The following is a 217363-nucleotide window of genomic DNA, read 5'->3' on the forward strand; positions in this document are numbered from 1 at the left end:
CATTCAGGAGACTGTGCTGATGGAAGAGGGGGTGGGGAATGGAGCTGGAGAGGGTTCACATCTTGGGTGAGCATCTTGTAGGTCCAGTCAGCAGATCCTGGTTGGTAAATTTCACATGGTGGGGGGAGGAATGGAGGAGAATCAGAAGGAGCTCTTGTCTTTGTGGATGAGATCAGGACAACCAGCCATGGAGCAAGTTGGGAACCAAGTTCTGAGGCAGAGGTATCATGGGGGCAGCTAGTGAGGAACCTGGAGTGTGGACAGAGGTGAGAATTGGAGAGATCTACCTGAGGCTGACTGTCTAAGTGGGTTCTGATAAGGTGACCTGGAGAGAACACAGAGCTGCCTACCTGTTGGAGTTGCCAGACCTGGGACCAGTCTCTCTCTCCATCTTTATCCTCAACTCTTGGCTCAGAAACATCACACACAGGGAACCATGTAGAGAACCTGGAATCCACAGGCTCTCTGCCTTGGGATGTGCTGTCCCCACACCGGGGAAGGCCCTCCCAGCGTCCAAGGCCCCAGCTCCCAGGCTAGCCTTCTTTCAACTTCTCCATCTCCCAAAGCTGAGTTGCTGTGGGGACTGATCCACTGATGCTGTTGCTATGACACCCACATCACCACACACACAGGCATTTGTTGCTTAATATTCCTTTCACAACAGGTGGGCAACATGCTAAAAATGCCTCTAGAGGAAGAAAATTAGTCCAAAACCTTCAGTCTCCATACTTGACCAAGAAAACAGAGAGAGGGAACACAGCTAGGGTTGCCTGGGTCACAGTCAGAAACACACTCCTAACTTTCACAATAAATGACTTATTGCTCAATTACGGAATTGCTATGGATGTAGATTAAATCAGACAGAAATCTCTCTTCAAGAACCTTCTCAAATTTAGATGAACGTATTTCCCTGACCTCTCCTGGGCGGGACAGGGACCCTCTGATTTTTATAAACAGACCAGTGTACTTGAGGTTTTTCAGCATTTTTGTACCGGAATCCCTGGGGCTTTGAGTTGAAAACACCTTCTAAACCTGCCAAACTGAGAGGGAGTCAAAAGTGAGCCCCACCATCCCGCCTGGGGCCAGAAGTGCCAATAGTCAAATCAGGCTGGTCTTCTCCCCTAAATGATCCATCTGGAGCAGCATAAACACCAACGTCTTGGAAGCCCCTCAGCTCACTCACCAGCAAGCAGGCTGGGTTGCTGGAGCTGAAATCTGTCCCTACATTGGAACGCAACTGGATCCTGGCCTTAGATCTAAGAAGGAATGCATGCTAAGATGCTTCAGTCCTGTCTGACTGCTTGTGACCCCATGGGGTGTAGCCTGCCAGGCTCCTTTGTCCATGGGATTTTCCAGGCAAGAATACTGGAGTGTGTTGCCATGCTCTCCTCCAGGGGATCTTCCCGACCCAGGGATTGAACTCTTGTTTCCTACAGTCTCCTGCATTGGCAGGCAGATTCTTTACCACTAGCGCCACCTGGGTAGGGCTTCCCTGGTGGTTCACCTGGTAAAGAATCCGCCTGCAATGCAGGAGACCTGGGTTCCATCCCTGGGTCAGGAAGATCTCTTAGAGAAGGGAATGGCAACCCACTCCAGTATTCTTGCCTGGAGAAGCATGTTTAAACTTTGTCTTTCAGTTTCTTCATAAGAAGGAGTAGCAGTAAATAAAGATTTATTTCCCTGGTTCCTGAGCTGTCTTAGAAATGAAAGATAAAGAAAGCCGTTATAGTTCAAAAAGCCTAATAAAATATTACATATCAGCATTGTCCAGGTTGAAGTCTATAGCTTATGTAAATAAATGTAAGTGCTTTGACTCATCTTCTTTAAAAGTCTCTGACTTCAAAATGTGCCAAATGTACTCAGGTAGCATCTCATGTCATGTGAAGACACTCCAAGACTCCAAGTGCTATTGAGTCAACTGGGTGCAAGGTCATGGTTCCCTGAGTCTGGACCCAAGCCTCCATGCCTCATCCCATCACCACGTCCAGCCCTGCAGTCAAGCATTAGGAGTTGTTCCCACTCAGTTCTAGACCAGGAAGACATCCCCAATCACTTCTAGTAGAACCCAGGCATTCATTTTTCATTATACCCAAGCACTAAATGAGCCTACCTGTCTTGTACTAAATCCAGGGCTCACCTGGGGCTCTTTAAGAGGCTAGATTACCAGGCTCCACCTCACATTTCCTGCATCAGGAATTCTGGGAGCAAGTCCCAGGAACTTGTCTGATTAAAGGGCTACATGAGATGACCTGAAAGCAGTCAGCTTAGAATCCACACTCTTCCTGATACCTGCAACCATGGACCAACTCATCCTACCTGGAAGCCTTGTGTTTGAGTTGGATGCCAGGCAGACTCTCTTGACTGGAAAACATATTGAGGTAATTTATCTAATGGAATCTCCTTCCAATTTCAGACAAACTTTAGATGTAAGCCCAGAGCTCCTCAGACCATGGACTCCATCCTCCTCTTCCTTGTGACTTAAACCAAGCTCAAAAAGAGGCTATAATGGGAGAGCATCAGAGGAACAGATAATGAGCCAGCAGGTCCAGAGGCTAAGGGAGCACTTTCCTAAAATGTCGCAAGTTATTTACTCACTGTTTATTATTCAAAGTTAACAATTTATCTTCATGGAGTGGAGTCATCTCAACAGAAGAGTCCATGGAAGGAAGAGGTAAGTGCTGTGACTCATCACTGAAGACAAATGTCCACCATCCTCCACAGTGTCCCCATGGATGCAGCACCCACAGAGCTCTGGAGCCATGCTGGCAGGGGTCACATGGGTCACATAAGCCTATTGTGACAGCATCATGCAGACAAAGCCAAGATTTTATTCTGTTACCAAGCTTGTTTTGGGAAGATTACTTTTCTAAATGTATCAGTTCAGTTCAGTTACTCAGTTGTGTCCAACTCTTTGTGATCCCATGAACTGCAGCATGGCAGGCCTCCCTGTCCATCACCAACTCCCGAAGTTTACACAAACTCATGTCAATTGAGTCAGTGATGCCATCCAACAACCTCATACTCTGTCGTTCCCTTCTCCTCCTGCCCTCAATCTTTCCCATAATCAGGGTCTTTTCAAATGAGTCAGCTCTTCACATCAGGAGAGTTTCAGCTTCAACATCAGTCCTTCCAATTAACACCCAGGACTGACCTCCTTCAGAATGGACTGGTTGGATCTCCTTGCAGTCCAAGGGACTCTCAAGAGTCTTCTCCAACACCACAATTCAAAAGCATCAATTCTTCTGCACTCAGCTTTCTTTACAGTCCAACTTTCACATCCATATATGACTATTACAAAAACCATAGCCTTGACTAGACAGACCTTTGTTGACAAAGTAATGTCTCTGCTTTTTAATATGCTGTCTAGGTTGATCATAACTTTCCTTCCAAGGAGTAAGCGTCTTTTAATTTCATGGCTGCAGTCACCATGTGCAGTGATTTTGGAGCCCCCAAAAATAAAGTCTGCCACTGTTTCCACTGTTTATCCATCTATTTGCCATGAAGTGATGGGACTAGATGCCATGATGTATAAGCACAGTTAAATTGTTCCCTGTTCCATTTGGAAGAATGAGTATAGAGATATATGCTTTTGACCACCTCCTACAGAGCAATAAAAGTTTAATAAAGGACAAGCTAAGACAGACCAAGTTAGTGGGCAGCGACCTGCCTAGGCTAGCCAGGACAGTAGGCCTCAGGAGCTTTAATAAAACAATCCTTGTACCACCACACATTCACCTGCCTCCCAGAGATTTTGACTGAACACATCTGGGGTGCAGTCTGAACCTGGACCTTTATAGACTCCCAGGTCAAGGTCAGTTTAAGGTGGTGATGAAGGAAGAGCCTGAATCCACCTCCTCCCATGGGCATGACAAATATGCCCAGGACTGTATGTGTCTCCACACTTTAGAAGTTGCTGCTGCCTGAAGGTCTGGCTTCAACCTGAGTGCTGAAGGAGAATCTCCACCCTCGAGCACTGACAGGTCCCAACATGCCCTCAGCAACAGAGCCACTTCAGGGATAAATCAGGTGTTTAGACAACTACAAAGAATTGAAAAATAGCCCATCAAAGGTGGTGCAAATAGTAAAAAAACCCACCTGCCAATGCAGGAGACATGAAATGCAGGTTCTACACCTGGGTTAGGAAGATCCCCTAAGATCCTTCCATTAGGAAGGAAATGGCAACTCACTCCAGTATTCTTGCCTAGAGAATCCCGTGGACAGAGGAGCCTGGTGGGCTACAGTCCATGGGGTCACAAAGAGTCAGACATGACTGAAGTGACTTAATACAGACAGATGTGCTAAGTAAGGGTTGAAGAAGAAGGATCATCACACAAGGCCACGCCTTCAAGACTGAGAGGCAGCAGTTTTGCCTACTTCATAGAAACAGACAGTTAGCAAAATGAGGAAATATGTTAAAAAAAAAGGACAAAAACCTCAGAAAAAGACCTTAATGATATGGAGATAAGTAATCTCTCTGATAAAAAATTCAAGTGAAGTGAAATTTGCAGAGTAATGTCTGACTCTGTGACTACATGGACTGTAGCCTACCAGGCTCCTCTGTCCATAGAATTCTCCAGGCAAGAATACTGGAATGGATAGCTGTTCCCTTCTCCAGAGGATATTCCCAATTCAGGGATCGAACCCAGGTCTCCCACATTGCAGGCAAATTCTTTACCACCTGAGCCACCAAGAAAGTCCAAAGAATTCAAAGTATTGGTCAAAAGGTGCTCCCTGACCTTGGGAGAAGGATGAATACAGTGAGAGAACTTCAACAAAGAGTTTGAATACATAAAAAGAGAACCAGTTAGAGCTGAAGAAACTAAGAAAGCAATCCTGTTTATAATTGCATCAAAAAGAATCAAATACCTAGGAATAAATTTAACTAAGGAGGTTCAAGACCTATATTCTGAAAACTATAAGACACTGATGAAAGAAAATTAAGATGACACAAATAAATGGAAAGATATACCATGCTCAAGGATTGGTAGAATTAGCATTGTTAGAATGGCCAGATCACTCAAAGCAATATGCAGTTTCAATGCAATATCAAATGGTAAAGAATCTGCCTGCAATGCAAGAGACCCAGGTTTGATTCTGTGTTGGGAAGATCCACTGTAGAAGGTAATGACTACTCCAGTATTCTTGCCTAGTCTTGCCTGGAGAACCCCATGGATACAGGAGCCTGGGGGGTTACACTTCATGGAGTCACAAAGAGTCAGATATGACTGAGCAACTAAGCGCACATGCACACACACACACACACACACACAAGTAGCAATGGGATTTTTCACAGAACTAAAACAAAAAATCCTAAGAGTTTTTATGGAACCACAAAAACCTCCAAAGAGCCAAAACAATCTTGAGATAGAACAAAAATGAGAGGTATCATACTCTTTAATTTTGAACTATATTACAAACCTACAGAAAGCAGAATGGTACGACAAAATACATGCACAGAGATCAATGGAACAGCCCTAAAAAAAATAGAAAGCCCTAAAAAGAAAAATCAAAAATCACCTATTTATGGTCAATTAATCTATGACAAAGGAAGCAAGAATACACAATTGTGAAAAGACAGTCTCTTCAGTGCTGTTGGGAAAACTGGACAGCTACCTGCAAAAGAATGAAACTAGACCACTCTCATACCATACACAGAAATAAATTCAAAATTAATTAGACATGCATTCCACCCTAGAACTGGCACAATGCTCAGAGCAGAGCTCAGGCTCTGTAAAAAAGTTCTGACTGGAGGGCGAAATGATGGATGGATGGACAGTGAGGTGGATGGAGGGATGGGAAAGGAAAGCAGTGGAATCCAGGGCAGCCACTGCACTGCTCAACTTTTTGACATTTTAATAACAAGGACATGCATTTTCTTTGCATCTTAGTTCATCACAAGTAATTATTTGGGTCCTTAACCTTTACAGACACCTTTAAGCAACATGTGCCTTCAAAACTGTGGCTTTTTGTCATCACTCCCTGAATTCTTTACTTCTAGAGGGAGCACAGCAGTCAGAAGAGTTAAATTTAGCTGGTTCTGATCAGAGAAAATAGGCGGTTCAGGGTCAGTAATGATGTCTGTAACCAAAGACCAACAGAGAGGGATCACAGAGTCTGATCTGGAAAACCAGAATCTAGAGGATGTTAAGCAGGTGACTCTGGACTCGATCTCAGGTGGGGACTGAGCAGATGCCTAATGATTAATATAATTAATATATGGTATAATATATTAATTATGCTATATTCTTTATTAGCCATTAATAAAGAGATTGATTTCTTTCATTCTTTGTTTCTTGCTCTCAAAAAAATAGCAACTAGAGCTTCAAATCTGAAGCTTGACATGTAGGCCAGATAGCCACTTTCTGTGCCAGACATCACAGTAACCTAAATGACTTTAGGTATAATGAAGGGGTTGCAGCTTTGAGATTCAGAAGGAATGTCTAAATAACATTAGTGAGATTTAAATGCTGCATCCCTGATTCTTAATGGATGGGTGATGTCTTACACCGAAATATTTATATCATTCATATTAGATTTGTTAGACTATATAGAGAGGCCACTTGCAACAGACTAAGTCAAGACTAAAATTCCTATTTGAATAAACATTTATCATAAATTTGGTTTCATACTAAACTATGCCTCATTTTTTAAAAAATAAAGCCTGAAATCTCATTAAATAGCTAGAAAAAGCTGCTGCTGCTGCTGCTAAGTTGCTTCAGTCATGTCCGGCTCTGTGTGACCCCATAGACGGCAGCCCACCAGGCTCCCCTGTCCCTGGGATCTCAAGGCAAGAACACTGGAGTGGGTTGCCATTTCCTTCTCCAATGCATACAAGTGAAAAGGGAAAGTGAAGTCACTCAGTCATGTCTGACTCTTAGCAACCCCATGGACTGCAGCCTACCAGGCTCATCCATCCATGGGATTTTCCAGGTAAGAGTACTGGAGTGGGTTGCCATTGCCTTCTCCAAGAAACAGCGAGAAGTACATAAATATGCAGATACTATCAACTTGGTGAAATTACTGATGTCATTGGTGTTTAATTGCACAGATAACCTTTCTACACGATTTAACTCTCATAATGCAACTCATTTTTTTAAGACTTAAGAATATGAATGTTTCGGTTATGATTTGTCAATCTGCTTCTGAATTAAAAGGAACAAATAAACAAGACCACAGGTATGTCAGCTGGCAAAGAATCTTTTATGGCACTTGGGGAGTTTGTTCTTGACTGAGGTCTGCTCTCTGTAAATTCAAGAACAGGCCAGGACAAAGCCTCCTCCTCCACTCCATGCCTGTTGGTTTTTTGTTTTTGTTTTTGTTTTTTTTGTTTTTTTTGGGGAGAATCCTTGGATTTGTGATGCCCTTTAAAACAGTGAACTTGAGCCTCATTATCAAGTCCATGGAGATTCAGGAAGAGGCCTGAGCCTTCTCCAGGGATTACTTGCTGCTCTGAATCAAAGCTGGATTTGAAAAGCAATTTTCCCAGGCACCTGAGGGTTGATTAATCTGCCATTTCTCCACTGAGGTAAATGAGAGAAGAAGCAATGCCAGCAAACACAGTCCTTTCAAAGATCTTCAAACACCAAGCAATCTTGAACACAAACAGCAAGATTTATGAGTCGCAGGAAGTGTGTCAGGGACTTCAAAATAAAATAAATTCTCCTGGTTATTTTGGCCATGTATTTCTATTCTTTTCAGACTTCAGCCAGATGGTTCCCCAGTAAGAAAAATTTCCTCCTGGATTCATCTCTGGACAGTCACTCTAGCCTGCTCCCCTGGGCCACCTGGGGCTGGAATGTACAGAGACTATGGAAATTAATATCTAAATTAGGCCCAAACAGTAATCTAGAGGGAACTCAACCTTATAGTAATGATATTTAGTATTTTTAATATTAAGGGCTTTTCTGGTGGGTCAGATGGTGAAGAATCTACCTGCAATGAAGGAGACCCAGGTTCAATATCTGGGTTGGGAAGATCCCCTGGAGGAAGGCATGGCAACCCACTCTAGTATTCCTGCCTGGAGAATTCCATGGACAGAGGAGCCTGGAGGGCTACAGTACATGGAGTTGCAAAGAGCCAGACATGACTGAGTGACTAACACTTTAATATTCTCATTTTAAAAGCTCCCCAAAAATAATGTTTAGAGAATCTACCCCTTTTTATCATTAAATAATGTAATCAATAACATATAGGGTGCAGATATTTAAACAAATTTCAAATGAGAGAGAGGTATCATGATCCCATCTTGGAAAACCAAGGGGAATCAGGAAGGAAACATGATTTTAGTATCAGTCAGTGACATCGTGTCTATTCTTCACCAGATGGGTGACCCTGACCTAACATTCCTTATCTGCCATAGTCAGTACAGGTTTTCCTAGTTTTATGGCAAAACAGTGTTTGAACTGGAGACAGAAGTTCTTTCTGTAGGAAGGTTTTGTAATGCAGTCATGGTTGTCCATTACCGATGGCAAGGAAGGAAGTCATTTACTGAGTGAGTTGGCCTCAAATGCACCCTCCAAATTATCTTTCTCTCATTCTGAGACTCTGAATTTGACATTTTTGCGAGTGTTCTACTTCCTTTCAAACTGGAGAAGAGCAGAGGGAGGCAAGCGTGTGGCCCTTTATTAAGTCCTCAGGACAATCTCCACTTTGCAGAAAAAGAAAAAGGATAAACTATTTTCCCAACATCACACAGCTTCCAAGTCTGACTTCAGAGTCCACTCAATTCCCAGTAATTATCCCTTACCCTCCATCTACAATATTAGGAGAACTGAAAACAAGCCTTGCCTTATAAATAATAATAATGAAAAGCCCTAAGTCCAGAGAGCTTGAGTTAATGGGTTTATTTTAACTGAATCTGGAATAAACAGGGTGATTGTTTAAGCCAGATGATTTTTCAAAACTGTAAATACTATAAAATAAATTTCAAATGTAAAAGCAGAGGTTAAAATTTTAAATTCTGTCTTAACCAGAAGAAGAAGCATCTTCATACAAGTGTTGTATAGTTTGTGAACTTGAATGCAAAAGATGGGTAGTTATGACCTTGCTGTAATGATTTTTTACACCATGTACCCTTTTTAACATTTACCTTAAAAACAGTAGAATATGCATATGCCACAGTATTGTATATTTTTTACTCGCAAGGATTTTATGTGTAAACATCATCTCTAGTCTGCAGAGGTTTATGGAATCATATTCACTTTTTCTCCATCATTATATTCTAATAAATATCAAAGGAAAATGCTGTTCATTTGTGAAGCACACACATTATTTGCCATAACTGAGAACTTTCTTTCTTTGATGCCATCATGGTTACCATTCTAGTTGAAATAAGTAATTTCAACTAACTTCAGTTTAATAGGTTTAATTTCTTGCCAAAGCTTATAAATGAAAACCTCAGTCTTATGTCAAATGTCCAAATACGGTCTTTTAAGGAATTTTTCCCTGTAAATTTTATCTTTCAATTACTAGATCAATTACTTTTTAAATTACTGTCACCTAGACTCATATGACAAAATATAATTATTAGAACAAACAGGTCAGGGACAGAGCGACAGCTGTCTCCCATGCTTCCATTCACCATGGAGTGAAATCTGACGTGTCCCCTGATCCAGCTAAAAATTCACAAACATTTTACTCATTCTTACACTTTTCCAAATGCATGTATTTTTTCTCCAGAGTGCTTTAAAAACTACCTCGATGGAAGCATGCAGATTTAACCACTGACTCAGGATGGAACATGGCACTCCTCTCCAGTACTCTTGCCTGGAAAATCCCATGGATGGAGGAGCCTGGTAGGCTGCAGTCCATGGGGTCGCAAAGAGTCGGACACGACTGAGAGACTTCACTTTCACTTTTCACTTTCATGCATTGGAGAAGGAAATGGCAACCCACTCCAGTGTTCTTGCCTGGAGAATCCCAGGGACGGGGGAGCCTGGTGGGCTGCCGTCTATGGGGTCGCCCAGAGTCAGACATAACTGAGGCGCCTTAGCAGCAGCAGCAGGATGGCAAGGTGCACGGACTGGAAACTTCCTTCAAGGTAGAATTATTTTTTTTTTCTCTGACAACTGCTGGGTGTTACTTCTCTAAGAATATTGTAGTAACTAATTATCTAGAGCATGGGCCATGACACGAACTTGAAAGGCTCCCAGTGTGAATTAAGGGTGGATGGTAATGAAGAGACACCAGGTCAAGCCCAGGCCCTTAGGGTTAATGCCTCTCACAGGGCAGTCCTCACATCTCCGGACTTGTTTCCTCGTAGCCAAATGTGGGTGAGAATGCACGTGTGTGAGGACCCACGAGGTGTGCAAAGTAACCAAACAACATAAGAGAACATGAAGCTCTGTGCACGCACTGTTTACTGTCACAACGTACAAGGCCCCAGAAATCAAAGCAGGAAGATGCCCAGAGACTTACCGACTCATCATTCTCAAACTCTGGGTTACACTGTGCGGCCTCTTCAGCCACTGGCTTCTGAACAATGTTCCTACGGACCAGTCACATGGTCAGGCTGGCGATGAACATGTCCACGTCAGGCACAAACACTTGGATCCCATTGCCAGCACTGGCTCCCTTTAACCTATGGAGGGAAAAAAAGGGAGGAGGAAATTCAGTTGTTTTGATGTTGCTATGGTTAAACTGTCATAGAGTATGTTTGAATCTTCTTAAGACTTAAAGAATGCTCAGTTTCTGCCTGGAAGTTATCAGAAAGCTCTTCTCTGACTCCAGTATTACATAATTTACTAAGATTCAGGAAGCTTTCAGGGAGTTTCAGAAATAGCATGCAGAACCCGAAACCAACTCTTAAACCAACTCTTAAAATGTGCTGATGAACTAAACTGTTTTTAAATAAGCCATGTGTCCAGGACAGAGGCAGGTGTTTGCAATCCAGTGGGAGCAGTTAAAGACTGGATGTACACAAGCAGTCCTGGAAGTAAATCCAAGTTTAGAGGGAAAACAGAGAAGACATTCAAGCCGTCCTTGAACAAGAGCCCTTCATTACTTTGAATGCTGAATCGATTTTGTTTTCCATCCTGTTCCAAGAAAAGGCAGGTCATTAACAGAGAGATTTGGTCCTGGTGTCAGCAGGACCTGGTGGCTGTGTTTCACTGGGACCTTCCCCTCATCCTGTGCTCCCCCCTGCCCCGAAGAGATAATGCTGTTCATCTTCTTTATTGCACGGGACTTAAATGAAAGTGACCCAATGTGTATCAGAGCTAAAACTTGTTTAGGGAAAAGCAGCAGAAAATAGGAAGCTATGTCATGTGAAGACATGTATTTTTCAAATACACTTCATGCGATGAAATACATATTGTCATCATTTACATTGGATATATGATGTATTTGGGTAAAAGCATAATAAATGGCAAGACCCCTATCACCTAGAAATAACCATGTTGATATTTTAGTGAATTTAAAAAATCATGTGATACTGCTTCTATGTGGAATTAAAAAAATGATACGAACTATTTACAAAACAGAAATAGACTCATAGACAAAGAAAACAAACTTCTGGTTACCAAAGGGGAAAGGTGAGGGGAGAGGTATAAGCTTGGAATTTGGGATGAACATAAACATAGTACTGTATATAAAATAGATAAACAACAAGACCTACTGTATAGCACAGGGAACTCTACTCAATAGTTTGGAAACTATAAGAAACTATATACTACATGTGCAAACTTCAAATTAACAAAACTAGGCTCATACTTTTTGTTTTTGAAAATAATTTGTTCATTTAATACATCACTCACATCTTGACAACTCACTGAAGATTTTTAAACCTTTTTTTTAATGTAAATTTATTTTAATTGGAGGCTAATTACTTTACAATATTGTATTGGTTTTGCCATACATTGACATGAATCCGCCATGGGTGTACATGTGTTCCCCATCCTGAACCCCTCTCCCACCTCTCTCCTCCCCATCCCACCCCTCTGGGTCATCTCAGTGCACCAGCCCCAAGCAGCCTGTATCATGCATCGAACCTGGACTGGCGATTCGTTTCACATATGATAATATACATAAACCTTTACCATGCTCACGTCCAGATAGTAGTTACTTAACTAGTCCACTACTGTTGCACCTTTAGAATATTGCCATTTATTTGTTACCATAATATGAATGTAAGTCAAGTCTTCATTAAGTAAAGAATCTCCTAATCCAGGATCTTCTAGGAAAAATTCCCCAGACCAGTCTGACTGGCTTTTTGTAAAAACAGTCTGGACAAGGATCTGTCCATTAGAAGCCTGGATTTTATACACAACTCTAAGCTTCTCTGAACAGAGAAACATGGAAGTGATGAGACATCCCTTTACCTCCATAAATAAAATACACATGATCATGTGAGAGGTTTTAAAAAATGGCAAATTCCTTGCATTTGGGTTAAGAGTAAGAGAAATCAAATAGGACACCTTCATCAAAACGTATAATACTGTGAAAACTTCATCCAGACTTTACAATTACTTATAAAATTCATAATCCAAATCCATAATAAGGAAATTTGATGACTGATTTCATCATAGGAAAACTGTAGAGGTTTTGCCTACTTTGCAAGTACACCTAATGTGATCAGACAGAGCAAATGAGGATTCACATCATCAGAATGAGAATTTGGAGATCAAGAAGAGAGGCCAGGAGATTAAGGCCAGGCTGGGCAGGGAGGTGTTTCCTGGGTGGGGCTGAGGTCAGAGGAGCAGGCAGTCCCTCCTGAGTGGATTTGGGGACAAATTATTGCAGCTGTTTTGCAGAAAACAAATTGACCATGGCATTTTATGAGAAGCACAAACCAAGCCAACTGGAGGGAAAGAGTTCTCTGAGGACTGTACCCAGAGTCCCACCCGGCACAGTGGACCCAGGAGCCAGCTGTGCCTGCCCCCAACCCCAACCTGCACTCTGTACGTGGCTCTCAATTTGTAAACAGTGGCTTCGAGTCAACAGCCTCAGCTTTGTGCTCCTAGGTCCCCAAGGAGACACTCAATCACCCACATACATGAAGAGAGTAAATGAAACCCAAGTGCAAAGCAATTACACCCCAGCCATAACAGAACGTGGCTCCCAGAACCAGGACTGGGCTGCAGTCCAGCTCAGAGTGGAATCTGTCAGCCACAGAGGTGCCAACCTGTTACCTGCTGCTCTCACCCGAGCTCACAAAGCAGCACATTCAGAGCACTGCCAGCCCATGGGCTCCATGGGCCTCCAGAAGATGACGGTGTGGGCCGTGGACAAGGACCAGGTCAGAATCCATATGATACGTCCTATGGGGATCATATTATCACTACAGTCTCCATCTTCGCTGTCTAGACCAGAGTCTACTGAAGTACATTCATCAGAGTGCTGCTCCTACTGCTGCTAAGTCACTTCAGTCATGCCCGACTCTGTGACTCCATAGACAGCAGCCCACTAGGCTCTTCTGTCCATGGGATTCTCCAGGAAAGAATACTGGAGTGGGTTGCCATTTCCTTCTCCAATGCATGCATGCATGCTAAGCCGCTTCAGTCATGTCCAACTGTGTGGGACCCTATGGACAGAAGCCCACCAGACCCCTCTGTCCACAGGATTCTCTAGGCAAGAATACTGGAGTGGGTTTCCATTTCCTTCTCCACATCAGAGTGCTGGTCCTCAGAAATATTGCGAATTAAAACAAGACCAAAAACAAACAAACAAACAAAAACACTGCCTCTGGTCAAATAAGTGTTAGAAAAATCACAATGGTTATTATTACAGTAAAGAACTTGAGAATTTCTGTAGAAAAACAATAAATTGCAGTTTATGCAAAGCTCTGGATTTCCCAGGTGGCTCAGTAGCTAAAGAAGCTACTCGCAATGCAGGAGACGCAGGAATCATGGGTTCGATCCCGGGGTCAGGGAGATCTCCTGGAGAAGGGTACAGCAACCCACTCTAGTATTCTTGCCTGGAGAATCCCATGGACAGAGGAGCCTGGTGGGCTGCTGTCCATAGGGCTGCACAGAGTCGGACATGACTGAAGCGACTTAGCATGCATGCATGCATTGGAGAAGGAAATGGCAACCCACTCCAGTCACAAAAGAGTCAGACACACAAAAAAGAGTAGGGTCACAAAAGAGTCGGACACAACTGAAGCAACGGAGCTCACATGCAAATTTCTGCTTCCCAAATTTATCTGAGCACAAACCACTTCTTAAAGTTTTATCTAAAATCTATTACATTCTGCCAAGCTACTGTTCATGGCACAGGTTTTAGAAAATGCTGTTAGAGTCTCCTCATTGATCTAAATTTTTTATCACAATGAATGGATACTTTGGAAACTGTACTTAGATGTAGCTAATCCTCATATATTTGGTTTTGAATAAGCCCCTAATAACTACAGTGCCAGCAACACCTTATTTCTTTCCCTCATTCCCTCTCCCAGCTGTCCACCCCATCTCCCAAGTGTCCACCTGCTCCTGGGACATACTGGAAGAGACTAGAAAGTGCATGACAACTCACAAAGCTGCTCATCCAGTCCCAGCATGTCCCCAAGACCATTCGCAGACACCCATCTTCCTACGAGATGTCTCTACCCAGTGCCTGACTATATCTCCATGTCTCCCTTCATTACCTCCTCTTCTGAATGACTGTCACTTTGCCTCAGGGCGTCCCTCTGCCAACCAGGCCAAGCTGAACTTTTAGAGGCACACTTTGGACTTGCTCACCGCACCACCAATGAGAAAGGTCCATGTTCCCAAGCTCACCTAGGAGGCCTCTATATTGCAGACACATGTGCCTCGTCTCTTGCTATGACTTTCTCAGACCTCAAATTTCAGCCATTCTGGCTGCACATCCAAGCACAGGCAAGTGTTTGTCCCTCTGAGTCAGGGCACAGTCTTCTCCCTTGGACCACAAAGCCCTCCTCACACACACACTTACACGTCATCCTCATCAGTCAAGACTCACCTCCTTCATCTTCACCGCAAAGCCCATCCACCATCTGTTTCCTTTAGACCCCAATACTTTATGTTGCTCACTTATTTGTGAATCTCTGCATCCAGGAGGACTATATACACAGGTATATATTTGTATGTGTATATGTGTGTGTGTGTGTGTGTGTGTGTGTGTGTACATGTGGTATAGTGTGTGCTCTGAATACAGGCTGGCAGAATTAATACTATCTCCAAATATTTACTCTTTCTTTCCTATGACAATAGTTTGTGCAAAGTTCTGCTGAAGAATTAGATCAGGTGTTTGCCATAAGATCAGATCAGATCAGATCAGATAGTCACTCAGTCGTGTCCAACTCTTTGCGACCCCATGAATCGCAGCACGCCAGGCCTCCCTGTCCATCACCAACTCCCAGAGTTCACTGAGACTCACGTCCATCGAGTCAGTGATGCCATCCAGCCATCTCATCCTCTGTAGTCCCCTTCTCCTCCTGCCCCCAATCCCTCCCAGCATCAGAGTCTTTTCCAATGAGTCAACTCTTAACATGAGGTGGCCAAAGTACTGGAGTTTCAATTCAGTTCAGGGAAGAAAAAGTACAAAGGACAGGACAGTCACTAGTGTCTGTAGAGCACCTGAGGATTGGAGGTTGATGAGTAACATCTTAGTTCTTTGGATGTGAGTTAATGGTCACAATTGGAAACTATAAACCATTAAAAATATATATGCATTTTTTGTATACACCAGAGAAAACATTTCAAGAACAAGAACTACTAATCATATACAATGAACATGAAATGGCTTGATTTGGTCAGATTTTTTATTTATTCCAAAAATATTTATTATGCCTCTGTTGAGTGTCAGGCTCTCTCCCTTGGGCACTGAATGTTGGTTATAAAAGTGTGTCTTAAACACAGAGATAAAACAGGAAGAGGTGTTGAGGCCAGGTCCTCCTTGCTGGAATCAGACTCTGGCAAAGCATCTGCACAACCAGAAGGGCTGAAGGCTTTGGAGCAAAGAACTCCCCACCATTACCACAGAACTGAGACCACAGAGGAAGTCATGATCTTGTGGCAGGAAGTGGGGCTGGGAGGTAGCCTTTCCATGGTGAGAGTGAGGTGTGGTACAGACATGACAGGTCACCCTGGAAGGCATGTGGGGTTTGTGCCTGAGAGAGGTCTTGACTGGAGGGGAAGAGCGAGAGATTTCTTCTCATGTATGTTGGCCAAAGTCCATGGAGTAATTCAGATGTTTCAGGGAATGCACAGAGTATAAATATTTATGGGAGGCTCCATAAATGAATTGTCACTGTTCATTTCAGAGCATTTAATAACAAATTAAAATATTTATTTTTGGTGGCACCGAGTCTTTGTTGCTGCATGGGTTTTCTCTAGTTGCAGAGATCGGGGGCTAGTCTCTAGTTGCGGCAATGCCCGGGCTTCTTATTGCCGTGGCTTCTCTTGTTGCAGAGCACAGCCTCTAGGGTGAACGGGCTTCAGAAGTTTTGGCTCCTGGGCTCTAAAGCACAGGTTCAGTAGTTGTGGTGCACAGGCTTAGTTGCTTTGCAGCATGTGGGATCTTCCCAGATCGGGGATTGAAACCATGTCTTCATTGGCAGAATCAGCAGGTGGATTCTTATCCACTGAACCACCGGGGAAGCTCAACAAATTAAATTTTATTTCCAGTAAATTCTGCGTTTGAAATCAGGATGACCAGGTTATGTGTAGAAGCCCTGTTCTAATAAATTAAGGACATCAATGTATACATTTCCCCATAAGACGTTATCCTAGATCGCATGACTTTCTGGGCTCAGCTCAATTACATTTTCTGTATAGAAAAGCACAAGCTAAACAACTTATAACCCTCATGTTCTTGTCAACAGGCAGACACTTCCTCTCCAATCCAGTTACAGTCACATGATTCTATTTGTGCAGGGTGATTATTCCTCTTGAAAGGGAGTCTAGGAAGCTGAAAACTAGGGAAAACCCTACTTATTCATCAAGAGGAGAGAGAATGTAGCCATAAAACACTGTGCATCAGTAAGTTAGTGCAAATGTATGTGCGACCTGGATCTATACCAATAAACATGGATGGATCTCACAAACAATATTGAGAGAAAAAAAAAGAAGTAGCAAGCATACAGAATATCGATCACTTATGGACTCACCTGTAAAGAACTCCATGAAAGCGACAAACATGTTTCTGGACAGAGAGAGGGACACAGTCACTTGTGTTGCAGCACCTAGGTTCTTATCTTTGAAAGCTGGTTTGCATGCACAAAAGTGTATTTTTAATATTTCATATTGTGGATTCATTTCGATATTTGGCAAAACTAATACAATATTATAAAGTTTAAAAATAAAATAAAATAAAATCAGAAGTGTCATACTTTTCAGAATTCCTCGTGTAGAACATATCATGAAAACACAAAGTCGATTACCTGCCTGGGAAAGAAAATGACCAACCGCTGCAGTCTCAGCCATGGTTATATTTGGTCAAACTCAATTACCATCCTCCCATCCAAGTCCAGGGAAGCAGTGAGGCTGGGGTGGATGTTCACAGGCTAACCACTTTGCTTTTGCAAGTCTCAGTTTCTCACTAACAAAATGACTTCTCAGGGTCTTCCCAACTGTGAGGTTTCATTTTGACTCAGAAAATTCAAAATAAAGACACAGGGAAATTGATAAGGGGCCAGGAAAGAGGAAGAGTGTTGGAATTCCAGGTATGGCCAAAAGAAGAGCGCTGGAATTTCAGGTAGGGCTGAAAAGCAGACTTATGGACAAACACAAATGCTGTTAACCTTCAGAAGCTGGAAAAGAACAACCCCATTCATGCCACTCCTTTGGGAGCCAGCCCTTTGGTTCAGAGTTGGTAGGAAGGTCAACTTCAATTGAATTCCAGTAAAACAATTAAAATGCAAACGAGCATTATTTAGATGAATATGAACTACTGAGATGGCTGTAACTGGTCTTCTGGTGGCCTCTGGAGCCCAGGGACTGATGCTTGGTCACCATCCCACAGGAGGGGAGCTGCACTGGGACAGGGCTGACCCAGGGACCCTCCCTGAGTCCCATCAGGACTCCACTTCAGCACCAGTGCATACTGGTTCACCTCCTCTTTCCTCTGGGACCCCTCACTTCCCCAGCAGTGCCCATGATTGTCTTCAGTCTAGCTCCTGAAATACATGCTTTGTCTCACACTCACTCCCTCCACCAGCCCACCCCATGGGGATCCTCTAATTGGCTTGTATGGCCCTGTGAACAATAGCAACACAGGATGTGAGTAGAATCTAGTCTAATCTCTCTGGAGCTGGGTGATTCACTCCAGATGATTGGAGGACACAGTCTCTGGGTTTCCTCTGCTTGACGTGAACTGCAAAGATTTTGAGTTGAACCTGCATGTGTGTTTCTGCAGTAAAGCAGGGATCATGTGTCACTATGACAGCCCACAAATGCCATGACACATAAATGTCTGTCATCCCTGTGGGCCCGGGCACAGCGAGGCAGGCATGGACCTCCAGTCTCCCTCCTGGCTGAGCATCACCCATAGCTCATGGCTCTCTCAGCTGCAGCCACGACTAACCAGTTTGGAATCAAACAAAAGTAGCGGCACCAGCCAGCATTTTCTTTTCCATGAACACAGCAGAGGAAAAGAGGAGTACACTGCATGCAGAGGAGCTGTTGCTTTGGAAACTGGATGTATTTGCATTGTATTGGGTCATTGCATAAAGTATACAGGTGTAGTCACAGTGAAAAAAAAAAGCTTCAGATTCACTCTCTAGCACAGCTCAGTTCTATCAAACAGCTAGGGGGCAGTTGTGCCAAAGACAGATGGAGTAAAAACAGATCCTTCCTCCAAATCTCTTGGAGCTGAGCGTATTGCAAAGTTCATACTTTTCCAGATGTTAGGAAGGTGCCTCACCAGATGATGTAACCGTGGCAGCAGGTTCATGGGCAGTGTCCCCTCCCCCAGCACACACATCTCGTTCCTTCACACTCAATGCAATGCTCTCCCCTCAGATCCCAGGTCAGTTCAGGTCAGGTTTTTGCCACTGAGAAATTAGGCTAAAATACCGAGTGTTCAGAGCATACTGGAGTTTGAGATTGCAGGTGAAGGTTGAATATCCTTACTCAAGCACATCATAACAAACTAGAAACACTAAGCTTGGAAACAAATCAAAATTGCTCAGCAATAAAATGTTAATCATTTGCATATATATATATATATGGAATTTAGAAAGATGGTAACGATAATCCTGTAAGCGAGACAGCAAAAGAGACACAGATGTATAGAACAGTCTTTTGGACTCTGTGGGCGAGGGGGGGGTTGATTTGGGAGAATGGCATTGAAACATGTATAATATCATATAAGAAACGAATCGCCAGTCCAGGTTCAATGCAGGATACAGGAAGCTTGGGGCTGGTGCACTGGGATGACCCAGAGGGACGGTATGGGGAGGGAGGTGGGAAGGGGGTTCAGGATTGGGAACACGTGTACACCCATGGAGGATTCATCTTGATGTATGGCAAAACCAATACAATATTGTAAAGTAATTAGCCTCTAATTAAAATAAATAAATTTAAATTAAAAATAAATAAAATGTTAATTGGATAAATTTTAAAAACTCTGAATTTTTAACTGTCCAAAAATATACCCTATGCTCAGTAAATCTAAGCAATGAAAAAAAAAATAGTGAAGCACAACTTATAGTGCCTTGGTCCAAACTATGAGTAGGATCGCCAAAGCATTTTTCTACACACACTTCTCCATGCAGCTAAAATGCGATTCAGTTTTCAAGGTTTGTTCAGAAAGCATTTCAAGTAATTTAGGGTCCACTAACTAAAAACAGGCTGAAGGCAGAGGACATAATCAAGGGACATATCACATACATTTGTCCACACAAAGATCTGTAGGCAAAGGTTTAGAGCAGCTTCATTCACAATCACCAACAGATAGAAGTGAAAGTGAAGTCACTCAGTCGTGTCCGACTCTGCGACCCCATGGACTGCAGCCTACCAGGCTCCTCCATCCATCCATGGGATTTTCCAGGCAAGAGTACTGGAGTGGGTTGCCATTTCTTTCTCCAGGGGGATCTTCTGACCCAGGTTAACTCAGCCTAACCCAGGTTTCCTGCATTGTAGGCAGACACTTCTACCATCTGAGAAACCAGGGAAGTCCTGGTTTTAGAAAAGGCAGAGGAACCGGAGATCAAATTGCCAACATCTGCCGGATCATTGAAAAAGCCAGAGAATTCCAGAAAATCATCTATTTCTGCTTTAGTGACTATGCCAAAGCCTTTGATTGTGTGGATCACAATAAACTGTGGAAAATTCTGAAAGAGATGGGAATACCAGACCACCTGACCTGCCTCTTGAGAAATGTGTATGCAGGTCAGGAAGCAACAGTTAGAACTGGACATGGAACAACAGACTGGTTCCAGATAGGAAAAGCAGTACATCAAGACTGTATATTGTCACCCTGCTTATTTAACTTTTATGCAGAGTACATCATGAGAAATGCTGGGCTGGATGAAGCACAAGCTGGAATCAAGATTGCCAGGAGAAATATCAATAACCTCAGATATGCAGATGACACCACCCTTGTGGAAGAAAGTGAAGAAGAACTAAAGAGCCTCTTGATAAAAGTGAAAGAGGAGAGTGAAAAAGTTGGCTTAAAGCTCAACATTCAGAAAACTAAGATCATGGCATCTGGTCCCATCACTTCATGGCAAATAGATGGGGAAACAGTAGAAACAGTGGCTGACTTTATTTTTCTGGGCTCCAAAATCAATGCAGATGGTGACTGCAGCCATGAAATTAAAAAACTCTTACTCCTTGGAAGGAAGGTTATGACCAACCTAGACAGCATATTAAAAAGCAGAGACATTACTTTGCCAACAAAGGTCCATCTTGTCAAGGCTATGGTTTTGCCAGTGGTCATGTATGGATGTGAGAGTTGGACTGTGAAGAAAGCTGAGCACCGAAGAATTGATGCTTTTAAACTGTGGTGTTGGAGAAGACTCTCGAGAGTCCCTTGGACTGCAAGGAGATACAACCAGTCCATTTAAAGGAGATCAGTTCTGGGTGTTCATTGGAGGGACTGAAGTTGAAGCTGAAACTCCAATACTTTGCCCACCTGATGTGAAGAGCTGACTCGTTGGAAAAGACCCTGATGCTGGGAAAGATTGAGGGCAGGAGGACAAGGGGACGACAGAGGTTGAGATGGTTGGATGGTATCACCGACTCAATGGACATGGGTTTGGGTGGACATGAGTTGGTGATGGACGGGGAGGCCTGGCGTGCTGCGGTTCATGGGGTTGCAAAGAGTCAGACACAACTGAGCGACTGAACTGACTGACAGAAAAATGTCCTGTATAAACCAGCTGTATCTATAAATATGTAAACTGTTGAAAATGTACTGAATAGCAGAGAGAGTCCCAGGACATCTCAACATCCAGGAAGGAAGGTGGTCCACAAGGTCCCTGAATGTCTCTCGGTATTTACATGGAGCTGCTCCTCGGCCAGTTCTCCCAGGGGATTTCCCCACACAAATAATTTATAGCAGGGATAAAATTAACAATGTAGGTGCGGAGAAGATGGTTTCTTCTGAAAATCCCTGTGCTTAAAATTCTGGGAAATTATGTTTTAACAGTTCAAGACCTATTACAATATCACTGATTTATGAGATTGGAGCTAGGTTATTAGGAGACTTTCTTCTAAACACAGATTAGTTATTTTTATAAATAATCAAATAAAATAAACACTTCTAGAGTGAGCCATGGCCACTGAGGTTTGCATGCCTGCAAATCTGAGCAGTGTATGTTTCTGTCCTATTCTCGGGAGGTGGGAGAGAGTAACAGCCCCAAGGATGCTCAGGAAGTTACTGCTCACGGTCCTCATGTCCCGTCTCAGGACCCTCCCCGTGCAAACACTGACCCCAGGGTCCACCACCAAGAATGCCACCGCACACACTGGGTCCCTATGCTCTGGTCCCTGATACTGATGAACACAAGGCTGTCCCTGTTGACCTTGAGTGTTGGGGTGTCCACTGAGAGTGGGTTAGCAGTTCAGGATGGGGCATTTCTTACCCTCTTTTCCACTCTCTCCATGCCCCACCACCAGGTCTGCATGTATAAATGCTCCTTTCCTGACTTACTCAAGAAATCATCATTTTTTATAGTAAATTTTGTGGCATTGAATGTTTCCATAAGGGCTCATGTTTAGGCTGGAATGAACTTATCCTCCTGAGGCAGCTGAACGAGCCCTTCAGTGAAATGCCTGCTATGCGCTGGGCCATGACGGCCCTGGAGCTTCCTCTGGCACACAGCATGTTACTGTCCCACGTGTGTGGATTCCATAATCTGGGCCCCTCCTTATGGATAGGAAATTGCCTAAGGGAGAGCTGAATCTGGCCTGAGCACCCACCTGGTTCCTCCTCCCCTACCCGGGCCTCAGCCAGCTATTGTTTGTCCAGAGAGAATGTGTGTCCAGAAACCTGGGGCTGCCCCGGCTTGTCTGGCATAGAGCACCTGGACCTGGTGGGGAAGCTCCATCCTACTACGGAGCCCCCATGGAACCAGGCTGGGTGGTGCTGTGGTCACACAGTGGGCAGCCTCTGGCCTGAGTGGGACTGGGGATGTGGGGCCTGACTCAGGTGGTCAGAGTAGGAAACACTCCTGGGACCCCACGGTGGGGGCAGCACTCCCTCAGACCCCATGCCTGGCAACAGAGGGAGTGGGCTTTGTTTCTGTTTGTCTGCTTTAGTTTTATTTTCCCCCTAAAAGTCACTTAGTCAATGTGTGGATAAGGACACACAGCCTTCTGGGGGTGCACAGGGGCAGTGAGGGGACAGACACTGACCAGTAAGCCCCTCAGCCCAGGGACCCTATTGCCAGTCAAGAGTCGACCAGAACAGCATCTCTGCCATCTTCCTTCAGATCTTACGCTCCTCTTTCTGGAATGTGCTGGAGTCAACCACTCTCAGGGCAAAACCAGTGCTGTACTCAGATGCCTGAGGACCGGGCTCTACTGCCCACACACCACAGCGCATTTCCATCAGCGTCCCAACAGAAGACGCCAGCGTGTCCACAGAAACACACACTCAGGATGGAAGCAGTGACATGCCTGGATTCCTCAGTCACTGTATTTTGCCAGTCAGAGCAGAGAGTGGACATTTCAAACCTACCCACTTCCCCCAAGGACCAGGTGAGACAGCCTTCCCTCTATGTGGGGCAGGCGGGTCAGGACGGCCATATGAGGGCCCCCAGGCTGCTCCGTCTGTTCCCACCTGGTCATTATGATCCCTGCGCTGCTGGCTTGCTCACTGATCAGTGTTTTCACTTGCTCTGTGGATGACAGGCCCCCAGGCCACTTCTCCATATCCAGGGAGAGTGAGATGGGCATCAACCTCAATAGTGACCACAGGGAGGGTGTGAAAGGGGGACTTGGACATCAGAGCCTCCAAGAGGCAGGAGGGAGTCTGTCCTGGGTGAGGCAGTGGGTACAGGATGGTCCAGGGAGGGCGGGATAAGGGATTACTTATGCTCCTCTGGGACAAGGAGGAGCCTGGGACAAGTGGGGTCCTGCCTGACCACAGCTTCCCAAGCCCCCTTGGCACTGAGGGACATGATCAACTGAGGCAACATGATTGCTCCTGTTGTGTTATAAGATCTTCAGAGTTCCACAGAGCTTAGAGAAGAGGAGGGCACAGACATCTGCAGAGCTTAGATAAGAGGAGGCACAGGCTTCACAAGCAGGAAGACTCGATACCACCTGGTCCTGCATGAAGAAGTCACTTAGTCCTCTGAATCCGCATTTACACATCACTGTGTGAATGAAACCACTAGACTCTAGAAGGTGTGTGACACTGTCATGTTTGCTATTTCCAAGATTTCATGTACATTTAGAAGTCTGTGTGGCTGTGAGCATGTAGAGAGAGGTTGGGAAAAAGAAGAGCCAGGAAGAACTGTTTCCATTTTGTTCATCGTGGGTGATAGGTTTCTGAGGATTCTGATGAAAAACCCACACAGCTCCTCTGAAATCTGCCTCATACAAACTGTTGCTTCATCCAAGCAATGATGCTAGTCGTGAGCTGAGGTGTTTAACTGGCTGGGCTGCGGGAAAGACATTTCACTGCAGTTACAGCTATAAAAAAACTAATTTCAGGCTCTCATGATGCAGAGAAAATGAGAAATCTGAACCGAGGTTTGGGAGTGTCTGCTAGCACGATTCCCTAAAACATTCCATTCCACAGACTCAACATCTAGATTTCACCTCCATATCAAACAGCGTGAACTTCCCATTATTCATGGTGCTGTCTGAACCAAGGTTCAAAAAAGTTTTCAGAGATCTATTACACAGTTCACTTGCTCACGTCATTAATGAAATATAAAATGTTCTGGCTTGGTACCTCACATTTTGTACAGAACAAGGTGCCAAGCTTACCACCTGGGAATTTGGGATTTTAGTTCATGAACGCACCATTCTCCATAGGACGTGATCTTTATCACTCATTCATTCAGAGCCTGTTTATATTAGTCCTAGGGACCTGACTTAGTGAAGTTGGAGATTACAAATTAGAAAATCTTTCCTACCAGACATATTTTGAGGGAAAAAGGATGAAGGATTACATTTTTTTCCTAGAAGAAAAATAGATCTGTTCACCAAATACTTATTAAATGATGTCATTGTGCTAGAATAAAAAAAAAAAAAAAAAGTTCCTTTCCATGTTGGAAGTCCAAGTCTTACATAAAGCTCTCAACAGCCTAAGAAATGGAAATCACCTACTTTTATTATACACACACAGATGTGTATGCATATTAATCATAGCTTTTACATTGAATTTTGAGTATAACCAAGGTATTTTGGCTCATCAAAGAAAACAGCAAAATTGATCAGCTACATGAGTAAAGTCTAATGAAACAGATTATATGATATCACAGTATATAAAAGTCTCAGACATAAGATTTAACTTTTCTTTCGATTGTATGGGAGTTACTGACACGTGTTATGGACTGGATGTTTTCATTCCCTCAAAATTCACCTACTGAAATTCTAACCCCTCAATGAGACAGTATTAAAATATGAGGGTCTTTGAGAAGTGATCAGCTCACCAGTGTGGAGACCCAGTGAATGGGATTAGTGCCCTCATAAAATGCTTGCTTATGAAACATTTATTAAATGCCTATCACTGGACAACCCTTGGGCTGGCACTAGCAGGTGTAAAACGACAAGATGTACATACTACTCTCAGCAGCAAGGGTCTAGAATGACCACAGTAAGTCCACACAAGATCATGAACACACTTGGTGGCTTCATGATAGGAGGTGCTGGAAGACAGAGGAAGCCTGAGGGTGGTGGCTGTGGGGCTGGTGAGGTTTGGGAGGAGACGGGGTTGTTGGGTACCAGCAGCTGCCATGTCCTGAAGGGACCACAGGCAGGAAAGGGGGAAACCAATGAAACACAGTTTACAGACATCTGTTAAGCTCCCAGACACTGCTGCCACAGAATCAGGTCCTCATGTGTCTCCCTCTATCTGATCTTTCAGTTTGCTCACCAGGACACATCTCATGGCAAGATTACTGTAAGGACAGGCTTACTTCCTAGGTCCCCTCCTTGCTCCCCATCACAGAATGTATAGCAGAGGACAACTCTGCTTTCTTTTTCTTGGAGAAAGCTTTGAGGTTTGGCTAACTCAGTCACTTTTTTTTTTCTTTTTTAGATGTGACCACTTTAAAATACTCTATTAGCAAACAGACTGATAGGAAATCTTCAAAGGACATAGTGCTAAAAGGATCAATATCAATTACAATAGCTCTAAAGGACCAGAAAGCTTCATTTAGGATATAACTGGAGTTCCCTTGAAGAGAAAGACGGAGTTGAACTTGAGAAGAAATCAAACAAGGCCATGTTTAATAGCACTGCATGACACGGTCTTTGCAACTGTCAATGCACAATAACTCCATCTATCAATATCTATTCTATAGATTTCAAGACACTTGATGCAAGGCAGAGACAACTCCTTCCCTTACATGAGAAAACATGTGACAACACGTGAAAACATAGGGTGATGCTTTAAGATAATGTCTAAAACTGGGGATGTTCACCAGACTACAGTTCAAATATACAGCCTTTCACTTGATATATTATTTAATAATATTTTAATGTACAGATCTATTCAGAAGCATACCCACAGAGGTATTATGACATGCAAATTTTACTCCCTGACTTTCTTCAAAATAGTCAGAAAATGAGAACAGCTGACAAGAGTTGAGACTAAAGACAATGTTCCCAGAGCTACAGGGATAGGAAAATAAACAACACAAAACCAAAAAAAACCACTATAATTCAAGTATTCAGTGTGGCTGGATGTAGAAAGCCAGGCAGACCTTCTCTTGAACGTGGGTCAATGTGTGTGGCTACAGGTCTCCGGGTAGCTGCTTGGTTTTCTTCAGCTTTCTTTACCTGTGAGATGGAGTCACAAAGGATGGCCAGCAGCCAGTCCTACTAGCTTCCTTTTTTTTAAAATAAAGTTTTATTGGAACATAGCATGTTCATCACCTTCTGCTACCACAGAAACTGTATGGCCTATGGAACCTGAAATATGGCCTCTCCCTCTTTAGAAAAAAGTTTGCCAATCCCTGATCTGTGGGGCTACTGCACAGACTGGAAATGATGTGACACAGTACTTGGTCCACGGCAGTTGTTTTCATTATATCAATATTCAAATAGGCAAAAGGTTAAGGTCATACAAACTAGAAAAAAAAAATGTTTCAATTGCCAAATCCTGCATCAATGAATCTTTAACCATCTTAGAAGAACCTCTTACTCTTAGAGTTCCACTCAGGAGATGGCAAAGAACCTCGGCCTGAGCTCCGCTCTACAAAAAAATGACTCAGAATTAATGAGGATTAGAAGGACAATGAGTTACCATTTCTCACTCGTCAGGCTGGCAAAAAAAATCCTCGAGTGTGACAACACGTTCTGTTGGTGAGGCTCTGGGGAAATAACTGCTGAAACTGCTGCCAAAATTTTAGGGAGAGAAACTTGGCAATGTTCATCAAAATTCCACAAGAATTTACTCTTTGATTGTACTCAGTAATCTAATCTACCCCTAGAATACCTGGCAAAAAATGCAGGCGTACACAAGTTTTTCATTACAAGAGCCAAAGGCTGGAAAATGCCTAAATGTCCACCCTCAGGACAGATGGTGGATGCCAGGTCCAGAATTCTAAATGGGCTTGGTACCTCCCACTGTGCTAGAAGGACAGAAAAGAGAAAAGACGAGGCAGCCATCAACAATGGACAAGAAGTCACCATGAAACTGTCCCCAGCTGCCAAAGAGGAGCAATTTGAGTTTATGTGAATCAGAGGGTAGACTGACAAGGTAAACCAAGCCACAAACAGACACTCCAGACAATTAACTGGTGCTGCAAGACAGAGGAACTGGTTTCCTCAGAAGCTAGTGACAGGAAGAGAAACCCAGCGAAGCTGGGAAAGAATCGGGGGACACAATCTCAATACAGAGGTCGAGATGTGGCAAAGGAAAAGAATCGGTGGTGACAGTGGTAACTGGTCCTACAGTGGTGACCATTTCGTGACGTATAAAAATATCAAATCAATATGCTGTATACCTGAAAGTAATATAATATTGTATGTAATTATAACTCAGTAAAAATTTAAAAAAATTTAAAGCTGAAAAAAATTTTTATAGTAAGTGTGGACTTTAGAAGCATGCTGAGATCAGGAAGTGTAAGCACTGACTGGTATTAGATGGTGCTAGGGACTGGCTGGTACTTGTATTCAGTACCAGTGTAGCATCATGATTCTGCAAGAGAACATCCAATTATTCACAGATGTACACTGACTTAGGGAGGATGACACAATATCTGAGGTTCTCTTTACAATATTTCAGTCCCATCCCACCCCCACCCCCCGCCAAAAAAAAATGCACAAAGCAAGTATGGTAATGTTTTCCTAAAGCCAGGAGACAAATACCTGATGTTCAACTTGCTGTCCTCTCTCCTTTGACAAGAACTTTGGGTCTTGAAACACTTCTGTAAGTCTACAATAAACCCTGGTTTAGGGACAGAGTGAATAAACAAGCGGGCTTTCCTGGTGGCCCAGTGGTACCCTCCTGCCAATGCAAGAGACATGGTTTTGATCCCTGGGTAAGGAAGATCCCCTGGAGAAGGGAATGGCTACCCACTCCAGCATTCTTGCCTGGGAAATCCCATGGACAGAGGAGTCTGTCAGGCTATGGTCCATGGGGTCGCAAAGAGTCAGACACAGCTTAGCGACTAAAACAACAACAACAACAGCTTCTTTGTTTATCTTTGACATTTGTTGATACACAAAAGAAGAATCAAGAGAAAGATGCTTTGGGGAAGGTCTCACACACATGAAGCTGCTTGTGATATTTCAGCCTGAAATCTGGTCCACCAGAACTGCCTGCCCCAAACCATCTTCATACAATAACCTCAAGGACCAAGCACGAGAACTCACTGAGAGATCAACAGTGATAGTGTTGATGGCATGGACGAGTATGTAGAAAAATAAACAGACTTTTGAGTCAATCACAAATGGTACCAGAAATGCCATCACAGTCAGCCTGGTGATGAGGTATCTGTTCTTACTCACTACTGGAGAAATAATGCATTTTAAGGTATTTTATTATTCCATTCATATGCTCTAAACACTCCATCAGCTTGACTGATACACATAAAGACACATTTTGAAAAATGAGTAATACTCCCCTGTTAAATATAATGAAAGAGTAGCACATTGTAAGCTGTACTCTCCAGAATTCAACTCTTAACTTCATGTGGAAAAGCTGGAGGGCCAGTGACATTCCAATCACTGGACACCATGGCCTTACCTCCTCAATGCGCAGGATTTACATTTACTTTTTAAGCTAAACATTTTAGTCAGAAGTCTTTTGAATGCAAAAATGCTATTATGATGAAAGTTTAGTTCAGTTCAGTCACTCACTTGTGTCTGACTCCTTGAGACCCCATGAATCACAACACGCCAGGCCTCCCTGTCCATCACCAACTCCCGGAGTTCACCCAGACTCACGTCCATCGAGTCAGTGATGCCATCCAGCCATCTCATCCTCTGTCATCCCCTTCTCCTCCTGCCCCCAATCCCTCCCAGCGTCAGAGTCTTTTCCAATCAGTCAACTCTTCACATGAGGTGGCCAAAGTACTGGAGTTTCAGCTTTAGCATCATCTCTTCCAAAGAAATCCCAGGACTGATGTCCTTCAGAATGGACTGGTTGGATCTCCTTGCAGTCCAAGAGACTCTCAAGAGTCTTCTCCAACACCACAGTTCAAAAGCATCAATTCTTCGGCGCTCAGCTTTCTTCACAGTCCAACTCCCACATCCATACGTGACCACTGGAAAAACCATAGCCTTGACTAGACAGACCTTTGTTGGCAAAGTAGTGTCTCTGCTTTTTAATATGCTATCTAGGTTGGCCATAACTTTCCTTCCAAGGAGTAAGCATCTTTTAATTTCATGGCTGCAGTCACCATCTGCAGTGATTTTGGAGCCCCCAAAAATAAAGTCTGACAGTATTTCCACTGTTTCCCCATCTATTTCCCATGAAGTGATGGGACCAGATGCCACGATCTTCGTTTTCTGAATGTTGAGCTTTAAGCCAACTTTTTCACTCTCCTCTTTCACTTTCGTCAAGAGACTTTTGAGTTCCTCTTCACTTTCTGCCATAAGGGTGGTGTCATCTGCATATCTGAGGTTATTGATATTTCTCCCGGCAATCTTGATTCCAGCTTGTGCTTCTTCCAGCACAGCGTTTCTCATGATGTACTCTGCATATAAGTTAAATAAGCAGGGTGACAATATACAGCCTTGACATACTCCTTTTCCTATCTGGAACCAGTCTGTTGTTCCATGTCCAGTTCTAACTGTTGCTTCCTGACCTGCATACAGATTTCTCAAGAGGCAGGTCAGGTGGTCTGGTATTCCCATCTCTTTCAGAATTTTCACAGTTTATTGTGATCCACAGAATCAATAAAGCAGAAAATGAAAGTGAAGTCTCTCAGTTGTATCCGACTCTTAGCGACCCCATGGACTGCAGTCTACCAGGCTCCTCCATCCATGGGATTTTCCAGGCCAGAGTACTGGAGTTGGGTGCCATTGCCTTCTCCGACATTTCTAGGTTACCACTGTCTTTATTTCAACATTGTCAAGTAATAATCATGACTTGTGCTGATATTATAAAGATACATAAATATTGCAGTGAACTGTCATTGTGTTCTTCTTACAAATCAAGGATATTTCTACTGAAACCTTACAACCAACTTCTGTCTTACTTTAATACATGGAAAGATTAAATGATCACTTACATCATGGCAACCTCCAGGATATTTCACAGCAATGCCAAACATCTCCACTTAGATGTTCATTGTACATTTTACACTACAGTATCCTTCATCTTCTAATGGAGAATAGATAGAAATGGTTGCAACACAATATAAAAAGGCTAATCTTTAATAAACCATAAAAAACCCATGTTTGCAAACACACTAGAAAGAAAGCACAGTATGGATTATTTGAGTGCCGAATTACATTTACTTCAAATAATCTCAAATCATGTCATTATTAACAAGCATACATACATTGCTAAGAATTGTAACTTTCTAACCATCAACCCTCATCTCATGATTCATGCTAATATATCCATTTTCTATGTGTTTTAACTATGGAGTACTCCCTACAGTCATTCTCCTTTAGAGAAACTTCTCAAAACAAGTTTGATGAAATGCCTTCTAGTATGCAATCTCTGATATTTACATCGATTTAACTTTTGATTAAATACCTTTCTACATATTTGTTACATCATTTCTATATGTTTCTTGTATAAACTCTTGTGTTTTCTGATGCATGTTTAGGGCAAACCTCTTCTATCACTTGTTCCATTACTAGGGTTTCTCTCCAGTGTGTATTCTCAGATGTTTAGTGAGCCAACCACTATGACTAAAGGCTTTGCCGCATTCTGTACATTTATAAGGCTTCTCTCCAGGATGAACTCACAAATGTGTAGTAAGAATTGAGTTCCGATTAAAGGTTTTGCCAAATTCTGTACATTTATACAGTCTCTCCCCAGTATGGATTCACTGTTGTTTAGTAAGACTGGAACCCTCAACGAAGGCCTTGCCACATTCTGTACATTTATAACATCTCTGCCCCATATGAATTCAGTGATGTTGAGTAAGATCTGAGCACTGAATAAAGGCTTTGTTAAAATCTTTACATTTATAAGGCTTCTCTCCAGTATGAATTTGCTGATGTCCAGTAAAATGTGAGAGACGATGAAATGCTTTGTTACATTCTTTACATTAATAAGGTTTCTCTCTAGTATGAATTCGCTAGTGATAGGTTAGTTGTGAGTAACAGATAAAGGCTTTGCTACATTTTGTACATTTATAAGTGTACATTTATAAATGTAATGGAGAAGGCAATTGCACCCCACTCCAGCACTCTTGCCTGGAAAATCCCATGGACGGAGGAGCCTGGTTGGCTGCAGTCCATGGCGTCTCAAAGAGTTGGACATGACTGAGCGACTTCCCTTTCACTTTTCACTTTCATGCATTGCAGAAGGAAATGGCAACCCACTCCAGTGTTCTTGCCTGGAGAATCCCAGGGACGGTGGAGCCTGGTGGGCTGCTGTCTATGGGGTCGCACAGAGTCGGACACGACTGAAGCAACTTAGCAGTAGCAGCAGCAGTACATTTATAAGGTCTCTCTCCAGTATGAAGAATAAAGCAGAAATAGATGTTTTTCTGGAACTCTCTTGCTTTTTTGATGATCCAGCAGGTGTTGGCAATTTGACCTCTGGTACACCAAGGGACTTGCAAATGGTAATGAGTGAGGAAACCACCAGGTGATGGAGTCCATTCCCCTGGAGGCCGGCTGATCTCAGGGGGCATTCTTTTGGTTGTTAGCCTCTGGGACCTCCTGCACCAAGTTCTCCCACAATCACTCGTTCTTCCACCTGTTAGCTTCCTGCACAGAGCCCTCCCACAGTCCCTCTAGGAAAACAATACATGTGACTTGGAAATAAGGCCTACCTTCTAGCCCACGGGACTCTGCCCTGTCCTTTCCTTTCACCTCTCTTTCAAGGAAGCCCAATTTAGCTCCAAACTGATTGAGCATCAGCCATGAACAGTCACTGCCTCCAGCTTCACACTAGTGTAGACTCAGAGCCTCAGTCTGGGGTGTCTACACACTCCGGGGAGTGGTCCATGTACAGACTAAAGACCATCCGCATATTTCATCGAGCTGTGTTCACATCTGCTCTTGGCGGGCATGAGATGTCCAGCTTTGCTGGCTTGGAGTCTTCCTGTCCCGCTGGCCCAGCAGGAGAGACAATTTGTATTGTTACCATCTTCTTCCCTTGGGGAACATGCACAGGTGACCATGACTAACTGCCTCGTGACCTGGTGTGTTTATCTCCCCAGCCCCATGCTTACCTCTCTGGCTGCAGGGCTGTGGGCAGCCATCGGCCAGCCCTGATTCTCTTTGTTCTCTGTACTCTTGAGTCCTGGACACGAAGTCATCCACACAGGGGGCTAACAGGCAGAGACACAGACTGTCCTCAACTTCTCTCCCCAGAAAGAGCCCAGCACACTGTGGAAAACCAGCCTTTTTGTTAATTTTTCATCCAATGACTCCCATGGTATTTTTTCACCTACCTAGGAAACTAGCAAGAAGACAATAAAATTTCTCTCTGTAGATGGTACATGCCTGTCTGTCCCTTTGGCTCAGGCCCGAGATGTGATGTTTAGACCTTCATTGGTCATTTAAGTTGTAACAGACACAGTCACCTCAGGTGTTCCTTATCACAAGACCCTGCTGTGTGCACCCTGGTACTTGCAATCACCTTATTTATTTCTCTTATTACCTGATTCTCTCTCTCACAAACACAAGCACACGAGTATAAGGATCCTGTTTGCCCTGCTTGTGATCGCTATATTTCTGATGCATAAAAGAATGCTTAGCAGGTAGTTAGCACAGAACAAGTATTGGCTGAATGAATGCAAAGATGAAGGAATGTCACAGGTGAACTCAAGAAGTCCTATGTTAATTTACAGTGGTTGACACAGGGTGAAGGACTGAGGGGAGGAGAACATTAGCACATGACAATGAAGTGTCTCTGCAGAGTTCAACTCCTTGAGCTCAAAAAATTACCTAGTGTTAGCCTACTGGCCTGCATCCACACCCCAACATCTGCCGTGAAATAGAGAAGCCAAATTAACAAATCCTCCATCCCATCACTTTCAAAGTCATTCATCTTTTCCTTCCTTCCTTCCTCCTTAACTTCCTTTCTCTCTATTTCACATACACACAGATCTCAAGATGTGTCCCTTTCAGTTTCATAGATTACTTTTCTATTGAGCACATCTTCTTAGTATGAAGATCCTCCCCTAATGGTTTAGAAAGTGATTTTAAAGTATCTTTCTTTTTTACTACATTACCTTTTTTTTTTTTCATTTTAACCAGGACTTATATCATTTAGAAGATAAAATATGCCCACAGATTTTAAAAATGTCCTCAGAAATGAAATGGCAAATTGAATCCCCAGACTTAGTTCTAATAGACCCATTTATTAAGGAAAATCAACACATCTAGCTTCCCTAGGTTACACGTTTTTTGCATTAAAGCTTTAAGTCACTTGTCTAGGCTGCATACAGTGAGATGCATAGATGTTAAAAGTAAAGTGCAATGAGTTTTGGCAAATGTTTGCATGGGTGAAACCATTGCAACAAGACCCAAAATGTTCTTCATGTCCTTTTCAGCCAGTTCTCACCTTTAGAGAAATCTAAGAATCTCAAAGAACCCCAAGGGCAATAAAACAAAGGAAAGTCACCCTGGGATACATCACAGCCAGACTACTGAAAGTCTAAGAGAAGAGAAAAAGCTTAAAAGAGCCAGAAATAAATAACATATTATGTAAAAGTGGATAATGACAAGATACATGACTGACATCATCTAAAAACTATGGAACCAGAAGAAGCTGGAATGACATATTCATGGTGCTGAAACAGAAAAGTTCTTCAACCAAAAATTCTGTACCTAGTGAAGCTGTCCTTCAAAAATGAAGGCAAGCATAAAAGCCATTTTAAGGCAAAAAGTGAGAGGATTTGCAATCAACAGATTTTCTGTGTAAGGAGTGCAGAAAGAAGTTATTTAGGGAAGGAAAATCACACAAAAGGCAACTCAGATCTATAGGACCCCAAATTATGCAGAAATAGCAAATACAGGAGTGAATATAACCTACCCCAGCCCTCCTCCCCAGCAGAGTTCCCCAGTCCCTGACTGCATTCAGAGGCACAGCTTCCTCCTCACCTGGCAGGTGTGGAACATATTTGACAAGTGGCCAATACCTGCATATACAGAAGAACATGTAAACCCAGGTCTCCTGTTACCCACAGCTTTCCCAGCCACCACCGAGTAGGCATCATACTCCCTGAATCTAGAAATGCTCCCTTCAGAAAAGGACTCCTTTTTCAAACCAGCTACAAAATGACCAAACTCGCTTTGCCTTCTGAGGCTGCAATGTGTTTAGCCATGGGGATGACCTGTGCTGGTCACTGAGTTGCTGTCCCTGCACTGGGATGGGCAGCCACACTAGGGCACTGGCATCTAGCCAACTGAGAGATGTCACAGCAATTCTCAAACATAGGCCTGGGACTTCCTTGGTGGTTCAGTGGTTAAGACTCCAAGCTTGCATTGCAGAGTCACAGGTTCAATCCCTGATCAGGGAACTAAGATCCCAGATGCCTCAAAGTGTGGCCAAAAAGTAATAAAAAGAAAACAAACACAGGCCTACCTCTTCAGGAGGTCATTCCACCAGTGACTACTTAACTCTTGCGATGGCCCCCTTCCTGGCTGCCTGCATGTTTCATGCCTGATGATGACCACTCCAGTCCTGGAACTGCCTGCCCATGCACATCTGTCTTTGCATACCTCCATCTCTCTCTGATACACTGGCTTTTGACCTTTGGTAACTGAAACCTCTGGACAACTAGCTAGCTCTGACTGTTGAGTTTCCACATTGCTTTTGTGGCTCAGAGTTCCATCATTCACACAGCCCTTAATCATTCCCCATGCATTCTAACTCTTGATGGCTGCACACTTTATGTCAGCAATATATTGGCTGACGTGGTGACAAAGGTAAACAACACAAGGTCCCTTCACTGGAAGCTTTCCTGTTTCCCAGGGGGTAAGGGGATAGCTGATTGACTTAAGTATCAGAGAGGGTGACGAGGTGTTCTAGAGGCTTAAAGTGAGAGTCGCTCAGTCGTGTCCAACTCTTTGTGACCCCATGGACTATATAGTCCTTGGAATTCTCCTAGCAAGAATACTGGAGGGGGTAGCCTTTACCTTCTCCAGGGGATCTTCCCAACCCAGGGATCAAACCCAGGTCTCCCACATTGCAGGCGGATTCTTTACCAGCTGAGCCATAAGGGAAGCCCTTAGTAACTAAAGTATGTGTTAAAACTAGTATACAACTAAATCAAATAAAACTATTTTAAAGAAATAATTTGGAGGGTTAAGCAAACTATTACCTATTTTAGACCTATATAACTAAAATAACCTTAGGTGTGCAATCACCTCTTTTAGTGCAACATTGTACAAACCACATGCAAACACTATCTTAATCTACACACCTTCTCTGTATGAGTTTTCTTCCTTGACAAAATTGAGAACACAAAGCATTCCTTACAGTTGCTGCCAAATATGCTGAAGGTGTACATATCTCGCCTTAACTGATGGACTTAAAACTCGATCCACTGGTTTGCACCCTAGACTTCAAAAGGTCGATCATTGCAGTAGATGTGATAGCTGAGTTCTTCCAAAGGTGGTTCAGCATCAGCGGTAGGAAACTGGGCAGCATGCTCAATTTCTTTTCTCACTTCCACATCAATGTCCTTTAATTTTTCAACAATGGCATGATTGCTATTCACCATCCTGTCCTTGAGGAGCATGATAGGGTCACTCTTACTTCTAACCTCCTGAATCTCTTCTCGGGTATGGTAACTCACTCCAGGATCACTCATGCTGTGTTCGTGGTAGCAGTAAGTCTGCAGCTCCATCAGTATAGGCCCTTTTTCAGATCTACAATAGCAGCTGCACATTTTGTGGCCTTCTAAACACACAGGATATCCATTCCATCTACCCTCAGCTCAGGAATAAAGTCACCTCTCTTGTAGTAATCAGTGCTGGCTGCTGCTCTCTCTACAGATGTTCCCATCCCATACTGGTTATTCTCAAAGATGAAAATATAAGGCAATTTCCACAAAGCTTCCATATTTTAAGCTTCAAAGATCTGACCCTGATTAGCAGTACCATCGCCATACAAAGTCAAACAGACCTCATCTTTTCCATTATACTTACAGGCCAGAGCAATCCCAGCTCCCAGGGGTACCTGAGTTCCCATGATATCATTGCCTCCATAGAAATTCTTGGCATACATATGATATGCATCAATCCTCCTTTTCCTTTAGCACAACCACCTCTTCATCCTGTAAGCTCTGTGAGAATCTCCTGGACAGAGAGTCCACGAGTAAAGGTAAAGCCATGAGCCTGGTACTCTGTGATCAGATGGTCTGTGGTGTTGATGCCGGCCTCCAGGCCTATATAACAAGCTTCCTGACTATCACACAAGTGACAGAAACCACAAATAATGTTCTGTTTATACAGCTGATCTGCTTTTAACTCCATTTGGCGAACAGCCTGCAACATCCTGTAGTATTTGAGTCCATCCTCCCTGGTAAGCACTATAGTGACAGGAGGGCCCTCTTCCAGCCAGTGAAGATCACATTTCTTAATTTCAAAAGTAGCATCATTTGCAAAATGACGGGATGCCACCAGCACTCTACTTGCCGGCTTCTGGACGACACCCAACAACATGTGAAGAGCAGTGAGCATCTTCCTCATGGAGCACAGGCAGTGGCTGTAGCTGCAAACCCCCAACGAGCCGAACACTATGGCCCAGGTGAGTCCAAGTCTCCTTTTCTAGAGGCTTAAGGCTTGAACAAATGTGCAGCTTTTCACGAGTAATTAAAGATTATCAGATAAACCAGAGAAAGACAAATACTGTATAGTATCACTTATATGTGGGATCTGAGAAAATACAACAAACTACTGAATATGACAAATAAAGTAGCAGAGTCACAGATAGAGATCAAACTAGTGGTTAACACTGGGCAGAGGGAGGGGTAAAATAGGGATCAGGGGGAATAAAGCTATTAAGGGATTAAATGAAACTGTTATCAGACACAAGTCCGTGTGCCCAACACACAGTGAGACCAAACCAAAACGCTGAAGTTTGGAGCAGAAAAGATGTATTGCAGGGCTCTGCAAGGAGGCATAAATGCATGCTAATTCTATTCATTTTGCAGTGTATTTATATTTATATACATTTAAATATCTCTTTTCCATTGCTACTGAATTCCTTATTACCACATATATTTGGATAATGTTTATTTTAAAAATGCTAGTAATTGTGCTTTATGCTCATATATTAGAATTAGGATTCTACTTTAAGTAAAACTGAACACTTTGCAATGGGTGTTCCTATTTCTTTTCTATCATTTATTTTCTGTCATTCAGATGCTATAACTGCATAAGGAAGGGGACCCCATCCCAAGGCCTTCGAGGGAGCAGCCCCCTCCCCAAATTGCAGTTAGGTGCTCTTTGACTTGTATCTCCAAGAAAAGTTAAATCCACAATCCTCGAGAGAGAGAGAGAGATATATATATATATATATATGTTCATAAAATATATATATATATATATAAACATGAATATAACAAGTTCATTACCAATGGTTTCATTATTCTTGTTCTTTCGCAAAAGGAAAAAAAAAAAAAGAAGTTCCAGGGGAGACATTAGAGGGCTTCGCTCCATTCTTGAAGGTAAAATATTTTCAAGAGTGTATAAATCTGAATGATTGTTCCTTAGAATTTCAGAACATCCTTTCAGCATCTTCTTCAAATTCATTAAGGGCTTCATGGTGACATCTAACTATCAGCTCAAAATGTCCACTCACAGCGTCTACTGATCAGGTTTTCTCAGGTACAACAGGTTCATGAACAAGTGTCCAGGGGTGGTCTGCTTCCTCAGCACAGAGCTCAGTCCTGGCAAGATCCCATCTCTCATCTCCAGACACCGTGAAAAGCCTATTACACATCTCTAGAGTCTAACAACTTTCAATTAAGCTTGATTTCTATTTAATAATTAGACAGATGTGAATACTTCTGTGAGCAGTTTAAATATACATTTTTGATTTTCATGAGACACTCCAGGATGACAGTCCAGTTGGTGTTTTAGGTTGATGTTTTTATATTCTTCATTATGGCACCCCACTCCAGTACTCTAGCCTGGAAAATCCCACAGATAGAGGAGCCTGGTAGGCTGTAGTCCATGGGGTCGCTAAGAGCCGGGCACGACTGAGTGACTTCACTTTCACTTTCATGCATTGGAGAAGGAAATGGCAACCCACTCTAGTGTTCTTGCATGGAGAATCCCAGGGATGGCAGAGCCTGGTGGGCTTCCGTCTGTGGGGTCACACAAAGTCGGACACGACTGAAGCAACTTAGCAGTAGCAGTAGCATATGACGCTATGGACAGAGGAGCCTGGTGGGCTACAGTTGATAGGGTTGCAAAGACTGGGGTACAACTGAGCGACTAACACACACACACACACACACGCACATGAAAACATCTTTAAACCAGAAAGTAGACAGCCATTGTTTTCTACTTGTTAGTTTATAAACAAATATAATATTTGTCCTTCCATTATATTGGTTATCAATATTCTTTTAAAACATTAGGTTATTCATACATTCTAAATTTTCTGATCAAATCTTTTATTTGTTAATTATCCATTTGAAAAGTATGTGACATAATAATGGCCCCCAAAGATGTCCACACTCTATAATCTCTATCTAATCCCCAGAAGCTAAGAGCATATTTCCTAATATGGCCAGGCCTCGTGCTGGGCAAAATGTCCTCACTTTCCTGCCTGAGACACAGATGTGGGCAAGAAATGCTGATTCCTGATTGTCACTGAGATATGATTGTTTGTTATGCAGCAAAAGCTGCCTGATACACTTTCCATCTCAGCATCTTGTTGACTTTCTCCACAGCACTAATCACAGTCTGTAATGGAATTACTTCTTTGTTTACTACAATCACTGGAGAGAGAATCCGTGAAGGCAAGAGGCATCTTAATGTGCATAATGCGAGCCCAAAAAGTGCTGGTGCCACCAATGCAGGAACTCTCTTGAGGCCAAGTCGATCTATTCTCCATCTGACCCAATATTGCTCTCTCTCTTAAAAAATGCTTCTCTATGAAACAAGTTAGAAACTTCAGTTTCCTGGTTTTCAAAGTTTAGGATTTGGGGACTGATTTAAAACCAAACAAAAGACAAAACAATTCTTCCCTCGGCAAGAAAAGATGACACAGGAAGAGGCCACTTGCTAAAAGATTAGATGTGACTTTTAGTTATATTCTGTAAAACATATACAAAATTTTAGTTATATTCTGTGACTTTCAGTTATATTCAGTTATATTCTATTTATTTATATTCCCATAGTTTGTCATCCTTGACTCTTCTCTGCCTGACAGGTCCCATCAGTGTCTCAGCATCACTAACAGACACTAAGGCTCCAGGGAATGTGATGATTTAAATGTATGCCCCCTAAAAAATAAATAAATAAATACATGTATGCCCCCTGAGGTTTCCTGCAGGAACATTCCTGCTTGGCTGAAACTGAGCTGGCACTGGGAATACAATAATGTCCCATCATTCGTTCAAGTAAAAATGCAAAATTAGGTATTTTTGATTCACACATTTGCAGGCTCGCTTTTTTCCTGTCTGTGCCTGGCCCTAATGAATTGCTGGATTTTTCTTGAAAAATAAACTCTCACAGCTCTTAGGGTTGTGGGCAAGATTATGGCAGACAAACAGTATCTGAACTGCTCAATAACTGCAGAGTGGTGTTTTGAAAACATTAAAATCACAGGTCTCTAGCTGTCTGCCGAGCCCTAAACAAAAGTTAGCAAAAGGGACACACAAAATGACAGTAGATGTTTCACAAAATGAGACCTTTCTTTCTAGATAATTAATTGGTCTCACTAATCGAATCCTTTCTTGAAGCCTGAGGGCTTGCAGGCAACTTCAAGAACACTTGGAATTCATCATTTCAGAAGCAAGTTCTTCTATCCTGCAACTGGGTTCTTCCATCTTACACTTCAGATTAGTTCTTGTTATCTTTAAAACTGAAAAACAAGCAAACAAACCCAAACAAACCTAACCCAAAAGAAAATCAGGGAAAGGAAGTGTAGGACCAGAAGAGTAGTTAGTAAGACTCCTAGCAGCACCATGTGGCTGCTGCTGAGAAAAAAAAGAAAAGAAAAGAAAAGAAAAGAAAATCAAAGTAGTCCAGCAGGTAAACAAGTAAGAAAGCAGATGGTATTATAAGCTTTCACCACCAGAAGTGGACATCCTCACTTAGCCGAGATGCTCCGACAGCAATTTTGCCTCCAGGTGGATGTGCAACACACCCACTGCAGACACAGACTCTATTTTCCTGGAAGTAGGTCTAAGAGGGGTTTCTCGGGGTGGGGGGCCACTCCACACCAGTTGCCAGGTTCTCAGCTCCTTTATACAAGGGCGGTGAGAACTCAGGCTCTCTATGACCAGAGTATCCATCAGCACAATGGAGATGACAACCAAATTATCTGTGTCATTTTCAGTTGCTATTAAAAGACATAACACTCTGGAAGGAGTGTCATTTAAGTAGTAAGCTATCTGTTAAATATTTGTGGGGTTTTTATTATTTTTGAGCCTCACAAATCTTACAGGAGATTAATAAGGCAGGATCATCATTTGTTGTTTCAGAGGAAATATTTCGGGTTTGAGTGGACTGGCCAGGGATGCAGACAGATCACGCTGGGCCTTGCAGGCTGCCCCCTACCCCATGTGGAACACACTTATCCTGAATTCCTGGAGGCTCAGATGCCAATTTCTGTTTGTTTCCCCAACACCCTCTTCCAAGCCCTGCCACTATATTGTGTATTACGTATTATCTGTTGATGTATCCATCTCCCCCACTAACCGTAAGAGGCTTGGAACACAGACCACACATTCAGCTCTGGATCATCAGCTCCCAGACAGGATAGGGGGAGAAGCATCAATTAAATGAGTGTGGAGCCAAACCAGCCTCAAGAAAGAGAAACAGGAAAGACCTCTGCCCTGGAAAGAAATGTCAGAAGTGTCTCTGGAAGCCCTCAAGCTGATGGGAGCCCTTTCCAAGATCTGCCCAGGATTTATGGTCACTAGACTTGACTCTGCCTGTCAGTACTCCAAGGCTATTCAGTGACATACAACCAACATGCAGGAAAGATCGCAGTGCCATCCACTGCTGAGCTGTGTGCAGAGCAGCGGGAGCCTCACATTGATGACTCCGAACAACTAAAGCCAGTGCAGAATTCTCAGGGTCAGGGGGATCTGAACAGACCCAGGAGTTTGGGTGAGACTTGGAGAGATGAAGGGAACAGCATTTGGGAGGAGGGAACAGAAGGAGCAACCGTGACCCTGAGCTCCGGGCTCCCATTTGAGTGTGAGAGGGAACCCACCAGCCATGCAGACCCTGGGGGCTTCCAGGCAGTCATGGTCCTGCTGGGAGCTCCAGTAACGAGGTTCAAGAGGTTTAAAAAAAGGAATCAAATTGAAAAAGAGAAGGGAATTTTGTTGTGCAGTCGCTCAGTCATGTCCAATTTTTTTGCAACTCCATGGGCTCTACCACGCCAGGCTTCCCTGTCCTTTACCATTTCCCAGAGTTTGCCCATGGAGAAGGAAATGGCAACCCACTCCAGTGTTCTTGCCTTGAGAATCCCAGGGATGGCGGAGCCTGGTGGGCTGCTGTCTATGGGGTCACACAGAGTCGGACACGACTGAAGCGACTTAGCAGCAGCAGCAGCAGCAGAGTTTGCTCAGATTCATGTCCATTGAGTCAGTGATGCCATCCAAGCATCTCATGTCACCCCCTTCTCCTCCTGCCCTCAATCTTTCCCAGCATCAAGGCCTTTTCAGTCCTTCAGTGAATATTCAGTCCTTTCAGTGAATATTAAGAGTTGATTTCCTTTAGGATTGACTGGTTTGATCTCCTTGCTGTTCAAGGGACTCTCAAGAGTCTTCTCCAGCACCACAATTTGAAAGCATATATTTAATTTTCAAGGTGATATAGGCTTTGCATGAGAACTACACCTAAAAGTCATCTGCAGTCACCAGCAAGTTCATATTTATTTGTATGGTTTTCTTCAGACAGCAGTGTTGGTATCTTTTTTAAAAAATTGGAGCAAATTTAAACATCAGTCTTAGGTAATTGGTTGATGGATGAATGGGAGTTCAGTGGGGTTTGAGTTCCATGTGGGGTATCCTTTCACAATTACACTGTAGAAATAAATGCAAAAATCATTAAAAAAGTAAATTATTATTTATGAAAGTTCTCTTTATCACTGAAAGTATTTAATCACAAGATATATTACAACTTATCAGATTTTTAAAACTTGAGCTTACAAATATATAGCTTGCCTGTGTCTGCAAATACTGTTTGGTGCTGAGTGATGCTGTACAAAGAACTATGCTGGGGGGTGTCTAGATTAGGATCTGAACACATAATTTCTTCTGAAAATAGTATTTTCAGCAATTCTACAAAGGTCTAAACAAAAATTAAATGTGAAGTGCTAAAACTGTATTCCATTTTTCACATTTACAAATGAATTTACTGTATATGGAGGAGTCTCTCCTATAAGTTATAGACATAGACAATCAGAAAGACATACAGACTTAAAGCACACATACACATCATACATCACACACACACACACACACACACACACCACACATACACAGATCTCACACACATATCACACATCGTACGCACACACATACGACAGATACATATACACATACATATACGACAGACAGCATCACACTTGGTTTTTATCAGCTCAAATATGGTAAGAGGTCCTTGGCATCTTAGCTTCTGTATAACTTTCTTCTCCAGATTTACTATAAAGCAGCATAGCCATAAAAACCATACCACCTATTCACATAGGATTCTTCATGTTATATTTGGATAATGTAAAATACTTGCAGAGAAGAACCACAAGCCTTCAAACTGCTGAGCTGGCAGTATTATATCTAAGGTGTATTTTCTTTCCCTGATTTTTAACTCAAACTTAGTTAATGATAGGAAATTAAAAGGTAAGTATGCCCCTGGCAAGTGTAAGCCAGGGCCCTGATTTCAGACTCTCCATCCATTCCAAAAGTTTAGGCCCAATCCCATTTCGCCTTTTCCTCCACCATTTTCAATACCCATGAGCTCTGGGATGTGGTTCCCTGAATGAAAATCTCCTGCATGAGGACTGGACTGTACCTATCGGGTAGGGGGCATCACTCTGTGGTTACCTAGCAACATGATAGCTAAGGAAGAGCCCGGAATCAGAACCCAAAATGTGGGTGCCTCTGTTAGCTCTGCCACTTCTTATTGGTGGTGTTTTAAATGAATTATACAGCTTCAATTTCTTCATGGACTTGGGTGATTATTTCCTTCCCCAGTTTAGGGAAGTTTTCAACTATTATCTCCTCAAGTATTTTCTCATGGTCTTTCTTTTTGTCTTCTTCTTCTGGAACCCCTATGATTCGAATGTTGTAGCGTTTAATATTGTCCTGGAGGTCTCTGAGATTGTCCTCATTTCTTTTAATTCGTTTTTCTTTTATTCTCTCTGATTCATTTATTTCTACCATTCTATCTTCTAATTCACTAATCCTATCTTCTGCCTCTGTTATTCTACTATTTGTTGCCTCCAGAGTGTTTTTAATTTCATTTATTGCATTATTCATTATATATTGACTCTTTTTTATTTCTTCTAGGTCCTTGTTAAACCTTTCTTGCATCTTCTCAATCCTTGTCTCCAAGCTATTTATCTGTGATTCCATTTTAATTTCAAGATTTTGGATCAATTTCACTATCATTATTCGGAATTCTTTATCAGGTAGATTCCCTATCTCTTCCTTTTTTGTTTGGTTTGGTGGGCATTTATCCTGTTCCTTTATCTGCTGGGTATTCCTCTGTCTCTTCATCTTGTTTAAATTGCTGAGTTTGGGGTGTCCTTTCTGTATTCTGGCAGTTTGTGGAGTTCTCTTTATTGTGGCTTTTCCTCGCTGTGTGGGTTTGTACAGGTGGCTTGTCAAGGTTTCCTGGTTGGGAAGCTTGTGTCAGTGTTCTGATGGGTGGAGCTGTATTTCTTCTCTTTGTTCAGTCGCGCTGTGGGGAGGGAGGGAGGGATGCTGCAAACAAATAACACTGGCGTGCACTCGCAGTGCCTCAGCCACACTGGGTCTGCCCCCGCTCACGGCGCGTGTAGCCTCCCTGCCCACACTGCTCGGGCTCTAGGTTGTTCCGCCGGGAACAATCCGAGGCTGGCCCTGGGTTGCATGTACCTCCCAGGTCCAAGCCGCTCAGGTTCAGGCACTTGGGTAGTCCTCAGAGGTGCAGACTCAGTTGGGCCTGAGTTTTGTGCTCTTCCCAGGTCCGAGCAGCTCAAGTGATGAGGTGTTTGGCGAGCGCCAATGCTGCGACTTATCGCCTCCCCGCCACTCGGTTATCTGGGTGTAAAACCGGCGCACCTTCTCAGGCAGATGTTAACCGTCCAGACCCCCAAAAAGTTTACAATTTCTTCATTTGTAAAATGCAATAGAAAAGAATTAAAGTGAAATGAGCTCCATGCAACCCTTAGGTACAGTTGAGACAGACTAATTAGAGCACATACGATGCTTTTAAAAATTATAAACTTCAAAAACTTATGGTTACCAAAAGGGAAAGGCCAGGGATGGGATAAATTGGGAGACTGGGGTTAACAAATGCAGGCTACTATATATAAATAGATAGTGAACAAGGACCTCCTGTACAGCACAGGTGACTCTGCTCAATATTCTGTAATAACCTATTCAGGGAACAGAATCTGACAAAAGAATGGATAAGTGTATATGTATAACTGAATCAATCTGCTGTACATCTGAAACTAACACTGACACTGTCAATCAACTATGCTCCAATATAAAATAAAAAGTAAATTAAAAAAGAAATTATAAAGGGCAATGATTAATTTTTCATTTTTTTTCCATTTCTTTTTTTTTCCCCCCATTTCTTGAAGACAATAGACAAGACAGTAAGGATCATGACCATCACCACTGCAGCCTTGACCAGAAGTGGGTGGATAAGTGAGTCCTTAGACAAAATACCAAACCCAGGGGGGCACTGCCTATAGCACAACTAATTAACAAAATTAGTCCTCACAAGACTCACACCGTCTGCAGGATTCCACAGTGAAGATGAAAAGAATGGAGGAGGGAAGTTAAGAGAAGAAAGAAGGGAGATGGGAAGGAAATACCCTTGGACACTGAGAGTCATAAAGCACCAGGCACAGTCTGCACACAGGCACAGGGTCCGGGCTGCTGGGCACGGATTAGGTGGTGGGAACACACGCTCTGCAGAATGTAACAGCCAGGCACTGACTGGACTTCTTCCCACGAATGAAGCTTTCTATAGGCAGAAGGGGGAAAAAGCAGTGCCAAGTTCCAGGATAGGGTAGAGACATCATTTTAACAGACTTCTCGAAAACCCAGGCTGCTTTGGGGAAGTTTCTGTGATGCCCCACAATCTGGCTTTATGTTACAGTATTTCTCTCCTTGCAAACATTCAGGTGAATGTTCTGAGTTCTCCTAACTCATTCTGTCCTTTCTTCTCCTCTCCTGGACATAAATAACTCCCTTCTGACGTTGGATCTATTGAAAATGCACACGAACACACTCCCATACATGCACACATACACACTTTCTTCTCCACTCCATCACTACCCTCAGGATCAAAAATTAGCAAAAAGCAGCTAAAGTACTTGATATGTTAAGATCCCTCAAGGGTATCTCTTCCTGAAGTTTTATTACAAACAATTGGGGGGAAATACAATTGCATTAACCCCCCAACCACCCCCTCAAGACACACAGACTTGGACTCTTTAAAAGAGAGCCTCACAAATCCAACAGCCTCAGATAAACTGCTGCCTGGAGAGTCACATGTTCATTCCACCCAGATGGCATGGCCTTGCTTGCACATTTCAGAAGACATCGCAAAAACACACAGGATTGTTGGCCAAACACTGTCTGAAAAACAGACTACAAATCAATGACACTCAAGTAAAATCAGAGCTTTCAGGAACTGCCCTCCCATCCTCTTTAGTTACAGAATATATAATACACATGTATATATCATTTATATCATGGTGGCTCAGACAGTAAGGAATCTGCCTACAATGCAGGATACCTGGGTTCAATCACTGGGTCAGGAAGATCCCCTGGAAAAGGGAATGGCTACCCACTGCAGTATTCTTATCTGTAGAATTCCATGGACAGAATCTGGTGGGCTATAGTCCTTGGGGTTCCAAAAAGCAGGACATGACTGAGCGACTAACAAACTTAAGTTACTTGTGCTGTTATTCATCATATTCATCATATTATTGACATGATCTCGCACTTATCCATCATAATATTCATCATATTATTGACATGATGTTACACTTAAGCACTGACTCTTAATTTCCAAGTATAATCTCAGGATTACATGGGAAACTCCTTGAATTTAGAGATGTTGACTTATTTACATTTCTTTGTGTCCTGAGTCCTAACTTGGAAAATCTCCAGTGAAGACTTCAAAGATGTTGGGTATCCTGAGTGATGATAACAGTGAGAGGGTAACCATCATCACCACTGTTGATGAGATAATTGTGTTTCGTGTCTGTGGTGTCATTAAGTTAGTTACTTTCCTAGAAGTTTTGCTGCCATTCCTGGGTGAGAGCTTGAGAGGACTTGACTTCGAACATTGAGATGCTCAGGACTGCATCATTCATATAGAAAATGTATCATCTACTGTTACCTATGTAACCTATAGGTTACTTCCTAACTTTATACTTAGGATAGGGTACTTCCCTTTCTGAAATGTTTTTTCCTACCCTCAGAGCTCTACCCCTCAAATGAACTTCACTGTGGGGGTGAACAGTGTGTTTTGGTTTCATCATTAAGTTCTTGCACTTAGTGCTACTTTCCTTTCTAGGATATTTGACTGGATTGCATCAGTCTCCTTTCCCCAAAATGCTTGTTTTTCATAAATTAAATTCAAGTAGTACTCACAATAAAGAGTTACTTAAAATTATTTTTTTATAGGAAAAAAGATATCAATGTGGTCAAGTAAGTGGGGTTAGTGGGAACTGCCTAAAAGGCCCTGAAATGCCACAGTTGTTGCTGTTTTGGACAAAGTGGCTCCCTCTGGTGGAAACAGAACCTTCTCTGGATGGACTGGACCATATCACACAGCCCAGAACCTGGGGTGTCTTCTGAAGATGTAAGAAGAGGGGGAGGAGGAGTCTGATGTTGGTATTTGGATGGTCCATGGCAGGTGGGAAAACTGAATCACTGAATGGCTTATCTTCAGTTAAATTTCTATGATCACTACCCCCAATCCTCTGGGATGACTGGCCAGGGGGACCCTGAATGGTGAGGTGCAGGCACATGTGGGCACTTGGAGATTAGATACAACTCATATGCCTCCCAGATTCAATCCCAAGGCTCCAAGAAGGAGGAGAAAGAACAAGCCAACCAACTGCAGGAAATGAGAGGCCCACAGAGATTAGAAGAGGGATGACTGGGCTGCATGCCCTCCACCCACAGAGGAACAAAGATGCCATTTCAGAATGAACAGCACACAGAACCCCTCCTGAGATCCAGACACTCACTCTTGTTGTTGCTAAAGGTCAGTGGATTTTTAAACTAAACAGTTGGAACTGGAGGAATTCTGATGTTCGTCATTGTTTATTTTACCACATTATCTGTCCGCATCTGTGTTTTTTTGTGTCTGTGTGTTTGGACTAAATTTGTTCATTTTCCTGCTCTGTGAATTGTATGGATCTTCTTATTGTGAGAAACAGTACATACTACTTAATTGCTTGAATACCACTTAAAAATATATAACTGTTCTAAAATCTAGAGAACTGAGTGAAACAGCCTATAAGGAATTCATCTACTTGTTACATCTTCATGTAATTCTTGACACAGTAACATCTCTGCACTCAACATCTATATTGACACTTTGTGCAAAATTCAGCTGCATCAAAAATTATAACTTGCTTGTAGCAAGGGGAACTATACTCAATGCTCTTAGGTCCCTGAAATGGGAAGGGAATCCAAAAAAGAAGGGAAATATGCATACATACAGCTGACTCACTTTGCTGTACAATAGAAACTAACACAACACTGTAAAGCAACTATATGCCAATAAAAATTAATTTTAAAGAAGTTATAACCTGAAGCTGAACAGAAAGAGTGTCTCCTCCTCATTCCAACCAGGTCCCACTGTCCTGGTGGCGGGGCCATATTCTGAGCTCCTGGCAGATGGTGACCCCTGTTCACATATCTATGATCTCTCCAGGAGAGACTCAGTCCTTAAGGAGGAAGGCATTGCCGGTAATCCTGTAACCAACCATAGCCCCCGAGAGTCCTTATCTGTGTTCATTCAGGTCAACCCTGAGCCTCACATTCCAGTGCAAAACATACACATTTAACTCTCATCAGGGCTTCCCAAGTGGCACTAGTGGTAAAGAATCCACCTGCCAATGGAGGAGATGCAAGAGACGTGGGTTCAATCCCTGGGTTGAAAGATTCCCTAGTGTAGGAAATGGCAATACACTCCAGTATTCTTGCCTGGGAAATCCCATGGACAGAGGAGACTGGTGGGCTACAGTCTATGGGGTCGCAAAGAGTTGTACACGATTGTGTGACTGAATGTGCGCACACACACACACACACACACACACAAACTCTTGTTGCTTGTGGCAGTGATGCTCAGTGATGATGCCCTGAACACTGAGTAGATAATACTGAATAATGGCCCTTGGGGAAACACAGTAGGATCCCAGAAGCCACTGGTTACAACATTTTCATCAACCAATCAATATGTAACCTGTTTAGAGACACATTACTCAATACCTATTGCAGATTCATCAACACTGAACTCACAGCCAACAGCGCTGTGACTTCTGCTTGAATGTACTCTCTCTGATAAATGCATTTTCCCCACAAGGCACATCCCAGCCTCCTTTTTGTTTCATTAAAAGAAACTGAATTCAGATATCAGTTCAGTTCAGTTCACTTCAGTCGCTCAGTCATGTCTGACACTTTGCAACCCCATGGGCTGCAGCAGGCCAGGCCTCCCTGTCCATCACCAATTCCCGGAGTTTACCCAAACTCATGTCCATTGAATTGGTGATGCCATGCAACCATCTCAAGCTCTGTCATCACCTTCTCCTCCCACCTTCAATCTTTCCCAGCATCAGGGTCTTTTCAAATGAGTCAGTTCTTCACATCAGGTGGCCAAAGTATTAGAATTTGAGCTTCAACATCAGTCCTTCCAATGAACACTCAGGACTGATTTCCTTTAGGATGAACTGGTTGGATCTCCTTGCAGTCCAAGGGACTTTCAAAAGTCTGCTCCAACACCACAGTTCAAAAGCATCAATACTTCGGTGCTCAGCTTTCTTTATAGTCAAACTCTCACATCCATACATGACTACTGGAAAAACCATCACCTTCATTAGATGGCCCTTTGTTGGCAAAGTAATGTCTCTGCTTTGTAATATGCTGTCTAGGTTGGTCATAACTTTCCTTCCAAGGAGTAAGTGTCTTTTAATTTCTTGGAGCCCCCCAAAATAAAGTCTGCCACTGTTTCCACTGTTTCCCCATCTATTTGCCATGAAGTGATGGGACTGATGCCATGATCTTAGTTTTCTGAATGTTGAGCTTTAAGTCAACTTTTTCACTCTCCTCTTTCACTTTCATCAAGAGGCTCTAGTTCTTCTTCATATTCTGCCATATGTATCAATATAAATATTGATATATCATATTTTTCTATTATTTCTATTATATTCTATTATACTCTTATTATTTTCTATTATAGGTTATCCCAAGATATTAAATAAATTTCCTGTGCTATACAGTAGGTCTTTGTTGTTCATCTGTTTTATATATAGCAGTTTTTATCTACTAATCCCAAACTCCTAATTTATCCCTCCTTGATCCTTTTCCCATGGTAACCGTAGTTTTTTTCCCCCATGTCTGTGAGTCTTTTCTTTTATAAATAAGTTAATTTGTATCATTTCTTTCAATTCTACATGTAAGTGATATCAGATGATATTTATCTTTGTCTGACTTACTTCACTTAGTATGGTAATCTCTAGGTCCATCCATGGTGCTGAAAATGGCATTATTTCATTGTTTTTTATGGCTGAGTAATATTACACTAAGTATACATACCACATCTTCTTTATCCATTCATCTGTCAATGGACATTATGGTTGCTTCCACGTCCTGGCTACTGTAAACAGTGCTGCTATGAACATCGGGGTGCATGTATCTTTCCGAATTAGAGTTTTCTCCAAATATATGTCCAGGAGTGGGATTGCAGAATCATATGTCCAACCTTCCTCTGCTCAGGAAGTGCAGTGCACTTCAGGACATTTTAGGCAGCAATATCACCAACACAAAGAACAAAAATGTGGTATGTGTGGCACTAACTACTGCCCTGTTCACAGTCTGAACTGAACCCTGAAGGAGAGCCTGGTCTTGACATTCCTCTGCCACACACGCACAGCTGGTAACTCCAATTTCCTGCCCCTCCTCAAGGGTCCAACGATGACCATGAAAGCACTGAGAGTATCACTTGAGGGTCACAAATGAATTTTAGCAGGTAGGCGAATTCACAGACACAGATCCTGCCAATGGTAAGGATCAACCTATTCTAAAAAATTAAACATCCTTTTGTATTACCAACTGGAGAGTAAATTTCTGAATTTTGGAGCTATGTTTACCTTTGTTCTCTGTGCTATTGCCAGTTGTCAACATGTCATTTATAAAGAGTAAATGCCTCACCAATATTTGTCAGACTACTAAGTGAATGAATGAATGAATCGACACTTCATCTGGCCCCCCACTCAGTGTAGGTCTATCTTCCTGCGACAGGTGTCCCCAGAATTAATACAGCCTGACTCGTTAATTGAGACTCTTGTTGGAGCATTACACACATGGTCCAAACAATAGCAAAATTCTGGACCACAAATATGTTTAATTCCCCAGGTAACTACCCCCACCCCTTTCCTTCAATGCAATAAGCCAGTGCCTCATTTCCAAACAAAAATCCAAGCGCAGCCCCACATCCAGAAGCCTGGCCTCTGGCTCCCTTTTGCTTGTGCGCGGCCCACGACAGGCCTTTGTAAACGCCCTGGCTGCTGAATATTTGATGAGCACCATCTGGCTGAATGACAGAGCCATCCCAGCTATCTACAGACAGATGCAGCCCTCCAGCCCCCATCACGTTGTCAGCTCGTCTGATGGACAAGTGTTTGCTCCACTTTCACCTTCATGAACAAGCAGCCAGCACAGCTGGCATACACGATCACACCTTTCCAATAAGCCGGCCATGGAATGAGCCTGGCGGCAAAGAGATGATTAATCCTCACCTATTGCACAGTCCTCAAGGAAGTAATTGAGAAACAGAGGAAAAGCAGAGAGGTACGGCATCTGGGGCCAGAAGACCTGGTCCTGCGGCTACAGTGCCCATCGCTGTGCTCTCCAGACCCAGCCTGGCCATTAGCCCTTCCTCCACTCGCCTCTACATCTCCATTGAAATGAAGCAGTGATGGATCTCTGTGGCCTCGGGGTGGCTGGGTCTCTCTGGGGAGGTGAAGCAGGAACTTACAGGTTAACCACTGCCTGGTGGTCACTCAGGGTCCATCTCAAGGATGCTGGGGGGTCAGGAGTGGATTTGATGGGATTGTGTTGAGTAAACAAACAGGACTCATCTCCAGGAGCCTGTGTGTTGCTGTAAAACATGTATTTTCTGTGCTCTCTCCTTTTCCCTGCAGGGCCACTGCTGCTCACTGCCCCATGGGACCCCTTCCCCTGGAAGCACATGATCCTGTACTGGAGTATTTTTTCTCTTGGTCAGCAAAACAGGGGTCAGAATTCAGGTTTGACACACTCTTTTGTCCAGGACCCTTTGTCAGAGGCTCTTAGTGACCCGCCCTTAGATGTCTATAAACAACATAATCTATAGAAAGAGATAAAGAAACGCGAATGGTCTTTTAGTTAACTCAGAATAAATGAATAACTTTTAAACAATCAGGAAAAAAAAAATCCTTGGGATCCTCTTCTCTGCTTAATGCTGAGAGAATATCCTAAATGATGTTTGCAGTGCAATAACCATCCACTTACATTGTCACAAGGCGGCTAGATTATATGCAAAAATCTCTCCACTTATTTTCACTCTATATTAATTTTATAATGAAACCAGTAGAATGTGGGAAATGCCTTGGTCAGTAACTGAATTATTTATATTAGAAGCTTTCACTTATTGGACCAATTTTTTAAAATGTTCATTTCAGGAATTATTCATGAACCTCTGTGTGTTTCTCAGCTTCCTTTTCTGTAAAACATAAATAGTATGGATTCCTATCTCATGGGGTGTTGAGAGGACTCAATGAGGTATAGAAAGCTTGGAAGAGCTGCCTGGCAGACACAAGCCTTGCATGTGTTACCTAGTGGTTCTTTCAATTAGTAATTAGCACTGCTTGAAAGTTAAATATAAGTCTTCATCTGAAAGGGTTCTTTTGTATGAATCTGTAAGAGTCGGACGCGACTAAGTGACTTCACTTTCACTTTTCACTTTCATGCACTGGAGAAGGAAATGGCAACCCACTCCAGTGTTCTTGCCTGGTGAATCCGAGGGACGGAGGAGCCTGGTGAGCTGCTGTCTATGGGGCTGCACAGAGTCGGACACGACTGAAGCAGCGGCAGCATGCAAATATACATGGGTCTGTTTAAGAGAAATAGTTATATGCAAAGCAAAGCTTAGACTTTAACAAGACAATCCATCAAAAATTAGTCTCATCCAGACTGTGAAGTAAATCAGCTTCAAAACTGAAATAAATGTACTCCAGATATACACAGAAGCAAATCGAATCAGCTGAATCCTTTTGAAGGGAAGATACATTTTTCAAGTAAAAGGGATGACCTCCTCCTCTGAGCTCTTTAACCATTTATTCAGCACAAGCACGGGACATGGTATCCATGAACTTGACTCCATGGCAGATGACTTAGTGTTCTGTCTAGGACTAGCATGTGGACTCAGCATGGGGGGATAAACCAGGACCCTGAGAACTGAAGGAACCTGCTGCCCAGGACCCATGTGGTTAATGTATGTCCTGTGCTATTTCTAAGTGTTCAAATGCCCAGGACAGTGCTGGTACAGGGCACCAGTGTGTATCCATCAAGTGAATAAACAAAAGAAGAGTCATTTCCAGCTTGAATCAGCAAACTGACATCCAATTCAGCACCCCCCACCCCCGACCTTGTCATGATGAACAGCACCTAAATCACAGGTAAGATCACACTGCAGATTTGGTTGATCACAGCCAAATAAAGTGCAAAGTTCAGGACTTCTGAAAATGACTCATAATAATATGACCCCGTGTTTCCTGAGATGAGAATTATATGTGTTGTCTGAAAGTTCTGTGTCACTGAATGCTCTTTGCCAAATTCAAAATAACCACTCCCAAAAAAGAACAGATAAAATAACCTAGAAGTCTTACCATTAATTTACTCAAAAATTCAAGAAGAAAGCATCTCATCATTTTGGTAGCATTCTGTTTTGTTGAGCTGATATTGATAATAAAGCACTTACCCCCAAATAATTTGCTCAATGAAATATTTCCTTGTCTTTTGCTTTATGATGACATAATAAACCACAGTAATAATAAGCTTAATGGTATAAAGAGTAACAGTGTTTTTAACAAAAACCAGATGCCAGCAGTTTAAAATATCTGCTACTATTTCCTCTCTGACATCTAAACACAGCTTTACAAGTTACAGACCGCTCTGCTGCTTCACGTCAGCAAATGCAGCATCATTTTTCTTTTCTCAGGAGCCTTCAGTGATTCTGGTAAAGTGTTTCCTGGGTCAGAACATGAGGGTGAGGCCTTCTGGTGATTATTTTGCGCGCGCACACACACACACACACACACACACACTATCCTATGATGATTACAATTTCCTCTTAAACTCAGACCCTGTTCAGAGCTGAAGAGAATAAAATATTTTCCCTATTATCTTCGAAAAACTTCGTCAACAGTTTACAAAAATGAACCTGACCTGCTAAATTGCTCACCCTTGTCCTCAAAGCACAATGAAGCCTCTCCTTGATCACCTCCTTCTAACTCTATCCTCCTCCCAAATGTTGAAAGAGATCTAAATTACGAGAAAAAGACCTTCTTAATGACTTTTGAGTCATTGTAAACTTAGGCAAACACAGCGGGGAAATTGCTACCTTGCTCAAAATAACTCAGAAAAATTATGTAGAAAAAAGAAGATACTTTAGAAACCCACCCCTTTAACAAAAGGAGAAAATCTCTACAAAAACCACATGTTGAAAAATATTTGGAAGCCATATCCTGAAAGTTTGGTCCTTTTGGTTTCCTTTGGCAACCTGACCACCTCAGCCAGGTCTGGATCCTCATGTGAGCTTCACCTGCTTCAGAAGGACCTTCAGAAGCCTTCAGAAGGCTTCTGTGACTGAATAGGGAGACCTAGGAAGACCCACCCAGGAATCCAATGCCCTTCTGTCCCCCTCCACCCCCCAGGGCTCTGTTCCCACCTATGAGTCGTTCAGTCTCAGAGAAGGCTTCCAATGAGTGAGGGTCCCTGAACCAAACAACATCTTTGCTGTTAGAAATAATTACCCACCATAGATGACCCATATCTCTGGTCCTTCAGCTTGTGTGTGTGTGTGCATGTGTGAGACAGAGAGACACAACATTTTACCTGTGAACTGATTAGATGATGATGCTTCTAAGATATCTTCGCTGCAGGTCAATGGCTAGTATTGCCCAAAAAGCACTGTAACCTTGACATTTAGAGAACTCCTTCTCAAACAGCCCCCAATAAATAAATGATTCTCTCCGCCAAAAAAGAAAAGAATGGAGAAGGCCCTCTTACCCACCCCAGCCCACAGGAGGGCATGAGAACTAAGACAAGATGCTGGCAGGACTGAGCAAGGAGAGAGAAGTGATTTACAGCAAAGTCCACATCCCACACCAGATTGTGGCTCTCACCCCAGACCCCGGACACTTTACTGATAAAGTGAGGGCTGTCCTTGCATACAAGAATGTAAAACTCTCTGTTGAAACCAACTGAAAAGGACTCGGGACTCTGAACATCTACAGAACCAAAATCTAAGAAAGTATGATCGGGTGTGTGGAACCTGACGGTGAATCCCAGCCTTATGGGGGAAGTGCTCCCTGACTGGTGGAAAGGCTGGTGAGGTGGGACAGGAAATGGTCAGGAGTCTAGACTGTCCAAAAAGTGACTGAGTTTCACCAATCTCCATGGCAGGAGGAGAGTGCAGTCACACCATCCCCTCACCATGCAGTTTCCTAGTTGGTTAAGTGGATTTATAACCCAGTGGGTTTTTTTCATTCCAGAATGGAGGGAGGTTCATGCCATTTCAATCAATCATTTTTCCATCCACTAATTAAACAAGGTCGTGTATAGGGAGCACTCACCGCAGCTCCTGACACATAGGAAACTTACCCCTCTTAGCACCCTGTCCCTAGGCCTCTGAAGACACTCCACCTGACTCTCTGGTCTGGACCAAGTGGGTGCAGCCAGATGGCTGTGGTCAAGATTTCAGGGAGATCGAGCTAATCAGTACCCCCTTCAGGATGCTGCTTCCTGGTTCCCCCATCTCACTTTGCCTGATGTTTTAGTTTTGTACATCCACACATCCACATGAACCCATCTCAGAAAGATGTTCCATCTTTTGTCACTCATGTATATCATCCACGGTGCTCTCATTCCAATAAATCTTAAACCTCCTCAATCATCATGAGGCATGACCTTCAGACACTGTTTTATGCCGGAGCCAGCCAGCAAAGTTGATCAGGTCCCGAGAACGTGCACGACGTGGCTGAGAAAGAATACTAGCAAAGATGGGGTCGAGAGGATCAGACACATCTCCACAAAGGGAAGCGGTCTGACCACGACTTTATTCAGCACCTTATATTTATACAGGAGAGCAAGAGAAAAACAAGACAGTTAACATTTTTCTTGGTTGACCTATACATCTTACGAAAAGTCACAAGAAATCTTGAGAGCATGGGAATGGCACCCTGTTATTATTTCTTACGCCAGATAACATTTCCCTGTGCGTGAGAAGTTTGTCCAGAACTCCAGGTGTCTGCAGTAAATAATTGCCTAATCTCTGGGGTGGCGGGACAGAGAGCTATGTTTGCAAGCAAACCCTCGAGGACTGAGGCAGCTCCCAGGGCTGTGTCCTTTAGATAAAGGACCCCGTTCTCATGGGCAGCTCCCCGCAGTTTTATACTCTGGGTTTTATCTGTTTTTTCTTTTCTAAAATTGACATAACTAATTCATCACCAGTTTTTTCCCCATCAAAGTTGACTCCAAATACTATCACATCAGACCCACGTTAAAAGGACAGTGACCTGCCACCATGGAGCCTGCATGTGTGCATGGTAAGTCACTTCAGTTGTGTGCAACTCTTTGTATCCCTATGGGCTATAGCCCGCCAGGCTCCTCAGTCTGTGGGATTTCTCAGGCAAGCATACTGGAGTGGGTTGCCATGCCCTCCTCCAGGGGATCTTCCCCACCCAGGGATTGAACCCATGTCTCCTGCATTGGCAGGCAGATTCTTTACTACTGAGCCACCTGGGAAGCCCACCATTGAACCTACTTAAGGCAAAGTCCAAAGGAGACTGCAGAGGATTAATCTGAGATACGTATAAAGAAATAACAACCTCACTGGAATAAGTCCGTGGCTTCCAAAGACAGCTTCTTTGACAAAACTACCCTTCAATAAAACACACAAGAGCCAGCATGCTTGGGAGACCATGCCAGTGAAGAACCATGCTTTCTTCTCATTCTTATCCTCCACAAACCCACACATAGTGTTTTGTGAAGGGAAGTCTTTCAACTAACATTTGTTGAAAGAAATAAATAATCATACTCAATAAGATGTATTTTCTATATAATATCCACATATGTCATCAATCTGCACTGAAGCAAATTAAAATATCTCCCTTCAACAAACCCATATCATCTCTTCAGTCCCTTGTGCCCAGGGCCTGGTAATGTATCAGCTAACAAGTATTTATTCAGTGATTAGGCTTCCCTCTGTGCTTGCAATACTGAGAACAGTGTTCTGTCCTGGGCACAGTCAGACAACACAGGGGTTAAGAGCATGACCACCTACATGGTACCTGTGTGTCTTGGGCTTGTTAACAAGAAAGCCTGTATATAACACAATTCTTAGCTGATATTTACAGAGCACTAGGAAAAATCTTGAGGTTAGGACTAGCTATGAGATTGAGATTTTTAAATCTAGCTCACTCTGACATTCAAAGTAATAATATTATCCTTCAAAATAATAGTCATGTTATCATTAGTCAGTGTGTGCTGAGTATACACAGTATATGAACTTTTACATTCACACATTTCACCACTTATGTTCCATCCATCCAAACAAAATACCAATTGTTCCACCAAAATGGGGATATGCATTATGTATAGGCATAGGGAACTTAATACATACATGTCTAGTTACAGAACTTAATATCTCATCAACTTGGAATATTTGGGCCACCTGAAGTTAACTACATATTAGTTCCTATTTAATGGAGTGAAGTCTCAATTTAAATGCAAAGCCCACTAATAAGCAAACAGCAAGTGAAGATTTCCTGACCTTCCTTCAGTATCTTAGGCTTCAATAAAATCCCTAAAGTTGTAAGGAAAGCATACAACATTCTGATTTCTTCAATTACTCATAATCCCCTGCTGCTGCTGCTGCTGCTGCTAAGTTGCTTCAGTCGTGTCCGACTCTGTGAGACCCCATAGACGGCAGCCCACCAGGCTCCTCTGTCCCTGGGATTCTCCAGGCAAGAGCACTGGAGTGGGTTAATACCCAGTAAATCTAAAGTAGCAAACTCCCAGGACCTATGACCCTGCCCCTGAGCTTCTGTCCCCAGAGGAGAGACAGGTGTGAGTGATCAACTGTCCTGTGACGTTGGCTCTCGTGGAGGCCCAGGGAAGCAGAGGATTAGGGCTGGGTTCCTAGATGCCAAGAACTCTAGTCTCTGGAAACAAATGCACTGATTCATTCATTCTGTAAATATTGATGGACAGATGGCTAGATACCAGGAGCTGTCCCTGGTCCTGGAAACACAGTCATGAACAAAAGAGCAAAACCCTTGCCATCTTCGAGGTGGTGCATAAGGAGGGACTCCATAAATAACTGCACTAAAGTGGGCTCTGGCTCAGCCTCTGGGGTGACCTGAGTGGACAGGGGAAAAGGAGAATGTCAGAGGAGCCAAGAGTTGGGAGGGTGGATATTCCCAGCCCAGGGAGACAGGCTTTGCTGAGACCACCCTGAGCCTGAACTACACTGACATCTGACTCCTGTTGAGAAATCCAAGGAGAAAGGAGAAGCAATTTACACACTGACTTACTAAGGGTTCCCATCCTCTGAGCCCTGACTGTGCACACCCACCTGTCTCTATGTGCGGGTATGTGTGCATGTGGGGGCATGTGCATGTGTGTGCAAGTGTTTGTGTGTGTGTGTGCATGCACATGTGTGTGTATATATGTGGGGGATGTGTGTGCGCATGTGGGTGTATATACATATATATGTATATGTATATGCAGGTGTGTGCATGCACCTGTGTGTGCATCCATGTGGCAGAGGCCCTGTATGGCAGGCAGAGCAGATGCCCTAGACTTCTCTCCCAGATGACACTGGACCTTCCTACCCATTTGTGAGAAATGTGTGTGAACAGGAACTTGAAAGGCCAAAGGTACGTGACCCAGAGACCCTGCAAAGCTGCAGGGCACCACCCCTCCAGGTCCACCAGGTCCACCACCATCTGTGTGGATGCCACACAGGCATCTTCCTGGACTATGTGGTTTGAACCCTGGACTGTGGCCCCACCAGAAACACCTGGCCTAGGTGCCTCTAATCACAGGCGGAGAACCGCCAGACTGTGAGTCCTATGACCAGACTGTGAGTCATAATAGACCACGTGGGGCCTCCCTCCCTCCAGTCCCTGTGCGATTCCAGACACAGCAAATAGATAAGGTTATGAATCTTGGCCATGCCCCTCAGCGCTGAAACACAGGAAGGACAGAAGAACAGGACACACAACCCCAAGCCCTGTCCCCAGGTACCAGGTGGAAAGATGCCTGCAGGCTCCCTCTAAGCTGTTAGTCCCTTGGCCCCGGGTGGATAGGGTGTGTGTCTGGGGGGTGGGGTGGCGGGGAGGCAGACATCTGTGCACATGATGCTGTCTGTGTTCTGACATGCAACACTCTGGGTATTCAGACATTTCTTTCCACACACAGAAGCTGCTCTGCATATCTGATCTCATGCTTCACCTATGTGTTTCCTGACCGAATCACCCCCTCTATGCTCAGGCAGAGATGAGGGCCATGTCACACACGCCCACCCCGACAAGAGACAAGGCCCTGGGCAGAGTGGGGCTGGGTCACTTGGGAAGAAGCAAAGCCAGGTGTCATCACTAAGTGTGACAAGGAAACCCTGTGACCTGGTTCCAGATAAAACTGGGGACACCTTGACAGAAAAGCAGCAGATCATTTAATCGAGGACAAACAGGTACTCATTTCTAAAGCACTTAATTCTAGAGGTGAAAGCTTTCTTTAATACATGAGCTCCCAGTCATGAGGTAGGAGTTGCCTGTGTGTTATCATCCTGGTTCCAAGGCCAGAAGCTATGATATTTAAATGTCTTTGTTTATTTTGGACTCTAGGAAGGAGACTGGGGTGGGTGGGGTCCTATAAACAACATATTTTTGGTCTGATAAGGATTTGTATAGACTCACATTTCTCTAGCCCTTCTTCACTGTGTGTATTAAGATTTAAGTGAATTAGAAGAGCTATTATTTAAGTTCTTCCTAAGGCAAGAAAACCAACAGAGCATCTGCAGTCCTAACCATCAGGATGAACAATCAATTTAACAGTTGGGGGGAGAATGGGAAAGACAGAGTCATGATTTACTGCTCTGTTTACAACAGGACTTTACTGCTTTTCCTGAGAAGTCAGCACTGTGAGCTGGTACCATGGAGCCACAGCCATTCCCACGTCAAACCTGACTTCCTGTCTTTTGCTGTAAACACACTGCCATCATTCTCATCTAAGATGTGGGGCACAGTCGTGATTTCTTGTAATGGCATCATTTCAAAAACCAATTAATTTGATTAACTCAGTGCAGTTTAATTTCTCTCTTTGTGTAAGAACTTCAAACCAGACCAGCTTCCTCATTGGAGCCTCAGGAAACAGTCACTATTTCTCTATACACCTTCAGGTTCCTGGAAAGCAATGGGGAAGGAGCTACAGGTTTGCAATCACCCGCTTGAAAGACTAGAACTAGAATCCGTGTCTTTCTGTACCTGACTGAGGCACACGTGTCAGATCCCAGCTGACGTGTGAAGCAGCCACGACTGCCAGCTTCCTCCCCAAGCCTCCAGCTCCTGTCCTAGCTGCACTTCCCACTGCCTACTCCCAGCACAGAGAACTTGCAGATCTGCTTCATTTTCATGACTACACGTTGAGTTCCAGAACCTTCCAGACCCTCTGCACACCTACAAATGCAGGCCTGCTGGGGAACATGTACGGGAAAACAACCGCGAGTGACAGAAACACGTCATCACCATATGCCCCAGCTCCACACTGGACTGGCATCTCTCCCATCTGATAACGACACCCTGGGGACCCCCAGATGCACCCCGCCCTGGAGCAGAGAACAAGGGGCTCTTACCTTGCATGGTGGCTTTAGTCGGTTCCAAGAACAGGGTGATGAACAGGAGTTAGAGGAGGAAGACAAAGGAGAGTCCGTTGTACCGGAAGGCGCAGGCTGTGGGGAGAGAAGAGGGCATTAGTGATGGTGATGGTGGCCTCTGGCCAAGGAGTCTGGTGGCCATGTGGCCCCAGCGCGTCTTCTGTTAGGAAGAAAACACAGCCGCATCCATCTATGCCCATCATCACGTGGAGCATGGTTAGAGTTGGCGAATGACAGTGCACGGTCCCTGCTCCCATCACCTAACCAGGAGGCAGCACCAGCACCCCTGGAAGGAGGCACGAAATCCATCACAGATGAAAAGTGCTGCAAAGACGCGGGGCAATGGACTGTGAGCACGTGAGGTGTTCAGGGGAGGCTGTGGGCGGAAGGACAGGTGAGACTGAAGGGAAAGATGAGAGGAAAAAAGGCTTTGTCAAAAGCTCTGTGGCTGGGCTCAACCCCAGTTATCTCAGGCACCTTGTCTGACAAGACAGGCTCCCAGGCTCAAGGCCCCACTCACTTGCTGGTCCATTGAAGAGATTCACAGGATGGAGAAGTGTGGGGATGAACGTTCGTCAGAGAGAATGTGGAGCTGACATAACTAGTCCCTGACCACAAGGAAAAGAAGACATTTCAGACAGATTACTCTGGAGACACATGCCCAGGACACATGACGTGAGTTCACATCAGTGTCAGCTCACACCAGCACTGCCCCGCGTGCATTACCTCTCACTCTTACCACCCTCCTTGCACAGATCCTGTTTTTATTCTCTCTACACATGACAAAGCAACAGGAGTAGGAAGCAGAGCCAGGCTGAGGTTGGAGCTTGTGAGCTCGTCCCGCTTCTGCATCTCCACCAGGAAATCTGGCAGCCTCTACTCCACATCCTCACCTCATCCAAACCTGAGGATGCAGGTTTCCTCACTTATCCCCAGGAAACCACTGGGGTCTCAGGGGGCCAGAACATTCCTTCCACAGGATGCTTGTCACTGTTTTGGTTTTATATAACCTCGTTCTGTAAGGTATCAAATCATTCACACTGGAAATGTGTACACTGAGGACATTCCCAAACACTAACACTGAAGAGGGAGAAATGAGCCCAATCCTGGGTTCTCAGGGCAGAGCTTTTAGTTTCCATTATTTATCACAAAGTCCCAAATGTTTAAGGAGAGGCAGGGACGACCCAGGGGGGTAGTCAGTTCAGTCGCTCACTCGTGTCCAACTCTTTGCAACCCCATGGACTGTAGCATGCCAGGTTTCCCTGTCCATCACCAACTCCCAGAGCTTGATCAAACTCATGTCCATTGAGTTGGTGATGCCATCCAACCATCTTATCCTCTGTTGTCCCCTTCTCCTCCTACCTTCAATCTTTCCTGCTGCTGCTGCTGCTGCTGCTAAGTTGCCCCAGTCGTGTCCGACTCTATGCGACCCCATAGACGGCAGCCCACCAGGCTCCCCCGTCCCTGGGACTCTCCAGGCAAGAACACTGAACTGGTTTGCCATTTCCTTCTCCAACGCATGAAAGTGAAAAGTGAAAGTGAAGTCGCTCAGTCATATCTGACTCTTAGCGACTCCATGGACTGCAGCCCACCAGGCTCCTCTGTCCATGGGATTTTCCAGGCAAGAGTATTGGAGTGGGGTGCCATTGCCTTCTCCCAATCTTTCCAAGCATCAGGGTCTTTTCCTGTGAGTCAGTTCTTCGTATGAGGTAGCCAAAGTATCAGAGCTTCAACTTCAGTATCAGTCCTTCCAATGAATATTCAGGACTGATTTCCTTTAGGATTGACTGGTTGGATCTCCTTGCAGTCCAAGGGACTCTCAAGAGTTTTCCCTAACACAACAGTTCAAAAGCATCAATTCTCTGGCACTCAGCTTTCTTTATGGTCCAACTCTCACATCCGTACATATGTGATCCCCTGCTCCCATGAATGGACTGGACCTGGGGCTCCAAGTGACCAGAGACAGTGAAAGTACCAGGATCCCTCTTAGGGGCTTCTATCTTGGGTACCCCTGGTCCCTGAGGGGAGTCAGCCACTGGGCTGCAAGTTGTCCCAAGGAAAGGGCCCAAAGGAAGGAGCCGAGGTCTCCAGCCAGCAGCCAGCACCAGCAAAGGAGGAGATGGTGAGCCTGGAAGAGGGCCTCACAGGCTGCACCCTGACCAACCTTGACTGCACCCTGACTGACCTTGACTGCAGCCCATGAGATCCGGAGCTGAAGGCACCAGCTGAACCTTCCTGGATTCCCCACTCTTAGAAACTCTGCAGCAGGGTTTGTTGCTTTAAGCTGCTAAATGTTTGGGTAATCTGTATGCAGCAACAGATGACTAATACCCAAACTTTCATTTAAAAAAAAATCAAGCCACTTTATGGATTCCTGTCAATGTATGGCAAAACCAATACAATATTGTAATTAGCCTCCAATTAAAATAAATAAACTTATATTAAAAAATAAAAATTAAAAAAAATCAAGCCACTTCTAAAAATCCACCTTTGTTTATTTTTGTCTGAAATTATCCAGTTTGATTGATGACAGTGGCCTAATTGCTTAATTTTTTGCTTTATTTTATGTGTGATGTTGCCACCTAGGAGTCACCTGAGCTTATGGGCAAAATATGCCTTTGAACTTGTCAGCAAGGCACTCTCAAGCTAGAAAAGCCTCAGCAGGCAAACAGCAACGCTCTCTTACCCAGTGTGATGTTGTCATGGTCCATGACCTGGAGTCACGGAGTACACCTCGTGCCTTTGTAAAAAGCTATCAGATGCCAGTACCCACACCTCTCAGAGGCCACGCAGGCACCTGGACCCAAGTCTGCCTCAGGGATTTACTGTGGACACTACAAGTTTTTACAACACAGATCAAGGTGTTCTAGGGAAAAAAATTCTTCACTCTAGCTAAGAATGCACTCTTTCCCACTATTTCTACCTGGTTTCAACCATCCAAAATTATATGGAAATTTCCCTCGAAGAATGACACCAGGAATTTTCCCCAAAAGAGACCTTGCCAGGCTTAGAGAGCTCACAATTAGAAACTGCACGATAACAAGTTATCAAGTAAAGAGCATTATCAACATTAGTACAGACATTTGAACTGTAGACAACAGGACTGGTCTCATTAACAAATTTCATTTTCTAAAGGTGAAAACAGATAGTTCAGGAAAACTCTCTGAGTAGAAGAAAATGTAGATGTGACTTTGACAACTTAGAGTTTAATCAGTATAGAAAAAGAGAAAATCTCTTGCAAATGTGAAGTTTTTAAGATGGCCACATAACATTTATAAAAAATACTTGTGTTGCAACGCACATGTCCTAGTTTACAATGTATTATACGATCACAAAGAGATTTATGCACACTTTGACTTTCACAATAATTAAAGGTAATAATCTCAGACTATGTTACTAAAAATAAGTGCCCTCAGAGCTGAATTTTTAGCAAAAATGTGTCCTCTCTTCCTCAACACCCTTCAGCAAGGCCAAAGAGGCCCTCACCACAAATCGTCTGCAAGATGACTGAGCTTAAATGTTTAGAAACTCCATGTCAACTAAGTACATTCTAAATACTCCTTACAGCCTCAAAATACTTTAAGTTGCCAGACTAGTAGATACACATTATTCAGAATAAGCAACTTCACTACCAAGAGACAAAACAGTGCTGTCAGGTCAGTGATTCTAGAACTTCTTTTTGTGTTTACACTTTCAATATTTTTCCTTCTGCCCTCTGAAGCCACGGATGGCTTTTAAAAGGATGTCCTCCATTGTGCAAAAGCCTTTAAGTTTAATTAGGTCCCATTTGTTTAGTTTTGATTTTATTCCCATTACTCTGGGAGGTGGGTCATAGAGAATCCTGCTGTGATTTATGTCAGATAGTGTTTTGCCTATGCTTTCCTCTAGGAGTTTTATAGTTTCTGGTCTTACATTTAGACCTTTAATCCATTTTGAGTTTATTTTTGTGTATGGTGTTAGAAAGTGTTCTAGTTTATATCATTTCGCATCCTCTTACTATCAACCAAGCACTCAAAATCTGACTCGGGTGCAGCCTCAGCAGATATTCGCACCCTGTACTGATCTCTCAGGAGCCCAGACCCAGCTCATGTTTTCTAAGGAGGAAGAGAGGGTGGGTTGGGATAGCAACCAGAGAGAGGGTTAACATTTCAGCTTGACAAGGACCATTTCCTTCGGCTTCTACAAAGTTTGCAATTCAGGAATATGGATCTCTCTAAAGTAGATGTTGTCCTTAAGTGAGCAAAAAAAGAGAAGCATAAACAATCTCTTCTCCACCAAAAATTTTTGTTTTATTATTTAAGTACTGCATGCCTTTCAGAAGGCTCCACATCAGCCATTCATCAGTGCCTCCAGCAAGAATAGTGAAATTCTTGGGGAAAAAAGAAGCAATTAAAAGTGCTTTCAGACACACAGATACAGAGAACAAACTAGTGGCCCATCAGGGAAAGGGGTGGGGGTAAAATAGGGGAAGGGGATGAAGAGGAAGAAACTGCTGGGTATAAAATCAGATACAAGGGTGTGATGCACAGCACAGGGAATACATTCAGCATGTGAAATTATCAGATGATACTGGATAGTCTAGAAAAATACTGAATACTAAATAAAATACTAAAATACTAAAAAAAAAAAGTGCCTTACTAATGAGGTGTCAAATAATTGTGATTTTAACTTTAGGATTTCTAGTGTGAATGATTCTAATTTTCTTGACTACCTAAATCAGAAACCTCTAGAGTATGGTGTCTTTAAAAATAGTTTATGACTACACACTTGTAAGCAAATATTTATCTCTTTTCCTCTTTCCCACCTCTACCTCCAGAGAAAAGTGTGTGTGTGTGTGTGTGTGTGTGTGTGTGTGTATTTGGGAGAGGAGGCTATTTAGTCATTGAATCTTAAACGAACTATTTCAGTGCATCTAAGCCCCTTTCTAACACACCTGACCACATCCATACTAAATTTTTAAGCACCTAATTCACACTGGTTCTACATCACCTAATGATAGAAATAAGAGATGTTGAAATAGTTTAAATGTTCCTTTAACAGAATCTAGAATTATTTTCATAAAAATGCTAATAACACTAAGGCATTCAATAAAATAGGTATAAATAAAGGAATATTCCAATGTGATCACAAATTACTTGCCACCTGGTCCTATTTTGAGCCCAGACATGTCAGCGCATCTTTTTATGATCATGGTAAAGTAGGTTATTTCGAGTCTTTGGAATTATTTTTTAATCTTTAAAACAAGTTTAGATGATGATAGAGATGTCTGGTTTTGAGATTTTGTAATTCTGTATTCTCCATTTTCCAAGCTGATATAATGTCAAGTGAACTTTTTAGCCTCAGATGTAATCATTTCCCTGACTTTCAAATGTCCAGCTAGAAAGATCCTGCAGAGGTTTAAGCCCAGTAAGCTGGATGCTCTGACAGCCAGAAAACATCATGGAGACACATATCATGGGGTCGAGGCTGACTGAAGAGGCTGACGCATCAGCAGAGAAAATGCGGTTCTGTTTTTGTTGATCCTTAGAAATGAAGCTGTGAAACATGACTTGGAAAAGCAGCAGGTCTCCCCATACCTTTGCTTCTGCCATCTGTGCTTGAAGGACCCAACTGGCCCCTCCAAGCAGCTCCACACTCCATGAAGGCCAAAAACAGCACTGTCCACAACCATATGCCTGACACAGTGAGCCCACTGGGAGGTCAAACCTCGGGGTCAAAGGCCAGTGTTACCCCACCAGGCAAGCCACCCAGGCCAGCCGAAGTGCAGGTTGACAGCAGGGAGACCTTGGACAGGCCATAAATGAGGGAATGATGACATTAACTAGGATATTAGCACCACTGTGGTGGCAGTGGAGACAGTGCCTTGGCGTCCAGACCCCTTTGAGGCCTTGGGACAGAGGACTACTGACCATCTCCTTTTTCTGGGAAGAGGTGAGGACATCTAGTTCCCTGGCTACTTCATCCATGAAGAGCAGAGATATGCCAGGATGTTAAATCAATTCTCCAAACGTGGGGGACAGAAGGCAGCGGGTTTTCTTATGGGACTGGCTTTCTGGATGACAGTTTTCCTGCACTCGAGTCAGTATGTCACAGATTGAAATATAAAAGGGAGGTCCATTGTGAAATAATGGGGAAACTGTGAGACCTTTACATGTCACTCGAAACTTGTCCTTGGTTTCCAGACTCCTGGGGAAGCGGGGGTACTATGATTGGAAATTTGATGAGCAAGCCTTATGTCCTTGGGAAGCTAAATAATCTAAATGGGAAAAGAATCTGAAAAAGAATAGATACATGTATATGTATAACTGAATCACTGTACTGTACACCTGAAACTAACACAGCATTGTAAATCAACTCAGTTCAGTTCAGTCACTCAGTCATGTCCGACTCTTTGCGACCTCATGAACCACAGCATGCCAGGCTTCCTGTCCATCACCAACTCCTGGAGCTTGATAAAACTCATGTCCATGGAGTCAGTGATGCCATCCAACTCATGATGATGCCATCTCATCCTCTGTCATCCCCTTCTCCTCCTGCCTTCAATCATTTCTAGCATGAGGGTCTTTTCTAGTGTGTCAATACTTCACATCACGTGGCCAAAGTACTGGAGCTTCAGCTTCAGCATCAGTCTTTTCCAATGTATATTCAGGACTGATATCCTTTAGGATTGACTGGTTTGATATCCTTGCACTTCAAGGGACTCTCAGGAGTCCTCTCCAACACCACAGTTCAAAAGCATCAATCTTCAGGGCTCAGCTTTCTTTAGGGTCTAACTCTCATATCCATACATGATAACTGGAAAAACCATAGCTTTGACTATATGGCAAGTAATGCCTCTGTTTTTTAATATGCTGTCTAGGTTGGTCATAGCTTTTCTTCCAAGGAGCAAGCATCTTTTAATTTCATGCCTGCAGTTGCCATCTGCAGTGATTTTAGAGCCCCAGAAAATAAAGTCTGTCACTGTTTTCACTGCTTCCCCATCAATTTGCCATGAAGTGATGGGACCAGATGCCATGACCTTAGTTATCTGAGTTATCTATTTAAGCCAGCTTTTTCACTCCTTTTTCACTTTTATCAAGAGGCTCTTTAGTTCCTCTTCTCTTTCTGCCATAAGGGTGGTATCGTCTACATATTGGAGGTTATTGATATTTCTCCTGGAATTCTTGATTTCAGCTTGTGCTTCTTCCAGCTTGGTATTTCACATGATGTACTCTGCATATAAGTTACATACGCAAGGTGACAATATACAGCCTTGACATGCTGCTGTACAAATGTGTAACCAGTCCATCGTTCCATGTCCGGAAATAACTGTTCCTTTTTGACCTGATACAGATTTCTCAGGGGGAAGGCAACATGGTCTGGTATTCCCCTCTCTTGAAGAATTTTCCACAGTTTGTTGTGACCACACAGTCAAAGGCTTTAGCATAGTCAATGAAGCAGAAGTAGACCAAATAAACTCCCATAAAATTAAATCAATTAAATTAAAATTCAGTTCACTTCAGTTGCTCAGTCATGTCTGACTCTTTGCGACCCCAGGGACCGCAGCACACTGGGCCTCCCTGTCCATCACCAACTCCCGGAGTTCACCCAAATTTGTGTCCATTGAGTCGGTGATGACATCCAGCCATCTCGTCCTCTGTCGTCCCCTTCTCCTCTTGCCCCCAATCCCTCCCAGCATCAGGGTCTTTTCCAATGAGTCAACTCTTTGCATGAGGTGGCCAAAGTACTGGAGTTTCAGCGTCAGCATCAGTCCTTCCAATGAACACCCAGGACTGATCTCCTTTAGGATGGACTGGTTGGATCACCTTGCAGTCCAAGGGACTCTCAAGAGTCTTCTCCAACACCACAGTTCAAAAGCATCAATTCTTCGGCACTCAGCTTTCTTCACAGTCCAACTCTCACATCCATACATGACCACTGGAAAAACCACAGCCTTGACTAGACAGACCTTTGTTGGCAAAGTAATGTCTCTGCTTTTTAATATGCTATCTAGGTTGGAAATGGACATCTTTTTGGGGTGTTAGTTCTAGAAGATCTTGGAGGTCTTCATAAAACTGTTCAACTTCACCTTCTTCAGCATTACTTGGGCATAGACTTGGATTACCATGATACTGAATGGTTTGCCTTGAAAATGAACAGAGATCATTCTGTCATTTTTAAGATTTCATCCAAGTACTGTATTTTTGAACTCTTTATTGACTGTGATGGCTACTTCTTTTCTTCTAAGTGATTCCTGCCCACGGTAGTAGATATAATTGTCATCTGAGTTAAATTCTCCCATTCCAGTCTATTTGAGCTTGCTGATTCCTAAAATGTCAACATTCACTCTTGCCATCTCCTGTTTGACCGCTTCCAATTTGCCTTAATTCCTGGACTTAACATTCCAGGTTCCTATGTAGTATTGCTCTTTACAGCATTGGACCTTGCTTCCATCACCATTCACATCCACAGCTGGGTGTGTTGTTTTTGCTTTGGTTCTGTCTCTTCATTCTTTCTGGACTTATTTCTCCAGTGATCTTCAGTAGCATATTGGACATCTACCAACCTGGGAGGGCTCATCTTCCAGTGTCCTATCTTTTTGCCTTTTTATACTGTTCATGGGGTTCTCAAGGCAAGAATACTGAAGTGGTTTGCCATTCCTTTCTCCAGTGGACCACGTTTTGTCAAAACTCTCCACCATTACCCATGCATCTTGGGTGGCCCTACATGGCATGGCTCATAGTTTCATTGAGTTAGACAAGGCTGTGTTCCATGTGATTAGATTGGTTAGTTTTCTGTGATTGTGGCTTTTAGTCTGTCTGCCCCCTATGGAGAAGGATAAGAGGCTTATGGAACCTTCCTGATAGCATAGACTGAGGGGGAAACTGGGTCTTGTTCTGATGGGCAGGGCCATGCTCAGTAAATCTTTAATCAAATTTTCTTTTTTTTAATTTTTTAAATTGTATTTTATTTTCAAACTTTACAATATTGTATTAGTTTTGCCAAATATCGAAATGAATCTGCCACAGGTATACATGTGTTCCCCATCCTGAACCCTCCTCAATTTTCTGTTGATGGTGGAGCTGTGTTCCCTCCCTGCTATTTACCTGGGACCAAACTATGGTGGAGGTAATGAAGATAATGGTTACCTCTTTCCAATGATCCTATGCATGTACTGCTACACTCAGTGCCCCCAACCCTGCAGCAGGCCACCTCCAATCCATGCCTCCACTGGAGACTCCTGGACATTCACAGGCAAGTCTGGCTCAGTCTCTTGTGGGGTCACTGCTCCTTTATCCTGGGTCCTGGTGCACAAGGTTCTGTTTGTGCACTCCAAGAGTCTATTTCCCAGCCCTGTATAAGTTCTGGCAGCTCTAAGGTGGGATTAATGGCAACCTCCTCCAAGAGGGGTTATGCCATACCCAAGTCTGCTGCACCCAGAGCCCCTGTCCCTGTGGCAGTCCGCTGCTGACCCGTACCTCCACAGGAGATGCTCAAACACACTTCTGGCTCAGTCTCTGTGGGATCCCTGGATCCTGGTGCATACAAGGTTTGTTTGAGGCCCCTGAGCATCTCTGGTGAGAATGGGGTTTTATTGTAGATATGAATTCTCCCCTCCTACCATCATGCTGAGGCTTCTCTTTTGCCCTTGGATGGGGGTATCACTGTTAACTGACATAAATCTGTTTATTTATGAAATTGTCTTTCCCTCCTAGACATGAGAATAGAGATTTCCACCTGTTTTGTTCCTGGTTACAGCAGACTTCCAAAGAATATCAAACAGAGATGAGAAAGTGTTCCTAAGTGGACAGTGCAAAGAAATAGAGGAAAACAACAGAATGGGAAAGACTAGACATCTTCAAGAAAATTAGAGCTCCCAAGGGAACATTTCATACAAAGACGGGCACAATACAGGACAAAAATCATTAGGTTTCTGTTAGGTGATAGACCTAACAGAGGAAGGAGATATTAAGAGGTGGTGGCAAGAATACACAGCAAATATACGAAAAAGATCTTCATGACCCAGATAACCATGATGGTGTGATCACTCACCGAGAACCAGACATTGTGCATGCTAAGTCAAGTGGGCTTTAGGAAGCATCACTACGAACAAAGCTAGTAGAGATAATGGAATTCCACCTGAGCTATTTCAAATCCTAAAAGATGATGCTGTGAAAGTGCTGTACTCAGTATGCCAGCAAATATGGAGAACTCAGCAGTGGCCAAAGGACTGGAAAATGTCAGTTTTCATTCCAATCCCAAAGAAAGGCAATGCCAAAGAATATTCAAAGTACCAAATAATTGTGTTCATTTCACATGCTAGCAAGGTAATGCTCAACATCTTTTGAGCTAGGCTTCAACAGTATGTGAACTGAGAACTTCCAGATATTCAAGCTGCATTTAGAAAAGGCGAGGAACCAGAGATCAAATTGCAAACATTGTTGGATCATCAAAAAAGGAGGAGAATTCCAGACAATCATCTACTCTGTTTCATTGACTGTGCTAAAGCCTTTGACTGTGTGGATCACAGAAAAGAGTGGGAAATTCTTAAAGAGATGGGAATGTCAGACCACCTTACCTGCCTCCTGAGAAATCTGTATGCTGGTCAAGAAGCAACAGTTAGAACTGGACGTGGAACAACAGACTGGTTCCAAATTGGGAAAGGAGTACATCAAGGCTGTATATTGTTACCCTGATTATTTAACTTACATGCAGAGTACATCACGTGAAAAGTCAGGCTGGATGAAGCACAAGCTGGAATCAAGGCAGGGAGAAATATCAATAACCTCAGATATGCAGATGACACATCCTTATGAAAGGTTGTTGTTGAATGAAAAAAGACACCGGGATTCTTGGCCCCCGGAGGAGAAGAATTCAATGGGGCCAGAGATGAGGCTTGATCGCTCAGAGCTTTTGTGTAGTAAAGTTTTCTTAAAGTATAAAGGAGATAGAGAAAGCTTCTGACATAGGCATCAGAAAGGGGCAGAAGAGTACCTCCCTGCTAGTCTTTAGCTGGATGTTATATAGTCACTAGCAGTCTGTTAATGAAAGAAAGGAATGTCTTAAAACTCAGAATGGCACCAGGCCCCTCACCCATAAGATGCATTTTGGGATAATCTTGGCACCAGATGATTCATCCCGGGCCATAAAATGATTAACTTGAATCTTGAAGAAGGGCAGACCACCATACAAATAGTTTCATTTACATAGATTAGGGGAACAATATCTGAATATAACATACTGGTTTGTCAAGTAGGTTCTGAGCCAAGAGGCAGAACCGACTTGAAGACAGAGTTTGGGGTAAATGCATAGTACATTAGCATAGATTAAAATAAACATTTCCATAAGAGAAATGCATTGGTTATCTCTAGGTTTGAGAATAGTTAACTTCAGGTGAAACCAGGTGTCATTATGGCAATACAGTATTTTAAGAGAACCTCCTTTTAAATTTGTATAGAAAAGGAAAAAATATTGCTAGTTTGTTTCCTCCTGCCAGCTTAAGAGAGATAAAAATGTCTGACACTTGCAGGCTATTTCCTCCATTTGGAGACCCCTGGCCTTCCTGCCTGTTACCCTCTCACTTATGGCAGAAAGCAAAGTTGAACTAAAGAGCCTCTCGATAAAGGTGAAAGAGGCAAATGAGAAAGCTGGCTTAAAACTCAACTTTCAAAAAATGAAGATCATGGCATCCAGTCCCATCACTTCACAGCAAATAGAAGGGGAAACAATGAAAACAGTGAGAAACTGTATTTCCTTGGGCTCCAAAATCACTGCAGCCAAGAAATTAAAAGATGCTTGTTCTTGGAAGAAAAGTTATGACCCACCTAGACAGCATATTAAAAAGCAGAGACATTACTTTGCCAACAAAGGTCCCTTCTAGTCAAAACTACAGTTTTTCCAGTAGTCATGTATGGATGTGAGAGTTGGACTATAAAGAAGCAGGAACGCTAAAGAATTGAGGCTTTTGAACTGTGGTGTTGAAGAAGACTCTTGAGAGTCCCTTGGACTGCAAGGAGATCAAACCAGTCAATCCTAAAGGAAATCAATCCTGAATATTTATTAGAAGGACTGATGCTGAAGTTGAAGCTCCAATACTTTGGCCACCTGATATGAAAAGCAGACTCACTGGAAAAGACTCTGATGCTGGGAAAGACTGAAGGTGGGAAAAGGGGACGACAGAGGACCAGATGGTTGGATGGCATCACTAACTCAATGGACATGAGTTTGAGCAAGCTATGGGAGATGATGAAAGACAGGGAAGTCTGGTCTGCTGCTGTCCATGGGGTCGCAAAGAGTCAGATATGACTGAGCAACTGAACAACACCACCAACAGTCCTAACACTTAGAGCACAACATCATCCATATGAAGCATTCAATAGATCTTTGTAGAAGAAATTAACTGAGGACCTTAAATTTCAGAGAGTACTATGCCAACCTCACCAGACGACTGCTGCTCAAGAGTTCAACTTTTTCTTTGCAGTCAGCTCAACTAAGGGACCCTGCTTATACCCCAGAGCTATTCCCCTCAGCTCTTCCATCATCCTCCCAGCTTCCAGCAGCAGTCCCTCCTCTTACTCCCTTGTCACTAAAATCCAACATGAATAACTTTCTAATATCAAACACTAAAGAGATGGTGACTTTGCAAATACCTTAAACAAAATAACAGTAACTGACGGTCACAATCACTACTCATCTTCCCCTAAGAAATAATTAGTGCAGACTTGGTGACAGTTTCCAACCCAGCCAACTGTCTGACAATTATCTACACAATTCACACTGCACCAGAGTAGCTGCAGAAAATTCCCCACCCCCAAAAATCTCCCAACAGAGACTCTCAGCTCTGAGAGGGCTAAACAGTTGGTGTTTAGTTTCAACAAAAAGCCTCAGGCAGCAATTCACAAGAGACATTACCTGGATAATAGACTTTGTTTTATACCAGTTAGATTTAGTACAATTTCTAGAAACTTGAGTTTAACTGGTATCCCTACAAGTGTTTCCAGAACTCTCTTAGTGAAAATTCCTTCATGAGAATTAGTGTAATGGGTTTCCAATTAAGTCTTTTCAAATGAAGTCTTTCAAAATTAAGCTATCATACATCTTCCAGATAACAGATAAAACCCACATACTTTACTGAGGTTTTCACCAAAATACTTGTACCTCAAGGTTCAAGAGCAACCGGTATCATTTTGGAGTTGGAAAACTCTATTTCCTTTTCAACAGTGGAAGAAATTTCCTAGAATTTCAGGATGTAAAGCTGAAAGTATTTCTTACAGAAATATTATGTAAATAAGATCACTTTACATTTGTATATTGATGTAACTTTAAAAATGCACAAGTCCTATCTATGTCTGTCTCAATATTGCATAGCATGTTCACTGAGCTGCCAGGAGCTACCACTCCACACATAACATGGTTCCTAGAGGAAAATGTGTTAAATGCATCCAACAGCCATAAAACAGACAAAAGTTTGGAGTCTAGTGGTTCAAGAGGTGTAGGCCATGAATAACTGGCACATGCTAATCCAGTGGAGGTGTCACACATGACCTTCCATGCACATGTGAGCCAGCACTATCTTGGGCATGGGCATGTTGCACCCCACAGAGGACGCTAACAATGTGAGACGTGGCCTCAGTCAGTTTCTATGTTAAGTTGCCATTAGTGCCACCACAGGGCCTGTCATTAGCTTGAGTGCTTCTCATATACACTACACATCAACCTTCACCTTAGACAATCTAGACTGGGACTTAACGAAGGTGGGGAACACATTGTCTCCAAATCAGAATTCTGTCAGGAAGAGGGTGGCCCGGGGATTGGGGCAGGCCTGTCCCTACCTCCCATCCTGAGCCAGGCTGCTGCTGCCCTGCCATGTTTGGAAAGAGCTGAGGAAAAGCCAGGTTTTAGCAGGAATCTCAGATGACCCCAGCAAGAGGCTGGTGAAATTCTAGGCCATGGAACGAACCAGAACCAAGACAAACTATACAGGAATCTTTCAAACATGATTCCACAACAAACAGAAGATGCACAGCACACAAATATATGAAAAACAAAACCTACAGACTATTTAGTTGGCTTAGAAAAATCCATCTTTGAAATATTCTGCCAACAGAAGCAAGAGTCACTTAGCCTGATCTGTGATTCAGAGGCGTCTTGGGAGAAGTGCTATCCAAGGTGAGGTTCTGGAACTTGGCAGGATGATCAGCACAGGGAAATTGGAAATGGCGAGAGGCAAAGCCAAGGCCAGGACAGTCAGGGCATGTCTGCTACCGCTAACGAGTTTGGGTGTTTTGCTGAGGTGTTTGGCTGTAAAGCAAACAGGATGGAAGCAAAAGTAAGAATACGACAGAGGGTGAGGAACTGAGAAAGCAGGCACACGAAGTCATCAAGGAGGGGCAGGACCTGCAGCCCAGGCAGTCTAGAGCAGAAGGGACTCGTCCCATCATGTCAGGAAGCAATGACCGGTCAGCTGGCAACGCCAGAATCCACCTTCTCCTGGACAACCCAGAGTCCATTCCATCCTTGTTAAATATCAGGCAACGAAAAGCATTAGGGACCTTCCCCCCCCCCCCAGAAATGTTTCCTGGGCCAGATTTAGTTTTTTTCCTAAGAAACCATTGCCACCAAGTTCTCGACACCACAACAGAATGTTCTTCAAGAGGCACAGAGTCAATCTCTACCACATCCAACACCTACGGACCCCAAGAGGATATCTGACACTCAAGTACTATCCCACCTTAGATCTTCCCATAACACCTATAACCAGATAGGTCTATTTTGCTTCACAAAGCAAATTCCTATAACAAAAAGAAAAAGTGGGATGGTGGTTGCGTGACAATTGGATTTTATTTTTTTGAGATCACTGATATCATGAATACAAATACCTATTCAAACTTCTCAAGAGAAGGTGACTTTTCATAGCATCAGGCTACTAGTTACGCTTATAGAGGAAATTTACCAAACAGGATAAAGTTGCGAATGTGACAGGTTTCATTAAGGGTCCAGGACATATAGCTACACATTCACCTAAAACTGAATAAAATATTACTGATGTCACTTTTTCACACTGAAGATTTGAGAACTAATGTTTACTATTTAATTAAACAGCTACATTTCAAATGTTGGCCCAAGCAAGCCTAAAAGTTTAATTTTTGTTAAAATTCCTATTCTATTCCTAAACTGATGTACTCTGATAGAGAAAAGCAGTCTGTTTCCACACCTGGAGCAAGCCTTATCTGTAAACAATGGAAATTTTAGAGGACTTAGTTTTTCCTTAGGAGAAGGAGTGATGAGTAATAACAAAGACTGAGAACAGCTGATTTCATAGCAGTTTTTACTATGACCCTAATACAAAACTTATGCCAAGTTTCATCATGAAAAAAATTTTGAGAGATACTCAAAAAAGCTTTGTTTACTCATCCAGTATTTCGTCCTCTCCAAAGATCATAAAATGAGAATCTAATCAGAAAAAGTCAAGAATACAAAGTGCAGTTTGGGGAAGCAGGAATGCGGACTTGCAGTTGATCTTTCCAGTTAGGTGTTAATCTAGCACCATCTCAGAAATTAAGGATGCCAATGGATTTCTCATGGTGCTTAAACATGTCAGATAAAAAAGGACAAGTTAGGCAGGATAAGGAGAATAAAGGGGTCAGAGGTGATGCAGGAATTGGTGGTGGTGCTATTATTATATAATAAAGTCCTCAGAGAAGACAGGGATCTGAATTATGGGAGTCATCACTGTGGAGTTGATATTAAAAATATGACTGAGTGACGGTGCATCCAGAGAGACAGCAGAAAAAAGAAGACTGAGCTCCAGACACTCCCTGCTTAAAGGTCAATGTTTCCAAACATGGGTTTTATATTATATAGGTATAGTGAGGGCAACAGGGCAGGAGATGACAGCCATAGAAGTGATTGGCCAATGTGGGGAGAATTAATATCTAAACAATATCAAAGCTTCCAATCCATGAACATGAATAGATTCCCTACTTAATTCCTGATTTTTTACTATCAGGCTTATGAAGTGTGTGACATACAGCTCTTACACACTTTCTTAAGACTTGCACCTAAGCATTTCATAGGTTCTTTTTTGTGCTAGTACAGAGAAATGTGATTCTGTACATTGATCTTATAGCCTGCAATCTTGCTAAACCACTTATTAGGTCTAGTGGGTTTCTTGTGGATTCCTTGGAATCTTCTCTGTATATAATTTATGTTTATTATTAGGTCATCTACAAAGAAAGATGGCTTTATTTTTTTCCTTCTAATCTGTATACCATTTCTTTGTCTGGCCGTATTGCACTGGCTCATGTTGGAAACAGTGATAAAAGGCAATATATTAGCCTTGTTCACAGTTTTAGTGGAAAAGTATTCAGTCTTTTGCTATTAAGTATGATGTAAGCTATATGTTTCATGTAAGGTTATACCAGATTGAAGAAATTCCCTTACATTCTCGGTTTTCTGAAAATTTTTTATCATGAATGTTGAATTTTTAAAAATGCTTTCATGCATCTGCAGAGTTTGTCATATACTTTTGGTTTTCTTATGGGGACTGAATATGGTGGATTATACTGTGATTTTTAGATGTTGAATCACCCTAATATTCCTGGGATAAATATCATTTTATCATATATTATCATTTTTATATATTGCCAGATCCCATTCAGTAATATTTGTTATAGTTTTCATGTTTACACTCAGTTTCCTTTTCTTAACTTTGTCATAATAACACTGGTCTCATAAAAGGCCTTCCGTTACTTACATATATGTGGTCACATCTCTTACAAGGCTTTAGCACAGTTATTAACACAAACCTGAAGGTACATGAATGTTGTTAAGTAAGTCACTCAGTGAAGAGTCTGGCAAGAGGGTGTCTTTTCCTAGGCTCTCTATTTCTTGTCCCTTTTCCTTACCTGAAAACTAAGAAGAGCAAATTCAGTTACCTAGAAAATCCCTTTCCAGATATAAATGTTTATGAAGCTAAATTTACAGAATTTCAGAAGTGTTAGCCAAGTGTGACAGGTATCATGCTCAATAAAATCTTTATATCCTGATAAAATTAATCTGGCTTCTTTATGTAATATTTTGAGACTGTGATTTACTTAACCTTCACATTCCCTGTCACTTAGCAGAGCCCTTTCTGTAGGACTAATGTCATAGACCAGTAGATTTCAACCTTGGTGTGCCTCAGCCTCTTCTTAAAAAAAAAAAAAAAAAAAATACTGATATCCTTGTCTTACCTCTCTAACCCAAACTAGATTCATGAGATCTCAGGTTATATCTGCTTAATTTTTAAGGTATCATGGTTTCAAACCATGCTTTGCTTTCTGCCTTCAGTTCACGTTGCTGCCACCAAGTACAGAGGCCTGCCCTTTGGGCAAGTTACACAATATTAGTTCCTCGTCTGTAAAATCAGAACAGCTCCAAATGTTGTAAGCATTAAATGAGTCACATGTAAAATGCTCAGAATGTGGTAAGTACATATAAGTATTAACTATTACTGCTATTTTTAAAAATTATTATTGTCACTGCTAGGTTAGGTTAGCCCAAGCCATTTGTTTCCCATTTTTAAGTAGTTTCGTGCTGTGCTCAGTCACTCAGTTGTGTCTGACTCTGTGACCCCATGGACTGTAGCTCACCAGACTCCTCTGTCTGTGGGATTCTCCAGGTAAGAATACTGGAGTGGGTTGCCATTCCCTTCTCCAGGGGATCTTTTTGACCCAGGGATCGAACCAATATCTCCTGTGGCTCCTGCACTGGCAGGTGGATTCTTTATCACTAAACCACCTGGGAAGCCCATCTTATTAGTGTGTGTGTGGGGGGTCCCCTTTAGCATAGAAATAGATCAAAGACACATAAACTCTGTACCTGTTAAGCAAATATATGACCAAAATATTACCGTGAATTCAAGTAAATTGTATCTTACTTATTTCAGCAGCATCTATATACAGTTAAGTCATTCTCTTTATTCAATACAAAGATAATGCTTGGCTTCCCTGTAGATTTTCAGACCCCTGTAACCAATCTGAGCCTGCTCCCCACTCCTCTTAAGGTTCTGAGTTCCACTGGTTGTGACCTACTGCTCCAGACATATCAAGCTGCCTTGGATTGTCTCAATACGCCACACATCTTCCTGATTTCCTGCTCTCCTTACTGTACCTTCTACCTTCAACACCCACCCATATGCTTCTCTATTTAGAACATGGAGTCATGAATATGAACAAAATCCTCTTAACCCACTGGCCTGAGCTTTCCCTACAGTTCGTTAGTGAGGAATTGAAGGTGCCATCCAATTAAGTGCTCTGCTCACTAACAGGAACAACAATGAACAGGTATGATTTTTTAAACAGGATAGAGGGAAGGTCAGGGAGAGAGAGCAGAGGGCAGGTGAATGAATGGAGGTCTGTGGGCCTCAGGGGCATCAGAATGCCAGCACACATCCAGGAGGGCACACTGGCCAGGACCACAGGGCACTGATCAAGCCCAGAGAGACAGACCCAATGCCAGGCCCTGGCTCCACAATAACAGCTCACCCAAGTTATACTCCAGGGTCACTAGGCAAGATCAGTGGGCATGGGAAAGAGCCACCCTGACAGGAGAGCCCAGGGTCAAGGGCCCACAGCACCCACCATATCCCCAAAAGCTATCTTGCAGAGGAGCAAGGAGAGAGCACAGACAGACTGAACCATTTTACCAAACTATGCTCAGGAGCTAATCAAAGAAGTTTTTAAAAATCTGCTTGCTAGAATAATTTTACTTGATTAGGCTAAAATTATGGGGGCTTCTCTTCATTCTTTCTGGTGATCCAGCAGGACAGAGGCTCATGTGAACAGCAAATAACAGACTGCTTAGAGAAAAACAAAGTTACATTTTTCTTTACCTGCCTGAGTGCAGTGTGATTTAAATTTTAGCAGTCCTCTATGACTCTTTTAACAGCAGCATAAATGTTAGTTGCCCTGTAATTGGTAGAATACAGTTTTATGTATCATGATTCACAGACTCAGTTATTCACAGCACCACCACTCCCTCCCCTGGCAAGCTGGGAGGGCTGTAACACAGGTGGCTGAATGAAAACAGCCAAGATGACACACAGCCTAAATTCTCCAACGAGTCAGTGTTAAGAGAGAAACGTGTCTTACTCTTCCTGAAGGAATTATTAGGCTGCCTTTCGCTACAGTGAGACTTCAATATTCCTACCCTCCTCCACTTTTCCTCCCCCCTACACACCAGTAGAAAAGAGTTAGAAAAAAAAGTACATTCTGGTTGACTTGATTTGGCTTTCAGTTTGAATAAGTTACCACAACTGTTCTTTCTTCCCCCGGAGATTACCCTTGACAACCAATGCACTCATTTCTTTCAAATGATCTACTCAGCTTAGATTTAAAAGTTATTTTGTATAGAAGAGGAGTTTTTTTTCTTCACATGAGACTAAAAACCTGCAATAGTTCCATTTTCCTGATTTAAACATTTTATTTTAATAGAAAAAAAATCTGTTTCTTTTTAAAAAACCCATTCTTAAAGAACAGAATTATATTTACATAGAGACAAGAGGTTGGAGAAGGAAATGGCAACCTATTCCAGTGTTCTTGCCTGGAGAATCCCATGGACGGAGAAGCCTGGTAGGCTGCAGTCCATGGGGTCGCACAGAGTCGGACACGACTGAAGCGACTTGGCAGCAGCAGAGACAAGAGGTAGTTTCCTCGCATAGTGTTAAAGGGATTAGAGAGAAGACAGCAAATTAGAGGAACCCCAGTGTGGAACTGCACAGGCAGAACTTCAGAGCCTTCAGATATCAAAAAGGTATTGAAAGAACCACAAGACTGGGTTTTCAGCTTGTGGACATACAATGTAAGTTAATGAGTCAAGAGGACTTTAGAGGGCATTTCACTAGAATGGGTAAAAATAAATGGATAATATAGTGGAATGGATACCATAGGATACCAAGAATGACACAGGAAAATGGAAAAAAAAAATTTTGATACAAACAGCAAGAGCAGTAAAGTACTAAAAGTGAGGGCTTCACTGGCACAGATGGTAACAAAACTGCCTACAATGTGAGAAACTCAGGTTCATCCCTGGGTCAAGAAGATTCCCTGGAGAAGGGGATGGCAACCCACTCCAATATTCTTGCCTGGAGAATTCCATGGACAGAGGAGCCTGGTGGGCTACAGTGCATGGGGTTGCAAAGAATCAGACATGACTGAGCGACTAACACACACACTTGTGTCCATTACACAAGGCTGCCACAGACTGCAGACATCACAGAAGCTCTGTGCTCAAGGTAGGACTTGGGCTCCCCCTTGAGGGGAGGGAAGAACCTGACCAGACAAGGAAACAGCAGAACTTTACAAGGGCATGAGGAAATAAACAACCGTGGGATTCAGGCTACAATGAACGGAGATCACAAGACTGGAACAGAAGTTATGATGGGATCATAAGCACTGAATCTTAGGAAGGGCTGTGACAACACAACTGGAAAAGGATGATGTCCCTGGACACCTTCCTTTTCTCTGACTATAGTTCATTCTGAGTCTGGATAATCTAATCTTTGATTAGGTTAAAAAAAATTTGGCCCAAAACATTTTACCAGAGCTTAGAAGTTTGCTTATACCTCTAGTACAGAGGAAAAAAAAGATATTTTCTCTCCAGAAGAGACTTGCAATGGGTTCATTAATTTTGTCTTTTCATAGTTTGTACTTATAATATGGGATTAAACAGGTCTATAGCTCCCCACTGCCAATTTTCCCAGAGGAATTACCATTCCCAAATGTACACGATCACACCAAGAGAAAAAGAATGTGCTGACAATGCACACTACAGTGACTGTCAACTCCACAGGCATAGCACTGTGTGTGGTGATCGGAGTGACAAAAGACTGCAAGTAATATGCAGTTAATACCAGGAACCAAATTTTTTCTAAGAGTTTCATTTTTAGAACCTACACCAGACTTAGGGTTTCCCTGTAACAAGGTCCTCTCACTGGCATTCCAATCTGCTTCCTCAGTGGGGGAGAAAGGAGTGGAGCTAAACCATGAGGACTGCTTGCAAGTTTACTGCAGACCCGCTTATGCCCCCATTACTCTGGGTACACCCATCAGGACTGCACACACTTCTGAGTCCAGGATAGGAAACAGTTAAGAAGAGCTGCCAGAGAATGCCAGTCCACGGAGTCACAGAAAGTCACAGCCACCTCTAGCTTAATTCGACTCCTTCTTAGAAAGCTTTTTAAAATTTGCTGAAATGCTCCTTGACTTTTCCTGGGAAACTTCTGGCCTATATTAAAAGCATGCTACATTAAAGAAAATTTTCCATACTTAGTCGAATGATGCATCCTATTTGAATTTGCTTTACCATGGCAAGGTGTTCTGTGAACAGTGGTGGTGCCAGTGGCACTGAATTGTAACCATTTCAGAGTCAGTCTAACAATTTTATAGTTTCTGATTATCACATCTCAGAAGGGAAGCTAGAATGACCCCCATAACTCCTAGGCACACTCTCTAGCAGGTGTTAAAAGTGTGGGTATGAGAGCCAGACAGACATGGAACATGCCACACACCACGTGTGTGACCTTAGATAGGTTACCTGATCTGTATGCCTCAGTTTCCTCACTTTAAAATAATAGAAACTATTTTATACAATTCATCTGAAGATGAAATAAGAAATGCAGCACTGTTTATAATAGCCAGGACATGGAAGCAACCTAGATGTCCATCAGCAGATGAATGGATAAGAAAGCTGGGGTACATATACACAATGGAGTATTACTCAGCCATTAAGAAGAATTCATTTGAATCAGTTCTAATGAGGTGGATGAAACTGGAGCCTATTATACAGAGTGAAGTAAGCCAGAAAGAAAAACACCAATACAGTATACTAACGCATATATATGGAATTTAGAAAGATGGTAACAATAACCCTGTGTACGAGACAGCAAAAGAGACACTGATGTATAGATCAGTCTTATGGACTCTGTGGGAGAGGGAGAGGTGTGGGAGATTTGGGAGAATGGCATTGAAACATGTATAATATCATGTATGAAGCAGTCGCCAGTCCAGGTTCGATGCACGATACTGGATGCTTGGGGCTGGTGCACTGGGACGACCCAGAGGGATGGTATGGGGAGGGAGGAGGAGGAGGGTTCAGGATGGGAACACATGTATACCTGTGGCAGATTCATTTCGATATTTGGCAAAACTAATACAATATTGTAAAGTTTAAAAATAAAATAAAAAAAAAAAAGAAAAAGAAATATAAAGCACATCACATAGTTCATGACACAAAGTGCATTCTCTACAATCAACCTATTAGTGTCTTATTCTGACATTTCTATCTTTTCTAAAAGCCTGTATTAACTGTTCAATATTGTCTTTTTTTAATCAAGAGTAATTCATTTTTGCTATGGTTGTAGGTGTTTCTCTCTGAACCTATTTTTATTACCCATGACATGAGGATAATACCACTTGTCCTCTAATCTCAATGTATTCTAGAAACTAAATATACAAAAGCTACTAATTAAAATTTTTAATCTGTGATTGAGTATACTGAAATAAGCTTGTTATGAATGTTGTGGATAAACAAAGGCATGTCAGATTCATCATATCACGACTCAAGTCCTGTTCCCAAACCTCCTCTAATGAATTCATTTTAATTCATTTTAATCATATAGTGACTCAGTGTCTTCATGTGATAATAATTCATGGGTTTTAATTCCCCATATGTTGCTTCTAGATTATTTGCAGAAATGTCTGATGAGCTTTTTCTTAGGAAAGTCACAACTAAGCTAGAGGATAAGATGTCAGTTAGTATTTTATTCCAGCTTCAGCTAAATCATATTTTTTCCCAATTCGGATCATCTACTCATATCAGTTCAGTTCAGTCACTCAGTCCTGTCCGACTCTTTGAGACCCCACAGACTGTAGCATGCCAGGCCTCCCTGTCCATCACCAACTCCTGGAGTTTACTCAAACTCATCTCCATTGAGCCGGTGATGCCATCCAACCATCTCATCCTCTGTCATCCCCTTTTTCTCTCGCCTTCAATCTTTCCCAGAATCAGGGTCTTTTCAAATGGGTAACAACTTCGCATCAGGTGGCCAAAGTATTAGTTTCAGCTTCAACATCAGTCCATCCAATGAACATTCAGGATTGATTTCCTTTAGGATGGATTGGTTGGATACCTTTGAATTTCAAGGGACTTTCAAGAGTCTTCTCCAATATCACAGTTCAAAAGCATCAATTCTTCTGCACTCAGCTTTCTTTATAGTTCAACTTTCACATCTATACATGACCACTGGAAAAACCATAGCCTTGACTAGACGGAACTTTGTTGTCAAGTAATGTCTCTGCTTTTTAATATACTGTCGAGGTTGGTCATAACTTTTCTTCCAAGGAGTAAACATTTTTAATTTCATGGGTGCAGTCACCATCTGCAGTAATTTTGGAGCTCCAAAAATAAAGTCTGACACTGTTTCCACTGTTTCCCCATCTATTTGCCATGAAGTGATGAGATGAGATGCCATGATCTCAGTTTTCTGAATATTGAGCTTTAAGCCAACTTTTTCATTCTCCTCTTTCACTTTCATCAAGAAGCTCTTTAGTTCATATTCGCTTTCTGCCATAAGGATGGTATCATCTGCATATCTGAGGTTATTTAGGTTATTGATATATCTCCTGGCAATCTTGATTCCAGCTTGTGCTTCCTTAAGCCCAGCATTTCTCACGATGTACTCTGCATATAAGTTAAATCAGCAGGGTGACAATATACAGCCTTGACTTAGTCCTTTCCCTATTTGGAACCAGTCTATTGTTCCATGTACAGTTCTAACTGTTGCTTCCTGACCTGCATACAGATTTCTCAAGAGGCAGGTCAGGTGGTCTGGTATTCCCATCTCTTTCAGAATTTTCCACAGTTAGAAGTGATCCACACAGTCAAAGGCTTTGGCATAGTCAATAAAGCAGAAATATATGTTTGTTTGTTTGTTTTTCTGGAACTGTCTTGCTTTTTTGATAATCCAATGGATAATGGCAATTTGATCTCTGGTTCCTCTGCCTTTTCTAAAACCAGCTTGAACATCTGGAAGTTCATGGTTCATGTATTGCTGAAGCCTGGCATGGAGAATTTTGAGCATTACTTTACTAGCGTGTGAAATGAGTGCAATTGTGTGGTAGTTTGAGCATTCTCTGGCATTGCCTTTCTTTGGCATTTCTTTCTTTCTTGTTCTGCCCATCAAAACAAGACCCAATTTCCCCCTCAGTCAGTCTTTCCCATCATGAAGCTTCAATAAGCCTCATATACTTCTCCAACAGAGAGCAGACAGACTGAAAGCCACAATCACAGAAAACTAACCAATCTAATCACATGGAACACAGCCTTGTCTAACTCAATGAAACTATGAGCCATGCCACGTAGGGCCACCCAAGATGCATGGCTCATGGTGGAGAATTCTGACAAATCATGGTCCACTGGAGATGTGAATGGCAAACCACTTCAGTATTCTTGCCTTGAGAACCCCATGAACAGTATGAAAAGGCAGAAAGATAGGACATTGAAAGATGAACTCCCCAGGTTTGTAGGTGCTCAATATGCTACTGGAGATCAATGGAGAAATAAGTCCAGAAATAATGAAGAGACAGAGCCAAAGCAAAAACAATACCCAGCTGTGGATGTGACTGGTGATGGAAGTAAAGTCCAATGCTATAAAGAGCAATACTACATAGGAACCTGGAATGTTAAGTCTATTAATCAAGGCAAATTGGAAGTGGCCAAACAGGAGATGGCAAGAGTGAACATCAACATTTTAGGAATCAGTGAACTAAAACGTACTGGAATGGGTGAATTTAACTCAGGTGATCATTATATCTACTACCGTGGGCAAGAATCCCTTTGGAAGAAATGGAGTAGCCATCATGGTCAACAAGAGAGTCTGAAATGCAGTACTTAGATGCAATCTCAAAAACGACAGAATGATCTCTGTTCGTTTCCATGGCAAACCATTCAGTATCACGGTAATCCAAGTCTATGCCCTGACCAGGAATGCTGAAGAAGCTGAAGTTGAATGGTTATATGAAGACCTCCAAGACCTTCTAGAACTAATACCCAAAAAAGATGTCCTTTTCATTATAGGGGACTGCAATGCAAAAGTAGGAAGTCAAGAAACACCTGGAGTAACAGGCAAATTTGGCCTTGGAGTGCAGAATGAAGCAGGGCAAAGGCTAATAGAGGTTTGCCAAGAAACGCACTGGTCATAGCAAACACCCTCTTCCAACAACACAAGAGAAGACTCTACACATGGACATCACCAGATGGTCAATACTGAAATCAGACTGATTATATTCTTTGCAGTCAAAGTTGGAGACTTTGCAAAGGGCTGTAAAGAGTCAGACACCATTGAAGTGACTTAGTGTGCACATATCAATAGTGTATGTATGTATGTGTATACATATATACATATTGATATATATATATATATATATATCAATCTCAATCTCCCAATTGATCCCACCACTCCCCTATCCCCCTTGTGTTCTTTATGTCTGTGTCTCTAGTTCTCTGTGTCTCTAGTTATAAGAACAAAGTCTGCAGTTTGATTATTGGGATCTGTCTTTCTGGACAACTTCCTAACTGAAGACCCAATTTTTCTACCTGTAAAAAGGAATACTGTATTGAAAGGTCAGGATCAAATGCAAAAAAAAAAAAAAAGGGTTTGAATGCACTTAGGCAAATTGCACCCAGGTAGGCAATTGATCCGTAGACTTGGCTTTTGCTGGATTTTCTGAGTAGACATCCTCTAACATTTGGTCTCAAATCTACTCCTTCAGAGAATCTATCTTCCTTTCAACCCTCTAGGTATTTTACTTTTAATATTTCAACCATTATGAATGATGCAATCCCCTAAATAAACAAGCATCAGGACTTGTTAGCTCTTTCAATGGTTTTAGTAATGTAAGAGCATTAAGCATATGACCTCAGCTTTGAAACAAAAATAGGTTTCATCTGAATTTTCTGTATTAATACACTCCTAACAACCACGATGAAGAATTAACTTTTCTGTGCAGTTCACTTTGAAAATAGGTAGCATTATACATGTTTCAATGCCATTCTCCCAAATCATCCCACCCTCTCCCTCCCCCACAAAGTCCAAAAGACTGTTCTATACATTGCTTGGAGCTGGTGCACTGGGACAACCCAGAGGGATGGTACAGGGAGGAAGGAGGGAGGAGGGTTCAGGATGGGGAACACGTGTATACCTGTGGCGGATTCATGTTGATATATGGCAAAACCAATACAATATTGTAAAGTTAAAAAATAAAATAAAAGGAAAAAATATAATAAAAAAAAGAAAATAGGCAGCATTGTCCACATCTAGCAGTGAAAGTAGAGGAATGACTAATCCTTAGGAAGCCTATATCCCTTTGCTTTCTACATAATTTTTACAATTTTTATTTATTTATTTATTTATTTTTGACTGTGCTGGGTCTTCATTGCTGTCAATCTTCTTGACTTCTAATTCTTCAATTCCCTGGACTCAACAAAGAAAAGAGATATTCACCATCTATTTTAGTGTCTGTGCTAAGTCGTTTCAGTTATGTCTGACTCTTTGCAACCCCATGGACTGTAGACCACCAGGCTCCTCCATCCATGAGTTTCTCCAGGCAAGAATATTGGAGTGGGCTGCCATTTCCTTGTCCAATTTTAGTGTCTAGTTAACATCAATTTTCTTTTCTATTTAAACAGTTTATTTTCATAGATCGTATTTCTAGCTGTTCATGATTCCTTATACAATTAAAATGGCATGTGCCTTCTATTCATATAGTCAGTTTCTGATGAGTATTCTAAGTACAGCAAGACAAATCACACATTTAGAGCAACTAAAGATGTCCAGTGATCTTTTTAAAAATCATGAGCATCATTTTGAGTAGAGAAGAGATGGGGTGAGGGAAAGACTCTTACAGGTTGTAGTTAATGAATCAGCAAGTACCAAAAGGTGTGAGAAATAACAAAAGATGACCTGCCACTTTCATTTATCAGTTCAGTCGCTCAGTCGTGTCTGACTCTTTGCGACCCCATGAATCACAGCACGCCAGGCCTCCCTGTCCATCACCAACTCCAGGAGTTCACTCAGACTCACGTCCATCGATTCAGTGATGCCATCCAGCCATCTCATCCTCTGTCATCCCCTTCTCCTCCTGCTCCCAATCCCTCCCAGCATCAGGGCCTTTTCCAATGAGTCAACTCTTCGCATGAGGTGGCCAAAGTACTGGAGTTTCAGCTTTAGCATCATCACTTCCAAAGAAATTGCAGGGCTGATCTCCTTCATTTATAAGAGAACACAAATATTTACCAGCAAAAACAATTTCCATCTTGATTATAATATCATCTAGAAAACCAAACACATTTTGGTCAGGCACTTTAAGAGCTTCCGGATTCTGTGCCTTTAGAACACATACTACTAACCTGATGACAGAATTCCCATGTCCAGTAGGAGCTGCCAGACTCCTATGGCCATAGATCTGCACTGGATGAAAGGACAGTATTCTAGAAGCTGGTCTACCAGTTCTGACCCAGTGCAGCTTCTCCTAGACAAAAGCAAAGCCATTCACAGTAAGACATGGTTGCCACCCATTTGCCCCCCCAAAAAAAGAAAGAAATTTAATACCATCCATTTTATGTGCTTTTTAGACAAGCAACTCAAGAATAAATGACATGCACTTCTTATTCATGTTTCAGATTTCAGCTCAAATATCACTTCCTTACAGAAGCTTAGAAACATATCCTCTTACACTTGTTCTTTACATCACCTAACATATAACAATATCCCATCTTTCCAAATGAATAATACTTGCTTTCTTCCCTTGAGAATAATTTTCAGGAGAAAAGGGACTATGTACATGTAACTCATGACTAAACCCCAACATTAGAACAGTCCAAGCACACAGCAAGTTCTCTGAATACATACATTTGAATAAATTAAGGAATAAATTTAGCAGTCCTTTACTTAAAGACAATGTTTCTGCCTTGATAAGTGGTGATCAACTTTGTTGCAGCCATTTACACATTTTTATCTCATCTTTTTGAGAACAAAATAATTCCAAGATTAGACCAAGCTACACCATTGTGAGGAGTAAGATGTTTTGTTTTCTACTTTTCAAACAGAAATTAAGCCTAATATCTGTCTCAAAGAACAATAAATTTGAATGTTAATATGATCTAAGCAATTCACCAAGCAGCCTGGATCATAAACCCACAAAGCTGGATGACAGATTATGCTAACCACCTGAACAAATACTTTCTGTAATCCATTGTAAAATACACAGCTGAATTCAAAGAATGCCCCAATCTGGATATTACAAGCAGTATTTTCATGCCTACTTTTCCATCTTTATCAGCCTCAGATGAAAAACCAAATGAAGAAAACTTTCTGAAATAAGGTTCTTCAATTTACAGAAATTTCATTGAAACCCACTCTCCCATATGAAAAAAGTCACACCAAAATGATTTTTTTAACACATGTATCATGTAAAAGACTATCTTTCTCCTATATTTTTTATTTAAGGACCAAAAGATGCCAAGATTTATTTGTATTTCTAGAACAGAAATACAAATTTATGTCTGGAATAATCACAAATACCTAGAAATCACCCAGTAACCAACAAAATGAAGAAATGCCATGAGATGCTTTATCTTCATGGATGATGGAAAAATAAGGTAGTAAACATTTCTGCTGAGATATCTGAACAACTATTCTAGCTTTAGTTAAAATATTACTTTCTTGGGTCAAGATTTAAAAGATACTCTGAGGTCATTAAGGCAATTCTAAGTTGTACCAACTGTACAATTCCAGTTGCAGGTTAGCAGTAAGACAAAAGAAAGATTAAGAGTCAAATAAATGGATTTTTTTTGAAACAACACAAGAAAACAGATTGCAACAGAACAGGCAACTAGACCAAACTGTCAATATTAACTTCTAATTCTATGGATGACTTTCATTAGCAAATGCTCAAAGTGTTAATCCCTCACACCTCCATCAATTAGCCAGCATCTTTGGGCTTGTAAAGCACTTTTATCATCTTAATCCTCATTTTCAGAACAATACATACAGCTCCTCTGCCTGTTCTGTGTCTGACACCACCTGGAACGTGGCAGGATACAACAAAACATTTACTAAACAGACTAAACTTTCAAATTGCAAACGGTGACTAGACAGATGCACTGGCTTGTTTCTTCATGGGTGATCAGGAAGACATTTCTCAGAACAGGACTTTCCATGTTTGTGTTGAGTGGGAATTACCTGGGGGGCCTTGTTAATATGATTCTGGTACAGCCTCAGAGCACTCACTTCTAATGGGCTGCCAGATGAGGCCAGTGACCCAGCCCTACCTTCTCAATGGGAAAGACTCGCTCTGTCTCAGGGGCAGGGAGGAGAGCAGGGTGGGCAGGACTGAGTTGATTTCCTAAAACACGGTAAAGCCATGACTGCTGTCATGTGTAGTTATTACTTAGTAATCAAGCTCCCGCTCTCAGAGTAAGCTACTGTTTCAGTTGTGCAAGATCTCTTTCTACCCCCACCTGCAATTTATCATACCGTGTTTCAAATTGCTTTCGACAATCCATTTGCACCAGGCAAAACATCATTGGGATAAAGATAAATACTGTCACTAATACCACCAATTCACTGACTCAGTGGACACGAGTTTGAGCAAACCCTGGGAGATAGTGAAGGACAGGGAAGGCTGATGTGCTGCTGTCCACAGGGCCGCAAAGAGTCAGACACAACTTGGCAACTGAACAACAATACCACCAAAGCAAAGAAAATGAGGTGAGTGGCCACTGCTCTTAACCAACAACCTCCTTGACTTGTGGACCAGGTCAGCAACAATCCACTTTAAGTCCCTGAACCTATAGGACTGAGAGGAGGGTGGTGGAGAAATCAGAGATGCCTGGAAGGGAGGAGTGTGAACACCCACAGCAGTTCTTACTCCCCACATATCTTCAGTCTTGTACTGAATCCAGAAGCTGTTCTAAGTACACAGGGATCTCACCAGTGCCCCGATGCTATATACAAACATTATGATACAGAGGTGACGGCTCCAAGGCCAATATGATTGCCACAGCAAAACATGAATTTTACTAATCTCTGAAGTTGAACACTTGGCTTTTCTTGGCCTCCTTCTGTCTCCAGTTACAGTTTTAGTAATCAGTTCATAGCAGTACAGACAGACCCTCATCTCATTCAATGGGACAGTGGTACTTAGAGACTTACATGAAGGCTCAAAAAAGTAGTATGATTTTTCACATAGTACCAAATGAATGAAAAACATATCAAAATTGTGAAAGTAATTCTCATGTGATACTCAATTTACTACCAGACAAATGAAAATGACCCAGCCTAGGCTATCATGTTGGCACTTTGTCTCTAAACCCAGAGCATTAATCAGTCCTTAGACTATAAACCCACACTGTTGCCACATTCTACTCCTGGTAAACCCAAAGTATGCTCTTTCTTGGATAGATGGTTCTTTTCCATGAATCTGATTAATGGACACCTTCCAATTGTTTTTCAGTCTATATCAATCAGCAACAAAACTGAGAGCAAGGACCAGTCCAACATACAGCCTTATATAGGAGCAAAAAATAATCCTATGAGTCTGCTCACAGCTAGGCCCAAAGACCGACACAGGTAGACCTCGTTTTATTGCACTTTCCTTTGCTGTACTTTACAGACATTATGTTTACCAACTGAAGGTTTGTGGCAAGCTGAATGCAGCAAGTCTATCAGTGCCATTTTCCCAATGGCATTTGCTCACTTTGTGTCTCTGTTTTTGGTACTTCTCACAAAATTTCAAACCCTTCATTAACAAAAAGATGATGACTTGCTGAAGACTCAGATGACTTGCTGAAGACTCAGACTCATGAAGACCCTGACACAGGGAAAGACTGAAGGTGGGAGGAGAAGGCGACAACAGAGGATGAGATGGCTAGATGGCATCACTGACTCAATGGGCATGAGTTTGAGTACACTCTGGGAGTTGGTGATGGACAGGGAAGCCTGGCATGCTGTAGTCCCTGGGGTCGCAGAGTCGGACACGACAGAGTGACTGAACTGAACTGCATGATATTGTTTTTAGACATAATGCAATTGCACACTTGATAGACTACAGTGAAATAACTGTTACATGCACTGGGAAACACAATAATCCATGTGACTCACTTTATTGTGCTACTCATTGCACTGGAGTGGTCTGGAACCAAACCCACAGTATCTCTGAGGTATGCTTGTACAGGCAGTTTTAGCTTTTAAGAAAAAAAATTTAGACTTATCTAAAGTTGATACCATCATCTATTAAAGAACAAAAAAGAGACAGAGTGATTCTACATGAAGTAATACAACTATCATCACAGCCCCCATCCCAGCCTGTTGCAACTACTTGACCTGGGCCCTAAGCTAGTGGTTTTCAGACTTAGGGGCTTCAATTCCTTATGGGAGGAAGTGGGTGGAGGTGATCTTGGAGCTTTTTAAAGAGATGCACATTTCCATGTACACAAAAGCATTGTTTCTCAACATAATAAATCATGTCTAACCTATGTGGAAGGCGTCAAAACCTATATAAATACTAGTAAGATTAATTAGACATGGGATTGTAAAGTGTTAATTCACTGTAGTTCTCTCATCTCCACTACGGAGTTGCTCAGTGGTGTCTAAGATTACAGATCCTGCCAAGTTTTTGATTAGAAACAAGTTGTCAGCCTGGGACAGTTACTGATGGGGATGGGACATGAAGACATCATCTAGGGTGTGAAAATCCCCTAGACCTTCCTGTAGACAGAAGTCACATGAAAGTGAAAGTGCAAGTCGCTCAGTTGTGTCTGACTCTTTGTGACCCCATGGACTATTCAATCTAAGGAATTCTCCAGGCCAGAATACTGGAGTGGGTAGCCTTTACCTCCTCCAGGGGATCTTCCCAACCCAGGGATCGAACCCAGATCTCCCACATTGCAGGCAGATTCTTTACCAGCTGAGCCACAATAGGTATGTGTAATAATTAAAAATTCATCCAGCTGTACTCTTAGATTTGTGCATTTTACTGTATGTAAACTATGCCTCAACAGAAAAGGGGGGGTCTTCTTACTCAAATAGGTTAGGAAGCACTATCCGTCCAAATCTAGGCCATGATGAAATTTTTCCCATCTGTGGCAAATGGAAAAAAAAGAAAATACCATAAGGAGATGGTGACAAAACTAAATTTAGTTAACTCAAAGAAACGTCTTTATTCTGAGAATCTTTCCTACTTTTTTTTGCATCATTTTTTTCTGAATATTCTTTCCTATATTTCAGGGTATTGTAGTCTCATTTCTGTAAGAACAAACAATGATAATAAATGACAGTGGTTCTTTGTTTATTTTTGTAGTTTTAGTATTGTTTGCTGGGGTTTAATACCTTTACTTGGAAAAATATTCATAAAAAGCTGGTCATTCAGTTTTGTTATTTCTCAAAATGGCTCCATGAAATGAAGACATGTTTTGCCTATGTTCTCCTCTAGGAGTTTTATAGTTTCTGGTCTTACGTTGAGATCTTTAATCCATTTTGAGTTTATTTTTGTATATGGTGTTAGAAAGTGTTCTAGTTTCATTCTTTTACAAGTGGTTGACCAGATTTCCCAGCACCACTTGTTAAAGAGATTGTCTTTAATCCATTGTATATTCTTGCCTCCTTTGTCAAAGATAAGGTGTCCATATGTGCGTGGATTTATCTCTGGGCTTTCTATTTTGTTCCATTGATCTATATTTCTGTCTTTGTGCCAGTACCATACTGTCTTGATAACTGTGGCTTTGTAGTAGAGCCTGAAGTCAGGTAGGTTGATTCCTCCAGTTCCATTTTTCTTTCTCAAGATCGCTTTTGGCTATTCGAGGTTTTTGTATTTCCATACAAATTGTGAAATTATTTGTTCTAGCTCTGTGAAGAATACTGTTGGTAGCTTGATAGGGATTGCATTGAATCTATAAATTGCTTTCGGTAGTATACTCATTTTCACGATATTGATTCTTCCAATCCATGAACATGGTATATTTCTCCATCTATTAGTGTCCTCTTTGATTTCTTTCACCAGTGTTTTATAGTTTTCTATATATAGGTCTTTAGTTTCTTTAGGTAGATATATTCCTAAGTATTTTATTCTTTTCGTTGCAATGGTGAATGGAATTGTTTCCTTAATTTCTCTTTCTGTTTTCTCATTATTAGTGTATAGGAATGCAAGGGATTTCTGTGTGTTGATTTTATATCCTGCAACTTTACTATAATGTACTGACATACATCACAGCAGGATCCTCTATGACCCACCTCCCAGAATATTGGAAATAAAAGCAAAAATAAACAAATGGGACCTAATTAAACTTAAAAGCTTCTGCACATCAAAGGAAACTATTAGCAAGGTGAAAAGACAGCCTTCAGAATGGGAGAAAATAATAGCAAATGAAGCAACTGACAAACAACTAATCTCAAAAATATACATGCAACTCCTACAGCTCAACTCCAGAAAAATAAATGACCCAATCAAAAAATGGGCCAAAGATCTAAATAGACATTTCTCCAAAGAAGACATACAGATGGCTAACAAACACGTGAAAAGATGCTCAACATCACTCATTATCAGAGAAATGCAAATCAAAACCACTATGAGATACCATTTCACACCAGTCAGAATGGCTGCAACCCAAAAGTCTACAAATAATAAATGCTGGAGAGGGTGTGGAGAAAAGGGAACCCTCTTACACTGTTGGTGGGAATGCAAACTAGTACAGCCACTATGGAGAACAGTGTGGAGATTCCTTAAAAAACTGGAAATAGAACTGCCTTATGATCCAGCAATCCCACTGCTGGGCATACACACTGAGGAAACCAGAAGGGAAAGAGACACGTGTACCCCAATGTTCATCGCAGCACTGTTTATAATAGCCAGGACATGGAAACAACCTAGATGTCCATCAGCAGATGAATGGATAAGAAAGCTGTGGTACATATACACAATGGAGTATTACTCAGCCATTAAAAAGAATACATTTGAATCAGTTCTAATGAGGTGGATGAAACTGGAGCCTATTATACAGAGTGAAGTAAGCCAGAAGGACAAACACCAATACAGTATACTAACGCATATATATGGAATTTAGAAAGATGGTAACGATAACCCTGTATACGAGACAGCAAAAGAGACACTGATGTATAGAACAGGCTTATGGACTCTGTGGGAGAGGGAGAGGGTGGGAAGATTTGGGAGAATGGCATTGAAACATGTAAAAAATAAATAAATAAATAAAATTAAATTAAATTAAATTAAAAAAAAAGAAATGAAGACATGTGTCCTGAACTTTTTCTGTGACCATCTTCTTGGTCCAGATGTACTTTAAGCTGACCATACGCCCATCCATTGACTTTAACACCTCCACCCTTATTCACCTGCCAAGGCAGAGAAGCGCCATCCCTATGCCCACCTGGCCCTCCCCCGCCCCCTGCAGCTCTTGAAGGGGCAGCTCACTCCCACCTAGAGAGCCAGAGAAGTGGCCCTCTCCCCCAGGGACCTCCAAAGGGTCCTTACAGAGCTCTGATAGAAGGGACCTGTATTTATAGAAGGCCCAACGCAGCACACACCCAAAAAAAATCATTATAAAACATCACGTCTTGGAGGAAGCAGAGTGGAGACTCTCAGGAGCCTGTGCACACCTGCAGCTGAGCATTCCTCACCTGACCTTCAGACCAGGAGTCCAGCTGTCCAACACTCGGCTCCTTAAATTAAGAGAAAAGTCACAGCCAGTCTCACAAGCAGACACTTCAAAGTGACTCATTTAAAAAGACCCTGATGCTGGGAAAGACTGAAGGCATGAGGAGAAGGGGCTGACAGAGGTTTATATGGTTGAATGGCATCACCGACTCAATGGGCATGAGTTTGGGTAAACTCTGGGAGTTGGTGATGGACAGGGAGGCCCGGCGTGCTGCAGTCTGATGCAGTCCATGGGGTCACAAAGAGTCGCACATGACTGAGCAACTGAACTGAAGGTCCCAGAGCTAGAAATTTATACAGCCAGGGCTGGAGGAAAATTTTGACTGATTCCAAAGTCACCACTCTACTGTAACATGGTGCATGTTACTAAATAATAAATGCGTTTGTACCGTGGGCTAGAGATTGTACTGATTATTTTACATGTAACATACTGCTTAACTTTGGAAAAACTCTGAGGTATTATTAATCTCATTTTGCAGATGATAAAGTTAGACTTGAAGAGGTTAAGAATTTCACCAAAGTTTGCCACCCAAGCCTGTCTGTAGTTATTTTCCCATATATTTATCTTCTAACATAGAATATGCCAATTTCTGAATCACATGACAAGCAAGCCTATATGACTGAATGAAGATGTCACAGATAGTTGTCTCTGCTAGATCCAGAGGCACTTAACCCTGGATGGAAATTAGAACCATCAAAGAAACTGAAGAAATAATCAAACAGCTCAGGTCTACAGAATTAGAACCTACAGGAGAGCAGTCTGAGTAGGATTTTTTTCAAGCTCCTCAGGGTAGCTTTTAATGCACCCTGGCTTGAGAAAAAACTAAAAAACAAAACAAAACAGTGATTGAAATTCTTATCGCCCACCTCCGCTGTGAAGCTGGGCGCACTCCTCGACCATCTTCTCCCTCACATGCTCACCAGAGATTCAAACACAGCAGAGGTGCAGGCCATCCAAAAAATAGCCCTGGGGTCTGTGACTGAGCTTCTTACTCTGGTTTGTGTAGAACAAAGAGTCAGTGTCTCAGTAAATCACAATCTGCACCTGTTCTTGTGGTGTGTGTTTTCTATCCACCCCATCCCAGACATAGCCCTAAGCCAAGGTGCCTCATGTCTGCAGAGCAGCATCCTACCTACACACCTTCTGAAAGGACATCCCCCTTTTAATGGTATCAGGAGCATTAGACTTAATTTCCATTTTCCACTATTGAGGATTCTCTTCTAGTATAAACCTGTTTGCCCCACTTAAAAGCCAAAAGAGAAAATTAAAGTGGGGCCTAGTATTTATAAATATTTCACAATCTTGCCTGCCTAGGGAGATAAATCAGCAGGAAGCAGCAGCTTCTGGGAAAAAATATACAATAGGTACCATGGAAACAAACCCCGAAGTGTCATAAACTTGATTTTTTTTTTCTTTCCTTGGAAAAGTATCTTTCTTTTCAGCATGTGTACAAACAAGAACATAACTGCCTAACAGGGTGGGGTTCCTCAGTTAATGCAATCATAGAAAAGCCTTTACAGTTTAGGAAGCAGGTGACTAAAGACTTTGGATCAGCAGTTAAATTGGCAGCTTACTTATCTCCACTTGTCACTGAATTCCCCACCTTCAGTAACATCAACCCCCCAGTCACACCTGGACTCCAAGATGAACCCTTTTCTCAGCAGCCAATGTGAATAAGCTCCCACCTGCCCAATACAGGACTTGAGCAGCAAAACAATGCAAGTATTACATTATACCAGTAGGATAAACACCCAGGAGTCCAGACTGATCTAAATCACTGAATAAACAAACATGGGACAGAGGGCACAGTGGGGAAACAGCTCTTTCATACAGAATTCTTTCAATTATTAAATGCAATGAGAAGAGGCAAAGAATATCACCATCAGGCAAAGAACAAAGTACCAAGCGTTGCAGGCAAGAATCATCAATGGATGCCAAAACGAGAGAACAAAAGTACTTCTGAGATACAGGACATCTGCATAGTGTCAAAGTGTTTCCCCACAAGCTATTAAGGAATAGAGGAAAAAATAGGCACTTTTCAGTGGAGCTCAGCAGATCCATCTTAATTAAGTGATAAAAGTCATCACCAATCATGAGACTTGACATCACTTGCTTGCTATTAATAATATGATACCCTGAAAAAGGCACTTTCAGGATATTTTTTGTAAAAAAAAAAAAATGGTATGTATTGTGAGAAAACATCACACAACTCCAAACTGAGGGACATTCTTCAAAATAACTAGCTCGTATTCTGCAAAAATTGTCAAGGTTAGGAAAGACCAAGAAAAACAGAGAATCTATCCTGGATTGGATGGAGAAGGCAATGGCACCCCACTCCAGTACTCTTGCCTGGAAAATCCCATGGATGGAGGAGCATGGTAGGCTACAGTCCATGGGGTCGCGAAGAGTCAGACACGACTGAGCGACTCCCCTTTCACTTTTCACTTTCATGCATTGGAGAAGGAAATGGCAACCCACTCCAGTGTTCTTGCCTGGAGAATCCCAGGGACAGAGGAGCCTGGTGGGCTGCCATCTATGGGGTCGAACAGAGTCGGACACGACTGAAGCAGCTTAGCAGCAGCAGCAACATCCTGGATTGGAGGAAAACACAGGGAACTGACAAGGAAAGACAATCCGATCCTGAGTGCCATACTGGACAAGAATAAGGACCTTAGTAGGTCAGCTGGCAGACAGTGAATGAGGTCTGTATTTGAGCTACTTTAGTGTCAATGCTGGTATTGACACGTTACATAAAATGTTAACATTTGGGGAAGCTGGGTAAAGGTTATAAGGCTTTCTTTGTAGTATTTATACGTTTAAGTCTGAAATCATTTCAAAATGAAATTAAAAAATGTTTAAGTAATAGCCTCTTTCCTCCCCACAAACAAAGCCTCAAAAACCATTCAAATATTATTTCAAATACAGCATCTATTTCTGTATTAAAGTTGCTCTCTCTGTAACATTATCATCCTGGGCTGCCCAACAGAATGACCCTCCTGGCCCCCTGACCATTCTGGCCTCTAGCACTTTCACACAGGTTAGATTAACCTCCCTAAAATGTCTCCTTACATACTACTTTTTTATTTAAAAAAATATTTTAAAACAGTTTATGCTCCTTATGCACTCACTGACAATATTCTAAGACTTTACCCAAGTGGCCAGTCTCTCAATGTCTACATAATCCTGGCTGCATGTCTCTTCTGCAAACTCCCCACTCTAGCCAGACAGCTGGTCTGATTTTTACTCTGACAACAGTGTGTATTTTCACCTCCATGCCCAAGCCTTTGCCGTGACCCCTGATCCCCGTATCTCTTTTTATTTCCACATCCTGCCCTTCCTTCAACCCACACAAATGCTGTGTGAAGTTCACCCAAGTCTTGAGCCTCATGTGACCAATCCACTGGTTGGTCCACTAAACATTTCTCAGTATTTGTCACTGGTGTGTCTCCTGGCTCCACCTGCATATGTAGCTCATCTCTCCTTAAACAGCCTTGTAAACCCCCAGAGGGACTTCCACCTTCTGTCAGTCTAGGACCTTCTACAGAGCACAGCAGGGGCTGCACAGCCAGTGGTGACTTCCTCCCACTGCCACATCACCTGGTAACCCAGACTCCCAGGCCAAGGAATAAGGCAGGATATTACCCCCTCAAAACCTATGAAACCCACCACCTTCCCAGCTTCCTTTCTCAAGTTTCTCAACTCTGTTGTAAGTGGTCAATATGAAAGACACACACAGACACATACACACATATATATGAAACATATACACATATACAGAATTTTTTTTATACACTGAATAATATATGCTGCTGCTGCTGCTAAGTCACTTTAGTCGTGTCTGACTCTGCGCAACCCAACAGACGGCAGCCCACCAGGCTCTGCCATCCCTGGGATTCTCCAGGCAAGAACACTGGAGTGGGTTGCCGTTTCCTTCTCCAATGCAGGAAAGTGAAAAGCGAAAGTGAAGTCTCTCTGTCGTGTCCGACTCTTTGCGACCCCATGGACTGCAGCCTAGCAGGCTCCTCCATCCATGGGGTTTTCCAGGCAAGAGTACTGGAGTGGGGTGCCATTTGCTTGCTTTAAAACTTAAAGATGCACTTGAATGCTAATTATTTCTTTGTAGTGGAAAAGACTTCAATAAGTCACTTTGTGTGGAGTCTTCAAGAGGAAATAAAGTTCATTTTTCCTTTCCTACACTACTGCCAAGTCAGAAACGTGCAAAAGAAACACACCTTGGAGTAGCTATCTTCTCTTTGTTGGCTCTGGAAATAAATGAGTCTTTTTAATGTTTCTTGTTAATTTGTACACAAGTTTTTGAAAGCTGCAAAAATCAATAAAGGTGATAATGTACAGTCCTCTGGCAGAAGGAAGACTTAGAAACTAGTTCGAGTTTTTATTCTTCAATTACTCACCAAAACCATACAAAGCACCTCAGAAATACAGTACCGGAAAGGACACCTGGAGGTCTCCAGACCATTCAACTGCCTTCATCTAGTGACCCGAGGCAGGAGGGCTCAGGGTTCACAGGCCAAACCCAGCTGCTGTGCCAGGTTCATGGTGTTACTGGAACACAGCTGTGCCTCATGTACCTCTGGCCATTTTCCTGATAAAAAATACTTAGTATCTGACCTTCTACAGGAAAAGTTCACCAATCCTGGTCTAAACTATTAAATTTTACAGAGCAGGAGGAGCTCTGTAATCCCCCTAGCAATATATTACAGTGAGTAACTGGTTATCAGTAAGAATTTTTTTCATTTGGAACCAAATAATCTTTTGCTGCCATTTAAGATTATTTCCTTCAAAATTGTTTAAGACACATTTCCAACTTCACTGACATATTACATAAACACGAGAAATAGGTCAAAACAATTACTGGCTCCCAAGACTAAAATAAACAAAAGCAATTAGTTTCACTAACTACTTTTAACTAGGAATTACCAATCTATACAGTCATATAGAATATGCCTTGTTTCAAACATTTGAATCTTGCACACAATATCCTCTATGCCTGGAATCCCTTTCTTCTCATCTAAGTTTCCATACAGTTTACGCTGTTTCCATACAGTTTATGGTTGTCTGAGGTAGCCTTACGAATAGCTGAGAAAAGAAGAGAAGCAAAAGGCAAAGGAGAAAAGGAAAAATATACCCATCTGAATGCAGAGTTCCAAAGAACAGCAAGGATAGATAAACCTTCCTAAGTGAACAATGCAAAGAAATAGAGGAAAACAATAGAATGGGAAAAATTAGAGATCTCTTCAAGAAAATTAGAGATACCAATGGAACACTGTAACATGCAAAGGGCACAATAAAGGACTGTAGCCCACTAGGCTCCTCTGCCCATGGGATTTCCCAGGCAAGAATACTGGAGTGGGTTACCATTGCCTATTCCAGGGGGATCTTCCCGAGCCAAGGATTGAACCCACGTCTTCTGCATCCCCTGCATGGGCAGGTGGGTTCTTTACCACTGTGCCACCTGGGAAGCCCTCTTTACATCTGAGGTCTACTGAAAGCCCACGTTACGGCCACACCAGGGTCCGTCACTTCCTCTTCTCTCCCAAAACGTTCTAATAGCCACACTGTGGAATCAGAACTTAGTTCACATCTTGTTGGGATTTCCTTCCAGTGTTTCTAGTGATGACACCCTTCCCATCACTTCTCTGAGTGTGCTGACACAGCAGATTTCACCATGTGCAGGGTTCAAAACAGGGTCGCTTGCTCCCCAGGTTCCCTGTCTGTAATGAGCAGAGTCTAATGGGCCTTGTGCTGCATCGGTGCTGACGAGGTCAATTCCCCTGACACTGATTTAGGTCTCCCTCTCCCTCCACTGAATCCCCTCCCTTCTAGTCTTCCTACCAATTATTTCATCTAATCTGTTTGGACATCGTTTCCTTTCTCTAACAAATCATCAGAGTCTTTCCTCAAATGGTTTCCCTCCTCCCCTACAAAGTTCGACTCTAACACAAAGGCCCATGACAATCGCAGAGAACAGAACCAGTGATTCCTTCAGCCAGAACAAGACACAGAGCACACACCCCACCGCTCACCCAGCAGTCCTGGAGTTCAAGGGGATCTAGTTCTCTAGCTTCCCTCTGGAAATCCCCCTTTCAACATAAGAGGCATCAGCAACTTCCAATCAGCTCACCCGGCCCAGAAGGGAACCTTCTGGAAGGCTACTAAAACCACCTGGCAAGTATTCATCTTCCTCGGGCCCCAGGTCAGCAACTGCTAATCCACAGTTAACTAGCTTGTTCTTCCACATGGTCTGTGCAGCAGCAGTGGCAGCATCACCTGGGCACTTCTGGGAGACACAGAGTCTCAGGGGCCACCCGAGATGCACCTAGTTAGGAGATGAAGCTTAATGAGATCGCCAGGTGAATCACATCAAGGTCAAGTCTGAAAAGCATTCATCCACACCCCCTAGATACAAAATCCTGCTTCTGCTACAAATGTTTTTAGACCAAGATATTAACAGTGAAAGTGAAAATCTCTCAGTTGTGTCCAGCTCTTTGAGACCCCATGAACTATACAATTGATGCTTTTGAACTGTGGTATTGGAGAAGACTCTTGAGAGTCCCTTGGACTGCAAGGAGATCTAATCAGTCCATCCTAAAGGAAATCAGTCCTGAATATTCACCAGAAGGACTGATGCTGAAGCTGCAACTCTAATACTTTGGCCACCTGATGTGAAGAAGTGACTCATTTGAAAAGACCCTGATGCTGGGAAAGATTGAAGGCTGGAGGAGAAGGGGATGACAGAGGGTGAGATGGTTGGATGGCATCACCGACTCAATGGACATGAGTTTGAGTAAACTCCGGGAGTTGGTGATGGACAGGGAGACCTGGCGTGCTGCAGTCCATGGGATCGCAGAGTCAGACACGACTGAGTGACTGAACTGACTGACTGACTGATTGAACTATACAGTCCATGGAATTCTCCAGGCCAGAATACTGGAGTGGGTAGTCTTTCCCTTCTCCAGGGGATCTTTCCAACTCAAGGATCAAACCCAGGTCTCCCACACTGCAGGTGGATTCTCTACCAGCTGAGCCACAAGGGAAGCCCAGACATCAACAGAGGTCCTCCTAAAAAAGGATTAAACAGGCAAAATGAGTTTTGAAGATATTTCTTACTTTATTCTCCCTTCTTAAAGCTGAAAAGTGCCCCTAAGCAAATTAAAAATGTTCAGTAACTCCTGGAGAGCTTCCCTGCTGGCTCAAAGGTAATGAATCCACCTGCCAATGCAGGAGACACGGGTTCAATCCCTGATCTGGGAAGATCCCACATACCACAGAGAAAGCCCGTGCACTCCAACTACTGAGCTCCTGTTTCAAGAGTCTGGGAGCCACAACTGCTGAAGCCTGCATGACCTGGAGCCTGTGCTCCATGACAAGAGAAGCCCTAACAGTGAGAAGCCTGAATACAGCAACAAGTAGCCTCTGGATGCCATAACTAAACAAAAGCCCCTGCAGCAATGAAGACCCAGAACAGCCAATAAAAATAAACTAAAAAAAATTACTTCAGTAAATCAGTTCAGTTCAGTTGCTCAGCTGTGTCCAACTCTTTGCGACCCCATGAATCGCAGCACGCCAGGCCTCCCTGTCCATCACCAACTCCCGGAGTTCACCGAAACTCATGTCCATCGAGTCAGTGATGCCATCCAGCCATCTCATCCTCTGTCGTCCCCTTCTCCTCCTGCCCCCAATCCCTCCCAGCATCAGGGAGGGATTTCCCAATGAGTCAACTCTTCGCATAAGGTGGCCAAAGTATTGGAGTTTCAGCTTCAGCATCAGTCCTTCCAATGAACACCCAGGACTGATCTCCTTTAGGATGGACTGGTTGGATTTACTTGCAGTCCAAGGGACTCTCGAGTCTTCTCCAACACCACAGTTCAAAAGCATCAATTCTTTAGTGTTTAGCTTTCTTCACAGTCCAACTCTCACGTCCATACATACTGCAGTAAATAAATTCTGTTTAATCCAACATTTCTCAAAAATATATGATCAAGAATTTAAAAAATTTATCTATTTTTATAGACATCTGTTGCCATCTTAAAGCACATTTATTGGTGTTCACAGAAAACTGTAAGTTGAGAAGCCTGTCCCGGAGCCTAAGCACTTCCACTTGATAAAGTGCTGCAGTGACTTCTCCAAGCCTCTCCTGCTGCCCTGCTGACTTTTAAGTGCATCTATTAATCAAGGTCAGAAGTGATGTTGCTGCCTACTTTCTTGGCGGGGGAGGTCAAGCAGACAGCAGCCTTGACCCCAAAGGCAGGACATTATAAGGCCAAGATGAACAAAAGAAAAAGGCCAAATACCACAGCCACCTAACTGTCTGATTAAAGCAGCCTGTTACCATTCCAAACTTTTCTGGACATATCCTGACTCCTCTCTTTACTATTTTTTTCACAAAGAGGAAGACATTCAGAAACTGATTACATGTGTTCTGTTATATAAGATCCAAAAACAACTCCAATTTTTTGTGTTCATCCCTCTTCTTGAAGCATAATTACTGTGAGAGGTACCTCATAAGGGATTCCATTTTTAGAACTTCCTCAATTTTTAGTTTTAATCAAATTCATTTTTTTAAACTTCATTTAAACACCTACAACTGGACTCTTTCTCCTTCACATCTGCATAAAATAAGGTAACAAATGATATCTTCTCTAACTTCACAGAGCTGAGATAGAGTCAATTACAACCCTAACTTCTTAAGAGGCTCTCTTCAAAGTGTGTTAACATTGATCAACTGTTTCTAGACTAAAGTTAATAAAGTGCCCCACATTCCAGAAGTAGGTGACTGCAGAGTTAACTGACACAACACATACGAATGACAAAGGAGGAGACGTTTCGTTAGGGTATTTTTTACTAGTTGAAAGGGTTTTACAATCCTTGGTTATCTAAAAACTCAACATGCTCTGTGACTCCTCAACCCACACTCCCCTCCCCCTTTTAACAGTCCAGGAACCCAGCGAAATGTTATGAAGTCATTAAAAGCATTGTAAAGAACTTGTAATACAGTGAAGTATTTTGGTGAAAAGTGTTTTTTAGAAAGTAAGTAAAACTAAAGAGACAGTATGAGGTCAACAGCACTTAAGAAACAAATAGAAAAGAGTATATCAAAATGCTAATAGTAATGGTCTTCATGGGACTGGCTACTGGTAGATTTGTTCTTATCTTTTCAAACTTTCAATTTTTCTATATTAAATATATTCCTTTTATAGTTAGAAAAATATAAAACCTCTATTTCTATCACCATCCTCCACTTCTAACCCTAAAACAGAAAGGCAGTGTTCCAGAGATGCAAATAGTGATTCTTTATATATACAGGATTCAGAAAATGTCTACAGTCAGAAAGAAATCCAAACTTAAATTAGCTCTAATATGAGTATGTTTGGGTTCATGAGAGGGAGATAAATCACTAGGTAAATAGTCAAGAAGATACGACAGATTAAAGATTCTACGAGAAAAGACGTTTCATTTGTTCCCCCTCTTTCTTCTCCATGGAGTCCACTTCACACCCTCCCTGGCTGCCCTGAAGAGGCAGAAGGCTGGACAAGACCCATGGAGAGAAAAAGGCAACAGAAGATGATGAGAGTGCAGTAGGGAGACTGAAAACCCACAGCGAGAAGAGACGGGGCAGCCCTTCCATTTCTAAATGACCCTTGGTGGTACAGGATGTAGACCAGGCTCTGCTCAGAGTTCCTATTCTAATAACATCAGTACTTGGTCAGTGTCTGTTTTGTGGCCAACTTACTGAAGTGTTTAGGATCACTTTCTCATGCCATCAACCTCTGAATACTCAGAGCTAACAATATCTACAGGAAACAATGCAAGAAATAAATACCCCAAAGTCAAATGTCAATAATTTTGAGGTTCCCCATGTTTGAATTTAATCATCTATACACAGCCAGGCAAGATATCAGCTTCCAAGGGAAGAATGTGAGATATACAATGGGTTATGATGTGACAGCTACATTTAATACAGGATATGAAGCCACATGGTCAATGCAGTTTCTAGTAAAATCTAACCCGCTCCTCTGTCCCAGAGAACGGACACTGCATTCACTACTCTCAGGTATGCAAACTGCACATCAATTTTTTAATGAATTGTGATCCTTATGTACAGGACATTGTCATCAGAGCCATCAGCAAAAATGTGAGTTTTGGTCCTGGCCTCATGGGCTTCCTATTCATCACACCCATCCCTGAGTCCTAGACAACTCTCTTGTTCAATCCAAAACAATGTCAGTAGTCAGACCTCAACATGCAGGCTGGGATGAAAGCCTTTACATACATACGCCATTAACAACTTCCATGAGGAGCTTTCACTGAAGGTAAGGTTAAATCACCAAGAGAGCTATTTGTAAAGCAGTTGCTAAGCTAGAATGAAAATGATTTTACAACTCATATATGGATGGCACATAAAACTGAATTAGACCAAAATTTTTGCAAAACAACAAAAGATTGAAACCTTTTAATTTTTCCCAAGAGATATGCCCCTCTCCAGGGAATGAGTCCTACAGAAGAAAGTATTAATATTTCCACACCATTTTGAGTCTGAAATTTTGCATGTCTCTTGCAATAAAAGGTCATGCATGCTTTCATGCTAAGTTGCTTCAGTTGTGTCCAACTCTTTGTGACCCTAGGGACTGTGGCCCACCAGGCACCTCTGTCCATGGGATTCTCAAGGCAAGAATACTGGAGTGGGTTGCCCTGCCTCCTCCAGGGGATCTTCCCAACCCAAGGATCGAATCTATGTCTCTTAAGTCTCCTGCGTTAGCTGGCAGGTTCTTTACCACTAGCACCATCTGGGAAGCCTGAAATAAAAGGTCAAGACTCCTTTAAAAATAATTACAAGATAAACTGAGTTGACCAAGAACTTTCAAGAAAGGAGTACAGAGAGGGGATAGCAGTGAGCAAGTAACCAAGAATTTCCTTTTATTTATATTACATATTTCAGAAGCATGAATTAAAAAAACACTGGTGGAGTAACAGAAAAACAGAATACTAAAACATCATTAAAATCATAGAGTAAAAGCTTTCTTACATTAAAGCTCTTATACCATTCTGGCTTCAAACCCATGTATGATTCTGGAGTTTCCATGCATAGCAATGTGAGTGTGCTTAACCCTATAGAAACATATATTTTAAAATGGTAAATATGGGCTTCCCAGGAGGCTCAGTGGTAAAGAATCTGCCTGCCAATACAGAAGACATGGGTTAGATCTTTGATCCGGGAAGATCCCACATACTGCAGAGCAACTAAGCCCATGCATGTGTACTCAGTCACTCCGTCACGTCTGACTCTTTGTGGCCCTATGGACTGTAGGCTGCCAGGCTCCTCTGTCCACGAAATTTTCCAGGCAAGAATACTGGAATGGGTTGCCATTTCTTTCTCCAGGGGATCTTCTCAACCGGGGATTGAACCTGCATCTCGTGTGACTCCTGCATTGGCAGGGGGATTCTTTACTATTGAGTCATCTGGGAGGCCATGTGCCACAACTACACAGCCTGTGCTCTAGAGCCCGGGAGCCACAACTACTGAAGCCTGCACACCTAGAGCCTATGCTCCACAAGAGAAGCCACGGCAATGAGAAGCCTGCCACCAGAACTAGAGAGTCGCCCCGGTTTGCCACAACTACAGAAAACCTGTGCAGCAACAAAAACCCAACACAGCCAAAAATAAATAAATAAAATTATAAAATTAAAATTAAAAATGGTATAGATGGTAAATTTCATATTTCATGTATTTTACCACAATATAAAAAAAAAAAAATCAGGGCTTTCCTGGTGGCTCAGTGGTAAAGAATTTGCCCGCTAACGCAGAGGACACAGGTTCGATCCCTCATCTGGGAACATGCCACATGCCAGTGGAGAGACTCAGCCCGAGTGCCACAACTACTGAGCCAGCATTCTAGAGCCTGTGCTCTGCAACAAGAGAAGTGTGCACTGCAGAGTAGCCCCCGCTCACTGCAACTAGAGAAAAGCCTGCACAGCAACGAAGACTCAGCACAGTCAAAAACATGTTTTTTTTTTAATTTTATTTTTAAACCATATTTGATAGATTTTGAAATTCTAAATTTACTTAAAAATAACTGTCTCCAAAACTAAGTAAATAAACATATAACTAAAGCCATACAAAGCAGCTGAAGGCTTTCCTTGGGCTCTAACTTGGCCTGTGAATTGCCTGAGCCTCCAGGCCTTGCACTGTCAACAGCCTGTCAACCTACTTCTTAATTTTAATGCAGTTTTAAACGGCAACCTTAGAAATGTAATCACAAGCAAATAAAGCTTCAGAACTTAATTACCAGAACTGTGTGCCCTTATGAATGTATTTCAGTGCATCATCAGAGTCCTCGGTGTAAATAAAGCCTTAAATAGGAAGGTGAAAACCAGGCCTGTTCCACCTGCAGAGAACAGAAGTTGACTCTCTCCACTCACCCACATTTCTGTAGTCAAGAGTCCATGCTAAGAGGAGGTTTTCAACGTCATTCCCTATTTCTTACTGCCAACTACATTGGACACACAGAGGGAAACTTCCTTTTGAAAGCTTTCCAATTATGAATTCACTCCAGACTCATGGCAGGCAATTCCTTTCACATAGCTCTCACTTAGGTCCTGTGTATCTCAAGTTGGACAACCAACACTTCACCACCATCACGGGCTATGACGCACCGGGTGATGCATTCCATTTAAACCACCTTCTCTCTGACCCTTTCTCACCCTTCTGTGCCGGAGGGAGCAACCCACTACAAGGTAAGCACAGACAAAACTGGAATAAGCTGTGGCTGTTTTTTTGCTTAATCATTGCCTTTTAAACTTTTCCGACTACAACCCACAGTAGGCAGTACATTTTATGTTGTTGCCTGGGTCACATAAACATATGTGTATCTGTACATAATGGAAACAAAACATGTTTAATCATCTCCTTATACAGCCTGCCAAATGAGATCAACCTGAACCCATTGTTATTTTACATATATTTATATTAAATGTTAACAATTCATTGTAATGATTCTACAATGTTTATGTTAAAGAGTCAATGAAAGAACTATTCAGCTATTTAAATCTTTAAAATGTTCAATAGATAAATAGTTGAGTACTCACATATTTACATAATCAAAATCAGGCTGAACTGCATGACCATATACCTAGATACTATATGTATGTTTGTGTGGAGAAAGAGAGAGTAACTGACTTGGGACCCAAAACAGCATATTCAACACGTGGACTATACCAAGTCATTGACATTTTGCTTTTAAGTAAAGCTTCTCTATAAATGGACTATGCCCTAGCTTGCCAAAGCAACCAACACTCTTAATAATTTTAAAGGAAAGATTCTTTCAATAAAAGGATAATCATCTTTGAACAAAATCAAAGAGGGAAAAGAGTTATTACAGAAACCTACTTTTTAAAATATTTAGTTTGAATAATAATAACAATAATAAGCAATTATGTTAATTATTAATGTGTTTAAATATTAATGCCACACTTAAAAAAAAGACCCTATTTTTAAAAAGCAAACTTCATATATATATTTTTATAATTTTGTGACTTTTTTCTATTTTTTCTTCTTTTCTTTAACATTGTAATTTTGAAATTCCAAACTCTACTCTAGATTTTTAATTTTTGCTTTTTGGTATTTGTTATCATTTCGTACCTATATTCTTTTTTTATAATTTGTGTGACTTATTTTCCTCTTTCTTTTTTTTCTTCTTTTCTTTACCATTGTATTTTTGAAATTCCAAACTCTACTCTAGATTTTTAATTTTTGCTTTTTGGTATTTGTTATCAATTTTGCACCTATATTTTCTTTACAATTTTTGTGACTTTTTTTTTTCTTTTCTCTTTCTTTTTCTTCTTCTTTTTTTTAACATTGTATTTTTGAAATTCCAAACTCCACTCTAGATTTTTAATTTTTGCTTTTTGGTATTTGTTATCAATTTTGTACCTTTAAGAACCCAATCTTCAGGACCCATTTTTACTTGGGAGCGAGATTACTGGCTTGACTGCTCTCTCCCACTTTGGACTCTCCTTTTTCTCCACCAGGTCGCCTGTGTCTCCTCCCTAACCCCTCTCTGCTCTACCCAACTCTGCAAATTTCCGTGTGTTGCAGACAGTGGAGAACACTTAGGGAACTGATTACTGGCTGGATCTGTCTCTCTCTTTTTCACTTCCCCCTTTTATCCTCCTGACCACCTCTGTCTCCTTCCTCCCTCTTCTCTTCTCTGTATAACTGTGAACATCTCTGAGCAGTCCAGTTGTGGAGTGCACATGCGGAAGTGATTACTGGCTAGTCTGCTCTCTCCTCTATGGATTCCACCTCATCTCATTCAGGTCACCTCTAACTCCTTCCTCCCTCTTCTCTTCTCCATGTAACTCTGTGAATCTCTCTGGGTGTCCCTCACTGTGGAGAAACTTTTCATCTTTAACCTGGATGTTTTATCAATGGTGCTGTATAGATGGAGAAGTTTTGAAACGACTGTAAAAATAGGACCGATAACTGGAAGCAGGAGGCTTAAGTCCAAACCCTGATTCCAGGGAACTCCTGACTCCAGGGAACATTAATTGACAGAAGCTCATCAAATGCCTCCATACCTACACTGAAACCAAGCTCCACACAAAGGCCAACAAATTCCAGAGCAAGACATACCACGCAAATTCTCCAGCAACACAGGGACACAGCCCTGAGCTCCAATATACAGGCTGCCCAAAGTTACTACAAAACCATAGACATCTCATAACTCATTACTGGACACTTCATTGCACTCCAGAGAGAAGGAATCCAGCTCCACCCACCAGAACACCGACACAAGCTTCCCTGAACAAGAAACCTTGACAAGCCACCTGTACAAACCCACCCACGGCGAGGAAACTCCACAATAAAGAGAACTCCACAAACTGCCAGAATACAGAAAGGACACACCAAACTCAGCAATATAAACAAGATGAAGAGACAGAGGAACACCCAGTAGGTAAAGGAACAGGATAAATGCCCACCAAACCAAACAAAAGAGGAAGAGATAGGGGATCTACCTGATAAAGAATTCTGAATAATGATAGTGAAATTGATCCAAAATCTTGAAATGAAAATGGATTCACAGATAAATAGCCTGGAGACAAGGATTGAGAAGACGCAAGAAGGGTTTAACAAAGACCTAGAAGAAATAAAAAAGAGTCAATATATAATGAATAATGCAATAAATGAGATCAAAAACACTCTGGAGGCAACAAATAGCAGAATAACAGAGGCAGAAGATAGGATTAGTGAATTAGAAGATAGAATGGTAGAAATAAATGAATAAGAGGAGAAAAAAGAAAAACGAATTAAAAGAAATGAGGACAATCTCAGAGACCTCCAGGACAATATCAAACACTACAACATTCAAATCATAGGAGCCCCAGAAGAAGAAGACAAAAAGAAAGACCATGAGAAAATACTTGAGGAGATAATAGTTGAAAACTTCCCTAAAATGGGGAAGGAAATAATCACCCGAGTCCAAGAAACCCAGAGAGTCCCAAACAGGATAAACCCAAGGCGAAACACCCCAAGACACATATTAATCAAATTAACAAAGATCAAACACAAAGAACAAATATTAAAAGCAGCAAGGGAAAAACAACAAATATCACACAAGGGAATTCCCATAAGGATAACAGCTGATCTTTCAATAGAAACTCTTCAAGCCAGGAGGGAATGGCAAGACATACTTAAAGTGATGAAAGAAAATAACCTACAGCCCAGATTACTGGACCCAGCAAGGACCTCATTCAAATATGAAGGAGAAATCAAAAGCTTTACAGATAAGCAAAAGCTGAGAGAATTCTGCACCACCAAACCAGCTCTCCAACAAATACTAAAGGATATTCTCTAGAGAGGAAACACAAAAAGGGTGTATAAACTCGAACCCCAAACAATAAAGTAAATGGCAATGGGATCATACTTATCAATAATTACCTTAAACGTAAATGGGTTGAATGCCCCAACCAAAAGACAAAGCCTGGCTGAATGGATACAAAAACAAGACCCCATATATGTTGTCTACAAGAGACCCACCTCAAAACAGGGGACTCATACAGACTGAAAGTGAAGGGCTGGAAAAAGATTTTCCATGCAAATAGAGACCAAAAGAAAGTAGGAGTAGCAATACTCACATCAGATAAGGTAAGGTAAGGTAAGTCACTTCAGTCGTGTCCGACTCTGTGCGACCCCATAGACAGCAGCCCAACAGGCTCCCCCGTCCCTGGGATTCTCCAGGCAAGAACACTGGAGTGGGTTGCCATTTCCTTCTCCAATACATGAAAGTAAAAAGTGAAAGTGAAGTCGCTCAGTTGTGTCCGACTCTTAGCGACCCCATGGACTGCAGTGTACCAGGCTCCTCCGTCCATGGGATTTTCCAGGCAAGAGTACTGGAGTAGGGTGCCATCGCCTTCTCCGATATCAGATAAAGTAGACTTTAAAACAAAGGCTGTGAAAAGAGACAAAGAAGATCACTACATAATGATCAAAGGATCAATCCAAGAAGACGATATAACAATTATAAATATATACGCACCCAACATAAGAGCACCGCAATATGTAAGATAAATGCTAACAAGTATGAAAGGGGAAATTAACAATAACACAGTAATAGTGGGAGACTTTAATATCCCACTCACACCTATGGATAGATCAACTAAACAGAAAATTAACAAGGAAACACAAACTTTAAATGATACAACAGACCAGTTAGACCTAATTTATATCTATAGGACATTTCACCCCAAAACAATGAATTTCACCTTTTTCTCAAGCGCACACAGAACCTTCTCCAGGATAGATCACATCCTGGGCCATAAATCTAGCCTTGGTAAATTCAAAAAAATAGAAATCATTCCAAGCATCTTTTCTGACCACAATGAAGCAAGATTAGATCTCAATTACAGGAGAAAAACTGATAAAAATTCCAACATATGGAAGCTGAACAACACGCTGCTGAATAACCAACAAATCACAGAAGAAATCAAAGAAGAAATCAAAATTTGCATAGAAACAAATGAAAATGAAAACACAACAACCCAAAACCTGTGGGACACTGTAAAAGCACTCCTAAGGGGAAAATTCATAGCAATACAGGCATACCTCAAGAAACAAGAAAAAAGTCAAATAAATAACCTAAAGTAACTAGAAAAGGAAGAAATGAAGAACCCCAGGTTTAGAAGGAAAGAAATCCTAAAAATTAGGGCAGAAATAAACGCAAAAGAAACAAAAGAGACCATAGCAAAAATCAACAAAGCCAAAAGCTGGTTATTTGAAAGGAGAAATAAAATTGACAAACCATTGGCCAGACTCATCAAGAAACAAAGGGAGAAAAATCAAATCAATAAAATTAGAAATGAAAATGGAGAGATCACAACAGACAACGCAGAAATACAAAGGATCATAAGAGACTACTATCAGCAATTATATGCCAATAAAATGGACAACGTGGAAGAAATGGACAAATTCTTAGAAAAGTACAACTTTCCAAAACTGGACCAGGAAGAAACAGAAAATCTTAACAGACCCATCACAAGCACATACATTGAAACTGTAATCAGAAATCTTCCAGCAAACAAAAGCCCAGTTCCAGACGGCTTCACAGCTGAATTCTACCAAAAATGTAGAGAAGAGCTAACACCTATCCTACTCAAACTCTTCCAGAAAATTGCAGAGGAAGGTAAACTTCCAAACTCATCCTATGAGGCCACCATCACCCTAATACCAAAACCTGACAAAGATGCCAGAATAAAAGAAAACTACAGGCCAATATCACTGATGAACATAGATGCAAAAATCCTTAACAAAATTCTAGCAATCAGAATCCAACAACACATTAAAAAGATCATACACCATGACCAAGTGGGCTTTATCCCAGGGATGCAAGGATTCTTCAATATCCACAAATCAATCAATGTAATACACCACACTAACAAACTGAAAAATAAAACCATATGATTATCTCAATAGATGCAGAGAAAGCCTTTGACAAAATTCAACATCCATTTATGATAAAAACTCTCCAGAAAGCAGGAATAGAAGGAACATACCTCAACATAATAAAAGCTATATATGACAAACCCACAGCAAACATTATCCTCAATGGTGAAAAATTGAAAGCATTTCCCCTAAAGTCAGGAACAAGACAAGGGTGCCCACTTTCACCACTACTATTCAACATAGTTTTGGAAGTTGTGGCCACAGCAATCAGAGCAGAAAAAGAAATAAAAGGAATCCAGATCAGAAAAGAAGAAGTAAAACTCTCACTGTTTGCAGATGACATGATCCTCTACATAGAAAACCCTAACGACTCCACCAGAAAATTACTAGAACTAATTGATGAATATAGTAAAGTTGCAGGATATAAAGTCAACACACAGAAATCCCTTGCATTCCTATACACTAATAATGAGAAAATAGAAAGAGAAATTAAGGAAACAATTCCATTCACCATTGCAACGAAAAGAATAAAATACTTAGGAATATATCTACCTAAAGAAACTAAAGACCTATATATAGAAAACTATAAAACACTGGTGAAAGAAATCAAAGAGGACACTAATAGATGGAGAAATATACCATGCTCATGGATTGGAAGAATCAACATAGTGAAAATGAGTATACTACCCGAAGCAAACTATAGATTCAATGCAATCCCTCTCAAGCTACCAACAGTATTCTTCACAGAGATAGAACAAATAACTTCACAATTTGTATGGAAATACAAAAAAACCTCAAATAGCCAAAGCAATCTTGAGAAAGAAGAATGAAACTGGAGGAATCAAACTACCTGACTTCAGGCTCTACTACAAAGCCACAGTCATCAAGACAGTATGGTACTGGCACAAAGACAGAAATATAGATCAATGGAACAAAATAGAAAGCCCAGAGATAAACCCACGCACCTATGGACACCTTATCTTTGACAAAGGAGGCAAGAATATACAATGGATTAAAGACAATCTCTTTAACAAGTGATGCTGGGAAAACTGGTCAACCACTTGTAAAAGAATGAAACTAGAGCACTTTCTAACACCATACACAAAAATAAACTCAAAATGGATTAAAGATCTAAACGTAAGACCAGAAACTATAAAACTCCTAGAGGAGAACATAGGCAACACACTCTCCGACATACATCACAGCAGGATCCTCTATGACCCACCTCCCAGAATACTGGAAATAAAAGCAAAAATAAACATATGGGACATAATTAAACTTAAAAGCTTCTGCACAACAAAGGAAACTATTAGCAAGGTGAAAAGACAGCCTTCAGAATGGGAGAAAATAATAGCAAATGAAGCAACTGACAAACAACTAATCTCAAAAATATACAAGCAACTCCTGTAACTCAATTCCAGAAAAATAAATGACCCAATCAAAAAATGGGCCAAAGAACTAAATAGACATTTCTCCAAAGAAGACATACAGATGGCTCACAAACACATGAAAAGATGCTCAACATCACTCATTATCAGAGAAATGCAAATCAAAACCACTATGAGGTACCATTTCAAGCCAGTCAGAATGGCTGCAATCCAAAAGTCTACAAGCAATAAATGCTGGAGAGGGTGTGGAGAAAAGGGAACTCTCTTACACTGTTGGTGGGAATGCAAACTAGTACAGCCACTATGGAGAACAGTGTGGAGATTCCTTAAAAAACTGGAAATAGAACTGCCTTATGACCCAGCAATCCCACTGCTGGGCATACAAACTGAGGAAACCAGAATTGAAAGAGACACATGTACCCCATTGTTCATCGCAGCACTGTTTATAATAGCCAGGACATGGAAGCAAGCTAGATGTCCATCAGCAGATGAATGGATAAGAAAGCTGTGGTACATATACACAATGGAGCATTACTCAGCCATTAAAAAGAATACATTTGAATCAGTTCTAATGAGGTGGATGAAACTGGAGCCTATTATACAGAGTGAAGTAAGCCAGAAAGAAAAACACCATTATATATGGAATATATAATGGCATATATATGGAATTTAGAAAGATGGTAACAATAACCCTGTATACGAGACAGCAAAAGAGACACTGATGTATAGAACAGTCTTTTGGACTCTGTGGGAGAGGGAGAGGGTGAGATGATTTGGGAGAATGGCATTGAAACATGTATAATATCATATATGAAACGAGTCGCCAGTCCAGGTTTGATGCACGATACTGGATGCTTGGGGCTGGTGCCCTGGGACAACCCAGAGAGATGGTATGGGGAGGGAGGAGGGAGGAGGGTTCAGGATGGGGAACACATGTATACCTGTGGCAGAAGCATGTTGATATATGGCAAAACCAATACAAGATTGTAAAGTTAAAAAATAAAATAAAATTTAAAAAATATTTAGTATGAATAATAATAACAATAATAAGCAGTTATGTTAATTATTAATGTGTTTAAATATTAATGCTACACTTAAAAAGGGGAGAGAACTCCTAAACCATTCTCAGAAGTAATATGGTTTATCATCTATGGCAATCTCCATTTTGGCTGTTCTCTCTGATCAGAATAACAGGAGGAAAGAGTAAAGGGGATGTTAGTAATAACCATGAAAACATAATATCAAACAAAAGAAGACAACTGGCAGAAAAAAAGTTGATTACACTATCACTCAGGGTGGCCAAGTAAAACTGAAGCCACAAATGTACAGACCACGATTTTTATGTGCTTCTGTTGTTAATAGTGTCCCAGAATCGATGGTTCTGAGGGAACAAAGAACTGAAACAAGGTCCTTGAACAAATGTTTGGCCATCAGCAATAAGGGAGAAACTAGTTCCAGCAAAGAAACAGTTGGGGGCACAGAAGCAAAGCCTGCAGCCCAGAGAGCAATTATATTTACCAGCTAAAAGCCAAAATATATTTAGAGGTATGCATAACCTCAACTAGAAATGCATACTCACCAAACAGTGAGATACTGTTTATTATTTGCCAGTCACTGTTTAAGTACTTATTCCAAATACAGTGAGAGTGCATGTCTCACTGACAGCTATCCCCGGAGGTTAAGAGGTGTGTCCAGAGTTGTTTAGCTGGCGTGTGACAGAGAGACACAGGCCGGTTGTTCTTGACATTCATGCTTTTTTTTTTTTTAAGGTTTTTTTTGCATGTGGATAATTTTTAAAGTCTTTCTTAAATTTGTACAATGACAGTTTCTGTTTTATGTTTTGGTGTTTTGGCCACAAGACATGTGGGATCTTAGCTCCCAGACTGGGGATCAAAGTCGCAACCCCTGCATTGGAAGGTGAAGTTTTAACCACTGGACCATCAGGGAAGTCCCCATTCATGCTCGTGACTGTTTACATTCTATGGCTTCTTCTCTGTAAACATCCTTGGTTCCTGCCCCGTCAGAAGCCTACCTCTCCAGCCTTCCAATAATGCTGTAGGATGACCTACAACACCTCCTAGTAATTTCAGAGTTGGTTTCTTTTGTTTGCAATCAAAACCCCGATTGACTCGGTCCCAAATCCAATTTCAGAGTCAAGTGAACACAAAAGGCTCCTCTGGACTATGGCCCAGCAGCAACTCAATTACGTGAGGACTGAGGTGAGAGGGAGGTAGGCTTGGAGGCAGGGTACACATATTTATGGGGCTCACATTAATGAGCCAAATTCTCATCCTACAGGGTAAGAAACAGGAGCTGTCAGGAAACTTATGAAAGCAAGAGAGGTGTTTGTTTTTCTCAACGTTAAGCAGGTGGATTTTGAGAGGTCAGCCTTGAAAACATTTACAATTTTCTACCTGAGTCTACTGAGACAAGGAGCTATGGGTATCTTGAGGTCACAATTCCCTGGACTTCACAGAGAAATTTAAGAATTGAAAACAAGCAGGAATAAAGGATATACTTTCCTTTCTATGCTCTCCTACTTCATCTTCCTCCGCCTGACCCAAGGTTGGGTTGGAGGGCAGCTGGCACGATGCTCTGCTGGCACTGAAGGTGGACACCTGGCACTGAGCAGATGCAGCCTGAGGTCAAGGCTGGGAGGGAGGGGAGACAAGGAAGCACCCATTTCCATATGCCCAAGGTCACAAGGCAAGAGCAACTCTGAGAGACCCAGCAGAATGGGAACAGACTGCCCTTCAGCTCTTCTGCCCTAACCAAGAAGTGGAGATTACAAGTGCCCTAACCAAGAAGTGGAGATAAGGCCGACCCACCCTCCAAGATAAGGAGACCTCAAGCTAGCGAACAAAGCCCAGCCCTGATGTCACTGCCACTGGAGGGTTTTCCCTCATCTCCAGCCCAAGGAGGTAGATGCCCTGCTCTTCTCTGTGCTCTTAGGTGCTTTCTGTTCTATCACAGTCATTACAATGCCAAATTGTAATTTGTACATTTTTATAAGACTATACTGTAATACTATGAACCTGTTTACCTCTCCAGCTGGACTGAAAGACTGGGATTATGCCTTTATTTGTTTCTGAATTCTCAGTTTCTGGAGCCTGAGGTAGCCATTCCTAGTATCTGTGCCTCCTTTCTCCTTCAAAGCTCCTGGGAAGAGGACACTTACCCCATGCCTTGAAGTGAATCAGGTCACGTGACTTGCTCTAGCCAATCAAATGTCAGCAACACACCCTTCAGAGAGGTGTATTTAAATACCCTTGTGGAGTTCTCCATTCTTTCTTCACGTTTCGTAGTCATGGTGGAAGGTAATGATGATGCAGAAGTGTCCTACGATGGAGGCAGAGCCACCACAAGGAGGACAGCTCCCCGTGGCGAGCACCCAGACACCAAATGGTCTTTCAGTGAGTAAGAAATAAACCTCTATGGTGTTAAGCCACAAAGATTTTGCAGTATTTTTGTCAGTGCTGCAAAACCTAGACTATCCTGACAAATCAGATGATAGGTATCTTACACAGATTTTTAGAAGGAAGAAAAGATATCAGGAAATGCAAAAGTGAGGATGACTCACTGGACAGCAGTCTGGGATGGGAGGGGTGTATGTGTTAGTCTCTCAGTCATGTCCAACTCTTTGCGACCCCATGGATTGTAGCCCACCAGGCTCCTCTGTCCATGGGATTCTCCAGGCAAGAGTACTGCAGTGGGTTGCCATTTCCTTCTCCATACAACTGCCTGTGTGTGTAAGTGCTCTATTATCATGAAGCTGCCTGTGATGAAAGAACTAATTAACAAAATCATTAATCCATTTTTTCATCTGTCTAGCCTTGTACTCCCAAAGCTAATTGCTTAAATGAAGGTTCTACATTTATTACTGCCATTAAGGAATGAACTGATTTTGCATTTCACAACCTTAGTTCTCACCAGAGCAACATCTTCTTGTATACATCTTTTGGATCAAGATAGAAGTCTCTATTTAAAGGAGGTAGTTTTGAAAATGTAAAACTAATTAGAAATCATTGTTTGTAAACTCTAAATCCCCCAGTGCAGACCAGTGAGACAGTAGTTATCCAAGACCATGCAAAAGTTCTTCTCCTGGGAAGTTAAGGAAGAGACATAGATATAACTGCTGTTTAAGAGCTTAGATCACCTAAAAAGAGGGGACCTTTAACATGTAAAAGTGGGTTTGAATCACCTAGACTTCTAAAAGGAGTTTGTGGCAAGTGGGTTTGAATCACCTAGACTTCTAAAAGGAGTTTGTGGCATCCCTGTTTATATGAAGCAGCCCTCATCTGGGGCCAGGTAAATGGTAAAAGGATGAAGAAGCAGGAGGGCTGTGCAGGGAAACAAGGAGAGCAGACAATAGGGAGAGCTGATTCACAGAAGATGAGCTGGGAAAATGGCCCACCAGAACAGCCTTAGGGAACAAAGCTCGGGGGAGGAGGAGGGAAAAAAGGCACTGTGGAGCCAAAGGAAACCAAACCAATAATGAAAATGGCTAGCTCATCCCAAGTGAAGTGAGTAAGGAGTGTGCATGCTAAGTCGCTTCAGTCGTGTCCAACTCTTTGTGACCCCATGGACTGTAGCCCACCAGGCTCCTCTGTCCATGGGATTCTCCAGGCAAGAATATTGGAATGGGTTGCCATTTCCTTACAGTATAGTCCATGGGGTTGCAAAGAGTCAGATGCAAGTAAGGAGATGAGTCCTCAAAACACCAGGAGAAGGCTCCCAGAGATTTCCTGGGGCCAAACCAGAGATGGAGATACTAGCAAGAGAACAGCTCTTTCCCCAGAGAGGGGGATAGGGAAGATCCCTACTTAAGGAGGTGGAAACAAAGCAGATCAGCAAGAACCATCCTCACCCCAGGATCCAAGACTGGAAAAGAAGCCTATGATGGCGGCCCCCATCCTCCCTGCCAGGTTCCTCCTGTTCCCTGGACAGGATATGGCCTCTCTGAGGATCATCTGCACTAGGAATCCCCTTATTCCCTTCAGTCAATTTCCACTAACAGTTGACACTCACACATCACCATGTCAAGGCAGCCTTCATCCAGGAAGACACCATGGCCTTCCTGGTGGACTTGCAATCCACTCCTCTGTGGCTTGTCTTCTCAGGGTGTCCGGCCACCATGCACTCAGGATAAATAACCAGAAAGGAGGCAAAATTCAGGAGAAACAAAGGGCTCATGTGCCTGAAATGTGTGCCATGGTAACACAAGGTGATTCACCATGGTTTGCCTCAATTGTATAAGGTCACACCCCCAATTCCTTCACAAAGTCATGTTTTATGACACAGAGGGATATGAAAACACAGAAAGAGAAAGAAAAATTTCAGAATTCATTTCTCCTCATCAAGAAATTTTCTTCTTCCTAAAGAACTGTAACAACAGAAAATCTGAGATCAAGGACCTGTTTTATCTTTAAAACATTTAAGAAAAAGTATTAAGACAGCATTTACTACCCACCCCCATCAAAAAAAATCTCTAAAAGCTGTTGAACAGTTTCAACCTGGGCATCACATTTCAATATAAAAGAACCAATAAACACACAGAATTGGTACGAGTCTGTGCTATGGTCCTGCTTCATGGCAAGGGTACTGTAGAGGGTGATGTAGCTGAGTACCACAACCATGAACAGCATTTTTCATCTTAGTGACGTGCCCATCACTGGAACCCATGGGCAAAGGAACTGAGGGTGTGATGATTCTATTCAACTAGTTGTTACGTTGTGAATGTAGTTCTGGAAGGCACTTCAGAATATGTTCAATATACTATAACAAAATTGAGCAAGATCAAAGTGCCACAAAAAGACCTTATGACTCCTGTGTAGAGACTAACAACACTAAGGGGTGTCTAGAGAAATGGCGGGGGCAGGAAAGAAAAAAAAAAAACAAACTGATAGGCAATTGTCGAAGAAGAATGTAAATTCTTCACAAAAAGGCTCCTCTGACTCTGAACCCTCGTCATGCAAGTTTACACTTAGGGATGACACTTGGGTCACATTCTAGCAGTTGTAGCTTCTCACCCAGGGACCTCTTGGGACCTTCTGAGATAAATTCAGAATCAATTTAAAGGCTAGACCCTTTTCCTGTACTCCTCACCTCTTCTTGTCTTATTCAGTCACCAAGTCATGTCCAACTCTTTGTGACCCCATGGACTGTGGCACGCCAGGTTTCCCTGTCCTTCACCATCTCCCAGAGTTTACACAAATTTATGTTCATTGAGTCAGTGATGCCATCCAATGATCTCATCCTCTGGCATCCCCTTCTCTTCTTGCCCTCAATATTTCCAAGCATCAGGGGCTTTTTCAATGAGTCAGCTCTTCACATCTGGTGGCCAAAGTATTGGAGCTTCAGCTCCAGCATCAGTCTTTCTAATGAATATTTGGGGTTGACTTCTTTTACGATTGACTTGTTTGGTCTTCCTGCAGTCCAAGGGACTCAACAGACTCTTCTCCAGTACCACAGTTCGAAAGCATCAATTCTTCAGTGCTCAGCCTTCCTTATGGTCCAACTCTCATGTCCGCACGTGACTACTGGAAAAATCATAGCTTTGACTAGATGGACCTTTGTTGGCAAAGTAATGTCTCTGCTTTCTAATACACTGTCTAGGTTTGTCATAGATTTCCTTCCAAGGAGCAAGTGTCTTTTCATTTCATGGCTGCAGTCAACATAAAAAGTGATTTTGGAGCCCCTTGACATAAAAAAAAAAAAAAATCACCACCAACACCCACTCCACTCATGATGTTCTTTTCATCCAAGGCTACACCTTCTACCATCAATCTTCCCATCTTTTGGGAGCTCTTCTTATCCTCCAGTATCAATCAAGGGTCTTCTCAAAAGACAGCCTATCAAACCTATGTGGGTGAAGTTCTGAAACCCAGCATGAGAGGCTGCTGAACACAGGCGTTAGGAATGACAAGCCTTTAACAGCCACAGGCAGGAAGGACAAAGGAAGACACAGCTCTACTGGAGATTGGAGAGAGCTGAAGTGAAGGAGGAGAGGCTTCCCCATTGACGCTGGTAACAGATGGTTACAGGCACTGCCGGTACTACACGGAAAGGAGAAGCAGCAGAAGGGACAGACACCCACCCCTGAATTCGCTCCTCCCCTGGCCTTCCACTGACTGAACCCAAACCAAAGCCACATGGACGGAGCCCTAGTGATGAACATCCAGAGGGCAGGCTCCAAGGTGTAGACTGGAACAAAACGGAGAAGACAGGGGATGGACAGAGAATCAGTAGGTCAGCTGCCATGGACCCTTTGTGTTTCAAATGCTCACGACTTTTTAAACTGCCAGTTACTTTGTGGAAACCAATCAAGGGGAGTTTCCAGTATTATTAATTCTAATAAAGATCTAGTCAATCTAATCACAGAAAACTAGTCAATCTAATCACACTAGGACCACAGCCTTGTCTAACTCAATGAAACTAAGCCATGCCCATGGGGCCACCCAAGACGAGCGGGTCATGGTGGAGAGGTCTGACAGAATGTGGTCCACTGGAGAAGGGAATGGCAAACTGCCGGGAGCCGGTGAGGCATTCCACTCGTGACAAAGGTCATGAGGAAGGACGCTCGGCATACGCAAAGGCGGGATCGAGCCTCAGGAGTCTGCCTGGATATTCTCGAGCATCTACCCCCCAAAAAAACCAGAGTCTGCCTACTTTATTGCTTTGTGCTCTCACCTCTGACTTTACTGGAGGCTGTCCCCCACCACCATCTTGCTCTCTCTGTCAAAGAGTTAACTTACAGCTCCAATTAATAAAGTTCCTGGGCAATTAGGAGTGTTTAAATCCAAACCCCTCAGATGGCTCTCTAACTCGCCTGACAAGTTTACCCGGACTCCTACAGCTATGCATACGATTGTTTACAGTCTCCCAGCCTCCAGAGGCAGGGGAAGCTTAAGATATTCAAATAGCTTAGAGCCTCTCAGAGAGTTAGAAACTGTCAGAATAAGACTAGTAAGGGATTTCATTGATGAGTCAATGTTTGTTGCCAAGTTTTCACATCCCCTGAATTGTATCCTTGAATATGTATTAATTAATATAGTTGGTATGTAGAAAAAATAAGTAGTGGCCTTGGTGCTAATAACTTTAGACCCTTAAGGTAATAAATTCTTTCCTTTGTTGTAAACCCATTACACATCCACCCTATAGGAATGCAATTTTATCTTCGGAAGATGGCGCCAAACCTTAAAATAATTACTCTTAGAGAAAATAAGTCTTTGTTGATAAGTCCTTGTCAAGAGTCATAAAATGTTAATAGGCCTTCTGGCCAGAAGATGATGTAAATCACCTAAACCATTTGTATACGATAAATTTGCAGGAAAGAAACCCTGGTTTTTGATAAGAATCAAAGACTGCTGACTTTGCATCCCCTATTATCCTCTATGTGTAACTTAGGGTATAAAAGCCCCTGTTAAAAATAAAGCTATGGGCCTTGCTCACCAATGCTTGGTCTCCCCATGTCATTCTTCTCCTTAACTTCTGGCTGAAGTCTCCATCTGGAGCGTGGATATCCTCTGCGACCACTTATTTGCCTGGGCTTCTAAGACCCACTCGAGAAGGTGTCTAAGGTGGGGCACCTTCTGCTATTCGAGAGGGCGCCTGCGGCCTCCGTGGTCAGAGCTAACCTGGTGTCACGGGTTATATTGATTTTCCGTGTAAACCAAGCTACTCAGCCTCTTTTCTCCACTGAATTTTCCTACTGAGCTATCCTCATTCTATTACTCTTTATATCTCTAATTACCATTTGAATAGGTCGCCGACACCGTCTCCCCTTCAAATACCCTGGATCAGCCGGGGCTGGTCCCCGGCAGCAAACCACTTCAGTATTCTTGCCTTGAGAACCCCATGAACACTCGATGGACGTGAGTCTGAGTGAACTCTGGGAGTTGGTGATGGACAGGGAGGCCTGGCGTGCTGCAATTCATGGGGTCACAAAGTGCCGGACATGACTGAGCAACTGAACTGAACTGAATAAAGATCTTATAGTCATGGTCTTCCATCTTGGTTTGTCCTTCTATCATGGAGGGGGCAAACAGAACACCAGGTAGACTCCTGGCCTCAGTAATTTTCTGATATTGAAGGGAATCAAACTTTTAAGGCCCTTTAGACCAGTGTGAGTAAGTGTGGTTCATGTCCCAGTAGCATCAGCATCACCTGGAACTGCACAGAAATGCAGATTCTTGGGCCCCATCCATGACGTATGGAATCAAAGTCTCTAAGACTAGGGCCTGGGAATCTGTGTTTTAAAAAGCTCTCAGGGGTTCTAATGTATGTATATGCTACAGTTTAAGGAGTCCTCCTTTAGACCCCATCTTTCATGTTTTAGGCAGGACAGAACATGGATATCCTATCATAGACCCTTCCAGTGTAAGGAGCCCTTGACCCTGAACTTCCTCGCTATGATCTTTAGCAAGATACCAATGTCTGACCCTGGTCATCTTACTTAGTTGCTGTCACTATGGGCAATAAAATCTATTTCAGCTTTTCAAAGGGCTTGATCTTGAAATCCCTCAGATTTGTCATTTCAGGAGACGATGACAATGGCAGCAATGACAGCAGCAGCAGCTCACACTAAGCCTTCTCCACACAACCAGTTTCACCTGAAAAGTGCTATGCATTTTAACCTACTTCCTTTCCTACCCTGTGAGGTGGGCACTATCTTTGCTTCACAGATGCTGAGGATGTGGCCTATGGAAAAATTCACTAACTTGTTTTGTCTGTATAAGAACGGAATACCTACTTTAGAGCTATGAAAACAGTATGAGAAGGCAATCTGCAAATATAAAGCCTTCTATAAATGACAGCAGTGTGAACAGCCAACTACTGATGAACTGACCGTGTGGAGTTTCATTAAGCTCTAACTTCATGGGATATTCAAGGCAGATTAGAATATGACTAGCAGGCTGCTGCTTCTTTTTTTTAATAAGTCATGTGCCAAGAAGAGTGGAAATTCCAGTGTTTCAACAGGTGCTATTTGAAGATTTTTCATAAATTTGAAACAGTAGAGGAAAACAAATACTGATGTTAATCTGAATATAAAAAATAGCTTTCCTTGATGACAAGAAATAGCAACAAACCTCTTATCTAAAAGAAGATAAAACCACCTGGTAAGCTCTCCCCAGATGCAAAGGGCTGCTGACACACATTCTCTTCTGACACCTCTCCCAGAATTCTGTTTATGGCCAAACAAATGATTTAATCTTCTAGAAACAGATTCATAGGTAACATCATTTTTACTCTTTTGATATGATGGATTCTCGATTTAATCAAAATCTTCCTCCTCGTTCAAATGCTCTTTCTATTAAAGCATTATCTTCCCCTCTCTAACTCCAGAGATGAGGTGAATATTAAGACCCATCTTTCCCTCTGTCTAAAATATGCCCCAAAGTGTCCTGGGGGTTGAGCTGGCATCTCAATGGAGAAAGACCTTGGCTGGACAGACAAGGGCCAAGAAATGAAAGCTGGTCCCCTCTCCCACCATCAACTGCATGATAAAATACTAGTATTGCATTTTAGAAACAGAGACTCAGAAAGGTTATCTGACTTATTCACATAGCCGGTAAATGACAAAACAGAAAAAAATTGTCTTTTCTACTATAACAAAGCCTAATTCTATTTCAATGCATTGAAACAGGCATCATACTTCCCCTGCTCTCTAAAAGCAACATCACACAATTTATTTTCCCTACAAAAGAGTTCATACCTACATATAAATTCACAACACAATATGATGGAGTGTACCATCTGTAGTGTTTGTTCTTTACAGTCAATGTTTAGAGTGTTAGACCGAGGAGAAGTGATAAGCTGTTCACGTCCCTGAATAGTAGCAGGAGAGAGTAAAACAAATTTACAGTTGGCACCAAAGGCAAAAGTGTTAGGCAATCACAAGTATTTGCATGTACACCTCATAACAGCTGCAGGTAAATTATTTGACAAGGTCAAATTCGACTAAACAACATAACCACCAGCAAAATAGGGTTGGAGTGAGTTGCTAGACCAGTTAGGAAGAAATACAGGAAGACAACCAGCTCGATTGCAGAAGCCCTGGTTTTCTGGACTCTAACTTTAGAAAGGTTTGTTTTGCCTTTATTAGAAATCCTGAATTATGTTTTTCCTACAGATAATGCAAATGGTACAAAAAGCAAAGGAAAGCACTTTACAAGGGAGAAGCCAAAGCCTCATGAAAAAAGCTGATAAAACACAAAAAGCATTAATTGAGTCCCAGAAGGTAAGAAGGTACCCCTTGTCTTACATAAATACCACACACTAAGGGATTGTAGCACTGGAGTTCCTTGGGGCACCCACTGTTTCAGTGCTCGACATGTTATAATTACGTCTATGTCTTAGACAACAGCGTACAGTGGCTCAGTGGTAAAGAATCCGCCTGCCAATGTAGCAGACATGGGCTTGATCCATGGGTTGGAAAGATCCCCTGGAGGAGGAAATGGCAACCCACTCCATTCTCCTTGCCTGGAAAACCCCATGGACAGAGAAGCCTGGCAATGTTAGAGTCCATGGGGTCACAAAGAATCAGACATGACCTGGCGATTGAGTGTGCGTGCGCACACACAGGCACACACTCACACACATTTAGACAATACAGTTTTGTGGAAAGGCCACAGATATTAGAATCAGATAGTCCTGGGCCCCACTCTGCCTGTACTATTTCTTAGCTGGGTGATCATGGAAGGCTATTAAACCTCTCTAGATGTTAATTTTCTTACAATTGAAAATACTTTCTCCTTTTAGAGGACTACTGAAGTTTCAATCTGATAAAGACATGCCAGAATCCACAATGTTGTCTCTGAACTTTCCCTTTTCCATGCATGCATGCATGCTAAGTCACTTCAGTTGTGACCAACTCTGTGCGACCCCATGGACAACAGCCCGTCAGGCCCCTCTGTCCATGGGATTTCCCAGGCAAGAATACAGGAGTGGGTTGCCATTTCCTTCTCCGTTCCCTTTTCCATACCCACTTATAAATGATTTATCATAACAATAATTAACCATGGGGGAAAAAAAAAGCTATTGATTTTAACTACCTTGCCTTCCTGTAAAATCTTATAACCTCTCACAAACTACTCCTCGATAACATAGTGTTACTAGAATGATCAGTATTTCTAACCAGGGTTGTTATGCAACATTGAGGCAAAAAAAAAAAAGTCACAAGCACTCAGAATCATCCCCAGTGACTTTTTTCCCACCCTTCCATCTATTTTTAGCTGCACAAGTTACTAATTACTGCCAAGTCCATTTAAGACAGTAAAAGTGTGAAACTCAGACTGTTTCGTTACGGTACCAGTATTTAGACACTACCTAAAATATTCACCCTATGTTAAGACACCACTACTTTTACAAACTTGGAAACTGAAACTGCATACATGAGCAAATTTTTTTATGCCTAGATTTCCATAAATATGTCTATGAAAGTCTATTTGCTTAGAATAAGCATCCAGCTGAGGAAGGAAACATTTAAGCTTTATGGTGCCCAAAGCTTCCCAGACATTGTCTCTTTTCTTGGAAAAACCTGACCCACAGTGTATCTCACAACAGCAGAAGAAAGTGAGGCTTCAAGAGCTCACACCATACACAAAAATAAACTCAAAATGGATTAAAGATCTAAACGTAAGACCAGAAACTATAAAACTCCTAGAGGAGAACATAGGCAACACACTCTCCGACATACATCACAGCAGGATCCTCTATGACCCACCTCCCAGAATATTGGAAATAAAAGCAAAAACAAACAAATGGGACCTAATTAAACTTAAAAGCTTCTGCACAACAAAGGAAACTATTAGCAAGGTGAAAAGGCAGCCTTCAGAATGGGAGAAAATAATAGCAAATGAAGCAACTGACAAACAACTAATCTCAAAAATATACAAGCAACTCCTACAGCTCAACTCCAGAAAAATAAATGACCCAATCAAAAAATGGGCCAAAGAACTAAATAGACATTTCTCCAAAGAAGACATACAGATGGCTCACAAACACATGAAAAGATGCTCAACATCACTCATTATCAGAGAAATGCAAATCAAAACCACTATGAGGTACCATTTCACGCCAGTCAGAATGGCTGCAATCCAAAAGTCTACAAGCAATAAATGCTGGAGAGGGTGTGAGAAAAGGGAACTCTCTTACACTGTTGGTGGGAATGCAAACTAGTACAGCCACTATGGAGAACAGTGTGGAGATTCCTTAAAAACTGGAAATAGAACTGCCTTATGACCCAGCAATCCCACTGCTGGGCATACACACTGAGGAAACCAGAAGGGAAAGAGACACGTGTACCCCAATGTTCATCGCAGCACTGTTTATAATAGCCAGGACATGGAAGCAACCTAGATGCCCATCAGCAGATGAATGGATAAGAAAGCTGTGGTACATATACACAATGAAGTATTACTCAGCCATTAAAAAGAATACATTTGAATCAGTTCTAATGAGATGGATGAAACTGGAACCTATTATACAGAGTGAAGTAAGCCAGAAAGAAAAACACCAGTACAGTATACTAATGCATATATATGGAATTTAGAAAGATGGTAACAATAACCCTGTGTACAAGACAGCAGAAGAGACACTGATGTATAGATCAGTCTTATGGACTCTGTGGGAGAGGGAGAGGGTGGGGAAATTTGGGAGAATGGCATTGAAACATGTATAATATCATGTATGAAACGAGTCACCAGTCCAGGTTCGATGCAGGATACTGGATGCTTGGGGCTGGTGCACTGGGACGACCCAGAGGGAGCGTATGGGGAGGGAGGAGGGTTCAGGATGGGGAACACAGGTATACCTGTGGTGGATTCATTTCGATATTTGGCAAAACTAATACAATATTGTAAAGTTTAAAAAAAAAAAAAAAAAAGAGCTCAGAGAATAATATGCGATGATAGAGAGTAGTAGCCCTACAACTCAAACTTCAAGCTGGCCGGAAGTCAGTGTTTCTTAAATAAGACCAACATGTGCTGTTGTATCTGATCTGACTCACCTTTCCTGGAAGATGCATGCCTGCCTTAATGACCTTTATCTTCTGACAGGCTACCATAAGCAGATTAAGTGTAAGGAGGATAAATTCACAAACTTTTTGGATTGATGAAGATGGGCCTGGGTGTTTTTTGCTTAGGACACAGTAAATACAATCTTTAATCTTAGTCACTATTAGTTACCATACACATCTATAACCACAGCATTTCCCCTCCCACCTAGACCCTGACCTCTCCACCTCAATCCCAGGAGGAGGATCACAAGCCCGTGTGCCCCAATGAAAGAAAAGTTAATGTGTGGCATTATCAAAAGCATGTACTGATCATTCTCAAGAGTGGTAAGGAAATACCAACAGGTACTATAAAGGTTATGGGCATTCATTGGAAAAGACCCTGATTCTGGGAAAGATTGAAGTCAGGAGAATGGGACAAGAGAGGACGAGATGGTTGGATGGCATCACCAACTCAATGGACATGAGTTTGAACAAACTCAGGGAGATAGTAAAAGACAGGGAAGCCTGGCATGGTGCAGTCCATGCGGTCACAAAGAGTTGGACACAACTGAATGACTGAAAATAACAACAATGAACATTTAGGCAAAAAAAAAAAAAAAATAGACCCTTGGTCCTCAGTGCATTTGAGAGTCAATTCAGAACATGGACTATGGAACCAGACTGGCGGGATTCAAAACTCCTTCTTCCCACCCACCCAGTGATCCTGGGCAAGTTACCTCTAGGTTCAGTTTCCTCATCTGTGTGTGTGTACGTGTGTGTGCACGCACATGCAGGCACACACACGTGTGCTCAGTTGTGTCCGACTCTCTTCATGTGCCCATGCACACGCAGGCACATGCACACATATGTGCTCAGTTGTGTCCTATGGACTGTTGCCTGCCAGGCTCCTCCGTCCATGGGATCTTCCAGGCAAGAATACAGGAGTGGGTTGACATGTCCTCCTCCAGGGAAATCTTCCCGACCCAGGGATTGAACCCATTTCTCCTGCATTACATGTGGATTCGTCACATTGCACCACCATCTGGGAAGCCCCTTCCTCATATGTAGAATGCAAATAATAGCATCTAACACAGACGCTTGTAGTGAGGCTGAAAGTGTATACCAGAACCTGCAAGGACATAATTAAGTGGTATGAAGTGTTATCACTGATTTTAATTTAAATACAAGGAACAAAATCATGCTTTGCCTATGAGATATGTGTATAAAATGACTATAAGCTGGCCATACTGGTATAACTTGGAGTAGAATGTGTTTCTCAATCAACAAAGTCTTATTTCCAGCAGAGAAGGGTGTTAAGCCAGGCCTGAAGCATTTCAGGTCAGACGCAGGAAATTGGCAGCCTTGTTCTTTCATGAGACGGAGTCATCAGGGTGGTATTCGATCCCTGGGTTGGGACAATCCCCTGGAGAAGGAAATGGCAAAAACCCACTCTGGTATTCCTGCCTGGGAAATCCCATGGACAGATGAGCCTGGCTGGCTAGTCTATGGGGTCGCAAAGAGGCGGGGCATGACTGATCACACATGCATGCATCAGGGTACAGGCTGTAAATGAAAAAGAAAGAACTTCCAGTTTCTCAAATCTGAAGAGCCACTGAGACCCTGCTTGAGTGAAAGGTGGCTGAAGGGAAGAGGTCAAGGCAGAGAAGACTGATCCAAAGGCTGAGGATCACAGGACGACTTGGGTGAACAGTCAAACTGGCACAACCAATCATTCTGACTGCAGTAAATGAAACAGATTTCAAGGAGATGAAGAAAGTGGTGGAACACTGCAGAAAATATCCCAGCAGCCAAAGCCCAAAATAAGGCATCTCCAGCACTCTGACAGTCTATATAGAAAGAGGGAATGTAGCTACCAGTTATTTCATTAGAGGGAGAAAATGACAGTCTTAGAAACAGCCTGATGAGAAGAATTTTAAATGAAACAAAAACTTAAGATGAAAGGCTTAAAAAGAAGGTTAAAAAAATTCAACCACTAAGAGAGGCAAAAGTTGGGGGACATGACTGATTTTCAGAAAAATCAGTACTCCTTGGGAAAATGGCTGATTTGGAGTCTGGACCAGGAAATAGAATAAGATACGCTTGGAACAACTTATGCTGGAAAGCAAGAAAGGTATCACAGACTACTAGGGCCTTGTAAGAAGTATGCAGGAGATAAATATAAACTGAGCATGGAAAAGAATACTGCCTTCAATGGATTGAAACAAATACATTCAGATCTACAAGATCTTGCTGATACTTGAAAAAGGAAAAAAAACTCACTGGTTGTTAAGGCATTAAATCATAAATCAGAAAAATGATAAAAGGGAAAAAATCAAGCCTTTCCCCTCTCCTTCCTATACATTCTTTTTTTTTTTTTTTTCAGAAGACCCAAGTATTTCATGAGGGCAAATTTATTTCTTCTTTTTTGAGAGTAAATTCTTTATAGATAGAATACCAACTGGTAAATGCAAGAGGAATGATAGATTTAGATCATCATTTTGTGACCCCTAATGAAATAGATCTAGGTTATAACTCACAAGGATGCTACAATTATCAGGTGAAAGGTAGATAGGTAAGTTGACCCCATCGGAACCCACTAATCACTCTTGGTATCTCAAAGAGGGACACATTCAGGCATCACATCTCTAATGATGTGATGCAACAGATTATACACAGTAATACCTACCAAGAATGCTCACTCTTAAGTCTGAATCTAATCAAGCTGCTACATCTCACTGCCAGATTACAGGAAACATGGAACATAAACGAACAAATCAGATAACATTACAAGTAAGAAGTGACCCCAGAAGTGGACATTCTACCTGACAAATGACCTGCTATCTCCATCACATGAAAGGCATGAAGAAAACAAGCAGGGGAAGGGGGTTGTTATAAAATAAAATAGATTTACAAACCTAACAACCAAACACAATGTGTGGACCTTAATTCCTGGTTGCAACTAATCATAAATGAAAAGACATCTCTGAGAAAAATTAAATATGGGAATGTTAAGGAATTGTCACTAAAATTTTTAGGCAAGAAAGGCACAACGTTTTTTAAGGAACAAAGTCCTTATCAGAGATGTAAACTGAAACACTAATGAATGAGATGACATAATATTTAGGATTTTGTTTTAAAACACACTGCTACTGCTGCTGCTGCTGCTAAGTCGCTTCAGTCATGTCCGACTCTGTGCGACCCCAGAGACGGCAGCCCACCAGGCTCCCCTGTCCCTGGGATTCTCCAGGCAAGAATACTGGAGTGGGTTGCCATTTCCTTTTCCAGTGCATGAAAGTGAAAAGTGAAAGTGAAGTCGCTCAGTCGTGTCCTACTCTTCGCGACCCCATGGACTGCAGCCTATCAGGCTCCTCTGCCCATGGGATTTTCCAGGCAACAGTACTGGAGTAGGGTGCCATTGCCTTCTCCTTTAAAACACACTAGTCCCCCACAAAAGAAAAGTGGGGAAAAAAGAAATAAGTCAAACAAAATTTGAAAAATGTTAATAGCTGCCAAAAGTAGGAAGTAATTATCTTATTCTCTCATAATGTCCACAAAACAAAGTTAAAAAAAAATTAAATAGTTTTGATGTAAATTCAATCTGTGCTTTATCTTACCAGTGATTTTTTAGGAGGTAGTTAAGGTCCTCCCCTAAAGAAAAATCTAGTCATTCCACTTAGCCTAAAGAGGTGCAAAGAGTCTTAATCAGCTTGCATTCTGAATTCAAAATGACAATAAGTGACTGAACCAAGGACCCAGGAGTTCTATGGTAAAAACCCAATGTCAGCTTACCTTTTCCCAGTAAGAGACAGCCTACAAGGCACCTGGGTTGGGCAGCACAACCCACAAAGAGCTCATCTGATGACAGTTGATGGCAGATGGTTAAGATCTGTGAGAGCCCAAGGGAGCATGGGCAAGGGCCAACCAGATTTCCTAAATCAGATCTTCGTCAATACAGAAATTGCAAAGTTTCCTACCAACTTGTGTAATGCACAAAGCTACTTTCTTGCCAGTGGTAATGAATCTGTGCTAACTTGTCCCTATAATCACTCACCTGTAATTTGGAAGTACAGCTCATGACATACAATACTGAAGGTCCACAGAAAGAGCTACACCATGCATTGGTATCACTGCCCTAACCAAGGAGCTAACCACAAGACCCCAGGTGTTTACAAGTCACCCACTGGTTTGATACATACTACTTGTGTTTTTCTCTTTCCTTCAAACACTTCTATTATGGACTGAATATTTGCATTCCCCCAAAAATAAGATGTTGAAGCCATAAGCCCCAAGATGATGGTATTTGGAGGGCCTGTGGGAGGTAGTAAGGGTGAGACTAGGTCATGAGGGTGGTGTCTCCATGATGGAATTAGTGGCCTTATAAGAAAAAGGAGAGAGATCAAAGAGTCAGAACAAAAAAATTCTAAAATTTATATGAAAACACAAAAGACTCCAAATAGTCAAAGAAGTTTTGAGAGAGAGAACAAAGCTCCAGGTATCACACACCCTGATTTCAAACAATTTATATCACAAAGTTACAGTCATCAAAACAGTATGGTAGTGGTACTAACACAGACACACAGATGCCAGTAACTATATCAAAACAGTATGGTACTGGCACAAAAACAGAATAGAGAACTCAGAAATAAACCCATGCTTATTTGGTGCATTAATCTATGATAAAGGAGGAATACACAGCAGGAGAAAGACAGTAGGAGAAAGACAGTATCTTCAATAAATACTGTTGGGAAAACTAGAAAGCTACAGATAAAAGAATCAAACTGGACCACTTTATCACATCATATACAAAACAAACTCAAAGTGGATTCAGTTCAGTTGCTCAGTCGTATTCGACTTTTTGCGACCCCATGAATCACAGCAAGCCAGGCCTCCCTGTCCATCACCAATTCCCAGAGTTCACTCAAACTCACATCCATCGAGTTGGTGATGCCATCTAGCCATCTCATCCTCTGTCATCCCCTTCTCCTCCTGTCCCCAATCCCTCCCAGCATCAGAGTCTTTTCCAATGAGTCAACTCTTCGCATGAGGTGGCCAAACTACTGAAGTTTCAGCTTTAGCATCATTCCTTCCAAAAAACACCCAGGGCTAATAAAAAATGGATTAAGGACTTACAAACCTAAGATATGAAACCATAAAACTTCTAGAAGAAAACACAGGCAGTACACTCTGCTATCAGTCTTAGCAATACTTTTTTGGATCTGTCTCCTCAGGTAAGGGAAACAAAAGAAAAAATAAACAAAAGGGACTACATCAACCTAAAAGGCTTTTTCACAGTGAAAGAATCCATCAACAAAATGAAAAGGCAGCTTACTGAATGGGAGTGAGTAAATGACTTGCACATGATATACTCAACAAGGAATCAATCTAATATATGCAAATAACTCATTCAACTCAACATCGAAAACAAAATAACCCCATTTAAAAAAATTGGGCAGAGGACCTGAAGGGACATTTTTCCAAAGAAGACATGCAGATGGCCTGTGCAGATGGCCAACAGGCATATGCAGGGATACTCAACTTCACTAATCATCAGGGAAATGCAATTCAAAACCACAATGAGACATCACCTCACACTTAGCAGAATGACTATCATCAAAAAGACAACAAACAACAAGTTCTGGTGAGGATACAGAGAAAAGGGAATCCTCCCATACCATTAGTTAAGGTTATAACTGGCACAGCCACTATGGAAAACAGTATGGAGATCCCTCAAAAAATTAAAAATAGAACCACCATATGATCCAGGAATTTCACAGGTGGGTATTTATCCAAAGTAAACAAAAGCCCTATTTGGAAAAGATATATACACCCCTATGTTCACTGCCATGCTATTTACAATAGCCAAGATATGGAAGAAAGTGAAGTGTCCACTGACTGATGAATGGATCAAGAAGATGGGGCATACACATATAATGAAAGATTACTCAGCCATTCAAAAAATGAATTCTTGCCATTGGTGACAACATGGATGGGTCTAGAGGGTATTATGCTAAGTGAAATAAGTTAGAGAAAGACATACTGAATGATCTAACTTACATGTGGAATCTAAAAACCAAGACAAAATGAAAGTAGACAAAGATACAGAGAATAAACAAGGGATGGGGGTGGCACAAAACAGGTGAACAAGATTAAGAGGTATAAGCCTCCACTTATAGAATAAATAAGCAATGAGGATGTCATATACAGCATAAGGAATATGGTCAATAATACTGTAATAACATCATATGGGAACAGATGGTAACTAGACTTACAGGTCATCATTTTCCAATGTATGCAAATACCAATCAATCAGTATGTTGTACAATTGAAACTAACATCATGTTGTATGTCAACTATATTTCAGTTTAAAAAAATAAAACAGAGAGAGAGGGAGATCTCTTTTCCTCCACAGGCACTAAGGAATGGTCACATCACAACACAGAAGGAAGGTGGCTGTCTACCGGCCAGGAAGAGAGTTCTCACCAGAAACTAAATATGCTGATACCTTGATCTTGCACTTCTCAGCCTCCAAAACTGTGAGAAAATGTGTTTCTGTTATGTAAACCACCAGGTCTATGGTATTTTGTTATGGTAGCCCGAAAAACTAACACATATTTCACCTATTTTTCTCCTTCTTCCAAACCCTTTCCAACTCCTTTGATGGGGAGGTTCCACAATCACAAAGGTGGTTCCAGTGCCAAAGGAGAGAAAACAGTTGAAACTTATGGTTTTCCAATGTTGGAAAATTTTACAATCTTCCCCAATTAAAAACAAAAACAAAAACAAAAACTGGCCATGTACTTATGAAATGTGTTTGGAATGTCCCAAGGAGAGCTAAGGCAGTATTAGAACCAAAGAAGGGCTAATCAAGTACACCTTATTTTAGGTAACCATATTCAGAATAAATAATTAGAGTAAATATGTATTTTGGCAAGGTACACTACAACATCATCCCAGGCACGGGGAAACACAAGCCTCTATGCAGATGAACACTCCAGATCAATTTACACAGAAGCCCTGGGTAATCCTCCTCACAGACTGCCTGGCTGCCCTCATGGTGTCAGTATCCTGTGCAGTGAAAAACCAACTGTCATGGGTAACAGGAATACAATTTGACCTACTTTCCCCATAAACTCCTGGAAAGTCACTAAGTCAGATTTTTGTGTTTACCGAGCTATCACATTTTGGGGACACATTTCCTCCCTTTCTTTGCACGCAACCTTGTACTCCACACATTAAGGTCATTTTTGGGTAATTCCTAAACTCCCCTGGTCATTTGACCTAAAGATGTCCTATTACTGCTCAGCTAATCCACGAAACACCCTTCTGAGGTAGGTCATGGACAGTTATCTCTACGTGGAAAGAATTCTCCAGCTCAGAAAGGCCAAAGACTCAACGTCAGTTCAGACCCTTTCCTGCCCAAAGGAAGCCATACCAAACCCAGTGTTTCTCCCTAACTCTCAAGTTTCACAAACCTATCTTTCAAGAGTTGAAAGTCCCCCAGCAAGATAATTTAAGGCAGACAACTAAGACTTATTTTTTAAATTACAGACCAAAATATCTACCTTGTGGTACTTTCATGGTAAAGTCTCCTTAATGATGCCAGATTTTTAAAAGCTAAGTGAAACCTCTCAAAGGTGCCCAAGGCCCTGGTGAGCAGGAACACCTGACAAGTCAGCAGGGGCTGCTGAGTGACTTATGATCCCAGGCTGTCCCGCTTTTCTTCACCACAAAACATGTCTGACCTTCTCAGGCCATTAGATGTACTTAGAACCAAAGGAGGGATACTCCTCCATCAGAAATCCTTCCGAACACACCAGCAGAAGTCAATATTTAAGATTCTGGGGCGGGGGGTGGGGGGTGGGGGAGGGGTCGGCGGGGGGGGGGGAGGGGTCGCCGAGAACTAAGTGCTGCCGACTGGGGAGCCCAGGAACTAGAGCTCGCCCCAGAACTTCCAACTCTGGCGTCTGTCCCTCGGCCCTGGCGGGGCAAGAGCCAGTGTAGGTGCCAAAGCTTAGTTCTCGGCGACGCCCCCAGAATCTTAAATATTCACTTCCTGCTGGTGTGTTTGGTAGGCTCCTGGTGGAGGAGCGTCCCTCCTTGAGTTCTAAGCCACTGTCGGTGCCCAAAGTTGCAACTAGGCGTCCGACAGCAGTGCACACTTCTCCTGCCTCCTGCAAACTGAGGTCCCGCGCGTGGGGCCTTGGGATCGCTGTCGGACAGGGCCCGCCATTTGGCACTAGACATCTGCAGCTCCCCCTCTGGGGACAGGCAAACGGCCCTTCTTCGGGCGATGTTCACAGTCCCGCAGCTAGAATCCAGGCACGCTTGGACGAAGTCAGGTGCACCTATGGGCGAGGGAAACCGCCACTCCGCAGTGGGCACCCCACGACCCCATCTTCCCCGGCCCCTCTTCTGCCTAGGCCGGCACAAGGGGTCCACTCCCGGCACTTCCCCTACTTCCAGATGCCCCCCCTCGGCCGCCCCGGAGGGTGGGCGCGGACTCCACGCACGAGCCTCTCACGCCCAATCTGGCCGCGCAGGACCCGGCCACTCACCCGGCCCGCAGCGGTGCTGTGCTTCCTCCGCAAGGTGAGCCCGCTCCGCAGCAGCGCTGGCAGGTCCCGCAGCCTCGGCCGCGGAGGCACCGGCAGCTGCTCGCCGTCAGACTCGCGCCCGCTGGGGCTGCGGCATAGGGCGCCGTCCGCCGCCGCCACGGCCGCCACCGCTGCCGGGACCCGGCTCTCTCACGGTGGCTGCATTTTGACGGAGCCCACGGCCGTCCTCATGCCCTGACGGCGGCTCTGGCGCCGGCGGCTCTTTCCCGCGCTCGCCCCCGCGCGCCGTCCGTGCCTTCGCCAGGCAGCAAAAGGGCGCGATGGCGGCTCGGGCGCTGGGCGCGCTGCTAGCCGCTGCCCATTGGCTCGCACCGCCCCCGCCAAGCTCAGTCCCGCGCACTTCCCCCGCCCAGCCCACGTGAGCCCGGCCCCGCCCCGCCCTCTTCGCGGCACACCTCAAAGTCCGGAGCTGACCGCTGCAGCCACTCCCTGAGCCTTGAGCACCTTCTCTTCCACCGACGCGGGATTCCCAGAATCCACCACCAAACCCACTCGATGGCGTGGCCCATTCCCCTACTCCCTTTAGGCTGAAAAGCCCCGCTTCACCCCCTTTTCCTGTATGTGGGCCTCGACCTGAACTTAGACCAAGTAAGCTAGGAAGTGCGGAACACCACCACACTGCCAGGGTACACAAGGTGGTTTTTTTTTTTTTTTTTTCCTTCATAACCTGGCCCCAAATCGTTACCACTCTTCCCAGAAATGGTTTTCACCAAAGAACTTCAAAATAGGCACTGTATTCTGCTACAAATCAAACATCACTGAACTAGAACTGCCGCCTCACTGTCCTCTCTTTGGCACATTCATCATTAAAGTCTAAAATTTTTGTTCATTATGATAGGTGCTAGGCAAAACAGATGCAAATCTGGTGACCTGGAGGTGATTCTCTGTGAACAAGTTGGAATCTGACCTTCCTTGAAAGCCTAATGCATGTGATAATTGTGCTTGGTAAAGTGTAAAGGCCTACTGTGGTGTGAATCATTGTTCACACCATTCCAGGAGGCAGGAATAGTGGAGCCCTGGCAGCGAGACTCTTCCAACAGGGCCTTAACCTTCACCTCCCAGATCAGTCTGTCTTCAGGAAGGGGCAGCCACTGTTTTTACTCCTTATCAGTAGAACACAGGACCCCTAACTTTGCCTAAGACTTGCAAGAACTAAATAAGCTTACTCACATTAGAGCATAGCAGGAATGTGTGAGCCGAAGAGCAATGCCACTGTCTAGCTCATATCAAGCAATGTCCCACCCACCCCAGGACCTTTGCACTTGCTTTCCCATCTGCATGGAATACCCCACCTCTGAAATGCTGTCCAGTACAACCCTCTGTAATGGTGGCAATGTTCTATATCTGGTTTGTAGCAACTAGTCATGGGTGACTTTTGAGCACTGGAAATGTGGCTACTGTGCCTGAAAAAGCGAATTTTAAATTTTATTCAATTTTAATTAATACAAATTAAGATAGCCACATATGGTTGTGGGATACTCTACTGGAAAGCAAAGTTCTAGAATTTCATGTTACCCTTTCTCTACGCCTTAAGTTTTTAACTGAAATGTCTCCATTTCAGTGAGGTCTTCCATGACTATGTAATTTGAAATTGTAGCCCTTCCCATCTGACCCCTGTCCTGTCTGCTTTCTAGCCCTCCAATGTTGCCATTCATTAATCTATGTTATTTATCCATTTTCCCTTTGTCCATTAAATTCCACAAGAGCCTGAAAGTCTTTTCCCTTTTGTTTAGTATCTAGAACATATTAGTCAAAGAATTAAATGTTTCTACATATGAGGACCTAGTTTTTCAAAAGGAGTTTAATCTGAATCTCCTGATTTTGCAATGTTGAAAGTTTAAAAAAAAAAAGCAAATCCTATATATGCTAACTTTGCAAAGGTCAAACAAAACCACTGTGGATATCAGATCTGATTTTTACTTAGGAGAATGACATCATTAAAGCTAAAGTTTATGTAAACACCAATGTTAAGAAAGTTTCATTGGCTATTTGCAGTAACGGGAAGTGGGATTACCAGGAAGGTAACTCTACCAGGATTACCAGGAAGGTAACTCTAACATTTACCTAACTACAAAAGTATGTGGGTTAGAATGAGTGGGGTCAGTGGAAACCAGGAGAGGTCAGATGTTAGATATTATAAAAGAAAGCTCCTCAGGCCTTGTACACGTGTTAGGCAGAATAGAAATGTACTTCAGATGGTGATACAGATTGTATTTTACCAAGATGACCAACACAGTATCTCCTAACCTCAAGATCTTCTGAAATACAATCTTGCTACTCTCCCATGAAGAGAACAGGGTTTCTTTCTCCATCTTCTTGAATCTGGGCTAGCCCTGAGACCTCTTTGGCCAACAGAATCCAGCAGACCTAACAGTGCCAGTTTTATAAGTTGCCCTTAATTGACTGGGTAACTTTCACTTTCTGCTCTCTCAGGATGCTCCCACTCAGAGACCAGCTTCTTGTGAGAAGCCCAGTCTATACAGAGGAGCTCTGGCAACTGAGCGCTCATCCAACAACCAGCATAACTGCCAACCATTTGGAAGCTGTTTGGAACTTCCAATCCAGTCAAGCCTTCCCATGACCCCTGTACTAGCCCACGTCTGACCGTAACCACAGTGAGAAGCCAAAGCAAGAACTACACAGCTGAGCCCAGTCAACTCACCAAACTGTGAGAGTTAGCAACAAATTGTTTTAAGCCACCCAGTTTAGAGATATTTGCTGCAATCAGATGCAGGTTCGATCCCTGGGTCAGGAAGATCACCTGGAGGAGGGCATGAAAACTCATTCCAGTATTGTTACCTGGAGAATCCTGTGGACAGAGGAGCTTGACAGGCTACAGTCAATAGGATTGCAAAGAGCTGGACATCACAAGTGACTTAGCATGCATGCACATTACATACTACTAAATGACCAGAATACATGGTTCAGAAAACTGAAAATTATACTCCTTTATGAATTAAAAAGAAAAAAAGGAAATTTATATTTCTATTTGCATGTGTGTGAAGAAACATAACGTTTCTTGCAAGTGGTTGAAATTGGCTACATGAGGAAAGGAAAGAAGGGAGATTTTTTTCAAGTATAAATTTTTTTCTGTTTTTTTTTTTTTTAACATGAAAACATACTACCTATGCAAAAAAATTGTTTAAAAAACTGGCTCTGGATTTAGAAAAGTTAGGTGGTAGGGGGAGCTGATTTGAGAGTTTTGTTTACATAGCAGTTAAACTCACTAAACTAGAAGCCCCCACACACACCCCACCCAGTGAAAATCTGACCAGCAAGAACAAAGGATGAGCTGAAGCCCAAGAGAAAGGACAGGAGCGATGGTGATGCTGGGGTCCAAATATCTGATTGTAATGGATGGAACTGGGCTGGAGTGCTCAGAGGACAGAGAGGAGCAGAGACAGCCCACCCCTTGCTACACTGGGCCCTGGAGCACACACAGCATGCAACTTTCCAGTCCTTGTTGGATGGAATTTGAAGCAATGACTCACCTTAGTTTTCCTCTTTTAATTTTTGTGGTCCATGTGATTATCCAGAATGCCAAGGAAAGCATCTATCAGCTGGGCTTTCCCTTGTATTTTCCCCCTCCCTGTGTACCTACTTATTTCCCCATATATGTACACTGTGTCTGTTGTACTCTACAGAGTCTCCTAACCCTTGGTGCAGAGAAGGCAATGGCTCCCCACTCCAGTTCTCTTGCCTGGAAAATCCCATGGACGGAGGAGCCTGGTAGGCTGCAGTCCATGGGGTTGTGAAGAGTCAGACACGACTGAGCGACTTCACTTTCACTTTTCACTTCCATGCATTGGAGAAGGAAATGGAAACCCACTCCAGTGTTCTTGCCTGGAGAATCCCAGGGACGGGGGAGCCTGGTGGGAGGCCGTCTATGGGGTTGCACAGAGTCGGACACAACTGAATCGACTTAGCAGCAGCAGCAGCAGCAACCCTTGGTGAGTCTTTCTTGGTGCCCATCCCTTCCCAACATCCCTTGTTTTAATTTTGCCTGCATTTGAGATGTTGTGTATTTCTTTACCAGCTATTTGAAATAGAAAATTTAAATACAGTTTTGCCTCTCTATTCAAACCTGCTAACACTTTAATATATAATGAGCAAGAAGCATTGGATGGGACCTTCCCAAGGACTAAGGCTGAAGTGGGAGATCAGAGGCAGAGCTTGCACTTGAAAACCCAGTACTGCCCACCCTGCCTCAGCTGAGAATGCCACACAAAAGTTTGTGCTTGATACTAATACTATTTTTATGTTTGCTTATGGAATGAATATGCAATTGAGATAAAAGTCACAAAATAATAAAACATGTTTCAAACCTAAAAATGTTAAGCCTTTCTCATTTTATTTTAGTTTTCAAGGATCACAAACAGGACGATCTGCCATCAGAGGGTTCATGACAAACCTGTGTGATGCTGTGCTATTATTTGTGTAGTTTATCACCTGCTATGCATCATGCAGATATTCCCCTCAGGAATGACACATGTTTTTCTTACACTATTTGCATTGGTGGCTCCAACCAGAGACTGGGTGATAAGGGTGGGTGCCTGTCTTTGTAAGTTTGTCTTCTATTCTTTACACTCATAATCTTTAAACAAAATCTGTCTGTTCATGCCTTTTCATATACCATTGACAATTATCATGCTGGAAATTTCCTTTTTCTAGGTCAAGTGTGCACGTTTACCAGGACCTTAAGTATTTAGGACACTGGTTAAAAAAAAATTCTTTGTGGTCAAATGCCCAAGAAGACACAAGGAGAAGGCAATAGGAAACCTAACTTGACCAACAGACAGCAAGGAAGCCAAGCCAGTCTTGTAATGGAAATCTACTTCTCCTTGCACAGATTCACCAGTACCCCTCCTGGAGGTCTTGTATGCTCTGCTCATTGGGATTAATTCTTCCTCAGGTAAACCTCAGAGTTTACCTACAACTATGAATCTACTTTCACCACTTCTCTTATCACAGTTAGCCTTGTATTTGAATTGTGTGCATGCTAAGTGGCTTCAGTTGTATCCAGCTCTTTGCAACCCCATGGACTGTAGCCCACCAGGCTCCTCTGTCCATGTGATTCTCTAGGCAAGGATACTGGAATGAGTTACCATCCCCTTCTCCAGGGGATCGTCCCAACCCAGGGATCGAACCCATATCTCTTACGTCTCCTGCACTGGCATGCAGGTACTTTACCACTAGAGCCACTTGTGCATATAAGACCTAGATGAGGTTATAAAACCTTGGAGGGCAGAGATGACTTATTTTTGTATTCCCCTTTACTGTCCATTGCACTGCCTAGCACATCATAGATGCTATGTCACAAAATGCATACATTAATGAATGCTGGATGGATTAACAAATGAATGAACAAAACTCTGATTAGCCAAACACTGCAATCCTAGGTTGAGGAAAGTCAGTCAGAGGTCTTAGCAGATGCAGACTCTCGAAGGCCTCAGGAAAATACATTACCCCAAGAGTGCTGGAGGCTATACATGGACTCCAGATGGTGGCATGTACAGATCAGTAGGAAAGAAAGATGATTTTAGCATCAGTATGTAGAGTGCTTTATAACAGGGAGACCCTGAAAGCTGGGCAGCCAGCAAAGCAGGTTACAGAATCCCAGGCATGAAGTATTAGCGTGATAATCCATATAATTGGGTTAACAGAAACTTCTGTGTTTTCCTTATACTATTCACATCTGTGCATTCTGTGCATAGACAGTGTATTAAAAAGCAGAGACATCACTTTGCCAACAAAGGTCCGTCTAGTCAAAGCTACGGTTTTTCCAGTAGTCATGTACGAATGTGAGAGTTGGACCAGAAAGAAGGCTGAGTGCTGAAGAACTGATGCTTTTGAATTGTAGTGTTGTAGAAGACTCTTGAGAGTCGCTTGGACTGCAAGGAGATTGAACCAGTCAATCCTAAAGGAACTCAACCCTGAATATTCATTAAAAGGACTGATGCTGAAGCTGAATTCCAATACTTTGGCCACCTGATGTGAAGAGCCTATTCATTAGAGAAGACCCTGATCCTGAGAAAGACTGAAGGTAAAAGGAGAAGTGGGCAGCAGAGGATAAGATGGTTAGATAGCATCACTGACTCTGTGGACATGAGTTTGATCAAACTCTGGGAGATGGTGAAGGACAGGGAAGCCTGGCGTGCTGCAGGCCATGGGGTTGCAAAGAGTCAGATACAGCTCAGCGACTGAACAGCAACATTCTGTGCAGAGTTTCCATGCTAATTAAATGAGATGATGTTTGTAAAGCTGTTTGCAAACTTCAAAGCACTATACCTAGAGCACTGCCTTTCTGTAGGGGTGAAAGAGAAGGGACAGATGAGATGATGCCTTGGAGAAAGCAGAGCCTGGACCAGAATGGCAGGAGTGGGAAAGTAAATAGGGTGTCAGAGATCATGCCCAACCAGAAGACAGAGACCTTTGACAATATGTTTCTTCCCGTCTTTGAATGTAAAGCGTTTGTAACCCTGATCTAACCAGGCACAGAGTAAGCCATGAGAAAATCTGCCTTAGTGCATTCTGGCAACATTGTATGAGTTCAAATTGGCATTTGAAGATCTGGATGAGAATATACAGATGTGGGGCTAGAGAAAACTCAGAGCAGGAAGGTCTCCTAAGTCCTTAAACATAAAGGAGGTTTTCTGAAGAAAATGACAGCAAGCGACAAGGCTGTTGTTTTCATATATCTGGAATATACAGAGGAGAAATTGGATTCATTCTAATCGGAGTTAAGACTAAAGATGAAAACTACAGAGTAATATTGCTTCTCAACATAACAAAGACTTTTCTATCCATTTAAATCCATGTTTAACTTAAACAGTCCGTGTGTGTGTGTGTGTGTGTGTGTGTGTGTGTGAGTCGCTCAGTTGTGTCTGACTCTTTGTGACTCCATGGACTGCAGCCCGCCAGGCTCCTTTGTCCATGGGGATTCGCCAGGCAAGAACACTGGAGTGGAGTGCCATTCCTTGTCTAGTATTCTTACCCTTGCAAAATGAGGGGACTTCATTCAATTTCATTTTATCAGATGCATGGTTGGATTCAGTGAGCTAGAACATTTCATCTGACTCAAACATTGGGTTTTTTCACTGGCCCTAGTGAATACTGAGGTGGTTATGTAGAGCAGCGTAGAAGGCAATGGCACCCCACTCCAGTACTCTTGCCTGGAAAATCTCATGGACGGAGGAGCCTGGTAGGCTGCAGTCCATGGGGTTGCAAAGAGTCAAACACGACTGAGCGACTTCACTTTCACTTTTTACTTTCATGCATTGGAGAAGGAAATGGCAACCCACTCCAGTGTTCTTGCCTGGTGAATCCCAAGGATGGCAGAGTGAAGTGACTCCGCAATTGAAGTGACTTAGCAGCAGCAGCAGCAGCAATCTTGATTACAGCTTGTGCTTCATCTAGCCTGGTATTTCACATGATGTACTGTTCATATGAGTTGAATAAGCAGTGTGACAACATACAGCCTTGATATACTCCTTTCCCAATTTGGAGTCAGTCCATTGTTCCATGTCTGGTTCTAACTGTTGCTTCCTGACCTGCATACAGATTTCTCAGGAGGCACGTAAGGTGATCTAGTATTCCCATCTCTTTAAGAATTTACTACACTTTTATGGAATCCACACAGTCAAAGGCTTTGGCATAGTCAATAAAGCAGATGTAGATGTTTTGCTTAGAGAAGGCAATGGCACCCCACTTTAGTACTCTTGCCTAGAAAATCCCATGGGCAGAGGAGCCTGGTAGGCTGCAGTCCATGGGGTTGAGAAGAGTTGGACACAACTGAGGGACTTCACTTTCACTTTTCACTTTCATGCACTGGAGAAGGAAATGGCAACCCACTCCAGTGTTCTTGCCTGGAGAATCCCAGGGACGGGGGAGCCTGGTGGGCTGCCGTCTCTGGGGTCTCACAGAATAGGACACGACTGACACGAATTAGCAGCAGCAGCAGCAGATGTTTTGCTGGTACTCTCTTGGTTTTTCTATGATCCAACGGACGTTGGGAATTTGATCTCTGGTTTTTCTGCCTTTTCTAAATCCAGCTTGAACATCTGGAAGTTCTCAGTTCACATCCTGTTGAAGCCTTGCTTGGAGGATTTTGAGCATTACTTTGCTAGCATGTGAGATGAGTGCAATTGTGCAGTAGTTTGAAAATTCTTTGGCATTGTCTTTCTTAGGATTAGAATGAAAACTGACCTTTTCCAGGTCCTATGGCCACTGCTGAGCTTTGCAAATTTGGTGGCATATTGAGCGCAGCACTTTCACAGCATCATCTTTTAGGATTTGAAATACCTCAACTGGAATTCCATCACTCCACTAGCTTTGTTCGTAGTTATGCTTCCTAAGGCCTGCTTGACTTCACATTCCAGGATGTCTGGCTCTAGATGAGTGATCACACCACTGTGGTTATCTGGGTCATTAAGATCTTTTTTGGACCTATAGAAAGCTTTAAATAGAGGTCAGCTCTTATTATTGTTAACTGTTGTTCTAGGGTTTAGTCAGTGTGGGAGTTTGCCTTTGGGCCTCCAGTATAAGTCAGAAAGATCCCTTGGAGAAGGGAATGACAACCCATACCAATATTCTTGCCTGGAAAAAGGCCATGGCCAGAGCCACCTGGTGGGCTACCGTCCTTGGGATTACAAAAAGAGTTCGACATGACTGAGCAACTTAACACTTTTTTTTTTTTTTTTTCAGTTACCTCCCTTAGAAAACAGTGCTAATGGGGCCAAGGTTGTCTGGGGCATATGGGGAGGCAGTTAGTTTTGCACTGCTCCAAAAGCATTTCTTCAACCCTGTCTCAGTCAGGCCATCTCATACACCTGTCATTATTCCAAAAGCATACCAGGAAAACAGTCTAGGAAAGCATTCATTGACGAAGGGGTTGGTGGCATCTCTTTTGTAGACCAGGTACAACCATTTCTAAAAACAAACACAAAAAACCACCTCCAATCTCTGTTGTACTAAGGATTTGTGCCCAGTGCACATTAAATCCAAACAAACTCTATTCTATCAGAGATTAGGTTGAAGACAATAAAATGCCCCTCCATGATAACACTGTAGACAAGATTAAGGGCAGGAGAGAGATATTAATACATTTACATACATGAATTTTATATTTATAGTTATAATTATTCTTCAGCTAATAATAACCTAAGTTAACATTCCCTGAACAGACAGGAACTAATTGCAAGAGAAGAGGAGGAGGGTGGTAAGGTGTGGGCTGCCAAGATTAATCCAGGAGGCATTTTTAGTTTGTACTGTGTAAATCCTACACAGGATGATGGAGATTGGTCTCCCTTGAGAACTGCATAACCACAAAGTGGCGAGACTCAGGGTGGCACCTCTTCTACTCCTTTCCCTGCTGTAGCACAGAGGCTGGAAACAGGGGCCAGACCCCCCAGTTTCAAATTCCACATACAAGCAAGTCACTTAATTTATCCAATTTCAGTTTCCCCATGTGAAATTCCTCCTACCCAGGGTTGTTGTGGGGATAAACATATACAGGACATGCTTAGCAAAGGGCCTGACATACAGTTAACATTCAAAGCTAGGCATTTATCAGTTCAGTTCAGTTCAGTCGCTCAGTCGTGTACGACTCTTTGCAACCCCATGAATCGCAGCACACCAGGCCTCCCTGTCCATCACCAACTCCTGGAGTTCACTCAGACTCCCATCCATCGAGTCAGTGATGCCATCCAGCCATCTCATCCTTTGTCGTCCCCTTCTCCTCCTGCCCCCAGTCCCTCCCAGCAACAGAGTCTTTTCCAATGAGTCAACTCTTCGCATGAGGTGGCCAAAGTACTGGAGTTTCAGCTTTAGCATCATTCCCTCCAAAGAAATCCCAGGGCTGATCTCCTTCAGAATGGACTGGTTGGATCTCCTTGAAGTCCAAGGGACTCTCAAGAGTCTTCTCCAACACCACAGTTCAAAAGCATCAATTCTTCAGCATTCAGCTTTCTTTATGGTCCAAATCTCACATCCATACATGACTATCGGAAAAACCATAGCCTTGACTAGAGGGACCTTTGTTGGCAAAGTAATGTCTCTGCTATTTGATATACTATCTAGGTTGGCCATAACTTTTCTTCCAAGGAGTAAGGATCTTTTAATTCCATGGCTGCAGTCACCATCTGCAGTGATTTTGGAGCCCAGAAAAATAAAGTCTGACACTGTTTCCACTGTTTCCCCATCTATTTCCCATGAAGTGATGGGACCAGATACCATGATCTTTGTTTTCTGAATGTTGAGTTTTAAGCCAACTTTTTCACTATCCACTTTCACCTTCATCAAGAGGCTTTTTAATTCCTCTTCACTTTCTGCCATAAGGGTGGTGTCATCTGCATATCTGAGGTTATTGATATTTCTCCCAGCATTCTTGATTCCAGCTTGTGCTTCTTCCAGCCCAGCATTTCTCATGATGTACTCTGCATAGAAGTTAAATAAGCAGGGTGGCAATATACAGCCTTGAGGTACTCCTTTTCCTATTTGGAACCAGTCTGTTGTTCCATATCCAGTTCTAACTGTTGCTTCTTGACCTGCATACAAATTTCTCAAGAGGCAGGTCAGGTGGTCTGGTATTCCCATCTCTTTCAGAATTTTCCAGTTTATTGTAATCCACACAGTCAAAGGCTTTGGCATAGTCAATAAAGCAGAAATAGATGTTTTTCTGGAACTCTCTTGCTTTTTCAATGATCTAGCAGATGTTGGCAATTTGGTCTCTGGTTCCTCTGCCTTTTCTAAAACCAGCTTGAACATCAGGAAGTTCATGGTTCACGTATTGCTGAAGCCTGGCTTGGAGAATTTTGAGCATTACTTTACTAGCATGTGAGATGAGCACAATTGTGCAGTAGTTTGAACATTCTTTGGCATTGCCTTTCTTTGGGATTGCAATGAAAACTGACCTTTTCCAGTCCTGTGGCCACTGCTGAGTTTTCCAAATTTGCTGGCATATTGAGTGCAGCACTTTCACAGCATCATCTTTCAGGATTTGAAGTAGCTCAACTCGGATTCCATCACCTCCACTAGCTTTGTTTGTAGTGATGCTTTCTAAGGCCCACTTGACTTCACATTCCAGGATGTCTGGCTCTAGGTCAGTGATCACACCATCGTGATTATCTAGGTTGTGAAGATCTTTTTTGTACAGTTCTTCTGTGTATTCTTGCCACCTCTTCTTAATATCTTCTGTTTCTGTTAGGTCCATACCATTTCTGTCCTTTATCGAGCCCATCTTTGCATGAAATGTTTCCTTGGTATCTCTAATTTTCTTGAAGAGATCTCTAGTCTTTCCCATTCTGTTGTTTTCCTCTATTTCTTTGCATTGGTTGCTGAGGAAGGATTTCTTATCTCTTCTTGCGATTCTTTGGAACTCTGCATTCAGATGCTTATATCTTTCATTTTCTCTTTTGCTTTTCACTTCTCTTCTTTTCACAGCTATTTGTAAGGCCTCCTCAGACTGCCATTTCGCTTTTTTGCATTTCTTTTCCATGGGGATGGTCTTGATCCCTGTCTCCTGTACAATGTCATGAACCTCCATCCATAGTTCATCAGGCACTCTATCTATCAGATCTAGTCCCTTAAATCTAATTAATTAAAGGTCAGTCTCTCTTCTTTTTTTAATTGAAATATAGCTGTGGTGCTAAAGAAGGCTCTTGAGAGTCCCTTAGATTGCAAAGAGATAAAAACAGTCAATCCTAAAGGAAATCAGTCCTAAATATTCATTGGAAGAACTGATGCTGAAGCTCCAATAATTTGGTCACCTGACTAAAAGAGCTGACTCACTGGAAAAGACCACGATGCTGGGAAAGATTGAAGGCAAAAGGAGAAGAGGGTGGCAGAGGATGAGATGGTTAGACGGCATCACTGACTCACTGGACATGAATTTGAGTAAACTCCAGGAAATAATGAAGGACAGAGGAGCCTAGTGTGCTTCAGCCCATGCATCGCAAAGAATGGGACATGACTTAGCAACTAAACAACAACAACATAGTTGATTTACAATGTTGTGTTAGTTTAAGGTATGCAGCAAAGTGATTCTGTTTTATATACATCAATTCTTTTTTCAGGTTCTTTTCCCTTGTATTTTATTACAAGATATTGAGTAGAGCTCCCTGTCTTATATAGTAGGTCCTTGTTGGTTACCTGTAGTTGTGGTGTACCAGCTTAGTTTCCCTGCACCACGTGGAATCTTCCCAAACCAGGAATCGAACCAGTGTCCCCTGCATTGGCAGCAGATTCTCTTCCACTGGACCACCAGGGAAGTCCTGGGCATTTTGTTTAAAGGGTCAAGAGATTGATCTTTGACATAGAAAACAAACTTGTGATTACCAAAGGGGAAAGTGTGGTAGTGCAGGGTAGGGAGGGTTGCTAATTAGGAGTTTGGGACTAATATATACAAGTATTTTAATTTGTTTTCTGTGTCAAAGATCAAGTTCTTGACCCTTTAAACAAAATGTGCAGAATGGTTACCAGAAGTAGAAAGAATATTGTCTCTCTGGGTCTCTCTTGAGTTCCCTGTCACCTTGGCGCCTGGAAGGGAGAAGGCGTGTTTGTTTCCCTCCTCCAGGGAAATGCAAACATGAAGGTAAAGAGGTTAGTTACATGGGTATTTGACCTGGAGGGCTCAGGGACAGAATCACTGCAGGAAAGAAGACAGAGTTGCAGAGTTCAGAAAACAAGAGCAACATTGGATCTGGGCAGAAAGACAGAGGAAACTCAGCAGGTGTAAATTGGTCTTTCCTTTTACTCTGACACAAGGTCAAAAATGTAAACGCAGTTGTTACTGGGCACCTGAGACCTCGTGTGGGTGAACTGAGATTATCAAGTTTTGCATCACCTTACTTACAGGGAAGCATGAAGTCGGATTCCTGTTTCCGAATCTCATGAAAAGTGAACTTTCAAATCAGGTACGGTTAACCACACTGAGGAGAAGGCAATGGCAACCCACTCCAGTACTCTTGCCTGGAAAATCCCATGGACAGAGGAGCCTAGTAGGCTGCAGTCCATGGGGTCGCTAGGAGTCAGACACGACTGAGCAACTTCACTTTCACTTTTCACTTTCATGCACTGGAGAAGGAAATGGCAACCCACTCCAGTATTCTTGCCTGGAGAATCCCAGGGACGGGGGAGCCTGGTGGGAGGCCGTCTATGGGGTTGCACAGAGTCGGACACGACTGAAGTGACTTAGCAGCAGCAGCAGCAGCAGCAGCAACCACACTGAGGGCAGTTTCTCAACAAGACTAACAAAATGCACTACCTTCATGCACAAGTTTCACTATTTCAATATTCTGGACTTATAACCAGACATGGGAATAATAGGTCCGTGGAGCCTTTGACTATTAATGTTTCTCCCTAAATCGGCTTGGAGAAAAATCCTGCCCTTAGTCAGTATGTGCAGGCTCTGGACTGAAATCCTGGTGGGCTGAACAGAAGAGCACATTTAGCTAATGATTCTTTTCACCTCTCTCTTGACATGTGGACTCCTGAGAAATACTGTGGGTGAATTTTATGACTGACACTAATTTATACAGGCTTTAAATGGGGCCTTTTCTGCCTTACAGCCTCTCCTCAGGAGAGTAAAGTATTGAAGCACAGCAAGACAGTATCAACTCGAGTCCAAATTCAGGGGAAGGGGTGCCCGGGGAAATCTCACTTGGACCAAGTGAATGGCCGTGGATAAGTTCGCTGTTACAGGACCGAATTAAGATGTCAGCACATCAGGGTACAGGCTGTCCTTCCAGTGCCAGAGAGTGCCAGCCCTCTGCTGGGAAACAGCCAGACACTCACTAACAAGAGAGAGGCTTAGATGCTCCTCAGACAAACACGACAGGAGATGGGACAGGAGCCTAGAGACAATAATTAGCAACTAGAAGCCAGTGGACCAGGGCGGAGGTGAAAGGCAGTCCAGCTACTTGATTTTGTTTACCTTTTGCTATTGACATCTGAAAAGCTTCACACTGCTGATCCTCATGCTTGAATCTACAGTGCTTGATTGGCCTATTCATGCAGAAATGATCATTTTGAAGACTTTATGCTTTTCTTCTATGTTCCCTTAATATGAGCTGCAGGCATGGGTTTAGCTCGTACCTAGACAGCCTCCAGTCTGGTGTGGGGGTTCTTGGAAGGAATACCCCAAAGGCTTAGGCCAACATGTCAGGGAAATTTGGAGAGGGAGTCCCTGGCACCATGCCGCTGGGACGCACAGGATGTAAATTCCTGCCACTTGCTATGGATACTCGTTCAGTTTTTCCGACTCTATGGACTGAAGCCTGCCACGCTCCTCTGTCCAGGGAATTCTTTAGGCAAGAATACTGGAGTGGATTGCCATTTCCTACTCCAGAGGAACTTCCTGACCCAGGGGACTTGCTACAAACTCAGGAAAGCTCTTGAGCATTTGCATTTGCTTATGAAACCTGCTCAAGACTTGAACAAATGAAAAACAATGTGAACCCTGCCCATGGGTTATTTATCCCAGCAGCAAATGCTCAGGATGTCTGCAATTCTATTATCACAGACGCCCTTGTGGACCTCAGGTTCTTTTTCTCTGAATTTAAATGAGCCCTGATGCCTTTCTGTCTGTCCTCTGAAGGCATATTTTTGAATGACAGAATCATCTTGGAGGCTCTGCTCTGGGCATTCCATGAGAAGGCGGGGACGCCAGCTCTCATGCCAGGGGTCAGCCGCCTACAGCCCATGGGCCACATGCAGTCTGCCTCTTGTTTTTTAAGTAAAGCTTTACCAGAAAACAGCCCTCTACATTTTTTGTGGATTGTCTATGACTGCTTTCAAGCTACAACAACCAAGTTGAATAGTTGTGAGACTGGCCTGCATGGGCTAGAATATTCTCTAGACAGTCCCCTATAGAAAAATTTCCCCGTGGCATGGCCCTTTCTGCGGATGTCACTGACTTGGCAGCGGGGGAGGATGGAGGAGGAAGTATGAACTCAGTAGTTTCCTTTTCCCTTTCTTGTGCCCAAGGATCCCCACTTTCCAACTCTTCTCACTCCTGCCACGGGAATCTTTGGCCCTCAGGTTCACAGAGTGAATTATACTCTTGAATCCACAGCCCAGCATTCTGGGTGGGTGCCAGATTCTTGCTTGCTAGTTTTACTTTATTTCATTTAACCCCTTCGTCTCCAGCCCCCTCTCCTGTGTCCCCTCACTCTTCCTTCCCATAGGCATGCCACTCAGAAGTGTCTGATATGCATTAAAAGAAACTTGTAACTGTTAGTCGCTCAGTCATGTCCAACTCTTTGTGACCCCATGAACTTCAGCCCACCATGCCCCCCTGTCCATGGGATTATTCAGGCAAGAACACTGGAGTGGGTTGCCATTTCTTTCTCCAGGGGATCTTCCTGACCCAGGGACTGAACCCAGGTCTCCTGCATTGTAGGCAGATTCTTTACCATCTGAGCCTCCGGGGAAGCCCTGATACTCATGGACCCTTATAAAAGGTGTAATGTTGTTGATTGTGTTTATGTTTTTAACGTACATAAATGATACTGTTACAAATCTCATTTCATTTTTTTCCCACTGAAAATCATCTTCATTCAACACCACGTTGTTGATGTCTATGCTTTTCGTGTACATCTACTTCACCATTTCTAATTATATCTCAACAATTTGGGGGGAAAAGACAGTAGATTCTTTTCTCAAAAAGTGGAAACCTCTGGTATATGAGTTCTTCATAAAACTTGTGACATAGTATCTCCCCAGAGAAGATAGAATTTTTGAAAAAGAACTTGCCACACATAAAACACAATAGGGTTTACCTTAATCAATAGGGTTGCTGATTTTTTATCATCCCTGGTGTCAAACTTAGCTCTGAGGGCCTATTTCTGATAAATATTCCACATATTTTGTGCTAACCACTCCCAATATATCCCTACAAGCCCATCTGTGGTTAGCCATTCCCAACCCTATACTGCCTATATTGGGTTTAGGGTGAAAACCAAAGGTTAGGAGTTTCTCAGAAAATAGAAACTCAGGTAGGCCTATCCTTAAATTGGCAAGAAAAAGCCAGAACGGTGTTAGTCCCCAGCAGCTGCTGGATCAGCTCCACTGTACCCCAACTGTGAGAAAAACCCATCGGACCATGTTCCCTCTTGCATTCCCTCATTATACACTCTGTTGGGAGGGAAGGTTTGGTTCAAGCCTCCTCAACCCTTGGGCTCCAAAACATCTCAAGGGTTGGATGGTGAACTAAGCAGAGAATTTGCCAGATAAATGGTGTTTGATCTATGATTTTGTGTTAAGCTCAAGGGAAGAATATTCAACTTTGACGAATCATTGTTTCCATAATATACGGTAAATAGTTTCCTTGCTAACATTTTGATCATGCTTGTCGTGAGAATTTATACTTTTTGTGTTGCTTTTTATATTGTTAGAAAAAAAAAAAGAACTGTGTCTTTTGATGTATGATACATATTTAATATGAGTGTGTGCATATGTGCTCAGTCTCTTAAGTCATGTCTGACTCTTTGTGACCCCATGGACTGTAGCCCGCCAGTCTCCTCTGTCCATGGAATTTTCCAGGCAAGAATACTGAAGTGAGTTGCCATTTCCTTCTCCAGGGGATCTTCCCCATCCAGGGACTGAAATCACATCTCCTTCAGCTGCTGCATTGGCAGGTGGATTCTTTACCACTGAGCCACTTGGGAAGCCCATCTAATATGAGAATAGGCAATAAAAGATAGACTAAGGATTTGCATGTACGTTTATAGTAATATTTGAATTATAATATTAAAGTTATCATACTCCTAATAGAGATCCAGAAAGCTTTTGTAGAGTATTTAATGTACCACTTAACCTACCCCCAAATTTTAAGGCCTTGCTAATTTACATTTAGAGCAGTATATACTGAGAAGAGACAGTGGTGAATAGAAAAGGGGAATGATTTGCTGCAGGACGTGATGGAATGATGTTTTTTACTGGCCCAGGGCTTTAGGCACTAGAGAAGATGGCGACGAGAGACTGGAGCACAGAGGTTCAGCACAAGTACAACTGCTTCCTAAATTACCCCTATGGAGTCCAGACCAATGCCAATGGCAATTCTGTTAATTAGAGAAGGGCTCCTGACAGTCCATAACTCATTGCTTTTGTACCTAGTGGCTCAGGGCTTCCCTGATGGCTCAGACGGTAAAGTGTCTGCCTGCAATTCAGGAGACCCGGCTTCGATTCCTGTGTCGGGAAGATCCCCTGGAGAAGGAAATGGCAGTCCACTCCAGCACTCTTGCCTGGAAAATCCCATGGACAGAGGAGATTGGCGGGCTACAGTCCATGGGGTCACAAAGAGTCCGACACAACTGAGTGACTTCACTTTCACTTTTTCAGTACTACCTTGAACTCAATTTCCTAGACTTACAATTGGAACAGAGGACCTGTAGTTTAGCTCATGGCTGTTTTTCTTGTTTGTTTGTTTGTTTTGTATTTTCTTTCTTTTTTAGCTCACAGTGGGTCGAACAATGTGTCCCCACCAAAAAGCACATACACACAAAATCAAGCTTGTCAGAATAAGGTAACTCAGGCTAACTCTCTGCCTTTCTCTCTCTTTAGGAATCTGACTTCTGCCCACACACATTTCAGCATTGCAGACAGACAGGCAAGCTTTCCAATCTGCAATTAACAAAGTTTAAGAGAACCTCTCTGAAATTCAATCTGGGGAGAGCTGTACCTCTGGTATATAGCTAAAGAGGCTGTCCACTAGTTAAACTAAAGTGTCCATCAAGATTAAGGCCAAGGAATTCCATGAAAGGAAAAGTCTAGAATGCATCAATGAGGAAAGCATGAAGCGTAACAAAACTCCATGTCAATGTATAGCAAAACCAATACAATATTGTAAAGTAAAATAAATAAATAAAATCTTTCTTAGGATAAACAGTCACAATAGTAAAGATTTTCACATAGGACATGACTATTTTATTCATCCTAATTAGGTATCTTAAAAAAAAAAAACACACACACACAACTTTGAACAAGAGTCTGCTTCAGTGCCACTGCAAAACCTAAGTACTTGGCAAGCACAAAGTAGTCATCGACGGAGCCTTCCTGCCCAGCAGTTGCTCCACTGAGACACCTCCTTCTCTTTTCTGTCTCCATCACCAGCACACTTCCAGAGTTTAGTCACCTTCTGCCAGAGTACCTTAATGATATATGTTCAACTATTTGTCATCTTCCCACCCACATTCAAAAGTTGCAAAATGTCAACTGTCATTTTTTTTTAAGAAAAGCAAGAAAATTATAACTTCTCATGTCAGCTGGGCCTAAAGAACAATAGCTCTTTTAGAACATAGAGGATGTGCTCAAAGGAAGTCCCAAAGAGCAATTTCCTATATGAAAAATTACATACAGATTCTGCTGAATTTATTTTTTAAGTTGAAAGAGATTCCATAACTGACTCAAAATAACAATTTTTTTTTTAAAAAGGAAGCCTTAACTTATGAACCAGAACCTTCACAGATGAATAAGCTCGATATTTTTCACATTTACTTTTTGAAATGTACTTGCTGATTTCATTTATACCTGCACTATAACAAAGCTAGTAAGAAGTCGCAGTACTTCCCCATTATCTTATGCTTTCCGATTTTGAGTTGCAGAGACTCTTAAAAAAGCAATCCCACTGCTGGGCATACACACTGAGGAAACCAGAAGGGAAAGAGACACGTGTACCCCAATGTTCATCGCAGCACTGTTTATAATAGCCAGGACATGGAAGCAACCTAGATGCCCATCAGCAGATGAATGGATAAGAAAGCTGTGGTACATATACACAATGGAGTGTTACTCAGCCATTAAAAAGAATTCATTTGAATCAGTTCTAATGAGATGGATGAAACTGGAACCTATTATACAGAGTGAAGTAAGCCAGAAAGAAAAACACCAATACAGTATACTAACGCATATATATGGAATTTAGAAAGATGGTAACAATAACCCTGTGTACGAGACAGCAAAAGAGACACTGATGTATAGATCAGTCTTATGGACTCTGTGGGAGAGGGAGAGGGTGGGGAGATTTGGGAGAATGGCATTGAAACATGTATAATATCATGTATGAAACGAGTCACCAGTCCAGGTTCGATGCAGGATACTGGATGCTTGGGGCTGGTGCACTGGGACGACCCAGAGGGAGGTATGGGGAGGGAGGAGGGAGGAGGGAGGAGGGTTCAGGATGGGGAACACAGGTATACCGGTGGCGGATTCATTTCGATATTTGGCAAAACTAATACAATATTGTAAAGTTTAAAAATAAAATAAAATAAATGACCTTAAAAAAAAAAATTCAAGACTGTGTTACGTTTCAAAAGGACCAGCCTAGATTGGGAGAGCCTAGAACATGAGAGACAAAATCTCTCTTTGTGCCTCTTGACACTGTTTACGATATAAGCTCTGAGGCTGTTCTATCATCTTCCTCTTTCCTCCCCATTCTGCCTGAATTCCACCCAGAGCTCTTTGGGTTTTTATAATTATGGAGTTCTGTACAGAAAACCAAGATATATGAAGTTCATGAGTGATGAATGATTAATATAGTGCTCAGAGGGGGATGGGGAAGGAAATGCTTCTTTCCTTGACCACCATGAAAAAAACTTCTTAATTTAACTTCACCTCTTATGGGCAAATAGACTCTGACTTCGATCAGGCTCCTAGCTGTCCTGAGGTAGAGCCAAAAGGTCAGAAGAAGGCATATTGAGTTTAAGAGAATAAACATTCCTTACTCAGATTATTTACCAGCAGATATGGTTATGGAAAGGCTGAAACATCACTTTGCTGACAAAGATCTGTATAGTAAAAGCTGTGGTTTTTCCAGCAGTCATGTATGGATGTGAGAGTTGCACCAGAAAGAAGGCTGAGTGCCAGGGAATTGATGCTTTTGAACTGTGATGTTGGAGAAGACCCTTGAGAGACCCTTGGCAGCAAGGAGATCAAACCAGTCAATCCTAAAGGAACACTTAATATTCATTGGAAGGACTGATGCTGAAGCGGAAGGTCCAATACTTTGGCCACCTGATGCAAAGAGCCAACTCACTGGAAAAGACCCTGATGCTGGGAAAGTTTGAAGGCAAGAGAAGAAATGGGCAACAGAGGATGAGATGGTTGGATGGCATCATCGACTCAATGGACAGGAGCAAGCACCAGGAGATGGTGAAGGACAGGGAAGCCTGGCATGCTGCAATCCATGTGGTCGCAAAGAGTCAGACATGACTAAGCAACTGAACAACAAGGTTGTAATGTAATCCGGCCAGAGTACAGGTGAAGGAAATTTACATGGTTCAAAATAGCCTGGAGTTAAAACTCCCCTCCAGGTCCTTCCCACGATTCTATGCAAAACAAAGAACTCTTTCACAGGAAGGAAAAAAAAAATGGACATTAAGGTTGATTACACCCAGCTCCCAGCCAGTCCATCCTCTGGCCTATCTCCAGAGTTCCTTGCCCCAGCCGTTTAAGAGATAACTACTCTGAGCAACGTTGGAGAAGAACAAGCCCCCTCAAGACAGTGGATTTCCACATATATGCCTGTATATACCTATTCTTTCCTTGGGTTAGTGCAGCAGCTCACTAATCTGACTGCTGCCCCTTCTTGCCTTATTAAAGGTGATCTGTTCCTATAAAGTGATGGTCTCGTTCTTTTTCCAAACCTCGCCTTCTCTAACTCCCTTACCCTACAACAGGTCTTCCTAATAACCCAGTGTGACCATCTTTGGCTCCTCTCTGTGTCAGTCCATGTCACAGGCCTCCTCAGGTACACTTGGCCTCACCTGTGTCCCAGACCTTCAGCTGCCTGCTCTGCTGCAGCAGCTGTGGCTGAGCCAGAAACTTTGAGGGCAGTGGGCAGGTAAGACATGCCATGCAAGGTCCATCCCAGAGATAGACCCCCAGGATGCCCTGAGACCTGGGCCACGAGGCACCAGACCCATACCAAAGGCTGACTGGGTGCTGCCGAGGGAATTCTTCTCTGCTCCTCTCTCCCAGGGTTCTGTTTCAAGTACAGAGAAAACACAGCTAGTAAAGGTAAATAGCAAGAATTCTGCTTGTTTCCCTGGAAATGTGCTCCCCTGCCAAATGTTTCCGATGCCTTGATCTATGTTTAAGAGGTAGCTGTAAAAATTCAAGATTAAGTGCCACTCACACGACTCAGTGCTTCAACTGTTTCAACAATAACAAAACATGAAGGACTTGAGTCCCACCCACTGAAAAAGACCACAAGATACCCTTGACTCCTGGAGTCTGTTTTCACATTCTTGCCTCTCACAAGCTGTCCACTTCCCTCTCCCTGTAGGAAATGAGCAGTAAATGACACTACTCTGGGTTAGAGGCACCATCTGACAAAAAGACACATCATTAAGATGCGAACTGCCCTGAGTGTGTCCATGTGTGTGCATGAGCCTGCCATTTCCCAATGTGCAAAAGCCTGCTAAAGACTTTGAACTCTGCTTTGAATTTTTTTTTAACTCAGATAATTTTCCAGAATCTTATTCAGCTGAACTCATCAAATGCACTTTCTTTTTCCCATTGTGGATCAGTACAGGCAAATTTCTGAATGACTCAGGGGGATTATTCCTCTAATGTGTTTTTTTTCCCTGAGAACTGTTTGCCTCCTCATGAGCTGAACCTGACCTTCTCCAGCCTGTGATGGAGTTGGCAAGAGTGACTACCTGGTCTTTTTCACATATTAAAAAAAAAAGTAATAAGAAATATACTTTTCACAATATGTTCCCTTTACTAAGGGCAGGCTGCTGGGTTCACATGTTTAAATTGGACAGGGAGTGATTTTTCATGAAGTTTCAATGCCCTGAGGCTCAGCAGTGCACTCCTGTGGATCTGGCCTAGACACTGCTTTGAAGAGCAGAAGAGAAGGAGGTAACTCATGGCTCTGAGAGCATATACTTTTGCAGGCCTCCGGGGACCAATTAGGAATTTGTGTTATAGGACCTTGGCCTCCTAGGCTTCATTCTGCACAAGCTGGATTATGGAGAGGATCTAAGAGTAAGAGATGTGTGGAGAGGCTTTCTGAGGCAGATTCTATGCTCACTCTGCACATAGGACTCTGAGATGCTCCTCTCTCATGCTCCCTTCTCAGCCATATTTTAGGGTTATCTCCTCCGCATGAAGGATAACTTTAAAATCTTTTGACTGGCACCTGAGACCTTCTGCAGAATTGCTGCAAATCATCTCTCTAACTTTATTCCCCACCCCAACCCCCTCTCTGCGCCGAGCCACAATCTTCCACAGTGGCACACCCAGCCCAGAGCAGACCCCAGGTCTGCCATCCTCAAACCCACCTTCCATTTGCCCAAATTATGGCCCTTTCTTTACAGAGCTCCCAGGGCCAGAAAGCACCACGCTCACCTTCTGAAATCACACCTGCCTTTCCAGGCCCACATGAAATGGCATCTCCTCTGAAAAGCTTAATCAGATACCTCATCCCAGTTGGAATTCATTTCTTCCTCCACCCACTCCACACACTGTGTCTCTATTTCATGGGACTTAACAGAAGTTTGGGCTAAGGTGGGTGCAGGAGAAATGGGAAAATCCCACATATAGGTATTTTAAACTTAACTCCCCTTTTTTGTTAAAAGGGAGTGAAATGCTTATGTGAATGGAAGCTGATAGAAGCAAAGCAGAAAAGGCTGGTGGGTTTGAAGGGGACAGAGTGTCCCAGGATATTCCTGCATACCTAGAGGTCTCTACTGCAGAGCCAGAGAGTGGGACCTAGGTTCTAAAACCCAAGGTTTTAGATAGGAATGACAGCTGCAACTGCACTGCGTGCACCTTGGTGACAATTCTTCATGAATAGATATAGAGAGAAGTTGCCTTACATATTGAAGTGCTGTCCAAAATTCCCTGTGTCTCTGGGGTCAAGACCAATAGATTGGGGTGGCCAGACTTAACAGGGCTCGAGCCCTCATCAAAGAGAACATGACGGCTCTTATTTCTGCATCTTTCTCATCCACTTTGCTTTGAACATCTTGAGGGTAGGGGTCAAGCCTTCCTCATTGTTTCACCTCCCGCATGCTGGCACTCGATGATGGGTGTAGAATTGAACTGAATTAAACTGAATGAGCCCCGGTGAGGGTTTCTATCTTAATGGGGTCTTGCTGCTACTGCTGCTAAGTCACTTCAGTCGTGTTCGACTCTGTGTGACCCCATAGACGGCCCCATCCCCGTCCCTGGGATTCTTAATAGGCTCATAATAGCATCCACAAGAAAGCTAGATTCAATTTTACATAGCTTTAAACCCTTATTTAGCCTGAATCAGCTTCAAGGAGGAACATGCTTCTTTCAGAGAGGTATGTGTGTCTGAAAATAGAAAATCATGCAGGAGAAAGGGCCTTCATCTGAAACATTTTCTAAACCATAAGCCATACAGTCCAGCTTTGGTCCAATAGTGTGAGTTGTCTTCTCTGCCATCTTTGTTTTGAAGTGTAAAATATTTTTCAAATGTGAAAAAAAAAAAGTGCTGATATAGCCAATTCAGGTCTATTTTATAATTGGGGGAAGATAAAAGTATACCCATACAGAAAAGGAAAATAAAAAAAATTCTTGCCACCCAAAGAGAAATGCTTTGTCAGCATTTGGCTGTTGTAACTTCCCACCCCTCCCTTAGTACCTCCAGACCTCACCTCATGTCCGGCAGCTACAGGTGCCCAGAGTCCTACACTGGGACCATGGCCACATCCTTTCTGTTTTGTCACTGCCTGAGCCACCTTGGCTATCACCCTCCTTTCTCTTTATGGATTTTCCCTCACTCATTTTAGGGCCTCACATTTTATACTTCCGCTTCTTTCCCTGTCTGTCAAAACCTGCTCTCAGGAAAAGTTCTAACTAGCACACTCTGGAGTATAAACCACAGGTAAGACTGTGTGTGCTTCCCATTCCAGAAATATATGCATTTAATTAGAGGGGAAAGCCTTAAATGAAAGAACTACAACCCCAACCTTCAGCTCTGGAGCCCTAATAGAGTACTTCTTTATGTGTTCTCTCTGGAGGCAGACAAGTTGTGTCATTCTGATGGACATCAACATTGAGGACCCTCCTCCTTAAGAAACTCTGGTAGATTCAAGATTATGAATACAAAATTAGATACCAAAGAACACTGATTTAGAAAAATGCTGTATAAGTGAGGTACTCTCAAGTTCGGTCTTCAGGAGCTTGACAAACACACTTCCAATTTTTTTTTCATTGATAAAGGGTCAAAATAAGTACCCTTAGCCCCACTTTACAGATATAGGAACTGAGATCCAGAGAACCACATGGTCAGCAAAGAGAACCATGTAGTGAGAGACAGTGGAGAGTGGAGGTATCTACCCTACTGAACTGGAGGTAGGAAGAGGTAAATGATGTCTTATAACAAAGAAAATATTTGTAGATGAGATCCAAACACACATCTCCTGGCTCCAAGTCTTCTGTTCTTTCTAGTACCTGAGCCATCTCACTGAATGGAGGCTGTAGCTCACATCTGCTGAAAGTAAATTACATGGTAAGTAAAGAATTCACTATTTCAAGGAACTCAATAATAAAATCTTCTGTTAAAACTTAAAAGAATTCCTGTCAATCAAAGAACATTCTAATTTCTCTTCTGAAAGTCTGATTATTCATACCCAGGGCTTTCTTTAGGTAGAGCACAATTACACACACCAGGAGAAGTGCTGAAATATGGACAGGCCTGTGAGGTGGACAGAAAACAGAAACTGATTTCTCTGGTGGTCTAGCGGTTAAGAATCTGTGCTTGCACTGTAGGGTGCATGGGTGTGATCCCTAGTTGGGGAACTAAGGTCCACACGCCACATAGTGCAGCAAAGAAAACAAACAAAGCCAACAAACCCCCGAGACATGGTTTCATTCAACAATAAGAACGAGCTGCAACACTGTGAAAATGTGTCAGTCTTGCTAATTTTGTTTTCAGTTCCACTGTGTGAATGCTGCTTTCAATAGGGTTTCCTGTCCTGTCTTGAAGAGACAATTATCCCTCCTGTTTTCTAACAAACCGTGCGAGATTGACTGCAGCAATGGCCCCATTGTCCATGCCTCCCAGGTCTGCAGTATTACCTTGTGCTCCTCTCAGTAGGAGGTGGGATCTATTTCCCACTTCTGAATACAGGCTGGTCCTGTGACTTGCTTAGGCCAATGGAAGGCGACTGAAGTGCCCCATATGCCTGTTCAGAGCTCAGGCCTCAGGAGGCCTTTCAGGCGTCTATTCACCATCATGGCCCCCTGGGATTGCATTGTGAACAGTCTAGGCCAGCTTACTGGAGAGTGAGAGCCATGCAATCCTGGACCATCTTCCCCACCCCCACTGCCTGAACAGACAGCCATCCCAACAGGAGACATGCGAGTAGGGCCACACGAGACCACCCAGCCCATAATGGGAGAATGAGCAGATCCAATCTGTACCGTTTGAAACTGGCCTCGTCTGGTTTAGATCAAAAGAACTACCCAGGTGATCCATTGATAGACAAGCTAAATAAATATTATTTTAGGGCATTAAGTTTTAGGGCAGCTTGTTTCTGTAATTAAATGACAATAGAAAACAACCATAATACATTCTTACAAAGATTAACTACTTTGAGAGCATTTTCTGTCTTAAAAATGAAACTTTAGCATTGGTGGTTAATATTCCAATTGTTTTAATATCTTAGACCAGTGCCCTGTGGTAGTCTGAGCTTAAATAATTCCACACTATGAATGTATTTACAAGGAGTTACTGACACACATGTCTGGCAAGAACACTGTTCTGGCAGTCATTAAAAAGCAGTAAGTCTAAAAAGTAGACTTTTCAGAACCAAGTGAATTTTTTTTTCTATGACTAGATCTGACTTTGCTCTCACTCTAAAGATTCAGTCATTTCTCTTGATATCAAGTTATTATGAATTTCTAGATATACTGTAATTATGCAGTAGAATTATCAGGAATAAATCTCTTATGCATAGAATAACCCCTTTACAGGCTGTTTGGCAGGCTGACCACCTATTGTTGTAAATAAAGTTTTACTGGTACATAGTCATGCTCATTCATTTACGTATTATCTATGACTGCTTTTGTGTGACAGCTGCAGAGTGGAGTTGCTGCAACAGAAATCCTAGGGCTGACAAACCCTAAAATATTTACTATATGATCTTCCAACCCCTGCAGTATACCACAAACATTTTTCTATCAGTAGCCAATATTAAGATACGCCAAAATTACAAGCTCTGGCTTGACAAAATCTAACTGATCACATTGGAGGGCCAGATAGTAAAAAAGAGAGACAGGGGAGTGTGAGGCTACTGTCACCAAAAAACTGTAGGAATACAATCCTGTTGGCTGGATTTGCCCCGGTTCAGCTGCAGCTAGGTTATACAACACAAACAGGTGAGCCAGTGGCCATAAAGGATTTCCACAAAGTCAAGCTCCAGTGAGCTCTGCCCATCTCTTGTTCTGTAGCCCACATTAGTTTTGACTCCTAGGAATCAGCTGATTCTTCTGCCAGACCCGTAGTTATAGTTCAGGCATCTTAGAGCTCATAGCCAGGGCAGGCAGACATTTGGGCTTGCCATTCACCCTTCTAAGCTTTCGCTTCCTTGTTTATAAAATGACCACAGGTGATGGTCTCTGAGGTTCCCCCCAGGCTGGACACCATGATTCTGAGCTGGTGCAGCGATGGCGGTGCTGCTGGCGTAGCAGGGGTTGTGGCCACTAGTGATGCAGGCCCACCAGGGCCATCCATTGGCTACACAGGGTTCCCTGACTCCTATGGACCTGCTGCCCCAGCTCAGCTCTGCATACAGGGACCCTGAGCCTCAAGTTCTGGCAAACCCACATTACCGCAGGGACAAGGTGCCCGTCAGTGCCTCACTCAGTGAGGTCCCAGATAGGAGATGGCAAAATGGTGGTGCCACCAGCTTTTCCAAAATACAAAGATAGAGGATGTGTATCTATCTGGCAGGAAGTGATTCTGAGCACTCAAGTGTTAGCAGGATAACTCTGGTGTTAGAAATGCCAGTGCTTGATCATTTTCTTCTTTTCACTGATGTACACTTTCACAATGATGGTACACAAATAAAAAGAAACAATAAAAAGTGTTTTCAAAGAAACACCTGAGGAAATTTAATGTGCAATAATACTATTTCCAGGGGCCGAGAGTGGTTTAGTAGCTCAGGGGCAGTGCTCAAATAGCTGCCCTTTCTAAGGTTCCCCTGATGGTTTCAATGATCAGCTTGGTTTGGGGTTCAGATCTTTCTGGAACCAGAGCCAGTCTGGGAAAGGGAAACTCAGTCTCCTGCTGGGCTTTACAGATGCCAAGGAGAAACATGGAAAAGTGATCAGTGGGTTTCCTCTTGTCAATCATATTTCCCCCTCCCAAGTCTCTTTTTATTTTCTGCATTGGTGAAGAGCTCAACCTCAAAAACCATCCTGCCTGTCTCCTCTCCTCTGTTCTACTGATGTCTAGTTGCAGGACTTTGGGCAAGTTTCTAAACCTCCCTGTGCCTCAAGCTCCCTTATCCATGAAATAAAGATCATGGCACCACCTGCTTCGGAGTGCCTTTGGGAGAACTGTATCAATTGACATGGAGAATACTTCGAGGAGTGCCTGGCCTGTGGTAAAGCTCATTAGTGGTGACTACTGTTATTATTATTTGACTTGCTTTGTTCCCACATGTTACCCTTGGCACACTTGCCTTGGGCCCCTTTCTAGAGGAAGCACAGTTTCCTTGGGGCACAAGAGGAGGTGCCACATCAGAGAGGAAGGTTTGGGATGGGCTTGTCAGTATTCATGCAGTTACAACTCCAAGCACAGCATGGGGTCATGGGGAGGCATACTGCATAAGACAGCACTTCTCTGAGGTGCAGGACAGATGTGGGGTCTCCAGGTCCTAGCCCTGGGCTTCCTGGGGGCCAAGGGCAAAGTGTCTCCATGTCAAGGAAAATACAAGTAGGGACCACCTATCTCAGGGCGCACTCTTCCTTCCCATCAGGATGGCTGCACATTTGGAAAATGGGCAGTATTTTAAGATGTAATTATCAGAACAATAGACCCTAAGCAATTGGACAAGGTGAGAAATTTCATCACTCGCCAAGTTTCATGCTAAAACTGAAATTCAGCAGACAGCAGCCACGACTAGGTAAACCGTCTAGCACATGGCAGGTATTCAGCAAATATTAGTCTCCTGGATCACCTCTTCTTTCCCTTGGATCTGTGATTCCCAACTCTGGCTGCACGTTAAATAACTTAGGGAGATTTGAAAAAGGACCAAGCCTGGACTGCACCAGGAGAGTTCCTGATTTAATTGGCCATGGACACTGATTGAGACAGATGGGCTCCCCTGCTGGACTGGGCAGTACATTAGGCCTGTCTCCCCTCCACCTCATCCCTCCTCCTGGGCCTGGAGCTGTCTCAGCACCACCTCTGGACTGCTCGGCACTGTCCTGTGCTCTGGGGCAGTCCCACCCTCCAGGGGCAGGGATTTCTGAGTTTGAGCTGATGCTCACACTCGCTGCCTGCCTGATTCTGGTCTTGTGGTCCAGAAACTAACTGCTCTTTCTTTCTGAGGTTGAGTTCCTATGAGGCATTCCTGCTTCAGCAGATCCCAGAGCTGGGTGTGCTGCCTCCTGGGACGTGCCTGAGTTCAGATGCAACAATACACCTGATGCTGACAGCCCACATGAACGGTACATTGTGACAACAGATTTCTGTCTGTCTGTCCCTTAATCCCTCCTCTGTTTTGCTCTCTCCCTCCTTGTCCTACTGTTCCTTCCCTTCATCATCTCCTGCCCAATCTATTGTCTTAAACCACACCATGGCTCACATTTATTGTCCATTTGCCATGCCTCAGACAGTGTTCCAAGAAATCAGCATGTACTCATTCCATTCTCACAACCACCCTAGAAAATGGATTCCACTACCCCCATTTAAAGTGATTTAATCCAAGAGCTCTGCCCGCTACTTGCTGGGCACCAGATATTCTCTAGATGCAACCCTTAGTAGCGATGGGGGTTTCTGTGACCCCAAAGGCACTCCAGGAAGGAAGGGCAGATGTGCCAAGGAGCTACCAAGGCTCAGAGATGGAGGGAGCTGAACAGGGTAGAAGTGACGGAGACCTCAGGCTTAGGAGCCTGGAACAAATGCTGTCATGCCTCAATCCACAACCTTTGGGCATATGTGCTTTCCAAGATGATTTCCAATCACCGGGCTCTGCCTCTGTGCCTGAGGGCACTTATTCCCCAAACCAGATAGGCCACTCTGCCCCTGGGAGCAGTCTTCAAACTCAGCTGTTGGTATATTAATACCCCAACTCCCTCAGCCCTTGAGTGGGATTGTTCTGGGTCATGAGTTTTGTCTCCAGGGGATTAAACCATGGCCATAATGATAATTATATGACAGTAATCCTTTATTAGCTGCCTTCCTTCTCCTGAATCACTTCCCACTGCTTAGTATGTAAGGGCTTCCCTGGCGATGCAGGGGTAAAGAATCTGCCTGCCAATGCAGGAGACAAAGAAGACTCGGGTTCGACCCTGGGTCTGAAAGATCCCCTGGAGGAGGAAATGGCAACCACTCCAGTATTCGTGCCTGGGGAGTCCCCTAGACAGAGGAGACTGGTGGGCTCTGGTCCATGGGGTCGCAAAAGAGTTGGACATGATTGAGTGACTGAGCACACATGCACACCCAGTATACTACTTGCATTTGACTTCTTATCACCTTCTTGGGAAAATGTAACACAGGGTTTCTGACAGGCCTGGTTTGAACGCCAGCTCTGGTCCTTTCCTTCTATGTGAACTTTGTTGAGCTTTGACTCTGGAAAGGGGGTGAGATGTTACATTATATATTAATACAAAGTTCTGGCACACAGGCACTGAAGAAAAGCCATTCTTATTGCTGCTGTGAAGAGGGTTCTGTTATGTGGTCACTGTTCCTATCCCTAAACAAAGAAAAAACATCTTTTCCATCCTTACTAACACTTCTGGAAATGTTAACACCAAAGGCTTGCACCTGACTGCTCTCCAGTCTTGGATAACGAAAGATAACGGCAAATCTGACCTGTTGTATACACCTGATATTAGATGTAGTTCCTGAGAGTTCAATTTCTATTTCAAAGAAATAATTGCAAGCAATTTTCCAAGAATGAGCTTTCCACCCACTTGCTAATTTAGACATGCCAATTCCTTCCTTAGGTAGAGTGCTTTAATGCTGACAGAACATTTCCATCCACAGTGCATAGCTGCTTTGGAGTCTCACCACTGAATCCTTGTGTCAGTCAGTACAGGACAGCTTGTGCTCCATAATGAACCCCATGGTCTCAGTGCATTCACACAACAAATATGTATTTCCTGCTTGCTCTCCCATGCCTCAGCTGGGAATCTACCCCATGCCACCTTCTCTGCAGTGTCCACACTGACCGAACAACCATCATTTGGAATATGGCAAGCATTGTGGCCAAGGAAAAAACCACAAGGAGCGTTCTATTCTAGCAGGCAACAGGGAATCATCAACGTAGAGAAGTAATGACTGTGTGTGTACTCACTTGCTTCAGTTGTGTCCAACTCTTTGCGACCCCATGGACCATAGCCCACAGATTCCTCTGTCCATGGGATTTTCTGAGCAAGAATACTGGAGTGGGTTGCCATTTTCTTCTCTGGTGGATCTTTCTAACCTAGGGCTCAAATCCAAGTCTCCTGTGTTTCCTGCATAGCAGGCAGATTCTTTACCATTTGAATCATCAGGGATTTCCAATGAAAGGAATGACTACCATCACGTTACTCTACCCATTTTATTGGTGAGTTTAAGTGTTTTCTTAAAGTCCCCCAGAGAACTAGGGCAGAGCAGGGGCCAGGATTCTGGTGGTTGCTTCTCCCTGAGATGCCCGAAGAAGACAACATTGGGAGACGAGGGCCCCACTCCTCTACTATCTCTCTCCAGGCTCAGCAAACCTGAACCCCATCTTTGTAATGCTACCTACCGGCTATCTCAAGGTCAATGACTGACTGGTGAAAGGTCAAAGAAACTGACCTTCTGAAGTCTTTCAGATTCCAGGTGATCAGGGGAATTATGTTTTTAAGCAGTAGGGAAGGAAAGATGTCCCTCCCTCTGGTTTGATATAGGGAACTGGCTCCCCTGGTGGCTCAGAGGTTAAAGCGTCTGCCTGCAATGTGGGAGACGTGGGTTCGATCCCTGGGTTGGGAAGATCCCCTGGAGAAGGAAATGGCAACCCACTCCAGTATTCTTGCCTGGAGAATCCCATGGACAGAGGAGCCTGGCGGGCTACAGTCCACAGGGTCGCAAAGAGTTGGACACGACTGAACGACTTCACTTTAACTTTCTTTCATTTGTTCCCAGAACCAAGCAGCAGTCTCCAGACGGGACGATGCTAATGCCCTTTGTCCACATCACCAATACGAGGTGTTCTCTAGAATCCTGCAGCTTCTACTCAGGAGTGTCCTGGAGCCCACTCCCATCAACCTGCAAGAACCGACTGTGTGTGTTTTTCCTGGTTCCACATTCAGCACAACAGTGGCTTCAAAGTGGCCACGGTAGGAATATTTATGCCACAGAAATTGGAAAGGCTGTAAATCAGGGCTTTTTTACTCCCAGATTGCTGGTTGTTTAACAACAGCTTAGCACATCCCAGCACACCACTCAATTCTTCACTCAGGGTCATCTTTCCCTCATGTTGTTGCATGCCTCGTGGGCATACGTAGAACCCTGAGGACCAGAAAGCTTCTCTGAGAAAAGGGGCTCTGCTTCATCCCTCTGTAAAGTTCTCTCCCCTTCCCTGGTACATACTTACATGGCCTTTACTGTTTGCTGGGCCTGTTCTAATCACTATACGTATAAAGTCTCTAATCCCTGTAAGGTAGGTACTATTATTTTACAGATGAAAAAACTGAGGCACAGAGAGGGGAGGTAACTTGTCTTAGGTCATAGAGCAAGCAAGAAGGAATGCCAGGATTTCCACCCATGAAAGTCCAACTCCAGCATCCCTGCTTGTAGTAACCACATGCTACTGACCCTCAGAGAACATAACAGAAGAAGAGGAAGTTCTTAATTAAGAAATCATGTTAAACAACATTTTTTTGAATATCCATGTGAATTACATCTAGCAACCACACAGTAAAAGTGAACTTTTTCCCACTCACTTAATATTAATTTATTGCATGCTGGCTGTATGCCAGGCTCTGTGGTTAAGTCAGGTAAAGTACACAACGATGTGGCCAGTATGAGGTACCATTTATTGTGCTCTCATTAAATAGGCCAACCCACTCCAGTACTCTTGCCTGGAGAATCCCATGGACGGAGGAACCTGGTAGGCTGCAGTCCATGGGGTCGCTAAGAGTCGGACACGACTGAGCTACTTCACTTTCACTTTTCACTTTCAAGCATTGGAAGGAAATGGCAACCCACTCCAGTGTTCTTGCCTGGAGAATCCCAGGGATGGGGGAGCCTGATGGGCTGCCGTCCATGGGGTCACACAGAGTTGGACACGACTGAAGCGACTTAGCAGCAGCAGCATTAAACAGGCACCCTGGCAGGTCCCAAGGGGTGACCAAAAGATGATCATGACAACTGATGATGGTGACAGCAATGGGATTTACTGTCATTTAAATGCTTAATGGCTACATACTGTGCTGAGTACCATTACATTTCAATTTTGCTATACCTTGTGAGACAAATATTTTACACTTTTGTGCCCATTTTACAGTTGAGGAAACTGACGGCCAAGGACATGTCAGAAGCCATGTGCGTGCATGTTCAGTTGCTCAGTCATGTTCGACTCTTTTGACCACATGAACTATAGCCCACAAAGCTCTGCTGTCCATGGGATTCTGCAGGAAAGAATACTGGAGTGGGTTGCCATTTACTTCTCCAGGGGATCTTCCCAACCCAGGGATCAAACCCAAGTCTCCTGAGTCTCCTACATTGGTAGGCAGATTCTTTATCACTGAGCCACCTGGAAGCCTGTCAGAAGCCATAGAGTCTTTCAGAGCTCATTCAGGAAACTCTGATGACACTCTGTCTGTAAATGCAGGAGAGTCAGTTGGATTCTGGGGTTTCTCTCCACTACGTTCTGACCACGCTGCTGCTGCTGCTGCTAAGTCGCTTCAGTCATGTCCAACTCTGTGGGACTCCATAGAGGGCAGCCCATCAGGCTCCCTTGTCCCTGGGATTCTCCAGGCAAGAACACTGGAGTGTGTTGCCATTTCCTTCTCCAATGCGTGAAAGTGAAAAGTGAAAGTGAAGTCGCTCAGTCGTGTCCAACTCTTCGAGACCCCATGGACTGCAGCCTACCAGGCTCCTCCATCCATGGGATTTTCCAGGCAAGAGTACTGGAGTGGGGTGCCATTGCCTTCTCCATCTGACCATAGCCAGGCAGTTCTGTCTTCGCTCCAACTCAGTTCCGAAAGTTTACATCTCAGCCTTCAGGAGATCTTTGGTGTTTTCCATCTAACACTCCTTGAATATAGATATAGTTAGAGGAGTCCCAAAAACCAAAAAAAGAAGACTTTTCCAAGCATTTTTGTAAGAAACATGAATCATTAGCATTCCAAAGAAGCCTACAGTAAGCATAGATATGCTTGATATTCATTGAGTTCAACACACGGTGCCAATGAGACCAGAAACTCCTAACGTGCTCAGTAGGGAGCTTCAAACCAAAGCAAGGGCCTCTTCTTACCCGGCTTTGTAATTAGAGCCTCCTATGGGAAACAGTAGGAATAAAACTTTGAACTTGGAATTATCAAAGTTACCTTTGAAATGAAGTGTTACTATCAAATAGGGGTATAAAATTTTAAACAAATATGCTATAACTTATACAACTCTTTGAATGTATTTTCTTTAAAGATATTACTGTAGAAGATTACTCTCTTGTTCACCAAATAGTGTTATCACTTAAAAGTATATTGGTAACGCTATTTTTTAGAAGGTTTTTTTCTGGTTTAATCTAGGAAATACACACATAATGCAACCGTGTGTGTGTGTGTGTGCGTGTGTGTGTGTAGGGAGTGTTACTATGCAGCCCAAATTTCTGGTTCAGTTCAATCACTTGGTCTGCTGAGTATGTTTGGTTCCAGATGACTTTATGCTCTTCCTAAAAACAAATGTCACCTGCCACAGACATTGTAATCACTTAGGAGAGCCAAAATAATATGCCCGAAGTGCCACAGGGCAACTCACAAAGAACAGTCCTCCAAAATGACTTGAGCAATCACTTCATCAGTTTTGATTCATTCACTCCAGGTGAATGCTTTGAGAATAAATATACTCAAATGTATGGTTTTTCTTAAGTACTTTTATCCCACTACTTTCAAAAAGATTTGAAGCATCTGTTGATAATTGAAATTGTCATATTAGTTTATCCTGGCATTTCATTGACTTAATTTCCGGGAAATGCTTGCTTTGCTCAAATGAGAAGTAAAAAGATGAAGTTTTGTATTGAAGGGTATGAAAAGGAAATACTGGGAGAAAAAAGATCATTAAAAGTCATTCATTTAAGGGACTTCCCTGGTGGTCTAGTGGTTAAGACATACACTTCCATTGTGGGATGTGGGTTTGATCACGTCATGCAGCACAACCAAAAAACAGAAATTAAGTAAAATAATAATTAATTTAAATATGAATTGAATATACTAAACTAATATATAAAAAGACATGACAAATGGAGTAAGGGGAAATTACCTTAAATACTTACCTTACATTAAAGAGCAAAACAAAATAGAGACAAAGGAAAGAGTGAAATATAAGTAGGCTATAATTACAATGACAGCATATAATTACAATATGCTAGACAGCATATTAAAAAGCAGAGACGTTACTTTAAACAAATCAAACAAAGGTCCGTCTAGACAAGGCTATGGTTTTTCCTGTGGTCATGTATGGATGTGAGAGTTGGACTATAAAGGAAGCTCTGCACCGAAGAATTGATGCTTTTGAACTGTGGTGTTGGAGAAGACTCTTGAGAGTCCCTTGGACTGCAAGGAGATCCAACCAATCCATCCTAAAGGAGATCAGTCCTGGGTGTTCATTGGAAGGACTGATGTTGAAGCTGAAGCTCCAATACTTTGGCCACTTGATTCGAAGAACTGACTCATTTGAAAAGACCCTGATGCTGGGAAAGATTGAGGGCAGGAGGAGAAGGGGACAACAGAGGATGAGATGATTAGATGGCATCACCAACTCAATGGACACAGGCTTGGGTAGACTCCAGAAGTTGGTGATGGACAGGGAGGTCTGGCGTGCTGCGGTTCATGGGGTTGCAAAGAGTTGGACACAACTGAGCAACTGAACTGAACTGAACACTGACAAGTGTTGGAGAAATGGAAACATTACTGATGAGATGCAAAACAGCACAACCGCTTTGGGAAATGGTTGTTTCTTTAAAAGTTAAGCATAAATTTACCAACTGACCAGTCATTCCACTCATAGATATCCACTCAAGAGAAATAAAAATATAGTTTTTTATACTATATACAAGTGCAAAGACTTGTATATGAATGTTCATAGAGGATTTTTCATAACAGTCGAAAAGTAGAAACAACCCAAATGTCCATCAAAAGATGAATGGATAAATAAAATGTGGCATGCCCATCAATGGACTTACTATTCAACCTTAATAGGGAACAAAATACTGATACCTGCTACAACATGGCCAAACTGAGAACAGACCAAGTAAAAGGAGCCAGTTATGAAACATCACACAATGCATAATTCCATTTACATGAGATGTTGACTATAAGGCAATTCATAGAGGCAAAATATAGACTGTGCTTGCACAGGACTAGGGGCAGGAATGAGCAGTAACTGCAAATGAGCAAGAAGTTTCCATTGGGTGATAGAAATGTTCCAAATTTAGATTCCAGTGAGGTTTGAACAACTCTGTAAAACTGTAAAAGTCACTGAATTATACACTTAAGTAATTAATTTGTGGCATATAAATTATACCTCAATAACACTATTGAGAATAAACATTATAATTACTTTACCTTCTATTAAATTATACCTCAATAACACTATTGAGAATAAACATTATAATTAATTACTTTACCTTGTATTTCTGGGTCCCAGGCTTAAATTCAATATAAAAATTAACAAAGGGATGATAAATATGATTACATAAAAATGTAGAGATTTTACACATCAAAATAAAAATAGAATGCAAATAATTAGCTGATAATAACATTTATCATACACAAGACAAAAATTTATTTAATTAGTATATAAAGATTTCAGGGACTTCCCTGGTGGCCCAGTGCTTAAGACTCTGTGTTCCCATCGCAGGGGTCCGGGTTCAATCTCTGGTCAGAGAACTAGCACCTACATGCCCCAACTAAGAGTTTGCAAGGTGCAACTAAAGGTCGGGCACGTGGCAATGAAGACCCAGTGCAACTAAATAAATATATAAATAAATATTTTTTAAACAATTTCATGCAAACCTTTGATAACAAAATGGTGAGATCCCAAAATGTAAGTGGGTGAAGGGTACAAACAGACTAGTTCATCCTTCCCTTTGGAAAATAACTAGTAAACTTACCAAAAAATTGTATTCAATCCTAAGACTAACCAGAAATGTAAATTTTAAAAACTACAATTTTCACTAATTTAAATAAAATTTTTAGAAATGTAATACCCCATTTTTACCAGAATTACATAATACTGGTCTATGTACCAAGAGACAAATCCTCTTGTGTCCTGTTGGATTGGATATAAATAAGGACACTCCTTTAGGAAAACAATTCTGCCACTTGTCTCAGAAGACTGAAAAATATCTATAACCTTTGATTAAATAATTCTACTATAATTATATGATGCTAGCTTAAGAAAATAATTTAAGATATAGATAAAAAAGTTTATGTACAAATATGTTCAGGTAAACTATTTATAATAATAGATAACAATAAAAAACAGCCCAACTGTTCAATAGTAGGAGAATGTATAAGGAAACTATTCTGGGACTTCCCTTGTGGTCCAGTGGTTAATTATCTGCCTGCCAATGCAGCAGACATGGTTTCGATCCCTGGTCCTGCAGGATTTCACATGCCACAGGGCAACTAAGCCCCTGGTGCCTCAACTACCAAAGCCTGTGCTCCCTGGAGCCTGTGTCTGCGTCAAGAGAAGCCACTGCTATGAGAGGGCCACGCACCACAACTAGAGAGTAGCCCCCACTTGCCACAACTAGAGAAAAGCCCGGGCAGCAACAGAGACCCCTGGTAGCCACAAAGACCCCGTGCAGCCAAAAATAAATTAATTAATTAACAATTAATTTAAAAAAAACCAAAGCTATTCTGCATTCATACAATGAAATGCTATGTACCATTAAACTAGTTATGGAAAACTAATAATATCATAGGAAATATTTGAGTCATCATGTTCAGGGGAAGAAAAGCCTAACAGTATACAAATTAAGTGAAACAAAATCACACCAGGATACAGTATCATTTCAATTAGTAAAAAATGTATGAAAAGACTGGAAGGAAATATACTAAAGTGTTAACTGTCACCACCTCTGCTGCTGCTGCTGCTGCTAAGTCACTTCAGTCGTGTCCGACTCTGTGCGACTCCAGAGACGGCAGCCCACCAGGCTCTGCGGTCCCTGGGATTCTCCAAGCAAGAACACTGGAGCGGGTTGCCATTGCCTTCTCCAATGCGTGAAAGTGAAAGTGAAGTCGCTCAGTCGTGTCCAACTCCTAGCGACCCCATGGACTGCAGCACATCAGGCTCCTCTGTCCATGGGATTTGCCAGGCAAGAGTACTGGAGTGGGTTGCCATTGCCTTCTCTAGGTGAGTGAAATTTCCAAATTTGCATTGTAATAATACTTTCAAGGTTAGAAAACATAACTTACTGCTGTTCTTACAAAGGGAATCTTCAAAGGTAGTTATCCCAGGATACCTCACTGCCTATAGGTTGAAAGTCATCATAACCTTATCTATCAAAAATTGGTACTGGATTGACTGACCCAATGCTTTGATGTGATACATTAAAATTGAATTCAATGGACAGAATACTGCACTGTCTATTATTCACATACATTTTAAACCAACTTACTGATAGGTTGGCAGCAATAAGTAATTTTGCAAGAAAAAAGTTAGAAAGTCATTTGCCCACTGGGGCTGTCCACTATTACTCATGACCTATTTGCTGCATTCGATGATGACCCAGCAGAGCAATCTCTATCTAGCATATATCAAAAGCAATCATGTAATTAAGTCAATTCAGGCCCCAACTCAGTCAGTTCAATGAGACAAATAAGGATTTTTCTTTTAAATATTAGTTGTGATCACATGACGCAAAACTCATTGACTGAAGATCTCAGTTATCAACTGATTTGCAAAGTACTCTGAACACTCCAAACTTGCAGCCATTTTGTTTAAAGTACAGCCTGTTTTCAGCAACACTATCTCACCAGAGCCAATAAACATTTTTTTTTAATCTACTCTATCAAGGTATAAATGTTTCCATGCTGACTGGAAACCACCCTGGGGTGCAGCCTAAATGAACTGCAGGCACTGAAAGGAGACGGCCTCCAGCCTTACTTCAGAGCAGAAATTCTGAGGAAAATGGGTCTTTCAGATCTAACTTCTAAAGGGAAAGCAAAAAGAGGAGCTTCTGACAAAAGCTACCCTGCTGGCATCAGCCACAAGTCCCACACCTTCTTCCCATTACACATTTACAAGTGGCTATTACAACCCTCAATGCTGACAACAGTTTCCTTACAACTGGAGACCCTTGTGTTGTGATTATTGTTTTTGTTCCTTTCTACCTTCTCTGACTATAGACATTAGGCTAGAAGTATCTGCTCTAATGGGCTTCCCTGGTGGCTCAGAGGGTAAAGCGTCTGCCTGCAATACAGGAGACCTGGGTTCGATCCCTGAGTCAGGAAGATCCCCTGGAGAAGGAAATGGCAACCCACTCCAGTACTCTTGCCTGGAAAATCCCATGGACAGAGAAGCCTGGTAGACTACAGTCCATGGGATCGCAAGAAAATAGGGGACAGCCCCAGTCCAAGGTGGATGTAAAGCACTCACCATGGTGAGGTGAGGGATCAGGGGTCTGCTCCCAGCGATTCCATTTACAGTAGGACCTTCGGCAAGTCACTCCTCTGGGTTGCTGTGCAGGGCATGAAAAACGGCAGTTTTGATGAGTTCCCGATTCGGTACTACTATAAGCCAGGTCGCCTGAAATGCAAAGGAAAATAAAGAAATCATTGGTAGAAATGCATAACTAAGCTCATAAGAAAGTAAGGGAAATCCTCTGAGGACCCCTCCCTCAAATGAAGTGAGAGAAGGAACTCAGAATTTTTAAAGAGCCAAAGTTGCCTGGGGTTGTTTTTTGACATTCACTCATCAGAAAGATGAATGTGGCCTTGGGCCCTTGGAAACTATCAAGTCAAAGGCAGATGCTCCCTTTGGCCACCCCACTTCTATGAATTAAGTTAGATCTCCAAAGGGCTACCAACACTTTCAGGAAAAGGGTGAATGACAACAATAAAAACAAGAATAAAACTGCTGCATGAAGGCAGAACTATGGCTATGGGTCAAAGGGGAAGTGGTTTCTCCTGAGAACTTGTCACTTAAAGCCAACCTGTACTCCCTCAGTCACTCATTAAATATTTCTTGAACACTATGAGCTAGTGTTCTAGCTCAAGCTGTGAGCTAGATATTGGAGACACAGCAATGAATAAAACAGATAAGCCCTGCCTTGAAGGAGATAATATTGCAATAGTGGGAGACAGACAATAAACAAACATGCTGATCAGACAATGACAAATGCTAGAAGAAAAACAAATAAGGAAGGGGAAGGAGGATAATGAGTAACTAAATAGGGGAGAATTTTTGTCTAGTTGGGTGAAGAAAGTACCCTGAGAAATATAACACCGAAGTAAGACCTGAAAGGAGTGAGAGAGTGATCCATGCAGACATTAAAGCAAAGTGCTCTCTAAGCAAAAGGAACTGAAAATGTAAAAGTCCCTAAGCCAGGCCTGAGGAAGACAGGTGGGGATCTGGGGCAGAGTAAGTGAAAGAAGAGTGTAGAAGATGGCAGGGGGAGGGGGAGAGACAGCGGGGAGCCAGTTGACAGAGAAGCTTGAGGGCAAACTGGTGACTTGGAAATTATTCAAAAAAGCTGGAAAGACACTGAGGGGTGAGTTAACATGTAGAAGGCTCACTAGAGTGGTGTGTGGAGAACATACCATAGAAAAGCAAGTCTAGAAGCTGGAGCATCAGTTAACACAACAGGTCTGATTCATGTGAATGTATGAGAAAAACTACCACAATACTGTAAAGTAATTAGCCTCTAATTAAAATAAATAAATTAAAAAAAAAACACACAAAAAGTCAAGCAAGAGGTAATGATAACCTAGGCAACTTGGAGCCACGGTCTGAATGTTTGTGTTCCTCTAAAATTCACATGTTTGAAATCCTGAACCCCCAAATCTGATGATGATATAAGATGAGACCTTTGGGAGGTACTTAGGTCATGAGGGCAGAGTCTTCATGAATGGAATTAGAGTTCTTATCAAAGAGACCTTACAGAGCTCCCCCAGCCCCTTCTACCAAGTGAAGACCCGCAGGGGATGCCATCTATGGACCCAGAAGAGGGCTGGTTCACCAGAAAACGATCAGGCTGGTGCCTTGATCTTGGTCTTCAGCCTCCAGAACCGGTAGAACAAATATCTGTTGTTCATAAGCCACTCAGTCTGTGGAATTTTGTTGTAGCTGCCTGAGCAGAGTAGAACACTTGGTGTAATGAAGATGGCAAAAATGGCCACACTCTGGAAAGGAAAGGACTTCCAGGTTGATTGGAAGTGGGTCTCGAGAGAAAGACAGGCTCAACATGACTTCTAGATTTGTGGCCTGGTTAACAATAAGCAAACAACAAGCCTTAGCACTCAGATGGTTACTTTAAATATTAATATTATTTCCCAGAATTCTGGAGAAATGGCTGATTCCAAGGCTGTGACATAAAATGTATAAAAAAGAATCTAGCACTTGTTGTCACACTAGAAAATTAAGAAGCTTTTGGAAAATATTACAGATAGGTAGAAGGATGCAAAAGTGAAAGTGAAGTTGCTCAGTCGTGTCCGACTCTTTGCGAGCCCATGGACTGTAGCCTACCAGGCTCCTCTGTCCATGGGATTTTCCAGACAATAGTACTGGAGTGGATTGCCATTTCCTTCTCCAGGGGATATTCCTGACCCAGGGATCGAACCCAAGTCTCCCGCATTCTGGACAGATGCTTTACCGTCTGAGCCACCAGGGAGTCAAAGGATGCAAAAACCAACTTAAATGGGCTCCCTATGGCCAAAGGTGGAGCAATTGGGCATCAACAGATTTTAATAGCTGCAATGGATTGAAAGATCAAATACATTTTAAATGTGATAATAAATTTCAGAATTCACTGGTCATATCTGGACACATATTCCAATGTGTCCCTTGGAAAACTAGTAAGTAAAAGGACCAAATCAAACAAACTGAATCTACTTACAAAACTGTATCTTGGGATGCCAAATAGTTGATGAGAAGAAGACTTTCTTTATAGAAGTATCCTAACTAATAAATGAAGTGGGAGCAATAGAATTTTAATACTTTAACACCATAATTAAATAATGAATCTAGGTAATATCATTAATGGCTGTTATTAACATCATTTAAAAAAACAGGTAACTGGATATTATTAATATATGGTCTCTGATGGATGGAAGTACAATACACTGCCTGATGCATTCTTGTCAAAAAATTGAAGCTAAATGTGAACAGCTCTCTAGATGTTACCACCAATTTACAGGAAGTAGAGGGTTCTGTGAATCATGCTGATTGACACGTTGGAATGCAAGCAGGAAAAAACAGACTGTGAAAACTATACAGAATAAATGACCTGATTTCTTCAACAAAGACACTGTAAGAACAAGATGAGAGACAGAGAGGAATTCTATATAGCAAGAAAAACTTCTGAGTTATATCAAGCAATTGTAATCTATGAATCGTAATCGAATATGGATTTGAAATAAATAAATGCAATTATAATTTCTGGCATACTCAGGGAAAATAATGTTTTAATCTGCCAATACCAAGAGTAAGCAAGACTGTGGTATAATGAAAACCCTTCTACACTGCTTGTGGGAGTACAAACTGACACAGCTACTTACTAGTCATCAGCTAGGGCACTCGAGGCTATACACGCCCTACAGATGAGCCACCTACTCCAAGATTTATACCCTGGAGAAACTCTTGCCTGTGGTCACCAAGAGACAGTATGGGAATGGACACAGTAGTAAAGTTTGAATAGTAAGAACCCCCTATCCAAATGTCCAGTCACAACAGCAAAACTGAAGTATGGTATATTCATAAAAAGAGATACCAGAGATCAGTGAAAAATTAGTCAACAGTTACCTGTATCAACATGGATAAATCTCACATCACATTGCATATTTTAGAATACTACATACAGAATAACACCATCTATATGAAGTTCAAAAGCTTATAAATGTAAACACTGTATTAAGATTTTAAGTTTATCTGATGGGCTTAAAAGGCCTGACACAGGCTGGACAGGTCTGTAAATAAAAGTTTATAGGCAATAAAACCACACGAATGACAAAAGTGAAATGCAGCCAAGGGTCTACCACAAGGACAGAGGGTGTGAGGTTCTGGATCAGGGAAATGATACACAGCACCTTCAGGTACCACTTCTCAATCTGATTGTGGACATATGTGCATTTTCTGTATTATTCTTTATACCATATACATATATATTTAATTATCTTACATGTAGACAACATTTCAAATTTTTATAGAGAGGGTGAACCAAATGACTAAAACGCTTCCTAACACTTAAAATTCAACTCATGTGATGTCTCTTTTCCCTCATCTTCCTCTTGGGAAAAATAATAGTAAAAATCTCAAAGGATGTGGTGAATATTCAATGAGTTAATGCATACAAAGTGTTTGGAATAAAAGCACGGAGGAAAAAAGAAAAAGATTTAGGACTAGTGAAAGATAGAAAAGTGAAAGTGAAAGTCGATCAGTCGTGTCTGACTCTGCGACTCCATGACCATACAGCCCATGGAATTCTCCAGGCCAGAATACTGGAGTGGGTAGCCTTTCCCTTCTCCAGGGTATCTTCCCAACCCAGGGATTGAACCCGACTAGTAATGAATATATAAATGCTCCATTATTTATAAAGAAAGGATGACTCTAAAATTCATAAATCTGAATAAAGTGTGCATGAACCTTCTGGATGTGTTTGAAGAGATGATTTGTGTGCACTGGTGCCATACAACTTTAATATACAAATAATATCAATTATGTCAAATTAAATCCTATCATCTCTTAATTTTAACACCTAAATAAATAAAGTGCTTGGATGAGAGCCAGACATATATGAAGACACATTTAGTGCTCAAAAAATATAACCCTAACTATTACCACTAATCTCCTGTTCAACACCAGAGATGCCAGGAGAGTGCATCTTTAATCTTAAGATGAAGGAGAGGAATTTTTAAAGTCCCAAACAAAGAAAGGCTTACTCCCTGAAGAGTCATGAAGGGCCATGCTGAGAACACAATTGGCCAAGTATTCTCAAGATACCTGGAGACAGCCCTGTCCTCCTGCTTAAAGGTGATGTCCTCATTCAAAACCGTCTGTTCAACCTGCCCCAGAGCCAGTCAGACAGACACACTCACCACTGTCACTGGGCATTCCCCATTACTCCTGACCTGTACTTTACTCAGTCTTGTCTGTACCAACCATGAACTCTTGACTCCATGATTCCAGCTTGCCCCAGGCATTCTGGACTTGGTCCTGTTCTTAGCCTCCCTCCTTCATGATACAGTTTTTCCAATCAAACTACAGCTTGTCTGGCCCTGTGGTGCTTCCCCTTCTGGAATGCACTGAACAGAAGAATATTCTCTTGTTCCAGGCCCACCGCTAGTGGCTTTGGTAAAATGCTTTTGGTTGCAAGTAACAGAAATCCCAAGTTGATGTAAACAATATTGGCTCAGTGATTAAAAACTAGTCCTACAGTGAATTTTGGTGGCCAAATGATGGCACCAGATTCACAGTTTCTTCTTATCTTGTTTCCTGTGGTACCTCCTTAAAGCTGACTCCCTGCATGTTTGCAAACTGGCTGGAAGCAGCTAAGGTTGCAAACTGGCTGTGTGTTCCCTTGTCTATGTCCAGCAGTAATGGAAAAAATCTCTCCCGGTAGCTCTCTTAAAAATAAAGTGTCTTCTTTTCTAAAAGTCTCTAGAAAAAATAAAAAATTGACTAATTGGCCTAAATTGGGTGTTGTGTCCTGAACTAGGCACTGTGACCAGGAGTGGATCTTCTGGCTGGGGATTAGCTGACAGAGCCTGAGGAGATGTGTCTGGGGGTGGAGGCTCCTCTTCTAGAGCACAGGGGCTGCTGGGAGAGGCATGATGCTTGGGCCCTGCTTCACCCTCACCCCGCATCCACCTCTGATCTGCTCTGTGCCCTCAGGGGCACACTCTCCACAATGCACACCACCCCAGCTGTCCTGTTCCCTGGCTTCTAGTTGGATTTGACCCCAGCAACACCAGCGAAAGATCCGAAGGTGGGCAGAGAACATGGCGGGGTGACTGTCCCCCCAGCTCACTCCCTGCTGTGCTGTGTTCCTCTGGAGGGACATCCCCTGGAGGGTGCCCCCATCCTTCCAGCTCTGGCCGTTCCCTTCCTCACCCCCAGGCCCAGGGGTGGTAACAGCTGCCACTGGTACCTGCCTCCTAGAGCTCCCTGACCCCTGCCCACCCCATCTGTGTAACCAGCCCCTTCACTAAACCCTGGAGTGCTGTCATGTGTTTCCTTCCCTGGCCTTGGCTTCCACAGCATCTGAGTGAAGACTGGGAAAACACTCCCAAGAGGAAGGGAGGACAGATGCTAGGCAGCCCCGAACTGCAAATATCCACAACTCTTGTTCCCCTTTCCCCCACCCAACTAAGGGAAAGAAGAAACTGTCCCTTCATGATTTTCAATGGACAAGTCACTATTCTAGCTTGTTATTCTGCTATGGATTGCATATTATATGAACCTCATTTACATACACACATACACATACAATGGCAGCTTTGTCTCTTTCTAGAGAAATGCTCTCATCACTCCCTGAATGCTAAGGACTTCAGGTTGCTTCATGAGCTCTAACATAAAAGTGCTTCAACCCTCAGACCTGCTGTTCCTGCCAACAAATGCTGCCGGATGGCTCAGAGCATATTTCAGTGATCAATAGGAGGATGGAAGCCATAAAAACAGGACAGGAAGGGAAGGGAACCTCAGAATAGTGAAAGACCTAAACGAGTTATTCCTGGTGAGGACAAGTCAAGGACAGGTAAGGGTGAGCCAGTTTCAGTTCAGTTCAGTTGCTCAGTCATGTCCGACTCTTTGTAACCCCATAGACTGCGGCATGCCAGGCCTCCCTGTCCATCACAACTCCCAGAGTGTACTCAAACTCATGTCCATTTAGTTGGTGATGCCATCCAACCATCTCACCCTCTGTCGTCCCCTTTTCTGCCCACGTTCAATCTTTCCTAGCAACAGAGTCTTCAAATGAGTCACTTCTTCATGTCAGGTAGCCAAAATATTGGAGTTTCAGCTTCAGCATCAGTCCTTTGAATGAATAGTCAGGACTGATCTCCTTTAGGATGGACTGGTTGGATCTCCTTGCAGTCCAAGGGACTCTCAAGAGTCTTCTCCAACACCACAGTTCAAAAGCATCAATTCCTCAGCGCTTAGCTTTCTTTATAGTCCAATTCTCACATCCATACATGACAACTGGAAAAACCATACCTTTGATTAGATGGACCATTGTTGGCAAAGTAATGTCTCTGCTTTTTGGGAGGGGAAGCTTATGTAGGAAAGAGGGCACAAGTTGTGGGTATCTGGGGCCTGTTACACAGGAGGATTCTTACTGAATAGGAAAGGTGTCCAGATATAAGAGCAAAAGATGGGCTCAGGGCTGTGGAGAAATCTCATTCCCCAAAATCACCCACCCCTACCCCTTCAGGAAAAGTGAGCCCTTAGAATTGGTCTAACTAGTTGTCAACTGGAGAAGGCAATGGCACCCCACTCCAGTGCTCTTGCCTGGAAACTCCCATGGATGGAGGAGCCTGGCGGGCTGCAGTCCATGGGGTCCTGAAGAGTCGGACACGACTGAGCAACTTCACTTTCACTTTTCACTTTCATGCATTGGAGAAGGAAATGGCAACCCACTCCATTGTTCTTGCCTGGAGAATCCCAGGGACGGGGGAGCCTGGTGGGCTGCCGTCTCTGGGGTCTCACAGAGTCAGACACGACTGAAGCGACTTAGCAGCAGCAGCAGCAGCAGTTGTCAACTGAGATGAATTGAAGAGGAAACACTCTGGGCTTTGTCATGGTGAATGTGTCTACATGCACATATGTGTGTGTGTCTGTGTGTGTGTGTGAAAGAGAGAAAGAAACAGACAGAGAGACAGATCCCCCACCACCCATCAAGTTCTCCTCTCCCCTCTCTCTCCTCTGTTGCAGCTTGTGTGTGCTTTCCTGGGGGAGCCCACCTGCATCCACTGGCCCCCATCCTGATAGCTCATGAAGGACACACACCCACACCTAGCATCCTGCCTCACAACAGCTGTTCTGACCACGTAAGAAGCATGGGAGTCACCGGTCATTCTCCACAGGAACAAAGAGCCAAGGACGCAGAGATAATTGTATCAAAGGGATTCAACTTCCTGGATGACCTCACTCCACAGATCTTCAGAGAATAGATAAGCATCTCAGGGCCCTGGCAGCGGTCCCTCCAGGGAAGGAAAGGGCTAGGAAGCTGACTTTCTGCAGTTTGTGCTTCCTTCCTTGACCCAGGGACAGGCCACCTGTGGCCTCCAAAGTCAGGATGCCCCATGTCAGCTCCTGCCAACTCCACAAGAAAGGTGACTAGGGCCATGCTACCGCCAGGGTAAGGCCTCCACTAAACCCACATGGGCTCCCTGGGGAGCCTTTCTTTCTGTGTCCCCCCAACAGAGATTTCTCATATTTTCATTCAAATGAATTTTTATTTCATTTTTTAACTTTTTCTTTCTTTCATGTTCTCAGAATACAGAGCATAAAAAAAAGAATAGGTTAAAAAAAAGGTATATCTCAGAATATAATTTGTGAGCCTGATAGTTATAATTAGCAACAGAAGAAATGAAATGATGTTTCCAAGCACTTATTTATTCATTATCCCAATTTTTTTTTTTTTTTGAGTCCTTTCTGCACCAGATACAAATTCAAGCCTGGGAGACAGAAAGCTAACACGTGTCCCCTGTTCTGGAAGAACTCACAGCTCACAGATTTGTTGGAAGTCATAGACACTTAAACAAAGGGCTATTTAAGTGCTCCAAAGTCATTTTATCCCTAGGAATTCTACTACTATTATAGTGAATTATAAATCAGCCAGAGGAAGAATTTGTTATCAAAGCTTTGTTTTATAATGCTCAGTGCTGGCCCAGGATTTGTTAATTAATCCAATACTCCTGCCTACAATCAACTGTCTTGTAGTTTCTGGAAGGATGCAAAGATTCTAAATCTGTGCTAATAGGGTAGCCGCTCACCACCTGTGGCTACTGAGCACTTGAAATGTGACGAATGTGACTGAGGAAGAGAAATTTAAATTTTATCTAATTTTAATTAATTTAAATAGTCACCCGTGGCTGGTGATTTCCAATCTGCCTATCACAGTTCCAGAATTCTAGTCCTATTTAGTCCCATCACTTCATGGGAAATAGATGGGGAAACAGTGGAAACAGTGTCAGACTTTATTTTGGGGGGCTCCAAAATCACTGCAGATGGAGCCTTGAAATCAGCTGACCGGCCTCCAGCCAGGGGAGCCACTGGGCCTCACACTCCTGCCTATCCCTCCCTTTCCTCTGGCCGTGTGGGATATGCAGAGTGCTCTTCCCCACCCCATCCTTCTGCCTCCTGTTCTACTTTTCACAGGTGCCCTCACCCCCATAAACCTGCACTTTTATTTATTTAATTTTTTAAATTTTATTTTATTTAACTCTACAATATTGTATTGGTTTTGCCATATATCAAAATGAATCTGCCACAGGTATACATGTGTTCCCCATCCTGAACCCTCCTCCCTCCTCCCTCCCCATACCATCCCTCTGAGTTGTCCCAGTGCACCAGCCCCAAGCATCCAGTATCGTGCATCGAACCTGGACTGGCGACTCATTTCATATATTATACAGAGTGAAGTAAGCCAGAAAGAAAAACACCAATACAGTATACTAATACATATATAGGGAATTTAGAAAGATGGTAACAATAACCCTGTATATGAGACAGCAAAAGAGACACTGATGTATAGAACAGTCTTTTGGACTCTGCGGGGGAGGGAGAGGGTGGGATGATTTGGGAGAATGGCATTGAAATATGTATAAAACCTGCACTTTTAATTCCAGTGACTGCTTCTTGCAAGACCTCAATTGACACATGTCACAAACTTCTAAAAGTACCATTCCTCTTTTTAAAACCCAGAGAAGATCCTAGTGTCATGCTCTTTGGTTAACTTTAGGAATCCAGGACCACCATCAGTGGTTCATGGATTCACTGATTCGATTAGGTATTCAATTAATGGATGGCTATTAAGTGGATGGGTATTAATTAATCACCCATCATATGCTAGGAGCTGTGCTGAATCCCAGGGATATAACAATCAACAAGGAAGAGAATCTTGTCTAGGTGACTTGGAAAATAGAAAAGCCGTGAGGAATCCAGAAAGGAGAAGCTTTTTCTGAAACTTACAGCCTTATCTGCCATCTGACGAAAAGCATACATAGTGGTTATCCCCCCAGACTGAAGAGATCTTCAGTCCCATACAGTATAACTTCGGCTGCGGCCATGCCCCTTCCACACTGTGCACATTTGGTCCCCACCACCAGCACCCACTGAAGAAGGGCAACTGCACAACCCAGATGACACCAGTACAGCATCACTGTCCTCCATGGTGGTCTGGGGTGGGGGAGAAGGTATTTGCCAGCTGCCTTTTCTGCTTTCAGCTCCCTCTTCCTGACCCACCCCACTGCAACCAAGAGTTGGGCAAAACACTTCCAATGACATGAGCCAGCATGAATTGAATTCACATAGAGTGTCCCCAAAGTCATCCCAGTTGCACAGCTCCCAGAGAGGGAGCTGACCAGGAGCCCGCGTCCAGTGGAAAGTGGCAGGGTATGTGGGCACCTGCAGGAATGGGACAAGGGAGGCCTTGAGGAGCCCTGGGCTGGCCCAAGACGCTATGCCTAGAACAGGCTCTCAGGGGGATGCCGAGCCCCACCTCCCTGCCAGCGGGATGCTAGGAAGCGCCTGCAGCAAGAAGAGCTCCTAGGGGAGATCAGACTCTGAGTTGGGGAGCCTGGGCAGAGCCCTGGAGGGCCTGGGCTCCTGGGGAGGGAGTGGCTGGAATGCCAGCTCTGCCACCCCCATCCATCCAAGCAAGCCCTCCTGCTTCACTAGGCCTCAGTATTCTCTGCTCTAAAAGAGGGAGTGTAGCTGCACCTACCTCCTTGGACAACTGGGAGGATTAAAAAAGCATCCAGAAAGCGCTCAGCACTGTGCAGGCAACTGGAGAGTGCAAGCTAACAGTTGGTTATTGTCATTCCCATGTGCCCAGCTCCAGCCCTTACACTGACTTCAACTGCCTCTGCCTCTGTCATTCCACTCTGACCCACTTCCCCTTAAAAAAAGGAAAACTAAAATATAAATTGTCACTCTGCTTATTTAACTTCTATGCAGAGTACATCATGAGAAACGCTGGGCTGGAAGAAGCACAAGCTGGAACCAAGATTGCCGGGAGAAATGTCAATAACCTCAGATATGCAGATGACACCATCCTTATGGCAGAAAGTGAAGAGGAACTAAAATAGCCTCTTGATGAAAGTGAGAGAGGAGAATGAAAAAGTTGGCTTAAAGCTCAACATCCAGAAAACTAAGATCATGGCATCTGGTCCCATCACTTCACGGGAATTAGATGGGGAAACAGTGGAAACAGTGTCAGACTTTATTTTTTGGGGCTCCAAAATCACTGCAGATGGTGACTGCAGCCATGAAATTAAAAGACGCTTACTCCTTGGAAGGAAAGTTATGACCAACCTAGATAGCATATTAAAAAGCAGAAACATTACTTTGCCAACAAAGGTCCATCTAGTCAAGGCTATGGTTTTTCCAGTGGTCATGTATGGATGTGAGAGTTGGACTGTGAAGAAAGCTGAGCGCTGAAGAATTGATGCTTTTGAACTGTGGTGTTGGAGAGGACCCTTGGATGGCAAGGAGATCCAACCAGTCCATCCTAAAGAAGATCAGTCCTGGGTATTCATTGGAAGGACTGATGCTGAAGCTGAAACTCCAGTACTTTGGCCACCTCATGTGAATAATTGACTCACTGGAAAAGACCCTGATGCTGGGAAGGATTGGCAGCAGGAGGAGAAGGGGACAACAGAAGATGAGATGGCTGGATGGCATCACCGACTCGATGGACATGAGTTTGGGTAAATTCCAGGAGTTGGTGATGGACAGGGAGGCCTGGCCTGCTTCGATTCATGGGGTTGCAAAGAGTCGGACATGCCTGTGCGACTGAACTGAGCTGACTGAAAATATAAATTGCCTTCTGCATTCAGGAAGGGTTCCTGAAATTACACCCATTGTGAGGCTTCCAGGTCCCCTCTTTGTACAGATAGGATGCTAGTCAAGCTCATGGAGAAAATGGCCTACCAGTCCCCGATTTGGCTACAGAGGGGCCCCCACTTGGTCCACACACAGTGACCCTGGGCCGAACAATAGGACAGCCTATGTCTCCTGCAGGAATTCCATCTGTGGCTCCGAGTAATAGGCTTTGATCTCAGGCTCACTGCCAGTTAGGAAGTGAAACCTTTTCTGGAACATTTGCTGTTTTCTTGGTTTTCCCCTGGAGAATTAACAATTTCACCTAGAAGCTGTGTGCTGAGAAGCTGTGTATGGAACACAGTCCTGTAAATACTGAAAAGGTATTTCATGATCTCCCTAATCTTTACTCTTCTGCACGAGTGGGGACAATGGCCCTGCCTCTGCAACCCCAAAGTCATCTGAGCAAATGGGGCTGTCCACTTGGCCCAATGTAACTACCCTGACAGCTGTGTTACCTCCACCTTCTTTTGTAACCCAAAGGCCTAAACCAAGGATATGAGAGAAAAAGGGCCATTGTTTCTGCTGACAGGTTTGCATTAAGAATCTGGAAGAGGACGCTGGTTTCCAGATGAGGACTTCTGGGCAGGGCTGGGCATTAGAAGCGGGGACTGAGGGGGCTACATGGACCTGCCTGCCCCAATTATTGGCAAGAATGATTACAAGCGAGTTCTGCAGATGGTGGCGGGGCCTCCCCATGGTGGGCTTCTCTTGGGCAAACGGCTTGTTTTGGACCCAGGGAAGAACAATGGGAAATCTTTTCCCATGACCTTCATTTCCCCCTCTTGGAGATCCCATTGTGACTGTAACCTCAGCTGTCTGGGTCTAATGTCTGCAACTCTTCAGGGAGGCCAGCTGGGCCTCCTCCACCTAGCCTGCCGACCTTCCCCTGTCTCGTCAGCAGCAGGCTGGGCTCCACAGGGAGGAACCAGCCGGCCGAGGAGGCTATAAATGCTGTTCTTGGCCGCAGGCTTCCCTCAGGAGCACAGCTGAGGGGCAGGGGCGGTGAACCACCTGCATCTCTTCAGGGCGCATCCACCACTAGCCAGGTTTGCTGGCCCTTGACCTCTGAGTGCACTTTCTGTGGTTGTTTTCCAGCTCTGAGAAAGCCAGTGGTGACCCTGCTTCCCAGATGAAATCCAAGCTCCCAGTGGCCACCCCTTTAAACATTTGAATCAGTTCTAATGAGGTGGATGAAACTGGAACCTATTATACAGAGTGAAGTAAGCCAGAAGGAAAAACACCAATACAGTTTACTAACGCATATATATGGAATTTAGAAAGACGGTAACAATAACCCTGTGTACGAGACAGCAAGAGACACTGATGTATAGAACAGTCTTATGGACTCTATGGGAGAGGGAGAGGGTGGGAAGATTTGGGAGAATGGCATTGAAACATGTAAAATATCATGTATGAAACGAGATGCCAGTCCAGGTTCGATGCACGATACTGGATGCTTGGGGCTAGTGCACTGGGATGACCCAGAGGGATGGTATGGGGAGGGAGGAGGGAGGAGGGTTCAGGATGGGGAGCACATGTATACCTGTGGTGGATTCATTTTGATATTTGGGCAAAACTAATACAATTATGTAAAGCTTAAAAATAAAATAAAATTTAAAAAAGACAAAAACAAAAAAAAAAACTCCAAGCCTGAGCTGCATTTTCACTGGGGCTGATGAAACTGAATAGCTACAGGTAAAATAAGGAAGGAGCAGAGGAGAAAGGAGAGGAGACTTCTTCTCCCGATTCCACTTAAGTGGGGAAGCATGAAACTGCACCTCATCAGCCAGGCCTCTTTCCCCTGACAAAGAAGTGGAAACTGGACAACTGAGACGTTTTTTCTTTTTAAGTCACTATTTTTCTTTTTTTGTTTTTATTTATAAAGCATGACTAAGAGATCCCTTATGGGCATTTTAAATAAACCGGAAGACAAGTTACAACAGCCACAAATGGCCAGTTGTGTGGTTGTCACTCAAAATGAGATGGAATTTAACAGCCAGGTTGTGTATGAGATGAGGCAGGTTAAAAATCAACCAGATGACTGTTCTCACATTTCAGTGAGCTGAAGAATCACCTGGAAGACTTGGTTAAAAGATTCCCTAGTGCCCAGCCCCCAAGACTGATCCTGCATTTGAGCCTGCTTTTGAGTTCCTAAGTAATTCTGAACTGAAATACTCTGGGTGGGAACTACACTTTGAGAAACAATGCCCTGAGACAGTAGTTCCCAAAGTGAGGGCCCTGACCATCAGCACCAGGAAATGTACTAAAAGTGCAGATTCTCAGGCTAACTCCAGGCTTAAAGGATCAGAAACTCTGGAGGCAGGGCCCAGAAATCTGTATGAACAAACCACCAGGTGATTCTGAAAGTTGAGAAATCTGCTCTAAGAGCTCTCTTACAAGTCAGGAGTGTGAACCCTCGAACAGGTGATTTTAACATGCAGCCAGAGAACTGCCGCTCTGGGTCTGTGGATACATAAACACTAACATTACCTCCACAGCCCCTAGTTTTTGAGTGTCCATCTTCCTGAGCCAGGGTCAGAGTTAAAGGCTTGAAGGGGAAAGAATGCTTTGTTTCAGACAGACATGGACTTACGTTGTGGTGCTGACATGGACTTATGTTGTGGTGCTGAATTTAACTTCCCTGAACCTCAGTGTTTTCACTGTGAAATGGAAGGAACGACACCCGAGCCACAGTGATGCTGTGAGAAACAGTGAGATGAGATCTGGGAAAAGTGTATGTTTGGCACACTGCGAGACCTGGATCCTCCTCTCTGTTTCTCTGCAACCATAATTTCCTTTAGTTTAATTGGGGTCTGGAATAAGATCTTAATCTTTATAGAAATATGGCTTGAGGGTTTACTCTCTAGAGAGCATCAAAAAACTCATTTTAAAATTCATCACTCCTATTAGGTATAAATGTATTAAGAGCTCAGTGAGCAGTCCTGATTTTAAACGCTGGTGACACCAGTGTAGAAGCAGCTCTAATGCCACTTAACCTGATTCGACTCTGCAACCACAGGCACATTCCTTTATTCATCAATGTTTCAGCAATAGACAAAATCTTATCTTTTTTTAAAATTTAAATTTATTTATTTTAATTGGAGGCTAATTACTTTACAATATTATTAGGTACTTGGTACAAGCATTTAAATTTCTCAGTTGATCTCCACTGTTGACAAAATGTCAGGTGAACTACCACTGGTTTGGTGCCAGAGAGCTATAAAGAAATCATCTTGTGTGTGTGTATGTGTGTCTGTGTGTATGTGTGTGTGCATGCACACGTGCTGCTCACTTTGTAATTCAGTTGGTTGGAATGTCAGCCAGTACTGTACACTCCCCCAAGACAGCAGATTCAGGAAACACTCTGGCATGAAGCTATGGTGTCTGTGTTTTACAATTTATATAATACATGGAAATGCTTGAGTGTGACCACTTTCATAGATTCTATAGATGAACTAGCTGCAAATGTGTCTCCCCCTGAGGCAAGGATGAAAACACATGCTATAAGTAGTGGGAAGCTTAGAAGAATCACAGCTGTGGAAGTGAAGGGGGAGTACCTCCATGTGTGACCATCAAATGTTCCACATACTTGCCTTAGGATGGAAGGTCCTGTGTGCAGCCCTAAATGGCCAACTAGTTTAGTTCACGGCAAACTGACAGGCAACCCTTAGGGCAGGAAGACATGGATATACCAGGGTTCACGGCCACCTGATATTTCAGCATTAGCTTCAACATGTACTGATGGCTTATAATGTGCAAAGCACATTTACATGCATGCTTTCATCTAAGGCTCATGTTATCACCATTCACTTCTTACACATGAGGAGACTGAAGTGGAGAGACGTAAGGCATTTGATAAACATCATGCAACCAGTTACTAGCAAACCATTACATCAACACACATCTTCTTTTTCTAAGACAGTTTTGTTCTATTAAGCCACAGGTGTATCCCTCCAAAAGATAAAATGAATATTCCAACTGCCATTCATTTGAAACTTCTAAATCCATTGCACAGATGAAAAAATAAAAACAAGATACTGGGCTTTAAGGAAAGGCATTACAAGTCAGTCAGTCAGTCACAGGTCATTCTAAAATGAAGGCAAATGAGAGACTTGGGCTGTCTCCTGATCTGGGCTCCCATATCAGGGCCATGTTGGCCTTTTCCTTTTTCCATATGCATATTTCCCCAAGTGGAGAAGCTGAGAAACAACCTGAGCAGAGAGATACAGAATGCTGTTCCTATTTATCCTAGGAGGGACTTTTGCCTTTCAGTTGCTGATGCACTTATTTGTTCCTTTATTCATTCACCCAGTCTTCCTTCATTCATGATTTATTATAAGTGAGGCACCTATGTTTACTCATGTATCTTGACAAACATTTCTGGAAAACTACATACTCTCTTAAACTTTTCAAAGATGAAATCTAAAGTTTCTCATCTCTCTCTCATATATATATATATACACATATATATGTTCATATATTTTTCTCTATTAAATTGTAAAATTTCTTTTTGCCTAAATTGTTGTAAAGAATGTAATTCTAGCATGTAGTCAATCTAGAACAAAAAATTGTTTAATGCTTTTATATGCATCCAAAGAATTATAGATACCGTAGCAATATTTACCATCACCCAAAATTTTAAAACATGTGAATGATCTTTTAACAGTAGGAACCCTTAATGTTCTTTTCCCTCCTTAAAGTCATATTTCCATTCCATTTCTCCAAATTTACCCTTCATAATGTGCTTCATGCTTGAAAATCTCTTATAAATCATCCTAACATTATTCTATGTAACAAGAGTAAAATATAATCAAAATGATTTTTTAATTTCCTGTAATCTTAAGGCCAAGAAGCGGTGGCTTCCTGGGCGCAGGAGGGCTGAGAGGAGCTACTCCACGTTCAAGGTCAGGAGGGGCGGTGGTGAGGAGATACCCCTAGTCCAAGGTAAGGAGCAACGGCTGTGCCTTGCTGGAGCAGCCGTGAAGAGATAGATACCCCATGTCCAAGGTAAGAGAAACCCAAGTAAGACGGTAGCTGTTGCGAGAGGCACCAGAGGGCAGACACACAAACCATAATCACAGAAAACTAGTCAATCTAATCACACGGACCACAGCCTTGTCTAACTCAATGAAACTAAGCCATGCTGTGTGGGGCCACCCAAGATGGGCAGGTCATGGTGGAGAGGTCTGACAGAATGTGGTCCACTGGAGAAGGGAATGGCAAACCACTTCAGTATTCTTGCCTTGAGAACCCCATGAACAGTATGAAAAGGCAAAATGATAGGATACAGAAAGAGGAACTCCTCAGGTCGGTAGGTACCCAGTATGCTACTGGAGATCAGTGGAGAAATAACTCCAGAAAGAATGAAGGGATGGAGCCAAAGCAAAAACAATACCCAGCTGTGGGTGTGACTGGTGATAGAAGCAAGGTCCCATGCTGTAAAGAGCAATATTGCATAGGAACCTGGAATGTCAGGTCCATGAATCAAGGAAAATTGGAAGTGGTCAAACAGGAGATGGCAAGAATGAACATCAACATTCTAGGAATCAGCAAACTAAAATGGACTGGAATGGGTGAATTTAACTCAGATGACCATTATATCTACTACTGTGGGCAGGAATTTCTTAGAAGAAATGGAATAGCCATCATGGTCAACAAAAGAGTCTGAAATGCAGTACTTGGATGCAATCTCAAAAAGGACAGAATGATCTCTGTTCGTTTACAAGGCAAACCATTCAATATCACAGTAATCCAGGTCTATTCCCCAACCAGTAACGCTGAAGAAACTGAAGTTGAATGGTCCTATGAAGACCTGCAAGACCTTTTAGAACTAACACCCAAGAAAGATGTCCTTTTCATTATAGGGGACTGGAATGCAAAAGTAGGAAGTCAAGAAACACCTGGGGTGACAGGCAAATTTGGCCTTGGAATACAGAATGAAGCAGGGCAAAGGCTAATAGAGTTTTACCAAGAAAATGCACTGGTCATAGCAAACACCATCTTCCAACAACACAAGAGGAGACTCTACACATGGACATCACCAGATGGTCAACACTGAAATCAGATTGATTATATTCTTTGCAGCCAAAGATAGAGAAGCTCTATACAGTCAGCAAAAACAAGACCAGGAGCTGACTGTGGCTCAGATCATGAACTCCTTATTGCCAAATTCAGACTTAAATTGAAGAAAGTAGGGAAAACCACTAGACCATTCAGGTATGACCTAAATCAAATCCCTTATGATTATACAGTGGAAGTGAGAAATAGATTTAAGGGACTAGATCTGATAGATTGCCTGATGAACTATGGACGGAGGTTCGTGACATTGTACAGGAGACAGGGATCAAGACCATCCCCATGCAAAAGAAATGAAAAAAGCAAAATGGCTGTCTGGGGAGGCCTTACAAATAGGTGCGAAAAGAAGAGAAGCGAAAAGCAAAGGAGAAAAGGAAAGATAAGCATCTGAATGCAGAGTTCCAAAGAATAGCAAGGAGAGATAAGAAAGCCTTCTTCAGGGATCAATGCAAAGAAATGGAGGAAAACAACAAGATGGGAAAGACTAGAGATCTCTTCAAGAAAATTAGAGATACCAAGGGAACATTTCACGCAAAGATGGGTTTGATAAAGGACAGAAATGGTATGGACCTAACAGAAGCAGAAGATATTAAGAAGAGGTGGCAAGAATACACAGAAGAACTGTACAAAAAAGATCTTCATGACCCAGATAATCACAATGGTGTGATCATTCACCTAGAGCCAGACATCCTGGAATGGGAAGTCAAGTGGGCCTTAGAAAGCATCACTACGAACAAAGCTAGTGGAGGTGATGGAATTCCAGTTGAGCTATTTCAAATCCTGAAAGATGATGTTGTGAAAGTGCTGTACTCAATATGCCAGCAAATTTGGAAAACTCAGCAGTGGCCACAGGACAGGAAAAGGTCAGTTTTCATTGCAATCCCAAAGAAAGTCAATGCCAAAGAATGCTCAAACTACCGCACAATTGCACTCATCTCACACGCTAGTAAAGTAATGCTCAAAATTCTCCAAGCCAGGCTTCAGCAATATGTGAATCGTGAACTTCCAGATGTTCAAGTTGGTTTTAGAAAGGCAGAGGAACCAGAGATCAAATTGCCAACATCCACTGGATCATGGAAAAAGCAAGAGAGTGCCAGAAAAACATCTATTTCTGCTTTACTGACTATGACAAAGCCTTTGACTGTGTGGATCACAATAAACTGTGGAAAATTCTGAAAGAGATGGGAATACCAGACCACCTGACCTGCCTCTTGAGAAACCTATATACAGATCAGGAAGCAACAGTTAGAACTGGACATGGAACAACAGACTGGTTCCAAATAGGAAAAGGAGTACGTCAAGGCTGTGTATTGTCACCCTGCTTATTTAATTTCTATGCAGAGTACATCATGAGAAACACTTGGCTGGAAGAAGCACAAGCTGGAATCAAGATTGCCAGGAGAAATATCAATAACCTCAGATATGCAGATGATACCATCCTTATGGCAGAAAGTGAAGAGGAACTAAAAAGCCTCTTGATGAAAGTGAAAGAAGAGAGTGAAAAAGTTGGCTTAAAGCTCAACATTCAGAAAACAAAGATCATGGCATCTGGTCCCATCACTTCATGGGAAATAGATGGGGAAACAGTGGAAACAGTGTCAGACTTTATTTTTTGGGGCTCCAAAATCACTGCAGATGGTGACTGCAGCCATGAAATTAAAAGACGCTTACTCCTTGGAAGGAAAGTTATGACCAACCTAGATAGCATATTGAAAAGCAGAGACATTATTTTGTCAACAAAGGTCCGTCTAGTCAAGGCTATGGTCTTTCCAGTGGTCATGTATGGATGTGAAAGTTGGACTGTGAAGAAAGCTGAGTGCCGAAGAATTGATGCTTTTGAACTGTGGTGTTGGAGAAGACTTTTGAGAGTCCACTGGACTGCAAGGAGATCCAACCAGTACACCCTAAAAGAGATCAGTCCTGGATGCTCATTGGAAGGACTGATGTTGAAGCTGAAACTCCAGTACTTTGTCCACCTGATGCAAAGAGCTGACTCATTTGAAAAGGACCTGATGCTGGGAAAGATTGAGGGTAGGAGAATAAGGGGACAACAGAGGATGAGATGGTTTGATGGTATCACTGAATCAATGGACATGGGTTTGGGTGGACTTCGGGAATTGGTGATGGGCAGAGAGGCCTGGTGTGCTGCAGTTCATGGGGTCACAAAGAGTTGGACACGACTGAGTGACAGAACTGACCTGAACTGAGGGAGGCTCACAGAGGTTGGATGAAAGAGATGAAGGTTATTAAGAAGTACAAATCTCCAGTTAAATAATAAATATGTCCTGGGGATGGAATGTATAGTATAATGAATATGGTCAATAATACTGTAATAACGTTGGGGGTCAGATCGCCACTAGACTTACCATGGTGATCATTTTATCATGTATGTAAATATCAAGTCATTGTGTAGTACACCTGAAACTAACATATTTCAATAAAGAAGTTACCTCTAGCACCAAAAAATAATTCCTAATGCACTTAAAATAATTGTTTTCCCTTTCATCTCCCAGTTTAATTGTTGAAGTCAGATTTTTAAAGCTGAGGAAAAGATTCAGGGTTTGACTTTATTATGGAATGCTTCTGTGAGATCATTTGGATTGCTTCCTCAATTTCTAAGAGAGACATCATGCTTAAAAAATCAGCAGCAGATTTTTTAAAACAAATAACCAGCAAGGGCCTACTGTACAGCACAGGGAACTCTGCTCAATCTATGTGGCAGCCTGGATGAGAGGGGAGTTTGGGGGAGAATGGTGGTGGTTTATTTGCTAAGTCGTGTCTTACTCTTGTGACCCCTTGGACTGTAGCCTGCCAGGCTCCTCTGTCCACAGGATTTTCCAGGCAAGAATACTGGACTGGGTTGCCATTTACTTCTCCAGCAGATCTTCCTGACCCAGGGATTGAACCTGTGTCTCCTGTGTTGCAGGCGCATTCTTTACCGACTGAGCCACCAAGGAAGCCCTGGAGGGGAGTTTGGGGGAGAATGGATACACGCACATTTATGATTTAGTCCTTTGGCTGTGCACCTGAAACTGTCACAGCATTCTTAATCAGCTTGACACCAATATAAACTCAAAAGTTTCAAAGCAACTATAACAGCAGGAATCAACAACAGGACTGTGCCACTTCCAAGCACTCCAGGGGCACCCACCCCTCTCCCACCCCTCCAGTCACAGCACTGTATGCTAATACCCCTGTGCTTTGTATCTGTCCCCTTCTCAAGGGTGAGTTCCACGAAAGCAGGAATCAAGCATTCTTACTCGTCTACATAAGCCGAGGGCTAGCCCAGGAACTGGTGTGCCCTCTGCACTCAAGAAACATTTCTTGAACGTCTTGACTGAATTACAGCAATCATCTATTCCAGGTGCGGGATGAGACACAAACTGGGTTTTTACTTTTGTCCACTTATAATTGACGTCAGGGCTGATGGTGGTTAATAAGGAGAAAGATGGGAACCTAGGAGACAGGTCTGATTACCCAAAGCATGAAAAATGGGAAATGGGAAGCTCCAGATCAGTCCTCTGGAGACGGGAACTGTCAGAGTGGCAAACAGTCTGGTTTAGAGCAAAACGAGATTGGAAGGGATCTGATGATGTAATGCAGTAGGGATGGCTGGAAGAGACAGAGCAAAGTGTTGGGGCCAGCTAGGAACTCCTCTGCAGGCCCCAGTTGCCAACTCCAGCTTCATGTTAGACCTATCAGAGGAGACTTAAACCATACCAGTGCCCAGCCCCACCAAAGAGCAGCGGATTTAGAATGTAGGTAGAGCAGGCATCCGTGTGCTTTTTTAAAAAGTATCCCAGGTGATTCTGTCCTGTGATGAAGATTGAGAACACCCACTCCAGAGCAAAGTGAGAATGGAGGGCTTCTCTCCAACCTTGACCCTGAAGTCTGTGTCAAGACAAGGCTGATTTCCCTTGTGTGCCCTGAGGATGCCACACCTGTGGTAAAGACATCTTAGCAATGACAAGGTTGAGGCCAGAGCATGGAGGGCCTCCAACGTCAAAGTAAGGAAAGTGGATGCTTTACAGCGATGGGGTGCACCAGGCACAACTCCACAGACTGGGGAACCAGTTCCTGGTAAGTGGCTTCACCAGTGAGTCAGCCTCAACTCTGAAAGCCCATTGTGGATTACATTATTGGCAAGATCCAAAGGAAGTACTAGTTATTTCTGAATATGAGGTATCTTCACATATGTCTCGCTAATGCCAGCTTGCATTAGTAACTCACATTTTCCATGTGAGTACAACTGGCATTTGCTGGCCGAGCTTAGGTTGAGTACAGAGAATAAGCAAACTAAAGGGGAAGTTTTAAAAATCTGAGGCTTAGAAAGTGCAAAGTCAACTGCAAGATCCAGCCTGCCTATATGATGACATGGTATTGGAAAAAGCAAGTGCATGAAGTTAGCAGACATTGTAATTAGTGGCACTGCCCTACACTGAAATCTGGGGGTTTTGTGGCACAAAAAGCCAGCTAGAGAAACTAGCTCTCCAGCCATTTCCTATCCTGACCAAACTCTCTCCCAGCCAACCTTCACAGCTCATGACCAACAAGTACAGATGAGCCACTTCAGTAGGTTGTTTGGATAAGGCTCACTGCTAAGAACAGTAGACAATATAATCCAGCTGAAGGAGAAAAAAAATCCCTTATTTTGGCAAGGGAAAACTACTCTTACTCATTCCATAAACATGGATCAGGTAATAACTGTGTACCAGGCACTGTGCTAGGTGCCAAAAACTCAGAGGAAAGCCTGTGATCCCTGACTTCATGGAGGAAGAAACAGATTTAGAAATGGAAAAGTATGTCAGTGTACAAAAGGGTAATGGCAGAGAAATGTGGAGTGTGTCATGAGCGTGGCCAGCAGGCTGCAGTCAGAGAAGGCTTCCTGGAAGATTTGCTATTCAAGCAGATAAGTGGAGTCAAGGGTGGGCTGAGGCCACTCACACTGGCTTGCAAAGCCAATTACATACATTTCTTCCCAGTTCTGCACTTAATGATGCGATTGGTAACCTGAAATCAGCAATGGTTTGAGTAGTCACACCTCAGAAATCAGCAAGCTCTACAAACCAAGCTTTTTCTCTCCTGGAGAGATGGTGGTTAAATCTTTCCCAACAAACCCCCAAGTGGGATGTAGTCAGGGTAGAGGGAAGCACATTTCAGGAAAAGTGCACGCCATACAGGCAAAGGCCTGGAAGCCGGGGGAAAAAAAAGGCAGAGGGGAATACGTGCCTTTAATTTTTATGGACTATAAAGTGCACAGCTGTAACAGCAGGAGATAAGACAAAAAGGGAGGCAAGGGCTAGGTAATGGAAGGCATCAGAAGCTGTGCAGAATTTCTACTTTGCCCAGTAAGAGTTGGTAGGCAAAGGTTTAAGGTAGGGTATAATAAGCTAGTATTCTGGAAGCACCCTAGTTACAACCACTGAAGCTTCTTGACAATTATCAACATTTTATACAACATGAATTGAGATTAGATTGAAGAAAATTTGCTCTTAAAACCACCCGCAGAGCCGAAAATAAAATTTAAAAGCAAAATAAGTTTTAGAAAATACAGAAGTTTTGTTTTAGCACCCATGATATCATAATTTGGTATCATGATAGCATAATTCGGTTCAAGTACGCTGTCCTATGGCAGGTTTAGCAGGTTTAGGTCTAATCAGATGATAAAAACCACACACTCCAACTTCCCTGGAGGTCCATGGTTGAGAATCCACCTGCCAATGCAGGGGACATGAGTTTGATCCCTGCTCCCGGATGATTCCACATGGCATGGAGCAACTGAGCCTGTGCACCACAACTACTAAGCCCTCCTGCTGTGGAGCCCATGTTCTGCACCAAGAGAAGCCACAGCAATGAGAAGCTGTGCACCACGACTAGAGAAAAGCCCTAGTGCAGCCAAAACTAAATGAATAAGGAAATGGTTTTAAAAGGCAGAGTGGGTTAAACAGGGAGTTAAACATAAACAACTATGAAAAATGACTGGAAGATACAAGGAAACTCCATATGAGGCCTTAGGGCTGATGGGGAGTACCCAAGGAAGAACAAACTGGGAGGGGTTCACTCATTGGAGAAGCGGGATTCAGCCCACCATGTAGCAAGAGAGTTTGCTGCAGAGCTGCTCTGAGTTGCCTGGCAATAATTATGATGTGCCACACTCTGGGGTGCAGGCTGGGGGAACAGACCAGCAGAACTTGTGGCTGAGACGTGCAGTGGGTGTCCAGGGTTGTTGGGGTCAGTGGGAGGCACTGGTTTTCATAAGAGACAGTGGCAGAAAAGTGATTGCCAGGCCAAGGCTGTAAGGGTGCAGAAGGACCAGGTTCTGGGCCTGAGGCTGGGATAGGCTCTGTCAGGTGACCTCATCCATGCTTCTGGCCCACCCGGGAGCCACAGGAGACCCACCTCCTCCTGAGAGCCCCTCTGGCTTCCTCTACTAAGTAAGCCTTACACTGCAAGGTCACTTATTTTTTAAATTGTTTTTTACTCTATATATGTGTGTGTATATTATAAAAATATATTTTTACCTATTTTATTATTCACTTTAAAGGAGAAATACTTAAAGGAATCCCATTATTTTTCAGACAGCATGTTGAAGGGTGTGTTTGTGGCTAAGGGGCAATAAAAGGAGGGGACACAGGTCTGATGTTTAGGGGGAACTGAAAACTGTGGTCATTCTCTTGGCTGTTTTAGCTCCATGGCCCAAAGAAGCGAGCTGTGCCAGGCTCTTTAGCAGCACTAGACGCTGAGGAACTGCTTGCCACTCATTCTGGGTGTCACTTTGGGGCCCTCAGCTAAAGTGCAGCTCTAAGGAGGCTCAGCTCCACATCCACTGGACTCACGCCACTGGCAGCCCCACCGGCTCACAGCACTGTCTGGGACACTCACATTTCCTGCAGTTCCAGACCCCTGGGTCACACTACATGTTCCACTTTCCACCATCTCTCTTTGGGGAAAGAAGAAAACCATGTTGCTGTGGCTGCTTAATTTTCTTGATGGTGCAAACAAGCTCCTGTCATCAGAGACCATGGTTAAGAGTCCAGGTCCCAGGATCAGGCATGTCCCAGTCTCAATACTTAGTTACACATTAAGCCTGGAAACCTCAGTTGTCCCAGTCTCTAAAACAGGGATGAACAGCACCGATCATGCAGTTGTTAGAGGCATGAGATGAGATCATCTGTATAAAGCACAGTAAATACGTGGTAATAATAGTCACTGCTATTATGCTGCACAGAGAGCCAAAACTCAAACTCCTGAGAAATGGTCAACCATGCCTTGTCTTCCTCAAAATGCTAAAAACTTAATAATCGTTTATACTCATTTTCATTTTGACTATCATCATTACCTAACTGAAAAAGAAATGTTTTGCTGAAAATTTATTTACTCTCCTGGATTCACTCCCAGTGTAGAGAATGTTCGAGGACTTGCCTATGATTTTTCTCCCTCTTTTTAATACAGTTAATGGTATTGTTCACTATCCACTTGAGGTGGCATTAGAATAAATTAATATTAAAATATTTACATTTAGAACAATGAGTTTGAAATGCCATTAGGAAGATTTGTCACCTACGATGAGAACTCAGTGCACCATTTGCTACAGGCCCCTCTCCAGTAAGTCCAGAGCCCTCTCTCTGGCTTAGATCGATACCCGGGGATGCCATGTGGATATCTGTTCTTGGGTTCACTGAGGGTTTGATCCACTGATTCACTTTGGACCTCAGACACCTGTATCCAACTGGGTGCTCTTTAATATCATCTGCTTAGATGCCAATTAACACAAGGAAGGGCAAAATTCACTTGCTTCACCAAGTGCTCAGGATAACATGAAATATACTTCAGAAAACTGAAATGACTAATAACACTATGTCCAACTAGGAGAAAAGAGCTTTGAAAGGGGATCCCACCAAATCTGTGAGGCTGTAGGTATGGCTGTTAAAAGCCCACACTCTGGAGCCCAGCTGCCTGGATTCAGATCCCAGCCCTGCCACTCGCTGGCCTTGAGAACTCCAGCAGGCTGCTATACCTTTTTGAGCCACAGTTACCTTATATGAAAAATGGAGATGATAGCAACACCTCCCTCGCAGGTGTGCCCTAAGGATTTCATGAGTTAATAAACATAAAGGGCCTCAAACACCTAGCACAGGGATAAGGCTATAGAAGTATTTGCTGTTATCACCTGGTCTTTGAAAAAGACATAAGAGGAAATATAATAACAGGTTCTTTCAATCTATTAAGTGCCTGCCAGCATTCCAGAAGACCCTTACTCGTAAGCTCTCTTTCCTTGGCTTGGACTTGTCTCCCTTTGCTACTCTTATTGAAAAGAATAACGACCTACTTTGAAGTAGAAAGCTCTGAGGAAGTCACTTTGAGAGGAAACTTCTCAGGAAATCCCCAAGTAATCTGCTGGGGGAAAAAGAGCAGCATCCTATGGAATTTAGAAAGATGGTAACAATAACCCTGTGTACGAGACAGCAAAAGAGACACCGATGTATAGATCAGTCTTATGGACTCTGTGGGAGAGGGAGAGGGTGGGGAGATTTGGGAGAATGGCATTGAAACATGTATAATATCATGTATGAAACGAGTCGCCAGTCCAGGTTCGATGCACGGTACTGGATGCTTGGGGCTGGTGCACTGGGACGACCCAGAGGGAGGGTAGGGAGGGAGGTGGGAGGAGGGTTCACAATGGGGAACGTGGGTATGCCTGTGGTGGATTCGTTTCGATATTTGGCAAGGCTAATGCAGTATTGTGGAGTTTAAAAATAAAATAAAATTAAAAAATAAATAAAAAATAAAAAAATAAAATAAATAAATAAAATGTCGTTTCTGCAAAAAAAAAAAAAAAAAAAAAGAAAGAAAGAAAGAAAAAGAGCAACATCCTAATTGGCTTAAAAGCCAGCCAGGCTTGAACTCTTGCACTGCACTCCACGTCAGGACAGTGGCTTGGTCATGTGCTGTTCTGTGATCTGAAGCCAGTCCTTGGGTTGCATACTGGGCGAAAGTGGATCCAGCCAAGCACTCATGTTTTCTGCACCACTTAAAAATACCATTTCACACCAGTCAGAATGGCTGCGATCCAAAAGTCTACAAATAATAAATGCTGGAGAGGGTGTGGAGAAAAGGGAACCCTCTTACACTGTTGGTGGGAATGCAAACTAGTACAGCCACTATGGAGAACAGTGTGGAGATTCCTTAAAAAACTGGGAATAGAACTGCCTTATGATCCAGCAATCCCACTGCTGGGCATACACACTGAGGAAACCAGAAGGGAAAGAGACACGTGTACCCCAATGTTCATCGCAGCACTGTTTATAATAGCCAAGACATGGAAGCAACCTAGATGTCCATCAGCAGATGAATGGATAAGAAAGCTGTGGTACATATACACAATGGAGTATTACTCAGCCATTAAAAAGAATACATTTGAATCAGTTCTAATGAGGTGGATGAAACTGGAGCCTATTATACAGAGTGAAGTAAGCCAGAAGGAAAAAACATAAATACAGTATACTAACGCACATATATGGAACTTAGAAAGATGGTAACAATAACCGATTGTGCGAGACAGCAAAAGAGACACTGATGTATAGAACAGTCTTATGGACTCTGTGGGAGAGGGAGAGGGTGGGAAGATTTGGGAGAATGGCAATGAAACACGTAAAATATCATGTAGGAAACGAGTTGCCAGTCCAGGTTCGATGCATGATGCTGGATGCTTGGGGCTGGTGCACTGGGATGGCCCAGAGGGATGGTATGGGGAGGGAGGAGGGAGGAGGGTTCGGGATGGGGAACACATGTATACCTGTGGTGGATTCATTTTGATATTTGGCAAAACTAATACAATTATGTAAAGTTTAAAAATAAAATAAAATTGGAAGAATAAAAAAAAAAAAAAAAAAAAAAAAAAAAAAAAAAAAAAAACACACTCAGGTTCATGCTAAAAAAAAAAAAAAAAATATATATATATATATATATATTCAACTTCAACACAATTCTACTTAAAGCAAATACCTAACAGAAACATCCCTCCAGATCACCCAACAACCTCTGAATTTGTTCTCCCCTTTCTTTGTGGATATTTGAACATTTTGGCAAAGAGCTCTGATCCTTTTGGACCTATGCTGAGGTCTGAGAATAGGTAGCCTCTAAACAGAGCCCCCAAAACATCAGATAAAGAGTTTTCAGTATAAATATGTTCCAGGTAATCCTGGGGACATATTTATACTAAAAAATACTTATTTACATGAAATTCTGATTGAACCAGGTATTCTATTCAGTTCAGTTCAGTTCAGTCGCTCAGTTGTGTCCGACTCTTTGTGACCCCATCGACTGCAGTACTCCAGGCCTCCCTGTTCATCACCAACTCCTGGAATTTACCCAAACTCATGTCCATTGAGTCTGTGATGCCATCCAACTGTCTCATCCTCTGTCGTCCCCTTCTCCTCCTGCCCTCAATTTTCCCCAGCATCAGGGTCTTTTCAAGTGAGTTAGCTCTTTGCATCAGGTAGCCAAAGTAATACTGCTAAATTCAAATTTTGAGTCTAGGTAGTTTACTTTAAAAATCTGACAATACAAAGCGCTGGCAATGATCTAGATCAATTGGAAGTCTCAAATGCTGGTGGTAGAAATAGCAAAATGGCATAGTCATTTTGGAAAATCATTTGGCAGCTTCTTAAAAGGTAATATACACCCACCATATGACACTACCTACAACATCATCTACCAAAAGATTTGGAAATGTTTAGATTGGATACTGTGAAACTAAAGTAAAAAATAAGTGCACACACACACACACACACACACACACTATACTCTAGATGATAAACTTGTTTGTCACAGAGTCTGCTGCTGCTGCTAAGTCGCTTGAGTTGTGTCCGACTCTGTGTGATCCCACAGACGGCAGCCACCAGGCTCCCCCATTCCTGGGATTCTCCAGGCAAGAACACTGGAGTGGGTTGCCATTTCCTTCTCCAATGCGTGAAAGTGAAGTCGCTCAGTCATGTCTGATTCTTAGAGACCCCATGGACTGCAGCCTACCAGGCTCCTCCATCCATGGGATTTTCCAGGCAAAGTACTGGAGTGGGGTGCCATTGCCTTCTCTGGTCACAGAGTCTAGCATTAGGAATTTCAAAATTGTTTGTATACTTAGAGGAAATACTAACTAAATATGTTGCAAGTAATTACAGCTAATTTCTCAATTTTAGAAAAAAAATGCAAATAAAGAAAGGAAGAGGATTGGAATGAATCCTCAGGTGACAGATTAGAGTCAGAAGTATCAATATTGACTTAAGTCTTAAAAAGATACACATACACAGAAAAATAGATAGAGAAACAAAAATAGAGGTGTGTATATGCATGAACTAGTATACATATATGTATAGATTACCTATTTCTCTCTCCTGAGACAGGCCAGAAGCTAATTAGTACACCCACTGCCCAGATGTTGGTTTCTCATACCATTCTCCAGGGAAAGGAACCAAGGCTCCTTGGAGAACTGGTTGACTCTAGGGTTGGAGCAATAAATAAATAAATAAAGATGAGCCTGGAGTATTGTGTGGTGCCAGAAAGTAAGTGCTATTGTTGTTTAGTTGACTACTCAGTAGTGTCTGACTCTTTGTGACCCCATGGACTGTAGCCCACCAGTCTCCTCTATCCATGGGATTTCCCAGGTAAGAATACTGGAGTGGATTGCCATTTCCCTCTCTAGGGGATATTCCCAACCCAGGGATCAAACCCATATCTCCTGCACTGGCAGGTGGATTCCTTACCACTCAGCAGCCAGGGAAGCAAAGAAGTACTAAAAATTATATTAAAAGATGGGTCTCAAAAATATACAAGCAACTCTGACAGCTCAATTCCAGAAAAATAAATGACCCAATCAAAAAATGGGCCAAAGAACTAAATAGACATTTCTCCAAAGAAGACATACAGATGGCTAACAAACACACGAAAAGATGCTCAACATCACTCATTATCAGAGAAATGCAAATCAAAACCACTATGAGGTACCATTTCACGCCAGTCAGAATGGCCGCGATCCAAAAGTCTACAAGCAATGAATGCCGGAGAGGGTGTGGAGAAAAGGGAACCCTCTTACACTGTTGGTGGGAATGCAAACTAGTACAGCCACTATGGAGAACAGTGTGGAGATTCCTTAAAAAACTGGAAATAGAACTGCCTTATGATCCAGCAATCCCACTGCTGGGCATACACACTGAGGAAACCAGAAGGGAAAGAGACACGTGTACCCCAATGTTCATCGCAGCACTGTTTATAATAGCCAGGACATGGAAGCAACCTAGATGTCCATCAGCAGATGAATGGATAAGAAAGCTGTGGTACATATACACAATGGAGTATTACTCAGCCATTAAAAAGAATTCATTTGAATCAGTTCTAATGAGGTGGATGAAACTGGAGCCTATTATACAGAGTGAAGTAAGCCAGAAAGAAAAACACCAATACAGTATACTAACACATATATATGGAATTTAGAAAGATGATAACAATAACCCTGTATACGAGACAGCAAAAGAGACACTGATGTATAGAACAGTCTTTTGGACTCTGTGGGAGAGGGAGAGGGTGGGATGATTTGGGAGAATGGCATTGAAACATGTATAATATCATATATGAAACGAGTCACCAGTCCAGGTTCGATGCACGATACTGGATGCTTGGGGCTGGTGCACTGGGATGACCCAGAGGGATGGTATGGGGAGGGAGGAGGGAGGAGGGTTCAGGATGGGGAGCACATGTATACCTGTGGCGGATTCATTTTGATACATGGCAAAACCAATACTAAAAAAAAAGAAAAAAGAAAAAAAAAAGATGGGGGCATATCAAACCTGAAAGCTTTCAAGGACCAATGATGGAACCATGTGACCAATAAAGTAAGTGATATGATGGATTATAACCGAAAGAATCAAATAAATGTCCAACAATCCATACTGTTATAAATAAAAACTGAAAAAATATGTGAAGGAGAGTAGACAAGTCGACTTTACCAGAATTCCAATCAACAAACATAGAAAGAAAGAAGGAAGCAGAGAGTCACTATTGGACTACCACTGTAATTACTGCTGAAAGCAAGACCCACTGAAAGATGTTAAAATCAGGAGGCAAGTGATAAAGAATGAAATAATGCCATTTGCAGCAACATATATTGACTTAAGAGATTATCACATTAGGTGAAGTAAGGCAGACACAGGGAAAGACAAATATTAATATCATATGATATCTTCCCTGGTGGCTCAGAGGGTAAAGCCTCTGCCTACAATGCGGGAGACCCAGGTTCAATCCCTGGGTCAGGAAAATCTCCTGGAGAACGAAATGGCAATCCATTCCAGTATTCTTGCCTGGAAAATCCCATGGATATAGGAGCCTGGCAAGCTACAGTCCATGGTGTCGAAAAGAGTTGGACACGACTGAGTGACTTCACTTTCACTTTTCACTTTCATGATATCATTTATATGTGGGACCTAGAATATCATACAAATGAACTTATTTACAAAACAGAAACAGACTCACAGATATAGAGAACAAATTTATAGTTACTAAAGAGGAAAGTGGGGTGGTGTGGGAGGGATAAATTAGGAGTTTGGGATTGGCAAATGCCAGCTACTGTGTATAAAATAGATGAACAAGGTGCTCCTGGGAACAGGGAAGTATATTCAATATCTTCTAATAAACTACAATGGAAAAGAAAAAGTCAGGGGGCAAGAGTTTAAGCACAAACAGGATATTTGCATAGGCTCAAAGTATCTCTCCTCAAATGTTTAATAACTGCAAGAGGAAAAAGAGTGTGTTTATGGTGGAGAATCCTGACAAATACCACCTTTGCCAAGTGATCAACGTTAACACCACCAGTAACACATATAAAAATCATGTACCCCTAATATGATGCATGGAACAGGGCACCGTTTTGTGTATCATTCCCCAAACTGCATAACCTCAATCTCATCACAAGGAAACATCACACATACCCCCAGTGGAGGGACTTCTATAAAATAACTGACGAGCACTCTTCAAAAGCATCAAGTCCATTAAAGAGGATGGGGGAAGGCTAAATGAAATGTGGAATGCTGGAATAGGAGAAAAAAACCCAACAGTAGTGGGAAAAGTAGTGAAGTACAAACAAACTCTGTAAATTTAATATATTGTACTAAGGTTGATTTTCTAGCTTACATAATATTCAATAGTTTTTAGATGTTAACAAAAGAGGGAGTGGGTAAAGCATACACAACAACTCTCTATTTTTGCAACTCTTCTCAGTCTAAAATTACCTAAAAATAAATATATTACCCCCAAACCATAAAACCCTCATTTCTCCCACACAATACCTTACTTTAGCAACAGAAAAAAGCTATTAAAGAGACAATTTTGCTGCAAGAACAGGCTATCACATTTTAGACTACTGAATCATTTCCCAAATCCTCTTTTCATCTTTAAATTGGGTCAGGAATCCTGGAGTCCCTTTTTCCCCCTCTCCTTCCTTCTTCAAATTTCTAAATCAGGATTTCCCACTGACTGCATGCAGCTGGCGCTGTCTCCCGCACAGTTCCACACCCTGCCGAGAAGCAAGGCTCAAGTTTGGGGGCTGTGCCCCTTCTCTGCCTCCACTGCAGGTCGGCGGAAAGTGGGTTCCCCCAGAGGTACTACAGCTGTTAGGATGTCTGCAAACCCTTCTAGAAATTTCGTTGAGTAAAGCAATGCAGAGGAATCTCACCCAGAGCAAGACTTGTGAGGCTTCATGTTAAGGACCCCCAGTAGTCTCATTTTTTGAGGAAAATCACTCCCGTCCCTGAATGTATAAATAAACTATTAATGGTTAATGAAATTAAAGCCATCTGCTGCTGTGTGAACAAGCTGCCAAACTGCGACATTTCATAATGCTGTCTACATCCTTCTATCTTCCCACAAGGCAGAGTTATTATTATTTTTTTAATCTGAAGGCAGATATTTTACCTCATTAAGGTGTTGGTGTTAGCTGTTGTATGAGGAGACTGTCCTTGACTTTTCAGTTAGTACACAAGGGAAAAGCCAATTTTTGATTAATATAAAATGCTTGCTGATTGATAATAAGAATCATTGGAAATGATAACTACTCTAAAAAAATAGTCAGGGGAAGAACAGGCTACTTACCGAAAAAAGAGGGAGTGAGTGGGTCAGGGCGAGAACCCACAGACCACGAAAACTAGGTACTCAGGCAGACACCATCTAGGTGGGAATGCTATTAATAGACTCAAGACACTTTGGAAATATTTATCTTGGAGGCTCAGGGATTCCTGAGACTTTGGGGATGAGAGAATTAGCATCACTGTCCCTTTCTCCGGGCCTTAAGTCAGCTTCTTACAGCATCTGGGCACCCCTCAACCTGGCTAGTCAGCTCTGAATGCCTCTGCCCAACAGCTCAACGCAGAGGCTAAGTCCCAAACCAGTAGCCATCTGAACTTTTGCCCCAGGGGATGACAGACAGCTTGTAATTGTGGATCTGAATCCAAATGAGAACGCTCTCCTGACAGTAAACCACTAGTTACAAAGGCTTCGAATGAACTATCATATCTGGATATAAGATCAGCTCCCTGGTACCTGCCTGTGATTGTCCAGCAAGCCTCTTAGTATCCCCATCTCTCATGGCAGGAGGAAAATGTACACCCAAGCCCTCCAGGCCCGATAGCAGGGCTGTACATACCTCAACTCACTTCACCCCCACCATGACCCCAAGAAGTGGCTTCCTGTCCAGGGCCTTGTGCTTCTCCTAATGGGTAGTGGATGTGGGAGTGGGGGGCTTGACTGGGCTTCCAGGTTGCCATCACATGGCGTCTTGAGTAGCTACATCTCGATGCCTCTCTTCAGGCAGCTAGGGGAAGCCTTGCCTAAACTTCAGTGCGTTAGATCTCTGCTGCTACAAGTCACCACAAACTTGGGGCATCAGCAATGCCCATTTATCACCTCTCAGTTTCTGTGGGTCAGGAGTCTAGGCATGGTTTGGTTGGATCTTCTCCTCAGGGTCCAAAGGATACAACCAGGCTGTAAGTTGGGCTGGGTTCTCATCTGGGGACTTTACTGGAGAAAACCTGCTTCTGAGTTTACTGAAGTTATTAGCAGTACCAACCCTGGTGGCTGTGGGACTCAGGGCTCCGGGCTATTGCTGGGAGCCATGCTCAGCTTCTAGAGGTCACACACTGCCCCACCATGTGGTCATCTCACATCATGGCAGCTTACTATTTCAAAGCCACACAGAGTCTCTTTCTTCAGTCTTCTAAGTTACATAAGTTACCTGCTAATATCTATCACTTTCGCACATACTGTAACCCAGCCAAGGGAGTGACATCATAGTCTCTAACATCTTCCATTGATTGGAAGCAAGACACAGGTGCCACCTACACTGAAAGGGAAAGGATGTACAATGATGTGATATGAGGATTTCTGTAGTTTTTGTCTCCCACACTCAGACACTTCCTTTTGTATTTGATTCAGATTATAGGATTTGTTTTCCTTTTTGATCCATCTTGCAGAGTCTGAACTTGGCCTAGATTTCTGTTACTGATCCCCAATTGCTTACCCCCTACACTCTCTCTTTCCAGATGCTCTTATACAATGTAACTGAACATATCAGTGGCAACCAGCTTTCATGAATGAATGCCATCTACAGTCTAAGGACACCAACTGAGAAAGGGTAAGAGTGAGAAACCAATCGTCTAAGGTCACACAGATTACAATACAGGTGAAATGTGACCTGGGTCCACTTTGATTCCAAATCCAATCAATGCCTATTAGGATAGCGATAATAATTCCTTACATCTCCAGGATCAATAGCAAAATAAGGCATTAAATTGCAATTAGTAAATTCAACCGTACTATGGAAATATCTACTACAATTTTCATTCACTGAGTTGCCATATGATCCACCAATTTTACACCTGGGCAAAGGGAGGATGAAAATATAATTGAGGGAAATACGCACACCACTATGTTAATAGTAGCAGTATTCCCAACACACAAGAAATAGAAAAAAAAAACATAAATTTAACAACAAAAGACGGATGCATAAAGATGTGGCACATATATACAATGGAATATACATGATTTTGACTAATAGGATTTGGAGAAAAATGGATGAATATTAATTAAAACTGAAAGTGAAGTCAGAAAATCAAACATCATATGATACCATGAATATGGTATCACTTTTGCCATGTGAGAGAAACATGTCAGCAATGAAGCCACCCGCACTCCCTAGCTGTGTTATTTCAAATCTCTTTAGGAAATGACAATCTCCACACCAAGGCAGGCCTTGAACCAGGAAACAACACAAGTGCACCCAGGGATGGGGGACAGATTGGGCTGGAAGAGCTTTGAAAAGTCACCTGGTCTTCACCTGTCCCCGCAGGGGTTTTCCCACCTCCAGCCTCTGTCCTTAGAGTTGCCTTACCTTTGGACCACAGCACCTTCAGATCAGCAGAAAAGAGGGGTGGGATTGCTTGCTGGGGCAGAGGATACTGGGAAAAAAAGGGAGGAGACACAGCCCCCACGCAGTTTGTTTTGGCTCTTTACACACTCATTTACAGCCATGGAAGGCAACTTTCATGAAGGTTCTTGTTCCCCAAGAGACACATGTACCCCAATGTTCATCGCAGCACTGTTTATAATAGCCAGAACATGGAAGCAACCTAGATGTCCATTGGCAGATGAATGGATAAGAAAGCCGTGGTACATATACACAATGGAGTATTACTCAGCTATTAAAAGGAATGCATTTGAATGAGTTCTAATGAGGTAGATGAAACTGGAGCCTATTATACAGAGCGAAGTAAGTCAGAAAGAAAAACACCAGTATAGTATATTAATGCATATATATGGAATTTAGAAAGATGGTAATTATGACCCTATATTCGAGATAGCAAAAGAGACACAGATATAAAGAACAGACTTTTGGACTCTGTGGGAGAAGGTGATGGTGGGATGATTTAAGAGAATAGCATTGAAACATGTATATTACCATATGTGAAATAGACTGCCAGTCAAGGTTTGATGCATGAGACAGGGCACTCAGGGTATTGGGATGACACAGAGGGATGAAATGGGGAGGGAGGTGGGAGGGGGGTTCAGGATGGGGGACATGTACACCCATGGCTGATTTACACCAATGTATGGCAAAAACCACTACAATATTGTAAAGTAATTAGCTTCTAATTAAAATAAATTAATTAATTAAAAAATAACCCAACATCTAAGGAATATAAGCACTCCTTAAGAAAATCACACTGAGTGAACTATACTGAAGAAGGCCAAATTAAAGAACCATACAGAACAAGAATTTAAAGTATGTTTATTATACATCCTCAGTGTGATAAGAATTTTTAAAACATGAAGCTTCAGTAAGTTGCTATACTAAAAGAATCAAGTACAAATATTGAGCATGAGAAAGAAAATTTGCCCCAAATCTAGTCAAAGAATGTTTTGTGTCATGTAATTAAAATTTCATATCAAACAAGAAAAAAGAAAGAGTCAGAGGCTCTTCCAGGCTGAGAAACTGACACCTTCACTTTCACAATTATAGAATAGATAGCTAATAAGGACCTATTGTATAACACATGGAACTCTACTCAATACTCTGTAATATTCTCTATACGGGAAAATAATAAAAAAAATAGAGGATATGTGTATGTATGTATGTATATATATATACATATATAACCGATTCACATTGTTGTACACCTGAAACTAACACAACATTGTAAGTCAATTGTACTCTAATAAAAATTCAAAAATAAACTGCACCTGAAAAAAAAAAAAGAAAATCAAGAAGTGCTGCCGCCTTGTGGGCATTTCTCCCAAAAGCACAATTCAAATCCAGGCTTCTGGGAACTGAATCCTCCCAAGGCCTTAGGGGCTGTAAATGACGCCTGCTCTCAAAAATGGGCCTTGAGAAGGATACTCAAGGAAAACGATGAAAGGGACAGGTTGTCAGGAAGCCTATTTCAGCCAGGAAAATTTACTCACCCACATTATAAGAGGAAAAGTGTAGAATCACAGGAAATCATCCCACCTAGCATCTCTTTCCTGACAAACGCAAACAAAAGGTCATAGGGGGAACCACCTGCTCCCAGGCAAGGCGTCCATCATCACTGAGTCTGCACACAGGTATACTTGGGAGGGCCGACAGCAAGGGGAACATTCTAGCCCACTGGCATGGGTGTAACTGGAACCAGCCACAGTGGGGACATCATGAGAGGACATAACGCCAAAAGGACCAGACCTAGCATATGGTGCCACACTCTCCCCATGGGGTGTACACGTGGAGACACCTCCACTGAAAAAGGCGTGCATCCCGATGGTCCCTGTCGCACTATTTTAAAGAGGCCAAACATGGAGGCAACAATTATCTCCTGGACATGACTGCATCCAGGAGATGCGACGCCCAGTTACAAGCTCATGTTCCTCGGCCATAGATCAGAATGAAGTCTTTGAGCTGCATGGATGGATCCAACTAAATGAAGGAATGCACACAGTGGGAGACAAAAACCTCACCACAGAACCATTCATAGGTGAACTCGACCACCTGAAACAGATGGACTTATTTAAAAAGGAGGAACAGACACAGAGTTAGCAAACAGACCTAGTGTTACCAAGGGGACAAAAGATGGAGGCATAAAACAGGAGGATGCACTTACCCTACACACACTCACATATGTAAACTAGGTCACCAAAGAAAACTTACTTACCATATAGCACAGAGAACTGTGGTCCACGACACTGTGTAATACCCTATCCATGCAAGGATCTAGAAAAGACCAGATATACCTCCACCTATGCTTGAATCAAGGTGTTGTACAAATGCAACAAACACATCATTGTCCATCAACTATACTCCAACGTGAATAGACATTATTTAACTGCTGTAAAAAACGACTACATTGAAACATGTATAATATCAAATATGAAACGAGTCGCCAGTCCAGGTTCAATGCATGACACTGGATGCTTGGGGCTGGTACACTGGGACGACCCAGAGGGATGGTACAGGGAGGGAGGAGGGAGGAGGGTTCAGGATGGACAACACGTGTATACCTGTGGCAGATTCATGTTGATATATGGCAAAACCAATACAATATTGTAAAGTTAAAAAAAAATGACTACTCTAGTCCCCTCAGGCCTGGGGAATCAGACTTGGGTCACATCGCTGGAGCCTGAGCAGCTTCGCCTCCCTCGGCTGGATGCTCCTGGGGCTGAGCACGATGTGCACCCATGATCCTCTCACCTTAGACCTGTCTGTACTCCCTTCTGGAGCAAAGCACAATCTCCAGACCCAGTTTGTCCCCGCAGGATTCAAATAATCCTAGGGCAACCAGAGAATGCAGGACATATTGGGATGGAAGAGCTTTGCAAAGCTGGCTGGTCTGCACTTCTCCCATTGTGGGGGTTCCCACCTCTGGCCTCGGACCTTAGAGTCACCTTACCTCTGGAAGGCGGCACCTTCAGAGGAGCAAATGGAGAGGTTAGGATTGGTCTCAGAGTGGGGATGGATTGGAGGGGCTGAACAGTAATGAGGATACTACAAAGAAAACACAGCCCACTGGCAGTGTGCTCTGGCACTTATCGCTCACATTTACAACCCAGCAAACCAATTTTCAGGAAGGCTCTCCTTCCCCAAATAGAGGGTTGAAAATCAGGAAGTGCTGCCGTCTTATGCCTGTTTCTCACAGCAACACCACTCAACCTGGGGCTTCTGGGAACGGAATACTCAGAAGGCTTAAGGGGTTGTAAGTGACACCTGTCTTCAAGCATGGCACTTGTACTGGATACAACCACAAACTCCAGGAGGGACAGGCTTTCAAGAAGCGCTTTTCAACTGGGAAATTTTACTCACTCTAAGTATAAAAGGAAAAATATAAAATCACAGGGAATTAGGGCAGCCAGAACCCAACACTTGTCTCTCCATGATGCAAAGAACATTCCAAGGAGGAATCACCTGCTGCCAGTCAAGGTGGCCTACATCAAACACTCTGCACACATTTCGTGTTGGGGAGGAATAAAACAGAGGGATCGCTCCTAGCATACTCTTAGGTGGGAAACTGGAATCAGCCATAGTGGGGAACAGCATGGGGAGACTTAACGCCTGAATAACTGAGGTAGCCTTTGATGCGGCACTCCTCCCCACTATATGTATGCTTGAAGACACCTCTGGTACAAAAGACATGTGAACCCCAACAATCCCTGCCACCCTTTTTAAAAGAGGCAAGCTGTGATTCAACCATAATGTCTCTGACAGATGATTGCATCCAGGAGATGAGATGCCCAGTTATAAATGGGTGTAGCTCAGCCATAGGTCAGAATGAAATTAAACCATCTGCAGCTACAGGGATGGGTCCTACTAAGTGGAAGAAATCAGACAGAGCAAGACAAAGACTGCACGCTATCATTCAGAGGTGAAATTGACCACCTGAAACAGACAAATTCATTCAAAAAGGAGGAATAAACACAGAGTAAGCAAACAGACTTAGTGTCAACCAGGGGACAAAAGAGTAGGGATAAAACATGAGGATGCACTTCCCATGCACACTTACATATGTAAACTAGGTCCACTTTCTTTAAGGTCCAGCTCTCACACCCATACATGACTACTGGAAAACCATAGCTTTGACTAGATGGACCTTTTTGGAGAAAGTAGTGTCTCTGCTTTTTATTATGCTGTCTAGGTTGGTCATAAGTGGCAGGAGGAAACAAATAAGTGTCAATTTTTCCCTGCATTGGGGTCTTTTCCAATGAGTCAGTTCTTTGCAACAGGCGGCCAAAGTACTGGAGCTTCAGCTTCAGCATCAGTCCTTCCAATGAGTATTCAGGGTTGATATCCTTTAGGATTGACTGGTTTGATCTCCTTGCATCCAAGGGACTCTCAAGAGTCTTCTCCAGCATCAATTCTTCCATTCTCAGGCTTTTTTATTGTACAGATCTCACATCCATACATGACTACTGGAAAAACCATAGCTTGACTATATGGATCTTTGTCGGCAAAGTAATGTCTCTGCTTTTTAATTCGCTATCTAGGTTTTTCATCCAAGGAGCAAGTGTCTTTTAATTTCAAGTGAAAGAGGACAGTGGAAAAGTTGGTGTAAAACTCAACATTCCAAAAACTAAGGTCATGGCATATTGTCCCATCACTTCATGGCAAATAGATGGGGAAACAACGGATACAGTGAGGGACTTTATTTTGGGGGGCTGCAAAATCACTGCAGATGGTGACTGCAGCCATGAAATGAAAAGACGCTCGCTCCTTGGAAGAAAAGCTATGACCAACCTAAACAGCATATTGAAAATAGAGACATTACTTTGCCAACAAAGGTCCATCTAGTCAAGGCTATGGTTTTTCCAGTAGTCATGTATGGATGTGAGAGCTGGACCATAAAGAAAGCTGAGCACCAAAGAATTGATGCTTTTGAACTGTGTTGTTGGAAAAGACTCTTGAGAATCCCTTGGACTGTAAGGAGATCAAACTCATCCATCGTAAAGGAAATCAGTTCTGAATATTCATTCATTGGAAGTACTAATGCTGAAGCTGAAACTCCAATACATAGGCCACCTGATGCAAAGATATGACTCATTGGAAAAGACCCTGATGCTGGGAAAGATTGAAGGCAGAAGGAGAAGGGGCCGACACAGGGTGAGATGGTTGGATGGCATTACCGACTGGATGGTCATGAGTTTAAGCAAGATCCAGGAGTGGTGATGAACAGGGAAGCCTGGTGTGCTGCAGTTCATGGGGTCACAAAGAGTCGGACATGACTGAGCAACTGAACTGAGCTGATACTTTCCTGTGTACATACACAGGCAGGACAAGCTACAATTATGTTGATGCCCCCAAGGACTTCCCTGTAGCTCAATTGGTAAAGAGTTTGCCCGCAATGCAGGAGACCAGAGTTCGATCCCTGGGTTGGGAAGATCCTCTGGAGAAAGAAATGGTAATCCACTCCAGTAG

General features: G+C 42.7%; 1 long non-coding RNA gene and 1 pseudogene across 2 annotated transcripts; both read right to left on the reverse strand.

The window, feature by feature from the left end:
- Positions 1-5440: 5440 nt before the first annotated feature.
- On the reverse strand, positions 5441-137892 carry LOC138986892 (uncharacterized). Of its 2 annotated transcripts, XR_011463476.1 has the most exons (5): positions 137598-137892; positions 60936-61031; positions 32387-32543; positions 10417-10579; positions 5441-5613 (listed from the first exon to the last, which is right to left on the reverse strand). It is a non-coding gene; the product is annotated as an uncharacterized lncRNA (long non-coding RNA). The 2 variants fall into 2 exon arrangements; XR_011463477.1 differs by lacking the exon at positions 32387-32543.
- On the reverse strand, positions 35696-37023 carry LOC102287280 (pyruvate dehydrogenase E1 component subunit alpha, somatic form, mitochondrial-like; annotated as a pseudogene).
- Positions 137893-217363: the final 79471 nt, after the last annotated feature.

Source organism: Bos mutus, unplaced genomic scaffold (assembly GCF_027580195.1).
Source record: "Bos mutus isolate GX-2022 unplaced genomic scaffold, NWIPB_WYAK_1.1 CTG235, whole genome shotgun sequence".
NCBI classification, from domain to species: Eukaryota; Metazoa; Chordata; class Mammalia; order Artiodactyla; family Bovidae; genus Bos; species Bos mutus.